Source organism: Saimiri boliviensis, chromosome 3 (assembly GCF_048565385.1).
Source record: "Saimiri boliviensis isolate mSaiBol1 chromosome 3, mSaiBol1.pri, whole genome shotgun sequence".
In the NCBI taxonomy this organism is placed as follows: Eukaryota; Metazoa; Chordata; class Mammalia; order Primates; family Cebidae; genus Saimiri; species Saimiri boliviensis.
Window position 1 is genome coordinate 92,576,574 of NC_133451.1, and position 288,358 is coordinate 92,864,931.

At 38.5% G+C, this 288,358-nt stretch overlaps 4 protein-coding genes across 8 annotated transcripts; 1 reads left to right on the forward strand and 3 right to left on the reverse strand.

The window, feature by feature from the left end:
• The first annotated feature begins 23,284 nt into the window (after positions 1-23,284).
• On the forward strand, positions 23,285-78,083 carry DAPP1 (dual adaptor of phosphotyrosine and 3-phosphoinositides 1). The gene is made up of 9 exons (XM_003929517.4): positions 23,285-23,478; positions 42,505-42,627; positions 47,616-47,749; positions 60,863-60,993; positions 69,940-69,987; positions 71,593-71,655; positions 72,360-72,445; positions 74,554-74,641; positions 76,620-78,083. The coding sequence occupies exons 1-9, from the start codon at positions 23,378-23,380 to the stop codon at positions 76,686-76,688; spliced, it is 843 nt and encodes a 280-aa protein (XP_003929566.1). The 5' UTR covers positions 23,285-23,377; the 3' UTR covers positions 76,689-78,083.
• LAMTOR3 (late endosomal/lysosomal adaptor, MAPK and MTOR activator 3) lies at positions 76,591-97,586 on the reverse strand. 2 transcript variants are annotated; one of them, XM_010340126.3, is made up of 7 exons: positions 97,456-97,586; positions 97,087-97,132; positions 94,609-94,643; positions 89,909-89,967; positions 88,050-88,183; positions 86,588-86,651; positions 76,591-76,785 (listed from the first exon to the last, which is right to left on the reverse strand). In XM_010340126.3, the coding sequence occupies exons 2-7, from the start codon at positions 97,093-97,095 to the stop codon at positions 76,763-76,765; spliced, it is 324 nt and encodes a 107-aa protein (XP_010338428.1). In that variant the 5' UTR covers positions 97,096-97,132; positions 97,456-97,586; the 3' UTR covers positions 76,591-76,762. The 2 variants fall into 2 exon arrangements, with proteins under 2 accessions (XP_010338428.1, XP_003929565.1); XM_003929516.4 differs by lacking the exon at positions 76,591-76,785 and adding an exon at positions 83,736-84,602 and having other exon boundaries at positions 97,456-97,577.
• A 1,474-nt stretch (positions 97,587-99,060) lies between these two features.
• DNAJB14 (DnaJ heat shock protein family (Hsp40) member B14) lies at positions 99,061-151,367 on the reverse strand. 4 transcript variants are annotated; one of them, XM_003929515.3, is made up of 8 exons: positions 151,064-151,335; positions 133,745-133,916; positions 126,014-126,159; positions 111,718-111,903; positions 109,545-109,639; positions 108,623-108,732; positions 106,565-106,737; positions 99,061-103,943 (listed from the first exon to the last, which is right to left on the reverse strand). In XM_003929515.3, the coding sequence occupies exons 1-8, from the start codon at positions 151,194-151,196 to the stop codon at positions 103,819-103,821; spliced, it is 1,140 nt and encodes a 379-aa protein (XP_003929564.1). In that variant the 5' UTR covers positions 151,197-151,335; the 3' UTR covers positions 99,061-103,818. The 4 variants fall into 4 exon arrangements, with proteins under 4 accessions (XP_003929564.1, XP_010338425.1, XP_074252599.1 ...); XM_010340123.3 differs by lacking the exon at positions 133,745-133,916; XM_074396498.1 differs by lacking the exons at positions 99,061-103,943; positions 106,565-106,737; positions 108,623-108,732; ... (1 more) ...; positions 111,718-111,903; positions 126,014-126,159 and adding exons at positions 131,026-131,108; positions 131,790-131,865 and having other exon boundaries at positions 151,064-151,367.
• Positions 151,368-152,721: 1,354 nt separating this feature from the next.
• Positions 152,722-154,937, reverse strand: H2AZ1 (H2A.Z variant histone 1). The gene is made up of 5 exons (XM_039468562.2): positions 154,786-154,937; positions 154,268-154,345; positions 153,884-153,997; positions 153,419-153,548; positions 152,722-153,134 (listed from the first exon to the last, which is right to left on the reverse strand). The coding sequence occupies exons 1-5, from the start codon at positions 154,786-154,788 to the stop codon at positions 153,073-153,075; spliced, it is 387 nt and encodes a 128-aa protein (XP_039324496.1). The 5' UTR covers positions 154,789-154,937; the 3' UTR covers positions 152,722-153,072.
• Positions 154,938-288,358: the final 133,421 nt, after the last annotated feature.

Here is a 288,358-nt window from a genome sequence, read left to right on the forward strand (position 1 = left end):
ATTAAAAACTGGGCCATCCTTAAAGTCCCTTCCACTGAGCCTCTATGAATATTATTCATGCTTGGTTAGTAACTGCCCACAAATTATTAAAGCTTTCACTAGTGCAAGATTTGTGTTGTAATATGTTCAGTCTTCAATGAAGTATGTTTTTAACAACAATTCCGTCTTCTTTTTAGTTTCCAAATGGTTTATAGGAATCAGGGGCATTATGGGACTGCTCTAGTAGTTGAAGCTTCAATTACATTATATTCTTTGACTTGATTTTAATGGCTTCCAATCAACCAAGAAGTATTTACCAAGTGATGCCATAATGGGTAGCAAAGGACATGCCTTACCTAGCCCTAAAAATAATGTCTTCTTGGCATGAAAATCAAATTAACAGTGAGAGGCAAAAAAAGAAAAAATGCAATTTGAGTGATACTGATGAGCAGTGTCGAGCAGCTCAGAGAAAGGACAGATAAGGTGATCTGCATGAATCAGCAAGACCTTGCACAAAGAGCGTAGGGTCTTGTGTTAAATTAAAGGGTGAATATGATTAGGAAGGATAGGGTAGAAGGGAGAATACTGCAGTCAATAGGAACAGCAAAAGCAAAAGACCAGACATTGTCCTGAGGAATTCTATTTGGAGGACAAAATTCTCCAGCCTCAGCCTTTTTCTCCTTTTCTCCAAAATGCATAGTTGTCTGGCCCTCAAGGGATGTAAAAGTACCCTAAGCCTGAAATGTGAGAGAATATGTGGAAGTCCATCCTCAAAATAGTAATGAGCAATCTCTTGGTTTCTCTACTACATTTTGAAGAAAATAAATGAACAAATGTCAGATTCAAATAGATCCCTCAAGAAGGATAATTTTAGTTGACTGGAAGCCTGTCTGGGCACGTACAAGTACACAGATATCAGTTACCTTTGGTTACTGAAGAAGAGCAGGTGTCTAAACAAAGCTGCTGCTAGTCAAACTAAACTAAAATGACATTGCGCTCCTCTGCAGCCCTCGGGATTAGTGAGCGTGCAGCAAGCCCAAGAGCGCCTTCCTTACAGATGGCTTTTGAGGACACCTGTACTTAATCAACTGACACAGTCAATGGCTACATCTGAGCCTGACATTTTGTCTCAAAAGAATCATAAAGCTGTAATGGCACAATACTGTTGAGCTTAGAACCTGTCCAAAGTGACTCCAGGTCATTTGTTCCAGGTCTAGCAACTTTGGGCACGTTGTTGGGTCTCTCTTATCTCCAACTTAATTCTAAGTAAGTTAAGCAAAGGAACAACTTACTATTTATTTTCAATTACCTTTTCAATTTGTCAAAACACGCCTACTGAGCACTCACTCTGGGAAAGGCCCTCTGCCAAGTGTTTGAGGAAAGAAGGAACACAAAGATGAATGAGGCAATTGATGCCCTCAAAGAGAGTAAAATCTTCTCTGGTGGCTGCATGCAAGTAATACAAGCTACATAGGCAGAATAAGGCTGAGGCTGTAAGAGATACAGAACATGCTAAGGGAGACATGAGTGGAAAGGACTGACTTTGAGAGGTTTCTAGGATGATTCCTCACTGGTATCTTTTGGCAATATTCTGGATTGGCTGGGAAGAGAAATATTCTAAGACCACAAAAGACAGTAAATAAATGGAGGTACAAGAATATACTGGCCAAGCACAGTGGCTCACATCTGTAATCCCAGCCCTTTGGGAGGGCAAGGCAGATGGATCACTTGAGGTCAGGAGTTCAAGACCAGCCTGGCCAAAAACCCCATCCCTACTAAAAATAAAAAAAATTAGCCAGGCGTGGTGGTGCACAGCTGCAGTCACAGCTACTCAGGAGGCTGAGGCAAGAAAATTGCTTGAACCTGAGAAGTGGAAGTTGCAGTGAGTCAAGATCATGCCACTGCACTCCAGAGTGGATGGTGAGGAACACTCCATCTAAAAAAAAAAAAAAAAAAAAAAAAAAAAGCATATACAAATGCATGATGTATTTGGAAAATAAGAAGAAGCCTTGTGTACCTGGAAAAGATGGAGAGGATATAATGAAAAAAGACATTTTAAAATGTAGTTTGAAGCTAGATAATAAGGAAATTGAAAGCCAAACTATGGAAATATAATATTTTTCTATATATAAATAATAAGGAGCTATTCAAAGTTTTGAGCAGGAAACTGTAGTATAATCATATGTGAGCATTAGTTTGCTATCAAGAATGTGAGTGATGAACTGACGACTTTTTTGAAAGGCCAGTTGAGACCAGACACCATATCCCTGGAGTAAGATGATAGAGGCCTGGCCTCATTCAGAAACAGCAAGAATAACTAAAAAGAGGCAGATGCGCTCTGTCAGCCAAGGTGCGGAGAGGAGCGAAGGATGGCTCCAACTTTCTGGTCTGAGCTGGTGTTTGCATGCATGCTCCACAACACTTTTTATTTGCATCCCACCCTATGGATTAGGTTTGCACCCTATTTCCATTCACAAATAAAGAAATTTACACTTGCAGACCTTCTGAATCTGCCCAGACCAGAGTTAACTATTAACTTAATCTACTAATGTAGATTAAGACCAGTAAAGAATCTGACTTCTGACCCAGTAACTGGGAGGTGAGAAATACTTTCAGGTGAGGAAGAGGAAGCAAGTGGAGACAATTTCTAGAAAAAAACACTGGAGGACACATTGGGTCTTAAACTGCATGATGGTCGTCAACGCAGAGACCACCCGATAATAATGAGAAAAGCTCACCTGATGTTTGCTCATACTACTTGACAGAAATTACAACTGTGTTTCAGAGACTTGCAAACATTTAGTTTGGGGTCATTTGTTTGTTTAGAAAATTAACCACTGGAGAGACCTAAGACTATTCCGGTTCTGGTGAATCTTCCGAATTGGAGACAGGACAATAGAAAATATTCTCAGAGACCAAAATTTTTTTCTAGAAAACTTCAACAGAGTATGGAGGCAAATGTTATGTGAAGTCTGGTAACACAGCAATAATGTCCACAATCATTTGCCTTGTTAGAGGGAGACCAGGCATGCTTCATCACAAGATGAAGTCACTTATTTTAATTTCAGCTACTGGGGTCCTTATTTATATCAGCAGTTGCCCTTGGTGTATTATAATGAGTTATGCCTTACCTGTATCCAATCTTAAAAATATTCTTTTTTCCAAGGATTCTAAGGAGGAAAGGCTTCACCTGTGACCTTGAAGAGCTCTAAACAGGTGGCAAACCTCTGCAGTGGGCAGCCTGTAAGATCTGCCTCAAGAGCAGAGGCACAGCCAGCCCTCTGATCAAGCAGTTTACCCAACAGTAACTGGAAACAAACAGCTAAATGGAAAATGTGGTGAAAAGTTTTTAAATCTCTTTTAAATCTAATGCCCTCATGTATTTCCAGAATAATCATTGACGTATTTATGGGTTGAAAGTTTTTAAAGATTCAGATCTTAGGGATTAATACCTTTAAGTGATCTTGTGTAGCATCTAATCGCCTTAAATGAATTAGGTAATAGCTTTTATTGCTTCTAAAACACTTTTATAAACCATCTTTGAATGATAAAAACAAAAATATAGAGCAGATTTGATATCCCAGATGTAGAATTTTGATAGTTTCATAGTTATACTTCGGCAGTATGTTGAACCAATTGACATGTTACAATGATACTCCTTACCTGCAAAAGAGTATTCATAGCCTACGATTCCTGAGCAATTGTGAGCCTGTATTAGCATGTGTGTGCATGTGGGCGTGTGTTTGATAGTTGCCCCTACTTAAGGCAAAAACTTGAGTAAGTTTGCCATTTGGGAGGTGAACTTTATCCAGAAAAGAGTTCTTGACTCCTATTCATCATCTCACAGTTTGAGGAAGATGCAAAAGTCATCTGAAAAGGAAAAAAAATACACTTAGAAAATTCACTACTTTCTTTGACTTTTAGGTAGTTTCCACAAAGCTGACATCCGTTGTTATGGTTGTTTCTTTTACATTATGAATTAGCAAAAACGTAACAAGACTAAGACTGACCGGTGTGTCTTGTCCCAAAACCAAACTATTGGAAGATACAAACTTTCCAAGAAAGGGGAATCCAACAAAGCATTCTTGGTAAAAATCCAATATTCACCTTCTAATCACTAATGTGAATGATTTTAGGTAATTACACCTTCCCATGATGCACATACCCATGAGGCAGGGTCAGAGCGGCATTAGAGAAGTGGAAAGTACCGACCCTTTCCCAGAGCCTCGGACACTGTCTCCAATTAAGTTCTCTCTGCCCCAGGCCCTGTCTGGCTCGTTCCCAAACCATGGCCTCTTCTGCTGAACCTTGTCTAAATCTGACAGCTCCTCCAAGTCCCACACTCAGTGGAAAAATACCATCTGCACGTGTTGCTCCCCTCCTCCTGAGGCTGAAAGACATAGATAGTATTCAGATTTCCACCATCATTTCCAGTAATTAGCTATTTTTCATGGCAGTTGTCCATGAATCATTCCATTCTTATAGACGCTCAGGGTGAGTCCCAGGGATTGAATGACTTGCCCTCTGAAAATTCTTGCCAGAGCAATGACAGAGCCAGGTTCAGAAGGTAGGGCCCCTCAAGAAATGGGTCACCCCACATAAAAACTCAGGAAATGAAAATGTGGCCATGAGCTCAATTACAGGGGAGAACTTTTAGTGAGGCTAAATATAGCACCCCATCTGGAAAACAGCCAATGCTCAGGGGGCCAGTTCCCAGGGCTCACACAACAGCACTCTAGGATCCTTAGTTGACACAGGTGGGTCACATAGTTCTTCTAAACCTCTCCTAAAAATAAACCTTTAATGAGTCTAACTGCAAGTGTTGATTGTATTGTCATTTTAAAATTCAGGATGAAAAGAGGTAGTGGTGAGGAGGAGGAAGAGGTAGTTATTCTTAGGAAATCAGAGGTACATTCCGTGTGTTGCTGGGAAGTGCTTTTGGAAATCATGGATGAAAAGAGTCAAACCCTGTAAAATATTTGAAGAAATTTATTCTGAGCCAAATATGAGTGACTAATGACATGTGACACAGCCCCAGGAGATCTTGAGAACATGTGATAAGGTGGTTTGGCTGCAGTTTCGTTTTATACATTTTAGGGAGATAAAACCTCAATACATGTAAGATGTACACTGGTTCTGTCTGGAACAATGTGGGGGGACGGGGCTTCCAATTTGTAATCGGTTTGGCAATTGGTTGAAAGATTTATTTTCTAAAAACCTGGAATCAGTAGAAAGGAATGTCTGGGGTAAGATAAGGAATTGTAGAGAGCAAGGTCCTTATACAGATGAAGCTTCCAGGTAGCAGGCTTCAGAGAGAACAGATTGTAAATGTTTCTTGTCAGACTTGAAGAGTCTGTTCTGTCAGTCCTAAGGTCTCTGTTTTAATGTTAATGCTGGTCAGCTGTGCCTGAATTCCAACAAGAGGAGGGTATAATGAGGCGTGTCCTGACCCCCACTTCCCATGTGGCCTCAACTAGTTTTTCATGTTAACTTTGGAATGGCCTTGGCAGAGGAGAAGGTCCTTCAGTTGGTTGGGGGATTAGAATTTTATTTTGGGATTAAAAAATAAATTTTCTTTCTTCTTTTTATAAATTCTTACAGACACCTATTTGATTTTCTTTTACAGTATTTGCTTTGTTTTATTACAACCTGAGAAATGTACTCGAGATTCTGTGATCCCTCATTCCCCCAGGGATGACGGATGAAGCTACTGTGTTTGTTTCAACATCACAGTTTCCTTCTTGCAGTCTGGAGACACCACTTCCAGGCAGGGGGAAGAGATTCCAGCATGTGGGCTAGCAAGGCCCTTCTCCAATCCCTGGGGAGCCCCTGACCTCCGTAGGGGAAGCATGCGTGGGCAAGCAGGTGGGAGTGGGCAAAGGCCATGAGCCAGAGAGACCCAAGTTTGAATCAGTTTCCCTCCTCACTGCCGCTTCTGTGTACAAGTCTCAGGTTATTTGTCTCTACCTCAGAAATAATGATACTGAGCCCTCTTCAAAAGAGGCTGTGATCACCACATGAGCGAATGCAGTAGGGATGAATAAGGGTCTGGTGCAGGAGCCCCCTCAGTATACCTGTAAGGAATTTTAGCATCTAAATAATCATCTTGAACGGTTTAGGTAATTGCAGTTACTGTTACTGCATCTAAGACATTAAGGTAAAACATAATTTAGGACAGCGTATTAGTTACAGGCTAGCATTCGTCTTATAAATGACAGTGATTTCCTGGTATAACTCATAGAAAATAACTTATGATGATGACCAGAAACAGAGGGAAGACTCTATTCTTCGTTGCCATTTCAAAAGTACCCCAGTTTTTGCTTGTTTGACTCCCAATTTAAAGTCAGATGCATGTTCTTCACGAGAAGGGAGTGAATTAGGTGGCATTCCGCCACGGGAGCCCAGCTACAATGAACTGGCTCTTCGTCTCCGTGGTCACTATAAATGGTGTTCCATATTTTCATGTGCATTTTTCCTTTTCTCAAAGCAGAAGCCATATGTGAACCTCTCTCATCCCTGGGTATGGAAGGGAAAATTTTCCTCCAAGCTTCCAGCATCTCTGGCTGGAACTGACATAAAACAGATTAAAAAGAGAAAAGCATAAAAATGGCAATCATTTTTTTTTACATATATAAGGAAGTCTTTACCAAAAAAATGAAAGACGCAACGAAGCAGTTAGAACCAAAGGTTTATCTACTAGGCTTGACAGAGAGCAGCAAATTGAGGAATTGTGGCAAAACAAAGGGGCTTGAGCTGGGAGAGCTCACTGCGGAGAAGCGTCAGGGAAGGTAAGGGTTTCTCTAACAATGCTCGTTTGCACAGATTTCCCTTGGCCCCAGCACCTCATCTCCGGTGATAAGAATATTTTTCTTTTTCCTGGTACAGGGAAGGTACCTTTCACAAGAGTTTTATTTCCTGCTTTCAGGAAGAAAAAGGAAGATCAGAGATCAGAGTGCCCTTCTGGCATCTGTTTTTCAAACGCCTTTAACTGAAAACAGTCAATATCCCAGAGTGCTGTATTTTGACGTGGAGTAGCTGGACTCCACCTGCTTCCCAAATCTAGCAACAGTCTAGTGTTCCGTGAGCTCTTACTCAATGAACTGTCAGACTTACACACAACCATCTACTACTAAGGGATTTCTCCAGAGACACACCCTGCAAGCTGAGTTTTCCAGCTCACCGAAGTCCTCAAATAAGCTTTTTCAGTCACAAGTTAAAGGAGGTCAGAGAAGGCAGGGCAGGGCCAGAGGGTTTCCCAGGCTTCGATTCACTCTCTCCAGCTAAATTCCTACCTTTAAATATAATACTCAATACACAAATAGTTTGGGGGCTTTTTTGCCACCAGTTTGCCCTATTTTTGTTTGACCTTTTTGTTTCAATCCAATTCTACTTCTTTGTCTTGTGTCCTACAACTTTTAAACAAAGATTTTCTCTGACACTTCCAAATTTCCTGAAGCTGGGCAGGCAGGACCATGTGACTTGTATTTTGTTTATGTGCTTTTACAATTCTAATTATAACCCTTTGGGGAGCTGTTCTGCAAAGGGCTGTATAAAGGAAGAGCTGGATGAGTGACCCTCGTGTTGGCAAGAATTGATCATAAATGTCACTTGCGGCTGGGTGCAGCTGCCAGAGCTAATGCTCAAATAACCCTGGAACAAAGGCTCACCCCAGTACTTGGTTACATTTTATTGAGTGCTTAGGAGGAGATCTGATTAAAGCAAGGTAAATGTAGCGCTGTTAGAAGTTAGCTGTCTCTCTAAGTTGATTTAGGGACACCAAAGTGTCCCTCAAAATAATCCTCCTCTCTTGTTCTCTGAAAATGGTCCAAGTCTTTTATTCTATAATTAAAATGTCAAGTTTGGAATCTAAAAATCCCCGCTAACATCATACTGAGCCACCTTTCAAGAAGAGTGTTACCAACGGGTCAGGGAACTGCAACCAGGAGACAGCAAACCGTGAAGGCCCTCAGAAGGAAAAGCTTTGCAGGAGGGAATTTATTTGTACTTTTTGTTACTGGGCTAGTCAAATGAAGATAAAATGAATTTTCTCATTAAGAGAGGCATGAAGGAGACTCAGGATTGCTTCTCCTCTCCCATCCCACCACCCCTTCACTGCAGAGCCTAGAATCTGCCATAAACTGTCATCCTTTTAGATGAAGAATTACCTTTTCTCCCTCAGTGCCTATTTTTTGTCATTGTTTGCAAATATAGGGGCGGGGGGAAGGCAAGGAGCACATCATGGGTGCTCTCCCACCAATGCTTCTCAGACTGGTCCAAGCAGATTCAACATCACCTGGGTGTTTTTTATCAGAGACGACTCCCAGGCCCCACCTCAGATCTACTGAATCAGAATCTGTTTTAACAACATTCGCAGATGATGCATATGCACATTAAAGTTTAAAAAGTGCTGGCCACAGCTTAGAGTAGATTTATTTATTTATTCGTTTGTGTGTTGGGAAGATGAGGTGTCTTTTCTGGATATTGAAAGAGGATGTGAGAACACAGGAAACTATAGCCAGCCAGGTTCAGTGGCTCATGCCTGCATTTCCAGCACTTTGGGAGGCTGAGGTGGGAAGATTGCTTGAATCCAGCAGTTTGAGACCAGTCTGGGCAACATATTAATACCTTGTCTCTACAAAAAATGAAAATCAAACAATAATCCAGGTATGGTGGTGTGCACCTGTAGTCCCAGCTAATCAATAGGCTGAGGTGGGAGGATGCTTGAGCCTGGGAGGTTGAGGCTACAGTGAGCTGTGAATGTGCCACTGCACTGAGACCCTATCTCCAAAAGAAAAGAAAAAAGGAAAGAGAAAAGAAAAGAAGCTGCATCCTATTCTATGTCTTGGTAGATTTTCTTGAATGTTTCCCAAGGCCCATCAGCCTGTCAGTCCTATGCAAAGTCATTATTTGTTCCTATAGCTGCTGGATCAATCCCCTCCACCTGCTGGTGGCCAGGTCTCAGTCCTTCCCATTCTTGTGTCTGTCTAAAAGTCTCCAGAAAAAAAAAAGGAGTCATCTCTCACACACAGTAGGCCTCTGCCTGCAGCTCTGTTCGCCTGCAGCTCTGTTCGCCTGCAGCTCTGTTTGCCTGCTGTTCATCCTTCAAATGCTCTGTTCTTGGGGCAGCCTCAGGTCTCTGAAGCTTCAATGCTGCTGTGTCACAGTCTCCCACCACCCAGAAAGTAAGGGGGCACATCCCCCTGGCCTTCAGGACCCAGGGCAGCTGCATGGTAAACTGATGTCACCTAGAGTTCTCTGCCATCTGCTTAATGGTCTCCAGTGCTCACCTCTCTTTTAGGTGATAGCATTTCTCTTCAAATGACCATCTCTATGCTGGACAGGAGGCCAAGGAGTGGGAAACTTGAGAGAAGAAAAGGTGCAGATGATGGGAAGTCGTGGCCAGGAGGCAAAGCTGGTCACCAAGGAGTGCTCTTGGTGGCAGAATTGAAGAAATTCAGCTCACAGTCTGCCATTATTTTTAGAATTTTTAGGCACAGGATCTCACTCTGCCACTCAGACTGGAGTGCAATGGTGCAACCATAGCTCACTGAAGCCTCAAACTCCTGGGCTAACGTGATCCTACTGCCTCAGCCTCAGAGTAGCGGACACTATAGGCATGTGCCATCATACCTGGCTAATCTTTTAAAGCTTTTTCTAGAGACAGGTCTTGCTTTTTTTCTCAGGCTGGTCTCAGATTCCTGGCCTCAAGCAAAAGTGCTAGGATTACAGGCATAAGCCGCCATGCTTGGCTATCCGCTATTTAATGTTAAGTTTTTATCTGAGCTGTGTTATAATGCAAACTTTCCTCCATTTCCCTAAGTAAATCTTTAGTCCAGTCCACTATCCTTGACTGTTTGGCGAGACAGCTGCACTTAGAGGCACCGTGTCTAGAGGGTTTGGTCAGATGGTGCAGACAGAAGAGAGCAGCCTCAGAAGGCATGCTGGCTGATGGTCTCAGTGGCTTAGATGTCAACGGAAGCCAGAAGTTAGAGGAACAGAAGCCGTGATATTGTAAAACCCCAGAATTCATGGAAATTTCACTGGATTGTCAGATCACTGGATTGTCCACAGCACGTGAGATAAGGAAGCCTGCAGGGTTTATTCTTTTCATTAATTAAAGGAAAGGGTTTAGGGGACTTGGATCCCCTCAGCCCAACATGCTGAGGTGACCTGGATCACTTAGGAAGCAATAACACTGCTGAGCGTCACCATGCCCTTTCCTTCCGGGACACAAAGTCTTGCTAGAGAGTAGGCAAGATTAGGTTGAGTTAAAGCCAAGAACAACCACCAAGACCTGCCTGCTCCTGGCTCTGAAACCATGAATCCTCACCTATGCTATGAGGATTCTTCCTCCCAGGGACTCTCTTTTTCACTCCCAGAAGTCCAGCTCCATCCCTTTCCCATCTGTCCTTGTCTGTCAGACTGGTTTGTAGATGTCTGAAGCCTAAGCCTAGATCAAGTTCAGTCCCCCTCCATGGGACCTCTGGATCATCAGAGTCATCAAGCAACCAATCCCCTAAGAAGACCTTGTCTGTTGAGAGCCCTTGGAGAATCTCCACAGGGAGCCACCAACTCCTGATGCCAGCATGGCTGAATCTCAGCTGAGCGGCAACCCAGAGATACTGAGACAAAAGAGCTGGAGATTACTTCGTTGATGCCTCCAAGCCGGAAAAGACCTTGGCATTTTTTGGTTTTGGAAGTCCTTCTTCCTCTCCTTACACACCCTACTGCTTGTGAGCTCACACAGATGGTCCAAGGAATGACAGCCTTCTTCTGTGACGGGTGTTGACTGACACGAACCTGGAGAGCTGGTTAGGTCACGAGATGCCACCTGTTCTTGGCACAGGCTTACAACACTCATCATTGCCCCAGGAGCCCACAGACCCATCACCACATCATTTTTGGTCTGCAGGCTCTTCCACAGACTCTGATGATCTTCAACCATCAGAATTACCTGGGGCAACTGGCCAAGGTGCAGACTCCAGGGCCCTGTGCTGTGCGGATTTTGAGGCTGGTGGTGCACAGCCTGCCCTGGGAGAAGCCCTGCTGGAGCCCTTGGCTTTCAGCCTCCTGTGTGTCACTTCCACACTCCCTGCCTCCAGGCTCTTCTGAAGCCTTCATTTTCTGCTCTGATGTGACCCCCTTCGGGGCCAGGTTTATCCTTTTTGCTTCGGGCGTATTACTAAATCAGTCACCTACCCCACCATCCTGTCAGTAACCTCCTTTTTATCTTTCCTGCTCTCTTCACATTTTTTTTCTAAATCGCTCATAGTTCCTCACCATTCTGCTCTTCTTCCTGCTTACAGCCCCCACCTAATCTTCTAGATAAAATTCACCTTTGTGTCTGGGCACAATGACGGATGCTGTAATCCCAGCACTTTGAGAGACTGAGGCAGGAGGATCACTTGAAGCCAGAAGTTCAAGACCAGCCTGGACAACACAGCGAGACCCCCATCTCAAAAAAAAAAAAAAAAAAGTCATCTCTGTAATATTTCCCTCACATAAGCAAAACAAAACCATTTACGTGTTAAGAGAAATGTCTCTTTACCACGCTTAAAATATTTAAAATACCAAAGACCTCGTATTTATGTGATTAATAGAGGAACCTCAGTCCCACAGGCCAGCCAGGAACAGTAACAAAATCCAGCTATTGCTTGGCTGAGTCATTGTCCCCGTAATCGGGGAGCTGTGCCCAACCTGCCTTCGCTGTAACTCTGAGAACCCTGAAGAATTTTCACTATTTCCAGTCACTGTTACTGTGACAGGGCTCTAGGTTAGCAGTTTTATACAGTCACCTACATTCCTTATTTTAAATGAAAATTGAAATGCTTTGAAGATTTATATTTACCAGATGAGCTGAGGAAAAAGTAAGTGCTTAAAATATATTGCGATTGCAGGAATGGAAATCATTTTTAGGTATGAAATTGAATTTTTAGATTTCAATCACTTCCTACTCATTTAAATTCTTTCAGCAAAGGTCTGAAAGCTTTAAAGGGAAAAGAGAGCAGTACGAAGAATGGAACCATTTAAAACTTGGTGAGACAGGTAATAAATTATACCTGAATCATTTAATAGTTTAATAGTCCAGCGTTTAAGGTATCCTCTATCAATGTGGTTCTGGGTAGTGTCACCTGAATGCAGCGACTTTGATACAGAGCTATACTTTCATAGAGAGGAAGGAAAAAGCCATCGGTCTAATCTTGACTTCAAATAAAACAGCTCCCCCGCCCGCCCACCGGCGCAGTATTACTGCCCCCTAGTGGTAGCATATCCTCATCACAGAGGTCCTGCCTGCGGAAGCGGAGGGGAGGAGGTGTAGTTCAGCACAAGGCCGCACGGCCAACCCAAAAATTAAATACGCTGGGGGTGGGGGTGGGAGTGGAGGTGGGGGAAGGGAAATAATTGACATTATTTTTTCATTGCTTGCAGGGCTATTTTTAGAAATAATTGTTTTGATGGGGTTTCAAAGTAAGACATAAGAAGACCTGTGAGGGAGTTTTTTATTACCGCGGAGTTTGTTTACGCAGGCTTCAAATAGACAAATAACATGTATCTGAGATTCAAGCTTTCTATTAATTCAGTGCTGGCCTGGAAAACATTTTGTGATTTAAAAGAAAGCACTAAAGTTAGCAGTATTACTGGACTCAGTGAAGAAAGAATTGGGCTCAGTCAGAAGTGCCAGATCGCCTGTAAGTAGGGGTGAAATCTCAGGCAGTGTCTTGTTTCCAACCTCGTTTGCCCAACCTGTTCAATAGGGGAACTGAGGTAGGTTCCCTCTAAGACGCCCTTCTTTTCAAGCTCTGAGATCCGTCTTACTCATTTCTTAAGTCCTACCCCAAGGTAGACCAGACGTTCCGACATTTTGGCTGAGCTGCACCATTTCATGCACATTATCATGAATGATTTCAAGTTTTACCCATTTTCAAAAGCTGAATCGACCCTGGTGCTTCCTGGAAGCTAAGAATCTGGGAGATACCGCTGGCCAGTTGGTCACATAATCTTTGTTGCTTGCCATTAGCTCCCAGTAGTTAATAGAGCGATCTTTTCAGATGAAGTTGGGCCAAGAAGACAAAAAGTGTTTGGATAAGGCACACAGGATCCAAAAGTGTGTAACCTCATTTAATTTCATTTGGTTGAGTTAGCAACTACTTTTGCAGACTTAAATGCAAAAGCTGGTGTGTTTGACGTTTCATTTTGGTCCGGGCTTTCCTTACTCAGAAATCAGTGCTGACACAGTCAAGCATGACCTTTCCATGCAGATGGTGCCTTGCTTACCAGCACAAACAGCATCTGCCACGCTAACCTGCTAATGCACATGTTTGCATATTTTTAAGACACAGTGTCTAAAAATGGTGAAGTAAGTGCTGAAGTAAAGGCTTTCCAGAAGGGAGCATAATACCACTTAATCTGTTTGCATTACCTGTTAAGAAAACCACAGTGAAGTTCTAGGAAATCAGGAGATATGCAAAACACAGCACTCTTCTTAAGCCTCCCTTACACATGTGCTTTCTTAACATTCTTGGAATGATGTATAAACACTGCTCTATCTGAAGGCATGTTGATTTGCTGTGATAAGAGGTGTTTGGTTAAATACAAATCATCCCCAGTTCAGCAGAAAGCCTAATATACATTATGCATGCGTGCAGGATAGCTTCAGCAACCCTGGGTATTGGTTTTTAAAAAGTCATATTATTTCAAAGTTAAAAAGGCAATAGAAAGTGACGTGGAATAACTTTCCTCCTAATATAAGAATCTTTTTTACCAGTGACATACGGAGGTGAGGAGGTGCATGGGAACACTTTAATCCCTATTACAGTCAATAAGAATAAAGAAACAGGCTGTGCCTAGTGGCTCACACCTGTAAACCTAACATTTTAGGAGGCTGAGGCAGGAGGATTGCTTCAACCCAGGAGTTCAAGACCAGCCTGGGAAAAATGTCAAAAACCCATCTCTATCAGAAGTACAAAAATAAGCCTGGTGTAATGGCACATGCGTGTAGTCCCAGCTATTCAGGAGACTGATGTGGGAAAATGGTCTGAACCCGGGAGGCAGATGTGGTAGTGAGCTGAGATGATGCCATTGCACTCTAGCCTAGCCTAGGTGACAGACTCAGACCCTGTCTCAAAAAAAAAAAAAAAAAAAAAAAAGAATAAAGAAACAATGATAAAGCAAATGAGAAGTCAGTCTGCTTCTTATTATCACCAGAAACAAACAATCCTAACAAATGTCAGTGACAGACCCTCCCAGCAGAAGCAAGCCATTCCTCACTCCTTTCCATAAACTGAACATTTGTGTCCCACAAAATTCCTGTGTAAAACCTAATCCACATGTGATGGTATTTGAAGGTGGAGCCTTGGATGGTTATTAAGTCGTAAGGTCATAATCGTCATTAATGGGATTAGTGTTTTATAAAAGAGGTCCCAGGCAGCTTCCAGCCCCTCCCACCATGTGAAGACACAGAAAGAAGACAGCTAGCATCTATGAACCATGAATGAGGCCTCACCAGATCCTACATCTGCTGGTGCCTTAATCTTGGACTTCCCAGCCTCCAGAAATGTGAGAAATAAATTTCTGTTGCATGTAAGCTACCCAGTCTGTGGGATGAGGTGGGGAGAGTGACCCAGGAGCCCTAAGGATGAGGTGGGGAGAGTTACCCTGGATCCCTAAGAACAGGTGGAGAGAGTGACCCAGGACCCCTAGGATTGGGATGGGAATAGTGATCCACATTATTGACAGTCACGTGATTAAGAACTTCACTTCCTCTGTGTTGAAGTGTTAAATTCTGGGTTTGTCTGAAGTAGCAATTTAACATACCGTGATGAACACAGGAGTGAATGAGGCAGAGTGAAAAGAGCCTCAAGTGAATGTTTTGTGCTAGTTATTCATCCACTGGCTCTCAGCCCCACTTCTGACCTCCTCTCCTCCCTTGGTATCATAGGGGGCTGGAAGCCCACAAATTACATTTCACTAATTCCCTCACCAGCTCTCTATCAGAAAGAATTTGCTAACAGGGAGACTGGAGAGGGTAGAAATCTTTTTTTTTTTTTCTTCCTTGGGCGCTGCTTTCAGCAGTGGGAGCAGCCCACTGCAGTGGTGGGCAGCTGCCTGCTCCAGAGGCCTCAGTGCCAGCTTTCAGCCCCGTCAACAGAGTTATGTCCTGCTGGTCTCACAGACCAGCAGTGGCAGCTAACTGTCTACAGTGGCTTCTCTTTTCTTAACTGGATACTGACTGATGCACATAAATTCTCTTCCTGGTGCTGCTAATTTCTGGCAATTTTCTTAACATTTCTGAGCTCCAATTTTCTAATCTATTTAAAAAAATAACAAGAATAATGTACCAGCTCACCTCAATAACATAATGTTCATAATATACAAATAAAAGTGATTATGAACACTCATAATCTAAGGAAACATGTTTTTATGGATCCCGGTTAAGTTTGCTGTTACTGATCACGTCTTTCTCTTTCCAGACCTTCAGCAGCCCCCTAAATGTTTCTAAATTGTGATCTAGTCAAATACGTTATTTGAAAAGATGAATATAGCCTGCACCAACAGGGGGAGCTGTTCTTTTATAACCATTGAGTGACTGTATTTCTTTGTGGGCAAAGCTTTAGTTGTTTCAACACTGTCTGCTGGGAAATGTCACCAGTGAAAGAATCAGCCTGGCTTCCTGTAACCATGTGGAACTGATTATCCAAGTCGGGCCGGCGATGGGCTTGGGCACAGGGCATATGGTAGACACAAATGAAGAGTGACCTCAATATCCCATTAATGTTCCTTGACTTGTGCTTACTTGACCTCAGGTCGCTCCTCAGGTAAAGTCTTAGCCCTTTCTTCCTGAAATTCTCCCCCGTGATTTCTGGGAAGGGCTGGCTTTCTATTTCACTTTAGCTCTCTCGTTAGATAGGTGACTTTGCATAGTTACCTTCAGCGGATTTACTGTATCATGGTTTTTAGGATGCTCTTAAAGTGAGAAAAAGAAATGTGCCTGAGGTAGACCGGGTAGCCTTTTTAATGCTTTTACCCAGATAATTCTTTATTGTAAGGGCCGTACTGCACCCTAAGATATTCAGCATCACTGCACACTGCACACTGCCAGTAGGCTCCCCAAGTTATGACAACCAACAATGAAACCCACCTCAAAAATGAGGACCCAGTTGAGAACCACCATTTTAGTGGCTATGGGTACTATATCAGTGAAGGTTCTCCAGAGAAACAAAACCAATAGAATGTATATATGTGGAGTGTGTGTGTGTGTGTGTGTGTGTGTGTGAGAGAGAGAGAGAGAGAGAGGGAGTGTGTATGTGTGTGTGTGTGTGTGTGTGTGTGTGTGTGTGTGTGTGTGTAAAATAAGAAATGCCTTTGCATAATTACAGAGGCTGCCAAGTTCAAGATCTGCAGGGTGGGCTGATAGGCTGGAGACCTAGTTCAAGCCCAAAAGCTGTCTGCTATAGTATCAGGAAGAGTTGAGGCTGCAGATGAAGAAGAGATTCAGTCTACTGGAAAATTACGTTGCTCAGGAGAGGTTGGTCTCTTGGTTCTGTTCAAATTTTCAACTGATTGGATGAGGTCCACCACATTATAGAGACCAATCTGCTTTACTCAGAGCCTACTATTTAAATGTTAATTTACTCAAAAACACTCTTACAGAAACACCCCAAATAACATCTGACCAACTATCTGGGCAAACCGTTGACACATAAAAGTAACCATCAAAAATATAAGATCATTAAGACTCTGGAAGTCCCTGCCTCTAAGAGCTTACATTCTAGACAGTGATCCGGGTGATAGGCAAGTGTTTCAGTTATCTATTGCTGGCTGTATTCATTCATTTTCACATTGCTCTTAAAGACATACCTGAGACTGGGCAATTTACAAAAGAAAGAGGTTTATTGGACTTACAGTTCCACATGGCTGGGGAGGCCTCACAATCATGGTGGAAGGCAAGGAAGAGCAAGTCACATCTTATGTGGATGGCCCCAGGCAAAAAGAGATCTTGTGCAGGAAAACTCCCATTTTTAAAACCATCAGATCTTGTGCGACCTATTCACTGTCATGAGAACAGCATGGGAAAGACCCATTCATGATTCAACCATCTCACACCAGGTCCCTCCACAACTTGTGGGAATTATGGGAGCTATAAGATGAGATTTGGGTGGGGACACGAAGCCAAACCATATCACTGGCTAATAAATCATCCCAAACTTTGTGGCATCAAATAGCAAACATCTTATTAAGTGCATGTATTCTTTAGATCCAAAATTCAAACAGGGCATGGTTTGTCTCTCCTCTTTGATGTTGGGGGCCTCAGATGGCAAGACGCAATCCACTAGGAGAGAGTGACTTGAATGGCTGGAGGATGGAATCATCTGAAGCTTCTTCAATCAAGTCTGGCACCTGGACTAGGATGATTCAAGCGGGGCTTATCTGGGACTGTTGACTGAAGCACACATGTGAAGCATTCCTCATGGCTTGGGTTTCTAAGCATAACAGGTAAGCTCCTAAGGAGAAACCCTGAAAGTGACATCTGGAGTGTGAGCATTCCAAGAGACCATGAGGGAAACTGCCAGGAGTCTTCTGACCTAACCTCAGAAGTGACCCTGTGTCACCTCCATCACATTCTATTAGTCACAAGTGAATCACAGAGGCCAGGCCAGATTCACAGATTCAAAGGAGGGGAGTTAGGTACCACCTCTCGAAGGGGAGCAGCAAGGTCACATTGCAGGAGAGCATGTGGAGTGTGAGATCTATCTATCCTCTATCTATCTACTCTCTATATATCTATCTGTCTACCCACCAAGTGAATTTGCCACAAGTAAGCAAATATTCTATATAATTTCAGGTAGAGCTAAAAACAAGTGGTATTTAAACTGTTATAGATATGATCTGGGGGTGATAGAAAGCATTCTAAAATTGTATTGCAATGAGGTTGCATGACTCTGCAAATTTAATCAAAATTATTACACATCTAAAGAAAATGAACATTATGGTATATAAATTACACCGCAATATATCTGCTAAATATACAACTGGCTTGCCACAGGCACTGAAGGATAAGAACAGATGTGATGCTGACCTTGGTTCCAGAACAGGATTCTAAAGTCCCCTTTCAGTTACACAGCAATCGACGTCTCAGGAGGGATAGGGATGGCCAAGATGATTGAGGGACATTCAGGGGCTCAGGACTTCTACAACCAACACAGGACAGTGACTATTTACGAACCAATATGAAAGTATTTTCTACCAATATTAAGAGCTTTGAAAAACAGTAAGGCAGGGGAAGGAAATAGGAATGATAGGCTTGAGGCATTTTAGATATGGTGGATAAGGAAGCTCTTTCTGAGAAGGTGACCTTAGAACAAAATCCCCAACAGAAGTGAGAGCGCCACAGTGAGATCTGGAGGAAGAGAGACGCAGGAAGAGTGAAAATCAATGGTAAAGCCTGAGCCCACAGTGAGCCAAGCTCAGGGAGGGGAAGGAGGAGGGGAGGTCTGATGGAAGAGAGTGAGGAGAACATTAAACGTCTATTCATTTTACCGTAATGACAGTCGTATCACTATTTAAATGAAAGAGTAGCTGGAATATTGGTAGAAACTGAGATACAGTCCACAGAAGCTGTAAGCTTGATCCATTTCTGTGGCTCTTGTGCACTACTTCAGACATACAGTAGATAGGGGACAGGAAACCCTGGGAGAATGGAACTTTTTCTACACGGAGATCCCTAGGACACGTGGGTGCAGGACAAGGATTTCCCTCTATCTCAGGGGACCCTTTGTTCCTCATCTTTCCTGAAATGCGTCTGATGAACCACACGACAGCACTACTTCTGTAGAACCTTCTCACAATTTAAGTGATCTCAAGGAATTAAACCAAGTGACTGAACTGGCAAATAGAACAACCACTTCACATTAGAGAAAGGAGGGTGAGAATGAAGTTTGAGATGGAGTGTTGAAAGTGAAAGGTGGGAAAACCATAGAGAAGAGAAATAAAGAAGAAAAGAGGAAGGTTGGGAAGATTTCCGCTTGGTTTGTTTCTGGCAGATGTCTTAAGTGTGGTTGGGAAGATTTCTGCTGTTTTTTTTTTTTTTTTTTTTCTGGCAGATGTCTTCGGTGTGCCTGAAGATGGTGCCTTCTAGTTCTGCTGCCGACACTCATGCCAAGGCTCTCCCTGGCTGCTCACGGCCATGTTGGGGCTACTAGATCTGGCTCTTCTTGCCCAATGCAAATGCTTCTAATAACCAGTGCTTGCTCCGGGGCTCCCCATGGGTGTGACTGAGACTTTCTTAGAACTTGGAACAACGTTCTTTCTACCCAATTCCTCCCTTCTTTTTCTCCCTTCACAGATGTCAGCTTAGCCTGGATTGAATCATGGCCCTTCTAAAATTCCTGTCCACCTGGAACCTCAGAATGTAACCGTATTTGGAAATAGAGTCTTTGTAGATGGAATTAATTAAGATGAGTTCATTATGGATTAGGGCTGGTCCTAAATCCAATGACTGATGTCCTTACAAGAAGTCCAGGTGCAGATGCCGAGAAAAGAAGGTGGTATGAAGATGGAGGCAGAGGCTGAAGTGTTGTGTCTACCAGCTAAGGAATGCCAAGGATTGCTGGCGACCACCAGAAGCTGGGAGAGGGGCCTGGAACAGATTCTCCCTCAGAGCCTCCAAAGAAGCCCATCCTAGCAGCATGTTAGTTGAGATCTTCTGACGTCAGAACTGGGAGGCAATACATCTCTGCCGTTTTTAGCCCTCCAGTGTGTGGTCCTCTGCTGAGACAGGGCTGGGACACTAACACGTAACTCCACATTGTGGTCTGAGACCCTGTCTGCTCCTCTCCTTCTGGCCTCTGTCCATCATAGGCACATCCATCCCATAAATCCCCTGCACTTTTAATTCCTTATTGGCATCTACTTGCCAAAAAACCTACACTGCCACTTCCCCTCCCCCCGGCCCCAGTTTTAGGCTTTCAGTCAAAAGCTTCAGAGCCTCTATCATTGAGTCAACAGGATCATTGAGCTGCTGGTCCATCCTGTGTTCCGTGCTGAGTGAAAGGGATATAAAGATGAACAAGACGTAAACTCTGCCCTAAGTGCTCTCTCAGTCCAATTAGAGGAGAGTTTTGTCTTGAAGGATACATAATAAAACAAAATAAAATAGTCTCAATACAGTGGAAAAATGTCATAATCGAGACATGAAGTACATTAAGGTAGTGCAGGTGCTTAGCAACACGGAAGGTCACCTGATCCAGTATACAGAGGGGGTACCCAGTATACAGATGGGGTACTCAGAAAACACCTCTCGAGAAGAGATAACACAAGAAAACGCAAAGGAGTTGGCAGGACAGAACAGAGGAAAGCATTCTAGGCAGACGAAGAGTGTGGACAAAAGCAAATGTATCCTTCACAAGACTAAAATTAAGTTGATCTTAAGTCTCATTCACTTTGGGAAAAAAGAAAGGAGATAATATGGCCAAATACCTTCTCAGAAGTGGTCTTAGGGGCTACTAGATCCAGCTCTTCTTGCCCAATACAAATGCTTCTAATGACCAGTCCTTGCTCTGGGGCTCCCCATGGGTCTGACTGAGACTTTCTTAGAACTTAGAACAATGTTCTTTCTACGGTTACATTCTAGGGTTACATTCTGAGGTTCCAGATGGACGGGAAATTTAGGCCATGATTCAATGCAAGATAAGCTGATATCTGTGAAGGGAGAAAAAGAAGGGAGGAACTGGGTAGAAAGAACGTTCTTCCGAGTTCCGAGAAAGCCCTTTCAGACCCGTGGGGAGCCCCGGAGCAAGGGCTGGTCATTAGAAGCATTTGCGTTGGGCAAGAAGAGCCAGATCTAGTAGCCCCATAGAATGCTGGAGCTGAGACTACAATGTGGAGTTGGGGACATATTTCCAAAACCTCCCCCGCAACCCTGACCCCTTGCCAGGTTAAACTCACTCCTTGTTTTGCATTGGATTTTCAAGACTCTGTCTGAAGTTGGGATTTAGACACAACACACGTGACTGAGGGTCTAAGGCATCCAGCAGAACTCTGCTTACAATGACCACTGAGAGAAAACCTCTAACCTGCGTGTGGAAAAAATTCAGTGCTGTGAACCAGCACCATTGAAAAGAGTTTGTTGACATAATAACTAAATTATGTGATTTTTTAAAAACATGCCTTGTACTTGCTTGGAAGCAAAAGTTAATAAAACATTAGAGACTGGCTGCAGTGGCTCACACCTGTAATCTCAGCATTCTGAGAGGCCTAGATGGAAGCATTGCTTGAACTCAGGAGTTCAAGACCAGCCTCGGCATCTCTAAAAAAATAAATAACCAAAGATTTAAGAATTCTATCATCTGAACAATCTAATGTAAAACATATGTTACCAAATATTTGTATGAATACCCAAGATTTTGTCAAAACTATCTAGTAAGCCTCCTGCAGCTGCTACCACTGCAAAACTATGTGTGGTTAGTGGGTGGGCAGGTGGTAGGGAAGGAAGGGATACCGGGAGAAATGGAGTAAGTGACAAAATGGAACAGTGACATCAAAGGAGAGGGCAATAGACAGGACAGCAACATGACAAAGGGACAAAGGCAGGAAGATTGAGACAAAAAAGCGGGACCATCTTAGAAAATTTTGCTAATTGCGCTTCCAAATAAGTTAAGAAAAAGAATAACCAGAATTTGCTGAAATGAGAATTAAATAGATACTAAAACACCAAATAAAGGGCTCTAGGGCTCTAGGAAAGGAACAGGAACTCTAGGGCCCAGGCTGTTCCCTGTCGCTGCAGTGTGCATGTTGAATACCTCCCTGCCCTGGCCTCTCTGTTCAAGTGGGCCCTGTCCTCCTCTGTGAACGAACTGTAGCCAAAAGAATTTCAAGTGCTTACACATGTCTTATCGGAAGTAAGTCTCCTGCAGGCTGCCTCTTGACACTCAGGAATTTCTCACTGGCAACCAGTGTCACCCAGGGTCTCACCGATCCTGGGTGAACAGTGGTAATAAGGAGGAACGTGAAGGATGGAACCACGCAGGATGCCAGCAGCCTCTAGTCCTTTAGGAACAGCTCCGCTGCGCTGCTGGTCCTTGGGCTGCACTGTTAGAACAAGTTACAGAGCACCCTGGTGAGTGCTGAGTGAGTCAAAGAGTCGAGATAGGAAGAGAGAGAGAGAGAAAGGGATAGAGAGAGACAGACCTGTAGGTACATAGAAAAGGCAGGAAGCAGCATATGTTCTTGACTCATCTGATACTGCACTTTGTCCCACTTCTCAAGGATTCAGTCACTGCCATTTCCCTTTAGCATTTCTGGCAGATAGAATCTACGCATGAATCTGGGCACAAAGCCATTCAGGTGTGAGGGGGCTCATGAAGAAATTGGCACTCAAAGACTCCAGGAGTTCAGGCCGGGCGCAGTGGCTCACGCTTGTAATCCCAGCACTTTGGCAAGGTTGGCGGAACACCTGAGGTCAGGAGTTCAAGACCAGCCTGGCCAACATGGTGAAACCTCGTCTCTACAAAAATACAAACATTAGTTGGGTGGGCTAATTGAGGACCACTAATGGCAGGTGCCTGTAATCCCAGCTACTCAGGAGGCTGAGGCAGGAGAATCGCTTGAACCTGGGAAGCAGAGGTTGCAGTGACCCCATATTTAGCCATTGCCCTTCAGACTGGGTGACAGAGCGAGACTCCATCTCAAAAAAAAAAAAAAAAAAAAAAAAAAAAAGACTCCAGGAGTTCCAATATGCCCCATTAGATGGGTACCAGAATGGCCCCTTGTAACTTTTTCCTGCCTTCTTCTCTCCTAATCCTTCTTCCATGGAGGAAAAAATAATTGTCTCTGAATCATCCCTCTTCGGAGCATCAAGGATATATTAGAAGGTCTGGGTAACTAAACAGAAATATTGCGAAAGTGCTAAAATACCAAACTTCAGGGGTCAAACTTGTGATCTGATTCTGTTTCTCCCCACACACACACGCTAAGGGTGTTCCTGATGTAGAAGCTTCCTCAGTGTTCCCTGTGTTGGTGTGTAAGACAGAACGAAGGTGGGGTGAAAGAGTGCACACATCCTCCCCTACAAACCAGAGGCTGCTAGCATTATGGAGAAGCAAGGTTTGCACTGTTGCCCAGTCCCAGGTGGGGTGGTCAGATTTTCTTTGATGGCAACCGCCTGTTGCGTGATGTAGGGTGGGTGTCCTCAGAGGTAACTACCTAAGTTCATACTTCCTGACTGACAGCACGCTCCAGCCAGTGCCTCCAGGCCAGGGTGGTGGTGGTGGGAGGAGTAAGCGACCGAGTTTCACTTCCTTGCCTTGGAGACTCAGAGCCACAGCAGCCTGCTGTCTCACAGAGCAAGAGGGTATCAGGAGCAGCCAAGTCGTCTCCCTCTCTGCCTCTGTGAAGGGCGCGAATGGGCAGAGCAGAACTTCTAGAAGGGAAGATGAGCACCCAGGATCCCTCAGATCTGTGGAGCAGATCCGATGGAGAAGCTGAGCTGCTCCAGGACTTGGGGTAAGGGAGCAGATCTCCTTTTAAAGTGCCTGGTGGGTGGACGTTGACGCGGTGCTCCCTCCTGCGTGCTCACTTTGATTAATGACAATTTTCAGTGCCTCGTTGCCCTCTGCTACCTCAACCTTCTATTTTTTTCCACTTCATTCATTTGTATCTGTTAGGTATCTGCCTGTTTGGGTCTAATTCCACTGGGAACGCATGCATTATTTTTCTAGATGTGAAAACAAGTAGGTTGAGAAAACGGGGGAAAAAAATCAAATGTTGGGCATTCTTTGAGAACAGGGACAGAATTGGGATGTGGAGGTGATGTTGCCTGCTTCCTTGATGTTGCTCTGGTTTATGAATAAATGTGCTGTTCAAGAGTCTCCAGCACTGACCCAGGAACATAAAAGGACTGTGTTGCTGGTAAGATAAACAGAAAGCCTACCTACATTCTGTGTTAAGGGAGAGGGACTTTTTCAAAAGACAGAGAATGAGGAAGTTTCTGCAACAGCCTCGCTTATGTGTTCCTTTCTCCTGATACTGCATTTGTGAGCTTTTGTATTGTACGTATGTCCAGAGGGGCAACGTTGAGCCTTTAAATATCAACAATTTAGAAAGAGGATAAAATTTCTGCTTCAGATAGGTAAGTATAGGTAGGTGGAGTCATTAGAGTTCTGTCTTTAAGAAGGGACCCAGATGAGACAACTCATCCGGGTATTTGATTAAAGAAGCAAGTATTACACAAGAGAGGAACGGGGGATTTCCTAGAGAAACTGAGCCTTCTGCCTAAGGCACTGGGAATATCCCCAGGAGGCTGGCTTTGACACCTGTGCAGGAGGAGAGGCAAAACCTGTACCTTCTGTGTGGATAAATAGCTCTAAATCTTCATAACAATCCAATGACATAAGAGCTGTTGTCATCTTCATCTTAGGAAGGACGAAAAGAGGCACCAAACAGGTTTGAATACCTTGCTTGCTAGTCACACATCAATTACACAGCAAAGCTTGGAGTCCAACCTGCCACAAGCTATGTCCTTAACCAGAGAAAAACCAAAATAAAGTTGAAATCTCTCCATGTTAAGGATGCAGAGATTGTATCTTTTTAATGCTGTATTACTGTAAAAGTTTATCAATAATTCCTGTCTTTAGATTATAAAACTGAAATGTCAGAATTGAACTTTACTTTCATTTGACAAATCAGACAAAACACCTGAAATTTCCGTTGCAGAAAACTCCTCTTATTGGGAAGCCAGAGCTCTAGAATCTGTCTATCCCTCTAGATTGAATCCCCAGATAGAAGAAGTAAAAGGCTCTTCTGTGAGCATCCAACACAGGGGTCACCAAGTCCAAATACTGAAGCTGAACTGTGACCCTCCGCGGCTGACTGGATCATTAAGCTGCAATGCTTCACATGTTCTGGTATCTGTATTGCCATCCCACTGTAACAGAAAACCCCAAAGGAGAAGATAGAGGAATGTATTCAATTCTGGTCCTTTAGTTAAACAAACAGTCCTTGAACCCAGAGTCTGTGGTTGAGTACTGTGGGAACACACTTAGATGACAAAGATGAATTAGATGCTGTTTCTGTGCCCCGCCATGATGCCAATAGCAAAAAGCAACTGTAAGTGAACCCCACGGGGGAATAGGACTGTGTCTTTCCTCCAGGTGCGAAGAACAGACATTCAATACAAAACCGACTCACCCACTTCCCTGCAAAAAAAAGGGGGGGTACAGTCACATCCAGATTTCCCTATTTCAGAAGGCCTGAACATGTATTAAACCTGAGGATGATTTCTCAGCAATTGCAACTTGTAGTTATCTGGGAAAACTGCAGTCCTTGTTCTTGACCTTGGCTGTCCTCTGGAACAACTCAAGGAGTTTAAAAAAAAAAAAAAAAAAAAAAAAATTCTGACACCCAAACCACAGACTTGACAAATGATTTCAGTATCTCTAGGGATGGGCGTTTTCTTGTCAAACTATCCAAGTAATTACAAAGTGAGACCCTAGGTTGACGATTATTGCATAGACTATATATCTACCAAAAACATTAGATGAATGTGGCTTTATTTTTCGTTTTAAGTCTGCTGGGTGTGTACTTGAATCTTAAAATAACAAATAAATGCTGATATTTTGTTTGTTGGTTTAGGGGCATTTCAATTAGTAACTTTATTGAGGTATATTTTCCATATCATAAAATTCACCCATTTGAAGTGTAAAATTCAATACTTTTGACTAACTTTACAAGTGATACAACCATCACCATCAGTCAGTTTTAAATTTCTGTTCTCCCAAAAAGAACCCTCAGGTATATGACTTATTTAAGCATACTCAATAATGTGCTGGAAAAACACCTGGGGTGAGGTGAGGGCTGGAGAAAGCCCTGATTTCTAGAACTTGCCTAGTTCCTTGGTATAAATGCTCCCGCTATAGACAATTTCAAGCTGCCAACAATTTAACATCATTGAACTGAATATTTAACAACCAGCTAGTGCTGGTACTTCCCCCTGCAGTGCTTCACTGATAAACTTTTCATAGGTACAATTTGAGAGCTCTTGACAATGACTCGTTGCCTCTGCAGAATACAGAACATAACTCTGACATAATACTGACTTTTTCTTTGAACATGTCACCACTGGTGAGATAGAATCTCTGTCAAACCTGATTAATTTGTTTCCAAAAACCTCTGTAAAAATAGAATGATTTAATATTATTGATAGATAAAAGGTGGCTGGTTTTAATGACTTAATTTTTAAAGTATTTTAAGAGATTGAGTACTTAGATAAATCATTCTGTTTATATTTTTGATAGACATAAACAGATAAGTTAGTGGTTAAATTACAGAAATATCAGAAGTCTTTATTTTTGGGTCTCTGTTTTTTCAGGCTCTGGAATATGTAAATCCTGTACATTGAGCCCTGAACTGCAGCAAATTCATCACTTCCTTTTCTAGGACACATAAAACTTGCTCAGCGTACAGGCTGATTATTTTCTAAAACACCCAAATCCAGTAACACAGTGCTTTTCCATGTCTCATTTATAGAGTGTCAGCCTAAAAATATTAATTTTCTTTCATCTAAAATACATTAATGTACCCAAAAGCAAAGGAGAAATGAAACCATCTTTTTTTTTATTGCATTTTAGGTTTTGGGGTACATGTGAAGAACATGCAAGATTGTTGCATAGGTACACACATGGCAGTGTGGTTTCCTGCCTTCCTTCCCCTCACCTGTATCTGTCATTTCTCCCCATGCTATCTTAACTTGTTGCTCAGCATAACTTATGCTTTGCAGAGGACGGTAGGAGCTTGGGAAAAAGGGGTGTGGGGAAGGCGAGAAGTGACGGGCGTGGAGAGTTAGGGGAGGAGAAGGAGGTGGACCAGGAGCCAGGAGGTGGGTCAGGCTGTTTCCTGCTTGCAAAATGAAGAGATGGCAAAATAAAACAAGTAATAAACACTAGACACATCACCTGAGTAACAAGCTGGTATAGAATAGCTAGTTAAATGATTTAAAATTTCAGCAATTCTTCGGCTCTAACAAAGGTTACTATAAGATAATGTAGGAATAGCATAGCTACGTATAAGTATAAATGCAAAAGAAATAACATAAAATGAAAATATTTTAGGTTACTTTAAAATTAAATATTCAAATGATCTAGTCAGTCGTAACTCCAAGTAAGAAATATAATAAGCATTCTCTTTTTTATATACTTTCTCAAATCTCAACTTGTATAAGAAAGTGTCAGTGTTCGGCTGGGTTGCCCAGTGCCAAAGAACTAGATTCTAAGCTCTGAATATTTAAATAAATTAATAACTAATTCTTCATTTCTATGCCCCTTACTCTTCATATATAAGAGAAGATTAGAGTAGATCACAGAGCAGCAAACCTTTTTTTATAAAGTGCTGGATAATCAACGTTTTAGGCTTTGCAGGCCTTACAGTCTCTGCTTCAACTACTCATATCTGCCATTGTTGTGCAAAAACTACCAAAGAACACAGAAAGAAAGGACCATAGTGGTGTTCAAACAAAACTTCATTTACATACTGAAATGTGAATTTCATATAATTTTTATGAGTCACAAAATATTCTCCTATTTCCCCCAAGCATTTCAAAATGTACAGCCATTCTTGGCTCCTAAGCCGTATTAAAACAAGTATCTGACAGGAACTGATCCTCAGTTGGTGGTTTGTTGACCCAAGGAATAAATGATAATAAACAAAATGAGTCCCTATTATAAGACAGGCTTTTTGTGGACACTAGTTCTGGTCTTTAAAAGGCACTGGTATTCCAGCTTTACATAGGAAGAGACTCGAGAGTAGAAAAATCAGGTTGCCTAGAGTCTCGGAGTGTCTGTGTTCAAAACTCATGCTGACTTCACAAACCAGGTTGTTTCCCTGTTGTGAAAGTCCTAATTGACTGACCACCTACTATGTGCCAGCACCATGCCACTCACATGCATTATGCCATTTAGCTTTCACAGTAACACTTTCAATACGATATCATCATACTCTTTTCATAGATAAAAGGTGATGTCAATAAATTTATTATACTTATTATCCTTCAATATATATACAATCTAGGTCACAGACTTTGTAAGTAGGGAGCTGAGAGACACACCTAGGAACTTACCCCAGAGCTTTCCACTGTGTGGTGCTGTTTTGTAGAGCCTACTGGTAGAAGATAGACATTCTAATAATGGCAATTAGTAATTATTAGATGCTTATCATGTTCCAGGCTCTTGTTTGAGCTCTTTGCCCATGTAAACCTATTTAATTCACACACTGCTATGAGGTGGGTATTGTTAGTAATTGTCATCCCCATTTACAGACGAGAAAAGTAAAGCGTTTTAGTCACATGCTCGAGATTCCATTCTAACGTACCTTCAAATCCAAGAGCTTTTGCTCCAGAGCCTTCATGCTTGACCACTAATGCAACCTCCTGGTTTTCATCAAATTTCTCCCGTCTTATTACACTAGTGCATGTTCCTAGTGCTTAACATGAACTGACAGAAGCAAAGAAAGTTCTGTGATTATAACAAAGTTTACTATAAAAGACATTATTCTTTCTGTTCCTCACATAATATGCATGCACATGCACACAAAGCCAGGCCAGTATCCGAGTTATCAGAGCATTATTGAATTTTGTGTAGATTTCATTTTCAGGACTAGAAAAATTTATTCAGCTAAGGGACATAAAGTCAAAATTTCAGTGGAACCTGTTTATAGAGGTATGACACCAACTAGAGCAATACAGCTTGTTCCTCTTCTGTGCACAATTCTGTAATCTTGGATTCTAAAAACAGAAGGTGGTTCTAATGTGGTTGTATAATTAGTATGTAACTAGTGTACAGTTCCATCTCTTCTTAACTCAAGTGAATTTCCTCTTCAGTTGCGGTGTTTTTCTGTTCCTCTGAAGGGCAACTTCCTTCTACTTACAAGTGGAAATCTGTCCCATAGATTGTCCACGTTGGGTGGAGTCACTTTGTTTCATCCATTCAGTGTCTATTCAGTCATAGATCTGTTGAATGATGACGTCAAGCAAGGCAGCATAGGGGTGACCACAAAAAAAGGAGGCATGGCTTTGCAGAGATGGAGGTTTCATATGTATGTGGAGTTAGAATGCAGTGTTGTGTGGGCTGAGGGCTGTAACAGTGTCTAGATAAAACAACCTCATATGGAAGGCTATCTCCCTCACATTGGAAGTGGAGAAGATGGCCTTGGAACTGATATGACTTTTGTCAATTGAAGTTAGAAAAGGTGACATTTTCTACAGAGAAGATGGCATGAGTAAGTGAGTGAAGGTACCAAAATATACAAGGATTCAGAATTGAAAAAGCTCACATGGGCTCAGATCCACCCAATCCCCAGGACCCACCTGCTTCATCAGCGTTCAGGTGGTCTGGTCCTGGTCTTTATCTCCATCAGTCTCATTCTATGAGAAGCTTCCACCTGGCTTTTCTCTTGCAATTCTGCTTTTATAACCATACTCTTAGACATTTTTTAAAGCCTGTGTTAATTTCTGGCTCCCACCAACTCCCCTAGAGGATAAATTCCTAGGCTGACCCCATAGACTTCTGGCTCCTGCTCCCTGATAGAGACCTGCCTCTATCAGGAGCCCAGTGCACACTGCTGGGCCTTATTGGTGTTTCTTGCTGACCTCAGCCTTCTCCACGGTCATGCTCCCCCGACCCTGCCCACTAGCATCTGCTCCCATTATCTGTTGTTAGACCTTCTTTATTTAAAAAATGTTTATAACTTTAAAAAGCATAAGAGCAATCACTTGTTTTGGTAACAGTATGATGTTCATGTAAAAGAATGTCACTTTTTAGAGATGCATGTTCAATTATTTAGGGTTAAAGTGTCAGGATAGCTGTAATTTACCTTTCTTTTTTTTGAGACAGAGTTTCGCTCTTGTTACCCAGGCTGGAGTGCAATGGTGCAATCTTGGCTCACTGCAACCTCCGCCTCCTGGGTTCAGGCAATTCTCCTGCCTCAGCCTCCTGAGTAGCTGGGATTACAGGCACGCGCCACCATGCCCAGCTAGTTTTTTGTATTTTTAGTAGAGAGGGAGTTTCACCATGTTGACCAGGATGGTCTGGATCTCTTGGCCTCCCAAAGTGCTGGGATTATAGGTGTGAGCCACCGTACCCGGCCCTGTAATTTACCTTAAAACTGTTCATCAAAAGATTCCAAATTAAACATTGTATTAAAAATGTGGCAGAAGGTTAAAAATTATTCTGCCTAAAATATGAGTATTATTTAAATGCAGGTAACATTTATGCTGTTTTTCTACTTTCCAGTATATCTGAAATTATTTATAATAAATTGTTAAAAGTAATGGTAATATATATTAATTAAAAATTAGAGAAATAAAGAGAAGCATCAAAATATAAAGAAAAGCGCTAAAATGTCAGCCGTGTTCTACCACCTAAAATAACATTGTTCATCTTGATTACAGTTTTTGTAGTATTTTTTCTGTACACACACACACACACACAGAGAGAGAGAGAGAGAGAGAGAGAGGGAGGGAGAGAGAGAGAGAGAAAGATTGAACTGTAGTCATATTTTGTGTATAATTTTGCTTTTGCTTTTTGGTAGGATATTTTTCTATCATCTGCTTCTTGATCTGTCTCAAAGTCAGCTCTGGGCCAGCCTGTTTCCCTCTATGAACGTGTGGATATTTAGGTTGATCTAGATTCCTGAAGGCCTAAAATAGATTAGGTCAATGAACAATGTGGACTCACTGAAGGTTTGTAGGAATGTGGAATTACACAGTCACCATGTTTTGTTTTTAGGTAGATTAATGTGGTAGTTCAGCATGATGGGTGGCAATGGGGCTAGAGCCAAGACAATTAATTGGTGAGGTAGTTTGCAGGTTGGTGAGTAGGAAACTAGAAATGCTGACCTGGGAATCGCCAGAATGGAACAAGGGTAGAATTCAGTAATTCCATTGAGCTAAGCAAAATAAGTGATTCACATCAAAACAAAACCGGTGCTACTGATTTTGTGTACAAAGAAATTTTGAAAACCTTAATGTCTCACAAATATATTGTAACTCATCATTTGCTTTATCACTATAAAATTCTAAATTTTCCTGGGTTTCAGGTTACTGCTCCTAGAGTTCTGACTTATACTAGTTTGATGGTATGTTTTAGGTTGATTCACCAGATGATCTTAGAATCATTTTGCAGATGTCACTCCTGAGGTACTAAGTGGTTTAGCCACCTGCTTTAGGCTAGAGCACAGTAAACTCCTTTCAATGGTGAACTCCTTAAGAGCAGGACAGTGGGTTATTCATCTTTGCCTTCTCCATCTGAACATACCACCAAATAAAGAGCAGATGTTTAATTGTTTGTTGAATTGCCCCATGTGGAGTCAAGGCTAAGACCAGAACGCAAGGCTCTTAACTTCAGCCAGTGAGCTTTCCACTGCACCAATGCTGATCATGTACTTGCATTCATCATATTCAGATTCACTCAGTCCCCTTATGTCCAGTGGTTTTCACTGATGGAATAAACTGACATTGGTTAGAGGTATGATCGGAACCGTGGAATACAGAAGAGACAATTAATGAAACAAGAATCTCCTTGTATTTTTTTTACAGACCCTAAAGTTCTTGTAACTGAAGCTTCCTGAAAGTAACCTTCTCTGACTCCTATACTAGCCCACAATGGTAGGTTGTCAATAGCAACCACAGTTCGAAGACAATACCCTGAACCAGCACTTTATGAGTATAAGAGTAACCATACTCCGCCCAGAATAAAGCTTGATTTTATGTGAAGATGAGCCCTCCTAAGAGAACCTCTGATTTTCATTTCCTGCTTAGTCATTCTAGGCGTTTTCAAGTTCAATCCATGAAGTGTTTTTTCCAATCCAAATAAAATGTTCCCTGAGCCTCAATTACTGGGGAGCAATGGTGCTCTTTTGATCTTGCAGCCGTTCCTGCCCTGTGAAGGCGTCCCTGGGGACTGAAGAGAAGGCTCTCAGCACAGTGAGGTGCAGTTTTTACCCCTCCCACAAGTAGCGGCTCTGTCCCTCAGGTCTGTTCAAGTCTGACTTCCCTGGATAACTTGGTCCAGCTGGGTCAGGCTCTGTGGATTTCTCTTTATTTTTAAAGATGCATTTTGTCCTTTGTTTTCTCTGCCCCTGTCTCTTGGATCACTCTTTGGGTCTGCAGGTGTGTTTCCTAAGTCTCTGTCCCGATGTGCTTCTGGCTATCTGTGTGGGCTGGTGGGTCTACCTTGGTCTCTTGAGTTTTGTGTCTATATTTCTATCTGTCTGTCTGCAGCTCTTTGACTTTCTTGTCTCTGAGTCTTTGTACCCCTCTGTCTCTGAATCTCTGAGTCTCCATCTCTGTCTGTCTCTGTGTTTTCATCTTCCAGAGCTTCTTGCTTCATTTCTCAGACTCCTTCAAGGACAGGTTTATCCTGGTTTCTAACTCCTACAGAATTCTCTCCTCCCTTTCAGTTTTGATTTCCATTAGCTGAGCCTTGACTCCCACCAGAAAACTTGGGGCCTGCCTTTTCTTCATGGATCAGTGAGATATTCACATACTCTGTCATCATTCAAGTCTGTTTTCTAAAGCCTGGGGCAGCTGGCCTTACCATTTATCTCTGCTCTTAGCTCATGTAAACATGGGCATTTAGAAGAGTAGTTTTAAAAAATGTAGCCATGCTGGTTCCATCACAGACGTCCCTATTGGAGAAACTCTGGGGAATCTTTCTTGGCCTCCCCTGTATATCACACTACACCTGTCTGAGACTGTGTAAGAACTTCCAAAATCCTTTATATGGCCTCTGCTTGGTTCTCTCTATTTGAACCACATCCATTGCTATTATCAATGGAAAAATAAGCCCACACTTGTGAACATGTGACTTGACAGGCTTGTGTGGGCAATGATGTCTGTCTTAGGTATGTTACAGCCTGATTCTAATATAAATTGCAGCATTGGTAGCTCTTAAGTTACCCAAGGCAGTCTCTTATCCTAAACCCATGATTTCTAATGGTATAGAGGACCAAACATTTTATCTTTCACAAAATCAAAGTCATCTAGCCCCAACTCTATGAACAAATACGCATGAATGAAATCAGCAGCCAAGCAATCCCATGGAATAGTTCAAGTGATAAGAACAGATTAACCTTTAGTGTGTGAATGACTAATAGATTCATCTTATGTTCTATCACCATTGTGTTCAGAAAGATTGTGAGGCTCAGTATAGGCTCAGCAAAAACTACACATCAATTAGCTGTGCTATGTATGACCTTAAAGAAGGGGTGTGGCACATATGTTATGCATTTGTCATCTTTAGTCCACATACTTTAGAGGGGTGTCAGTGTCATACAAAAATGAGAACAACTTTGAAGAAATGAGAGAACATTTTCCAAAGAACAATGCTTCTGTTGGCTGTTCAACTCCAGGGCATTTTGGCTGCTTTCACACAATCGGGAATTTTTGTTCCCACTTTGGGTTGAAATGTATATCCTCTTTATCATTCTAATGGGACAGACTTGAGGTTCTATTTCATGTATCATTTCTAGGCAGGGAAAATGTATCATTAAATACGTGAATTATCTGTAGACATGAGTTACTAAGAAACTTTGTCATCACAAATATACAATCTAAATGGATGTGTGGCATGTGTTTTAAAGTACCAGATTGTTTTCCATGTCCACCAGTTCATCCAGAGTTCTTTTGCATCACCCCCCAACAGGGACCCTGTGCTCCAACTAGGCATTTGGTTGCCCGGATACACTAAGCACATGTCACTGCCAATGCCTTTGCTTATGTCATTTCTCCTCTCAGAATGCCTCTTACTGCCTAATGAATTTTGTGTTCATTCTTCAAGCTGCAGTTTATCATCTTCCTCCTCCATGAAGTCTTCTCTGATCATTTCAGCACACTTTGAGCTCCCTTTCCTATGCTATAATATATACTGTCCATATCACTAAGATAGCAGCTATTTGGTGATTCTTCTATGTAAACCTGCAGATCCTTCTCTTTTACATTTCATTGATACTGAAAAGTCACTTAGTTCTTTGCTACGCCCTTCTCTCCAGATGCCAAATTCTAGGAACTCAAACTGTTCACATTATTGAAGTGAATCAAAGTTTTCAGGCCCAAGACTCCTTCCCATGCATGCTCCTTAAACTCTATACTGCGTAACAATCACGTGAGACTTAGCAGGTTAAGGGTGGGGCCTGAGGTTGTGTGTGATCCAAGTTGGCTGCGCATTAGCATCCCTTTTCACTTGGTATTTCCCAGTAATAAAAAATTTCTTATTGTACTTGATTAGAAAACCATCACTCTTATAAGTGCAGATGAGGAAAACGACCTAATTGGAAGTTCTAATCATCAGTAAGTTCAGTGTGAATCAGCCGTGTGATGCAATTGTGAAGAAACTAATGCAATCTCAGCCTGCTTTATAAGGAAGCTCCTGTGCTGCCTGTTTTGCAGGTCAGAGCTTAATGTTAAAATAGATTTTTAAAGTTTGAAATGTTTTCAGAAGAGATGAGGTCTCTGGGTGATAAGGTCCCTGGATAATAAAGGAACTGAAAGCCTGCCATAAAAGGAAAAGTTGAAGATGATGGAAAGAAAGAAGCAAGTACATTCTAAATGCTTTTGATGCTTTCTATAAGTATCATCTGTGTAACTCCAAGAAGCAGCTCTGAAACCATCTGCTGAAAGCCATCTATACAGCAAAAAATGGCAATTCAGTGAAGCCCAAGAGTTCTGACCATGAATCAGGTACTTGTACAGTACTGAGTTCCCTATCATTAGCAATACACAGGCAAAGCTTGGATAAGAGTAATATTAGATTTAAAAATTATTCCAACACTTCAGTTGCTTATTTCTGACAAGATTCCAGGTGATGCTGATGCTGTTGGTCCGTACTTTCAGTAGCAAAGCTTTGCATTGTTGTTCAAACACCAGGTAAAACCTATTAGTAGGCTTAAAGTGAATTTAATGGGTCATATCAATATTCATTCAAAATAAAGAGAAAAGAAAATATTAAGTAAATAGCATATAGAAAGATAAGTGTTACGTCCTATAACTTTTTGTTTTTTGTGTTTGTGACATATGTATGTTTATATATACAGAGTGACAAAATGTATTTTATTCTGAGTCACTTCAAAAAATTTAAAAGTCTCTCCTTTAAAGAACAGAACAAATGAGGTATAAATGTAGATTAGTAAATTAAAACAATAAAACTCAAGGGATAAGAAACTGTGAAGTTTCCACTATTCTAGAGCAATTTTCCAGATGATTCCAGCTCAAAGAGGCCCCAGAATGAAAGGAAAGGAGACTGAACTGAGGACAAGCTTTCTCAGTCTAGCCTGTCTGCATTCTTTGTGGCTGAGTTTATTTTCTGTATCTTACTAAGAGGCAACGATGAAAATTCTTTAGTGGGCGGGTATTTCCTACTTTTTTACTGTACCATGGAAAGGATAATACCACAGTTTCCTGCAAAGTGAATTGCTGGTTTTCATAATCTTAAAAACCCAGTACAAATATTCTTTTGGAGCCTGATCAGTCTTTGCTCTGTTTATTCTATTAGCCTCGAGACATGATTATGACAATGTTGGAACCTTGCGGAAAATGGAGACTATAACATTGTTTCTAAAGTACATAGGAGTTTCTTGCTCTTTTTTGCATCTTCAGGGAAAATGAGATTGGAAGAATTTTTTTTTTCTTCTTTTTAGTTTCAGGAAAATGAACTTATTCCCAGCTGCATAAAAGTGTATTCCTAGCACCTTGCACAATGTCTAGCATATTCACAATGTACTCTTTAATTTTCTAGCTTTTTTCTGTAAAAGTTAAAGAATTGTATAAAAAGTTTATAAAAGAAGAAAATTGTTCCAATATATGAAAATAAGAAGGTTTTCTGGCCGAGCACAGTGGCTCACACCTGCAATCCCAGCACTTTAGGAAGCTGAGGTTGGTGGATCACCTGAGGTCAGGAGTTTGATACCAGCCTGGCCATTATGGTGAAACCTGTCTCTGCTAAAAATACAAAAATTAGCTGAGTGTGGTGGCACGTGCCTATAATTCCAGTTACTCTGGAGGCTGAGGCAGGAGAATTGCTTGAACCCAGGAGGTGGAGGTTGCCATTGCACTCCAGCCTGGTTGACCAGAGTGAAACTCCATTTCAAAAAAAAAAAAAGTTTTTTCCTAGGCATTCTTACTAGTCACCTTGATGGATGAGAAAACTGAGGTTGCTACTTGCCAGGGGGTCACATAGCAAATAAGTTAAAAATTGTTGCAGCAGAAGGACTACCTGAGGAAACTACCAGAGACAAAGGCAGCTATAAAACCTTCATTACCAACGTCACATTGAGAAGCTGAAAACAGCTTTTCTATACTGCCAGGAATTTTTTTTAAGTGTTCTAGATGAAAGTCTGAACATTATCATTCCATTCCCTCTATAGAAAATTATATTATTAAATTATTATTATATGAACAGACAATCAAATGCCGGACAGCAAAAATATAAGAAAAAAATTACAAGGTGCTATTCAACAGTTAATTAATAAAAATAAGTTATTTTCTCAGTTTTCTAATGTTTGTGATATTTTTCAGTTTTTTAAATTTGTAATTTGTGATTTCTCATTTTAAATAAATATTCTTTTCTATTTTGTAATTTTGTATAATTTTTCTTAAGGACACCTCCAGATTTTATAAGCTTCAGACCATTGAAATCTGCCTCTTATCCCTAATAATTGGAATATTCAAATTTTTAAAAATTGAATATTGTTCTGGCCATGCAAATGGCTCACACCTGTAATCCCAGCACTTTGGGAGTCCAAGCCAGGCAGATCACCTGAGGTCAGGAGTTTAAGACCAGCCTGGCCAACATGATGAAACCCCATCTCTACTAAAAATACAAAAATACCCAGGCGTGGTGGCGCATGCCTGTAGTCTCAGCTACGAGGGGTACTGAGGCACGAAAATCACTTTAATCTGGGAGGCAGAGGTTGCAACGAGCCAAGATAGTGCCACTGTACTCCAGCCTGAGTGACAGAGCCAGTTTCCATCTAGGAAAAAAAAAAAATTGAATATAGTTGTAATTATAGGAACTTTAAGGTCTGTGCAACTATGATTTTATGTAATGAGCTATTGGATATGCATATTAAGCCGCAAGAGGCTCTATAAACATCAGACAAGGAACTGTCAGTATCCAGTGCCACGTATACAGTCTCAGTGTCCTCCAGCTTCATCTCTCACCATGCCCAACTGCTGTCCTTCGTCATTCTCTTTGAATTCTCACATGACTGCGTGGTGTTCTGATTCTCATACACACCTGGCATTCCCTCGCTTCTAGGCCTTTGCTGCTGCCCTTCCTGCCCATGTTATATCTCCCTGAACAGTTGCAGCTCCAAACCCCACCAGACTTTTAATGGGAAGAAACCAAACTCTCTTTTCCTCTCTTCTTCTCTCTCTCTCTTTCTCTCTCTCTCACTATCTCTCTCTCTTTTTCTCTCTCAGTCTTCACCTAAGTGCCGAGGCCAGTCCAAGCACTCAATGAACAGTAGCTGAACAAATGAAAGAATAAGGCCAATTTTTAATAGGGTTATCTCTGGATGTTGGATTAAGGAAAAAATTAGCATTTTTCTTTTTTTCTAATTAAATTTGTAGTTACTCAATTTATATAGAAACTATTTTTTATTAGAATAAGCTAAATTAGAAAAATTCGATGGGGCTTAAGTCTCCTTTGTTGACAATTCTGGTTCCTTTGAATTGGTTCCTTCCTTAAAGTCTCCTTTGAACCAATTTTGCTTCCCTCTACAAAGAAAATCATACTTATGAATTTGGTATATATTTTTAAAACTCTTATTTTATGTTTTTAAGTATCTTAATATGTAAGTGAATTTGTGTTTTTGCTTTTTTATAGGGGAGCATGTTAAAACTAAGTAATATCATTTGGTGCCTGCAACTAGTTCCTCTAACTTTGCAATATATTTAGGGATGTATCAACTTTGGTGTATGTGTGTATATACACACATCTTCAGGGATCCTCAGTCGGGGGTGTAATTAACATCATGAACAAGACAATTCTTGGTTGTTCAAAACTGTATGATGGTAGGATGTTAAGTATCCCTGGAACCCTCTTACAAAATAAAAATAGCACCCCATTTCCCTGCCCTCATTACCTGGCAACCAAAACTATGCTCACAGCTTTTCAAACACTTCTGGTTAACTTTTTTTTTTTTTTTTTTGAGATGGAGTTTCGCTCTTGTTACCCAGGCTGCACTGCAATGGCGTGATCTCGGCTCACTGCAACCTCCGCCTCCTGGGTTCAGGCAATTCTCCTGCCTCGGCCTCCTGAGTAGCTGGGATTACAGGCACGCACCACCATGCCCAGATAATTTTTTGTATTTTTAGCAGAGACGGAGTTTCACCATGTTGACCAGGATGGTCTCGATCTCTTGACCTTGTGATCCACCCGCCTTGGCCTCCCAAAGTGCTGGGATTACAGGCATGAGCCACCATGCCCGGCCCTTCTGGTTAGCTTTTTACATAATCTCATCCTTTTAGCACTCAGCTTTATTTATCATCTCCATATTTGTGGACATTTAAGATGGCTCTAGATTTTTAACTCTTACTAACAATTCTGCAGTGAACACCCTTGTTTATATTTCCTTCTGCTCATGTGTGGGTGTTTCACTAGGGGGAAACTAGAAGTGGAATCACTGGTCATATGAGCAGGTTCAGTCACACCCTATGTGCAAATTCCCCTCCAACTCAGACCCTTGGCAACAACGGACAATAACAACCATTGCCCAAATTCTCCAATGCTTAATACTATCTAACCCTTTCATTATAACCAATCTGGTGGATAAAGAAAAACATCAGATTATTTTAATTTGCATTTCTCTGGTTAATAGCGAGATTATTTATTTGAAACACATCTTTCCTCTTCTGTAAAACACTTATACTTTCACTTCTTTACATGTCTATATTTTAATTTTTACTGCATACGCTTTATAATCAGAATAAAAGGTAATAGACACTTAAAAATAAAACCATTATCTTTCAAGGCTATACAGATGTTGGCTCATTCATGGAACCTGATTTTGATCCTCCTTCTTAGAACACCCCTTGGGTATTTTATTCTCTCTTGGATATACTTGTGTATCTCTCTTGCAATCTACTTGTCTTATCCTCCCGACTAGATTATTGGTTTCTTGCCACACAGTCTGGAGTTTTTCCATTTTTGTTCCCTTTGACCTGCCTAGAATAATGCCTTGCACAGAACTGAAGCAAAGATTGAAGGTAGAAAAGGTTGATTATGGGAAAACTACTAACTTAACTCTATTTTTAACTTTTATGGACACACTCTTGAATCATCCTTATCAAAGGTAGACATATTTCTACAAAGGATACACAATGTCATTAGGATATATATTCATTCCTATCGAAGAAATAATGCTTATCAAAATGTTCCAGGAAAGGAAAGCTTAACTTAATTAAAAGGGGAAATTTAGTTTTTTGTGGAAAAGCTATTTGGAGAATGAAGATCCTTATTACACCACTGACATCATGGCATGTAGGTGGCTGCCTGGAAAGCTGTATCTTGGGCTTGCCCAGGCCCTGGAGTCTGTAAAATCCTGAAAAGGCAGTACTGACTCAAGCAAAGCTGCCAACAAGGAATTGCACTCTCCAAGAATTTTCCAGACTGCAGCACAATGTGATTCTTCTTGCATTATACTCAAGTATTTCTTATGTATTTGTGGTATTTAGTTATTATTTTTAAAATTATGATTAAAACATTCTTAGTAAAAACTGTTATCAGGCTATAATTAAAGGTCAGAAAAATTCTATAAATGCTTTAAACACACACTTCCAATTCTATTGAAGATAATCCAAAGGAATGTCCAAATCCTTTAAATATTTTGGAATTTTGTGAATCAAATATTGGTTTAAACAAGCAGTCTCTGGCTCAAATTGAACCTTATGCCAAAATATTTATTATAAAATTAATTATTGGCAAAATACATCTAAGTTTTTATGACCTTGTGGCAATTTCACATATCAAAAAGAATTAGAATTTTAGCTTCAGTTGAACTTGAAGTTTATTATTGCTTCACTTATAATTTTTCAATCGTTCATTGAAAGCATTTTGTAGTGAACAGATTTAAACTTGTCTGGCAATCAGTTCAATGAATGGAGCTGCTTTGGGTAAACAGCTCTCTGATTATTTTTATAAAATGTTTCATGCCATTGCTTTCAGCTAGCAAATATATTTTTAATACAGGATGAAAGCATCTTGGCCCCGAAGATAAAATATGCTAAGAAACATGCATTAGGAAATGCAGATTTAGAAAACAAGTATCTTGGAGACCAATGTAGAAATTTCCTTCCACAGATGCACTTACACTCACTCTTTATTACTCAGGCCAAAATTCTATTCCACAGAGATGTCACAGTGGATACCAGTGTGGTTCGTGACAACAAGATCCCTTACTGCCAGAACACGGCTATGCCTCAAAACCTTTGTACACTATACACACCTCTCTAATACCATTTAGTTCATCACACTGACATTATTAGTATAATTGCCTGTCTCTCTTTCATCTTCACTGATCTGAACTGTGGACCCTAGCAGTCAACAACTGCCTCTGCTATCTAGCTTTCTGTTATCTGATCTAAATAAAAAGTAACCAAAAATTATATCTGAGCAATAAGAAGATCGTGCCACAGAGGGTAAATTGAAAGTTATGGCTTTGTGGGTCTCAGTGGCTTCCTGGTAGTGATTAACACCTACTAAGCGCTGCTTTAGTCACCAGGCTTATGGAGCACGTCACCCACGTTAACATGTGCAGGAATCACAACTGGCCTATGAGGTATGCCTATTATTCATACTATTTTAAACATGAGGAATCAAAACTCAGATTGGTTAAGTAACATGTTCAAGGCCATACAGATAGTAAGAGGTACCACCTGGATTGGGACCCAGGCAAAGCAACCCCAGAGGCCACAATCCTAATCATCACATTGCACGTTTCCATGACGTCACTTAAAAAAATGTGAATGACCTGTCATTAGTGAAAAGAAAGATGGTGCAGAGCAATATGCCTAAAAAATAAAAATAATAAATAATGCTCATATGTTTGTTGAATCAAGAGTGGAGGTACACACCCAATCCCGATAGGTGCATACACTATCTCTTAATAGGAAGTACAGGAAAATGTTACCATGGTGTCCTTGGGAAAGGAGCAGGGAGCCTGAGGGCCAAGGATGAGGAAAACATGTTTCGCCATGTCTCCTTTTGGACAATTTGGATTTTTTTTTTTAACCCTAGATACATATTACCTTTCCTAAAACACAAAGATCAATTTGAATCTCCTTGGGCACTCCCTAGTTCTTCAGATATTTTTCAGGCTGAAACAATACTTGATGCCGTTTACTTCGCACTACAACACATCTGGGTTCCTTCCATCCAGCTTCTTTTCACTCATGACAATAGACTTTAGTATTATAGCTCCAAGGTCTCCCCATGAAAAGGTAACACACTTGAAAAAGGGTGCAAGAGACCAAAAAATGGAGGAGGAAATTGGCCAAAGCCTATTCTTATGGGATTTTGACTTGGACTTTAAAAAACAATTCTGATTAGAAAGCAATACTGTGTGAATTTGCTGGGGCTGCTATAACAAAGCTCCACAGACCGGGCAGCTGACTATCAGAAATCGATGGCCTATCAGTTCTGAAGGCTCAAAGTTGAAAATCCAGGTGTCAACAGGATCAGTTCTTTCTGAGGGCCATGAGGGAGAGTCTATTCCAGGCCTCTTCCCGTGGCTTGCAAGTGACTGTCATGTTTATGTGGTGTTCTCCCCCTATGCAAGTCTGTCTCCTAATTTTCTCTTTTTACAAGAGGACACCAGTCATATTAAATTAGGGTCCACCCTAATGACCTCATGTTGTTGTTTTTTTCTTTTTTCTTTTTTTCTTTTTTTGAGATGGAGTTTCACTCTGTTTCCATGCTGGAGTGCAGTGGCATGACCTCAGCTCACTGCAACCTCCATCACCCCCAGGTTCAAGTGATTCTCCTGCCTCAGCTTCCTGAGTAGGTGGGATTACAGGTGCCCGCCACCACTCCCAGCTAATTTTTGTGTTTTTAGTGGAGAAGGAGGTTTCACCGTGTTGGCCAGGCTGGTCTCAAATTCCCGGCCTCAGGTGATCCCACCCTCCTCGGCCTCCCAAAGTGCTGGGATTACAGACATGAGCCGCCGCGCCCGGCCATGACTTCTTTCAACTTGTTAAAGATGCTGTTTCCAAACAAGGTCACATTCTGAGGTGCTGGGAGGTTAGCACTTCAACATAAGTACTTTCAGGACACAATTCAACCCATGTCACACTACTCTTAGTCAACTCTCTGCTCTCCTTTCGGCCCCACTCAGGGATTTCCTTGTCCTGATGCTGGCGCTGAGAGTTGGGTCTCTGGGCTAATCTTGAGGAATATTGCTAGATAATCTTTGCAAGGAGAAGCCAGTGCAGGGGGGGGCATCATGCCATGGTTTGGCTGAGTGAAAGCACTGTTCTCTCTTTTCTAGGTGGTATCACGGCAGCCTCACACGCCATGCAGCCGAAGCACTTCTCCTCTCAAATGGATGTGACGGCAGCTACCTTCTCAGAGACAGCAATGAGACCAGCGGGCTGTACTCTCTCTCTGTGAGGTAAGGTGCCTAAGGACTCTATGACTGTAGCATGGGCTCATCTGTCAGTTACTGACTTTATCATCACTCAAACCGCCAGATAGCAAAACTTCCCAGTTCCTGTTGGACCACCAGGTTAAAGGATTCCAAACTCTAAATAATGAGAGTGAAAAACATTCCTGCTCCATTCATTAGCAGGAGAAAAAGTATTAGAGCTGGAGTAGACATGAGGTATTATTTGATACAAACCTTTCACGAGCTGATGAGGAATCTGAAACCCAAAGAGGTGGAATGTCTGGTACCCTAAAAATCAACAATAGAAACAGTGCCAGGATCCAAATTCCTGTAACCTGGTTCAGTGCCCTTTTCACTATTCCTTGATGTCTCTGTAAATTGAGAATGATTTATGACTGTACAACTTTCATAGTCACAATCTCAAGCAGGAAATATGCAACTTTAACATTTTTCTTATAGTGGGCTAACTATTCTTATTAAGGCTCCATTTCTCCCAAATGGTAAGAAAGTTAATCCAGTCCCCGCCAGGTTCATCCAGCCAAATGCAGTCATTGTCCAATCTTTTAGGGTTTTTTCTCCCCACCACACACCCCCTTCTTCCTGGCTGCCACCCCAGATCAGACAGGCTGTTGGAGCTTCTGGTAGTCAGGGGAGCTGGCGGGTTCTCAGTCAGGATCTGACACTCTGGCTTCCACTGACATGTAGCAAGTTTTCTTGGGTTCTTAGGCACTTCTCCATGGATTAGGCAGGGATGTGAGGACTCCATGAAATTTCCCTCAGGCATCCACCCATTAAGCGCTTAAATTGTTACTGTGTTACTGTTCTGATGGCATCTTCATATACCCCAGAGAGTCACTCTTCCTTTCAGAGTGCAGTCCTTCAAGCTAATCTGGCCTCAGAGGCTCTCTCAATTCTTTCTCACTCTACACAGTCACTTTTGGTCACTAACTCAGTAGCAGCATTCACACTCTTTCTGGGCTCCAAGCCTTGCTTCTATATTCATTTTCTATGCTGCATAACAAATTATCTAAAACTTCGGGACTTAAAGCAACATAAGTGATTATCTCACAGTTTCTGGCTGGATTCTCTGTCCAGGGTCCTACCAGGATGAAATAAATTGCTGGAGAAGGTTGTGGCTCTTATCTGGTGTTTATTGTCTTCTTCTTTCATTTTCTCCTTTCCTCTTCATTCTTTTTCACCCATTCCCTTGCTACCATAGAACTGAGGTCCTCATTTTCCGTTAAGCTGTCAACCAGGGGCCATTCTCAACTCGCAGAGGCCACCCACAGTTCTTTGCCACATGGTCCCAGGGCTGTTTACCACATGGGTGTTTGCTTTCTTGCATGCCAACCAGAACACATCTCCCTGACTTTTACTGCTGTGAGTAGCCAGAGAAAACTATCTGTTTTACAGGCTCATATGATTAGTTCAGGCCACCCAGATAGTGCCCATCTTTTAACATTAGCTGATTTGGGACTTTAATGACCTGCAAAATCCCTTCCCAGTAGCATCTAGTTTTTGATTGAATTGTTGAGATAAAGTGTGTGTACTCCAGGGGCTGGGATTTGGGACCATCTTAGAATGCTGCCATTCTTAAAAACCTGCACCGCTCCCATTCCTGGAACAGTGAAAATCTACAGGCCTACTTGAAGTGGGTGTGAGAAACAGATAGAGGTTAATGGGGCAAGTAGGGGTCACAGAGGAAAAAAAGTACATTCATTAACATTTCTCATGTCACCCCGCTATATTTTGTTTGTGAATTTTCTGAATAACATAGGTGAAAAAATTATTAATCCAAGACAGAATTCTGTTTGAGTGGCAACAAGAATTGTGCTTTCTCTGCTCAACAGCAAATGTTAAAAGTTCACCTAATGGTTAAGTTGTAGATCCTTTATTGCGTTGATCAGAGGTCCCCAACCTTTTTGGCACCAGGAACGAGTTTCATAGAACACAATTTTCCCACGGACTGGGGCAGCAGAGTATGGTTTTGGGATGATTCAAGTGCATTACATTCATTGTCCATTTTATTTACGTTATTATTACATTGTAATGTATAATGAAATAATTATACAACTCACCACCATTCAGAATCAGTGGGAATCCTGAGCTTGTTTTCCTGCAACTAGATGGTCCCATCTGGGGGTGATGGGAGACAGTGACGGTTCATGAGGCATTGGATTAACATAAAAGGCACACAACCTGGATCCCTTGCATGCGCAGTTCACAGTAGGGTTTGCTCCTATGAGAATCTACTGCCTCTAATGATGGACAGGAGGTGGAGCTCAGTGGGAATGCAAACCATGGGGAGCAGCCATAAATACAGGTGAAGTTTCCTTGTTATGTGGCTGGCATGGGGAAGGCTGGGGACCCCTGGCATGAATCTTCCAAAAATGAAAAGTAATTAACTTTTCACCTATGTATGTCTCGTCTGAGTAATCAGATCATAAGCTTTTTATAAATGGATATATATATATTTCATCTTCATAAAAATTAGAGAATAAATTATTGATTTTCATAACAAGCACTTGAGAATGCTTTTAAAAAAAACTAGTAACAGAGGTGACAAAAACCACAGACTAATTCAGTAGAATGACTATTTATATTCACTTATTTGTTCATTCTTTTAATGATGACTATTTGAAAGCATTTATTCTGCACCAGCCACTTTGATAATTACTGTAGAACAGTGGTCCCCAACCTTTGTGGCACCAGGGACTGGTTTTGTAGAAAATGGGTGTTCAGGATGAAACTGTTCCACCTCAGATCATCAGGCATTAGATTCTCATGTGGAGCACGCAACATAGATGCCCGACATGTGCAGCTCACAGGAGGGTTCAGGCTCCTTCTGAGGCTCTAATGCCACCACTGACCTGACAGGAGGCAGAGCGCAGGCAGTAATGCTTGCTCACCCACTGCTCACCTGCTGTATGGCCCTGTTCCTAACAGGTACTGGTCTGCAGCCCCAGGGTGGGGGACCCCTGTTGTAGAAGATTCAAAGACCCTATTTTTGGGAATTGTAGCCTCACAGAGCCAAAAAGACCACATACAAATAACATACTACAAAGTAGAGGTTGATAAATAACATAAAAGAAAGCAAGATAAGTGTTTAGGTGGTTCAGAAGAGAAAAAGCAATGAATTTAAGCTGAAATTATCACGTAATACTTGACAGAGGAGGTGGTACTTGAACTGAAACTTAATGAGTGGCTGGGATTTCTACCAGCAGAAACAGAGACAGATTGTTTCAGGAGAAAGAAACAGTACGAATGAAGGCGACAGAAGTGGAAATTCCTTGAAGAGCAGTAGGTCCAGCTGGACGAGGGCAGCAGTTCTAAAGGTGTGGTCCCCAGACCAGGTGTGTGACCTAAGAACATGCTAGGAATGCACAGTCTCAGGCTCCACCTTTGATCTACCAAATCTGAATCTGCAGGGGTGGAGGTGGAGGTGGCAGCAAGCTGGGTTCTCACAAGCCCTCCAGATTATTCTGATGCATGCTAATGTTGTAGCATGGGCTGCACAGAGAGGAATAGCAGGAAGTGAGGCTGGAGAGATAGAATGGGGTCAAATACAGTGGAGAGGTAGATATATATATTAATACTCTGCCTCATTCCAAAAATGAAGTGGAAAATAACAATGTAGGAAATTTGATATTTTATTCAGTAGGCAGTGGAGCATGCATGGGAGGAAAAGGTTTGGGCTCATATAACTAATCAAGCGACAGAGCTGAATTCTGATTGACTCCCAAACAAGTAAGGGAGGAAAGCCCAAGACAGAGGAGAGTGTGGTGAAGGTGTCATCTGCCATTTCTATCATTCCTATTCCCTGCCCTTCTTAAATTCATGCCCCTTAACAGTGTAACATTCAAGGACTCTTTTGGTTAAGTCTAGGAATTGATAGGGAGGAACAGTCTCTTGTCTTCCATTATAGTGAAAAGTTGAGGGTGGTCATGGTGGTTCACACCTATAATCCCAGCACTTCGGGAGGCTGAGGCAGGAGGATCACCTGAGGTCAGGAGTTCAAGACCAGTCTGGCCAACATAGCAAAACCCAGTCTTTACTAAAATTACAAAAATTAGCTGGGAATCATGGCAGACACCTAAAATCCCAGCTACTCAGGTGGCTGAAGCAGAAGAATCACTTGAATCCAGGAGGCGGAGGTTGCAGTGAGCCTAGATCACGCCACTGCACTCCAGCCTGGGCAACAGAGCAAAACTCTGTCTCAAAAAAAAAAAAAAAAAAAAAAATGTTGAAAAGACACACTCTGCCAAGAGAAACTAGTGGCGCTGTTTAAAATTGTCAGTAGTTTCTCCACCATGGCATGTGTATACCTATGTAACAAACCTGCACCATCTGCACACATACCCCAGAACTTAAAGCATAATTTTTTTTTTTTTTTTTTTTTTTTTGAGACGGAGTTTTGCTCTTGTTACCCAGGCTGGAGTGCAATGGCATGATCTCGGCTCACCGCAACCTCCGCCTCCTGGGTTCAGGCAATTCTCCTGCCTCAGCCTCCTGAGTAGCTGGGATTACAGGCACGCGCCACCATGTTCAGCTAATTTTTTGTATTTTTAGTAGAGGCAGGGTTTCACCATGTTGACCTGGATGGTCTCGATCTCTTGACCTCGTGATCCACCCACCTCGGCCTCCCAAAGTGCTGGGATTACAGGCTTGAGCCACCACGCCCGGCTAAAGTATAATTTTTTTAAAAAAAGAAATAATTGTCATGAAATATTTTTACCTGATTTATACTGTTTGAACTCAGCAATTCATGAATATTTGTAATATTTTAGCATTTTGTAGTCTTACATTCTGTTGTATTAAAACATAATTGGTCCTCTTAAAAAACAAAAAGAAAAAAATTGACAATGGTTTCAATGATTGCTTAATTCTCAGCTCTTAGAAAAGGTTAATATTGATGCTAACATCTAAGACCATATTTCCCTTCAGCATGATATTTATTTCTTAAATAACATTAAATACTTCTTTTTTCCTTTTAGAGCCAAAGATTCTGTTAAACACTTTCACGTTGAATATACTGGATATTCATTTAAATTTGGCTTTAACGAATTCTCGTCTTTGAAGGATTTTGTCAAGCATTTTGCAAATCAGCCTTTGATTGGAAGTGAGACGGGTAAGCTGTGAGCAGACACTTGACTTATCAAATGTTGTTTACAGGGTAGATTTCAATTAAAGAATGTCATTTATATTTTAGCATTATCTTGAGGAGAAAACAATGTACTTTGTATAATGTAGATACAGTCTCAGAATGTGTTACTTAATAGATTGATTAAAAACACAGAATTTCATTGAAATGGGCTATCCATTTTAGATTTTATATATAATATACGCAAAAAGAACAAAGGTAAAAATGACTTTTTAATTATTCATAATTTCAGGTAGAGGAAGTATGCATGTGAGTGAGACCCACAGAAGTAAATTTTGAGCATTTTAAAACTAAAATTCCCACACAAATGTTCACAGAGATCACTGAGTATCATTGAAAATATTGACTAGGAAGTGCTCTCCTGAGTTAGAAAATTATGTTTCTATTGTCTTGGTTTTTTAAATAACATTTTAAGCTAGACTTAACTATGGCTGGAAGAGTTTGAATTTTCCTGTTTGAATGGTTAGAGAGCTAAACCAGAAAATTCACGTTTTTTTTTTTTTTTTTTTAAAGAACAGTCTATATCTTGGCACTTTAATTATCTAAGATTGAATATATTATTTATTTATATTATTTTAATACAGTAAAAGGTCATCCCTGTATTTGTGACAACATTTTTGCCCTAAATAATAATAAACCTCAGTAAATCAAAGACTAGGAAATTCCAAGAACCTGTGGCACAAGAGGAACCCAGTACTTAATAACACAGCCAGTTACTGTGAGATCATACATACGTGTTTTCTTGGTAAACTTGCCAGTGGGCTTTCTGTCACCTTCAATGTGGTGGGAAGGGATGCCATCATTGTCTTCTGCCTTTTCTGCTATTTGTGTGGTGCGGATGGTCCCCGACGTGACTCATACAGTGTCTAGCACAGAAGAAGTGCACAGCAGAAATTAGAAAATAGTTGCTCTTCTTTATACTGACCATACCAGGTCTAAAACAGAATAATCCAAACTACAAAATGAAGCTATAACCTTTTTTTTCTTTCTTTCTTCTGGTACAAACTCTCCCAATCCACTCTGAAAATTCTTCCCCATTTATCCAGCAGTTGTTCTCATGAACAAATGGCAGGTGGAGGTATATTTATTTCCGTGGTTACCTTGGCCTTGGCGAGCATTTCAGTTCCTCAAATCCCTTCCCTTCAGTCTCTTTTCCTACTTGTATCCAACTCTACATTTGATTTTGTTCAGCTATTGGTCACTGACAATGGACAGGAGACTTTTAAAGCCAGAGCTCTGTTTTTGTGTCCCTCTAGCTTTTGTTTTTTTATCTCTGCCAAGTCCTGGTCCACTACCGGGCATTTCGGGTAAATAAATAAATGCATAAATGGATAACTGAGTAAGAACTCTTTGTAAACTTCAAAGCCACTAGAGTTGTCATTTTTCTGCTTTCTCTTTTTCCTCCAACCAAAGACAGCTCCCTTCTTTTAAACTCTTCTCCTAGACTCTATTTTCAACTTCCTTGATCGTTCTCTGTGCTCCTTCCTGGGCCTTCTCCAAGTTAGGGAAAATATACATATTCTGCCTACTGGCACATTTCAAAACATGTAAGATCAAAATGACTGCAGTGCTTTCTGGTTGAACCTTTCTGGCACTGATCCAATCGCCAGGCAAGAGGATCATCTAAGGATGCTCCAAAATAAAGATGTTTTGATACTGCATTTGGGACAGTGATAATCTTCCTGTAAATACACTGCTCTGAGTAAAGAAGCCTTATGATTAATGAATTAGAGATTGTAAGGATTTGTAATCCAGACTTCTACAGTAGTTTCTCTACAACTCAAACTTGCTATATTATCTTGACTATAATTACCATTTTATATATTACAGTATAACTCAGGAAACTAATTTTTTATCCCACCCACTGCCTCTCCTCTGTTCTATTCATTACCCAACAAGAAATTTGCTGCCATTTGAATTCCTGCTTCCAGCCCCTGGTGCTGCTGGATATGCATTTGACTTGCTGGCTTCCAGCCCTTAAGTTAGAGTCCACTAGCTTTTATCTATCTCAGCCAAATGAAGGGAAAGTTATCAAGGCCAGGAACAACAGGCAAAACCCATGACAGATGAGTATTCAAATCTTGCCCCTGTGGAAGTACTAGGCCTCGGGAAAAAATGCTCAAGTCATGATGACTTGTAAGCCCAGAAGGTCCTGTAGGTTACAGAGTCAGCACTGCAGCCTGCAAAGAATGGTGAATGGAAACTGAGATGCCACCTTCTAAAAACAGATCTTTTCTCCTTGTTCATTTAAGCATGGGCTCCTAGTATTGGCTCTCAGTGATCAAGACATCGTCAGGCTAATGATTTCACGTTCACCATCAGATGAAGTACAAATACTTTTTATAGATTATATTTGATTAACATCACTAAGAAAAGCATTTGTCCACAAAATGAACAAGGCCCTCCCAGGGCACTCAAATTCAGATTACCAAAATAAGAAGGACTAGAATTGGATATTTCAGGCGACTCCTGTCAGCCAGACCCCAACCAGGCCCAGTCTCAACCTGCAAGGCCTAGAGGATATGTTTATTAAATAGGGACTTTCTTATAATACACTTATCCACTGGCACGAGTGGCATTACCTTTGAGGACAACAGAAATAACATCCAAATAACCAAAACTTTACACTTTTTCCCTGCAGTTATATATAATGCCTTCAGTAGAGTGAAACTCAGAATATTTGATTCTGGGTCATAAGAAAATCTTTGCACTCGAAATAGATAAAAGGGCTGACCTAAGTAGATCACTGCTATTTTAAGATATCTTTTTTTTCCTATTCTCTACTCTTTACACTTTCAGGATTTCTGTTTGCTAATCTGAAAAGCAAGGATTTCTAAGCAAGATCTAAGCCTGCTACCAACTAAGAGTCTGTTAGGATAATTTCCCTTTCCCTTGTCATAATCTCTATTTCATCTCTCTAATCTCCATTAAAGCTTCTGTTCACTCTAATTTCTTTTTATCGGTACCCATAAACACTCTGAAGATTCTTCCAATTCTTAAATCCTAGTAATTTCTCAAGTGCATGATAGAGACATACAATGTACTCTCTTGCTTTATTTTTCTCAACGACTCTTTTAACTTCTGAAAAATATAATTCACTTAATTTTTTTAAAATACCTCCCCTTCCACACTAGTGTAAACTCCATGAAGAGAGGGACTTCTGTCAGCTTTGCTTCCTGCTATGTCCCAGGACCTGAAAAAATAAGTACTAATAACAATGCCTGCATTGCATTTTGCTTGGCAACACCAAAACTAGCAAACTTCTGACAATTTTAACTTTCAAAGTTTACAAAAGCATAATTTGAATGTTTTGTGTTGCATGTTTTGTGTGCATGTATGCTCAGTGATGATTAAATTCAGAATTTGCCTTTCATGTGTGATAGTGTTGCAGGACTTTTCCTTAGTTTAGTCAAGGGTTGGGCCCCATCCATCCCACAAGCCACAAAAATTTAGGCTCGCAGATGGTTTGAAGGGTGAGTAAAGTAGAGTTCTACTGAGTGAAAAGGAAGAAAAGAGAGAAACAAGGACCCTTTCTTGGCCAGGGTCCCTGCTAGAGCGCTTCCGTCCAGCAGTCTGAATTCTATGTTCCACCCAGGAAGAGAAGGGGCCAGGCCCCTCCCCCCTGCCAAAGGCACCAACTTCCTAAGGCTCCGCCTTAGGGGGCAGGCTGCTTGGAGTTTTTCCAGGGACCCACGCTCCCAGCTGGCTGTCTCAATAGTACGATATCAAATAAAACATATTCATATCTGTGTATGAACTCTAAACTCAAATAGACTTGAAAATTTTATTAGTATAAATATATTTGGTCCCTTACTAATTTTGTTGTATCCTCTTGTAATTAGCTAAGTTTCATATATATGGTCTTGAAAATGTAGCTGGCATTTATCTTTATGCTTAAATGTCTAAATATGATTAGAACAAAAAATTACTTTTACCATTAACTTTTGTTTATGTTTCAATATTTCTTAACATGAAATTGCCATGTACAATTTATTAAACTGTGTTGTAACTATAATCACCTAACTGGCATGAGAAAATATAATACGAGTCAAGTTCTATGTTTGTGCTTGCCCTTTATAATTATTGGTTCTCAGTTTTAGAGATCCTGTCTGGTTTTTTTGTAAATGTCAAATCTCCATTGCTCTTTTTGTTTTGATATGGGGATTCCCAATCTTTTGATGACTGCTACTGCTATTATTATTTTGTGACACCACCCAGGTGGCATTTTTAAATAATGAGGTTAAAATTCATTATAATTTGAGAATTGGGTGATTCTTCCACAAACCACTAGTGACAACTTAGAATTTTGCCAAACCACAACCAGGATTCACTTCTTTAGTAGATGTTTGCCAAAAATAAAAAATGCTCTCAGTTTTTTTTAAGCCATTATTATTTATTAATATAGATTTTAAAATCCTAAACACATACTAGCAAACTACATTCAACAATCAATAAAAATGATGATGTTATGACCAAATCAGTTTTGTCACAGAAACTCAACAATAGTTTAACATTAGACAATCTATAAATATAATTAATCAAACTAGCGAATCAAAGAAAAACTCTTAGAAAATGAGGAACATAAGGTAATTTCTTAACCTGATAAAGTGGTTAACAATCTAAAGCAATTAACATTTTTTAATGATGAAATGTTATGATTTTTTTTTGTTCGTATATATATTTTATTGCACTTTAGGTTCTGGGGTACATGTGCAGAACATGCAGGATTGTTGCATAGGTACATACATGGCAATGGGGTTTGTTGTCTCCATCCCCCCATCACCTATATCTGGCATTTTGCCCCATGTTATCCCTCCCCGACTTCCCTACCCCTACTGTTCCTCCCCTATTCCCCCCACAACAGACCCCAGTGTGTGATGCTCCCCTCCCTGTGTCCATGTGTTCTCATTGTTCAACACCTGCCTATGAGTGAGAACATGTGGTGTTTGATTTTCTATTCTTGTGTCAGTTTGCTGAGAATGATGGTTTCCAGTTTCATCTATGTCCCTACAAAGGGCACAAACTCATTGTTTTTTATGGCTGCATAGTATTCCCTGGTGTATATGTGCCACATTTTCCTTGTCCAGTCTATCATCGATGGGTGTTTGGGTTGGTTCCAGGTCTTTGCTATTGTAAACAGTGCTGCAATGAACATATGTGTGCATGTGTCCTTATGGTAGAATGATTTATAATCCTTTGGATATATACCCAGTAATGGGATTGCTGGGTCAAATGGGATTTCTATTTCTAGGTTTTTGAGGAATTGCCACACTCTCTTCCCCAATGGTTGAACTAATTTACACTCCCACCAACAGTGTAAAAGTGTTCCTATTTCTCCACATCCTTTCCAGCATGTGTTGTCTCTAGATTTTTTAATGATCGCCATTCTAACTGGCATGAGATGATATCTCAATGTAGTTTAGATTTGCATTTCTCTAATGACCAGTGATGTCGAGCAAAAAAATGCTCTCAGACTATAGATGAGTTTTGTTCAAAAAAGGAAAAAGCAGATGAGAAGGGAATTAAGCCAGCATTTTTAGAGTGTTTGCTAGATTCCAGGCATTCTGCTAAGATGTTTTCCCCTACATCAACTTATTTCATCTCAACCACCAGTAATAATGCATACAATGGTCCTATTTTCAGATGAGGAAATGAAAACTCAGAGGTTTTAAGTTACTCGCCCGGTTTTCACTGCTGGTAAACATCAGGGCTTGGATTGGAATCTGGGCTAATCTGGTTCTAAAGCATAGATTCTTTCCATGCACCTTGCTGTCTTCTGACACTGGTCCCACAGTAACAATACATTGTTGCCATGGTACAGCGTGGCCTTGAATGGATTTGGAAGAATTCAGAGCTGAGATTGGCATCTAGGCTAATTTGGTCCAAAAGCATAGATGCTTTCCATGCACCTTGCAATCTCTTGAAACTGATCCCACAGTGACACTGCAATACATTGCTGCCATGGCACAGTGTGGCCTTAAATGGATTTGGAAGAATTCCCACCACAATAATGTAATAGAATGATTTTAGGACATGGCAGGGCTGTAACACATGTCTTAGCCCTATCCCTCAGTCTTTCTATATCTCTTCTTTAAAGTCTATAATAATGTGTTTGGTATGTGAAGTAAAACCATGGCTCTAAAAATTGTGAATCAACTTTAACTTCTGCCTTTGTATTTATTGCTATTCCCATTTTATTTCCATAAATCGCTATTTCAGAAATTATACTAGAGGAAATTTTAAAACATAAGAAAGCTGACAAGAAAGCATCTCACCATATAGGCAGGCTCATCTTAGTCATGTCTCAAGAGCAAGGATATCAAAGAGCACATTAATTATAATAAGGTAAGGTAAAATTTAAAGTTTGAATGAGAAACTGAAAGAAAGGGAAAATGAGAGGCAAGATCAAATGACAGCAGGAACAAAGTATTTCAAAAGAATATTGTACATTTACAGGAAGCAGTACAAGCATTTGATAACTAAGCTTCTTGATGTTTTTTTCCCCTTATTTGGGCCTGTATGCTTAACTAGATTTACAGGATGTTAGAGATGAAAGGGAGCTCAGGGACTATTTCATTTCTCCTTTGTAAATGAAAAAACTGAGGCCTGGTTAGAAACGGAGAAGCAAAAACTCACATCTCCTTTCCTCAAGCTGTCTCCTAAAGAATCAATTTCTTCAAACTTTGATTTATACATGTCAACTGTTGCCCACAATAGAGCACAGCATTTCACATGCCCTAGAGGTTTCCATGGTGATGACGTCAAGGCTGAGAATAATTATGGTATAATGAGTAAACACACGAATTCTAGGTTTCAACTCCAGCTTCTGCCATTTGCCGGCTCTGTGTGTTCCCTCACGCAAGTTATGTAATCTCTCTGAGCTTCCGTTTCATCATCTTATAAAATTGATTTGATGGTAATAGCTCACACTTTAATGACTTGTTGTGAAGATTGAATGAACACTTAAGACATTTGGAATGATTCTTAGCATAGTATAAATATTCAATAATTATTACTTTTATTTAATAAAGCTTTTTATGGTTATTAATTCCATCAAGTTCTATGCAAATGCTGTATGTTCTTTGATATTATCATGAAGAGTTAGTTTAGGGACAATTGAATTTGCAATTATCAAATGTTTGTGATGTCCTCTTCAAACTTTAATCCAGTTCCACAGTAGATTCATTTAAGTGGTAGAATCAAGTAAGCACTCCAAAAAGAGTGACTTGACTTGGATATTTGGACAGAATTTTCTCCTACACTGACTAGCTGGTGTGCCTCTCCTAGTATCCTATGAGACTGGAAATTAAATCCTAAAGCCCCTTCACATGTAAATGAACATGGTTTAAAGACCATCTGCAGAACAGGTGGCAAAGAAGGAAGGAAACAGATCTTGAATATCCTTATTCTCTCTCACCAATCTCAGTAAATCTACTTCTCACTGGAAGGAGGGGACAGAGGAAGTCGTTACACCAGTTGCAGAGCTTGTTTTCTGAACCTGAGACCAGTAACGAAACACGGATGGACGTGATCTGATTTTGATTTAATTCAACAAATACATTTTGAGTGAAATGGCACTGTGAGCCACTGATAATATAGAAAGATAAATTAGATATTATTTTGCCTTCAAACACCGTACAGGGTAGCTGGGTTATCTGATGAATAAGTGTTGACCTCAGTGCATAAAATAAATACTCTAAACAATAGTTTTTCTTTAGGAGTTTTGTGTGCCCTATGCTATACTCTGTTTCAGATACCAAACCAATGCCTAAATATGGAGACTGGTTTTACTCTCTTTCTGAATTCCTGCTGGAATACAGCATAAAAGGTCCTTCAATGTAATTTCACATTATTATATACAGTTATGTATGTGACGCTTACACAAAATTGTAAGTTACCATTCAGTCGAAGTAAATGGAAATGCCTGCCTTGGTCCAGCTCTGATCATCTCAAAAATGTAACTCTACTAAACATGGCTGAAACCAGGTTTCGTATCAAAGGCAGGAAACAATAGTCACCTTTACGTAGTTCAGAAACTGAAGTGAAACTTACAGCCAAGTTTCCAAGGCCTGTGGTTACTGGTCTTCCTCCCTCTTCTTGCTCTGCTACTCCTGCCTCCTGTTACCTTTTTCTCCCAACTGAGACCTGGAGTTCATTTGGCCTGAATCTCAGTAACCCAGAGTTCCTTTCACCCGGAGCTGAGACACTATCTTAGACTTTGGGTGCAAAGTATTAAGAGTCTGTGGTAGCCACAGTAGATAAGTTTCTTTTCATGTCAAATGACAGAAACCAACTCTGGCTAGCGAGGGTTTTTTTTCTTTTTCTTTTTTTTTTTTTGTTTGTTTGTTTTGTTTTTTTTAAGGGAGTAGAATACAAGAAAAAGAGCAGATTTTTAAAAAAGGATATTAACAATATACTCTCCCAGAATTTAAGGGCAATTGAACAACCAAGAGACAACAAGGAACCTGCTTAGTAATCATGGCAACTCTGAGGCTTTCAGTCAATTGATGTGCCTGTCTTGGTTCAGCTCTGATCATCTAAGACGTATACCTCCACCCAGCCTTTCTGAAACCAGATTTCATGTCAAAGCAAGAAACAATAGTCTACTTCATGCAGTTCTGAAACCGAAGTTGGTGGATCTTCTCTTTAGAGAAGTAATTAAGTGGATCCCCAAGAAGTGAATCCAATTAGTGTGACCCAGGTCCCATGTTCAAAGGCGGGGCCAGGTCTGGTGGGCCAGGTCCCATGGCTATGGAGAGTCTATCTCTGTATACTGAGAGGTACAATCTCTGCAGAAGGGGAAATCATTAAGCCTCACAGCCATGCCAAGAAATTTATATATTGGCTCTTCCTTGGGCAAGAGTAGTCAGCTAAGGAGAACTGTCTTTTAGGACGCCAGATATTTATCAATATAAGTTACCATTTTATAAGTACTTTGTCATCTTCTTCATCTCACAATTTAGCCTCATTTGTGGTGTTACTAGTTAAAATCAATCTACAGTCAGTGCTACTCTCCTGGTTGACTAATACCGTTTTCCTTCGTTTCACTTTTGTTGGATTAAACTTCAGAGGAGGTTTTCAAAATAGAATTTGGGTTCCCCCAGTAGAGACTTAAAGAGCCACGTCTGCCTGCGGTTGTTGTCCCTTCTCGCCCCAGGCCTGGAGAGTTGTGGACCTGGAGGCTGTTTCATCTCAGGCTCTTCCCTGGCTCAAGCCTGAATTACTGTAGCATTCATTCATTCATTCATTCACTCATCTGCCTTCATTATGTCAGAAACTGTATCAGGTTGTAGGGATGCAAAGATAAATTTGATCCATATGTGCACGGAAGAGGCTCACGGAGGCTGGAAATGCACATGCTGGAGAGGCAGTGGCTCTCTAATACCAAAACGTGACAGCACTGCAGGCTCAGGCAGCAGTCCAGCCCTGAGATCCTTACCCTGCAGCACACTGGCCCCTATGGCCATTTCTGCTCCAGGGACTGACACTGTGGTAGCAGGATAAAGCCCCCACAGAGACGTCCACATCTCTTCCTGGATCTGTGAATATATCATGTTACATGGCAAGAGGGTCTTAAGTTTACAGATGGAATTAAGGCGCTGATCCGATAACTCTGGGGTCAGAAGATTATCCTAGACTGTCTAAATGAGACCACTGTAATTGCCAAGGTCCTCATAAGTAGAAGGGAGCGAGAGAGGGAGAAGCAGAAAGATGGCAGCAGGAGAAGGATCTGACTGGCTGTTACTGGCTTTGAAGACAGAGGAAGATGGTCACAAGTCAAGAAATGAGGGCATCTCTCAAAGCTGGAAAATGTCAAGGAATGAATCCTCCCTAGAGCCTCCACTAGGAAAGCAGCCTTGTCAGTTTTAGACTAGTGAGACCCATTTCGGATTTCTGATTTCCAGACTGTAAGATGACAAATTTGAGTTGTTTGAAGCTGTTATGTGTGTGGCAGTTTGCTACAATAGCAATAAAAAATTAGGCCAGGCACGGTGGATCACCCCTATAATCCCAGCACTTTGGGAGGCCAAGGCGGGTGGATCACCTGAGGTCGGGAGTTCAAGACCAGTCTGGCCAACGTGGTGAAACCCTATCTCTATGAAAAATACAAAAATTAGTCAGGTGTGGTGGCGGACACCTGTAATCCCAGCTACTCAGGAGGCAGAGGCAGGAGAATCACTTGAACCCAGGAGGCGGAGGTTGCAGTGAGCCAAGATCGTGACACTGCACTCCAGCCTGGGGGACAGAGCGAGAGTCCACCTAAAAAAAAAAAAAAAAAAAAAAAATTAACATAGGTATTATTATGCGATGTGTGTGCCTGGTCATATCAACTAAGTATATCTTTCAAGAGTGTCATTTAAAGCATTGTTTTCATATTAGGTATTAAATATGTGAAATACGTAGAATGAAAATTTAGCTTCAACTTTGAAGATAAAGCACAAGGTTTCAAAATGTATCTAATTTGGGAGTTGCTTTGAGCCCTAGGCTTCAGTTCTCCTCTCCTCTTCTGTAAGGTCTAAGTGTTTAAGAGGCACCAATTTATCTCTAGTAATCACAGGCAGTAATTACTAGACTACCACCATTTTTATTCTTAGCAGAACCTTGCATCTAGGTGCTTTTTAAGATCTCAAAGTCCATGTCCCCAAATATGTAATCATTCAAATTTTATTTAAGGATTTCAAAATATTCTGTCAAAGAATAATAATATCTAATATTTTATAATCTTTCCACAAACACTTCTTTATCTGGTGCCTTCTGAAGGAAGCATAATTATTCTCATTAGTGAGAAAAGGAGCAGAAGCTTGCCATTGTTGTCTAAGGTCAATAAGGAATGAATGGCAGTAGTGACAACTGAACCCTGTTTTCTGCCTGTGCATCTGATGCTCTTTCCGTGGGTCCAGAGTGACTGCGAGACACATCACTGGGAGTGTTTCTTAGGGGTAGGAGCCAGCACTGAATTTACCACACATCTGCAATGTGAGCACTGTGTTCACAGAGCCCCTGAGCCTGCACAGCGGCTGCTCTTGATTTAGGTACTGCTGCTTTCATTCTGACTGTGAAACTGTAGCCGGCCCCTTCTCCCCATATGACTGGATCTGTTCTTATGGGAAGATCACATTGACAAAAGATAGCACAGACAATGTGCAAGAATGGGACTGTTCTGATAATGGCCAAATCCATTTTTCATTGTGTTCCTGATGCTGCGACGCCAATGAGAGGCAGAAAGAAGGGCCAGAGGCTTTCATTCTTCTTGGAGGTCAAGATCAGACACCCCCTTCTGGCTTTTCTCAACAGCCTTTTCATTTTGCAGCAGCACATTATCTGTGCCCAAGTATCAAAAGCCACAGTTCGGTTTTACAGTCAGACATTGTATATACTCAAGTATCATACGAGGGTTTTGTTTTTCGTAGATTTCTTTTTTCTTTTGAGATGGAGTCTCACTCTGTCACCCAGGCTGGAGTGCAGTGACCCGATCTCAGCTCACTGCAACCTCCACCTCCCAGGTTCAAGCCATTCCCCTGCCTCAGCTTCCCGAGCAGCTGGGACTATAGGCACACACCACCATGCCCAGCTAATTTTTTTTTTTTTTTTTTTTTTTTTTTGTATTTTAGTAGAGATCCTATTTCACCATTTTGCCCAGGATGGTCTCTATCTACTGACCTTGTGATCCACCTGCCTCTGCCTCCCAAAGTGCTGGGTTTGCAGTCGTGAGCCACAGTGCCCAGATGTTTTGTGTAGATTTACCATTAACAGTGGGGTGCTTTTTAACCACAGAGGAAATATTTTTCTTTTTGTTTTTCTCTCTCTTACTCTAATTCAGGTTCTATACTTTCTAGAATCTTTCAAATCTTTTCAAAGACACCCTTCCTGATCACCTTGTAAATATCACCCTCTCCTAACATCACCTTTTTGACTCTCTATCCCTTTACCATGTCCTATTCATTTTTTTCATAACACTTCTTACACACAAAATATTTTTTTCACTTTTTTTCTGTCCCCATACCTAGAACATAAGCTTCATAAGAGCATGTAAGCGCCTTTGTTTGCTGTTGTATTCCCAGTACCTAGACAAGTACCTGGCACAGTGCAAAGCTCTGCAAACATTCGTTGAATTAATTGCTGAATTCTTTACATATATTCCATGTCTGCCACAATCCTAGGCCGGCTATAGAAAAGACTCTCGTGAAGTTAAAAGCAAGAAACCATAGCAAGGAAGAAAAAAAAAATCCCCTGAAGTTGCCTCTTTTTGTAGTTAGTTTCTAGTTTCTGATTGACTGATTGACTGAGGGAAGGATTTCAAGAGGGAAATGTCATAAACATAGACTCAGAACTGCTCTGAGCCCCTGGAACAAAATTTCCCAACCCCCACTGTCTACCCCACTGGGCTGAGCCCTTTTTCTGCCTAGAGGCTTCCCCCTCCTGCTGGAAGGGGAGGCAATCACTTGTGAGCACCAGCTTGGTCAGGTCATGTTCAGTTAAGAAATGCGGAGGCTTTGTTTGGTTACTTTAGTTAATTGGGCAGGGTCAGAGAGTGGAGAGAATGCTCACTTTTTAAAAATCTACGAATTTGTTACAAATTTATTCTGAAACTGGTAGGAAAGAAGGGCAATGGAATAGATGCTCCTCTACCTCAGTGCATTTGTTTAGTCTGGTTCTCATAGCTTCCACAAAGCCTTCCTGGAAAACTTCCAGTTACTACTTAAGATCTAAATCAAATGTCACCACCTTTACAAAAGCTGTCCTGACTCCTTTCATGGAAAGGTTCTTCAGGGCATCTGGGGATAATGGTGATGCTTTGCTCACACCCTGCCCTTGGTCTCATCACCCTGTCATTTAAACGACCATATCTGTTACCAGTTCCGAGTACCAGGAGGCCAAGGCACGTCTCTATCATGCATTATATTTCAGTGTCCAGCTTAAGCGCCTGACAGCTAATTTATACTTGATAACTGTTGAGAAAATGAGCAAATGAATAAATGAAAAAACAAAAGACTTTCCAATCCAGTCAGTTATCCAGTTAGCATTTTGACCTTTCTTCTAGGAACACATTTCGATTACATACTTTTTGTCTACATTCAGGCACTCTGATTGTTCTAAAGCACCCCTACCCAAGAAAAGTGGAAGAACCCTCCATTTATGAATCTGTCCGAGTTCACACGGCGATGCAGACGGGAAGAACAGAAAATGACCTTGTGCCTACGGCACCTTCTGTAAGTGACCTTCAATGTGACCACAAGCTCTCTCACTGTCTAAAATCAATGAAGTTCAATAAAAGCTAATAAGGGTGCATTTGTTCACATAAAAATTCTAGCTTGGAACATGAAACTTGGAAAGGAATGTAAGATTTGAAGCCCATGATTCAGTTTATCTGGTCCAAGGTAGATCATAAAAATTACTATGCAGCCGGACGTGATGGCTCATGCCTGTAATCCCGACACTTTGGGAGGCCAAGGTAAGAGAATCACTTGAGTGCAGGAGTTGGAGTCCAGCCTGGGCAACATAGGGAGACCCCTATCTCTATAAAAAAACTTCTTAAAAAATCAGTTGGGCATGATGGCATGCACCTGTAGTCCCAGCTACCCAGAAGGCTAAGGTGGAAGGATCACTTGAGTCCAGTAGGTTGAGGCTACAGTGAGCTGTGATTGCACCACTGCACTCCAATCTGGGTTGCAGAGTGAGATACTGTCTCAAAATGAACAAACAAAAGCAATGCAGTAGTAATAGGATTTTAACTATTTAGAAAATGGAACAAATCTCTGTCCTTAGTTAACCAGACAACTTCATGGTAGAATGGGCAAGAGAAGTTTGCATTCACGTAGTTGACTAAACTACTGTTCTTCTATAATTTTCTTATATTAAGAAAATATGTATTTTTCATGTTTCAGCTATCTATGGAAGACAAATGTTCTCCACCTTTACTGTAAAAAACTCAGAGTATTATCTTTTTGGGCTTTTTTTCCTTTACTGGCTGAAGTTTACAGACAGAAAACGCTTGTGCTTCTTTGGAACGTGAACCGTTGTTCAGTTTCAGTGCAACTGGAGCACTCATTGTTCGTCCAAGAGTCCATTTACGTCTGTTCTGTGAACTGTGACTCTGCAAAGATTCCTCTCCATCACCCGTTTCCTTTCGTTATTCTCAAGGCTCTTCTATTTGTTGTCTCTTCCTCGTTTGCTGAATAGTCCTGGTAAAAGAAACCTGGATTTGGGCAGATGATAAAGAAAACAATACCCAAATAAATATCAAGAACTAATTCTAGATACTCATCATTATACTTGAAAAATAATCACTCGAAGACATTCAGCTACAAACTATATTAAAATAAGTGTAACTTTTCTGTCTCTGCAGTACTTTTCTGTACCCTTGACCAGAGAGAGCTTTCTTAAAAAGAAGCCTTATCACATGACCTCTGCTTTCCATCCTTTGTGGATGCCCTTTGTCTTCATGGCCCACCTGGACCCTGCTTGCCTCTCTGTCCTCATCTCACGCTACTCCCACACTCACGCTGTGAAACCTGTCTCCCTCAGCAATGTGCTCCTTCTCCTCACCCTACATCTGAAATGCTGCCAACACCATTATTACCTACTCATTCCTCAAGGCTGGCATCAGGGATCAGTATCTTCCAGGAAGCCTTTCTTCACACCCACTAACTGCTTTTACAATGCTCCTCTTCTGTGCTTCAGAGCATCCTCTGTTTGCCTTTATTCTAAAATTACCATGCTGGGGGCTAATTACCTCCACATCTCTCTGCCCTCCCCACCAGCCAGAAACATCTAAGGATATGAATCATCTCTTGCCCTTGCAGCTCTACGGCCTACCCTGGCTCATGTCACATCTCACATTTTCAGTGCAGCACTACAGCTCCTCAGAAACAAAAATCCTGAAAACTGCCTGAGAAAGTTATTTTGGCTTTGTTGGAGTTGGGGGAGAAGGCATCAGACCTCAGAACTAGAGAAATTTAGAAGGGCAAGACAATAAATAGTCCAAAGGCAGGAAAGACGAGAGAACAAATCCAGATCTACTGTGCAGCCAATTCTTGTTTTCCAGTTGACCAGTCCCTTCATAATTTCCTCTTTACCCATCCTTACCCTTAATATAGATCACCAGTCACTTCAACATTTCTTTCATTTGCACTTCTAGTTTAACTTCATACTCTCCTCTGCTACACTTCCCCTAAAATCTCCACTCAAGGTCCGTCAAACCAAATCCTCCTAAGTGTGTTCTTTATCAGTAACAAAATGCAGATGATACCTAATTTGTAAGATTTGGTGTGAGCAGAAGATAAATAGCTCAGAGATATTGTCACAGACAATAATCAATGCAGTAAAATAATACCAGACAGTAATACATCATGAAAAGAAAAAGTAGGATAAAGAGGGAAGAGTATCCTTATGTAGAAATAAACCTCTTTAAAGCACATTCTGGAAACCTCATTACTTACCTTCTTTGCTCACTCCAGGTATCAGGTGGATTGATCTCTTTGAAAATGGAGTTTTAAAAATAGTGCTGAGTGATTGGTTGACAATGACTTTAACTCACACTATATAATAACAAGCTTATGGAGTTGATGGTATATCACTATGGACAAAAGGAAACTGTAAAGGCTTTCTAAAGGATCTGAAATATTTCTCATTACTTCTCACTGGGGTATCATTGGTGACTGGACCAGCATAGCTGGGGAAAGAATTCTGTTCCGATCGGAATGCTCTCGTCCCTTGTTGAACACAAGTTCTAAGCCTTCGCTTGCTGCCCCAAATGGCTACATGATGCGTTACCTCCATCTCCAACCTGAGAGCCCTGAGGTTTTCAGACTTCTGCATTTTCTTTTTGGGATGTATTTCTTGCTCAAGATCTAGCAGTGGAGGAAGAGAATTAAAACAACTTCTTGTTTGAAGTGAAAGTGAAAGATGCCCTACTGCCCAGAAATGCAGAGGATTGTGTAAAACTGTTTATCATCCTTTAGTGGCTGCATTTTGAAATAGCTGTTTATGTCTCATAAACAACATAGCATTGAGTTCCCATAGTAGGATTAAATTTAATTCATTCATTTATTAAACAAACTTTTTTTTTTACGTGCTTCCAATACACTCAGAACTGCTTTAAGCACTGGGAGTTTGGTAGTAATTTAGACAAAGGTCCTCTTTCCCTCACTAAGCTCACATTCTAGTGAAGATCATAGACAATAATCAATGCCGTAATCTAATACCAGACAGTAACACATCATGAAAAGGAAAGGTGGGATAAAGGGAGAGGGGAGAAGCAGGGGAGGCCTCTGTGAGGAAGCACCATTAGATAAGAGATTTCACTGAAGGGAAGGGGTAACTCGTGTCAAGATGTGGAAAGAGTGCTGCAGGCAGAAAAAAACAGTAGAAAAGCCCTGGAGTGGGAAGTAAATCGAGGTGCTTCAAAGGCTTGAAAGAATGTTGGAATTACAGGATGAAGTGAGCTAGAGGAAAAGTTGTAGAAGGTGAGATTATTGAGGTAATGAAGGGTCAGATCACATAAAGCAATGGAGCTCTCAAAAAGCAGCAACTTCCAGCTGAGCATTTAGAAATATGAGTGTTTCAGTTGGTGCAAAGCTTTGGGGCACTACTATCATGAGTGAATGTCAAGAGCCATGAAGAGTCTGACTTTACCATGCTTGCAAGCTAACAAGTTAGCCTGCTACAGTTTCATGGATACTAATGGATGACACAAGACTTCTGGGTAACAGATGAAGAGTAGTTTGTAATTCACAGGAAAAGCAATAGCCAGGATATTAGTGTTTGTGCTAGTTCCCTGTGCTGAGCCAAAATTCCCACAGGGCAACATTGAAAGGGCCAGTTGATATCCACAATGGGTGGATTACAGGAGTGGAACCCGGTGCCTAGGGAACCCAAATCTTTTCTAATGATCAGTAGGCATGTCTGCCTTTTGCTCTGAAGGGAAATAGTATTTCTAGATTCCAAGGCTGCTGTTATGCAAGCATCCTTTAAAAATCACTGTGACAAAGAGCTGTTAATGTCTTGCTCATAAGACATATGGGAACACAAGAGACCCATGGAGAATTGTTTCCCAATGGTGATCAGGGTCATGGACGCTAACTATTCTTCAAGAGTGGTAAAGAATTACCTTGTCCAAAATCTCAATTGTACCTTTTATACCTAGCATGAAAATTCTTTACCTTTTGAGCTTATTTAAAAAACATTCTTGCAGCAAAAGGTAAAAAATTTCTAAGTGTTGATGAGAAATTAGGGAGTGTTTTGAGTAACATACTTTGGTTGAGTTTTTAAAAATTTTTAAGGATCCTTCTAACTGCTAAGTGGCAAATAGAGTGGGAAAAAAGTCAGAGGCAAGGAGACCAGTTACGAGGCTGCTACAGCAGTTCTGGTAAGAAACGGTGGTTGCTAAACATGGGGAGGGGAGATAAGAATTGGTAGCTAAAATGTGGAGGAAAGGTAAGAACTGGCCAACTTTAGCATGTGTTTTGAAGGTAGAAGAGCCAAGACTTACTGATGGATTGAATGTGATACGTGAAAGGAAGAGTGACAGAGTCATGGCAGAGTAGCCCTGTCATTTACGGAGAAGGCTAACTCTGCAGGAGGAGCGGGTGAGGGGATGAGAAAGAGGAGTTCTATTTTGGACGTGTGAAATGTGAAATACCAATTAGTTGGCTGGGTAGAGATTAAGATTAATATAGTTCAAGTTCCTGACAAAATAGGTCCTATCTAAAATGTTAGTTTCCTTAACTTCCTTTTTGTGGCGTTTGACATTTTTAACAACTCCCTCCTTCTAAAAAGTCTGTTTCCTTAGCTTTGACAACATCTTTCTCTCTTTATTCTGTCATCTTTGACACGTTTTATAGTTACTCTTCTTAGAAACTTTTCTTGCACGTTGCCCTTTTCCAGTATTTTGTTCTTGAAGCTCTTCTCAGGTTTAACATTTTGTTGTTTATCCTTCCAGTCTTTTACTTGAAAAAAAAAAAAAAAACCACACAGACACACACACACACAAACACACACACGCACACACACACATGAAATAATGAGCTCTTCATTGTAAAGTTGTAATAGTCTTGTTTAATTAACAATATATTTAAAAGTTTTCCACGCCATTACTTAGTTTTCTAAAACACCATTAAACGAATTCCATAATATTCCATTATTTGGGTATATCAATTTATTCAGTTAATCCACTATTATGTTTTTACATGTTTTTTAAAATTTGAAATAATGTCAAAGTTACAGAATAATTGCAAGAATAGTACACAGAACTTGGTTTTCCCCAAGCCATTTGAGAGTAAATTGCCTACATGATGCCCCATCACCCTGAATACTTCAGCATGTGTTTCCCGAAGATAAGGGCATTTGCCTACATGACCGCATGGAGCCTTTCAAACTAGAAGATTAGCATTGAGGCTGTGCCACCGTTCCATCCACTGATCTCAGTCAAGCTTCACCAGTTTTCTCAGCAAGGTCCTTCAGAGTAAAAGGATCCAGTCCTCAAGCACAAGTTGCACTTACCTGTCCTGTCTCTGGAATTTTCTTCACTTTGGAATGCTTCCTCAGGTTTTCCTTAATTTCATGACTTTGACACATCTGAAACTTAAAAGGCCAGTTATTTTGCAAATTGTTCCCCAACTTTGGTTTGTATGATACTGAATCATGATTAGATACAGATTTCTCATGTTGGGTACAAATATCACAAAAGTGATGCTTTGCACTTCTCACCGCGTCCTCTCAGATGGAACACAGTCGCAATTTAGTGTGTTTGATTATAGTGTGTTTGATTGCTTAAGTGGTGTCTGCCAGGTTTCCTCACTCTAAAGTCATCATATTCTTTTTGTTATTAAAAAAGATTTGGGGAGAGGTTATTTGAGACTATGAGAATATCCTGTTACTTATTACATTTTTACCCACCAATTTTAGCATTTACTGATGTTTCTTGGCTGTTTTAATCTAATTACTATGATTGTTGCCAAATGGTGACTCTGTGATTATTATTCCTTTTTACATTTATTGGTTATCATCTTACTGTAAGGAAAAGCTTTTTGTTCTTCAAAGTTTTCAATCATTGTTATATCACATGGCTATAATTATGACCATCATTGTTTCGATCCTTCAAATTTTCCCCGATTTGGCCAGTCAGAGAAAGAGCCCTTTCAAGTAGCATCTGTGTTCATACGACCTCAAAATTCTTTTTTTTTATTTTTTGTAGATAGTGTCTCACTCTCTCACTCTGTCTCCCAGGCTGGAGTGCGGTGGTGTGATCACGGTGCATGAGGCCTCAACCTCCTAGTTCAGGCGATTCTTTCTCCTCAGCCTCTGAAGTAGCAGGGACTACAGGCGTGCACTACTACTTCTGGCTGATATTTGTATATATATATATATATATATATATATATATATATATATATATTATATTTGTAGAGTCTAGGTTTCATGTTAACCAGGCTGGTCTTGAACTCCTGGGCTCAAGCAGTCCTCCTGCTTTGGCCTCCCAAGGTGCTGGGATTACAGTTGTGAGCCTCCATGCCTAGCCTGACCTCAAAATTCTTTAAGACCTTTCTTACTTTCTGAATAGCAAGATGATCCAGACTTATATTGTTCCTTCTTTGTACCCAGCTCTAGAACTAGCTATTTCTCTAGGAAACCCTGCTCCTTTTCTGCAGAATAGTACTTTAGAAATTGACATCTAGCTACTATGTGCTTATTATTATTAAGATGTCACTCTTCCATCCACTCAATGATCAGAGCTGGGAAAATATCTATGTATATACACATGTACACATACATACTTTTATATCTATATTTATCTATTAATTCATTCATCCATCCATGAGTTCACAACAATAACCTTCAATACCACAAAGTTCATTCTAGTTTTTTCCCTTCTCCCACAGTGAGGAAATATGGATCTTATCATCCTCAGTACACTTATGTGATGATCAATTGAATATAAGCAATCTCTAATTGCTGTTTCTACTACCCAATCCCAACCCCGACATGCCAATCACCCAACTCATGCTTCAACATCCAGTTCCAGGCCACTGCTGCTCCTAACCTCACTGCAGATGCCCACCTAGCCCAGTTTGGCTCTGAAACTGTGCAGTAGCTGCCACCTCCACGCCTTCAGTCAGAAGCCCTCCACACCCTCCCAGGCTTCAATGCCTCTCACACAGCTGCTGCCGCCACTGTCACCACCATTATCTGCAGAGATGCTCCCTGCACCCTGCTTGGGCCCCACCACCCTGTACTAAGGTGCTTGAAAGCCCTTCACACACACACATTGATCATTGATGCCTGTCTTGCTTCACCTGACCTGTTGGCTTCTGACTACATTTAAGGCTGGCAAGCAAGTATGTAGGGAGGGTGGCAGGAAGGACAGTCTTTCGGTGTTTGAACATTTAGATGGTACCATATTGGGGGCTCTTATAAACATCTTTTCTGTTACAGATCATAGGTGTTTTTTTGTGTGTGTGTGTGACAGAGTCTCACTCTGTTGCCCAGGCTGGAGTGCAGTGGCACAATCTCGGCTCACTGCAACTTCTACCTCCCAGGTTCAATAGATTCTCCTGCCTCAGCCCCCTTCCCAAGTAGCTGAAACTACAGGCACATGCTGCCATGCCTGGCTAATTCTAGTAGAGATGGGTTTCACCATGTTGTCCAGGCTGGTCTCAAGCCTCTGAGCTCAGGCAATCTGCCAGCCTCGGCCTCCCAAAGTGTAGGATTACAGGCATGAGCCACCATGCCCGGCTTCATTTAGTTTCTTAAATCTTGAGGCCCCGAATAAAATTAATAGTCTCAGTACTTTCCCATGCAGCCTTCCACTTATCTATCAAAACCTTAGAAAAATACTATATTTATAGTATAGTGTTTGAGTAGAGGTAAGATGGCGTTATTCCCTAGCTTGATTTCAGTAAATAATTCTATCAGGATCTTTTATATAACAATTTACTCCTAGTTATTTTGCCTCTACATATTTTAACCCGCAACAACCCAAAATAATTACTTTTTGCCATTCCATAACACTGAAACTCAATTCAATTGATTCAGTTTCTTCAATGTCAAAATAAATCACACTCATTATGAGATTCCAAATTCACTAATATTGATTAATGTTATTTAAATGAACATTTGGGTAGTTGATCCTTTTATATCATAAGATTTTAAAAGAAGTGTTTGCATATTTCATGCGTTAACTCTTTTTAATGTGGTAGAGATGGTTGTTCCTCTTTTTATTTGGTCAGGAAAATTCACCTCAGAAAAAAACATTCTGGAAACTACCATAGAAAGAACCTTGGTGTCAACCAAGTCACTTCCCAATTTTTGTTAACTTTCTTTCTTACTAAGACATATCATGACATCATATTTGAACAAAATATTCTGCCAAGAATTGAATTTCTTATGGAATTTATGAAATGATAACTTTCTTAATATTAGGCTACTTGTCTTATGCAAATTTCTGTTCAAACAGTTCCCCACCGTTACTTATATTTCATGGGTGCTAGCTGAGTGTGTGCTACTGTTTTACCTTTGAATTGATGACGACGTGAGTTAAAAGAATTGGCTCATTCTTATTTCAAATTCATTTTGGATAAATCAGGTGTAAAGAAATCTACACTCCTGACAGTCCGTTTCTTGGAACATGGATCACAAGAGAGTGTGGGGGCAGGGAAGGAGGATTACGTGATAAAACAAATGGTGGAAACGCTGTTTGTAACGTTCCTTCTAAAAAATTTACAAAGTATATTAGCATAATACAGCCTCTGGGAAGCCCTGAAATAAAAACATCCTTTTAGTTTTCTTAATTCAATCTCCTGAACGTATTGATCATAGATGTGTGCATGTTTGTGTGCTAATAACCCTGTGACAATCCAAGCAGCTGGATTTCACATGACACACTTTGATACACACAGACTTTTGTAAACGAAATGATGTGGTTTACTGTTTGCCAATTGCTAACTGGAGTCAGTAGCTACAGAATGATGCCAGTAGGTCCAGTCTGAAAACAATCTCTCACAGGACATGGAAGGTTTTCAAGTGCCGAGGTGGAAAATGCTAGATGGTAATTTAAAGATCAAAGGCAAAAATTCTTCATTTAAAAATAGGACAAGAAAGGAAGGACAGACATCCTGTTGTGACAGTTCTGGGCTTCACTCAGTGCTTTTCTTTTTCAGCTCGGCACCAAAGAAGGTTACCTCACCAAACAGGGAGGCCTGGTCAAGGTAAGGAAGTATGGTTTTGCTCATGCCACCCACAGAAAAAAAGAACACGTCATATAGACTCAATTCTCATCTTGATAGTTTTTCTTGGAAGCAAATTGCCTGCTCATTTTAACCACTTATAATATTTTACCTGACTCAATGGTTCATTTTTATGGCTTATTAGTCAAAATTCTGGAAAATGGCTTGTCTATTTTTTGACAAAGCCCTGCATAGGTTTAGCCTGCAATTAAAGCTCAAGAAAACATATAGTCCTCTTAATGGAATGATTGAGGATGACGATAGCAATTTAACTCCAGAACGTCTTTCCTTTTTCTAAAACAAGGAAAAAGTCAAAATTGTATAAAATGTTTACTTAAAGATAGGCCAAAAACATCACTGATGCTACTGAAACTATGTTATAAAATCCAAAGGAAAACACATTTTAGGTTTTTACAAGTTCCAAGTATCCAAATGTTCCCTATTTATCAGATTGTACCTTTAGAATTCCTTTGTTTCATCTCAATGTGCCAAGAAGACTTTCATGGAATGTGTCTGCTCCTTATTTTAAGAGCCACGGTATTTAGCTGGGGGTGGTGGCTCACGCTTGTAATCCCAGAGCTTTGGGAGACCGAGGCAGGCGGATCATGAGGTCAGGAGGTCCAGACCAGTCTGGCCAACATGGTGAAACCCTGTCTTTACTAAAATACAAAAAATTAGCAAGGTGTGGTGGTGTACGCCTGTAGTCCCAGCTACTCAGGAGGCTGAGGCAGGGGAATCGCTTGAACCTGGAAGATGGAGGATGCAGTGAGCCGAGATTGTGCCATTGCACTCCAGCCTGGAGACAGATCGAGACTCTGTCTCCAAAAAAAAAAAAAAAGAGTCACGATATTTAACCTCTCTCACAGGTACGGGTGTGCTTGGAATTAACCTAAATACAGTTATTTGTTGTGCCTTCTACACTGAATGCTCCCTGAGGACAGAGAATATTCATATTCATAGCATACTTATGTTTAAATCCTCTGTTACTTCTTTTAACTGGCACATTGCCACCCATGATATAGTAGGATGCTGTTTGTATATAAGATACAGATAACAGTGGGCAATGATGGATTTTACCACCAATATCTTAGCCTTCTTAAGCAAGGTTTAGAATATCACATGGTTCAGGGTTCCTAAACCTCAGTTTGAATATTTGTAAGAATAATAATACTGGCATTGTTGTTTAAGACTGGATATAATATATAAAGCCTCCAACGATAGTATGTAGTCCATATTAGGTACTCAGAGAACAATATTTATCTTTATTATAGAGTTAATAAAATGGAAATGACAGTGGTTTGTTATAAATCACCTTGAATATTTATGATAGACTATTTTTGTATTTAAAAATATACTAATGATATATCTGCCTTCATTATGAGCTTAATTCATGAAATTATTTTAAGTTTTATAGATAGTTTGAAATTTTTTTCTCAGAAATGACACACAAGAATTTTTTCAGGGTTATAGTATTTAATTTTTTAGATACTTTTAAAAATGAAAGTAAATCATCTGGTTCAAATATTGCATTCCTGCATTCAAAACATTGTGTGTGTGTGTTTGTGTATGTGTGTGTGTTTTTCTCAGACATGGAAAACAAGATGGTTTACTCTGCACAGGAATGAACTGAAATACTTCAAAGATCAGATGGTGAGAAACATAATAATATAGTTTTCCTTTAAAAATCAATTCTCTAGATGAAATAAACTTACAACTTTAAAATCTCTGAAATTATTTTCATAGCCACCTGATACACCTAACAAATGTTTGGAGATATGAATTATTGATTCCTGAAATGAGTAGGGTTATTTTGCAAATATGAGATATATATCCCAGAAATTGCTCTCTTGAATTGGCTAAACTACAGTTTCCCAGGGCACATAATTCCCTTTGTTTAGGGCAATGTAATTGCTCTCTTGCCACAATTAACTGTCTCTCTGCAGCAATTTCTCCCTTTATTAAACATACGGTTTGTCCATTTCCCATGCTCATTTCATTAAGCCAATCTAAAAGTACTTTTTCTCTCTTTCCTTACATAAAATTTCTATGAAAGTAGAAGTTTTTAAAAATGGGAGAAAAATCTGCTTCTCTTCCATGTGTTAAAATCCATCTTCATCAGTAAATTGATAAAGGTAGTATCTTAATGCCAGTTTTATGAAAGGCTAATTCCAAAACCAAAGACTTCCCTGGGTAAGGCTTGTTGATTGTCAGTTCTCTTAGTGAAAGAAAATTTGACAATTGCACAAGTGGAAGACTTGTGAGGGGACAAGACTTGTGAGGGGACAAGTGAGGAACAGATTTGTCTGTTTTTTATTTTTTAATGATGACATATGTTACTTTTTATTTTTTTTTAGTCACCAGAACCAATTCGGATCCTGGACCTAACAGAATGTTCAGCTGTACAATTTGATTATTCACAAGAAAGGGTAAACTGTTTTTGGTAAGTTGTTTTATAAAGAAAATGTTTTCTAATGTCTTCTTGCCAGACACTTATTTTGACTAAGGAATAGAAAGCTGTATATCTTAATGTCTATACAGTTCAGATCTGAGGGGTGTGCCTAAATGTTAGGAGTACTTTCAGCTGAGTGTGACGTTAACACCTCATTTAAAGTTGGTTAAACAAACACAGGTCAGCTCAGCTTATGGTGTGTACTACAGAAATATGACACACATAGGGGATGCCATTCACATCTTAGACATTTAATTTCTTTGAGGCTTCCCCCACCCCGCAATTTTAATTTAACTTTGATGATGGGTGATTTATATTTTTATGACAATTTCTGGCAGTTGGTACAAAAATGTTTTGTTCTAACATAATCATTATAAAAATGTTCTAACTGGGAGAAGTGCCTTGAGAAAGGGATGTCTTATTTTCCACTACCTTTTATTTTAAAGTTTTTCAAGCATACATAAGTTGAAAGACGTCTATATGCCCTCCATCAGCAGTTATTAATATATCTTGCCATATTTGCTTTATCCCAGCCTGTCCACTTGTTTTTTTCTGAACCAATCGAAAGTAAATTGCAGACACCATGGCACTTTACCCCTAAAGACTTGAGTTTGTGTCTCCTAAGAATAAAATGTCACATATTGGATCACAATATCATTATTACACCTGAGGAAATTAATGTTAATTCTATAATATCAGCTGAAAATGGACGTCTTTTTAAAATTTGCATAGACATGCCCTATGAGCTAGAAGAGCTTTATTTTTCTCATATATCCAAAAATGAGGAGGCAAGCAGCTGTGGCGACAAGGTCAGCTCCAAGGTCTCTACAGTTCTCTTGAACTTTTCTCATGCTGGCTACTTCAGAATCCAAGTGGCTACTACACCTGTAGGTCTCATGTTTTCAACAAAGTACAAAGAAAGATGAAGGGATGGGATCAGCCGTGTCTGTCCTTTTTTCAGGAAAACCAATGTTTCTCCAGAAACTTCCCTATGAGATTGTCCCTTATATGTCATTGGCCAAGACTGGGTGCCATGGCCATCCCCAGCAGCTGATCATAATTGGCTTAAACCAATTAGGATTTATTGCTTGGGGTCCAGTTAGCAAGAGAAATGAAAAATTATCTCTATTAATAGGCAACTAATAATGTCTCACATAGGAAATGCCAAACACTGACAATTACAGAAACCAGTTTTCGAGTAAATGCACCATATCACTCCCTCCCCACCATTGTCCACTCACCCCTCCACTAGACCTCACATCAAGCTATTCCGTTCTTTGCACAGGGACTTAGCTCTTACTTATTCAACATTAATTGCTGATATTAACAAAATATACTGCTTAGGCTTTAAGATATAGAAACCCTTCTGAAGGCTTTTTTTCTACAAAAAAATTTTTGGTATTTTGCCTCTCAACTCTAAGTACAGGAAGTATGTTCAATATCTAATTTAGGGCTGATGTTATCACTCACATAATTTTAACTAGGTAATCAGAGACAGTCAAATGTAAAATCACTATATATCCAGGAAAAGTATTTTGTGCCAGTAGAAAAGTTCATATTTTCTGCAGCAGATACTGACTCGTGGCCAGAGATGGAAGAAATAACTAATTGAGTTTTATTGTCTCTTTTTACTGTCCCAGTAATTGAAATTACCTACAACTACAGAAGGCAGTTTTCCTCATTGAAGCAAGTTAATACAAATGAGTTCTTTTTAGCAAACTTTTCTATCTTGCTTATGCTTTGAATCACAGCACAGGTTCTAATCCCTTTGAGAGATCAGTTGAATAAGCACGTATTAGAGTTAGCCTAAGACATGAACCACAAAAAGATCTGGGGGTGTCCTGAAGATGTTTCTTTCTTCTTCAAAGTCTTATTCAAATATGTAAATCTGACCTGGAGTAATAATATGAATCTACAACTTCCTTAACATTTCTGCAGTTTGCTGGCAGGAATAGGTCCATATATACCAGCTCTTTAAGTTACTTACCTGGATCCTTTACTAATTCTTTTTTCCCTTGTAATACTGTAATGAGTGTTCTACTAATATATATACAGCTGATCATCTGCAATGTCTTACGTTCTTTCTTTTGTCCTATTAGCTTGGTATTTCCATTCAGGACATTTTATCTCTGTGCAAAGACCGGAGTAGAAGCTGATGAGTGGATCAAGATATTACGCTGGAAATTGGTGAGTTTTTTAAGGCTTCAGATGTCTAATCTTGAGAAATAACACATTGATGATGTCAAACATATTTCTAACGAAAGAATCAGACTAGCTCCTGGAATCAAAGAGATGACTGGATGTCTACTCTCAGGCTTGTGGAACAGTCTGTTAATTCTTCTGGGACATGAGAAGAGATGGAGACATTCTTTCTTTTGTAAAAAGGAAAAAAATAAGCTGTATTTGGGTCTTAGCCGTAGAGCCTTAGCCTAATATCCACCTATCAGATTTCCTTTAAGATGTGTCAGTTAGTTTAGTTTTGTCTGGAGGGCCACATTTAGGACCAGAAGGTCTGACAGAGGAAAGCTGACGTATTTCTCTAGTTGAAAAGCTTTTTAAATTGTTAGAGAAGAAAGCTTGCCAGAGGAATTTAGCTTAGTTTTGAGTGTAAGCATCACTTTGTGCAGGTCAAGAACAAAAGCTGGTTTATTTTATCTACTCTCTTTAATCTCCCAGGGACTGAATACTTACAAAACTTCACCAGTCTTCTACATGTTTTTCATATGCTTGCAAGTTAGTGAGTTGCTAGCCAAGAACTTTTCCTTAAAGCTAAACTTTCCTATAAATACCATCTTGAAATTTTTGATGATTTTTTTGCCTTTTTTTTTTTTTTTTTTTTTTGAGACCGAGTCTTGCTCTGTTGCCCAGGCTGAAGTGCAGTGGTATGAACTTGGCTCAGTGCAACTTTTGCCTCTTGGGTTCAAGCAATTTTTGTGCCTCAGTCTCCTTAGTAGCGGGGATTACAGGAGCCTGCCACCACACCCAGCTAATTTTTGTATTTTTAGTAGAGATGGAGTTTCACCATTTTGGCCAGGATGGTCTCAAACTCCTGACCTCAAGTGCGGGCCTCAGCCTCCCAAAGTGCTGGGATTACAGGTTTGAGCCACTGTGCCTGGCCAGATTACTTCAAACGTAAAACATTTTCCTTAATTATTTTTTGTAAAATTGTCTGATATATATATGAAAATCCTTTTCTAGATACTGAGACTTTTGCTTTCAGTTATCTTTCCAGTTTGAAATTCAAATAAATATGCCACTCATTTTTTAACTGTTCCAATGTATTTATTATTCAGCGAGGAATAATTTGCCTTGTGAAACCTTTGCTCAGACATGAATTAATTTCTTATTCTTTCTATTTTTAATTTTCAAAGTAACACAAAATCATGATACAAAATTATATAAAAATTTATCGAGCACACACACCTTTAGACTTATCTCTGTACAAACAAATATTTAAAAGAAAAATTAATTCATTTGCTAGAAGTAAAAACCAAAATGATGTACCACTACACACCTTTCAGAATGGATAAAATGACAACTGCCAATATCAGGTATGAGCATGAATGCGAAGGAACTAGAACTCTTCCACGTTGCTGGAGGGAAGGAAAATGTGTACAGCTACTTTGACAACTGCTTGGCAGTTTCTCCTAAAATTATACATATGCCTACATTGTAATTCAGCATTTTCACACTTAGGTGTATGCTTAAGAGAAATGAGTGCATATGTCCACCAAAAAAAGTTACAATAATGTTCTTAGGATCTTTATTGATAATACACAAAATAAAAACAAAAAAGTCACTTGCTAGTGTTCTATATCTGCTCACTTCACTTAACACTATGAATATTTTTGCATATTACTAATTGTCAATCTATATCTTCCTTTTGACTTATTGACTAGTATTCCATTTTATAGATTACAGTAAGTATTAGACCAATTCTCAATTTGTACATGTTTTAGCAATCGCTTTACAATATGTACCCTGAAAAAAATACAGAAATTTTTTTCTGGACACTGATAATTAACTTATAGTTGGGGGTGGGCACATAATTAACTTGCAGTTGTATGATAGCCTTACTAATAAACGTGCCTTATTTAATATGTTAGAAGCCAGGGTTCATTAAAATCACTCAATAATGGATATATATGTGTGTACTTTATTACAGTCACAAATAAGAAAACAGCTCAACCAAGGGGAAGGCACAATCCGATCTCGGTCATTCATCTTTAAATAGATCTTTCTTGCCAAGGAATGCTCTGGCCCAGGAGCAAGGCGAATGTTCCCTGATGCTGTGATCTGCAGCAGGCTTCAAATGAAAACTAAGGATTTTCCTTTAAAAAGAAATCAGAAGCAGATGTTGATTGGGATCCATACACCATGTTGCTGACTCACGGAAAACTGCTGCCCTTCCAACATGTTTGCCAACTCCTTGAGAATACTGACACCATTCTGACAGAAAGTGCTTAATCCACCACTCTTAGGTCTGCTCACTCTTAGAACACACAATGTACGAGGAAGGTTTTTTGTTTTCACTCATTGTGGTCCCAAGCCAATTGACACTAGTTGCCTAGAGTCCCACTGAGTCACGGTCAGCCTGTTTGAGACCCAGGTTGTGCTATTAACCAGGAAGGAAACAGGTACTTGGGGGTTTAGAAGACTTCTGTAGGATTTATATTGTGATAGCAAACATCAAATATTTTCAGGAAAGAGGTTTTTTTTTTTTTTCTCCCTCTGTTATGCAAAAAACAAAACATTTCCAAAACTAAAATGGAAAATGCTTGTGGTATTTATTTTCTCTTTTTAAAATGCTCAGAAATTTGGTGGGTCCTTTGCTTCTAATGATGAAACTGTGAGAGCTAAATGTCCTATGGGTGATTAGGTAGTATAATAAAGGTAAATGAAGTCACAATTTTAAAAACATTATTTTCACCCTTTTTGGGGTAAATGTTTTAAAGAGTGAGAAAACAAATTAAAGAAGGGTGATAAAGTAGTAGATAACTTTTAGTTTAATAATAATAATTATTATAGCAATAATAATAGAGCACTTGTAAGCACTAAGTTATCTTTATCCAACATTTCTCCAAATGGACTGAAAGAAACTTCACAAGGAAAATATATTATAACAATTCCTCTTCCAGATTTAGTTGTATAGAGTTGGCCCAAGAGATGTAAGAAGAATCTTGCATTGCTCCCTAAGCACCCCGGGCCTTATTAAAGAGCAACTTTCATTTCCAGTTGGGGGAGTAACACTAAAGCTACATGAAATACGTAATAATATGTAATAATATGTTACAAAGCTTTTTCAAACTTATATAGGGAGACAAATAGAAGAATGAGATACTGGTGTCCACAGCTCATTGGCAGACTCTAACCCCTTTGTTTAGAAAGAAGTTTGAAAGGGGATAAAAATGCTTGAAGAGCCTGAGAGTAAAAAGATCATGGTGCAAAGCTGTGATATAAACTGCTACTGCAGTCCAAAGGGATACCTTTCTAAAGAAGTTTCTTATTTAAACATCTAAGACTCAGAAATTACATTAAAGTTTTGAATATTTCAACAACATTTTAAATGTATTTTTAAATGTTTGTTATATGGGATAAAGCAAATGTCGAATTAAAATACATTGTGTCAGCTAGGTGTGGTGGCTGATGACTGTAATCCCAACACTTTGGGAGGCCAAGGTGGGTGGATCACAAGGTCAGAAGATCGAGATAATTCTGGCCAACAAGGTGAAACCCCGTCTATACTAAAAATACAAAACTTAGCTGGGCATGGCGGCACATGCCTGTAATCCCAGCTACTCGGGAGGCGGAGGCAGCATAATTGCTTCAACTTGGGAGGCAGAGGTTGCAGTGAGCTGAGATTATTCCACTAAACTCCAGCCTGGCGACAGAGCTAGACTCGTCTATAAAAAAAGAAAGAAAAAGTGCTGTGTCGTTTGCAAAGTAAGAAGTTACTGGCTGGGTGCTGCGACTCACACCTGTAATTCCAGCACTTTGGGAGGCCAAGGCAGGCAGATCACTTGAGGTCAGGAGTTCAAGACCAGCCCGGCCAACATGGTAAAACCCCGTCTCTACTAAAAATACCAAAATTAGCTGGGCATGGTGGCAGATGCCTGTAATCCCAGATACTCAGGAAGCTTAGGCAGGAGAATTGCTTGAACCTTGGAGGTGGAGGTTGCAGTGAACTAAGCTCACGCCACTGCACTCCAGCCTGGGTGACAGAGACTCCATCTCAAAAAAAAAGCAAAAAAACGGAAGTTACAAATGAATCCCCATGGATGTGTGTGGTTTTATGTTTGTTTTCTTAGAAACAAGCATGTTTCTTTGTGCGGGTAATGCTGTGTTTTACTATGTTTACCTTGTATAAAACATAACCTGTTTATTTATATTCTTTGGTTCTGTTTATTAAAACAGATTTTGCTATGCTTATACTATTTTGCTATTAAAATAAATTTTTAATATTTGTAAAAGAAATACACAACTGATTAATATTATAAATGGCAATGAAGAATTCACTTCAGTTAGACTATCAGCCACAAAGGATTGGAAGTCAAAGAAATAGCCCAAGCCCTCAAGGAGTTCTTAGTTGAATATGGAGAAAACAATAAACATATATATGAGACAATATGTGGCAGTAAATAAGATGATTACTGTAAGAGAAGTACACAAAGCTATGTGATGGAGCAAGTGCTTCAATAGGGGATAAAACAATTTGTTGGAGGGTTTTGATATGAAAAGGGTGAGCTAACATGTACCTGCTATGTAATTAGTACTAGGCTAGGTGTTTTGCCTGCCCTCGGCAGTCCTGCAAAGAAATGATTCTAACTGCTAAGTGGAGCCTGTGAGGGTTCCTCAGCGATTTCTCCAAGTCCAAACAGAGGGAGGATGTTTTGTGCCAATGGCAGATCAGAGCGGGGGAATATGGGAGAAAAGAGAGTGGGATATCTGCGTTAGGCCCTGTCTGCTAACAGGTATGAACTTATTAAGACACAGCCAAAAGTATTACCAGTTATTTTCAGAATTCCCTCTGGGAAAATCCTGGCCCACAGGAGCATTTCTAGGGAAGGCTAATACAGATGGTTCCTGACTTATGAAGGTTTGATTTAGGATTGTTCAACTTCACAATGGGTTTGAGTATTAAATGCATTTTCTCCTTATATCTTTGACTTAAAATGAGATTATTGGGATGGAACCCCATTATAAGTCAAGGAACTTTTGTACTGTTTCTAGGGGAAATCTGCCCCCTGTGCCAGAATGCCTGGACATCAGAGTACCTGGTGAGGTAGGTTCCTTCTTTTCCCAACCACATGGTATACAAGAGAGTGGGTTCCTCTCTCCATACCTCTCACGAGTGCTTGGCATGAAGGCCAGGGCATTACACTGTGTCCCTGTTTCAGACAAAAAGCAAGAGAACTACTATATGTAGAAGATCAATTCTACTTCCCTCCCTCTCCATTACTTTAGATCCACTGCAGCAAATGTTTCTACCAAACTCTTCCTAGGCAAGTAGACTACATAGCAGAGTGCCGGGCTGAGCCTACGGTCTGCTATGAATTCAGGCTGTCTGGCCATGATGTCAAGCAGAGTTTCTTAAACCATCTGTGGCAAAGGATCTGATTTTCTTCCTTTCGTTTTTGTAAATTTATAATCTATCACAGACTGGGATTTTGTAAACTTCAATAAATTCTTAGAAAAATCAAGCAAAAAATACAAATACCACAATCCCAGTTTTTAAGCACTTAAAACTGGCATTTCTTTACTTATCTTGCTACCAAACAGTGTGCACAACAGCCTAGTCTGTGGACCACATTTTTGAGTAGCACAGTTCTAGCTGACTGGCAGGTAAAGGAAGTAAGAGCCTTCTTGAGAAAGAATTCACCTGAACAGAGTAATGGTTGAGGTGCACCTGTTTTGTTGATGGAATATGGGCATCATTATAGGGGAGAGGTGATTCAAGCACATTCATAACTGTTAGCCCCTCCTCAGCAAAATCTAAAGGAGTTTTCACCAGAGTCTCTAGTGCACAGACAATGAGGTTCCAAGTTGTGTCACATTCACAGCTGTGAACAAAGATGGCACCCTTGGTCTTAAGCAAGGGTTGTGCAACCTCATAAACAATAGCAGCCACAACCTGACTTAGCAGTAGCAACAATGGCCAGGATTGGGGTTGGGGGTGGGGGGGGAGCAGGGAACCACCACAGCACTCCAGCCTAAGTGACAGAGCAAGACTCTATCTCAAAAAAATAAGAAAGCATATGGGTGCCAGACTGAGTAGGAGTGGACTGCGAAGGTTAGTTTTATGTGTCAACTTGCCTAGGACACATTGTCTAGTTATTAAAATGTGAATCCAGGTACTGCTGTCGATGTATTCTGGAGATGTAATTAACATTTATAATCCCTTAAATTTAAGTAAAAGAATCCTCCACAATGTGGGTGAGACTCATCCAATCAACCAGAGGCTTTAAGAGAAAAATTAAGGTTTCCAAGAGGAAAAACTGTTGCTCCCAAACTGCAGCCTCAGCTCCTACCTGAAACTTTCCAATCTTCTGGCCTGTCCCACAGATTTTAAGACTTTGCCAGTCCCCACAATCACATAAGCCATTTCCTTGAAATAGATACACATATATCCAACCGGTTCTGCTTCTTTGGAGAGCCTTGATAGAGACAACTTTCTTCCCCAAATATCCCATTTTATTATTTGCTGAAATATTTTATTTCTAATTTTATTATTTTTGAACAGTTAAAAACTCAAAAGTACAATGAAGTTTACAATGAAAAGACTCACTCCTGGGATCCTTATCTCTCAGGTATCTAGTTCCACCCCTTGGAGACTAACAAAGTGATCAGGTTTTTCCACGTATGTCTTCAGAGACAGTCTACCATATACAAACAAATATTAATGCACACATATTTTTTCTTCTTATACATAAATTATAGCATGCCATAAAGTTTCACACCATGCTTTTCTCAATAAACATTATTTTGCCTTAGAGATCTTTTAATCTCAGTACCTAAAGCACTTCATTCCTTTTCCAATGGGCAAATGAAATGTTTCACCAATCCTCTATACTTTATTACCTAAAGTGAGACTTTGAGAGTGAAAGGAGCACTATTAATAATTATACCAAGAACAGGAGGTATAAACTGGTAGTGTTCAAAAAGCCAGAGCACACGGTCATCATGTGCTACTACAGCACATGATGATATTTAGATTGCTTCCAATTCTTTGATAGTACCAAGTTGCAAAGACTATACTTGTAAAAACATACTTTTCCACATCTATGTGCTTTGTTTGGTCAGATAAATTTCTACAAGTGGAATTGCAGGGCAAAATGTTATGTATGTGAATTTAAAAGTTTTATAGAGACTGCTGATTGCTATACATGAAGAGTATAACAAGTTACACTTCCATTAGCAGGGCATAGAAAATGCCTGCCCTAATTACTGGATAAACCTTTTCCCATTGACTTATGATGCCATCTTTATAACAGTGTTTTAAGCCCTTATATGTTACGTACTGAAGTCTCTTCCTGGGTGATTACATACTACTGATATCTATAGTTCTACATTTAGTTCTGTACTACCTTTCAAAACTAGTTAATCTAGTTTTATATTACCCTTTCAAAAATTTTCTTAGTGATTTTTACCTATTTTTCCAGATAACTATGGGATAGTTTATCTATTATACCCTCTCATAAATTTTAACAGTGGCAGCATTCAGCATGTAAAGGTTAAGTAGCTTCATTTATTATCATTTCTTTTTCTAGGATTTTTAGATATACAATTATTACCTGCAAATAGAAATCTGGCCACCTCATTTCTAAGACATTGTTTCCTGCACCATTGTACTGGCAAAAATTTCCTGAACATTATTAAATAATAATCCAGATAATGGGAACTCTGGATTTTAATGGGAACATCTAATATTTCAAAATTAACTAGTCATGTGTTGCTTAACAATGTGGATACATTTTGAGACATGAGTTTTTAGGTGATTTCATTATGTGAACATCATACTCTATTGAAGGAAAGCCAGATGGTACAGCCTACTACTACACACCTAGGCTATATGGTATAGCCTGCTGTTCTGTCCACCCTTGCATGTGGTCCATCACTGACTGAACATCATTACTGTATGTAGTACACGGCTGTATTTATAGCTCTTTGAGGAAAAGCATTATATCTCTTGCCTCTGTATTATCTGTAAAGGCTATTTTCTTGCCCATTTTATGTGCCTCTAGTCTGTGGTTCTACACCATCCTATGTATAGCTTTATCACAGCACTTTCTATACCTGCTTCTTTACTGAACTGTAAGTTCTTTAAAGGAAAGTATCACAAATTAATCTTATATTTACACTGGAAGGAGGGAGGAAGGATGGAAGGAAGAAAAAGCAGCACATGGCCAGGTGTGGTGGCTCACAGCTGGGGAGGCCAAAGCAGGCGGGCGATTCACTTGAGTTCAGGACTTCAAGACCAGTCTGGTCAACATGGTGAAACCCTGTCTCTACTAAAAATACAACAAGTTGACAAGCCTGATGGTGTATGCGTGATACTTCAGCTACATGGGAGAATGAGGCATGAGAATAACCTGAATCCAGGAGGCAGATGTTGCAATGAGCCAAGATCATGCCACCACTGCACTCCTGCCTGGGCAACACAGCAAGACTCTGTCTCCAAACAAACAAACAAACAAACAAAGCAGCACAGTGCCTGGCTAATTGCCTCACTGCACAATTCTAGGGATAACAGTCACAAATATACTATGTGAAAGGCAATCCCAGAGCAAAGAAATATGATGTGATGTGAACGGTGCTTTGTAGCTAGAATTGTGCAGTGTGATAGCTCTGCTGACGGGCACGCAGCTGCTCAATGCATACGTACTGAACTATTCCAGAGAAAAATTGATTGCCAAAGAACCTATGAAGAAATTAACACCTCTGAAAGATAGACTGCATTCCTGAACATGAACAGCATATTCTAGCACTGCAGAACCTCTTTCATGGACATTAAATTAGGCTCATGCCTGAGGTTTTTTGGTTTCTTTTCTTTTTTGAGATGGAATCTCACTCTTTTGCCCAGGCTGGAGTGCAGTGGGGCAATCTCGGCTCACTGCAACCTGAGGTTTCTTTTCTACTTGACAGTTTATACTACCATAAAACAATCTCCAAACCAATACCTATAAGAAACACTCATTATTTATTCATGTGGCTGAAAGAGTAAATTATGTTTAGACTTTTGGAAAAAGTCTGAACAAAAAAAGGACCTATATAGTGCTCAAACTGTATTTTTAAAAATACTATTTTATTTATACTCACATATGAAAAAAATGGCTGTACTATCATGTTTACACACATGCTAACATTGGAAACAGAATTCAATAACAAACTGTATTTAAATTTTATAAGAACACACAAACATTAAAACACTGGTTACAGAAAGCAGAGTTTGAGGAAACACCATTAGCTATAATTTTCATTTTCATTAAAGAGCAGCACCCTCTGAGAATAATCAGACCAATTAGTAATATTCATCTATACTGTAAAATAATATATACAAAGGAAAGTTAGTGATTGTACTGATTTTATTACTTTTACTAAGCCATTTTATGTTCCTTACACTCAATGCAAAGAAATAAAACATAATTTGAAGAAAAATATGTCCTTACTATTATTCACAATAAAAAGTTGGCTTCATTCTGCAAGCCTGGGCATATTATACAATAGGGAGCAGCACTTAATGGCTGAAATGGATTGATGTACCAGTTTGATTCTGATCCACTGAATAGAATCTCATCCATATTTGGTGACCCGGCTAACTCCATGGGAGCTGTGATAGACTGAATCATTTCTGTGGTATCCCCAGATCTCACTAAATAAGAAAAGACCCTACACCAGAAAATATAGCAATCGATCTGTCTATAAATTACATCTATATGCTAGCTCTTCAATATAAGTTGGAAAAAGGGGCCCTTTCTTGAGCCCATGGATAAAAGTATTATTGTAGTCTAAAGACTGCTGGATTGATATTGTGTTGTTATAATAAAGATAAGGTACACATTGAAACCACTGTCAGATTAAGAAACTTCCACAACTTGTCTCAATTCTTCAAATAATGGAGCAAGTTCTTTTTCTAGGCTGACAATTAGTCCTAAAATAAAGAGATTAAGAAAATTACATACTAGAAAAATGTTCCTTAACGTCTGAAACTTAAATTTCCTCTTGCCCAAAAAATATAGTTACCAGAAGTAAGTCAGAACATAGTTTATTTCCCATGACTAAAACAAAATACGGGTTAAATATCCCTTATCCGAAACGCCTGGTACCAGAAGTGTTTTGAATTTTGGAATATTTGTATAATAGCTACTAGTTCAGCATCCCCAGTTCAAACATCTCAAATCTGAAATGCTCCAGTGAGCATTTTCTTTGAATGTCATATTGGTGCACAGAAAGTTTCAGATTTTAGAATGTTTCAGAATCCAGATTTTTGGATTAGGGATGTTCAACCTGTACTATAACCCTAAATAATGTAGTCAAAAATTCCACATTCATTAACAAGTTTATTTTCAGCATCTATTATTAAAGTAAATGAATGAAAAATGCTTATATATTAGGAAATACAGAATAAATTATATCCACTACAATTTGTTGGAGTTTTGAAAGGAAAATCTTAATTCATACCTTACTGCTTCAAAAATCTGCATTTACTCAGAAAGAATATATATAATTTTTATTAAATAAGGCATATTTTTGTCTCTGAGCGAACTTCAACAGATTATATCAAAAGATAGGTAAATAGGCTGCTTCTATATTGAAAAAAGGAAATCAGAAAAGTATTTTTATAAATTCAATAAAGCTAAGACATTAATAAATATTTCAAATAAAAACCAGTTTAAAAATAAATGGTAGAGTACAAAACACACTGGAGTTCAATGACGAACCTGGGAGATAAACATCTAGAAATCAGCCTATCTAGCTTCTCTTTAGTTTACTAGAGTCAAAGCCTATGTACCTCAGATAGAGCCTATTTTATGTTCAAACAAATAAAAATCTTTCTCTGTCTTATAGAATATAAAAAGCATCTGGACTCTCAAGGAAAGGGTCCAAATACTAAAATATTGTTCTGAACATTATCATAATACATAAGAACTAGTGACTTTGTACGTAATGACTGGTGATTTATCAAAACTGAGGTTAAGTATACTTAAAATATTAACACCATTACTATCCTATATAATTCAGAAAGCGTTTTTACATATAGTGATTTACAGATTCCTAAAATGTTTTGAAATGAAAGGGATAAAATAAAAAATCAAATCTAAACCTCTCATTCTAAAAATGAGGTATCTAAGAACAGGCTTCAGTGACATAGCTAGAAGAACTTGCTAAGCTTAGGAGGGAAAAAACCAACCACACACACACACACACACACACACACACACACACACGACAATTCTCAACAGGAATCCTATCTAAAGGAGACAGACCTTTAAAAAAAAAATCTTTCTTTATCCAAAATGAAGTCAAAAAAATTACAACCAAGTGAATAGTCATTATTTTGCACACAAATACAATGGAATTTTACTATTCTCTATAAAGAGTACAGCTTCCTAACATTTGTTCTCAAATTCTTCAGTTCTCAAGAAGAATGAGACTATGTTCATCCTATTCATGCTCTTTAAATTCTCAATCACATTCATTTTTCCCATTAGGTAAAAATTTAAAAATTCTAATTTAATAGATTGGTCTACAACTTATCCTTGATCATTTTAATGTGTTTTGTTGGTTATCTTCACCTTCTTTGTTTTCTTAAACTGCTGTAATGGGAGCAAGACGTAGCACTCAAGATAACATTTAATTTTCATTTCTATCTCACAAAAAAATCACTTATCCATGCACTGTCTCATTTGAACTAGAAAATAACACTGTAAGATGGAGAAAGCATGTATTATCTCCATTATACAGACAAGGAAACCAGGATTCAGAGAAATCACTTTTCTCAAGACACAGAAAAAAGATAGTGAAACTGGGCCACAAGTTCAAGATTTTTGACCTAAAACTGTGATTCCTCTTAAATTAAGGTATGGTAATTAATTAATGTTTTAAATTAAGAATATTGAAGGTAATTATACACACCTGTATTGGCACTGCTGCTGGCTATGAAACTCACCACCAAAGGTAAACGATTAAATTGAACCACCTAAAAAGAAAATAAAAGCCGAATAATATGCTTCATTGTGAAAAGGTAGTATAACTCAATTAAAATGTCTTAATCTTTCAAAAACTTTAAAATGGTCAATGTTTTAGCCCAACATCATGGTATTACATTATGAAATATAAAGGAGTTTCATATTTCAATGAGTATTTCTATAAAACAGAACTGGTGATAATCTCTTAGAAACATTAATACCATTTAACCTGGAAAATTTTTCAGGTGAAACCATGGCTTCATCTTTTTATCTCTAAAGCCCAGCAGAATGTCAATTACATAGTAATGACTTAAGCAGTTGTTAATTAAATGGATAAATGCAGTATTTCTCAGTCACTCAAGTTTTATCTTCATGATGTATTCTAGCTCCTGAGTATTACTGTAATTTAAATTAAACTTAAAGTAATTTTAAATCAACTAACTTAAAAAAAACAACAACTTAGTTTCAACCGAATCCTTATTGATGAAATTAAAGGTCAGATGGTTTGGTTATCTTTTTCCTAATACACATTAAAACACGTAACTTTGTAAAAGATGAGCCTGGTGCAGTGGCTCATGTCTGTAATCCCAGCACTTTGGGTGGGGTGGGTGGATCACTTGAGGCCAGGAGTTCCAGACCAGCCTGGTGGACGTGGTGAAACCCTATCTCTATTAAAACTACAAAAATTAGCCAGGCCTGGTGGCACATGCCTGTAATCCCAGCTACCTGGGAGGCTGAGGCATGAGAATCACTTGAACCTCGGAGGTGGGGGTTGCAGTGAGCTGAGATGGTATCACTGTACTACTCCAGCATGGGCGACAGAGCCCATGTAGTACGGTGCGGAGGCGGCGGCGGAGGGAAGAGTAACTTAACATCAACTGATTAGGAAACATTGCTCTAAAGCACAAGGAATTAATTTAGTCTTAAGAAAGTGCAGCTGGAGATCAAGAGGTACGCAAAAACTTATTTCCCACAAACAGTAACCTCATTTATTATATATATATATTTCAAACAAATGAAAGAATTAGCAGCGAGAGCAAATTTAATAAATTTTCAAGGAAAGTTTTTTATAATCTGTTACTACAACAAAAAAAAGTGTGTTGTCTGAGAAAACACAGTTGTCTAGCTAAGGGCACCATCTACTGGAGGTAACAGTGATCTGATATACTCTTTTTAGGATGACATGTACCGTATTAAATCGCTTAATTACTTTTCCATAGTAATTATTTCCTGATATAAAATGTGAAGAAAATCACTACAGTTTAACACAATCAATTTGAAGGCTAAAATTTTACAATTTCATTCTCTTCAAAACCAAAATTGAGAACTATAACACAAGCTATTTTATGTACAAAAGGCACAAAAATGACAACCGAAATCAGCAAATCATTTGATAATTATGAACTTACCTGGTAGGTGTTATAGTAACAGATGATACTTTTATTTTTTGAAAGTCCAAGTTTGCTCCCTTGGTCTGTTGCAAGGGCAAAAGTGGATAAGAAACCAGGTCGCAAAGCATGCTCTGGAGCATTATCATTGGCCACTAGAAAAATAAGTTATTTAAATAAAAATTACACAGAGGATATGGTAGAGAGTTTTACAGCACTTTTTTTTTTTTTTTACATAAATCTCTTAAAAACTGAGCACAAAGCTTATGTTCCACAATATTCAAAATCATATCACTAATTGGGTCTCATCACTAATCAGAAAAAATTGCTCAATCAAAAGTTCACTTATCACAAGAGAAGAAATGCTGACTCACAATTTAAAAAAAATTTTTAAAAGAAAACTAAATGTTTATATTTTCTTGATATCTACCTTAAAACATAGATTAACCAAGTACACTTAACTGGTTATCTCAGGACTAGGCTAGAATAAACTCATGAAAAAATTACAAAACTTCTGCTCTTGTAAAACCCACAGCAGCAGTCTCTCTCCTAGATATTAACAATCTGCAGCTGCTACCTGTTTCATGTTTCTCTCACTCATTAAAAGGTCTGCATGGAGTTTGTTGTATTAATGAGTGCAGGACTCAAGGCTTTAACACAGAGATCTTCATGAAGAACATCAGAGCTGGAAAATCTGAGATTATTTTGTTCAAATCCCTCATTACAGAATTAAGAGAAGGCAAGTAATCTGTCCACAGACATTCAACTTTTATAATAAGTTCGAAAGCACACTGGACCATACATCAGGAGATGATGGGTTCTATTACTGTTTTGTTACTGACTCATGTCCAACTATGGACTTCAATGTACTCTTTGCACATTACCACCTTCACTTATAAAATGAAGGAACTAAATTAGTTGACTTCTGTACCTCCTTTCATTTCGGAAGTCTAAAATTATCTGATATATATGACAACTCTAGGTGGAAAATAAATTGTAAACAAAATATAAAGAACATTATCCAATCTTCAATTTTTGATAAAGCCATTAGTGTCCCAACACAACTAGGAACATCCATTCTCATCATACCATAAAATAGGAATAGTAAAAAATGTCTGAATCCATACTGACTCTATGTGACATCATGTTTACTTATTATCCAAATACATGGGTTATTATCCTAAAACAACTAGCAATTTGATAAACTGTGTGAGTATGTGTTTACACATATATATACATATGTAAGAGTGTGTGTATATCTACCTGCATACATGCTCACTCTCATCCATTAGATTTACTAATGGTTTACATTACAATGTAAATTATTATTATTATTTTTTGAGATGGAGTCTTGCCCTGTCACCAGGCTGGAGGGCAGTGGTGCAACCCTGGCTCACTGCAACCTCCACCTCCTGGGTTCAAGCGATTCTTCTGCCTCAGCCTCCTGAGCTAGGACCACAGGCGCGCGCCACCACGCCTGGCTAATTTTTTTGTACTTTTAGTAGAGATGGGGTTTCACCATATGATCTCGACCTCTTGACCTCGTGATCCACCCACCTCAGCCTTCCAAAGTGCTGGGATTGCAGGCGTGAGCCACCGCGCCTGGCCTACAATGTAAATGTTTTTAATGGGAAACAGGTCTATGATGAATCCACGCTTAAACTCTAGATGTTAACATGATACATGTGAGATATAACACACTGTAGATTCAAATTCAGCTTTCAACATATAAAAGCAAATACTTCCCCCAAAACTAAGACCATTTCCTAAATTTACTAAAATGATTGTTACATGTTTGCCTTCTACACTACTCAGATATAAATACACACATTTTTAGTCAAAAGCAAAGATGACATTTGCATTTAAATGCTCAGTTTTACCTTTAATAACGGGTACTCCATCTCTATCTGACACAACAATAGCATGGAGCCCTTCAACACTAGAAAAAGAAAAAGGTTAAAATATAAAATATTTCATTTTCTCAAACTATGAACCTCAAAGACATAATGATAATTCTCATGTATTTTCTGACAACCACAGGACCTCATTTATTGATATCCTATGTTCCTGTTTGCCAAAATTCTCCTAGAAATGGAATCAATATGTATTATAGAAATGTTTGTAATCTTTACAAATTCATGCAGTTTATTAATAAGAATCTAAGACATAGATAACTCTCCATTAAAACTGCTAATGAACGATCATTCCATGGTTTTACAAAAGGATGAAAGATTATCAGCAGTGGTTATAGTGACAAAAAAGAGCCTTTTTCCTTTTTCATTCATGTAAATATCAAGTGGCCAGTATTTGTGGCACTTAATACTTTGATACTAAGAAAAACAGAAATAGGCACAATCATTGCCTTCACATGGTTTCCAATCTAAAAAGTGAGTGTGTTATCAATCAAATAATCTCAAAATGCCAACCATGTAAAACTAAAACTGGTGGCAAGTGTTGTTAAAGTTGATAGGGGTATGAGAACCTAGAAAAGAGGAGGGAAGGCTTTCCTGGAGGCAGTAATATCTCAGCTGAGATGTTACGGTGCTAAGTGAAAAGAAGTGGAAAAACTGTTCCAGGGTGAAGAAACAGGGCAAAAAGAATGAAGGCTATGCAGAAATCCTTTCAGTTATGCTGAAGTAGTTAGTAGTAAGTAGAATGGTCAAGCTATAGCTCTAAAGTTAAAAAGACCTGGGTTCCAGTCTAGGCTCTGCTCCTTATTGTTTGTGCTACCTTGGGCTAGTTACGAAACTTTTCTAAGTCTCAGATTAACAATATGAAAATGGGAATTGTACTGACCTGGATATTGTGAAATTTAATAACATAAGGCATGTAAAGAGTGGGCTGGCACATTATTCAAAAATATCCCTTATTAACTAACACCAATGGTGTCAATTGTACACACTGACAATGACATAATTTATCATTAAAGTATTAAATTATCAGTGAGAATCCCTGGGAAATTAACAATTAAGAAATACATACAGTAGAGCACAAAAATACAGTGTTAAAAAACATAAGGTGACACTCCTCAACTTTCAACATTTACATGAAACTCTTTCATTATAACACAAAACTTATAGTCCAGTAACTACCTTATGGTATCTATAATCTGCAACTCAGAGATATGTTCAATGTCCCTACAGCAACCTGGAATTATCTATTCTTTGTGTTAACTTTAATGTATTAACTAAGGAGTAAGAAATATTCATATTAACCTAATGTTCAAATATTGACATTAAATTTTTTAAAATCCTATTGTCAAAAACTTTTAAGTCAGAGAAGTGTTATTAAATGTGAGTGGCAAATATTACAAACAAAATCATTTGTCTTCCTTACATTAAAAATCAGAGTGAAATAACTTTATAAATGACTTTTATACTATTTTTATTCTCCTATTGGCATGATTTCCTATTCATTCAATCCTAAACTTATTTATGGATTAAAATATATCTATAAGATTAATACATAAAATATGCCAGGTACTGTGGCTCATGCCTGTAATCCCAGCACTTTGGGAGGTCAAGGCAAGCAGATCACCTGAGGTCAAGAGTTTGACACCAGCCTGGCCAACATGGTGAAACCCTGTCTTTACTAAAAATACAAAAATCAGCCAGGCATGTGGTGCTTGTCTGTAATCCCAGCTACTCGGGAGGCTAAGGCAGGAGAATTGCTTGAACCTGGGAAGTGGAGATTGCAGTGAACCAAGATTGTGCCACTGCACTCCAGCCTGGGTGACAGAGCGAGATCCTGTCTCAAAAAAAAAAAAAAAAAAAAAAAAAAAAAGATTAATATATAAAACAAATAATATTCTAAGTTAAAAACCAGACTACCTATATAACACATATCCTACAGATATTTGTACATATGCAAATTATTTTGTGCAGTTACCAAAGCAACATCATTTGAAATAGTAAAGTATTAGAAACCCAACCGTCCATTAAGAAGGACAAGATAAGTTATGATATATACATACAAAGGAATACTCTGCAGCCATAAGAGGAAGTCTCTAAGTTCCGGGAGAGGTTAATCTCAAAGTTACGTTCTTAAGTCAAAAAATACAGTTTAGAACAGTACATAAAAGAAGCAATAAATTATGTTCCAAAATATGCAGGCACATGTGTATGTTGTGTATATAAATATGTGTATATACATGTCTGCTCATAGGTACCTAAAATCTCTCTGCAGGTAACGGTGGGTACCTCTGTGGGGGGAACTGCATGTGGCTGGAAATGAGGGATGGGCAGCTTCTCATCTGTGTTCCTCAGTATTCTTGAACCTGAACTTTATGAATGTACTACCTACCTTCAAAGTAAACGAATTTAAAAACAGGTAAAAGAGAACCACAAAAATGTTTAGAAAAATTAGTGCCACCACAGGTAGCTTCTTTTTTTTAATTTCCATGGAAATTACTTTAAATATAACTAATGTACCAAAAGAGAAGGTAGAAATAAAAGGACTTTATTTTTGATGGATTTCACAGAGAAAAGAATTCAAGAAAGTAGAAAAATTACTTACACTCTTAAGTATATACTTCAAGAAATCAGGTCACGAATATAAAAGCTATTTTCAATTCTACATACAGTGCACAAAGAGTAATATGAATAGATTTTACTAATAATTAAAAATAACTGTGGCTCATGAAGAGATACTATACTTTTAGAAGAAATGAATTAAATTTTATGGAATATTCTGAAGAATCTAAACCTTAAGCTTACTAAAACCACCATTTTTTTCTAACAACAAATGTTGTATTACTAATCAAAGATAGCGTATTTAGTTTTATACACTATTACGAAATATTTGGTTATTTTAAAACATACAAAGTGGGATTATTAAAGCCTGAGACTGCTCTGGGTCACAACCAGATTTTAAAATGCAAATCCAAGAAGGAAATTTTTCAGAGAATTCAAAAAATGCACAAAAACACACATTCCATTAGTATCCGTAGCTGGCTGACTTGGTTACTGAGAGGCACTGCGGTACAACAGTTACAAGGATCCATGACTCTGAAGCCAGGATGCCTCCATCCAAAGCCATACATCTAGCAACAAATCAAAGAGTATATTCTACTATTCTTTACGAATGTTCAAAACATTATTATTTCTTCATTATTATTGTTCTTGGACGTAGTAAGCGTACTTTCAAGAAATGATTATTATGAGTCGAACTTGCCTTTCTTCATTATAAAAAAAAAAAGACAGAGATAGTATTAATACCTTTCCTGCCATTATGAAAGATTTTCATAAAGCTTTTAACAAATATCCTTTAACTGAATTTATCTCTTGGATAAGCACCACAACCTGATATTTTCCCCTTTTGTTAAAAGAGAAAAGACATCAGAATTCAGAGAAAAACAAGCATTTACTTTCCAACTATTTTTGATCAACATTAGAACTACTCAGTAATATAAGTACTTCTTGTATTATTCTCTAATTCCTTTATATAGACACCTTCACCATACCCAGTGTCCCACATTATTATGATTTTCAGAGTACACCTAATAATTAAAATGAGATCCCCACTGTCTGAAATATTTTTGTTACTTGTAATCACAGACCATGTAATTAGAGTCAATTACTGCTTTATTTATTAGATCTCCAGGTGAATAATGAGTATCTTTCTGGTGGCTTTACAACTTAAGAACATTCAATGCAATTTTGCTGTTTCTTCAGTAAGAGATGCTAACACTCAAAAGAAGACTGTAAACCACTAAGACTTCTAAGTGAATTAACTATGCACTATAAACTATTTCATCATACCACCAGTGTAGTGAGGCATCTCTCCATTCCAATTTGAGCACCTTTTCATTATGGTAAGGTAACTACAGAAAAATACAGAATGCGCTCATTTTGCACAGTTCTAATACGCACGTTTTAGTTACTATGGTTGAGTTAAATAACATCACTCCCTGCAGAAGAGCATAGGTCAAATTTTAGTTAGCATGGCATAATACCTGAATAACTGCATAAAGTATAAACTTTTTCTAACTCTTTAGTCCACAAATCACTGCATAGAAAATTATGTAATTAACAGACGCACAGTGTGATTAGTAACCAGCCACATCACTTCTTTCAAAGTGTGTTGATGGCTGGTCACTGTGCATCTATTATGCAGTTCAGGCAGAGATAGCAAAGCATGTAGTTTTGTATCTCCTTGTCTCCCAAAGATAAACTATGCAACATTTAAAAAAAGAGATAATCAAAAGAGGGAACTGGTCAACAAAGACAAAATACAGCAAAGAAGTGAAAAGTAATAATCCTGGAAGTGTATTTCAAATAGAAAGTATCGAAAGTAAACAGTTACAGAAGAAATAGATGACCAAGGGGATGCTGACACAATCGCTATTAGACTCTAGAGAACAGCACCAGAGAACTCAGTGAAGGCGAACTTACTGACATAAATGAGCAAAGTGATTGTGATGAAAATCTTCCAGAAGACATGATGCTGGCAAAAAATATTCACATTAAAGGAAATCTCAGAGACACTTCACAACATTGAAAATATATACAAAGACAGAATACTTCACAAAATAACATATGGCATACAGAATTTATTCAGTAGCAAATTAAAAATTTCTTACCTTGGTAACTTTTTATACAAGAATCGCTTTAGGTCCTGTAACAGAATATTAAAAAATCAAAGTTGTAATAATATGCCTTCCACTGTTTTCTAGATCCTGTCCTATCCAGATTTCAGGTACCGTAAGTTATCATTCATAACATTTTTTGCTTGTATTTTATCTTTCTCTGTCTGATTTTGATGTTTACTAATCATGCAACTTGGAGTAAGTTAACTAACCTTTTTTCTCTAAGCCTATTTCATTATTTGTTGAATAGGACTAATATAGAATCTACATCATAACAGTGTTGTTAAAAGTTCATTGAGAAGATGCATATATCAGCATACCTAGAAATGGGAAACACAAATACATTTTAGCCACAAAGTTGTATCATGATTTCATACTAGTATTTTACATCCTGCTGCTATTGTATTCACTTGAGAAGACATTATAAACATCTTTTCATGTTCAAACCAGACTTTCCATCATCATTTTAATGGTCTTGGGTAAGCCGATATGAGTTCTTTAAGATTGTTGCCTCACATGACTATTATATTATAAAAATAGGCCTTCCAGCCGGGCTTGGTGACTCACATCTGTAATCCCAGCACTTTGGGAAGCTGAGGTGAGTGGATCACCTGACGTCAGGAGTTCGATACCAGCCTGGCCAATATGATGAAACCTGGTCTCTACTAAAAATAGAAAAATTAGCCGGGTATGGTGGCACATGCTTGTAATCCCAGCTACTCGGGAGGTTGAAGAAGGAGAATGGCTTAAACCCAGGAGGCAGAGGTTGCAGTGAGGCGAGAATGTACAACTGAACTCCAGCCTGGGGGAGTGAGACTCCCTCTCAAAAAAGAAAAAAAAAACCTGAAAGAGAATATTAAAAAGCACATTGTAATAATACGCCTTCCACTGTTTTCTAGATCCTGTCCTATCCAAATTTGACCAGCCTGGCCAATATGATGAAATATATGAAAAAAAGCCTTCCATTGTTTCATTATTTGTTCAACTCACCTATTCAACAAATAATGAAACAGTGTAAGGCACATTATTATAATGGGATTTTAAAAATATTTTGTTTAAGGCTCTAGAATAAATTCTATAGGACTATGTGAGGCAACAATCTTTTTGGGGGGGCGGAAGAGGACAGAGTTTTTGTTCTTGTTGCCCAGCCTGGAGTGCAATGGCGCAGTCTTGGCTCACTGCAACCTCCACCTCCTGAGTTCAAGCGATTCTCCTGCCTCAGCCTCCCAAGTAACCGAGATTACAGGTGCCCACCACCACACCCAGCTTATTTTTTGTATTTTGAGTAGAGACGGGGTTTTACCATGTTGGCCAGGCTGGTCTCGAACTCCTGACCTCAGGTTATCTGCCTGCGTCGGCCCCCAAAGTGCTGGGATTACAGGCGTAAGCCATCGCGCCTGACCCAGTCTTACAGAATATAAGATGAATGGCTATGTGTGTCAAGTGTTTAACACGAAACACAGATAAGACTAAAGAAATAGAAAACTATTTTATTTTTCTAAGCTGGGCTCACTGCAACTTCCAACTTCTGGGCTCAAGCAATCCTCCCATTTCACTTCCGGCATAGCTGGGACTACAGGGGCATCAATGCACCTGGCTAATTTTAAAATTTCTTTTTGTAGAGTGGAGTCTTGCTGTGTTGCCCAGGCTGGTCTTGAACTCGCAGCCTCAAGCAATCCTTCTACCTTGGCCTCCCAAAGTGCTGAGATTACAGACTAAGCCACAGCACTGGCCAAGGGCTATTTTATATTGGCTTGTTACACTCTCATCCCAGGAATTTCATTGGCAATTTAGGTATCAATTTTGACCTCACGTGGATTAATCAGATATCCGTTGTTCTGGGCCTGCAACACTTAATATTCTCCAAACCCGAATGATCATTTTATTTCATGTTATGACTATCAGCTTACTTTAGCTTTCATCCTACACACACACACACACACACACACACACACACACACACACAGAGAGAGAGAGAGAGAGAGAGAGAGAGAGAGAGAGAGAGAGAGAACTCACGATGTTTCTAAAGAGGCATGGGTTAGAAATCACATCCTAAATTGCTACAATAAACCTAATGAGATATTGTTACCACTTCCTGGAAAAAAAGGATTCTGGGTACATGTCCTACTGACCACATACTGACGAGACAGGCAGCAAACCACCATTCAGAATTTCAAACGGTAAATATACAGAGCCTCTCTTATGCCCCAACTGGATTGGGGAGTAGGGAGAATATAATTTTCGAAGTCTCAAGCACCGTAATGTCCTCCACTCCCATTCGAGGCAGAAACTCAGGATCCTGCAAATTCATTCACATTAGTCTCCCATTCCAGTTACCAGAGAAAAACTGGGGTGGGTGGGGATCGGAGGACCAAAACAAATTTCTACTTGGGAAGCTCTACCTCTCCCCGCTCAGTATTCCCCTCCAAATTCCCCACCCTCCCCTTCCTCTTATGTGGGGGTGTCACTCACATCCGCCATGATGAAGCCCCTTCTCTCGCAGGATCAATCTCCACGCCTGGAAGAGAAACTCCCGGTGACTCTTCCCTCTTGGCTTCCACGTCCTCCCTACCCCCAACTTAATGAGAGAGATCAGCCCTGGACAGAACCAGGCAAAACTCCGGCTCCGCCCACCAAGCTCAGTGGGAGTCGGAGTGTCCCAGTTCCGCCACGGGTACTCAGCTGGCACGCCTTGCCTCACCCCACCCATCCCTGCTCCTTCACCCGAAAGAGCTAGGCCCAAAGAAAAGAAGAGACGGTTCCTCCCGCTTCTGTTTAGAATCACCACCCGCGCCACCCCCGGGACTAGACTTCAAAACCCGGCAAAGTAGCGCCAGTTACCTGGGATTTCTACGCTGCCTGGTTCTGTCCGCTGTCACTTCAGGGACAGCTTTAAAGACCGGTTCCTCCTCAAGCCACTGTCACATGATTCGTGACCTCTTCGGTGCCCCAGGAAGCACTAGCTGCGCCGCAGTCGCCCCGCAGGACGGGATTTCCGGAGGGGCCGGGCGGAAGCTGCGAGCGGGCGGCTGCCCGACGGGCCTCGCCCCTCCCCCGCCCACCGCGGACCGCGTCTTGAGCCTGCGCCTTGTGTCACGGGCCGAAGGACGTCAGCTGTGGGGTAGGGAATTTGTACGAGATCGCTGGACTCTAAGGACCCCCGGAAAATGCAAGCCAGGCTATGTGTTACAAGGCATTCTTGCGGAGAGGGTGTATAAATGTCACTACTTTTTCAGGGTCCGTTATCTTAAAACCTTTTCTTGTAGATGAAATTTGAGGGGATGGTGTGATGAGCTGAACAGCAAGCCCCTTTTACATCAGAATTTTTAAAAATTAGTAAGATCTCATGTAACTCTTTGGGAGTCTAAGGCAGGACGATCCTTTGAGCCCAGGAGTTCTAAACCAGCCTGGAAGGGAGGATCCCGGCTAAAAAAAAAGAATTAGCGGAACGTGGTGTGCGGCCAGGAGGTACTCGGGAGGCCGAGGCAAACAGATCACTTGAGTCCAGGGTTTGAAGCTGCACTGTGTGGTGATCGCCCCACTGAACTCCAGCCTGAGTGACAAAGCGAGACCCTCAAAAGAAAAGCTTCTTTAGAAATCTCATGATCTTTCAGCTACCACCGTTTTTCTACTACTCCCTTTCATAGCCAAATTTTCAGAAAATTTTAGCCTGGTTTTTAATTGCTGCCTCCCTATGTCCCAAATCCAAACAGACTTGTGTTGATTCTACCTCCTATCTTTGAAAACTATTCACCTAACTATATTTCTACCTTAGTCCAAGCCATGATCATCTCTCTTTTGACAATAACCTATCCTTCTTACATTTTCTTTTGCCCTCCAGTCTCCATATAGCAACTAAAATGATGTTCTAAAAACCCAAATCAGATCACGTAACTCCTTCCTTGAAAATCAAGTTTATTGACTTAGAATAAAGATCAGTGTCAGCATCATGGTTTCTATTAATCATTCTATGGTGATCTGGCCCCTAACTTAATTCTCTCATCTACCGTGGATTCCTTATGCTATGATCACACAAGTTTGTTTTCACTTCCATAAAGATTTTTATCACTTTACCAACTTAGCACATTCTGCCTATTTCTCTAGCATACCTTACTCCAACCAATCTCACTTTTGAGTGTCAGCTTAAACTCACTTTCAGAGAAGCCTTCCCTGACCCTCACTGAATAGTTTAGGTCTTCGAGATAAATGTTCTCATTGTACCATGTAATTTTCTTTGTAGCATTTATTGTAATTACAATTATTTATTTAATATATATGTTCTTTGCTAGATGTAAACTCTTCCAGGTTTTTGTCTTATTCAATGATTAATTCCCAGCACTCAGCTCAATGCCTGGGATATAGCAAGCATTGACACACTTGTTAAATAGCTAAATGAATGAAAGAGTGGCCATATTAAGAGTATAAAACATGATAAAAAACCAAACATTTTACAGTGAGAACAGACCTTCTTTTTATTAATATATTGAGATAAACTACAGAGACTGAAAGACAAAAATTCATATTTCATTCAGCAGAACATTCATTAAAAATCAAATGCATTTACTTTGAGTTCTCACAGAAAATTTTATGTAAGTCTGATATAACATTAAATATTTTACAAATCAGACATTTCATTTTTAAATCTAATTTATGATCCTGAATGCATTATAGACAAAGTAAGCTCTCCTTTACCAGTTTCATTTAACTTAAAACAAGGCTTCCATTAAAATTCCATCAAACCTTAAAAATTACCTGCAGCTTTTAAAAACGCATAAAGTAAACGGAAAGAAAGTCTTATGTAGCAATCCAAAAACCAAAAGCAGAAATTGGCAAGAAGCATTTCTTAATACAGATAAACTGCAAAATATCATTTATGTTTGTTTCTTCTCATGGTTGAACTGTCCTATTCAAAATAATTCTTTTTGAAACTAATAATTACAATACTCCAATGTCATTGAAAATCTCTATGATTTTAATAGTGTACTTAAATGGCAAAGTAGACTATCAGATTGAAATATACAGAATCTTGTGCTGAAGTGAATGAGGCTTGCTCACATCTATGCCAGGTGTCATCTGCTATGCAGTTATGAGACATCTTGGCAACTGGTCATCCCAAATTTTACTAACTTACTAAACAAGGACATTTCAAGAAATACTTCTTACCCCTATGTGTGTCCAGATGGCGGGATATAGAAAGATACAATTATGTTTGAAGCACAGGCCTTATAATAGGAATCTCTGCATTAAAATATGAAAAAGAGCAACAGAAAGAGTTCACACCAATGAAATTGTGTGGACTGATTTTCAAAGTTAGAAATAAAAATATCCACTGCTAATGGAAGCCCTGCTCTGTGCAAACATAGTGTGGTATATATTAAACAATCACACGTTTGAGGTATTAGCTGGAAAAAATATATACATACACCTATACATGGACACATCCACAGAATATTCACAAATCTATTGGCCCCAACACCAGCAGAGTCATATTAAATGAAAAAAATACATACCAACAGGAAAAAGTTACACATAGGGAATTTACAAAAAATGTGGTGCCATAATCCTTAATATAAGGAGTACGTTTTGAATTGTTTTGAGGAAAAATGTTTCCATTTATATGAAAGTATCCATTTAGTAGTAATAAAACCAAAAAGGAAGCTGAATTCTAGGACTGTGTTGCCTGCCAAATTACTGAAGGGATGAGCAAGAATTCCTTGAAAAGCCTCATTCTATCCTTTTTCTTTGTAACTAAAAATTACAATTTAAAAAGTTGGAAATTATTGCCAGACTACTTTCTCTTCACTGGTTTATAGAGAATTTTATGGATTTTAACTAGGTGGTCGTCCAATGTGGTCAACACACAAGGTTTTTCAGCTGTTTAATGAAAATTAAAATTCAGATTTATTGTTGATTTTCATTAATTTTTCTGTTCAGATGATAAAAAGATTACAAATTTCCTTTCAGTTTGTTTCACTCAATATGAAGATGGATAGTAGTAATAAGATAGTACTGAACCCAAGCTTCACATGGGGAAGCTCAACAAACGTACAAATTCTCCTCTTTTAACCATTTGGTCCTTTGACATAAAATTTGCTTAACTGGCAAGTTGGCTCACTTGGTCCTCAAGCCAACATCAACAAATATTTAACTGTCTTAACACAGGTGGGAGATTTATTTTTTTAATGAAATACATAGGAATCCATTAACATTAGCATGTCACATGTGATAAATAGCTTCATTTAAAAATACTACGGATCAACAGAAGGGAAATCAAAAACTTAATCATTTTTCTCGGTAACTACTTTAGTATAATTAAAGATTTAACTGGAAGAAAAATTAAACATAAAAGTATAATTAAGGTAAAAAGCTGGTATTCCACATTTCTGTTCCTATGAACACCTGAGCTGACACAAAAGTTGAGTAGTTTAATGCACTGGCAACATATGCCTTAAGGGCTGTACATTTCTCTACCAAACCTTTGTAAATCATAAACAAGCATGTAATAATTATGAAACAAATAACTTATTTAGGCATTCAACTGTAATGTTTACAAAATATATTATTTTTACTTTATTAGATGAATCCAACTTGACATTTTTCATTGTTAAGAATTCAGTTCACTTACTTAATCATACTACATTCTGAAATTTACAAATGACTAAATGACTAGCACCAGTCTGTTTAGGAACTAAGGAATCAAAAGAAGAGGAGAAAGGTCAAACTCTCAGAAGGACAATATTGTTTGTGTGTATATGCATGTGTGTATTTGTGTGTGTTTATGTAAAAAGGGGTAAAAATGTAAAGCATTAACAAATCTAACTGCTGCTAAATTGTTAGAACACCAGTCAAAGGAGCTAATAAAGCAATATTCAAAGATTGGGGACTTAGGTGGTCATTAGAATGAGCCAATGAAATTACAAAGTTCATGTAGTTAAAAATAAGATGGCAAAATGTTGGGACTTTTATTTAAAAAAAGCAGCAAACATGAAAATCTTTTAACTCAAGATATCTAAACTCTTCTTACTTTATACAGTTAACTCCAAATTCTAAGACACTTGTTGAGCTTTTACACCATGATACAGGTGACATTAAGGACTGAATCTTTATTTGCATACTTCATATGTTGCTTAAATTGTCAGGCACTCAGTCTGTCATTTCTCACTGCAGAAAATTTTATCAAACACATTTTCCCTAACAGTTTATGAAATTTAATGGAATGTAGCAATGCAACTGAAATGTAATACTGTCCAAAGCCATATATGACTTTATAATATACACTTTATGGTATTACTTAACTTGGTATAATAACTTCACCTATCCCTTTAAAGTTCAGATTAAGGGAAAAAGAATTAGTCAACAAGAAGGTAAGTTCACAGAATTATCAACTGTAACAGTGAAAATCTGCCATTAAAATTAGAAAAATAAATAGATGAAATTTTTTACTCGAGTTTTTATAAATTTTCTGATGCATATGAACTTTCAAAGTTAAAATGCTATGAACTTATTTAAAAAAAAAAAACATTCTACAGGCTCAACAAAATATTTAAAATTGTATTTTCGCTTTAGCACTGCTTTTTTTTTTTTTTTTTTTTTTTAAGGTAACATATCTAAGAGCAAGTTGGTTAAGCTGTCCAGATTTCCTATGACAGTATGTTTTGTTTAACCTAATTCAATCAGGCATTTCTGTTGACTCACCTGGAAAAGGGGATACAACATAACATTTTTATGAGGTCATTTTAGCAGTTTTATTCAACAGATGCCATAAATTAACTACATTCAGAAAAATAATTTAAACAAAGAACAAAGCCACCCTAGCTAGCATTCTCTCACTCACAAAAAAAGTACCAAAGATATGTTTATGTTCCATTAACTAAGTATAAAGCAAAATCATTAATATATTACAACTGTTAAAGACAGAAGACTAGAAATCAAATAGTTTCATATCTAGTATACAGGCACCAAAAACTTGAATTTCCAGCTGTTTTTTTTTTTCTAATTCATAATATGGATTTACTTACAAGGGGTTTATTCCTACAGGATTAATTTAATGACTCAATAGTGCATAGATTTTAGCTCAGAGTTTTTTAAGGATGACTTGCTTTAAGTTACTATTCTACCTGCTGCTCTATTTCTGCTCACAGTTGCATGTGGCCAAACAGATCATGCTCTGATCAGATAAGTATACTGTAATCTACTTATATGTTTAGGAGTTGGCAATAGGGTTAAAAGGCACAAGGCTATATTTTAGTACTCATTTTTCTTATTATTTATTTGTAGAATAACTTCTTTGGATCCTGCTTATTTTGATCACCAAGAAACTGCAAATTTCTATGGGGGAATATATGAGTCCTCTTCATAAATTTTAGCAGCCTCAAGGACATACACATCAAAATTTGGTGGCCTTTTAATTACTGGAATTGTAAATGACATAACTGCACTTTACTGTTGAAGACCCTTTTAGTTTAATATTTATAACCATTTCCTCATATTTTCTTTAAAATCTATCAGCATAGCATTTCATTTCTATGCATGTATATGTATAGTAATTCATAAAACTAAATAGCAAACTGATATTCTACACCAGTTCATTTATCTCAATATATATTTTGGAATATAACGGCAATATTAAAAATATCAATTCCCTCTAAGCTGATAATGCTATAAGATTTTACACAAAGTTAAAGTTTTTGTTTTTTCTTTTTGAAAAAGTTTCATTGTTTAAACTCCACATATTTGACAACTTGATAAGGAAAATGTAAATGTGTCATGTAACATTTATTCCATCAATTTAAACTTAAGTGTCTCATGGAGCTAAACACTAAAAGAATTTAAATAAAAAAGTAGTAACCTGTATGTACACAAACTGATCATTCCATAAATATTTACATGACAAGGGAAAAAACGGAGAATCACTAAAACTGGAAATTGCTACAGGTATGATAATCCTTTCTCAAGACATTTTAGTTAGGAATCATGTAAGCTTTAAAAATGAAAATAATCATAGAAGCATAACTAAAATATTCAATTTTAGTTTTCAATTACTATTTAAAGGAGCCAGTAGGTCATGAGCAGTCCAAGATTTCAGGAACCAACTATTCAGTTTAGTTTTCAATATCAAATCTTTTCCTTCATCTCTCATGATGAAACTAAACTTACAGAAAAAATAAAGAATACGCTAAAAGGTATATAAATAAAAATTCCAGTTCATCCTCCTTTATAAAGACTGGTCAGCCGCTCTAATTCTTTACAGTTGTCCATGCTCAAGGCATCTGCCTTCCTTCGGAGTCGGTCATCGCGGTATACTTTTGCTGCATACTGCATATCTGTTTCTGTTAACAAAGAAAAATATTTTGCTAATTGAATAAAATTTTGTTACCTAGTTGCTTAAGCTCAAATGATGCTTTATAGGAGCGCTTTGAAATATTTTGATTAACTGACTTAAAAAAAAATCCAAGTACAACTCCTAAAAGCCATTTTAGTAGGAAAAAAAAATTAATGAAAACTTTATCTGATGTCTAGCAGGCAAAAAAAAAAAAACAAAAAACCAGAAAATAAATAAGGATAGAATCCTGTCAACTTATGTTGGAATTATTTCTCTCTACTCCCGTTCCCTAGTGGTTTAAACACTATTCCTCTGAAGCATCATCTTGGCCTCTTTTCCTAAAAATATTATATGCTTTTCAATATGCTTAAGGTTGTTTTTGCTGTGGTCTTCTGTTAGGATTTCAGATTATCCCAAGGCTTAAGTATTTAATACAAAAATTTAAAATCTTGTTCTGAGTTTACTGACATTGAAAAGTACATAAACTAATGTTACCGAAGGAACACAGAAAAAAATGCTTGTTATACAATCATAATACTGCTATTCAGCAAGTACTTCTGAGGCTTCCTTCAGTGCATGGACAACACAGTTACTAATGATACACAGACTACAAATCAAAATTCTTCAAGGAGTATTTCTTGTTTTTTCCTGTTACTCTCAGTCATTTCACAGTTTATTAATACTTGTAAAGACTAGGAGCACTTAAAGAAGATGTAACAAAAAAAGAAAAAAGAAATCAGTTACTTTCTGCAACAAAATGGCCAAAGTAGAAGACATCAGGTTTATATGGATTAGCCAAGATCACATTCAAAATATACTCAACAGTTGAGTGTGTTCCATTTGTAAAGATCTCCAGAAATAATCTTTATTAAATCAAAGGACTAGGATTAACAACTCAATCAATATTATTCTATGCCATTTACTTACAAATAATGCACTTTTATCTATTTACAGATAACTATTCTCAAAGGAGAAATTTGAGACTTACTAACGAATGGCAGAGTCTAGATTCCAATCCAGCTCTCCATTGCCTCGCTTAATATTCTTTCCATTTTTTTTAAAGTACTGCTTGGGCTGGATAATTTGTTGTTGTGGGAGACCTGTCCTGTGCATTGTTGGATGTTTAGCAGCATCCCTGACCTTAACCCGCTAGATGCCAGTAGCAATCCCTGCCATTCCCATCCCATCATGACACACAAAAGTATCTCCAGACATTACCAAATGTCTCTAAGGAGGGGGTGCTAGGGAGGGTGGCAACTCATTCCCAGCTGAAAACCTAAAAATCACTACTAGTCTAATGTAATCTTATCTACACAGCACAGACTGATTTTGCAAACTCAGAGTTAGAAGTCAAGGAAGTCACATCTCTAACTGCCACTGTATAGAGGAGAAAACCAAAAGAGGTTAAGAACTCTCTTAGAAATTTTATTTTATCAACTTTTCCCTAAAAAGGGGGAGATGTTAATAACTGCTGACATTTTCTGAACATTTACTATGTGTAAAGTACTTTATTCTGTGATTTATTTTTCACAACAAACCCATCAAGTTGGTTATTTCTGAGAAGACTTTGGAACACAGGGCCTGGATTCCAGAGACAAACTGTCTGGTTTTGAATCACAAATGACCTCTTTGACCTTGGGCAAGTTAGTAATCTCTCTTTGCTTCAGTTTCTTCATGTGTAAAATTAGTATAATAACCTCACAGGATTGTTGTGGGGATTAAATGAGTTAATACTTATAACGTGCTTGGGACAGTGACTGAAACAGTAGGCCTAATATAAATGATAGCTATTATTTCCTCCTTTCATCATCATCACCCATTTTACACATGAAATAAACTCATAGAGGTTACAATTCATCAGCTAAAATTGTCAGCTAAAAATTTCAGAGCTAGGATTCAACTTTACTCTGTTTAATTCTAAAATCAATTGTGCTAACACTACACTATATGATCTACATTATTATTCGTAACAATGGTGTTACAGAAACAAGAACCACAACACTCAGTTCACATGCAACATCTCAGCAGATTCTTATGGTCAATTTTTATAGGCGGAAGTGTTCCTTAAATTAAGAAAACTAAGGTTGGAAACGGCTAAGCAAATTGAGTGTTCCAAAGAGCCTCTCTGTGTACAAAGGAAAGAAAAATGAAATGTCAGCAAAACTCATTGCAGGTTAAATTCTAAGTACTAAAGCTAAATTAATAAAGAGTTTCAAACTTAACTCTGAGAACAGGATGGATGCATCTTAAAATTGATGACATAGTTTATCTGCCAGGATTTTTTTTTCTTTCTTGGTGGTACATAAAAGAATGACACATCTTACAATGGATATTATCAATACAATAAAACTTGGTATTACTTATTGAACCACATATTTACTGATATGGTGGTACAACATACACAAGTGTATTGGTACAACAATACACAAGTACCATTTATTAAGTCCTTACTATGTGTCAGTTCCTGTGTTAGGCCACGTGTATATAAAATGCATGATCTCATTTAAGTACTGTGCTCCAAATATGTGCCAGGGAATTCCAGAACATTCCTTGAATAGGGAAACCTACATTAATCAGTTCCAAAGACTGTGAATCAGTTTTAAAATGTTAAACATGTGATAAACTTACTTTGTTGTCTTTCTTTCCAGCAATTATTTCGAATATTAGTCACATAATCTTCTTCCACACTCTTTTCTATCTTTTGTAATAACATTCCTTTATATTCATTTTTAAAGTCCTTGTTGACATAATAAACAACACCCAAGTTTTCTGTCTGCATTTTAATAGTTTGCCCTGTTCCACTGTAAAAGAGATGCAGCATCATTTTAATTAAAATTGGACATTCCAAAATGTTACTATAAACCAAGCAAACAAAAACAATTAAAAATCATTGAAAAGTTAATATTGGTAATACAGTTTGAACATCCCTAATCCGAAAATCTGAAATCTGAAATGCTCCAAAATCTAAGACTTTCTGAGCATCGACATGATGGCACAAGTGTAAAATTCCACAGCTGACCACATGTGATGAATCAAAGTGAAAACAGAGTAATAGTACACAGTAACCTTTTAATCAAAATGCAGCATCATAGGTGGAAACTAAAAACCTGTAGTTGTTTGTTGTTGCTATTATTTAACAACTGATAACAGGTATTCTGGTGATGCTACCATGCTGGTTAGTTGCCCCTGAACATATTATTTCTTCACTGTTAAATACTTATGTGTGAATTAGAGTAAGAAAATGATTGCTTATCAGTAGCATATAAATTCAGAGTCAAGAATGATACCAAACAACCACAGGTTGTCCACATGAGTGGCTGAGATAGTGATGCCTTTGCTTTCTGATAGTTCAATGTATACACACTTTGTTTCATGAAACTTTGTTTCAAAGTTACTAAAAATATTGTATAAAATTACCTTCAGGCTATGTGTATAGGGTATATATAAAACATAAACTTCCTAAGACTTGGGTGCCATTCTCAAGATATCTCATAAAATATATACAAATATTACAAAATCTGAAAAAAATCTAAAATCCAAAGCACTTCTGGTCTGAAGCATTTTGGATAAGAAATACACAAACTGTAACTTATTTACATTTTCTAAAATTGCCTAAAACCATGATTTCATGTCACAAAAAAGTAATCACACTTTTAAATATGCTATGTTCTTACAAAGGTATCCCAATTTTTAGTTAATAAAAATCTTATTTGGGTTGGGTGCGGTGGCTCACATCTACAGATGTGAGCACTTTGGGAGGCTGAGGCCGGCAGATCACCTGAGGTCAAGAGTTACAGACCAGCCTGACCAACACGGAGAAACCCCATCTCTACAAAAACTACAAAACTAGCTGGGCGTGGTAGTGCATGCCTGTAATCTTAGCTACTTGAGAGACTGAGACAGAAGAATTGCTTGAACCTGGGAGGCGGAGGTCACAGTGAGGCGCGATCACACCACTGCACTCTAGCCTGGGCAACAAGAGTGAAACTCCATCTCAAAAAAAAAAAAAAAAACGTATTTAGAAAAAATAAGGTAATTCTTATTTTAGACCAATGTGATTTTAATACTGTAAAATCACTGCCAATAGGATTTTTATTATTTTTTCTTTATCTGCTTTTATAAAGTTCATGCTGCTATAACAGCCAATATGATGTTATAGTTTCCTTTATGTTCACTGTATTAAAGTTGTCTAGAATGGATGCTGTATTCATTTTTCTTATGTCCTGACTTCTTATATATAAAGTATATGGTTAAAAAAGTACATCACAAAAAAGTAATATTTGCTTTTATTTAATCGATATTTTGCAAACTGAAAAGTCACTTTACCCTTAATGATATAAATCTATGTAAGATCAATCATTGCTCTATTTGTCTTTAAAGTATTTTTGTCCTTCGGAGTACTTTTGTTTTTAATGTCAACCCATTACCTACCACATTAAATTGTTATCAAGTTCAAATATAGCATTTCTGTCCTTATCCACAGTGGAAGAACAGAAATATAAATTAACAACATAAGACATTTATTACTTAAAGTAACTATTTTAAATATTAGATATAAATTTTAAAATCTGATATACTTGCAGTAATAGATCTGGCACTTAAAAGTTTGTAAGAACACAATCTCTTTAAAGGAAGCTAGGTCAGAAATAACAATTCATTTTTGTAAAACTTCACTTAGCTACTTACGATCTGGGATATAAGGAATAAGGAGGATTAGAGACCATCAATTGGCTTAATAATGACACGAGGATCAATACAATTATGGGCATCAGCTGGATAAACACAGAAAAACCTCCCTATAAAAAATCATCAAAGAATAACAAATTGTAATATAACTGTAATTGTTAATAATCCAACAGTTGTCATACATTTTGAGGCAGAAAGGGCGTTTGAGATCACTAGTTCAGTGCTTTCAAACTTAACCATACCAACCTCCTTCGGTGATTCTTAAAAATATAACTGTCCAGGCACATCACTAGGAGATTCTGATTTGAAAAACACTGATAGAATTTGATTTCATTTTATAGATGAGGAAGTCCTCATTCTTTTCTCTCTCTCATTCCCAACTCCCTCCCCCAACATACACAGAGACTCTATCAATATGCTGCAGGCTGTAAAACCATTTTTACCTTGGATTTGAGGTTAGAAGATGGGAGCTGATGAGTGGCAAAGCTGGGGGCCAGGCCTTTTAATTTCTAGTCTAGTGCTCTTTCCATTTACCTTTCCACTTCATGTAATTAAACTGCTATAGGCAATTAGGTATAATTGCATTAGAACAAGGAAAGTTACCTCCAATTCTAGTTTTTCAGTATTCTAAATTCTTCAGGGCCAAATATAACAAGTTACCTTCTTAACGTGCACAGTGCAGGTTTACCTTCATTAGAATCATTGAGTAACAAATTTAAATGGGTCATACTATCCAACCACCCCCTGCTGACCTCACCTCCTATTCCTACAATATCCCTAAGGATTTTCTAGTCTTTACTGAACACCTCTGGTAAGAGAAAACTCATTATTCCCTACAACAACCTGCCCTCTTTTTAGACAACTCTAGTTGCTTTTCCTGAGCTGAAATTTGCCATTTTGTGATTCCTAGTCATAAACGTACATCTCCTCTTTCCTCTTCTCTTTCATGTCCACTATGTCGATGCTGATGTTGTTGGCTATAACCAGCTCGTCCATTTGAAAAAGAATGTACACTACCTAAAAAAATAAAAGCGAGGTTAAATTAGGGAGAGCAATTATGGTCAGAAAAAATATATTTTCTTTCACATTTTTCCTTAATTTTTAAAAATTACTAAAACAGTACATGTTTGTTTTCAGTAGTAAATACTTATTGCCCTCTTTTCTTGTGAGTGAAGGGTGGACAGAAATAGTAACGATTCTTCCCAATCTGCTTCCTTTACAGGTAGAAATTCCTTTATGAAAACTTGATTAAGAGTTTCTCTACACTCATAGAGGACTTTTGTTGTGATTAGTTGTTTTTATAAATGTTGGTTTATTACTTTGAAACTTTGCTTTTTGCATTTATCAATGCATCATAAACATCTCTAAAAATCAAAAGACAGTATTCAAATTCATTTTTTAAAAATAGCTCTATAATGTATCTTGGTATAGGTGGACCACAATTTATTCAAACATTCTCTTGCTGATAAACAATCAAGTTGTTTTCCTATAAGATGGCCAATCAGAAATGGCTACCACTGACAAACTATGTTATAACTAGCAAAATAACTGCAAATTAACTATCAGTAGAAAATTTACTATTGTCTGAAAGATTTCTGATTGTTCCTAGCCAGTCAAAATTACTAGCTTTAATAATGTTTCTGTAATTATATATTCTAACATGTCAAAACACAGATTATATTTTCAGTCATTAATTTGTATTCATATATCCTCTTTCCTTCAGGGATGCTTTGCAAAACATCCTATCAATGACCACAACCTTGCCAGACATGATGGCTTACCTCTGTAATCCCAGCACAGGATTTGGGAGGCTAAGGTGGGAGGATCGCTTGAGGCCAGGAGTTCAAGACCAGCCTGGACAACATAGCAAGACCCTGTCTCTCCAAAAAAGGTTTTAAAAAATTAGCTGGACATGGTGGTACATGCCTGTAATACTAGCAACTTGGGAAGCTGAGGCAGGAGGATTGGTTGAGCCTAGGATTTTGAGGCTGCACTGAGCTGTGATCATCCCAGTGTACTCCAGTCTGGGAAACAGAGCACGACCCTGTCTCTATTAAAAAAGAAAAAGAAATGACCACAACCTTTCTCAATAATATTCAGAGAGGGCCACCAGGTCAAATCACATTGCTACATTTATGAAGATTCTCCTAATTTTGAATGGGATGTTTAACTCAGCACCTGAAGTAAATTTTGTAAATAAGACTAAAGCTATAATTTTAAGTACCTTAGAAGAGCTACATTCAAGAAAAATTAATTTCTACACTAACAACTCACAGTACCTAAGTCCTCACTTAACATCATCAATAGGTCCTTGAAAACCGCAACTTCAAGTAAACATGATGTACTATATGCCTCAGCAATTTAACTCTTGTTTATATCAATTAGCCTGTGGTAAAATTAGTTGTTATTCAGAATATTGTTTCACTTACAGTCACAGTTTCCAAAAACCTTATGTTAAGTGACCACTTACTGGAAATGTAAGTGGAGTTTAATACTATTTATGTTGGCACTATAAAATCTATCCATTTAGTAGTATCAATACAATATTTCACTTTGATAACAAGTTAGCTATTTCTACTTTAATGTAATTTTTAAAATCCACTTTGTATATAACCTATGAATCAGACTTTCTACTGTTTAAATGGAAATAGAAATGAGTACCTCTACTTACATCCAAATTAGCAAACTATAATGTTATTGATAAAATCTTTACAAAGATCTCTAAAGAAGCAATGTCAAAGAGTCATCCAGGTTTAAGTAAAGAAAACCACTCATAATTATAATAGTACTTACCGAAGACATTGCCATTACATTTCCTGCTTATATTCCCTTTCTGTATAAAATACAGAATATCTGTACTCTTCATTTTTTTTAACTAAAATATGTTCTAGGAAAATATGGGGTTTTTTTAATTAAAATGTTTTACTTTGTAAAAATAGTAACCCTAACATTTTTCTCCTGCTTTCATGAAAAACCATCACAGGATCAAAACATTACAAGAAATGTAGGGGAAAAGGTAGATACATCTCTAATCTAACTAGAGGTAAGGCTCTGTAGCTTCATAAAATATAATATCTTTAATTACATTAAAGTACCTGAAGGAAATCCGCCCCCAAAAAATATATTAAACAAGTCTTCTGGAGTTATATCAGCTTCACAACCTCTATGGAAATTAAATCTGCCATTGTTTTGGTGGTTACAAGCTTGTTCTTCATTGCCTGTGAGGTCATACTGTTTTCGCTTTTCTGGATTACTTAACACAGCATAAGCATTTCCAATCTCTGAAAAAGTAAGGAGTAAAAGTTGGTAAGCAAAGTTATTATATTATAAAAGTCTGCCCCACATAAAAACTAATGTCATGCTGAAAAGAAAAAAAAAAAAAAAAAAAGACCACCTGAAACTAATCCAGAAGATTGTTAAAAAGTAGGAAGTTCTTTTAAAAAGACACACTGTTTGCAATTACACGTATTATTTCTCAATACAACTTTTTATACCAAATAGACAAGTCTCTACTGCTTTGAAAACAAAGGAATATCCACCTTTCCTGTTTTAATATTGTGTTCCAGCTCCTAAAATCCTGCCTCTTAAGCCATTCATCAAATAGTTCAAACCAATAATAGCAGTAGCTACCAATATTGAGTACCTAAGAACTGCCAGGCTCTGCACCCAATACTTTCTTACATTGCCTGTTATTGTCCCCACTTTAAAAATGAGGGCCCTAAAATTCAAGAAGGTTAAATAACTCATTCAAAGTCAAATTCTTCTTAGCACAATAAGTACACTCTCTTCATGCAGCCTATGCCAAAAATCTTTTTTTGCACCCTGGAGTCGGAATAAGTATTCTTTCATCCTATGACCCCAGTTTATCCCCTAGAACAGTAAAAAAGGGGACTGTGTTTATGTTTTCATGGCAATATTCCCAAGATTCAACATAAGGTCTGAATTAGTTTTTAAATAAATACAGACAGTCCTCAGTTTTTCTGTTTTACTTTGCATGACATTTATTTATAAAAAAGAATTCTATTTCCCACCTCACAGTCCCAAATCCAAAAGAGGTAATGGTACACTGGTTACCAGAATGTCTTTCTGAAGCAATTTAGAAGTTCTGATGCTTTCAATCTAAAAGTAGGAACTATCTGATTCTTATTCTGACACCTCTAATAGTTAATTACTTCATAAATACATCTTGCTTCTTAAACTAGATTGTAAGCCTCCTGCCATAAGGAATATTTTAAAAATAGTTTTTGGATCCCATGTGGTGGCTGCCATAGGTACTGTGCAAGCAAATAGATGCTCATTAGGTAGCTGTTTCTGAATGATTTCATATTACACTGGAATTAATGATATACAATACTCTGGATATTTTCTTCTAATCAAGCTTCTATTTATTTATTTATTTATTTATTTATTTATTTATTTATTTATTTTAAGATGGGGTTTGACCATATTGGTCAGGCTGGTCTCAAACTCATGACCTCAGGTGATCCGCCCACCTCAGCCTCCCAAACTGCTGGAATTACAGGCGTGAGCCACCGTGCCCGGCTCCTAATCTCCTAATCAAGTTTCGCCGGGCGCGGTGGCTCAAGCCTGTAATCCCAGCACTTTGGGAGGCCGAGGCGGGTGGATCACGAGGTCGAGAGATCGAGACCATCCTGGTCAACATGGTGAAACCCCGTCTCTACTAAAAATACAAAAAATTAGCTGGGCATGGTGGCGCGTGCCTGTAATCCCAGCTACTCCGGAGGCTGAGGCAGGAGAATTGCCTGAACCCAGGAGGCGGAGGTTGCGGTGAGCCGAGATCGCGCCATTGCACTCCAGCCTGGGTAACAAGAGCGAAACTCTGTCTCAAAAAAAAAAAAAAAAAAAAAAAAAACTAGACTCAGACATTGCTTTCAGGTAGTATGTGTACCCTGCTGTATGAAAAATTAGGTAGATGGTTCATCTATCTGAGCAGATACTTTCTTCAGATTCTCCAAGAATCTGTGATTGCAACGTAGCCATCTTTTATGAGTTATTTCAAAGGGAATACATAATCAAAGATCTAAACAATGTACTTACAAACAACATCAACATATTATAAACTAAAAGGGCTATCCCATGTAATGTAATAATGCTAATTTAATAGTTTTACTACTTTAAAATTATTAATATGTAGGCAACCCAATTCTATTTTAAGGCTTTCCTTTTTTAGAAAAAATAATTTCCAAACATTAAGATATTTTAGAAGGTATTTGTGAAATATTGTCATAATCTATAATTGCACACATAAGACATTTTGTATATGTGGCCAGAGTAATTTTCTATTCATTTACTTTGTGCTATACCCATAGAATCGAGGTTTTTTGCAGTCCCTTATGATCTAAATAATTACATCCAAAATTTATCTTGGTATTCAAAGATTTTACAAAATACATTTCTACCTCACTGTCACTTACTTCACCAAAAGGTACCTTCCACTTCATTTTTCTTTAAGCTTTTAATACACAGATCTGCTATACCTTTTACTTAATTTTTCCCAACAGTAATGTTTGACAAAATTATATTACAATATCCCTAACAGGATATTGACATTGATATAGTCAGGATGTAGAACATTTCTAATACCACTCTCATGTTGATCTTTCATAACCACATCCAACACCTCTTCCTTCCCTCCTCAACCCCTGACAATTAATCTAGTCTCCATTTGAACAGTTTTTGTCAAGACTATTATATTAATGAAATAATACAGTATGTAAATGGGATCACATTATATGATATATAAATGGAATGAAACCTTTTGGGATTGGCTTGGTAAATCATAATACTCTGGAGATCCAGGTTGTCATATATGCCAACAGTTCATTTCTTTTTATTAGTGGGTAGCATTCCATGGTTAAGGATGTACCACTGTTTGCTTAACCATTCACCACTGAATAACATCTAGGTTGTTTCTAGCTTTTGGCTATTACAAATAAAATTGCTATATACGTTCATGTACAGGATTATGTGTAAACATAAATCTTCATTTCTCTGGAATAAATTCCCAGGAGTGCATTCTTTGTTGTATAGTAGCTACATAGATTTTTGAGAAACTGCCCAACTGTGTCATTATATATCCCATCAACAATGTATGAGTGATCCATTATCTGCATCCATACCAGCATTTGGTATTGTCATTATTTTTCACTCTAGCCATTCTGATAAATGTATAGTGATATCCCATTTCGATTTACTTGGCATTTCTCTAATGACTAATGACTGATGGTGAAAAATCTTCATTTTCTTGCCCATTCTAATTGGACTGTCTGTATTTAGCTTTTGAGTGTTGAGAATTCTTTATATTTAATATATTCAAAACACTTGTCCTTTGTCAGATATGTGCCTGGCAAATCTTTTTTCCCATTCTAGAGCTTCTTTTCATCCTCGTAATAGGGCAGCACAAACTTAAAAAATCTTAAAGTCCAACTTAACAACTTCTCCTTTTATGTATGATGCCTTGGGGGTTAAGTCTTAAAAAAAAAATTGGCCAGGCACAGTGGCTCACACCCGTAATCCCAGTGCTTTGGGAGGCTGCGGCAGGCAGATCACAAGGTCAGGAGTTCAGGACTAGCCTGGCCAACATGGTGAAACCCTGTCTCTATTACAACTACAAAAAGTTAGCCACGTGAGGGGGTGTTCGCCTGTAATCTCAGCTACTCAGGAGGCTGAGGCAGGAAAATCACTTAAAGCTGTGAGACAGAGGTTGCAGAGCTGAGACTGTGCCACTGCATACCAGCCTGGGCAACACAGCGAGACTCCTTCTCAAAAAACAAACAAAAAAATTATTGCCTCGCCCTAGATCCTAAAGATTTACTCCTATGACTGTTGGCTAAAAGTGTTATGTTTTATATTTCTATTTTTTATCTATTTTGAGAGTTCATTTTCTATATGAGGCATGATATTTTCATCAGGGTTAATTTTTTGGACTATGGATGTACTATGGATGTCCAGTTGCCTCAAAACCAACTGTTGAAAAGGCTATCTTTCCTCTATCGAATTGCTTTTGCATCTTTGTCAAAAACCAGTTGGCTATATTAGTATCGGTCTAATTCTGGGTTCCCTATCTTGTTCTACTGATCTATGTGTATATCTTTCTGCCAATACCACACAGTTTTGTTTACTGTATATCTATAGAGTTCCTGAAATCAGGACCACTAGTCACTCCAACTACATTATTTTAATAAATCTTTTTAGATATTCAGGTTCTTTCTTCCCCCCATATGAATTTTAGAATAAAATTTGTTTCTATCTACAAAACAAATCCTGCTATAATTTTGACAGGAATTGTGTTTAACAGGTATATCGATTTGTGATGACCATTTTTTGTGTGTTTGAGATGGAGTTTCACTCTTGTTGCCCAGGCTGGAGTGCAATGGAGCGCTTGGCTCACAGCAACTTCCGCCTCCCAGGTTCAAGCAATTCTCCTGCCTCCGCCTTCTGAGTAGCTTGGATTACAGGTATGCACCACCATGCCTAGCTAATTTTGTATTTTCACTAGAGACAGGGTTTCTCCATGTTGGTCAGGCTGGTCTCCAACTCCTGACCTCAGGTGATCTGCCCGTCTTAGCCTCTCAAAGTGCTGAGATTACAGGCATAAACCACCATGCCCAGGCAACTTCACATCTTTACTATGTTGAGTCTTCCAATCTATGAACATGATATTTCAGTCCATTCATTTAGCTATTTTCTAAATGAATAATCAATATTGATTAAATAAATCAGGAAATAGCTAAATAAATGGACTGTATATAGTATATACAAAAGCTATATACATATATATATATACATATATATACACACACACACACACACATAGCTTTCAGTATATAAATCCGACACAAGTTTTACTACATTTACACCTAAGTATTTTTTGTATGTATGATTATAAATGATAATGTATTTAGTGTCTAAATGTTCATTGCTAGTTAAACAGAAATGCAATTACTTTTTTGTACATTTATATTGTGTGCTGCAATCTTACGGGATTCACTTAGTAGTTATAGAAGTTTTTTCTGTGGATTCCTTGGATTTCTATGTAATTATGTCATTTGCACATTAGGAGAGTTTTATCTCTTCTTTTCCAATCTGTATGCCTTTTATTTCCTTTGTCTCTCTTTAATGCAATGGTTACTACTTCCTGCACTTTGTTGAATATGAGTGGGAAAGAGACATTCTTGCTTTATTCTTAATCATAGGGGAAAAACATTCAGTCTTTGACCATTTAATATTGGCTTACAGGTGTTCTGTAGTTTCTCTTTATCAGGTTGAGGCAGGTTCCTTCTATTGCAATTTTCCTAACAGTTTTTATCATGAATGGGTGCTGAAATGTATCAAATGCTTTTATTCCACTGATTAATATAATCATGCAATTTTTTTTCTTTAGACTATTAATATGGTGGATTACACTCATTGATATTCAAATAGTGAATTGACTTTGCTACCTTAAAATAAACTTCTATTGTTTGGGGTGTATAATTCTTTTTATATACTGCAAAATTCTGATGTTTTGTTAAGGACATTTGGGTTTATTCCACGAAGAATACTGATATGTAGTTTTGTTTTGTTTGTTTTGTTTTTTGTAATGTCTTTGGTTTTGATATAAGCAAGGGAAAACATTTCTTAAAGTAACTGAAAAATCTTTCTTTAACTTCTATTTTATGGAATAGATTTTACAGAATTACTTTTAATTCTTCCGTTAAAAGTTTGGTAGACTTCTTCAATAAGAGCATCTGAGCATGGAGATTTCTTTCTTGGGAGTTTCATAATTATGTTAATTTACTGAACAGTTCTGTCTTAGTCCCTTTTGTGTTGCTATATAAGAATATCTGACTAGCTTATGGTTCTATAGACTGAGAAATTTTTGGGCATGGCCTTGAGTTCTGGTGAAGGCTTCTGTGCTGCATCACGTGGTAGAAAAAAATTAAAGGGGAAGCAAACAGGTGCAAAGAGGGGAAAGCCTGAGGGGTGTCCTAGCTTTGTAACAACCCACTCACTTAGGAAGTAATCAATTCCTGCAAGAAGTAATCTAGCCTCAAGAGAGCAAGAACTTACTATGGTTAAAACAGCACCAAGACATTCATGAGGGATCTGTCCCCATAACACAAACACTTCCCACTAAGCTACACCCCCGCAACACTGCCACACTGAGGATCAAATTTCAATATACCCAAACCACAGCAAGTTCTATAGGGCTATTCACATTATCTATTTCAGACTGAGTTGTGATCATTTGTATTTTTCAACGAATTGGCCCATCTCATCTAACTTGTAAACTTATGTGTATGGAATTATTCATAGTATTATTCTCTTATTATCCTTTTGATGTCTGCAGTGATATCCTGGTTTCTGATACCATTTCTGACAATGGTCACTCTGTCTTCTCTCTTTTTTTGGTCAGTCTTTTAATTTTATTCATTTTTTCAGAGAATCAGCTCTGTTTCATTGATACTCACTATTGTTACTGTTTTCAATTGTACTGATTTTTACTCTTAAAATTTCCTTTCTTTTTTGCTTTGAGTTTATTTTGCTACTCTTTTTCTAGATTTGAAAGATAGAAGCACAGATATCTGATTTGAGACTGTTCCTCTTTTCTAACATACACAGGTCATGTGACAAGTTTCCTCTCAGGGATGTGGAGAAATAGGAACGCTTTTCCACTGTTGGTGGGAGTGTGAATTAGCTCAACCATTGTGGAAGACAGTGTGGTGATTCCTCAAGGATCTAGAAATATCAATACCATTTGAACTAGCAATCCCATTTATGGGTATATACTGAAAGGATTATGAATCGTTCTATTATAAAGACACATGCACACGTATGTTTACTGCGGCACTGTTCACAATAGCAAAGACCTGGAACCAACCCAAATGCCCATCAATGATAGACTGGAAAAAGAAAATGTAGCACAGATACACCATGGAATACTATGCAGCCATAATAAAGAATGAGTTCATGTCCTTTGCATGGGCATGGATCAAAGTAGAAACCATCATTCTCGGCAAACTGACACAAGAACAGAAAACCAAATACTGCATGTTCTCACTCATAAGTGGGTGTTGAACAATGAGAACACAGGGACATAGGAAGGGGAACATCACATACCAGGGCCTGGGGGGTGGGGGACTATGGGAGGAAGAGCAGGGGGTGGGTGGATTGGGGGGGAATAGCATTAGGAGAAATACCTAATGTAGATGACAGGGCGAGGGATGCAGCAAACCACCACCAAGGCATGTATATACTTATGTCACACACCTGCATGATCTGCACATTTACCCCAGAACTTAAATTATAATAAATAAAATTTTTTAAAAATTTCCTCTCAGCATTCCTTTAACTGGTTTTCTCAAATTTTGATTGCTGTATTTTCATTTTTTGTTAGCTCAGTATATTTTTTAAAATTTGTTTTGATATTTCCTCTTTAACCCATGGATACTTTAGAAGTTTGGTGTTCAGTTTCCAAGTGATTGGACATTTTCCTATTACCTTTGTGTTATTGATTTCCACTTTGATTCCATTGTGATTAGTGAACATACTTGTATGATTCAATACTTTAAATTAGTGGAGGTTTATCTTACAACTTAGGATATGGTCTATCTTCTGTGTGTTCTGTGGGCACTTGAAAAGAATCCACTGTTGTTGAGTGGCATGTTATATAAATGTTGATTAGATCTTGTCAGGTGATGGTGGTGTTCAGTTCTTCTATATTCTTGTTGATTTTCTGTCTAATTGTTCTATAAATTATTGAGGTAGAGGTACCAGAGTCTCCAACTATAATTGTGAATTTGTGTATTTCTTCCTCCAGTTCTATTAGTTTTTGCTTTACATACTGTACAGCTTTCAGTGCATATACATTTATGTCTTAAAAGGATTGATCCTTTTATCAAGTACATATTCATAATGTAATTCTCTGGTAATTTTCTTACTGTAAACCTACTTTGTCTAATATTAATATAGCAACTCCTGTTTTCTTTTAATATTTGCATTATATTTTTTTCAATCTTATTTTCATCCTGTATGTGGTGTTATAAATCAAATAATTTTCTTGTACATAACATACAGCAAAATTATGTTTTGTTTTTGAGACAAGATCTCACTGTGTTACCCCAACTGGAGTGCAGTGACACAGTCACAGTTCGCTGCAGCCTCAACTCCTCAGGCTCAAGTGATTCTCCTAACTCAGCCTCCCAAGTAGCTGGACCAACAGACATGTGCTACCATTTCCAGCTAATTTTTAATTTTTTTTTGTAGAGATGGGGTCTCACTGTTGCCTAGGTTGGTCTTGAACTCACGGGCTCAAGTGATACTCTCACCTTCACCTCCCAAAGTGCTAGGAATATATAGGCAGGAACCAATGCACCTAGTGAAATCACGTTTTAAAAATTCATTCTGCCAAAAGATTTTTAATTGGCATAGACAGGTGATTTACATATAATGTAATTACTGATAAGTTATGGTTTAAGCCTGCCATTTTATTTTTTATTTTTTCATTTCTGTTTTCCTTTTTCTGACATCTTGTGAGTTACTTGAACATTTTTTAGAATTCCATTTTTACTTACCTACAGTGTATTCTGAGTATATCTCTTTGTATAGCTTTTTAGTGGTTGCTCTAGGGATTGTATATACATTATTTATATGTATTATATATACATAATTCATAACCTTCTCGTGTCATCAATTTGTTAGTTTCGAATGAAGTATAGAATCCTTACCTCCCTTCACTTCCCTTTATCTTCCCTCATATAAAATATAATTTCCTTAAATATTTTCTTTATATACATCTAAAGCCTTATTAGACAATGTTTTAACTTTTGCTTCAAATACCAAACATAATTTAGAAACTCAAGAGAAGCAAAAGTATATTGTATTAAATAATATTTTTGCTTACTATGTGTCTTAGTCCATTCAGACTGCTATTACAAAATATCATAAACTGGATAGCTTATAACCAGATCTATCTCTTACAGCTGCAGAGGCTGAAGCTTGGATCAAGACACCGGTGGACTCAGTGTCTGGTGAAGGCCTGCTTTCTGGTTCACAAATAGTTCCCTCTAACTGTGTGTTCACAAGATGGAATCCCACCTCTCAAAAGCCTCATCCCTACTCCCATCACATTTGTGACTAGGTTTTAACATACGAACTTTGGGGCACCACAAATTAATACCAGAGTACTGTGCTTTTTCTTGGTACTTGGTATTTCAAGATTCTTTTATTGTTTCTTTTTGTTTAAAGAACTTCCTTTGGTTATTCTTTCAGGTCATATTTGCTCATGACAAATTTTCCCATTTTTCCTTTTCTGAAAAATGCCTTGATTTCCTTTTCATTCCTGAAAGATTTTTTTTTGCTGAGTATAGGATTCTAGGTTGACAGTTCCTTTTCTTTCAGCACTTGAAAAATGTGCCACTTCTTTTTGGCCTCTGTGGTTTCTGACGTGAAATTTGCTGTCATTTAAATTGCTTCCCTCCCTATAGGTAAGGTGTCATTTCTCTTTTGCTGCTTTCAGGACTTTGTCTTAGTTTTCCAAAGTTTGACAATGATGTGTCTTGGTGTGGCTTTTTTTGGGCTTATCAGTTTGTGGTTCATTCAACTAGAATCTATAGGCTTCTATCCTTTGCCAAATTTGGGAAGTTTTCAACCTTTAATTTTCTGAGTACTCTTTTGGCTCTGCTTTCTTTCTCCCTTTGTCCTGGGACACCAATCACCTGAATATTAGATATTTTGTTATCGTCCCACTTGTCTCTGAGGCTATGTCCTTTTTCTTTTTAGTTTATTTTCTATGTTCAAATTAGAAAACATCTATTTTTCTATTTTCTAGCTCACCAATTATTTCCTCCATTTGTCTAGTCTGCTGTTTATTCCATTCATTGATAGTTTATGTTTATTTTTGAGTTGTAAAATTTTTTTGTTCTTTATACTTTTAATATCTTTGCTCAGACTTTCTATTGCTTTGTGGAGATTCTTTTGTTTTAAGCTTATTTGTAATTGCTCATTGAAACATTTATATGATCACTTATATGATTGTTCTAAAATTTTGCTAGGCAATTCTAACTTCTCTGTCATCTTCATGTGGGCATCTATTGATTGATTTTTAAAATTCAGTTTGAAATATTCCTGGTTCTTAGGCTGACAAGTAATTTTCAACTGAAACTTCATAATTTGGGGTATTACCTTATAAGAGTATGGATCTTATTTACATATTTTGTTTTTATTGTATTCCTCTGACGCCACTTCGGCAGAGAAGGAGGAATACCGTCTCATTGTTTCTAAGTGGGAGTGGAAGTCCAGGTTTTCCCCTTGGCCTTTGAAGACACTCAAGGGGAGGGGTCCCATTGGATAGATATGGAAGTTCCCTTATGGGAATATCAGGCCTCTACTTATATTTCCCTGGCTAGGAGGAGAAGAGATGCTTCATTACTGTTCTCTGTTTAACTTCACTGATAATAGAAGGAAATGACTTTGTTACCTCTGATGATTAAAGTCCTGCCTCTACATTAGGCTACCTCTGATACTACCCCAGCAGGGAGAATGAACACCTTTTTACTACCAGGTAGAAGTGAAAGTCCACATGATCTCCACTGACATTGTGAGGGAAGCCTTTCTTACTACCCAGCATAAATGAAAGTCTAAGCAATCTAGTTCACCTTCTCTGTACCACTCCAGCAGGGAGCTTAGAGCATCTCCTTACAGCACAGAGGGAGTGATAGCCTAGGCTCTCTACTCAGTCTCTGCTACTGTGGCTCAGGGTAGGGCCACAATTTTTCCTGTGGGTGTTTGCAGTAGAGTGGCTACTGTTTTTCTGTCTTTCTACGCTATCCCTTTCCTGATCATTTGGCTAGATAAATCAGGGTTTTCTTGGGGCTTTTCTGTCTATGCCTATTGGTGTTTTGGGATTGCCTACTCCTCTAGCACCTAATCTGGCATATATGCAGGGTTTAAAAGAATACCTAAGCGACTAACTGCTATGTTGTTCTTTGAATCCTAAGGTCCCTACCTAGTTGGTCTACCTTTCTTGTCTCCACTTTTCAGAGTCTTCCTATGTTTCTTTTCGTTATTTTATATATTAAGGTTTGGGATTTTCAGTTGTACTCACTGGAGGAAACAGGGAAAAGTATATTTGTCCTATCTTCCTGAAAGTGGAAGTCTTCATGGAATTTTAGATCACTCACCTCATTCTCACTGCCAAGCTTTTGCCATCCCCTTTCTTCTCTAACCATAGAATTCATGCTAACTCTTGAGAAAACTCTTAATTTTAACCTTAGTTGTAACTATTATGAAGGCTTCTCCAATTACTCTGCTCACAATGAGACTTCATCTTTCTAACTTTTCTTTGGACATCTATAGTCTGATCTGGTATTTAAATATAGTTGGTCTTTTGTCAGATCCTGAGTAAATCTGAGTCTCAACTTTCTTATTTGTGAAATGAGGATGACACTGGTCTCTTGACTATTTGATGAGATTTTTTTAATAAGCATTAAATTTAAAAATGGGAATGAAAAACCGTAAAATGTTTGTTAAATGTCAGGCATTACTATATCACAAAAGTTCTGTGTAAGGTTTATCTCCCCTTTATGAATTACAAATTCTTTGAGGTAGGTGATATCTCAGATTCTCTCACTGTGTTTCTCTACAAGAACTAGCCCAAATGGCAGAATTAAACTCTTTGTTCTTAGAGATATACTTTTGTTTATATTGAACTACCAGAACTAACACAAACAACAGTTCCCATTCCACTATTACTTGTCAAGCAAACACATAAACAACTAATCCATGCCCCATTACTACATTCATGTATGTCAGTAGACACAGGTATTATTCAAATAGTCTCTGAAATGCTCAAGGAATCTTTGAAGATAATGTAGACTGGGTATGTTTTGAAGACATCTATTATCAGAAAAAAGGAGAGAGACTCATTTCATTAAAATATCTTTCAAAAATATGTTTTCATATATTTTACAAGTCACTTTATATGTAAATAAAATATTCCCTGCTTGGGAAACTTACAATCCTAACTAAAAAGACAAAATAGCTACATGAACTTATGAGTTCATTTAGTCCATTCTTCTTGAGAGCAGTCTTTTTTATTTTTAAAGCTTTACAAAACGCACAATTGAAACAACTCTTTTATTTAATCACTAATTACCTCTTCTTCTATTCTTGAAGGAAATAAAAGCAAGTGTTTTCCACTTTCTGTAAAAAGTGTTTTAGTAATTACAGAGCAATCAATCCATAGTTTAGCTTTTATAAAAAAGACAACAGTATTGTCTTTGCTCAGAGATAAATGGCTTAGTATTCCAAAAACAGACTGATTGGTTAAAAATATAATAAGATGATACAGAAGATAATGAGAAGATTCTGTGTGCTAAATGAATGAAACCTGCCATTTCTGTGGGATTATACTACCTTAATATTTTCTAATTAACTACTGTTGCTCATCAAGCGTATGTGGATTACAACTTGAGTTTTCTATGTAGTTTCCACTCAATAAAAAATGGGCTCATCAATCAGTTCCCTATTCTGATCCTCTTTGGGACTAATAAACCTGATTTATAGATAATCTCTTTGTGTACTGAATAACATGAACCTCTCCTCTAGATATAAATCACCTCCCAGCGTGCTGGTAAGTATTAAGTTTCTAGTTTTGCAAAGCAGACCACTAAACTCTGAAATGTACCACACGGAAGTACAACCCGCTTTGTAAAACCCCATTGAGTGCCTAGTTTGCTTCCTTAGGTGACATCTATTCTGCTAACCTATTCAAAATGCAACACAGGCTGTAGAAATATGTTACGTACATTTAGTGTTATTACAAGATGCTAATATGACTTCAACACAGAAGTGGAAATGGTTTAATGCTCTTAGCATTAATAAAGAATTCACACTGAAATCACTTAGCAGATCACAAATATACAAATAAACCACTGCCAAAATATTTTAAACATTTTTAAAACTCAAAAAATTTTAAATTAAATCTGTGGAACTCACAAAGCTAAACTTACTTTTAGTTTTTGGGGAATATATACTAATAAATTAGCTATTTAAAAATTTCAGCTACTTTTTCCAGTAACTCTGTGACTATGCTTATTAGGCTCAAGCTATAAAACAAATTAAACAAATGTTTATTCTATTTGACAATTTCATCAGAAATTTCCCAACTTTCTGTACTATTGTATTAGAAATTAAACTAAGTGTTGTTATCTGTGTTATTTTTTAAAATGAAAGCTTTATTTTTGTTTAATAAAGGTGTATATTTGGAGGAAAGAAAATAATGGCTCTATTTTCTGGACAAATTCTTCAGGTAATGAACTTACAGAAGTGTAATTTCCAAGTGTTTGTTTTCAAGTAAAGCTTTTCCTGTACTTTCAACATGCCACTTTTACTTTAAGGAAACAAAGTGAGATGGCTCTCATGTCACACTGGCATTTTACTTTCACCAGCACCACTTTGGTAGTGGCTTTTATTGGAATATATTACTAATTCCCAAATGTACTTTCCTTGGCAACTTCCTTCAAGAAACAAAACTGTTTTGGAAACAATCTTAACAGTATTTTCATGAAGGACCAATTGATTCTTCAATCATTCTGGAAGATTTTTAAAATGAGTATCTACTTCCAGTTATTCTAAGACCCCACCATAGTACTGTAAACATTATACACTGGCTCTATGAATGCCAAATTCATAAGAATGAACAATCACAAATTTAGAAATTTAACTATGAATGAGAAAGTATTACAAATAAACTGTACTTAACAAAATATAAAATCACAAAATCACTTATCTGACAATTATTTATTAACTTAGCAAAAAATTTAAAGACTATTGGGAAAGAAAATTAAAAATAAAAGGCAAGGGGAAAAATACTAATTTTTAAAAAAGAAAAAAATCACATTAGCTAAAACTACATATACAAAATGTAAAAATTGGGGAGAACACCAGGGAGCTATTTCTTTTACCTAATATTCAACTTCTGGACAGTCTCTTGTACCTTAAAAACTCACAAAAACAGTATTTCGCTTTTAGTTCATTTAGAACTAGATGGCAGTACACTAGACGCTCATGCATAATCATCATCCTACTTGTTCCTGGTAAACAAGAAAACATGTATAGTTGCCTAGAAAGTTTAAGACTGTATCAAAAATGGCATGTTGCTTTTGTGAAGCCAAACTGCATTTGTTTGACTCCGGGTGTAACCAGTTAATACTGAAGTTTTTAAAGGATTTTGCAGACTCTTGTTTGTGCTGGTCTCTACGAATTTTGCAGATCCATGCCTGTGCTGGCCTTTTGTACCAGTCCAAAAGCAGAATTTAATATTCTGAAACACCGTAAAGTGAATTCTAAGGAGAGCTTAGTAAAATTGCTTTAAAAGGTTTACTTTACTTTTAAAAGCATCTGTTGCTCCAGGTGCATGGTTTTTGTCTGGATGAAACTTCAAAGCAAGCTTTCTATAAGCTTTTTTCAAATCTTCATCACCAGCATCTTTCGTAACTCCAAGTACTTCATAGTAATTTTTACATTTGTTTATGCTGTGAACGAGAGAGTGTGTTATAATGTAAATTTCAAGGAAGATGGTTATGTAATATCTCTAATTTTTAATTTATTAGAATAGTATAAAGAACTATCTATGGACTCTTTCTCAAAATCTAATGATGGCTTATCCCTTTAAGGATTAGTTTGCATCACTCTTTTTTGACCATACAACATTCCTCCAATCTCTTCCTAAGTCTGAGAAGAGTAAACCATGAAAATGTCCTTAGTGTAATATATTACAAGTAAAGCAAAGCCCATAATAATTTTGGATAAAAGAGCATACATTGTAACTAAAATGAGACAATAAAAACAATTTTTTAGTATTCATAAGTGGATAGAGAAATTCCCGAAACTCCTCAAAATCATGTCACAGCTAAGAATGAACATGCATTACATTCCAAAAATTTTGTTCTTTCATAATGTAGATCTAACCAACTATCAAAGCAACAGTTTAGTACCTGCAAAACAACTGCAGTATTCTGTGGTTTAAATGTCAAATTAAGTTAGCACAGTTATTTATTTATTTGTTGGTACAGATAGGGTCTTGCTATGTTGGGGCTGAGACTAGTCTCAAACCTTTGGCCTCAAATGATACTTCCCATGTCAGCCTCCCAAAGTGCTGGGATTACAGGCATAAACCATGCATACAGCCAGCCCCGTTATGCCAAAGATACTTTTTCTATGTTACTCTCTAAAAAAGATAACATCTCACGGTAAGATACAACATGGGACTCAAAAAATGTTACCCCTGATTTTCACTGTGATAATCACATTTCTAAAGATTATATACATACAGTTTGTACCTTAAAAATTTAACAGATTTAAGCCTGGAGTCTTTAAAGTATATTAGGATTAAAAAGAAATACTCTGAATGGAACAGAGAACATTAAGTACACATGGATGCCAACTTTCTTCCAAAACCTAGTAATTTGCTTTCACAAAAGCCACAGTACATTTTCAAAATTTTCGGAGAGTACTTTGTAATTTTAGATGCGTTCCACGTGCAGGTGGCTTGATGACAGGGGTAATGACAGGTAAAATGATCTAAGGTATAAGTGGACATTAACAGCAAAAGAACTACAAAGACTGACTCAAAAGTTTTCAAAGAAAAGAGATGAGATTTTTTTCTTTACTATTAAACCTATTAGTTACCACAGTGCTTGGTACACGATAGGGCCTCAGTAAATACTTTTAGAGTAAATGAGCCTTAGCTTTCCTTATATAATGAAGGTATCTATCATTTGTTATATGAACTTGAGAGTATAAAGGGAAAGTAATAGAAGATTGTACAAATTTACAGAAATTAAAATTGGAGTTTTCTACTTTAGATACTTAGAAAACATTAACATACATCAATTTTATTTCATATTTCCTATATTTAGTCAATAATTATTTATTTAATACCAACTATGTCCAATGTTCTAGGCATTTAACATTAACATATATCTGTAAACAAAAAAGAGAATGATCCGCACCTGTATAGAGACTCATTCTCCTAGAAATGTTTAGAAACTATGTGATAGAAAAAAAGGAAATAGGGAATATTTATAAAACACCTACTGTGTTAGGTACAGGTCCACCATCCCATATCAATGTTCCAATATCCAAAAATCTCTGAAAAATCAAAGTTATTCTATAACTAATTTCACTGCATAAAAAACTGAATTGGACTCTAGATTTCGCATCTAGGAAAATCTGACCTGAAAAGATGTGAAGCTACTATAGAGTCTTCATTTATCCCATTTAAGTGTGAATGCCTATGTTTTGCTATAGAAATATGACTATTTGTTATGGATTACTGCCCTAGACCGTAAGATGTATAATATGTAATATACTGTTATCCCTTGGTATCCACAAGGGATTAGTTACAGATGCCCCGTCCTTGAATACCAAAATCTGCAGATGCTCAAATCCCTGATATAAAATGGTATAGCATTTACATATAACCTTTATACATCTTCCCATGTACTTTAAATCATCTCTAGGTTATAAATAATACCTAAGAAAATGTAAATGCTACGTAAACAGTTGTTACACTATATTGGTTGTTTAATTTGTATTTTTTTTTATTGTATTGTTATTTTTCACCAAATATTTTCAATTCACAGTTGGTTGAATCCACAGATGCAGAACCATAGATGTGGAGAGCTGACTATACTAGTTTCTTTCTAAAACATGAAGAATTCTAAATACCAAATTGCATTTGGTCACAAAGATTCCACATAAAGAACTGTAGAATTTTATTATGCTGATTGCTTTACGCAAATACCTCATCTACTCCTCATTCGGTAGATATTATTCCTATTTAACCAATGAGGAAACCAGTCTTTGAGTGGTTAAGCAAATCATCTAAATTCACATAACCAAGTAACAGATGAGAATGAGGACTTGCTTCTTCAACAAAAATTTACTATTTACTTTCTGTTAGGCACAATTTCAGATACTACAGTGGCGAATAAAATAGTCAAAATCCCATTAAATTTATAATTAGGAGAAGAACAAGCAATATACAAATATACAAGTAAAATATAAAGTACATCATATGGTGATAAATATCTGAAGAAAAATAAAGTAGCTAATTGAAACAAAGAAAGGATGGGGAGGCCTATTTCAAATAAGGTAATAAAGGAAGGCCTCACAAGTAAGAATTCAAACCTGTTAATCTGACTTGAAAATCCTGCTCAGAACCAGAATACAGAAGAAAAGGATACCCTTCAGAATTCACACTGACCTTTATCTTGCTATTCCTTTCTTACAATCAGTATTGAAGCACTCTTTTACCTCTTATATTTTTGCAACTGTTTTTGCTGCTCAGCACATCTTCTCTGCCTCTCTTCTTGCTTAGCTAGTTTCTACAACTTCTTCAGACCTAGCTTAGCTCTTCCTTTTCCTAAGAATCCAAATTCCTCAGGACTAGGTTTGCTGCTCCTCTGATGTCCTCCCCAAATCCTCTGAACTTAGCCTTATCTCAACAATTACCACAGTGTTCTACAGTTGCCTCTTTACTTGTCTGACAACTCTTCTAGATTACAGGTTCTTTGAAGGTAGGGATTATGTCTTTTTCACCATAAATGTTGGACAGATGTACACATGACTTTCAACTTAAGAGCAGAAATGACGGGGATCTAAAAAGTCACATTCAGATCAAATGTGATGAATGCTGTCATGAAAATGTAGTTGTTACTAAAAATCGGCCGGGCGCGGTGGCTCAAGCCTGTAATCCCAGCACTTTGGGAGGCCGAGGCGGGTGGATCACGAGGTCGAGAGATCGAGACCATTCTGGTCAACATGGTGAAACCCCGTCTCTACTAAAAATACAAAAAATTAGCTGGGCATGGTGGCACGTGCCTGTAATCCCAGCTACTCAGGAGGCTGAGGCAGGAGAATTGCCTGAACCCAGGAGGCGGAGGTTGCGGTGAGCCGAGATCGCGCCATTGCACTCCAGCCTGGGTAACAAGAGCGAAACTCTGTCTCAAAAAAAAAAAAAAAAAAAATCATTTGGAATAGAAGAGAACCAGTTAATAGAAGTAAAACAGACTGTGAGACAAGGTATAGAACTACAAATATGGCAGACACTGCCTAAGTGCAAAAAATAAAAGGTAAATTAAACATTGAACAATCCTAAAGCCATTACTACTGGGTTACTTGGTTTGACTGTGTAAGATGTTTAATTATGTTCCAGATTAAGCCTCTAAAATTGTCTTGTTTGTTTATAATTACTGAGCACAAAAGCCTGGTCAACTTAAAAAGGCAGCACATGTTGCTGGATAGTGTAGACAAAGTAGGTGAAAATTTGCAGTGCTCTACGTAAGGTCATAAAGCTAACAACTGCCACAGACCAAAAAAAAAAAAGAAAAAAAAATGGCTAGACAGGAAAAACAGTTATTTCACTAATTCTTAGCGTATCCAGCTCCACAATATCTTCCCCGCACTAAATTTTTCTTTATCTATTAGAAGAGAAATTCTTGAGAAGCCAGCAGTTATAAACTCATCACCACCAATGGACAGCCTTAAGACTATGTATTTCAGGTAATGCTCCAAATATACCCATTCACCTAATTTTTCACACATGAATGAGAAATTACCATTCATATTTCTATTTTCATTCATATTGTTTTTCATCATGTCCCTTTTCACCAGCTACATATGTTTGTCACACTTTTCATAGTTTGCTGCTTTCTAAAAGAGTAAAACCTTCTCCTGCCTCACTGAAGAATTAAAAGAATTTAAAAAGGAGTAACCCATTACCTATCTTGGAAGGAAATAAAGGCCAAAAGGATCTGTGTGGAGCTCAACAATGGGAAAACTCTGCCTGGTCCAGACTTTATGTCTTCTCTTATGTGCATAAAATCGTAGTTGGTGGGAGAGGATGGTCATTTTTCGATTCTCTTTTTTTCATGTGCTATATAGCTAATTATTTAAATATACTCCAAATTTAACTGGCATTTAAGGAAACATTTATTTATTCCTGAGACAAAGAATTACTTATTTTATAAGTTTAGCCAAATGATTTCTTTTCTTCTCACATAAAGAATTGAAGTTTAAATCAAATCTTAAATTCAAATCCCCATAATTAAATTGACTTAACAGTTGTACAGAGTGCTTCTGATTGATAAATACAATGATACTCCAGTTAACGATTTCACACTGATCTTGTAAAGTTTTTAAATGATATATTAAAAACTTCAAATAAGATCTATGACAACTTTGTCTCAATTATTTTTCAATATACTTCAACTAAAAAAAAATTGCCAAGCTTAACACAATATTAATTTGCAAAGTTAAACACTTTTTCTTCAGTCTTACTGTAAGCTAGCTCTTACTTATGCAATGGATGCAGTATTATTGCAAGACTTCTCCCCATTGAGCCAAATTGTCACTGAGCAACTTGTTTGCATAATTGTGCTAACCAACAAGATAACATGGCTTTCTTCAGAAAAATCCCCTGTGTATAGACAAAAGAAAAAACAAAAACATATATCATGTAAGTGTTTGCTGGTGATCTGTACCCTCACTAAAGCAACTCTTATGAAGGCTAATATAAGAGAAAAGGTATATTCAGCTAAGCAACTCATATAATTTTGAAAACTTAGGGATTCTCTTAGAGAATGTTCCAACCATATTTAGCCCCCAAAAGAAAAAAAAATCAATTTATTTAATTAAAAAGGTATATTAAGATTATTGATCAGAGGACCAGTCTCTAATATAGGTATACTACTAAGCTATTTCTTCAACCCAAAAAGAATTCATGGTCTCAAATGTGATTGACCTCAAAGCTAAATCAGCAATACTTCCATTCCTTTTGCTTTTCTCCTCTGCAAATATTCCACACTTTTACCACTCTCTTAAGCTTTCAACCTCATCTCTTTTCTTCTAACTCTCAGAAAACCACCTCATCTCCAATTTGACAGAGAAAACAAAAAAATTCCCTCCACCTTTTATGTCTCTACCTGTCCAAATCTGGTCAAATACAGAGTGTATCTGCACTCACCATCATCTTTCATTCTTCCATTCTCAAGGTGTGCCCTTGCCTAGAGCCAGTTCCTCTGGGCTTTGGAGAACCACACACACAACCACCCACATACATACAAAACCAACCTCACTCCAATATATATATAATCAATACCAGAACAAAGAGGCATCAATGTTCTTCCTTCCTTATTTCTACCACATCTTGGACTACTCTTCTGTTTCTTTCAAGGCTAGGGTGGAGGAAATGAGAAATAGACTTTTAAAAATAATACCAGATTTAGGAGATCCTTATTTTCCAAAACTTGTAACCATAGTTTTTTGGTAATCTTTGAAAAATATAGGTGATTCCTTATATTCTTTAAAATATCATATATAATACATTTAACTTTCTTTGAATCCTTCATTAAGAGTATGTTCTCTCAACATAAAGTAAGTCCTATAAGCAAATGTAACTTTTTTTAGGATGTGGTTTCCAGGAACATGTTTCAAGCACACTGCTCATTAATAAAAGTTTTTTATGAAATAAATTCAAGAGTAATTCTCTCACTTATTCACTTATTCAGCTACCTCTGACATAAAAGTAGTTAGCAGCATTATTTATATTTTCAAAGTGCTTCACTACCATTCATATCAATCAACTACTTTACCATGGCTGTCCCATGATTAGGGAATCCCTTTTTTGTTTGTTTGTTTGAGAAGGTGTCTCACTCTGTTGTCTAGGCTAGAGGGTACTGGCGCGATCTCAGCTCACTGCAACCTCTGCCTCTTGGGTTCAAGCGATTCTTCAGCCTTAGCCTCCCAAGCAGCTGGGATTACAGGTGCCTATCACCATGCCACGCTATTTTTTCTATTTTTAGTAGAGACAAGGTTTTGCCATGTTGCCCAGGCTGGTCTCGAACTCCTGACTTCAGGTGATCTGACCACCTCAGTCTCCCAAAGTGCTAAAATTATAGGTCTAAGCCACCACACCCAGTCAGAGAATCCTTTTATCTCATTGTAATCACTCTCGAAATGTTACAATCAAGCCTTAGCATTTAAATATATAGGAACAAATGCAAAATATAAACATATGGGTATTTGATTTTAAAATTAAGATATGGTAACAAATCACTTTCCTTAATAAATAAAACCTGTATCTCAACATATACTTCAATTACAAATTATGGTAAGTAAAAAGTTGAGAATGGAGTAAAAAGGTGAAAAAAAGAAATAAAATTAAAAGAGAAACAGACAAGAAAGGACAAATGAGAAAGAGACTTAACCTAACTAGTTTTAATGACTCTTCACTTGAGTTAGTTCACTATACTATGATTCACTCTCTCTGAGAATTCTTCAATTAATCACTGTTCAAAATCCTTCATTCTTAGTTCCCCTAGCAAAGTAGTATCAGTACAATATCAATACAGCTTCCTTAAGCTTTAACAGGAAACAAAGCAGACTTTTCTCTAGTGTTTGAAACTCTAAGTTTCATTTTATTTCCAGAAAACCTTTTAATTATAAAATTTAAAAAGCCAGATACCCAAAACCCAGTTTATAATTTTTCTACTCTAACATTTCTGCTTGAAGTAAAAGTGTATCGTGAGGCAAAACTAAAAACAGAGACAGAATAATCAGAGTTAAAAAAATATATAAAAAGAAAGGATACTACACTATACATATATATATATATATACATACTTAAAAAAGAATATAAATAGAAAAGAAATCCTTCCCTAATATAAGTAGGAAATTGAAAATGTTGCTATTACACTCAATATTCCTTTCATGAAATTCTCCCATTTTCATCTATGTAAAGTAAAACAATTCTTCGTCCTCTTTCAATATTGCTATATAAACATATTGTATCAAAATGTTGCAATAATTTTTGTTTAAAAAATTATTTGGTAAAAGCTTTGTAACTTAAGGCTACTTTTACAAAGTAGACTATTCCATAGAGTTGGTACTTTACAGATCAGTTTTATAAAGAATATGAAGTATAAGACACACCCAGAGTTCAATTCCTTGATGTTTGTTCTTCTAATGTTCTATTTCACATTTTACAGGTGTTACAACAGCAAAAAGTACATTAGTACCAATTATGATTGAGATGGAAATCATATTTATTCCTACCTGAGAACTCCATCTACTTGGTCTTTGGTATAGCCTTTTCCACCTTCACCACTACCAGACGTGCTGTCCTTTGTGCAATTAGGCTTGCTTTGATCACCACTACCTGATGGTTTTCGGCAATGAGGGATATTTCCAGCCGTGCTTCCATTTTTCATAATTATTTCCAATAGTGCTGTAAATAGATAAAGTACACTGTGCCTGTTTACATCAAGGTACATACACAAGATCCTGAGAAGAAAGTTTTAAAGCAGACAAATTATGAAGTATGGTCTCCAAAAGGATTCACCATAGGATCTTTTTAATTAGCATGCATTCCCTATGTACTTAACTGTTTACAGAATACTAATCACCATCTACAAGTAGATATGAACTTAAGAAAGTTAAAGCTAATAACCTGAGATTATAATCACTGAATTATATATGACAGAATTTTATTTGTCATATCACGTGAAACTGCAGATTACCAAAGAAAAAGAGGTAAGTCTTTAAAGGAGCCAATGAGATCCTCCACAAAGTAACCGAAATTTAGACTTCCTGTTTAATTCTCAACAGCAACAATGGGAGCCAAAAGACACTGAAATACTATGTTTCAAATGCTCAGAAAAAAATAAACTGCTAACTTGAGTTCTGCACTAATTTTCCAGAAAGTGCACAAGATAAAAACATTTTCAAACAAATGGAAAATTTATCACCAAAAGATTTTCACTAGAGGATACTGTAATATATATACATATACATTTCAGGCAAAAGGAAAACATTTACAGATAGGCTAAGATGCAAAAAGGAATGGTAAGCAAATAGTGTGGTAAATATGAGAGTAAATATGAGGAACGAGTGTAAGAAATAACAGTTTTACCTATTATTTGTTTTTTAATAATCTGGAGAGGAAAAGCGTAAAAGTAGGGGTAGTAAGAATGTATGAAATAAGGTAGGCCATATATATTCATAATGGTTCAAGACAGGTAAGTGACAGGGTGTCAGGTAAGTGATTACACTGTTTGTTCCTTCTTTTGTGTGTGCTTGAAACTTCCCATAATAAATGTTAAAACTAAACATAAAAATTTATAACATTACAAAGAAAAAAAGAGAAATCCACCATCATTGTGGATTTTAACACATTTCAATCAGTAACTGATGTAAGGTAAATTTTTAAAAAATCATTAAGGATACAGACTACTGAAACATCAAATTTATAAGCTTTATCTAAAGAGGTATAACATTATACCCAACTGGTGAATATTCCTTTCTCGTAGGCCCACATTATAGCTAGACCATAGAGTGGTCCTCTTCAAATCTTAAAAAATGAATACCATACATACCACAATCTATGAGCACAATACAGTTCTGTGAGAAATAAATTACAAAAAAAAGTAACTAAAAAATCACAAATGGGTTGGAAAAGAAAAAACAAAATAAAAAAATCTAGACAGCTTATGTATCAAAGAAATAATAGAAATCACAAAATATTTAGAATTTAATAGAAATGAAAATACTACATATCAGAACTTATGGGTCAACAACTAGCTATCCATATGCAAAAGAATCAATTTGGACTACATCACATGGGACACAAAAATTAACTCAAAATGGACCATAAACCTAAATGTAAGAGCTAAAGCTTCAAAACTCATAGAAGAAAATACAGAAGTAAATCTTCATTATGTTGATTTAGAAAAAACATTCTGAACTATAGCAACAAAAGTAAAAGTGATAAAATGAAAACAGAGAAAATGGGCTTTATCAGAATTTAAAACTTTTGTACTTCAAAGGCTATCAACAACAGAATGGAAAAAAATATTTACAAATAACATACTTAATTTTCAAAAAAAATATATATCTTGAATATATAAGGATTTCTTACAGTTGAGTAACAAAAACATAAACACAGTTAAAAAAACAGGTGAAGGATCAATAGACATTTCTCCAAAACAAATGGTTAATAAGCACACAAAAAAAGTTGCTCAACATCATTTATTATATCACATTGCACTCACAAGGATGAGTATAACCCAAAAGATGAACAATAGTAAATGTTGAGAAGGATGGGGAGAAATTGGAACCCTAATAAGTTTCTGGTGAGACTGTAAAATGGTACTGCTACTTTGAAAAAGCATCTAGTAGTTCTTTAAAAAATTAAACATAGTTACCATGTGACTCAACAATCCCGTTTCTAAGTATATATACAAGAGAAATGAAAACATACTATACAAAGACTGATTCACAAATGTTCATTGCAACATCATTCATAATGGCAAAAGGGCAGAGACAACCAAATGTCTATTAACTGATGAATGGATAATGGATATATTCAGACAATGAAGTATTTTCAAAATTAAAATGAAACAGAGTACTGATATGTGCTGCAACATGGATGGACCTTGAAAACATTATGCTTAGTGAAAGAATCCAGTCACAAAAGATCATATACTACAAGGTTTCATTTACATGAAATGTACAGAATAGGCAAATCTCCAGAGACAGAAAGTAAATGAGTCATTGCCAAAGCTGGGGGTACAGGGATGGGTGGAACTGGGAAGAAATGAAGAGTGACTGCTAATGAGTATGAGGTGTCTTCTGAAGTAAGGAATGTTCTAAAATTGATTTCCATAATGGTTGTGGAATTTTGTTAAAATACTAAAAAACCACTGAATGGCAAAATTGAAATGAGTGAATTGCATGGTGAATTAGGTCTCAATAAAGCTGTTTTCTTTATATACATATAAATTATATAAAAATAAATATGTATAAAACATAAATATATGTATAAATATATTTATATATAATAAAGACATATATACTCAATTAGGCACCAATCTATCAGTTATTAATGAGAATTTTTTTTATTTTGGAGACTGAGCCAGGCTGGAGTTTGGTGGTGTGATCTCAGCTTACTGCAACCTCCATCATCCGGGTTTTAACAATTCTCCTGTTTAACCTTCCTTAGTAGCTGAGACTATAGGCACCTGCCTACAGGCACCTGCCAACACGCCTCGCAAATTTTTGTAGGGTTTTTTTGTTTTTTGTTTTTTTTTTAAGTAAAGATGGGGTTTCACCATATTGGCCAGGCTGGTCTCGAACTCCTGACTTCAAGTGATCTGACTGGCTTGGCCTCCCAAAGTGTTGGGATTATAGGCATGAGCCCCACACCCTGCCAATTTTTAAACTAGGGTCTATATTTAGTCTACAATCACAATGGAAACCAGCATGGTCTAAAGGAGGTAGGTAGTGGTTCACAACATTCAAATATAGTAACTTTGTGGGGATTCTGGACAAAAGGTTATGACAGCAGCTTAAAATTTAAATCTCTCAAAATTCCCTCATCAGAAAAAAACCTCATGCACAAAAGCCCCAAATAGAAGAAGGTGGGGACAAACCACCAAATGCCACAAGATCCGTGTGGGTAGTGGAGTATAATAAATGGGCATTTGCCAGCCCACAGAACATAAAAAATAAAAATAAAAATAACCAGCAGGGACTCTATGTAGCACAGCAGACAAAACTGGGGAAAACGTGCAAAAAGGAATGAGTTTTGCTTACTACAAGAGTACACAAGTACAAGGGTCCACAATAAAGCTTTAAGGGCATAGAAGGCTGTAGTCACTACATGCCCTCAAAAGAAATCAATCAAAGCTCTCTTCCTGAGCAAAGCCACACCAAGAAGAAGCTGCTGGAAACAGAAGCCAAGAGATAGGGAAAAGAGAAAAAAGAGGAGAGGGAAAACAGAAAAAAAAAAAAAAAATGAAAAGGAAAAAACAAAAAACAAAATATGAAAAAAATATGAAAAGAGAGGATAGGGAAAACAGAAAAAAAAATATGAAACGAGAAACTCCAGATAAAAGTAGGGAAGGCTAAAGGAATGAGAAGATCTCATTTAGCAAGATGACATTTTTAAACATTACACAAAAACAGAAGGATCTCTATGTATTTAGAAAGTCTAACAGCAAGTAAAAATGAGTAAAAGAAAATGACAGAAGTCAAACCTAACACAAAATTATAAGAAAAAAAGGATGAGTAAGAATTAAACCTCTGAAGACGATGAATACATACTACAAACACTTGCTGACAAAACAGATGAACACTTTACTACTTCAAGCTGAAAAGACTAAAAATTAATGCATGATATAAAAGAACAATATATATCAAAATTACAACAACATCAGAAATTACCGGTTAGAGGAAATGGATCACACCTGTAACCCACCATTTTGAGAAACTGAGGTGGAGTTCAAGACCAGCCTGACCAAGATGGTGAAACCCCATCTCTACAAAAATACAAACATTTAGCCAGGTATGATGGCAGATACCTGTAATCCCAGCTACTCAGCTACTTGGGAGGCTGACGTGGGAGAATTGCTTAAACCTGGAAGGTGGAGGCTGTAGTGAGCCAAGATCATGCCACTGCACTCCAGCCTGGGCAACAGAGCGAGACTCTGTTTCAAAAAAAAAAAAAAGAAAAAAGAAAAAAGAAAAAAACAGAAAAGGAAATTATCTATCAAAAACTTAGCTGATAAAACTCAACAAAAAATAAGACATTAAAAAATCTATTTTAAAAAGACTAGAAGAAACAAAGACTCATAAATATAATGGATAATGCTTTAAGAGAAAGAAAACATACCAGAGGGCAATTAAAAAAAATTTTTTTAAGTCAAAAAGACAAAAAAAAAGATCAAGACAAAACAGAAAATATTAATAATAAAGATCCAACATATGTACAATAGGAGTCCAGAAGAAAAATAAAGAATAGAACAAATAAACTTGTGATACAAAAACAAAAAAATCTGAAACTATATAATGAAAAGGCAAATCACAGATCCAATACTGACCAAGAAAAACCAACACCAAAACATATTCCAGTAAAATTAACTAAATAGCTAGGCAAAAAGAGCAAATGACTTATAAAGGAGAGGAAATTCGACTATCATCGGACTTTGTTCATCAGTAGTACTTGCATAAAACAATGGAGTAACACAGATACACAAGGAACTAAAATGTACACCAAAGACTTTGTAGCCACCAAACTAACTTCAAGCAGTAAGGTTACACAGATAAACTGTTTTCAACATTCTAGAATTAATGGAGCTTAGTTCTCACAAGCCCTGCTGGGAATCCATTATAAAACAGGCTTTAGGAATCCAAAATAATTACATATACACGGACATAAGGATTGGTAGCAGTAAGCATTAAATGTATAGTTATTTATACAACTAAGACTAAATGATAGTTAAGAGAGAGAGCATATAGCATGTAATGACAATATTTTCTAATACTGTTGATATGGTTTGAATATTTTTTAAATGATGGGCTTCCCATCTTTCCCTCCTCTAATAGAAAAATTATTAGACTTCTTCCCTTCCCTTCTCTTCCTTTTGGCATTTGGAGCTGGCAATATCTGTGAACCCTGAACCAAGGAACTCAAAAGATAGTCATGTCCAGGCGTGACGGCTCATGCCTGTAATCCCAGCACTTTGGAAGGCTAAGGTAGACAGATCACTTGAGGTCAGGAGTTTGAGACCAGCCTGGCCAACGTGGCGAAACCCTGTCTCTACTAAAATTACAGAAGATAACCAGGTGTGATGGTACATGCCTGTAGTCCCAGCTATTCTGGAGGCTGAGACAGGAGAACTGCTTGAACTCAAGAGGCAGAGGTTGCAGTAAGCCAAGACCATGCCACTGTACTCCAACCTGAGTGAGAGACTGTATCAAAAAAATAATAAAATAAAAAATAGACAGTCACAACTAAAAACATGGCTGAATCAAGAGGGCCTGTACCAGTGGGCTTTTATGTACTAAAATACATACAAAATTTTACATAAAAGCTCAATTTTATGTAATAAAGCAATACATTCATTAAATAAAAGGGAAAATGAGCAAATAAGTGGGAGCCACATTTCTCATGCTCATCTCATATGGAAATGGAGATTGCTAGAATAAACTCTGTGGCATTTTACTAAAAATGGAAGTGTGCAAATATACTACGTGTCTGCATCACAAATACTAAAATTAATGTTGATCAAGTTACTATAGATATGTGTATACCACAAACACATATATACATAAATATACACACGTGCATTCATACATACATTTATTTCCTGGCTCTGTCCACTGATAAGGCTAGAAGCAATGACACCTCTGTAAGCTATGAGTTTATTTAGTATCTAAATCTAGTTTCTAAATACAATTGTCCAGTAAAAGGAATCAGGCCATCTTGGAAAATAGCTAATTTCTAGGGCAGAGAAAGTAAAATGTGAGCCTGAAATTTTTTTTTGTGTTAGGAATTTTAAAAAATCAAAGAATAATGAGGACATGTCAAAAAGACAGGAGCCAGCCTGAAGGGGCTCCCACTAACTAAATCTGAACACTGAAATAAATGATACTGACAGATTAAACAGGAAACCATGAATCCATAACAGATAATTGAGTGCCAACTAATAAATGTAGAAGGAATTATGGAATTAGAAAACCACATTTGGCAACCATTAGAAATTTATTCAGGGAAGAATAATCAATGAACACTACAAAGATGTGAAAGTTTGCTGAGTAACAGGACACAAACACAGTTTCAAAGTATTTCCCCACAAAATATGTATTAATTACAAGGAAGAAAAGAATAACATCATAGTGGGGGAAAACAGCAATAACTTACTTAACTGACTGATCAAGGTAACCTCACCAGTAAGGATCAAATCAACATCATGTGTCTCCTGAAATGTTACACTAAGAACACAAATCAGCTGGATGTGGTAGCTCACACCTGTAATCCCAGCACTTTGGGATGCCAAGGTGGGCTGATCACTTGAGCCCAGGAGTTCCAGACCTGCCTGGACAACATGGCAAAACCTTGTCTCTACAAAACAATACAAAAATTAGCCAGGCATAGTGGCATATGCCTGTAGTACCAGCTACTCAGGAGGCTGAGGCAGGAGAATCACTTGAGGCCAGGAGGCAGAGGTTGCAGTGAGCCAAGATCATGCAACTGCACTCCAGCTAGGGTGACAAAGTGAAATTCATTTCAAAAAGAAAAAAAAAAAAAAAAAAAAGGAACGCACATTACTTCTATGGTATTACACAAAAAACTAATATAATGACATATCAGTCAAACCCAAATTAAAGGCTAGGCACAGTGACTCATGCCTGTCATCCCAGCACTTTGGGAGGCCAAGATGAGAGGATCACTTCAGCCCTGGGGTTCGAAACCAGCCTGGGGAACACAGTGAAACCCTGTCTCTATTTATTTAAAACAAACAACAACAACAACAACAAAAACAAGTTGAGGGAAATTCTATAAAATCATTGGCCTAGGCTGGACACAGTGGCTTATGCCTGTAATCCTAGCACTTTGGGAGGCTGAGGCAGGCGGATCACTTGAGGTCAGAAGTTCAAGACCAGACTGGCCAACATGGTGAAACCCCATCTCTACTTAAAAATAAAAAAAAAAAAAAAAATTAGCTGGGCATTGTGGCACACACCAAACATAATTTACCCAGCTACTTGGGAGGCTGAGGCAGGAGAATCACTTAAACATGGGAGGTGAAGGTGGCAGTGAGCCGAGATAAACAAAACAAAACAAAACAAAACAAAATTGGCCTATACTCATCAAAAATACCAAAGTCAAAAAAAAAAAAAAAAAAAAAAAAAAGATGGTATCTGGACAATAAAACATGATGGCCACATAAATGTGCTATGTGTTTTGGGGGTTTTTTTGTTTGTTTTGCTGCAAGAGGCATAATTGAGAAAACTGACAGAATTTGAATGAGGTGTAAGCACTAATTTCATGAACTTCACGGTTATACTGTGGTTGTATAAGACAGTATCCTTGTCTTAGAAACGTATGCTGGATTATTTAGGGGTAATGGGATATCATGTCTACAACTACTGTTAATTGGTTCCAGAAAAATACTTAAACTGTGTTGGGGGTATGTATGTGTGTGTGAGTGTGTGTAGAAAGAGAAAGAGAGAACAGTAGCAGGGAGGGAGAGAGCAAGGGCATGATAAAGCAAATGTAAAAATTTTAACGAAGCAAATAAAATGTATATAAAAATTAGTATTCCTTGTATTGTTTGTATTATTTTGTGTTTGTGTAAGTTTTTATTATTCTTGCAACTTTTCTGTAAGTTTGAAATTATTTCAAAATTTTACAAAACTAAATGTGAAAAAGAGAATTAGAAGAACAGTTATACCTCAGTATCTGTAGAAGACTGGTTTCAGGACCCCAAGGATACCCAAATCTGTGTATGCTTACGTCATTTCCATAAAATATATGTATATCCTCCCATACGCTTTAAATTATCTCTAAATTACTTACAATAACTAGTACAATATAAATGTTATATAAATAGTTATTATACTGTATTGTTTTTTATTAGTTTTCATTGTTGTTATTTTTTTATGCCTTTTTTCCTAAATATTTTCAATCTTTGGTTAGTTGAATCTGAGAATGTGGAACCACAAATACAGAGAACTGATGGTATATGCAAAGTAAATTTAACTGTTTTAAATAATTATATTGGTGGGGTAGTACTGATAATACTACTTTGAAACTACTGTGTACATGATATGGCATGAAGTCATGACATATTTTATAATTACCTATGTCTTTGAGAACCATGCTTACCACTGAGGAAAAAAAACTATATAGAAATATAAGCTTAAAAAGTTTAAGTTAAAACCCTGAACTGTCCTTACCTTGAATTGGAAGTAAGAGTATAAACTTATAAGCTGTTTTATCTTCAAAAAACAAACAAACAAACAAAAAACAACAACAACAAAAAACCAAAAGCACAACATACAACACACTCCACAAAGTTGTCTGCCATGAAAAGGCCCAGAAACAATGTACAGTCTAGTGGCCACAGCATCCCCAGTGCCTGAACTGTGATGCTGAAACACCATTTTCCACTAAAAGAAACCAGGCTTATTAGAGAAATATCATTGATTCTAGGTCTAGCATAGGATATGTACAAGAAGTACCTGAAATATTCTGCTATACCAAAGAGCAAAGGAACTATTAAAGAATACTGGACACATGTCCACAGAACTCAAGTACTAATATAAAGGGGCTCTCACTGACTAAAAACCTAAAAAATAATAACTGGCTACTTTTTGGAGAATGAAAAGAAACAGGCTCCTTTTCTTGAAAACTGATAAAAGCAATCAAATATTTATCATGATTTTCCTATATGAACTATACCACTGCATAACTATAAGACAGGTAAAGGAGGAAGTGTCACTATATATAAATATTTCAACTAATAAATGAAAAAAGTTACTTTTTAAAAATTGTGGAGCCAGATATCAAAGTGGTTAAATATGTTTAATATTCAAAAGTGGCCACTAGCTGGGCACAGTGGCTCATGTCTATAATCCCAGCACTTTGGGAGGTCGACACGGGTAGATCACCTAAGGTCAGGAGTTCGAGACCAGCCTGGCCAACATGGTTAACCCCCATCTCTACTAAAAATACAAAAATTACCTGGACGTGGTGATGCACGCCTGTAGTCCCAGCTACCTGGGAGGCTGAGGCAGGAGAATAGCTTGAACCTGGGAGGCGAAGGTTGCAGTGAACTGAGATCGTACCATTGCACTCCAGTCTGGATGACAGAGCAGGACTCCATCTCAAAAAATAATGTGAAGTAAAAAATAAAATAAAACAAAATAAAGGTGGCTACGATGACCTGATGCAAGTTAATTAGACGTTATCTCTAAGTTCCCCCTTTCATTCTTGGCATAAACATGTTACCCCATTGTTCTTCTGGATATTTCCATGTTAACACCTAGATTTTGGATATTGCTAAAGTGGAATCATATAGTTGTTACAGATTTTTGGCAGTTACTATGAAAATGAACATTTTTCTGGAATTTCATGCTTAGAGCTTTCTGCCTAAGAGTAGCTGTGTGCATATATGAGCTCATACTACACAATCTTTGCTGCATCAAGTGAAAATGTGGAAAGGTTATATTATTTCTGGACCTCAAAATTCAGTTTAATCATCTTAAAAATGGAATCAGCAAGCTTGTCAGGACTAACAATCACTGAAACTGATGCCTAAGAAGACGATTCAGTTTAACTACCATGAGAATTCAGAACACATTGGATTTTTCTGATTTATTAAATGTCTTAGCTATCACAAGGGATCTCTTTTACAATAAAGATGTACAGTATTACAAACATTAATTGGGATGGTACTTACAAACTGAGAAATTCACTTTTATGAACGATTTTATCCAATCTTATTTTGTGCATTTACCTTCCAGACATACTGCTGTACTGGGAGTTTTAACATAGTCTGCATGTAATTAAATATATTCCATATTAAAGACCAATGAAAAAGTTAATATAGAATTAAAAATATTTATGTCAATAATCCAAAAAGGAAGAACTGAGATCTAGTTTTATTCTTTTTTTTTTTTTTTTGAGACGGAGTTTCGCTCTTGTTACCCAGGCTGGAGTGCAATGGTGCGATCTCGGCTCACCGCAACCTCCGCCTCCTGGGTTCAGGCAATTCTCCTGCCTCAGCCTCCTAAGTAGCTGGGATTACAGGCACACGCCACCATGCCCAGCTAATTTTTTGTATTTTTAGTAGAGACGGGGTTTCACCATGTTGACCAGGATGGTCTCGATCTCTTGACCTCGTGATCCACCCGCCTCGGCCTCCCAAAGTGCTGGGATTACAAGCTTGAGCCACCACGCCCGGCCTATTCTTAAGTTTCTGTTGTACTTCTATATAATGTCTATCATTAGCTGAATTGAATAACAGAACACATAATTTGAAACACGATTAGTTTTATCTTTCTCAGAAAATATAAATAGCTTTTATTTGTGTGATTATACAAACATGTATGTTCAGCTCATTAAAAAACATAAAGTAAAAATCACTTCTAAATCCCCCTCCCCGAAATCACTATACCATTTTGGCTACTCCAGTTAACTGGCTGTCCAGTTTTTTAGACATTATTTAAAAAAAAAAAAATAGAATAATCTATGTAAGTTCTTAGCTTAATTTCATTCAGTTGTTGATACATTATAGATATCACTTTACAGCAATAAACACAGGTCCATGTCATCATTTTTTATAGGAGCATAGTTTATGAATGCAATTAATTTAACCAATTTCCACTAATGGACATATACACTTTCCAAATTTTTGCTATAGAGACAATGTCTATAATATTTTTATGAACTTAGGCTGACTACAGAAAAGCTTCATTTGTGAATGTATTAATATAGAAAGCCTTACAGCTATAACATTTTCATTTATTTATTTAACAAATTCTCTTTATTGAAGAAAGTAAAATTAAATAAACAGCTATCATTCTAGAAAATCCAGGCCCATATATGTCACAAATATATGCAAAATACTGTTAGGCATCATAGAAATAAAAAAGGTAATTAAGAATAAAATGGCTCCTGACCCCTAATGTATTTTAAGTGTAAGAGAGAGACAACTATATACATAGACAATACAAGGGATGAAGTCAGCAAGGCAGAAAAACTAAATGTTAACAAAGCATGGAATGAGTAGTTGAATCCAAATTAAGATTACTCCAAATTTAAAGCAATTATCTTATACTCAAATAATTACTTTAACAAATGACAGAAGAGACAAATATTACATTATCAACTCCAAGGCACCATGCAAGTTTTTTTTTGGGGGGTGGGGGTGGCGGGGCTACAGAAATAATACATGACATGCTTACAGCAATTACAGTAATAAAATATTCTCAAAATAAGCCTGTGAAGATTACAAATGAGAAAGCTGAGGCTCAGGAAAGGAAGAGGCAATGACAAAAATGGAATTATTATATCTTATACTGGACAGATATTTCATATTTCCTCTAGAATGTAAGCTCCATGAGAACAAGAACTTTGTCTTACTATCCACTGAATCCCCAGTTCTAGAATATTGTCTGGCACAGAAAAATGTATATTCAGTAAAAATCTGTTGAATAAATCAACCTCGATTTTATAGATGAGGAAATTAAGGCTCAGAAAGATTAAGCTATGTACCCAAGGTCACATCACTATTAAATTAAGATTCAAACCCCAAATCAGTATCCTTTCTTCAACTGTAATATCTGAAATAGTTTGGCTACTAGCTGAAATTTGGAAACCATTTTGTAACACTTCAGTTGGTGCTATAGAAATAATTGTTCTGAATGTATAATTTGTACTTGTCACTAAATTTTAATTAAGTCAGAAACACAAAACATGAAATTATCTTAAAAAGAATATGTTGGATAACTCCAGATGTATAATGACAATTTTAAAAGCTACTTTTTAAACCCATTTTAAGTGAGATGAAAATAGACAAAATTTGAACTTGTTATTAGATATAAATTTTAAAATAATGTAGCAAAAATTAGGAAGAAAAAGGACTATTTAAATTGCTATTGTGCAGAGAGATGCAAATTATACATTATTCAATGTATAATTTGGATTATCATACTTATCCATTCATTATAGTAGATGAAGAATGGCCTTTTAATAGCTGTAGGCCATCAATTGATTCAAATTACTATAGTGTTCCTGAAAACAATAAAAATGCTTTTCTCTTAAAAAAAAAAAAAATCTACACTTTAAACTATCTCCCAATTACTAGGAAACACTAAAGTATTAAATTGCAATGTAAAGCATTAAAACAGTGAGACTTTATCCCTCTCTGAAAATCCAGAACATATCAATAACTCAACAAATATACAGTTTATTCAGAAACTATAGAGTTACTGAGCTCTGCTTACAGACATTTTTCTAAAATATTTATATTTCCTGTGTGGTAACTATTCATATATATCTATACTTTCAAACCTAAACTCATAAAATATTTGAAAGTTATACAATTAAATTCACTTAGAAGTCCACTGCAATAAGTAAACTGTAAAATAATATCCTCAACTAAAAACATGGAAAGAAACAGTATCCTAGATCCTTTTGGGGCATCTAATTTTCTGTTAAGAAAAACTCTTGCCGGGCGCGGTGGCTCAAGCCTGTAATCCCAGCACTTTGGGAGGCCGAGGCAGGTGGATCACGAGGTCAAGAGATCGAGACCAACCTGGTCAACAAGGTGAAACCCCGTCTCTACTAAAAATACAAAAAATTAGCTGGGCATGGTTGTGCGTGCCTGTAATCCCAGCTACTCAGGAGGCTGAGGCAGGAGAATTGCCTGAACCCAGGAGGCGGAGGTTGCAGTGAGCCAAGATCGTGCCATTGCACTCCAACCTGGGTAACAAGAGCGAAACTCCGTCTCAAAAAAAAAAAGAAAAAAAAAAGAAAAACTCTTGCCAATATCTGAAACTGTCTTATATATCAGACTTCTTACCTGGCAAAAATAAAATTTTAAGATGTCAAAAATCCTGGAAATAAGCAGGAATTTAGTCTCATGTTTTTCCACTTACCATGTAAGAACAATGGAAATCAAAATGTGATCTTTTCTTTTGCCTCTCTTAGTTTAAGCACATCCAGAGGAACATTCAGTCAACTTTCTAATTTATAAGAATTTGTAGTAGTCGAGAATAAGTGAAATTCAGGGCTAAAATTTCTCATTGTAACCAATAGCTTCAACTTCCTTCTATATGACATAGTTATCAGGATTTCACACAAATGTCCTAGATCTTTCTCTCTCTTAAATTCTTAAATTGTACTAATAAACACCTTCTAGAATGTTCTATATAAAATACACTTTTCTGAGTTCTGGCACATAACTTTATTTCAGCTCACACAAACCCTGTGATGACATCTTCACTTTACATATAACTAAAGAAGTTAAGTAATTTGTCACTGGTTAAAAAGGAGTCAGAGACAACGTCTGCATCTGAACTTAAGGTTCTGGACTACACAGTTATCCCCATCACTTTATTTGGTAATCACATACTACCTTACATTTGTACTACCAACTTTCACCCTTATATATCTTAATTCTTCCTCCATTCATGTCTTCAAGAGAAACTGTGTTGTGCTTTGGTACCTTATAGTGTCTTTTAAGAAATTCATTCAAATTCTTTGCATGACAGAAGCATTACAGATTGTGTAAATTTGGGTGGGTTTTAAGAATTCTCAGAGCTTCACACTTGTAAAACGGAGATGATACCAAAATTAATTGAGTGCTTATTGTTAAATGCTTTACCTGTATTACCCATTTAATCCTCACAACAGCACTATGAGATCTAGTATATTATCTCCATTTTACAGATGAAAAAGCTAAAGGCTAGAACTCTACCCTGCTCAAGAATAAGGTTAAAAGCTAGTAGGTGGAGAGTCAGGCTTCAAAAGCCATGTTATTCTGTCTAGATTGCCTACTTGCTTAATGTTAAAATTTACCCTCTAGGACTGGATAATGACTAAATGAAATCATATTAGGCACTAGGGGAAGATTAAAAAATAATTAACTCCTGGGAACGATTTCTTGAATATGACAGCAAAAGTACAAGAAACAAAGCAAAAATAGACAAATGGCACTATAGCAAACTCAAAAAGTTCTGTGCATCAAATGACACAATCAAAGTGAAAAGGTAACATATAAATAGGAGAAAAATATCTGCAAATCACATATCTGATAAGGGGTTAATATCCAGAAATAACAAGGAATTCCTACAACTCAACACCAAAAAGCAAGTAACCTAATTTAAAAATGGGCAAAGGACTTGAATAGACATTTCTCCAAAAATGAGATATTATAAAAATAGCCAATAAGCATATAAAAAGATGCTCAACATTACTAATCATTAGAGAAGACGCAAATCAAAACCACAATGAGATATCACCTCCCACCCAATAGGATGGGTACTATCAAAACAAAGAAAAAACAGAAAATAGGTGTTGGCAAATATGGTGAGAAACTGAAACACTATGTACTGTTCATGCGAATGTAAAATAGTGCAGCCGCTACAGAAACTGTATTGTGGTTCCTCAAAAATTAAAAATAGAATCACCATACGATCTAGCAATCCCACTTCTGGGTATCCAAAATAATTGAAAGCAGGATCTTTGCACATCCTTGTTCATGGCAGCATTATTCAGAATAGCCAAGAGGTGAAAGGAACACAGACATCCACAGTACACAGACAGAGGAATGGATTAACAAAATGTGGTGTGTATATACACAACGGAATATTATTCAGTTTTGTTTGTTTGTTTGTTTGTTTGTTTGTTTTTTTGAGACAGAGTCTTACTCTACAGGCTGGAGTGCAGTGGCGAGAGCTTGGCTCACTGCAACCTCAGTCTCCAGGGTTCAAGCAATTCTCCCGCCTCAGCATCCACTAGTAGCTGGGATTACAGGCATGCGCCACCAGGCCCGGTTAATTTTTTTGTATATTTAGTCGAAATGGGATTTCACCATATCTGCCAGGCTAGTCTCAAACTCCTGACCTCAAATGATCTCCCCACCTCGGCCTCTCAAAGTGCTGGGAATACCAGCTGTGAGCCACTGCGCCCAGCCTATTCAGTATTTTTTTAAAAAAGGAATCCTTCACATGTTACAATAAATGAAACTTGAGAACATTATGCTAAGTGAAGTAAGACAGTCACAAAAAGATACTGTATGAGTCTACCTATCTGAGATATCTAAAGTAGTTAAATCCACAGAAACACAAAGTAGAATGGTAGTTGCCAGGGACTTGGGAGACGGGGCAATAGGGAGCTGTTTAATTAATACACAGTTGCGTTATAAGATGAAAAAGTTCTTAAGAATCCTTGCACAACGTCAATATACTTCACTACTGGACTGTACACTTAAAAATAGTTAAGACCGGCCGAGCACAGTGGCTCACACCTGTAAACATAGCACTTTGGGAGGCCAAGGTGAGCGGATCACGAAGTCAGGAGTTGAAGATCAGCCTGGCCAACAGAGTGAAACACCATCTCTACTAAAAATAAAAAAAAAATTGGCGAGTTGTGTTGATGGGCGCCTGTAATCCCAACTACTCGGGAAACTGAGGCAGGAGAAGCGCTTGAACCCAGGAGGCAGAGTCCAGCCCAGGAGACAGTGCGAGACTCCAGCTGTGTGTGTGTGAGTGGGTGGGTGGGGCGGTGGGGAGAACAGTTTAGACGGTAAATTTGGCAGGTTTTTAAACCACAACTTAAAAAATTATAAACTCTTTTCTTTCACTTTATTTTCCTGTCCTCTTGAATATAGTGTTCGAAGGCAATGTAACGGAAAGGATAGAGAGAAAAGCAAAGAGCACAGGGCTTCAATGACATAGAAAAAAAATTTAAGAGACAATAAAACAATAAATAAGATAATAAAAAATAAGGCCCCTTATTTTCATTAACAATTTTCTACAATTAATTAAATCCATCGATAACATTTTTCTTAACTTGGAAATACTAATGGCAAGTCAACAGTGTACGTAGTGGTTAAAGGCATTTTGGAGTCTGAAAGCTCAGCTACTATTGTGACTTTGCCACTAATTATGGGATGACTTTGGGTAAGATATTTTCATTCATTCGCGAATTCATTCATTCATTCATTCATTCATCAAAAAGTCTGTTTCCACATGGGTAAACCCAGTCAAATGAATCCTGCACCTTCTACACAGAATTGTTCTGAGGAATAAATGAAATAATTCATGCAAAATGTTAGGCACAACTCTTGGCACTCTGTAAGCGCTAAATAAATGCTGGCTATTATTGCTCTGACACCTATTGAGTAGGACAACAAATAAACTGAATTCAACTGTACAAAGTCCAGTACCATATTCCTCAGATAATAGGTATGTCGATCATTATGGTGTTATCAAATCAGATACTAGTCAGCAGTCATTACTGACTCCCGACCATTCTTGCCCAACTTGTGCTCTTCTCTCCTAAAGGAACTCTCTCCCAGGGAAAAGCAATGTCATCTCAGGTGTTCGATGTTTGCTGTGGGAACAGTTTTCTACAGATCCCACAAATGATGGAACCTGAGATTAGCCACTAGAGTACCCTGTTTCTTTCACTCCGTTAGGGACCTAGGCCTTATGCGGGACGGAGAATGGGGAGGCAGGGGGCCACACAATCAAACAACACAGATACAAATAAAGCCTCGCTGTGGTAAGAAGGGACCAGACAAGTCTCCTCCAGGGAGAACGAAACCTGGACATTTAAGACAGAGGAACGCGGAGCCGGGGGGCAGGTGGGTGCAGAAGAGCCTTGGGCAGCCCTCCCAGAGCCCCAGCCCGGGGCCGGGGCGGGGGTGTGTCGGGATGCTCCCCCGGGCCCAGGGCTGGGGCTGGCCCAGGCAGGCCGGGAGCCCCGCAGGCTCCCAGCGGGGGCTGAAGCGGGGGCAGGGGCGGACCAAGCGGTGGTCCGGGGATTGGCCAGGGAGGGAAGGGACGCTGAGGTCTCACCGCGGGCCGAGGGCAGTGGGTAGAGCTTCTCGGCCTTCTGCAGGAAGCGCTGGGCCTTCTCGCGGTTGCCGGCGTTCAGGGCCTCCCGGGCAATCTCGACGCATTTCTCAGCCTCATCCCGGTTCCCCTCCATAGCTCACTCCTTCTTCCGTTTCCTCCGGCCGCGCAGCTATGAGGGGCGGAAGCCGCCGCAGCCGCGGAGGAGGCGAGGCGGGTCCGGCTGGGGGCGTGCGGCGGCGAGCGGGGAGGAGCGCAGGGGACCGCGGCGGCGGCGGCGACGGCCCGGGCGGACGGGCGGGCCTAGCAGCTCCGCCTCCTCACGGCGGCCTCCCCGCCCCCCGCGGGCAGCTGGGGCGCGAGCCGCATCCGTCCCGGCCCCGGACCGAGCTCCCGGGCCCCGGCGTCCCAGCGACTTGGTGGTCCGCGCCTGGCGCGGGCAGGCTGGAAGCTGACCTGCATGGGAGGCGGGCGCTAGCAGCCGAGCTGCCAGTCGCGAGGGGTTCCGCCGGGCCCGGGACCCGGCTGCCGGCGTTGAAAGCGCAGTGCCCTGTGACCTCCGGGCGCGGCCTTCGCAGATGGGGCCAGGACGGGATGGGGGAAGGGGGACACTCGTTTTGAGGAAAATTCCCAGGACTTGGAGGCCCGCCTCTGGGCCCCTCAGGCGAGGCAGGATGCGGCCAGGTGAGGACCACGCCATCAGTAGTGTCAGCACTTCCGGGACACGTTCGAGTGTCGTTTGAACCTATCTTCTGGCTTGTATTACAGCCTTATTTCAGCTGCACGTTTTTTCTGACCCAGATGTCAGGCTATCCAAATAAGTTTAATTTTTAGCTTGCAATGAGTGGTACAGAGCGGCCCTAATCCTGTGTAGCCAAAACAAGGCAGATATCAGCCCCTTAAGCGTTGCCCTAACTAAACTTTTGATTTCATCTTTTCTTTCCTATTTGGGTAACATTACCTCTTGGAAGTACCACGTCATGTTGGTCTCCACAGTGGGGGGAAATGTTTGCTATGTGCAAATTTTCGATTTTTAAAAAGTCATGACAAACTGTCGAAACGGTCTGCTCAACCCAACCATAGCTATCGATTTTTGCATAATACTGAGCCAAGCTATCGTTAATCCTAAGTACTACCATAACTCGGTACTTCCAAATAGAAACCCTGCTTCTCTTCGATAAAATAAGAGTATATCCCCAGTGCTGTTACTGAGCACTTAACTTCAAAGCAGGGCCTGGCACACAGCACTATTATATTCAAAGTTTAACTTCAGAGTTCCTTCTGTGGATATACAGGACATTCCTACTTAACCTCTCCCTCCCCAAGCCCACCACGCTGACAGCATACTGGTGTACTGCTGTCACATAGCAAGCAAAGCTAATGTACAATCTGAAATGGTCACACTTAGCCTAAGAAACTAACAATCCCATTCCAGCTCCTGCCAACTTTTAAATTAAAAAACTTCAGTAGCTCATAAATACAACATTTAAAAATACGTACTTGGGCTATCTCACTCTTTTACTCTACAGATTTGACAGTTCGGTCATCACGAAATGTGCTTAGTTATTGCTGCTAGTTAAGATTTTCAAAATACGTTCCTATGAACAATCAAACCAAGCAAATTTAAAACACAACTAGTTTGGGATATGACCTTTATTGAGCTTATCCACCAGAGTGGAAATAATGTCTGTACAAAACCAAATGTTTGTTACTATAACTTCTGCATCACAATTAAAATCCAAACAGTTTTTTAAAAACAGTCAACTCAATCAAAACCCACTACTTCAGAATCAATAGCTTCTTTGAAGCCACAGTAACACTTAAATATGGTTAAGACTCGAATGCAGAAATTTGGTTGGTTGGAAAGCTAATTAAACTTCCAACTTGCTCAAATAGAATTACAAAAAGGCAAAATTGTGTTTTTCACAGAGATACAGTCCACTGGAATCACCAACACTGGACAGCTGTTAGAGTATTTAGAGTCCTGAGATAACAAGGAATCCAGGCATCCTTTAGACAGTCTTCTGTTGTCCTTTCTTCCCAATCAGAGATTTGTGGATATGTGGAATGACACCTAGGAGAGTGACAGGAATTAATTCCACTTCAGATTTTAAAAAAATCACAGTATTTGAAACCAATGAAGTGTACACTGTTCAACTTGAAAGCTATCTTTAAAAACGTGAAGCTCAAGTATGAAGTAAAAATATTGACTTATACATATAAATCAAATTTCATGATACAACCATACTTGCATCAATGAAAAAAATTAACGTCCTCTTCCATAAAAACTAATAAAAAAAATTAAAGCAGCAAAGAATTCCTTCCTCTGAATTGTTTAACATTTTAGTAGTGACATACCACCACCAGCAATTGTAGCCTTGATGAGAGAATCCAACTCTTCATCTCCACGAATAGCAAGTTGCAAGTGACGAGGGGTAATACGCTTTACCTTTAAGTCTTTTGATGCATTTCCTGCCAGTTCCAGTACCTAGAAGGCAGAATCTAATCAGTTCCCTTCCAACTTTCCTTTGGCCAAGATTCAGAGAACAGAATCAAACCCTCACGAACGTAGACCTACCAACTGGAGTCGTTCCCCACTGACTTTGACTGGCAAGATATACAGGGGGCACGCAATTTTATTTCCAAGAACAGAGACCTCAAGCTCAGGAGGATCCTTGTTGAACACCAGCTCCCTCTAGCGTTCTCTTAGGCCTCTCGCCGCGTTCAGGGCCTGGGAGTTTTCTTGCATCACTTTCCTCCTTCCCTCTCGCCGCCTCCCCGCCCCCAAAACCTTCTCCGGATTACAGGCGTTCACCCATTTACCTCTGCGGTGAGGTACTCCAGGATGGCTGCGCTGTACACAGCGGCAGTCGCGCCCACACGTCCATGACTGGTCGTCCTAGATTTCAGGTGTCGATGAATACGGCCCACTGGGAACTTAAATTTTAAGCATACACAAATAAATAAGCAAAAATATGAGAACTAGAGATGGGAAATTATACGCGCGCCAAAGCAAGGGGCACCGGCGCAGCAACGCGTCCCGACATCGAAACACGTGATTTCTCCCCCCCATGTTTATCGTACGGACAACCCAAGTCGCGACACCGCATCACCCACGCATACACAAAACGCCCATCAAGAGCGATGATAAACAAGGAAATGCAAAGAAAACACCACGACTCCCAGACTGCACGAACAACTACTGACCTGCAAGCCGGCTCTCTGCGAGCGGGAAACCGCCTTTGTCTTGGCCTTTCCGGAGTCCTTCCCAGCCTTACCGCCAGCCTGCGGCGCGCACACGCCCGCGAGCGGAGGAGGAACGGAGAATATAAAATTACCAAGGCGGCGCGCCCATCCCCCACCGCGGCGCGTCCCGGCGAGAGCGCGTCCCCGCACCCCGCCGGGGTCTCCGGGCCGCCGCGCGCTGCAGGGGCGACCCCGCCCGCCTGCCTGCCCCTCGCCGCGCGCTCGTCGCGGCCGCGCGCCTCCGCCCTCCCGCCGGCCCCCAGCGGCGCTGCGCGCGCCACCCAACCAACCGTCGCCGCCCGCCGCGAGATCCGAGGCTGCTCCCCTAGCAGCTGAAAAAACACCTCCCCCCGCTCTTTCTAAATCCTGTCTCCGCGCGTTCCCAACCGTCGCCACTTCACCCCCATCCCCCTGTGTAACGGGCTTTTCTCTCGCCGGCAAAAACCCGCGGAGTCATCGAGCGTCTCTGCGAAGTTTACCATTTCGAATTCTGCTGAAGCTCAAGCAAGCAAGGCAGAGAAAGAGCTAATCAGACCCACGGCGAGATCCCACCGCCTACTCCTCCGTCGCACCGCGATTCAAACTGCGCTGTCTCCCGCCTTCCCCGCTCCCTTTATACTGCAGAATGTTCCCTCATCCGGGAACTCGGATTGCTCATCCCACCAATGGCTGCCACCCGCCCTCGGGACGCGTCCTTGAGACCTCAGCCAATGAGCAAGCGAAGAAAAGGGCGGAGGGGCGGGCGCTTCTAAACTGAGGCCGCGATTGGGGCGTGGAGAGCAAGTCGCGGGAGGGCGGAGGGATGGGAACTGAGGGGAAGAAGGGCACCGCGGCGGGAGGGAAGAAACAGAGCGAGCTACGCTGCGGGAGCGCAGTTACCAGCCGGCCGCGGTCACGTGCCTGGGAGGAGGAGCTGAGACCTCAGGGGAGGGGCGCGCGGTAGCGCCCCGAGTCCCCTAGCGGGGCTCAAGGGAGCAGGCGAAGTCTCTTCGGGATCTAGCACGCCGCCCCCACCACTCCCAGCCCCACCCCCAGCGCCTCCTGGGCGGAGACCTGAGGCCCGCAGCCGCCTTCCGGGACCCCAGGCACCCTTTCCTAACCCTCTCGATCCCTGGCAGCTCCTCCCGTCTGACAGGTGGCGCGAACGCGTCCGGTGAGAGTAGGGTGAGGTTGGCCCGGACGCCTTCCACAGCCTTAGCGGAGATTCCGTGGTTATTGCTTCCAGGCGAGTCCCCAGCCACCGACAGATCAGGACCCGCTGCTCCCACTTTATTTTCAGCCGAGTCTTCCGCCTCTCCCTTCTTCACTACTTACGAAATCTCCCACGGAATGGTTCTGTGGCAACAAACGGTGAAGCCAAGTCACCTCGCTGTTCACAAAACCCTTTTTGTCTCCGCGTAGGGAGTTTCTGGCAACGCAGTATTCTTAAAGCATAAACTGTATTTTTGGAGACTACACGTCAATGGGTTGTACCTGTAGCCTGGTGTGTAAAGCTCATGTAGTGAAACCTCAAAGCTATTATGTGTCAATTTTTCCACAATAAATATTTTGCCACATGACAAATATTCGGCAAATATCGATGGAGTAACACTGACACGATTCACAGGCGGTTACAGAGGGTCCGTTCAATCAATTGCAAATGATGAGGTTAAAATAATGGTACTGTACACCCAGTACTATCCTTCCAACTAGCAGATTATTAACACCTGTGTACGTCTCCAGCTGCTTGGGGACAGCAGTGTCTCAATCCCATTTACAGTGTCTTAGTGTAAAACATTTTTAACATAATTGAATAGTTTCAATGTGAAGAGCATTTTGAAACATATAATCTAAGGTACCTTAGATTGGGTTTCAATTTGAAAGATTTTATCGAATTAGAGGACCTTTCAATTTCGGTGAGATAAATTCTAGAGAAGAACTTCCCAACAATTTTGACGTTGAGGATTATTGTTTCTTCCCCTTAAAACCAAGGAACTCTTATGATATCGTCGATAGCAAGAGTTCATCGGTTTGTTTTTTGTTTGTTTTTCGAGTCGGAATCTCGCACTGTCGCCCGCACTGGAGGGCTTTGGGGAGATCTCAGCTCACTGCAACCTCAACCTCCTGGGTTCAAGCGAATCTCCTGCCTCAGCCTCCGAAGTAGCTCGGATTACAGGCACCTGCCACCACGGCCGGCTAATTTTTTTGTATTTTTAATAGAGACGGAGTTACACTATGTTGGCCAGGCTGGTCTCGAACTTCAGACCTCTTGTTTCGCCCACTTCGGCCTCCCAAAGTGCTGGGATTACAGGCGTGAGCCACCGCGCCCAGCAATCAGTGTTCCTACTGATGATATAATGATGATATATTAAGCTATAAAGCCTGTTATAATAGTTAACGATGGCTCCAGGGAAGCTTTGTGATATATAACAAACCAACATTAATACCCTCTAGTTTGGATAATACTCTGCCAACTCTTTGCTATGAAGCCCAACAAAAGGAATTTATTGTTGCCTCTCTCAATAGTGATTAGGAGGATGAACTCAGAAGCAAGTAGAGATGGATTCTGTTCTCTTCCTCCTCACTGTGTCATGTTAGTTACTAATCTTTAGGAACTTCGAGTTCCTTTTCTGTGAAAAGATAGTATCATCTATTTTCACATGGTTGAAAGATTAAGGGAAAAGGTATGCAGTGTAGATGGAAGCATGTGTTTGGCATGTTTAAGCCCACAGTAAATCACTGCTAGTATTTTCTACATTGGATCCTGGAGAGGGATGAAATAAAGTATCTTTTATTCCTAAATCTTTTTTTTTTTTTTTTTTGCTGTCTGGTATACTTTCTTTAATGCAGCAAGCCTGAAATCTGCCCAAAGTATACACAACAAGTCATCCAACATCCAAACTAAAATCTAAAATTGGTTTAATAACTCAATAGTTTTTCTTCAGAGAACAGGACACTATTAGTTCTGCACTTTTCCAAGAGTGGTGTGATGATTTCCTGCTCCCTTTCCTGCCCCTCCTGGAAAAGATAAGATGCAAATATATTAATATTCTTGGTTTATCTTTCCAGTACTTGGATTAATAGTAATTCATGTATATAATGTACCTAGCCAGAGCTATGTAGTTATTTTTATTTAATGGCATACTCAATTAGTTCTCTTGTCATAAAAAATATGGGATGCCAAGGCAAGAGGATCGCTTCAGCCCAGGTGTTCAAGACCAGCCTGGGCAATATAGTGAAACCCCATCGCTACCAAAAATATAAAAATTAGCCAGGCATGGTGGCCCCTGCTTGTGGTCCCATCTACTGGGAGGCTGAGGTGAGAGGACCACTTGAGCCCAGGAGGTTGAGGTTGCAGTGAACCATGATCACACCACTAAATTCCAGCCTGTGTAATAAACTGAGACTTTGTCTCAAAAAAAAAAAAATTCCTAATATGAGGTACATGGACCCATTATTATTGACTCTTTCCTTAATAGCCTTTCCTAACTAAGCCAGATTTTCCATGACCAGTTACTGTCTTCTTTGAAACATTAGCATATATGTTAACTGTTGTTCTTGTCTTTTTATGTAGAGAATTAGTCTTACAATTGGGAATTACAAACTTCTCAACTACATCTTGCTTTAAAAACCTACTTTTTAAGAAAATATGAATAAATTCCACAGTTATTTCCAAGGATATTAGCCTAGGTAGATAATGGCAAAATTCTTATCATCAGGAAATCCACATTAGAATCTTGCTTCCCTCATCCTAGGGCATCTAGGCAAAATATAACCCTTCAAGGACTTGCACAGCTGTCAATAACTGAGTTCCGGAGTGGTATTATACAAAATACTGACCTAGAGTAAAAGAATTAGGATTGAGTCTGGGTAGCCACTTACTTGCTATGTGGCCTAAAGTAAAGTATGTCAATCACTGAGGCATAGTTTCTTTTTTTTTTTTTTTTTGAGACGGAGTTTCGCTCTTGTTACCCAGTCTGGAGTGCAATGGCGCGATCTCGGCTCACCGCAACCTCCGCCTCCTGGGCTCAGGCAATTCTCCTGCCTCAGCCTCCTGAGTAGCTGGGATTACAGGCACGCACCACCATGCCCAGCTAATTTTTTTGTATTTTTAGTAGAGACGGGGTTTCTCTATGTTGACCAGGATGGTCTCGATCTCTTGACCTCGTGATCCACCTGCCTCAGCCTCCCAAAGTGCTGGGATTACAGGCTTGAGCCACCGTGCCCGGCCAGTTTCTTAATTTATTAAATAGGAATTCAAAACACCATATAAACCAACTTGACAGACTTGTGAAAGGGTTTCACGAAGTGTGAAAGAAAATGTAAAGTGATGTAATAATATTTTTGACACTAAGACCATAGTCCTTTCTGAATTGTTTAGGTTGAGAAGCCAGTGTGTTTAATTCGGTGCTGATGAAACCAACGCCATTGATTTAAATTCCAAATTGCCCAGCTTCGCACTTCTCATGATCACAAATTGCACACAGGTAACAATTCACAAATTCAGGGAATAGATTACAAAGATCAGCAGAATCTGCTCAACCCAGATCAACTGCCATTTCAGGAAAACCAAAGATCATGGGACCCAATACCCCTTTAAATATAGCAATAATTTGCTTTTTCCATATGTTAGTCCTCAGAATTTTTGGAAATTTACTGTTTTAATTTTTAAAAATCAATATTCTTATCATATCATTTTATTATCTTTTATTGGTATCGATATTGACCTTTATGGTTTTCAGGACAGGGAGAGGGGTCCATATATTGAAATTGTTTTCCTAAATAATAGTGTATTTGCCTATATAGTTGGTCCTCTTCTCTGCATCTCTGTGTTCTGCATCTGTGGATTCAACCCACCGAGGATCAAAAATATTCACAAATTAAGCTGGGTATTATCAGGCATGGTGGCTAACGCATGTAATCTCATCACTTTGGGAAGCCAAGGCAGGTGGATTACTTGAGGCTAGGAGCTCAAGACCAGCCTGGCCAATGTGGCAAAACCCTGTCTCTATTAAAAGTACAAAAATTAGCATGGTGTGGTGGCGTGCACCTGTAATCCCAGCTATTCGGGAGGCTGAGGCATGGGAGTTACTTGAACTTGGAGGTAGAGGCTACAGTGAACAGAGATTGTGCCACTGCACTCCAGCCTGGGTGAAGAATGAGACTCGATCTTAAGAAAATAACAATAATAATAATAAGCTACATTTGGGGTGTGGTAGTTCATGTCTGTAATCTCAATAATTTGGGAGGCTGAGGTGAAAGGATCAAATGAAGCCAAGAATTCAAGATCAACCTGGGCAACATAGCAAGGCCCTGTCTCTAAACTTTTTTTTTTTTTTTTTCAATTAGCTGGGTATGGTGGTACACACCTGTACTCCCAGCTACTAGGGAGCCTGAGGCAGGAGGATCCCTTGACCTAGAAGTTCAAGGCTACAGTAAGCCATGATTATGCTACTGCATTCCAGCCTGGGTGACAAAGCAAGATCCTGACTTTCTCTCTCTATTTTAAAATTTTAAAAATTATGGTTGCATCTGTACTAAACATATACAAATTATTTTTCCTGTTATTCCCTAAACCATATAGTGTACCAACTATTTACACAGCATTGGTATTGTATTAGGTATTATAAGCAATCCAGAGATGATTTAAAGCATACAATGTGCATAGGTTATATGCAAATACTACTATGCCACTTTATGGAAGGGATTGAGCATTCATGGATTTGGGTGTCCAAGCGGTAGGGGGTGGGGACAGATCCTAGAACGAATCCTCCACAGATACAGAGGGATGATCGTATTAGTATTTTGTGACACTTGTCTCCACAGCTAAATTGTGAATACACACAGAAATGCCCCTATTGCATGTTTCTAATATAGTGACCAAGGAAAATGTTTTAGAGATTTGACACATTTTTATTACTGAAATGTCTTCTTTTGTCTGTGTATATGCAACTGAGATGGAAGGCAATACCATACCTCATATAGCACAATACATAACCATTCCCTAATAATAGAATATATGATAGTACTAGATTGGTGCTGTCAGCCTGTTAGGTAAAATGGAGCATAGCCATCAAGTCGTTCGACTTTCCAGGCAATATGCCAAGCAATAGCATTTGGGAGATGGGATATATAGTCCTTAGGAGCTTCCCTCAATCTAGCTAAGAAGATTAAACAGGGAGGAAAATTCAAGCAATGTCTTAATCATTAAGACCACATTAAGAAGGCTGTTACAGGCTGGGCATGGCAGTTTACATCTGTAGTTCAATCACTTTGGGAGGCCAATTCGGGTGGATAACTTGAGGCCAGGAGTTCGAGACTAGCCTGGCCAACATGATAAAATCCTGTCTCTACTAAAAATACAAAAATTAACTGAGACGGTGCACACCTGTAGTCTAGCTACTCAGGAGACTGAAGCATGAGAATTGCTTGAAGCCAGGACGTGAAGGTTCCAGTGAATGGAGATTGTGCCACTGCATGCCAGCCTGGGTGACAGAGATTGTCTCAAAAAAAAGAAGAAGGCTGTTACAAAGTAAGTACCTGTTGGCTGTCAAATCAATAGTGTCTCCAGTATTATTAAAGGACAGAGACAACTGCAGGCTGGAGTGTTTTGAAGAGTTTATGTTTAAATGGACTAAAAAGGGTATTTGACTGGAATGGTGAATTGGTGTGAGAAGTAGCAGTTAGAAGGTAGGTATGGCAGAGATTTCTTTTTATAATAATATATCCATTTTCCTATCAACCTCAGTCACAAAACTTCCAATTTTTAGCTGGACACATAGTGTTTTAGTGTGGTTTGTGCTACTTTCATGAAATACCCAAGACTGCATAGTTTATAAAGAACAGAAATTTATTTCTCACAGTTCTGAGGTCTGGGAAGTCCAAGATCAAAGTACTGGCAGTTTTGGCTGTCTGGTGAAGGCTGCTGTCTTCTTCAAAGATGGATACTTGATGCTGTATCTTCTAGAGTAGAGAACACTGTATCCTTACATTGTGGAAGGCGCAGAAAGTGGAAAAGGGATGAACTGTCTCCATGAAGCCCTTTTATGAGGGTGGTCCCATGACTCAATCTCCTCCCAATGTCCACACCTGCCAACATTTTTACATTGTGAACTAAATCATAACATATTTTTGAAGGGGACAAAAACATTCCAACCACAGCTCACGTTCATCAGAATAAAGCTAAATTTGTTCTTGAAACTAAGTTTTGACCAAAAGGTGTAAACTGCAGTGGTAAGTGCAACATCCAGGATGTTTCCTTAAATAAGGCACACCAATTTATTATTTTTGCTGACTGGATTGAAGACAGAATTGGAGAGCCATCTTGAACCATGAAATGAATTTAGGAATATAGGCCACATATGAGGGAATAACAAGATAAATGGAGCAAGGGTCTTTGATACTATGGAGTATCAAACCTACCCTGGATCTCTGTGAACATGGACATCTATTTTGTTTGAGCCCCTTTTATTTTGGATCGTGTCACTTGCAGCTGAACCCAATCCTATTATAGTAAGTCAATATCCTAAATACTTGAAGAAAGATAGCAGACTTTACTCTGAAAGACTGAAAAACCAGTTAATATTTCTGAGAAAGAAAGAATACAGGGCTCCTCATTTTTAGGATACTAATCTAATATGGGTTACAGGGCAAATCAGAAAAGAGAAAAATTTTGTTGGAAGGCTGATAAAGTTGATGTCACTTAGGTATAAAGCCTATGATATGGTTCGACTGTGTCCCCACCCAAATCTCATCTTGAATTCCCATGTGTTATGGGAGGGACCAGGTGGGAAGTAACTGAATCATGGGGTGCAAGACTTTCCTGTGCTGTTCTCATGATAATAAATAAAATGCACGAGATCTGATGGTTTTATTGTTTTGTTATGTTCAAGGGATTCTCCTGCCTCAGCCTCCCAGAGTAGCTGGGACTACAGGCATGTACCACCATGCCCACCTTTTGTGTGTATGCGTGTGTATTTTTATTAGAGACAGGGTTTTGCCATGTTGACCAGGCTGGTCTTGAACTCCTGATCTCAGGTGATCCACCTGCCTCAGCCTCCCAAAGTGCTCAGATTACAGGTGTGAGCCACTGCACCTGCCTGAGATCTGATGGTTTTAAAAAGAGGAATTTTCCTTCACAAGCTCATTCTCTTTATCTGCTGCCATCCATGTAAGATGGGACTTGCTCCTCCTTGCCTTCTGCCATGATTGTGAGGCTTCCCCAGCCACGTGAAACTGTAAGTCCAATTAAACCTCTTTCTTTTGTAAATTGCCCTATCTCAGGTATGTTTTTTTCAGAGGCATGAAAACAGACTAATACAACATAAAACTTATATAACACTGAAACCAAGTGAAGGTTGTAAAACATCTTAAAAGAAAAAGCACTAAGATTTTGTGACTAAGTATGATATTTAGAAAGATGTAGAGGGTGTAGTGGATACTAAGGACATAAGAGAAAAGAGCCAGGTTTTTTAGGTTGGTGGTCTGGGATATAAAGTAAAACATCATCTATAGGAATAGGGAAGGTAAAATGGTAGTTACAAATTAAGAGGGGTAGAGAAAGAGGTAAATCAGGAAAGTTATGAAATATTGATTGTAAGCTGACATAAGGGGAATCCAAGTGGAATTTATTTTTCTTTTTTTTTTGTTGGAATTTTCTATTAAGTATGTTAGCAGGAAGATAAAGCAATTATGAAAGGAATCAGTTTCGGAAATATATCCCAAGGAGTATTAAAAAAAAAGTGATAATGATGCCACAGATGAGAATACCAAGTAAAAGAGTGAATAGAATTGAAAGTTAAAAGGCAGCCAAAGAAAAAAGCCAGGATAAGTAAAGTGTGATGTTACAGTGGGCACAATGATTTCATACTAAACTAAAAAACTCTCTGTAGTTATAAAATCTAACAAGATGGTATTCACAACATTTCTGCATGTGTATATGTGTATTGTTAGCTTTGCATAATGAAAATCAATCTGTTTTTGATCTGTAATACTTGACTGTTTACCAAAGATGATGATGTTGCCATGGATTCTGTGACTAAATTGAATATTACCAAAACTCTTGGTTGTTATGTAAGTTTCTTATGCCCAATATTACAAAAGAATGATAATTGAGAAAAACTCACTGGCTAAATTCTTTAAGTTTGAAATTCCATGCAGTTTTCTTAGTGTTAAAGGGAATCTAAATGCCATCTTTGTGCTAAGAAGACAAGGAAGGCACCACAAAATAAAGTGTAAAATTATACAACATATACTTCACACCCCTCCACAGATTTAGCCTCAGGGCAGAAACCATATACAAGGCGTGACCAGCACACCTTTTGTTAAAACCCAAAAACAGGTGTATGTGACTTCTCCGTTTTCTCAATAGGTTGGGAATGGCTCAGAGAAGAGTCTAAACGCTTTTCTTTCAATAATTGATGCTGGGATAACTGGCAGGCCACATATAGAAAAATGAAACTGGGTCCTCATCTCTCACCTTATACAAAAATCAACTTTCAATGGATCAAAGACTTAAATCTAAGACCTGAAACCATAAAACTTCTAGAAGAGGCTGGGCGTGGTGGCTCATGCCTGTAATCCCAGCACTTTGGGAGGCCAAGGTGGGTGGATCACAAGGTCAAGAGATCAAGACCATCCTGGCCAACATGGTGAAACCCTGTCTCTACTAAAAACACAAAAAGTTAGCTGGATGTGGTGGCACATGCCTGTAATCCCAGCTACTTGGGAGGCTGAGACAGGAGAATCACTTGAACCCAGGAGGCGGAGGTTGCAGCAGTAAGCCGAGAATGCGCCATTGCACTCCAGCCTGGGCAACAAGAGTGAAACTCTGTCTCAAAAAAAAAAAGAAAAAAAAACTTCTAGAAGATAACCTTTGAAAACTCTTCTAGACACTGTTTTTTTTTTTTCTGAGATTGAGTCTCGAGCTGTCGCCCAGGAGGTAAGGAATTCATGACTAAGAACCCAAAAGCAAATGAAACAAAAACAAAATAAAAAAATGGGACCTAATTAAACCAAAAAAATTTTGCACGGTAAAAGAAATAATAAGCAGAGTAAACAGACAACCCACATAGTGGGAAAAAATATTTGCAAACTATGCATTTGATGAAAGACTAATATCCAGAATCTACAAGAAATTCAAACAAATAATGAAGAAAAAAACAAATAATTTAATCAAAAACTAGGTAAAGGACATTAATAGGCAATTCTCAAAAGAAGATATACAAAGTCAACAAACACATGAAAAAAATGCTCAACATCACTAATTATCAGGGAAATGCAAATTCAAGCCACAATGAGATACCACCTCACTCCTGCAAGAATGGCCATAATTAAAACATAAAAAATAATAGCTGTTGGTGTGGATGTTGTGAAAAGGGAACTCTTTTACACTACTGGTGGAAATGTTAACTAGTACAATCACTATGGAAAACAGCATAGATATTCCTTAAATAACTAAAAGTAGACCTTCCATTTGATTGAGCCATTGCAGTACTGGGTATCGACCCAAAGGAAAAGGAGTCACTATGTGAAAAAGAAACATGTGCATGCATATTTACAGCAGCACAATTTACAATTGCAAAACTATGGAACCATCCTAAATGCCCATCAATCAATGAGTGGATAAGGAAAACATGGTATATATATATATACCATGAATACTACTCAACCATAAAAAGGAATAAAATAATGGCATCCACAGCAACCTGGATTGAGCTGGAAATATAGTGTGTATATATGTGTGTGTGTGTGTGTGTATACACATATACATATACACACACATACATATATATGTGTGTATATATATGGTATATATATGGTATATATATATATATATATATATATATATATATATATACACACACACACACACACACACACACGTATATATACACCATATTTCCAGCTCCATCCAGGTGTGTGTGTGTATATATATATATATATATATATATATATATACCATATTTCTTATGCCCATCTTATATATATATATATATGTATACACACACACACACATACATATATATATATATATATATATATATATATATATACACCATATTTACAGCTCCATCTAGGTTGTATATATGTATACATATGTATATATATATACATAATATATATATTCATAATATAATATACATACACACACAGAGTATTATATATATATACACACACACACACACACACACACACACATATATATATATATATATACTATGAATACTATGCAGCCATAAAAAGGAACAAAATAATGGCATTCACAGCAACTTGGATGGAGCTGAAGGCCGTTATACTATGTGAAATAACTCAGTAATGAAAAACCAAGCATCATATGTTCTCACTTATAAATGGGAGCTAAGCTACAAGAACACAAAGGCATAAGAATGATATAATGGACACTGGGGATTCAGGGGGAAGGACTGAAGGGGGCGAGGGATAAAATACTATATATTGTTGGGTATAGTGTACACTGCTCAGGTGACAGGTGCACTAAAATCTCAGAAACTACCACTAAGAAACTTATTCATGTAACCAAAAACCACCTGTTCCCCCAAAACTATTGAAATAAAATTTTTAAAATAGAGGCTTTTCTACACCCTCAGACTTTCTCAACTCTTTTTTGTAGCAGAATGCAGGGGTAGAGGAGCTTACAGTCATTGGTTAGCAGAGTGTAACCTAGTAGAAACTAATACAGTTGTTAATGCATCTGAGAATTGTCTTGGTAAATATTGCTCTATTGTTATTGAATTACCGTTATTGGAATTTAATATTGTTAGTGCCCAAGCAAAGAATGAAGGATCAGTCTTTTTGTACATAGGAATAGATACTTGGTTATCAGATAATAATTAGTGAGTCTGCAGATTTAGGATATTTGAGACATGATATTGAAGATCAACTGCTCTAGAAGACTTTCTAAGGATTCATTTCAACCTGAAAACATCCAAGCTAGTTATGAGCAGAGCTTATTTTTATTTTAAAAGATGAAAAAATAGATTTAGGGGACATTTAGGCATACAATGGGCAGATGCAGGTCCTCCAAGCTGTTTCTATAACTTTGTACTTCTAAATGAAACATTTCTCAAGGGGAAGGAGGATTTAATTAGTGCCCATGTCCCTACATACCTATGATTTTCTTTGTCTTTAATGAAATATGTAAACTCTATTATTGAACAACTTTTAAGACATCGATAACATTCTTCCTAGATGAATATTACTTTCATTGTCTCCTAGTGTCCTGATGGTTTGTGAAATAGTCATTTCTTCCATAAGCCTTCTCTACTACTCAGATTCTTAGCAGAAAATAGAGACAATCTCTTCCTACATTAATAGATTAGTCCAACATCTCTAGGCAAGAGCTTTCCAGGTCACTTCTCATATTTCACCACAAGATATAAACATTTACATGCTGGCTCTTTGTTTAGTTTAGTTTTTTTTTTTTTCCCTGTTTTAAAATTAAAACAGTATACTCAACTTAATTCTCAAAAATAAGACAAATAGCCCTTTTCCCCTCACTAAACTGACAATTCAGGAATTGTACAAAATGTGTAGAGACAGGGGAAAGTCTGGTAAATAAGTGTTATTGTATATTGTAATGGAGAAGTACTCATTTCACATCACTAAATTTGCAATGCAGTAAAACTACTCATTTGCAGAAAAGCCTTCCTCATATTAACGAGGAAATTATAATTCATATAATATGAATTATAGAGTGCCTAAAAATAGTGTATACATATATAAGATATATAAATATAAACATGTAACAAATTTATAATACTTTTACATATGAATATATATAAAACTCCAGGCTGGGCACAGTGGCTCACGCCTGTAATCCCATCACTTTGGGAGGCTGAGGCCAGCAGATCACAAAATCAGGAGATTGAGACCGGACTGACTAACATGGTAAAACCCCGTCTCTACTAAAAATTACCTGAACATGGTGGCATGCCCCTGTAATCCCAGCTACTCAGGAGGCTGAGGCCGGGGAATTGCTAGAAACGAGGAGGCAGAGGTTGCACTGAGCTGAGTTCGTGCCATTGCACTCCAGCCTGGGTGACAGAGTAAGACTCCATCTCAAAAGAAAAAAAAGCAAAAAAACTCCAAGTGGCTGCTAACTAGGGTTGTCAAGAAGAAATACTAGTACATTTGCTTTGAAATATATATATATATATATATTTCAAATATATATATATTTATAATAGCATTATTTGAAAATGTATCAAAACTCAATAATTTTAAAAATGTATGTTTGAACATTTCTATAGTTTGTGTTCTCTAAGTTGGCTTATAAACATTCTTTATGGATAGTTCAAACTATAGTTTTTTTGTTGTTGTCGTTGTTTTTGTGATGAAGACTTGCTTTGTCGCCCAGGCTGGAGTGTAGAGGCACGATCTCAACTTGCTGTAACCTCCGCCTCCTGGGTCCAAACAATTCTTTTGCCTCAGCCTCCCAAGTAGCTGGGACTACAGGCACTTGTCACCACATCCGGCTAATTTTTCTATGTTTGTGGAGACAGGTTTTCACCATGTTGGTCAGACTGGTCTCGAACTCCTGACCTCAAGTGATCCGCCTGCCTCGGCCTCCCAAAGTGATTGTTTTATAGGTGTGAGCCACTGTGCCTGGCCCGAACTGCAGTTGAACTTCCAATGACATGTTGAAAATTCCAAACGACTAGTATCTGAAATATTGCAGCTCTGTTCTTGGTTGGCTGTGGCAACCTGCTTGTCCTACAATGCTCAGGGGCATAACTTGAAACTGCAGTTTTAAAGCAAACAACATTTTTATTTGGACTGCATATTTTAGAGGTGGCCAAATCTCCCCAGATCACTCCTACATGCTGAAATTAGTTTTGAATGATAGCTAATGTGAAAATATAGTATTCTTTTCTTTTCTTTTTTTAAGATGGAATTTTGCTCTTGTTGCCCAGGCTGGACATTGTCACGATCTCAGCTCACTGCAACCTCTGTCTCCTGGGTTCAAATGATTCTCCTGCCTCAGCCTCTCAAATGGCTGGGATTACAGGTGTCCACCACCACACCTGGCTAATTTTTGTATTTTCAGTAGAGACGAGGTTTCACCATGTTGGCCAGGCTGGTCTCAAACTCCTGACCTCAGGTGATCTGCCTGCCTCGGCCTCCCAAAGTGCTGGAAATACAGGCATCACACACTGCACCTGGCCCAGTCATTTTTAAGATTGTACTTGTCATTAGCTTCCTGACTCCATTTGCTTCACACATTTCCAAAAGCTACTTTGAATGGACAAAGCACCATTGCACTTACATGATTTTCATATAGATTATAAATATGTATATAAATGTTGGGGAAAATACACTGAAAAATATGAAGTAGGTGATCAAAGCCTTGAATGGCTGAGACCGGCTCACTGTTCACCAGACCTGTTTCTTTTTCCTGTGAGGGGTGACCATGTGATGGGTTCTTGTCAGTGTGTCTAGAAGTGACATATGTCATTTCAACATAGAGGCTTTAAAAAAATAGGTGTGCCTCTTCTGCCTTCTTTTTCTGTATTTGAGAATTGTACACCTGTGACTCCATGGCACAGAAGAGGTTAAACTCACAAAATTGGTCACATGAAAGGATACCTGACAATCAGGAACACTGACATTTATATTGTGTTACAATAGTTAGCCTTTCCTAACCAGTAAACCTTATCTACAGTCACAAAACAATCAATGTAAAGACATTTTAAAGAGATTTATATCTATTTAATAATTCATTATTAGGACACTAGTCTCATTTGCTAATACTATATAATAGAAGACGTTTTGGCAAACAATTCCTCCTAAATAACCCTTATTTCAATCATTCTTTACTCTTAAAAAGACTGTGCTTTATGGCCAGGCACAGTGGCTCACGCCTGTAATCCTAGAACTTTGGGAGGCTGAGGTGGGTGGATCACCTGAGGTCAGGAGTTCGAGACCATTCTGGCCAACATGGTGAAACCTCATCTCTACTAAAAATACAAAAATTAGCCAGGTGTGGTGGTGGGCACCTGTAATTCCAGCTACTCAGGAGGCTGAGACAGGAGAATCTCTTGAACTTGGGAGGCAGAGGTTGAGGTTGCAGTGAGCCAAGACTGCCATTACGCTCCAGCCTGGGCAACAAGAGAAAATCTCCATCTCAAAAAAAAAAAAAAAAAAAAAAAAAAAAGACTGTGCTTTGAAAAAAAAAATTTGGAGAGTTGAGAGTTACTTATTGTGACATTTGCAACATCAAGTAATTGAAAAGAACTATCATATGATCATTGATAGAGAACTTAGTGAATAAAATATGATACCTCGACACAATGATGTAGCATGGAGCACTAAAAAGTAGTGAGGAAAATCTTTACACACAAATATAGAGTGATCTCCAGAATGTATTATTAAGTAAAAGAAATAAAGGTACAGTAAGGGCATGTAGTAAGTTATGTGCATGGTAAAAGGTTACATACTTGGTTATATTTACAAAATAATAGTGGATGGATAAATGAAAAATTAATAAAAATTATTACCGTGAATAGAAGGGCAGAGAGGACAGAGATGGAAGCAGTCTTCTTATTTTGCCATTTATACTTTTTTTTTCTTGAGACAGAGTCTCACTCTGTCACCCAGGCTGTCATGCAGTTAGCACCATCTCAACGCACTGCAACCTTTTCTTTCCATGTTCAAGCGGTTATCACACCTCAGCCTCCTGAGTAGCTAGGATTACAGGCACCTGCTGCCACGACCAGCTAATTTTTATTGATTGATTGATTGATTGATTGAACCGGAGTCTCACTCTGTTACCCAGGCAGGAGTACAATGGTATGGTCTTGGCTCAGTACTACCTCCAGGTTCAAGTGATTCTCCCACCTCAGCCTCCTGAGTAGCTGGGATTACAGGCATGAGCCACCACTTCCTGATAATTTTTGTATTTTTAGTAGAATCAGGGTTTTACCATGTTAGCCAGACTGGTGTCGAATTCCTGACCTCGTGATCCACCCACCTCACCACCTCAGCCTCCCAAAGTGCTAGGATTACAGGTGTGAGCTACCACACCTGGCCAGTTAATTTTTATATTTTTAGTAGAGACAGAGTTTCACCATGTTGGCCAGGCTGGTTTTGAACTCCTGACCTCAGGCGATCCTCCCAACTCAGCCTCCCAAATTGCTGTGATTACAGGCATGAGCCACCATGCCTGGCCATATTTTCTTCACAGTACCTCTGAAATCATCATTCTTCTTTTTCTTTTTTTTGAAATGGAGTCTTGTTCTTGTCGCCCAGGCTGGAGTGCAATGGAGTAATCTTGGCTTACTGCAACCTCCACCTCCCATGTTCAAGCAATTCTCCTGCCTCAGTCTCCAGAGTAGCTGGGAATACAAGTACCTGCCACCACACCGGGCTAATTTTTATATTTTTAGGAGACGGAGTTTCACCACATTGGTCAGGCTGGTATTGAACTCCTGACCTCAGGGCATCCACCCATCTTGGCCTCCCAAATCAGTGGGATTAGAGGCATGAGCCACCACACCCGGCCTACTGTTTTTACTTTGGTATGTTAGATTTTCTCATAATTTTAAAAACCAAAGGTCAATCTGTAATTATTTAAAGCAAACAAATAAACCTAATGATATTAAATTGATGCCATATTCTAACAGAGAAAAGCATTATTCTAAGTAAATTTAGAAATAGTATTACTCAATCTTCAATGGAATGTATTATAAGGACAGAAAGAATTACCAAAAAGTCTTATACTTTATTCAATAGTGAATATAGGGAATAATATCTGTATTGTTCTTTAAAAAATCAATATATGTATACTATAGGAGAAAGCAAATTACTAAGTATGTTAATTTTAAATATCAATAGTTTAACATAAAAAAGAAAGCAATATCGGTATAAAATAAAAAGTTAAGACCTTGTAATCTTATATTTGAATAGTAGTAACAGTGAGAACATATGATCTTTTCCTTCCTCTTAAAAACTTGTATACTGTATCTTAGCACTATTAAAGGAAAAGGCTCAAAAGCAATGACAAACCAATAGCAGTGAACATCTCTAGTTGCAAGATCTCTAAATATCATTCACATTAAAGGGAATCTTTGGAGAAATGGCTGACTCCAGAGCTGGGGCAGAAAATGTACATAAGGAGCTTGTGATATTATTTTGTCCCAGAAAGTAAGGACATTATCAAAGACTGTGAAGTCCTGCCAAAGGACATGAGAACAATTTTGAAGAATCTTCCACTGGCCAAAATGAGTAGTTTGAGCATCAGAAACAATAACAAACACAAGTTTGAGTCAAACATACTGACTTTTTAAAAAAGCAGTAAGTTCAAATTGAAGAGAAAAAAGAGAATTCAGAGAAGAGAAGGGAGGAGAAAGAAAAAGGTAGAAGAAGAGGAGAGAGAAAAAAAAAATTCACTGGGTGCTGTTGGAAGTGTCTACAGCACCAAATCATTACTCATATCTCAAGACTGATAATTAAAGGTGAAGGAGTAGGCCAGGCAAGGTGGCTCATGCCTGTAATTCCAACACTTAGGGAGGCCAAGGCAGGAGGATTGCTTGAGCCCAGCAGTTAGAGATCAGCCTGGGAAACATAGGGATACCTCTTCTCTAAAAAACAAAAACTTTAAACAAAATAGTTAGCTGGGTATAGTGACACATACCTTTAATCCCAGCTACTCTGGAGGCTGGGGTGGGAGGAGGATTGCTTGAGCCAGAGGGGTTGAGGCTGCAGTGAACCATGTGACAGAGTGAGACCTTGTCTCAAATAGATATAAGTAAAGGTGAAAAAATAATCATTTATCCTTTATGCTATGAATTACATTTCAGTTTATACTGAACCGATGAGAAAAATTTCTCTAAACAAAATAATCTCAGCTAATAAATGCAGAAGAAATAATTTTTTTCAATCCCAATTTTTAAACTTTCACATGAATCACTTAAAGATCATCAATCTATTGTAAAATCATTAGATAAAAGGCTAGGAAATTTACAATAAAGGCATATGGCTGTTGCCCCCCATCAACCTTAGCATTGTTAAAACTAAAACAACCAGATACACCACATGCCTCTTGATGTAATCAACACTAAAATGAACTACACAACCCCACCTATGAAGTATTCTTACAAACACAACTGAACCCATATCTGTTCAAGTCTTTAGGGATAGCTTCTTGGCACTGGAAATGAAAAGACACCAGCAGACAATGCAAAGAAGCATTAGTCATATCCACTATGTGGAAAATGGACCTGTTTTTTTTTTTTTTCCAATAAGGCAATAGACTTCAGGGGAGAAGAAAAAAGAGGAGAAAATTGTTCTAAATTAAGAGATATTTAAAAAGAATTTCGAGATAGAACAACCCAGGAAAATGTGTGAACTTTGTTTGGAATCTGATGTCATTAAACCTCCAATTGGTGGTACTGGTTGATTTTTTGAAGTTTTACATAATTGGAGAAATTTGAATACAGACTTAGAACTAGGTAATATGAAGTAATTATTGTTAATGCTGTTAGAGAAAACAATGGCATTTGTTTATGTAAGAAAATGTTCCTTATTTTATTACTTTTAAAGAAGGCACATTAAAATGTTTAAGGGTAAGATGAAATGATTTCTGAAATTTGCTTTAAAATGCTCCAATAAAATTTTTTTTTAATGTGGGAGGCATCAACAATATGGCAAAATACTGATAATTATTGAAATTAAGTACTTATTTGAAATTTTCAGGAGAGTTCAAAAAGAAAAAAATTGGTAATGAAATTGCTGCAAATGCTGTCTCTGTGCAGGAAGTAAAAAAAATGGTAAACTTTGCTTTGTGGACACGGAGTTTGCCCTTGTTTTGGACCTTTTCATATCATAGTTTTTTCCCTTAAGTTTAAAAAAAAAAAAAAACCAACTCCAAAACAAACCAAGCTTGGCTTCTTAGTCACCATAGCTTCACCACATACACGATACTTTATTATTGAAGTTGTGCTGAGCTGTCTTTAGTAGCTAAGTTTATCTACATATATAAATATTTTGACTGTAAATTTTGTTTTGCTTGGGCTATACTACAATAACATGCAGAGAATTTGAGCATGAACCACAAAAGGTAAGAAACAAAGATGCAGTAGTGGGGGAAAAAAAGAAGAAAATTGAATTCAGAACAAATTGGATTTGATATTTATACTTCCTAGCTAAGAGACGTTGGTCTAATCAACCTGTGTGAGCATCCTATTTCTCTTGGGCAAAATGGGAATGATAACAGGACTGTCGTGAAGATTGCATGAGCTAAGTAATGTGCTTTGTCAACTGTAATGCATCATAGCAAGATAAAATATTATTAGCATGAAGAATGAATGCTGGCAATATTTCATGACTATTTTCATTTTACAAAAGTGAAAAATTATCTACACTGATTTTTAAAAATGCTTAAAAATAATTTACAAAATTTCCCCTAATAAGCAGCAGAAAAATACATTTGGTTTGCCTCTACATGTTTGTCAGTAGAAAAATCAGATCTGTGCAACAAGGACAGACTTCCACTTTGGTTTTTGACTTTGTTCCTGCTAAGGATCATTTTAGTACAGTAATATTATGTCTTAGAAAAACAATTATTCTGTCTCTTCAGGTGTAGTTAACTATACTGAAAATTTCCATTAGAAAAGATACCAATGAAATAATGTTATAATGCAGAAAATCACCGCAGTTTTACTCTTTTATACCGCATCTTTATTATATCAAGTTTGTTGGTTTTAATTTCAGCACATAATACAATTTTACCTTTCAAAAACTTATAGATAAGTTAAGTACCATACTCAGAAGCCACAGGCAACATTAGCTGTGACATAGATGGTTCCGAGTAATTTATAATTCAATTTGCAGCCAATGTTCAATGTTGTTACGCACTTGAAATCAGCTTTTCTGGAAATTGTTTAAGACATGTAAACATCCTGCAATAATGAAAAGTTGTTCTTACAACATAATTGTGAGTCATGAAGAGAGAACTGAAGAAAACATAACCTTTTTTTCTTTATCCTCTCTTTAGAAAAAGAGGCCACATGAAAGAACATGAATATCTCTTTAAAGCAATTAATGGCTTAAGTGCTACGAAGCACTTTGAAAACAAAAGCAAAAATTTCCCCTAATAAACAGCAACAAGAAACACATTTGATCTGGCCCTACTTTTTGTCAGTAGGAGAATTAGAAGGATAGAGTTTCACATTGGTTTTTTTTCTTATTGTTGTTCGGTTCTTTTTTTTCTTTTCTTTTCTTTTTCATATGGAGTTTCGATTTCGTTGCCCAGGCTGGAGTGCAGTGGTGCAATCTTGGCTCCCTGAAACCTCTGCCTCTCAGGTTCGCTTGAACCTTCAAGTGATTCTCCTGCCTCAGCCTCCCAAGGGGGTAGGATTACAGGCATGTACTATCACACCCAGCTAATTTTGTATTTTTAGTAGAGACAGGGGTCCCACCATGTTGGTCGGGCTGGTCTCGAACTCCTGACCTCAAGTAATCCAACTGCCTCAGCCTCCCAAAGTGCTGGCATTACAGATGTGAGCCATTGCGCCTGGCCCATATTGGTTTTTTACTTTGTGCCTGCTAAGGATCATTTCACTACAGTGATGTTAGTTCTTACTTAGATAAACTATTATTCTGTCTTTTCAGGTGAAATGGTAGAGAAAATAGATTATATTCCTGTGGATCCTGCTAGTACTTCCAATACCTTTGTAAGGGGCTCATCTAGATGTCTTTACTCTCATTTTCACTATTTTTAATGGTCTCAATCTAGATGATTCTTTTCCCATGTAAAAAGCCATTATTTATTAATTGATTCTTGAAAAGGCTAAACTTGTCAATGTTTCAACAATTTAAATGGCTAAAAAAAAAGTGGTACAGAGTGAAAATTCTCTCTCCCACTCCTGTCCTTCAGTTGCTCAGCAATGTGTTTTCTCCGTAGTTTCCCTGATCACCTGCTTTTGTTTAAAAAGCTTTTGTTGCTTCGTTTTTCTAAAATGTGCTTCAGACAGCTGACAATTTTTGCCCTTTGCTTCTTCAAAATATGGCTCAATACTCTCCTTTAGTGAACATTCCCTTAGCCACCATCTCCAAAATTGATCTCTTATGTTCCTTATTCTGCATCGTTGAGTATGGTTTGTGCCCCGCTTTCTTTAATATACTTTAAATTGCTAATGCTCCTAAATTATTTTCTTATTTCCTGGACTGATTTTAGATTTTTGAATAGCCTGCAGATTTACAGGTCCCTTGAAAGCAAGAAATGACTTTTATTTTATATTTCCTATGTAGTAGTCTGGATCTATGCAAATAATTGGTACCTAATATCTTCTGTATCCTCAAAAAGTCTTAACTGTCATTTCTCAAAATTTGGTGCATATCAGAATCCTGGATCTGGGAATAGTGTGGGGAGGTGGGAAGTGGGGAGCTTTTGAAACTCATGAATGCTAGGTTTCCCCCCATACCAATCATATCTGAATCTCCTGGGGGTGAGATTTGAGCATAAATACTATTTAAAACCTGCTGGATGACTCCAATGTGCAGCTACATTTAAGAATCAGTGATCTAACCCACTCCCTGCCCTCAGTCTCAGTGATTACCTCATTCCATCAGAATCTGCTCTACCTACCAGCGTCACACGTTCACCCTCCTAGCATCTGCACCCTTCTCCTGATTTGCTCCCACTGCAGCTAAGAAAGCATTCCTCCAGGCCTCCTTCCACCTGCCACATTTTCTTTGCTCCCTTTCACAGACACCTTTTCATGGGATTTTTTCTTTGCAGGTGGTTGTCATTTTTTTCACCTCCGAGTCTCTCTTCAACTCACTTATATTTGGTTTTCATTCCCATCAGGCTTTCTAAATGGTTCTTGTCAGTGTTACATGCCAAGTTGCCCAACCCAAGGGTCAGTTTTCTGCCTTCTTGTTACAGCAGCATGACCACACCCTCCAAACAATGCCATTTCTTGACTTTCCAGATACCATATGGTTTCTCCTCTTCTCTTTTTATTGCTTTCTTTTCTTTACTGTCTTTTCACTACCTGACTTGACAACGGCACTTTCCCAGAGCTTGGTCCTAAGCCCTCTTCTTTCTCTGCATATTTCCATGACAACTTTTAAGTAGAGATCATTTCAGATAGTAGATAGTCAAAAAATTTTACAATTAATAGTTAAGTACAGTCATCTCCAGTTATGTCTGGAAACTGGTTCCCAGGAACCCCGGTGGATACCAAAATCATCAGATGCTCGAGTTGCTGATATTAAATGTTTTAGTATTTGCATATAACCTATGCACATACTCCCGTGTACTTCAAATAATCTCTAGATACTTATAATACCTACTACAATGTAAATAATTGTTACACTGTTTTGTTTAGGAAATAATGACAGGAAAGACATTCAGTGCAAACAATTTGTTTTCCAAATATTTTTAATCCACTGTTAGTTGAATCCATGGATATGGATTCCATGGGTACGGAGGGCCCACTATTTATTTCACCTTGACAGGTAAGTATTAGAAAAAACTACAACCTGAAAATCAAACTCACATTAAGATTGGAAAGTGAAAGAGAATGAGTTCAAATAGCAAATCATATGGCAAACTTCAGACGACATGCTTTTTACACCTCTCTTTTCTTTCCCCAAATTTCTTCCCAAGTTCACAGCTACCTTCATTGTTTCTAAAAGCCTTTATCTATGGCCAACCGCTATTACTTTCCCTTACTTGCTTTTTTAAGGTTTTCCTGCAATCATACTCTCCAGCCTCCATTCTTCCCCCTCTTCATCTCTGACAGAAACACATCTTACTGATGAGCTTCCAGATACCCTGTATTGAAACTGCATATATTACTGAGAAGTTGGGTTTCACTTAACTGGGAAATCTTCAAAATAGGGAACGAATACCTTGCAAGGAAGCCATTGAAAATTTGCTGAATATAGAAGAGATACTCTGGGGAAGAAAGAGATGTGGTAATAAAAAATATACAAACATTTTTAATAATAAAGACTGTTTTAGACTTGTTAAGAATCTAGAATAATTCACATTTAAGACAGCTAGTATATCTTGGGAGTACAGGAGCCTCAAAAGCACCTGAATCAAGATCAAAGCTGGCATCTTAATCACCAATTTAACTTATTTTAGTATCGCCAGTATTATAGTCTCTCTAATTATTAGATTTGCATCTCTATGATTCTAATATAATTGTCCTAATATAAAACTACTATTTTATAATAGTTCTGTTAGAATCTTTTAATTTTATTTTTAAATTTGGTTTTATTTTTTAAAGATTGGGGTCTCACTTTGGCACCTAGGCTGGAGTGCAGTGGCATAATCATATCTCACTGCTGCCTCGATCTCCCAGGCTCTAGTGATCCTCCTGCTTCAGACTCCCGAGTAGCTGGGACTACAGGTATGGGCCACCACACCTGAATAATATTTTTTATTTCTTATATTTTATAGAAATGGGGTCTCACTATGTTTCCCAGGCTGGTCTCGAACTCCTGGGCTCAAGTGATCCTCCCACAGCCTCCCTAATTTTGGGGATTATGGGTATGAGCCACTGCACCTGGTCCCATAGAATGTTTCCAACTCTAACATAATAAAATAAAAACTTACCTGACAGGATATCTCTAATAATTCTATTTTTACTTAATAATTCTACCAGTACCTATAGGTCATATTTAGATTATATGTATTAGATCATAATAAAACTGTAAGAAATATATTGTTTCTGTATGACAGTCAATAAAACAATACAAATATCAATACCTTAATGATTAACCAACTTCTGTTTTTATCCTGGTACTGAATTTTGGCTTTATTTGTTTTTGCCATTTTCAATGGGTTCTTTAGTATGGAGAGCAATCAGTCATCTCTTTTCAGAGTCAACAGACTATACTACCAGATAAACTGCAAATCAGCCAGGTAAATGGGATATAAACCCTCAGTTTCTTTACAGTAAAAAAATACTTATACATTTATGTAATGATTTTTTTTTAACAAATAAGCTCTGTTTTTTCCCTGCTCCAAGATGATCGACTAGATGCAGCCAGGAGGGACATCTGCAACCGAGTGACTGAGACATCGGGAAGACGGATGCACTCCTAGCAGATCTTCAGAGGGAAGCCATTGAGAGCAGACGGAGAAAAGACACAGATGTTAAGCTGAAGGGGAAGGAAGCTAGGAACCTTATAGAGGGCTACTGTTCACCTGTTCACAGACTCATTCCTGGTCCCCAGAAAATCCTGGGGAAGGGGTGACATGAACAGGCAAGGAGCAACCCACTCTTGCCACAAGACTCTGGAACCCTGGCAGGACAGTCTGTGACCACCGCAGACACTTGTGTTGGCAGGGAGAGCTGCTTAGAGAAATGGCTGGGACAGAACTACAGCCAGCATGGAGCCCAGTTGGTTTGATGTGGGAGTGTCCTTAGTGGAGCATGACCAGGGAAGCCCATTCCCCTAGGTTCAAATTGATCCCATAGGAGACTTGAGCCCTAGTGGTACTGTCCAACCTGAACTCTGCTGGGTGGTCTTGCCCATGAGACAGGGTCATCTGACCCAAGCATCCTTCATTCTTCTGGTCTCTCTTGGGGATGCAGCCTGGCTGTGCCTGCTTGCAGTGCAGCCTCCAGGTACCTCCTAGGGACCCACATTGTAGCTTCTGGCTGGTGGACCTAGCCTGACCAGCAGAGTGCTCTAGCAGAGAGGCTGGGAGACCCTCACCAGCCCACCTGCACCCCACTTGGCAGCCTGCCTGGTGTGTTTGCCGGCATGCACTCACCCATGGCCACCTCTCTCCATCACTTTGCTGGCATGTGTGTGTGCTGGTGTACCTTACCTTTCCTTTAACACCAGAGTGCATGTACATGTGCACGCTGCCATGCCACTGCTGCCAGCATAAGGTCACCCATCCTTCCCCCCACTGCACTGTCATTGTCGTTGGAGCATTGGCAGGCATGAGCCCGCTAACCCTGCCCTGACCAGCAACTCAGCCCTCTGCTGACAATGCTCATGATGTGAAAGATAGGCAGCCAACCCACCTGTACCCTGAGGGCCACCTCCACCTACAGGGACAAGCACAGAGGGCACACACAGTCCTGTACCCACCAGGGCCCCACCCCTGTGCTAATACCACCACAGGTGTGAACATGTGAACAGTCGCCAGCAGGGGTCCCCTGCCCCCCTGAGTGGTGCTGCCACCACAGCTATTGTGAATGCTGGCGCAGCAGCCAGCACCCTGGCATCCACTAGCACCCTGATACAACTGATGAGTATGCAACCCCTGTGCTCCTGTGCTGCTGCTGCCTCTGCTGCTGACTTGTGCACATGAGGATAAATTTGATTACCACCACCCTATAAAGTGTTTTGGCTGGCACACCCGTTGGAGTGTTGTGAATAGTAGTCCAGGAGTACCTCTGCTCCTCCAGTGCAGCAGGTTCCTAAACTCAAGGAGCCAGAGAACAAAGCTGGTGCCCAATTCCAGTCCTCTAGAGATAGAGTATGCAGTTTAGGAGTCCTGAGCTGAGCCTTGACCCCCTAAAATCTTCCAGAAATGAAGCCAGTTGACTGAACCCACGTTATACTACAATCAAGCCCCCAAGTTCATCAAATATGATAAAATAAATGAAAACTTATCCAAAGAACAGCAACTTCAAAATTAAAGGAACATCATTAGCCCACACAGATGAGAAAGAAGCAGCACAAGAACTCTTGACAGCTGAAAAAGTCAAGAGGGCCTGCTTTCCTCCAAATGATCACAGTAGTCCTCCACCAAGGGTTCTTAACTGTGCTGAGAAGGCCACAGTTCATGGCTAGGAATAAAGATCATCAAGATTCATCAAGATTCATCAAGATTGAAGCCCAACCTAAGGAAGCTAATGAATCATCACATAAACAGAACTAAAGACGAAACCACATGATCACCTCAATAGATGCAGAAAATGCTTTCAGTAAAATTTAACACCCTATCATGTTAAAAATTCTCAATAAGCTAGGTATTGAAGGAATAGACCTCAAAATCATAAGAGCCTCCTACAACAAACCCACAGCCAGCATCACACTGAATGGGCAAAAGCTGTAGGCATTCCCCTTGAAAACTGGCACAAGACAAAGATGTTCTCTCTCACCATGTCTATTCAATTTAGTATCGGAAGTTCTGGCTAGGGTAATCAGGCAAGAGCAAGAAACAAAGTGCATCCAAATAGGCAGAGAGGAAGTCAATCTATCCTTGTTTGCAGATGGCATGATCTTACATCTTACATGATCTTACATCTTACATCTCATAGTCTCCTCCCAAAAGCTTCTTCAGCTGATAAACAACATCAGCAAATTTTCAGGATACAAAATCAACACACAAAAATCACTAGCATTCCTATACACCAACAACAGCCAAGCTGAGAGACAAATCCCATTCACAATTGCCACAAAAAGAATAAAATACCTAGGAATACAGCTCATCAGGGAGGTGAAAGATATCTACAATGAAAAGTACAAAACACTACTCAAAGAAATCACAGATGACACACACACAAAATGGAAAAACATTCCATGCTTGTGAATCGTAAGAACCAGTATCTTTAAAATGGCCATATTGCCCAAAGCAAATTCAGTGCTATTCCTATCAAACTACCAATGATGTTCTTCACAGAAAGAGAAAAAACTGTTTTAAAATTTGTGGAACAAAAAAGGAGCTTGAATAACCAAGACGATGCTAAGCAAAAGGAACAAAGCAGAAGTCATCACACTAACCAAATTCAAACTTTACTACAGGGCTACAGTAACGAAAACACCATGGTACTGATACAAAAGCAGATGCATAGACCAAGGTAACGGAATCAAGAGCCCAGAAATAAGGCTGCACACCTACAATCACCTGATATTTGACAAAGCTGACAAAAATAAGCAATGGGGAAAGGACTTCTTATTCAAGAAATGGTCCTGGGATAACTGGGTAGCCATATGCAGAAGACTGAAAATGGACCCTTTTCTTACAAGATACACAAAAATCAACTCACAATGGATTAAGAACTTAAGTGTAAAACCCCAAAATATAACAAACCCTGGAAGACAGCCTAGGCAATACCATTCTGGACATAGGAACTGGCAAATATTTCATGACAAAGATGCGAAAAGTACAACAAAAACAAAAATTGACAAATAGGATCTAATTTAAAGAGCTTCTGCACAGCAAAATAGCTTATCACAGAATAAACAGACAACTTACAGAATGGGAGAATATATTTGCAAACTATGCATCTGACAAAGGTCTAATAACCGGTATTTACAAGGTTTATAAGAAACTTAAACAAATTTACAAGAAAAAAAAAAAAACAACCCCTTTAAAAAGTGGGCAAAGGACAGACACTTTTCAAAAGAAGACATGTGTGTAGCCAACAAGCATGTGAAAAAAAGCTCAATGTCACTGATCACTAGAGAAATGCAAATCAAAATCTCAATGAGATACCATCTTACACTTGTCAGTATGGATATTATTGGTCATTTAAAAAATACAGATGCTGGCAAGGTTCTAGAGAGAAGGGAACACTTACACACTGTTATTGGTAGTGTAAATTAGTTCAACCATTATGGAAGCAGTGTAGCAATTCCTCAAAGAACTAAAAACAGAAGTACCATTTGACCCAGAAATTTCGTTACTGGGTGTATATCCAAAGGAATATAAATTGTTCCATCATAAAGGCATATATACATGTATGTTCGTTGCAGCACTGTTCATGATAGTAAAGACATGGCATCAACCTAAATGCACATCAGTGGTAGACCGGATAAAGAAAATGTGGTACATACACACCATGGAATACCATGTAGCTATGAAAAAGAATGAGATCACAGCCTTTGGAGGAACATGGATGGAGCTGGAGGTCATTATCCTTACCAAACTATTGCAGGAAGAGAAAACCAAATACCACATGTTCTTACTTATAAGTGGGAGCTAAATGATACACAAAGGAGAAAAAAACACATGCTCGAGCCTACCTGAGAGTGGAGGGTGGGAAGAGGAAAGGATCAGAAAAAATAAATATTGGGTACTAGGCTTTGTACCTGAATGGCAAAATAATCTGTACAACAAATCCCTGTGACATGAGATTACCTATAGAACAAACCTGCACATGTATCCCTGAACTTCAAATAAAAGTTTAGAAACAAACAAAGCCAATCAAAAACCAAATTAGCCTTAGCATTTGTGGAGACATGTATGCCATATTCCTGAATACTTACATGTTAAAATCTAACGAATTATTGAATAAAATGTTTTATCACCCTACATTGACAAAATTATATTTATAACATTTTTAAATGTGAAGAATTATGTTACTTTTAAATAGCTGCAAGTTAGTAAATGCAAAAAATGATTAATTTTAATTATGCTTGGCATGTTCAGCCTTCTAATGACAGGCCAGTGATGTTTAAATGATGTAAAGTAAAGGTATACACAATGAATACATTATTATATATTTATTTTGTAAGAATTGTTTTTTCATCATTTTGGAAGAATTGCTAATTATGTTATGATCAATATTTTCATTTAATTTGTATTGACAGCATGCCAAAGGAGAGGACATTGATTGATTTATTAAAACTTTTTGATAGATTTAAAAATTAATTTTAATTTACCAAATTATCACTCTGCTGAAAAAATAACATCTGAAATTTTTAATGAAATTATTAAAGCAATACTTGATTTAGTAATGGATCATGAATTTTTGATATCATGTTCGAGCATTGGTTTGCATGTGGTAAAATAATATTATCCCGTAAGATTTTACAAAACATTTAAAATTTCATTGCTATCATTTATGTTGTATTTTATATTGTCTTTTAAGTAAGATCTAATCTGTATAATAATGTAAAGAACTGATAGCTCAGTCAACTGATGCTATATCTAGATTTATATATTCAATTATGTAATATCGAAAATTGTTCCTCAGCCACCATGTACATACTTGGTGATTATCATGCTAATTTATGAGTATTTTAAAAACCACAAATGGAACACACACACAAAACAGAAATGTTCACTCTAGGCACTACTGGGATTTTGGGGGTTTTTTTGGTTGTAGTTATGCAAGAAACTATTACATTGCCCTCATTTCAGAATTGCCTTGTAGATATGTGTGATGTTGTCAACAAATAGTTCTATTTCTAAACAAAGAAGTATATTTTTAGGGCATAAGAAACAAAGCCAAATCTCTACTTTGTTAGACTCTAATGATAGAAGGAAAAGGCAGATGCCTTAAAATATCACAGATATTTGAAATCATAAATTGAAAACAAATACCTGCCTATCAATAAGATATAAAGATACTATAAACAGTTAATGTTAATTTGTAATTAAATAACAATTTTAGAACAACTTTACTTAAAATGGGTCTTAAATGTACATAATAATGCGAAATTTCTATGACTCAAAAATATATACAACAGCCATTTTCAATACAAGTAAAATTCATGAACCATTAGAAGTTTTCTGTGAAATATTAAGAAATAATTAATATTCAGGAAGTTTTTATTGACAACTATGTGGCAGAATCTCAATATAAATAAGATATGGATGATTTTAAATGAACCTCTTCCCCACCACACATATGCATGCAAAGCATGGTAATGTATTTTATTGCTAAGTTGTAAGATATATTTTGAATCAGACTCCATTTTTGTTTCTAAGTCTCTGCAGAAAATAGTTGCCATGAACCTCAATCTCCTGCTCTAAAAAAATAGGTCTGGAATCACCCTCAGGCAACAAGGACAAACATTTTTGTGTCAAATCAAGGTTAGTGATTTAGGAAGTGTAAAACTAGAAATCTGAAGAAAATAGAGGACATGACGGAGGATGAGAAAAAGCTGAACCATTGCAAAGTAACGTTTACTGACAAGGAAAAAGCATGATTGCAAATATGCAGAATCACTCAACCAACAAATATTTATGTAGTTTCTACAAAGACACAGAAAAGTCATTATTGACAAAGATTTTCATATTTCAAAAGTCTGTTGGGATTTCCTTTTATAATAACACAGTAAGTAATGTTTATAATACTGAATGAGATGTCTATAAAAGGCAAAGTGAGGTCCCACTTACTTTATTTTTCAAGACAGAAAATGCAAAATACACACCTTAAGACATTTTAAAATATGGCTGACAATTAATTTAGTGCTTACATTTTACTTATTTGGAAAATTTACACTTGAAAAACTCCATTTCATTTATATCGTTTCACTGGAAAATAAAGTGCTATTGCATGTATTAGAGCCAAACTAAACTCACGATCCTACTCTGTCATTGCCTCCAGCCATTTGCTGGATCTTGGGGTAGTCACTGTAATATTCAGGACCTTTAGTTTCCTCACCAATAAATTAGAGTTAGTCTAAACTCAAAGGTAACTGCCAACTCTAAAATTCGATGTCTTCAAGCAGAAAAATGTACAGGCTTTTTATCTCCTAAAAAAGTTTAAAATATGTATAAATCAGTAAAGGATAAAGTATCTATATTTTGTATTAGGAATTGCCCAATGGAAACAAAAGGAACTGATGAGAAATGAAATCTAATCATAAGATGCCCACCCAAGTCTAAGAATAAGGTGTGGTTTTCTCTTAACCACATTTAAATAATGATAGTACATTTAAATAATGAAACACGGAATCCATAAGTAACTGATTTATCATTTGTGACCTACATTAGCTGTTGGAGATTAGCCATTAGAATTTCCCAGAAGGTAATGTCCCACTACCGCTTTTTTCTCCAATGTATGGTCTACAAGACACTCTAGACTATGAATCAGAACAGTAATTAGCATTTGATTTGTATATTACTTCTACTATAATTATCTGTCACCCCAATTTTCCCTTCTTGCTTAAAGTCCATTTATGTAAGCTGGCTGCTCGAGGATATCACTTTAAGGTTTAGAGGTTTTGGTTTATGTTTCCTGACTTAAACCGATCATATTTTCTCATTTGGGATATTGAAGCAAAGAATACTGAAACTGATTAAGATATAAATGGAAATCAAAAGACTACACTTAAAATTGTTTTAGGAAACTCTAAAGTGCTTTCCACAATGGCTGCACCATTTTGCTCTCCCACCAACGGTGCACACAGGGTTTCAATTTCTCTATATACCTGCTAACAGTTGTCTTTTAAAAAAAAAACTGTAGCCATTCTGACAGATGTAATATCTCATTGTAATTTTTATTTGCTTTTCTCTAATAACTAGTGACATTGCACATTTTTTCCAATACCTGTTGACCATTTGCAGGTCTTCTTTGGAGAAATGCCTGTTCAAGTTCTTTGCCCAGTTTTTAAAATTTGGTTATTAGTTAGTTTTTTACCATTGAGTTGTAGGAGTTCTCTATATATTTTGAAGATTAACCCTTTAGATATAGGGGTTGCAAATACTTTCTCCCCTTTCATATGTTTCCTGTTTATTCTGCTAATTATTTCTTTTGCTGTGCAGGAGCTCTTTATTTTAATGTAGTCCCACTTGGTTATTTTTGTTTTTGTTGCTTGTGCTTTGGGTCTCATCTCCATGAAATTCGTGGCTCAATTATCATGAAGTTTTCTCCTGTATTTTCTCCTAGGAGTTTTACAGTCTCAGATCTTATGGTTCTTCCTTGCTATTGTCTTTTTTTTTTTTTTTTTTTTTGAGACGGAGTTTTGCTCTTGTTACCCAGGCTGGAGTGCAATGGAGCGATCTCGGCTCACCACAACCTCCGCCTCCTGGGTTCAGGCAATTCTCCTGCCTCAGCCTCCTCAGTAGCTGGGATTACAGGCACGCACCACCATACCCAGCTAATTTTTTGTATTTTTAGTAGAGACGGGGTTTCACCATGTTGACCAGGATGGTCTTGATCTCTTGACCTTGTGATCCACCTGCCTCGGCCTCCCAAAGTGCTGGGATTACAGGCTTGAGCCACGGCGCCTGGCCGTTATTGTCTTTTAAACTAATTACTTTTATATTTTAAAATTCTAATATTTTTATTATAGTATTTATATTACACCATTACAATAACATAATTGAGAATAATGTCTAAAACATCCTGCTGTCTATAAAGAGAAACATACATTTCACAATGTTTGGTATACTTTTTTCCCCTAGCTTTATTCAGATATATTTGGCAAATAAATATTGTATATATTTAAGGCATACAATATGATGTTTTGATATACATAGACATTGTGAAATGATTACTATAATCAGGCTAATCCAACACCTCACATGGTTTTATTTTTTCCCTGTGAACACCTAAGATCTGCTCTTAGCAAACTTCAAGTATACAATACAGTATTATTAACTTTAGTCACCATGATTTACATTAGATCTCCGGAATTTATGCATCTTGAATAACTGAAGTCTTGTACCCCTTTAAGCAATATCTCCCATTTTCCTTGCATTCCAATCCTGTCAACCACCATTCTGCCCTCTACTTTTATGAATTCAGTATTTTTCTTTTTTTGGTTTTTATTTGTTTATTTATTTCCTTTTTTCCTTTTACTTTTCCTTTTCTGCTCACAACATGGCTGCTTACTTACATTTTCTTTTTTTGTCAATTCTATTTTTAAAAAATCTACATATAAATGAGATCATGCAATATCGTCTTTCTGTGTCTGATTTATTTCCTTTGGCATAATATCCTTTAGGTTCAACTCAAATCTTATGTTTAAGTCTTTAATCTAATAATCCTACTGCTATGACCTGAATGTTTATGTCTCTCCCAAATTCATATCTTGAAATTTTCACCAGAAAGATGACAGCATTATGAAATGGGGCCTTTGGAAGGTGATTAGGTCATGAGGGCAGAGCCCTTATGAATGATATTAGTGCCCTTATAAAAGAGGTCAGAGAGAGATTCTTCAATCCTTTGACCATATGATGTTAGAGTCTATGGTAGCTATCCATGAGCAAGTAGGCTCTTATCAGACACTGAATCTGCCAATACCTTGATCTTGTACTTCCCCACCTCCAGAACTGTGAGAAATAAATTTCAGTAGCCATTGAGTCTATGGTATTTGCTATAGCAGCCTGAAAAGACTAAGACACTGTCTTCAAGGTATTTTCCAAAAGAACTGAAATCAAATGTGATATCGTGAAGTACTCCTATGTTCACTGTAGCACTATTCACAATCTCCAAGATGTGGAAACAACCTAAATGTCCATGAACAGATGAATGAATAAAGACAATGTGCCATGTACATACAATGGGATACTTTCAGCCTTAAAAAGGAAGGAAATTCTTCTGGCTACCAGAGGCCAGCAGGATTGAGAGCAAAGCAGCGTGAAATGTGGAGTTACTAATCAACCAGCATAACGTTTCAGTTAAGCAAGGTAAACAAGCTCTACAGATCCACTGTAATAATTTGTACCTACAATCAGTAATAATGTATGTACACATAAACATTTGTATAAAGGTAGATCTTAAGTTAAGCATTATTACCACAATAAAATAAAATTTAAAAAAAAATTGACAAAGAAAAAAAAGAAAAAGACTATACTAAGAGATCCTAACACGTAGACATAGGAAATGATAGGTCACATGCATGCTTTGATTATGGGTTGCAGATAAACTAAAAAAGTTGAGGCTGGGCGTGGTAGCTCACACCTGTAATCTCAGCACTTTGGGAGACCAAGGTTGTTGGACCACCTGAGTCAGGAGTTCTAAACCAGCCTGGCCAATATGGTGAAACCCCATCTCTTTAAAAATACAAAAAAAAATTAGCTGGGTGTGGTGGCATGTGCTTGTAATCCCAGCAACTCGGGAGGCTGAGATAGGAGAATCGCTTGAATTCAGGAGGCAGAGGTTGCAGTGAGCTGAAATCATGCCACTGTACTTCAGCCTGGGCGACAGAGCAAGACTGCATCTCAAAAAAAAAAAACAAAAAAAAAAAACAAAAAAAAAGAAAAAGAAAAAAGTTGAGTAGAGAGGTGAAAGGAAATGAGGAAAAGAAGAACAAATACATGTATATTATCTCAATTTACTGTGGGGTAGTAACATATTATCACTACCAAGTGTAATTTATAAATCAAGACTCTCAATTTAGGTAAATGACTGATTTTCCAAGGGTTACATTACTAATTACTGCTACCATCATTTTTGAACCTTAATGTTTTGACCTAAACTAGTTTTCTTTTTACTACACTGCACTGATAGTACTGGCTCTGCCATTAGTTAGTGTGACCATGGGAAAGTCCATTAATTTCTCTGAATCTCAGTTTTTAATGTGTGCAATGTGGGGTTAAAATATGAGCCTTATCCTACTTAATAGGATTGTTTTAATATTACCTAAATATCTTATTTCTTATTGCATTTTATAGTTTGTAAAAGGTCACTGATGTATGAGTTCATGTAAGTTTTTACAAAAGTACTATAGGGATCAAATGAGCATGGGTTAAGAGAATAGATTTGACATTATATATTCTTATCATAAAATAATAATAATAAAGAGGGTAGGAGGAACCTATTAGAGGTGATAGATGTGTTCATGGCATAGATTGTGGTGATGATTTCACAGGTGTATACTTATCTTGAAAGTCATCAAGTTGTATATAGTCATTTGTAGTCATTTGTCAATGTGGTAGGTAGAGAGTTTGTTCCAGAATCCCCAGCCCCCAGTGGATACCAAAATCTAAGAATACTCAAGTCCTTTTTTATAAAATGGCATGGTATTTGCATATAACCTATGCACATGTTCCTGTTTCCTTTAAATTATCTCTAAATTACTTATAATACCTAATATAAAATGCTATATAAATAGTTGTTATACTGTATTGTTTTGATTTGTATTATTTCTTATTGTTACATTTTAAAAAAACATGTGGGACCTACAGGGAGGGCCAACTGCACATTAACATGTACAGCTTTTTGCATGTCAATCATAACTTAATAAAGTCGTTTTAAAAAATCAGTGTAAAAGCAGTTGCACAATAATTATCATTTGCCTTTGCTTCTATATACTCCTTCACATTTCTGAAGTTGTTGAAATTCTTGAGATTTTAGATAACATTTAAAGGTTGACCAGAGAGAAATTTCAAATAAATACTGTAGCCTTTGATAATACAATGAAATAAAAGCATAATAAGAATTTTATAATCTGCAAAGTCCAAATCTCAAACATACTTTTAGGACCATGAATAACCTATCCACCAATACATAACATTCATCTACACATCCTCCAACTTCATCATCCCCAGGGTAAGTGAATTTTCCCTTTGTGTAGTCCTGTTTGGGGGTTCTATGCCTGTGTCTTGATACATACAGTCTCCCCTGCCTAGAATACACTCTCGGTGTTCTCTACCCTTCCAGAAATAGGTAAGATCTCACCTCCAACTGATTTCTAACTACGCCAGCCTCCATTCATAGTTTCTGTTCTCTAATCTCCGTTACTTCTTATTGTCTATAGCAGGGGTCAGCAAACATGCCCCCAAGCCTGTTTTTGTAGATGACGTTTTATTGTAACTCAGCCTATAGCTGTTTTCACACTACAAATGCAGACTGAGTAGTAACAACAGAAAGCATATGGCGCATGAAGCCTCGAGTATGTACTATATAGAAAGAGTTTGCTAACTCCTAGTTTATAGCATATCTCACTTCTCACCCATTGAAAAACCTGAACTGGCATGATGGAGAAAGCACATTTTCTTTTCTGAAATTACTTATTATTTACAGTAAGTTTTAAGGACATTTCGATTACAATGGCAAGTTGAATGAGTATTTTCTTGCTATCCCTTTCAGATCAATTTAGAAATTCTACTAAAAGATGAAAATGATAAAAATATTTTAGTGTCATGGCAATGATAGCTCATAAGAACCAAATAATATAATATCATACAAGTATTAAGCAATTGAATAACTAAGGCAAGATAAAGGTGAGGGTTAAATAGCAAAAGGTAGCACCTAGCAGGAAGCTTTAGCTGAGAGGACACATCAAAGACACTTACTGAACAGAGAAAGCTGAAGATCACAATCAGGACAACAACCTAGTGCCTACTGTTACTGCAAGCAGGCCCAAACATCATGCAGATTGATAATCAAGGCTGTTAGGGTCTGCAGGAAATAGCTCTCTATTTGTAGTGAGAGCGAATGCTAAGGAAGAGCAATTTCTGACTATTAGGAAAGCACTGTATTGCATGGAGAGAGGACTTGTGCATTCTGTCGAATGGCACCAGCTGAGAAGCATGGTCTGTGTACTCCTTGTTTGTCCGTAAGTAATATTTTCCCACCTATACCATCTATTTAAGGCTATGAACAAAGCCACATGCTTTCACCATTCACATTATTATAAGAAACAGTGTTTCTTTATTATGTGTTAAGGCTAAACCTACACCTGATCCCACCCCTCTACATAACCTTCTTTTCTTTCTTTCTTTTTTTTTTTTTTTTAAATGAGATAGGGTCTCACTCTGTTGCCCAGGCTGGAGTACGGTGATGTGATCATAGCTCACTGTAACTTTGAATTCCTGGGATAATATGATCCTTTCACCTCAGCCTCCCTAAGCACTGGGTCATAGGCACTAGCCACCATACCCAGCTCTTTTATTCTACAGAATATTTTCAAGGAAAGATTACTTCCCATGGAAACAAATATGGTCCCATTTGTTAAACTGAAAGAACTCTTCAAATGTTACTGAATAACAGTTTTTAAAATGAAGTATCCTTTCTAATTTCTTCATGAGTCCTGATAAAAAGCTTTTACTGTCCTCCTCCTCCATAAATATACATTAAAATATTACTTCATAATCATACAAATTTTAATAATTTAGGCATTTATGCTTTTTGAGAATTTAATTTTTAGTTATGCAGAAAGATGATCATTTCCTCCACACTTGACACCCATCTTTCTACTTATTTTAGTAATAAATTATTCAAATTTAAGTGATTTTTTAAAGAAAAAAATTATTTTAAAACTTAAGCTACATTAAAGCTTAAAGATGCTATTATGGAGTTGGGACATGATTTCTAACTTCATGATACTTAAGGTAAATGATTGATTTCTTTTCAGCCTTTAAAAACAATTGTGGGCTGGGTGTAGTGGCTCACGCCTGTAATCCTAGCACTTAAGTAGGCCAAGGTGGGTGGATCATGAGGTCTGGAGATCCAGACCATCCTGGCCAACATGTTAAAACCCTGTCTCTACTAGAAATACAAAAATTAGCAGGGCATGGTGGCGCATGCCTATAATCCCAGCTACTTGGGAGGCTGAGGTAGGAGAATATTTTGAACCAGGGAGTCGGAGGTTGCAGGGAACTGAGATCGTGCCACTGCACTCCAGCCTGGCACCAGAGGAAGATTCCCTCTCAAAAAAAAAAAAATTGTGGTAAAATATACATAATACAAAATATACCATTTTAACCATTTTTATGTGTACAGTTCAGTGGCATTAAGTACATTCACATTGCTCTGCAACCACCAACACTATCCATCTTCAGAACTTTTTCTTCTTTCCAAACTGAAACTCCATTATCTGCTAAAAAACATCTCCCCATTCCTCCTTCCCCCAACCCCTGGCAATCACCATTCTACTTTCTGTCTCTAAAAATTTGACTACTTTAGATACATCATAGAAGGAGAATACTTGTGTTTTTGTGCCTGATTTATTTCACTTAGCATAACACTCTCAACTTATCCATGTTGGAACATGTGTCAGAATGTCATTCCTTTTTAAGGCTAAATAATATTCCATTTTACATTTTGTTTATCCATTCATCTGTGATGGACATTCGAGTTGCTTCTACCTTTTGTCTTTTGTGAATGATGCTGCTATGAACATTGGTATACAGATATCTGTTAAGTCTGATGGGTTTTTTGGTTTTGTTGTTATTTAAAAAGTCCTCTTACTTAACGAATATTTATAGATTGCCTAATACTTACTAGATACTGTGCTAGGTGCTGGGTTCATGCTGTTGATCTTAGAGCTCATTATTAGGCCTTTTTATTTCTTGGATATATAGGAACCCAGGTTAATAAAAAAAACTAATCAGCAGTTACTATGACATAGCTATTCAGCAGTCCAAATACAAAATGCCAATATTAACATATTTGGGGATTAAAAGTGAAATATACAGAAAATATTTTCTTATAAACTATTAAAAATCATCATATTGCAGAATTTTAACATTTAAGTGATTATGCACTTTTTGAAAGCAACATCTTCTTTTATACAAAGCATGTTTCCTTTGTTTTAACAAAACATTCTTATCCACAAAGTCTCTTGGACATGGAAGGAACACACACATCTAACCTGTGAGGCAGTGATTGGTTGCTTTTTGACTTTATACTAAGAAGGGTGATAACAAGAAGAAAAAAGTCTCCAGGGCAACCACCTTGATCATTAAAGTTTACATTAAAAGGAGAGAACTAAATCTTGCTTGAATATTACCCTCCTTTGCTAGGATGTCTGGCAAGTCATTTTGCCTCTCTAAACCTGTTTCCCAGGGATAGTAAATACTGTATCTACTTTACAGAGGTGTTTCAAGAATGAAATAACTCATGTGAGAGCATTTTGTGACTCAAGCGCTACACCAATGTAAGGGTTTTAAAAAGTTGCTGTTTTGCTAATATGCCCAGATATTAAATTCTAATGGCTACAAAGAAATGCCAAAAATATCTCAACATCCTGCTGTTTGTTAAAGAATTTAATCTAAGTTGTAAAAAGCTTTCCCCAGTGGAATTCGGGAAAGCTATTTTGAGTTTAAAAAAATGTGTCCTACAATTTTTTTCCCCTGGAATTGGGCCATGTGCTGAAAAGTTCTTTCTCTATCATGCAGTGAAGCACATGGCTCCCCTTCACAGATCACACATGAACCCTCATGGCACAGAAGGCCTCCTACCACACACTACTCCATTTCCACAGCTTCTAACTCATCCTAGTTCTGCCCCTATAGGCACACAGAATATCACTAATTAAATGCTTCTCAAATATTTAAAAACAGTTATCAAGTCCTATGGCTATGGTCTTTCCTCTGGAAAAACTAGGTTTTCAAAATTTTACCCATTGGATATTTTAATTTTTAGTTTCTCTATTTCTCTCATAGTGTCTAGAGTGGAGTCCAATATTCTAGATATGGTATGAATAATACAGGAAAAAGAAATCACTTTCCTTATGTTGAGCCTTATATTTCTGTTAATATGTTCTAGGGTCATATTAAAGTTTTAAGCTAAAACCACGGTTTTTTTTTTTTTTTAAACGAGAACTGATAGTTGAGCCATATTTACTCATTCCTTTTTCCTATAATGGCGTTTTAAGGTTCTGCTGCAAGAGCTTCATCTAGTCTCTTCTTTATAGATTTTGTCCTGTCAGATGCAAAAGTGAAAGAGTATATAGAGAACATTTTTGATTACCAGTTTTTTTCTTTTTTGAGATGGAGTCTCACTGTCACCCAGGCTGGAGTCTAGTGGTGCAATCTCTGCTCACTGCAACCTCCACCTCCACCTCCCAAATAGCTGGGATTATAGGTGCCTGCCACCACGTCCAGTTATTTATTTATTTATTTTTCTTTCTTTCTTTTTAGTAGAGATGGGGTTTCACCATGTTGGCCAGGCTGGTCTCAAACTCCTGACCTCAGTTATCCACCCACCTTGGCTTCTCAAAGTGGTGAGATTAAAGGTGTGAGCCACTGTGCCAGGCCCCAGCTTTCCATTTCATATAAAACCTGCCCTTATTTCTTTACTCTCCTTGAATTATGCAAAACTCAAGAACGGTACTTCTGCATCCCCAGTATTAGCACTCCTTTTACTTGAACTAATTTGAGTTGGCTTCTGATATTTGCACTCAGAACAGCCTTGGCTGGAACACAGCATTAACCCAATTTGACCTTAAGTTACATATCCTTTGTCTGTAGAACTGAAGTCCAGCTAAAGAGTTGTACTGAATACAAAGAAATTTAGCTGCTCTGGCTTTGGGATTACTAGAGAAGGGGGAAAATGCCTCCTTCACTTTGTTTCATCTCCTTTATACTGAATATGGAAGAAGCACTTCCTTCCACATATGGAAAGGTTACTTACGGGGAGCAAGCAATTCATGTATGTGTAGTGGAACAAGAAGTGCTGAACTTGGATTTGAGGAAACATTTGTTAGGGTAACATTTATCCTAATTCTCCTGGGTTCAGGCAGTGTAAATTCAGGCAAGTCACAAATTCCGTAAGTTTCGCTTTCTTTAATGTAAAAATTAAAGAGGAGGATTATATACAATGTTGAAAGTCTCTTTCTGCTTGAAATGTTAGCTTTAAGCATGCCTCTGCAGTGCATACAAAACAGTACTTTGCCATCTGCTGTAGGAGCCATCTTTATGATTTCTGTGTTAAAAAGACATTTCTCCCCAAGTCTTGGAGACAGCCAGGATTGTCAAGGTGTGTGACCATGCTCTATGGATTCAAGACCCCTCTTTTTTCTCTCTAATTGGTATCTCTTTTTCTTCCCTGAACACATACAAACCTTCTTCGTCTTTGTTCCTAGACTTCGAACAAGTCCATTCTTACTTTGCCAAATTGTCCCAGGTAAAATCTAGGGTCAGAGGGAAGGAGTTTTATCTGCCACATTCTATCAGCAAAAATAACAGACATGGGTTATTTAACTAGAAACAAATTTATGGGTATTTCTGCATGAATCTAATTTCTAATAAATAACTTATTTTTTGGAATTTTGGGTTTATTCATAATTTTTGATGAGATCTTTATATACTTCTATTTCTTTATAGTTGAATAACAATGATTTACTGTATCCATACATATAAGTGTGTCTACTTTAGTACCTTATGTGATTTTAAAATCAATATTATAGAAGTGTATTATAAAATTCAAAAGATACAAAAGGGCATAATCTACCTGTCTGCCCTATTTCCTGGACACTCAATTTTCCTATTCACCAGTAATCTCTACTTGTATTAGCAGTTTTTTTTTTTTAAAAAGAGACCTTCAGCTGGGCACAGTCAGGTGAAAACCATTATATCACTATACTTTTAAATTCATTCTATATTACATCTATTACAGTTTATATTTAGGTATCTTAAAGAAATATTTGATACAGATTTTTCAAGTTAAGTAATATGTGGGCCAAATAATGGTGAGAAATCAAGAAAGTTTGAATCTTAAAATTCTTAAAAAACAAACTTTGGGATGTCTAAGAAGTTGTCTTTCTTTCTGCCTCTTATTCTCTATTTTTCTTTCCTATTTACCTCTATCTCTTCTGTAACTATTCATGAAGAATTTAAACCTACATTTTATATTTCTATGTACTGAGTAAATTTTCTTGATTCCTTCCTCTATTGTAAAAAGTAAAATAATGAGAGAATTCTATATTTCTCAAAAGATAAATTTAAAAAACTGTATTCTTCAGGTCAGTTTTTGGTTGGAAGCAACAGAAACGATGGCTAATTGAGGCACAAATGTGCTAGCTCTAACTGCAGGCAAGCAGGCTCATCAGCCATGAACAGTGTTCAGAATCATGCTGCAGAATCACACAGGCATTGCCATTGTTGTGCCCTATCCTCCGTGGCTTGATCATTCCTGATTAGAGACCCTATGTGTGCTGGCACAACTGCTCCTGTTACCTCTGAAAATGAACGTGGTTGCTACTGGCATCTCCAAAATGGAACTGGAGCAGTCCTTGCTTCTTTAGTCTTATGACATCTGATTTGGTCAGTGGAAGCCATGTCTGGTCTGTGGCCTTGGTCCGGTGTCCATGCTGTGTCTTTAAAGGAGGTTATGGAAACTGATATTAGGCATTTTCATCTTCATAGCTAGATGCAGGCTCATCTTCCCCTCTCTAGGTGGAGACACCCTATCATTGAAGGTTGGTAAAAAAGGTTGATGATTATTATCAATAATTCTCAACTTTCTCTCCTCCAGGTGGTGGTCTTTAAAAGACTGCTATTTGAGAATCACAAAACTAATATTCTTTTTTCTTCTTTTGGCCTGAAATATTGAGGGTTAAGAAGGAAAATAATTGGTCTCTTCACAGAGCCTGATAGAATTTTGGCTGGGACAGGGAAACAGGGAGGATGCAGTTAGAGAAATAACTGCCAATGCCAATATTTATGCCTGTAAGTACCAGTTTTTAATCTTCTACTTTGATTATTAAAGTATACAATTTCTTTCTCGGGTCTTAGTTTTTCTCAAAAGTGACTTAACACACTAACAATTTCTGGATAAAAAGAGCAATGTATTGTTTTCGTATTTTCTAAATCAGAACAGTAAGTTAGGGCTAGCCACAAAGATATACATGCCTGAAAGGAAGTTAATATAAGCCATTTTACCAATCTAACTGTATTAGTTTGCTAGGGTTGCTGTAACAAAATACCACAGACTTCACACGTTAAACAACAGAAATTTATTGTCTCACAGTTCTGGAACTACATGTCCAAGGTTAAGGTCTCAGGAGAGCTGGTTCCTTCTTTCTGAGGGAAGTATTTGTTCCAGGCCTCTCTCCTCGGCTTGTAGACAGCAGTCTTCGCCCCGTGTCTACGCGTCGTTTTCTCTCTGCAAATGTTTCTGTGTTCACATTTATTCTTTTTATAAGGATACCAGTCCTGCTGGATTAGGGCCCATCCTAATGATCTCATTTTAACTTGATTACTTCTGTGAAGATTCTACTTCCAAATAAGGTAACATTTGGAGGTACTGGGGATTAGGACTTTAACATATGAATTATGGGGCAGTGGGACACGATCAACCCATAACACGAATCTTTTTGGTGATCTAAATGAAAATTTGTGTTTAAGCGAGAAGGCAAGGAGACTGCAAAAGACTGGATTGGGGGTTTTGACTTGTGATTTGGGAAAAAAGTAGTGCTGAGGGCCAGCGGTCTGAGATGATAGCATTCCCAAATGTGGGCAGGACCAGGAAGACAGCTCTTAGTTCAGAACTGAAGGCTGCAATATTTTTAAAGAATAATTTGAGGGCAAGATCTAAGCAATTAAATCTAAGCAGAATTTAGTAACTATCTATCCTGTGTGTAGCACTAAAAAACTTTTCTTTTTTATAATTTAAAAATATATAACTTCTCTAATTCTCTTTCTGGGTGCTAAAACTCATTCTGAAAACAATATGGCAATTAATAATATAATAGAACTGAATCCAACTCCTTTTACTAACTTTTTCTTTGATTGTAGAAAATTATATACAAAATCTCAAAATGTTTGAGTATTCTGACATGAATTGATCCAGTCAAATTAAACCACATTTTTCTGAGCACCTACACACAAAGCAAGATGCAGTAAAACATGTTTTTAAGTTAGGAAACCGTGATGAGGCCGGGCGCGGTGGCTCACGCCTGTAATCCCAGCACTTTGGGAGGCCGAGGTGGGTGGATCACGAGGTCAAGAGATAAGACCATCTTGGTCAACATGGTGAAACCCCGTCTCTACTAAAAATACAAAAAATTAGCTGGGCATGGTGGTGTGAGCCTGTAATCCCAGCTACTCGGGAGGCTGAGGCAGGAGAATTGCCTGAACCCAGGAGGCAGAAGTTGCGGTGAACCGAGATCGCTCCATTGCACTCCAGCCTGGGTGACAAGAGCGAAACTCCGTCTCAGAAAAAAAAAAGGAAAAGAGAAAAAGAAAATTGTGATGAAATCTTCTCAAATCTTCCTGCCTTATCCACCACTCAGGACTCAAAAACAAAAAGGTAAACTATATAAAGCTCTATAAATCCAAACTATGAGCAAAGACTCTCACTTTCAATTTATACAGACATTTGGCATATTCTCTGTTGGTCCCAAACACTTCAGAATTAAAACAGAGATGATTGCTGAGATGTTGTAAGGAATTAATAATATATGCAAATACAGTTGACCCTTGAACGACAGAAGTTTGAACTTCACAGTTCACTGATAGGTGGATTGTTTTCAAACAAACACAGCGTAAAGATAGTATTCACAGGATGCAAATCCATATATAGGGAGGGCCAACTTAAGTGTGCATGGATTTTGATATAAGCCAGGGGGCCGTTTGGTATGCATGGATTTTGATACAAGCCAGGGTTCTGGAACCAAGGGACTACTGTATTGTCATATTTTATGAAATAGTTTTGTTAAAATTGCAGCCTTAGAATTATTTTTTTAATAGACCGAAATATAAGAGAGTTGACTCTCCCTTCTGAATCTCCTTTTGCACTCTGTCTCTTTAGGTTCCTATCACATTCTACCTTGCATTTTGGCAAATAACACATATTTCTACCATCCTCTGCACTAGGATTATGGGAGGAATGTATTCTGTTCCCTTCATTTGCTTTGGGAGCTTCCTCCTTAGTACCTTGCTGAGTAACAGTCACTACAAATGTTAACTCTGAGGCATTTGAATGTGAATGAGCAAAGCAACCACATGATGGCAGCATGTTAAAAGAATAAAGAATTTATGTACTTGAAGCCATCCTTTTAATTTTTTAAAAAGGATAGGAACAAAGAAGAAAATATTATACTTACCTGCTTTGTGAATCCCATATTTTAGTCAACTCTTACAGATGCAGGAGATGAAGTTAAGCGTCCGGTTTTCAAATCTCAGAAGCAACAAGGAACAAGAGAACAGTGAATCTGAGAGATTTTAAGCTAGAACTGGACAGTCAGACTGACTCATTCTTTAAGCTGAAGAGTTCTCGGTATCCAGTATGGAGACTACTTGGTGAACTATAAAAAGCAGAATGATAACTTATGGATAGTGCCTAAAATTAACGTCTGGTAGTTACACAAGATGTTTTTGATTGCTCCACAGAGTACTGAAAAAAAAAAAAAAAACAAAACTCTCAGTTATCTACATGTGTGTATAATATGTTTTTTAATGAGTCACCAAAACCTTGCAATGATTAATTTGAACATCTTTGCCTGGTCATCTGTGATTAAGGATTTTTTTTTTTTTTTTTTTTTTGAGACGGAGTTTCGCTCTTGTTACCCAGGCTGGAGTGCAATGGCGTGATCTTGGCTCACCGCAACCTCCGCCTCCTGGGTTCAGGCAATTCTCCTGCCTCAGCCTCCTAAGTAGCTGGGATTACAGGCATGCGCCACCACGCCCAGCTAGTTTTTGTATTTTTTTTTTTAGTAGAGACGGGGTTTCACCATGTTGACCAGGATGGTCTCGATCTCTCGATCTCGTGATCCACCCGCCTCGGCCTCCCAAAGTGCTGGGATTACAGGCTTGAGCCACCGCGCCCGGCCTAGGATTTTTTTTTTCATTAGCAAACAAGTAAGTCAATATTTGTTGAAAATCTCCAACTACATGATAATTGCCTAGGCAGGAAAGAGAAAGTGAGGGAAAGCTTTTGTATTGGAAAAGTCTAGATGGGATTAATTCAAGGCCCTAAACAATGTCATAGACTTATCTGCCATTTTTACACTATCTGTTTTCGTTTGCATTGGCTTTATTCCCAACCATGCCTTCTTTTGTGATAGCGAACATAACTCTAGGCTATTGGTTTAGCTACTTCAAAAACAGAGTTCTCTTCTCAAAGGTTTCAGCAAAAGTTCTGAGGCTGGCTTCTATTGGCTGGGCTTGTGTCACTTAAAATTCCAGAACCAGTTTCAGTGGTGGGAAGAATAGAGTGCTCTGATCTGCTAGGCAAATCACTGACTTGAACCACTTCTCCACTTCCCCAGCATGAACTGATAGTGGAAGAACAGAGGTTTCTCAGAGGAAAACAAGGATGCTGTTACCAAAACAAGAGAGAAGTAATGCCACGCATGCAGAAACAATAGCTATCCAGTAAAAGAAATGGAAAAGATGCAATCTTTGCCTTCAGTAACTTTATAAACTCGAAAAGAATCATGAACTGAATAAATATTATCAAAAAACAGCATGTTTAAAGTTGCTTTAGGGATTTTGAAATATTTATTTCATGTGATCCTTTAAAGAACATGTTTAGGTCAGTTCTATTTTGTAGTTAAAGTCAAAGAGAAACATAGACATTAAATTATTTGCTTACCTGATGCTTATCATGCCCAACATGGAGCTTATATCAAAGTTGAAACTCATATTCATATTTCCCAAATGACAGTAGTTCTACTTATATATGACAGTATGGAAGGTTTATGAATATTTATATGTGAATGAGTAGAAAATATGTTTATATGATCTAATATGCAAAAATCAAGCTATGTTTGACGAGAAAAAAATCACTTAGCATGGTGTTTCTCAAATTGTATCCTGCTTACATTACAATTTCCCAGGTTGTTTCTTATGAATTTCAAGGCTTCAGCCATGAATCAGAAATCGACAGATGGGGGCCCAGGAATTTGTATTTTTTAACAAGAGGCTCAGGTGATTTTTACACAGTGATGTTTAAGAACCTTCAACAACATATTTACCTGCAGCTTTAGAGAACTTATAGAAATGAAAACAGAGATCCACAAGATACTTCTCAGGTTTTATATCTTATTCTGGTCACCCTTCCTTTTTTTGTTCTTTTCTCTTCTTTCTAAGTTGAAATAGTCATCAATTAGAAAGGTTAAGAATTATACCATCATTATATCTAATTTGTGATCTTCCAAATTAATCAGTGAATAAGAGTATTAGTTTTCACAGCAAATAACTAAAACTTAAAACTTAGAATTAAAAAGGATCTTAGCTGAACTGCCCTATGCTCAGACAAGGAAATCAATTTCTCAAAAAATAAAGTGACTTGCACAGCTAAGCAATTAGTATTGACAACCCTTTTAGAATCTACTCATTTTTAAATGTCTATTTCATTCAGAGAAATGGCCATAAAAGTCAGTTAGCATTTATAATTAAAACTCAGCTTTAGTTAAATTTAATTGTGTGTGCAGCAGAGCATAGAATTCAATTTCAAAATCCTGAACCATATTTTGTGACTTGTCTTCATTAACAGTTATTGGACAGTTCCTATCTCTACTTGTATTCCTCATTTAATCCCCACAACTCTAGGAAGTAGGTACTAGTATGCTCATTTTATAAATGAGGATGCTGAGACATGAATAGATTAAGAAACTTACCCTAGACGATTGTTTCTCAAACTTTTTGTGCAAAATAATTACCCTAGGGTCTTGATAATTTGCAAATTCTGATTTGGTAGGTCTGGGGTGAATCCTGAAATTCCGCATTTTTAATTAGCTCTCAGGTCAAGGCCAACACTGTTGGCTTGTGGATTATACATTGAGTAACAATGTTCTAGATCACGTGTCCTAGGGTCTTAACACTGCCTGTCTGACACTGAAACCTATGCTCTTAACCCCTATGCAGAGTATGCATTGACCTTTCTCTTTACTGTGTTGTAATTTATATCCTACAGATAGAACAGTGACCTTAGTTCTTGATGAACCTACATTCATGATACAATTTTACCCTTGAGGAATATCCAGAGAAACAAAGCACTACGGGACCATCATTCTCATCCCAGAGGGTCTCTTCTACATCTGTCTTTTCTGGGACCACAGCTCTCAAGAGGAGAGAGAGGTGGCAGTGACAGATGGCATTTTGGCATTTACCTTATTCTTTGGAATCTCAGGGTTTCTCCTGCTCAGTGAATGCAGCCATTCAACTCTGACTTCTTCTCCTCCTTGGTCTTCCCTTGAATATATATATATATATATGTAGTATATGTAATATATATATATATATGTAGTATATGTAATATATAAATATATATGAAATCCATATTTATAGATGTTGAATATATAAAATTCATATATAAATATTAATATATGTAATATATAAAATCTAACTATGCTTCATGCTTTCTTATATATGTTTATTTAAATATATGTATATTATACAGTATGCGTGAGCTTCCTTTGCTTCTCATTTTACTTGGTATTCACAGTTCATTTTCTTCAGGTAAGTCTTTTTTATCCTATTCTTTGTTTGTGTCCCCAAACATTTCCTTTGTGGTTATGCTATAATTTTAACATTTACTAAAAAGGAAATTCAAGTTAGACAATTTTCGTATTATATTACTTTGTTTAAATCAGCCTGGCCTAAAGAATTTCCTTTTCACTGTTTTCTTTCTCACCAGGTGAGGTAGTTTGACTGACTTGATTCTTTCAAGCAAAAGGACAATGGGAAATAAACCTGGGTGTTCAGCATAAAAAGAGCTAATGACAAAGCTATTTTTAGGGAAAGAGACTTCTTGTCTTTCCTATGTTATTCTCTGAGTTTCTTTGATATCTCTATTTTCTGGCTCTTACTTTAAAAGACAGCTGCTTTGCCTCAGGCATAAATCAGAAGAGGAAAACCAGCTTCTGCACCTGGAGGGAGGATGAAAGGGAATAGGAATTGAGGAAAGTGGAAGGGAAGAATAAGGGACCCCTGGAGAGTCCCTACTAAGCCAGACATAATAAACAAAGGTCCTCTACTGCTGGGAAAGTCAGAACACAGAAGCCAGGAGGGGAAGAAAACGATGCTGCTGCTCTCGATGCCTCAAAAACGGCAAGGAAGATTCCAGGCAAATGATGTGCACACCCTTGGAACAAATCTGCCCCGGAAGTACAAGCCATGCACTTCAACTTCATGGACTAAATCGGAGGTGAGTGTTCAATTCCAAGACACAAGACAGAATTGGGCAAGAGAGAGAACTGCTACTACTTGTAAGTGATAGTTATCTAAAAACAGCAACCACATTGTTTTTTTCCATAATGCTCTAGATCTGTGATCTCCAATCTTTTTGGCACCAGGGACGAGTTTCGTGGAAGACAAGTTTTCCATTGACTGGGGTGCTGGGGATGATTTCAGGATGATTCAAGCATGTTACATTTATTATGCACTATTTATGTTATTATTACGTTGTAATATATAATGAAATAATTATACAAATTATACAACTCACCATAATGTAGAATCAGTGGGAGCCCTGAGCTTGTTTTCCTGCAACTAGAGAGTCCCATCTAGGGGTGATGGGAGACAGTATCAGACCATCAGGCATTAGATTCTCACAAGGAATATGAACCTGGACCCCTCGAGTGCACAGTTCACAATATAACTTGCACTCCTCTGAGACTCTAATGCTGCCGCTGATCTGTCAGGAGGCAGAGCTTGGGCATTATTGCTCCGTAGGCCTGCTGATCACCTGCTGTGTGGCAGGGTTCCTAGCAGGCCATAGACTGGTACCAGTACGGTAGCCCAGGGGTTGGGACCCTACTCTAGATTTAAGTGTTTATAGATGAAGTACTTTAGTTTTCTTGGAAAATGTATTGAAGATCAATTTATTCAAGGTTATCACTTATTTTTAAAAACCCAGAAAACTCCACCCCTATAACCCCAGTAGGTTTGGGAGGGCAAGGTGAGAGGATTGCTGGAGGCCAGGAGTTTGAGACCAGCATGGGAAACATTGAGAATCTCTGCCTCTACAAAACAACCCTCAAAATTTTATATGACACACAAATTTGGACTTCCTGAATTAACCAGTTAATATATTTTAAAATACACACATTAACCCAAGAAGTAAATAAATATATTTTAAAATACACACATTAACCCAAGAGGTAAATAACTCATCAAAATTCAGTAAAAATTATTACTTGACACTAGATAGCTAGCTTTACATTTTCCAATCTTTTAGCCAGTTGCTAGAAATCACATAAACACAGTCTGATTTTTACAAATTTGCCTGAAAAACTGAATGACTATTATCAGTTTCAGTTAATGTTTCTTTTTAAAAATTAGCTTAAATTTCATATTGAGAATATAAAACTTTTTAAAAATTAAAATGCTGCATGGAAGGAATAAAAATAATGTTATAGTGCTAGCAGTGTTCTCAACCAGCTCACTTGTATTGTAACATATTCTTACACTAAGGTATTAGAGTGGATTATTTAAATACAGGTTAAAAAAAAGTGATATAAGTTACAGAGGTGGTGAAAGGAGGGAATGCTAGCAATTTTGTGATGGCCAAATAAAAACAATGTATTTATCAATAGATGAAAATGTTCAGATTAATTCTTATTTTAGACCTCTGCGACAGCTCGAAGTACAACTTTAGGCTCTTCAAGAATGCCAGTTTTAATTGATATTATTCTCCACATCTCCATTTAAGTACACTACTACTTTCTGTGGCTTCCTTTTTTTCTACTTGATGGCTAATGGGCATTGCCCTTCCCTGATGTCTCTCAAGGAAATAAAAGTAGAAGAATTTTTAAGGAGCATAAAAATTCAGCTCCCAGCTGTGTAAACACACACATACACACACACACACACACACACACACACACTCTCTCTTATGAAGTTAGAGAGAAGCTTATAATAACAATAACAACAAAAGCCAGGGAACGTATAAATGTAGAACCTCATTTTCTACAGAATAATCTTGAACAGCAACTGCTAAACTACTGTAATTGTTGTGCTAACAGAAAACACTGACGTCTGAGTGAGAGTAATTATATGAAGATTATAAAACTACAGACAAATCCTTATATATGGCTTTTCTTTTTTTTCTTTTTTTTCTTTTTTTTTTTTTTTTTGAGACAAGTTCTATCTTGCCCAGGCTGGAGTGCAGTGACAAGATTACAGCTCACTGCATTGACTTCCTGGGCTCAAGCAATCCCCCCTCCTCAACCTCCCAAGTAGCTGGGACTACAGATGCATGCTACCACACTCAGCTAATTTTCTTAGATGAGGTCTCCAATGTTGCTTAGGCCAGTCTCAAACTCCTGGCCTCGAGAGATTCTTCTGCCTTAGCCTCCCAAAGTATTGGGATTATAGGAGTGAACCACCGTGCCCGGCCACATATAGCATTTGTAAAAAAAAAAAAAAAAAACGTTTATAGTAATATATGCATGTGGCACAAAACTGAAAAGTTACGAAGTAATCAGAAATCCCTCTATCCTAACCTTCCTCGTAGACACAACCACCATCAGCAATATCTTGAATATTTTTTCAGAGATACAACATGAAAGATTTTAATCTCCTTTTAGTTTCTCAGTTGAAACTTAAAAGGTTTAATTTTCCATTGACTTAAGAACAATACAATGGAACTCTAGTCTCTGATCCAGATCTGAAAACAACTTCCATTTATCAGTCTAGAAAATTGAGAACTTACTGGATTTATCACTAATGGTTCAGGATTTCTCTTAGAATAGAATTCTTTTCTCCAGCAAGAAGATAAATAGCTGACTTATAGGAAGCTGTCCTTTCTTAATAGGCCCTATTTCATTAGTTCATTGCCTGGTAATTACAGCTGCTTGCAAATAAAAATGTAAAATGAGTGTGATTTCCTTTTATAGGTTGAATGATATGGGTAGCCCCAGATTGTGAAAGGAAACAGATTGCTCTTCGGCTTTTGTTGTTGTAGCCAAGGTATCCTATCTGCTTTGGGTGAATTGTCACTAGCCACCTAAAAACACACTGATAAAAAAAAGAGACAGGGAGAAGACACACATCTCCCTCCTGTGCAATGTTGATAAATTTATAGGGCTATTTAAATAGTCATATAAAATATCAATTATTAATAATAGCAGCTCTTTAGAGTTCTAAGAGCTTTAAAATTGATGATTCCTCTAAAACATTTATAATTTGCCACTATTTACAGTACAGTAGAAAGACCGCCTGGCTCTTACAGAGTGAAAATTTTGTTTTGTTTTGGCATTTACAGCAGTTAACTAAATGCTAGAGCAGTGTTAGTGCTCATTGCTGTAAGTGTGGGAGTAAATGGAAACAATTGTGACAAACATACCACGATGGCGATGAATGATGAGAACGATGAATGATGAGAACACTGCTTTCGTTCCTTGCTCACATCGAAATTGTTCCAGGTGTCAGACCAAGAGGTGGATTACTGGGTGTGAAATAGGACTCTACAGCTAAAAGCTCCTTTTAATTTTGGCAGAACAAATAGTTATAGTATACAACCAAAGTATTAAAGGTGGAAATGTCATGTCTCAGAATGTATGCTAATAGAATGGTAGCTATGAATTATTACCTTTATTATGTGCCAGCAGGAAATCACACAGATCTAATCATGTTCAATACTTGTTTTCCTAGATCAACCATGTAAGATGTTATTTGCCATTATTCATAAATTATATTCAAATTTATGAATATAAAGCTGTCAATTTTTCCACTATTTAAATTTTTATTTTCAAAGCTATCCATATACATAGCTTAAAAAGTCAAATATTTCACAAGGCTCATAATTTAAAAACAGCGTTCTTCTGTTCCTTCCCCTGATTATTGCTCCTCAGAGAAAAACAGTTTTAATTCTCTCAGCTCTTTCTCCTGGTGTCTACTGCTATGTGTCTAAGAATGCTCATTTAATGCTATTAATGCTATTTTTCAAATTTTTATACTATTGATTAATTTCTTAGTTTTAACCCCTGGCCTCCTACCCCCTCAATCACAATTACTTTCTCTTTCTCTTCTCAATATAGCTACAGCTTTATTTGGCTAACTCAATGCTCAGTTTTCATTATGACCAATTAGATATCATTCATAGCTGATGCATGTCATATATCAGGATTATAATTATTTTCTTCTACAACTTTGTTTTTTGGGTAGTTATAATTGGACCTTTTAAAAAGAATTGCTTACTTTTCTGTGTGCCCATGGCTACCAGAGTCATCCTGTGTTGCTTCACAAAGTATTGACTTCCTTTTAATATAATCTAACACCTTCAGGAAACCTGTTTCCCTGTTGTCTTGAAGATATATTTTCCACCCTGCTGCTCCTATCTGCGCTGCCTGTCTTCCCCATCTGCCCCTCAGCTGTCTTCCTGGGATTTCCTTTCAAATCATCCGGGACATTTCCTTCACCTTCCTCCTGTCCGGGATCTATATTCCTGGATCCCGAGACTTCCTCTTTATTGATTTACTCTCCTGTTTCGGGTGGGGCATATGTTACAGTAGCTTCCTGAGAGATTGCCTAGGAGGTAAACTTTGAGACCTCACCCATTTGACAATGTCCTGATTCTACTATCAGATGCAATCTGTAGTTAGACTGGGTGTAGAATTCTAGGTTTGCAATACTTCATTCTTAAAATTTGAAGGGATTGTTCTACTATGTTGCAGCTACCAGTTTTGGTACTGACACATCTGGTGCATGCTTGTTGGTATGTGACTTGCTTTTTACTATCCACCTCCCTGGAAGCTTTTAGCATCTTCTTTTCCTATATGTGATGTTCTGAAGTTTCTCAGTCATAGCATTTATGGGACTGTCTTTCTTCCCATTGTGCTGGACACCTTGTATCACGGTGGCACCTTTCAGTTTGGAAACTCATGTTTTCTAGTTCTGGAAAATTTTCTTGAATCATTTGTTGAGTACCTTCTTCTTCTTCTTAATTTCTTCTGATTTGTTTATGGAACTCCTATTATTTGGAAGTCAGATATCCTGGGAAAAAATGTCCTAATTCTTTTAGCTTTTTGTTGTCCTGGTCTCGCTCTCATGTGGCTTGTGAACCTAATTGTCAACTTGATCAGTAAAAATCATTGTGGCAGTGTAAAGGCAAATTCAAAATTGCTATCTCTGGTTGTTTTTAATGTTTTTTAAAAATGTGTTTTAGCGATTTCAGTTTTGTCAATTATTAATGTATCTTACGTTTTTATATCCTCGTTAAGTATTTGAGTGCCTTACACTGGTTTTTCCTGAAGAATGGATACTAGTACAAACTAGAGATTATCTGTAAATTCAGTAAATTGAGTTCGAGTTCTGCTGCACTCAAACTCATTCTTCTTATTCATTCAGACATTAAAAGAACGAATACAGTATATGGAGCAGTTAGCTGGGCATTAGGTACAAAAAATAAGTGAAAATAAACAAAAATGTCTTTTCCTTTGTGGGACTTATAAAATGTGAATGTATGTGTATGGGGATAGGTGGGCAGGGGTGTATCATTGCTACTGCAACAGGGATGAGTACATGTTGCTACTGAAGAAAAGGTAGCTCATCTAACCCTGGCTCAGGATGGTTCATTCACACTGGCTGTTGGCTATAGAATGGGTTGGTGGGCTCAGGACAGTCTTAGAGATGAACTAAAACACCAATGAATGATTTAGGTGAGGATGGTGGTAGTCTGAATTAGGTCTGTGACAAGAAGGAGAAAAGTGAATTTTGAGACACTAGGAGTGTAATTAGACAGGACTTGGATTTCACTGAATTAGAGAAAGTGAAAAAGGGGTGAGTTCTAAGGCAGAAGATAGTGAATTTAATTTTGGAAAAGTTTAATTTTATGTGGGATGCACAAGTGGGGATTTGAATGAGAAGCTCAGAAGGGACAGAAGCCCTGGAAATATATTCTTGGGTGTCATTCACATATGGTACTGTCTGGAGCCATGTGAATTCAGAGCACAGGAGGAAAGTGTGTCAACTCAACAAGGTTGGAGAAAGTTTGATGCTGAAACCTAAGGGAACATGGAGATTTAAGGGCTAGAAAGAGAAGAATAGCTCATATATAGCAAGATAAGAGAGGGCTCAAGAAATGAATACGTGGCATCATCAAATCCCACCGTACATTTGTACAAGGATTTATGATATGTGTGATTTTGCATATATTTTCTAACTTAATCCCTGTAGTGGCTTTATGGGTCATCTATCTTATTTATACATTTTTTTTTTTCTGAAAATGTTTAGATGAGAAAAAGGAGACCCAGGAATATAGCAATTTGTTCAAGATTACAAAAGTTGTGAGAAGCAAACTTGGGTGTTGAACAGATTTCTGGAGTTTCTGAGGTAGAGAATGGTGTGCCCAGACTGTGAAGTGGAGCAGTTAATTCCTGAGCACTCAGTATGTGGCAGGCACTGTGCTGAGTGTTTTGTACACATTATCTCATTTAATTTTCAAATCTTACACTATAAACTTCTTAACATTATCATCCCCATTTAAGGAATGAGGCAGAGGAAGCTCAGAGATTAAGCAACCTGCTCAAAGTCACACAACCAGTAAATGATAGAAGCAGAGCAAATTCAAGTCCATTTGCTGTATGATATACGTTAACAATTCCATCACTGCATATGAATTTCTTTCATCTGAAGGCTTTCCTGGCCTTTTTTTTTTTTTTCCTACTAATGCTTTTGGGCTGCATAAAGATAAAAATCTCAATTAACAATAGTTATTTTGAAGGGCCTACAATGTGGTAAAATGCTCAACTAAATAATTTGTGTGTAGTCTTTTCCTTCACTCTTTATAAACCTGAATGAGAAAGTATTATTACCCCCATTTTACAGATGAGAAAACTGACCCCCCCAGAGGTTAAGTAACATTACACATTGTAGGCATGTTTCAAAATGTCACTTGTACCCTTAAAAAATAAAAAAAAAATCACATGGGCCCTATAAATATGTACAACTTTTTATAAATATGTACATAATTTTTTTTTAATTTAAAAAGGCAATCAAGATAGAGTTGATATTCTAGCTCAAATATGTTTAGTTCCAAATTCATTTCCTTTTCTTCTCTTCTTTCTTCCTTCCTTTCCTCACCTAGACAACCCTCCTTCCCCATCTCCTCTGTCCTTCTTTTTCATTTGGCCTACTGCTTCCTAGGTGACAATAAGTGAATTTAGAGAGTGAGGCCTTTAGGTATGGGGTATAGGTCAAGGCAATAAAGTTCAGAAGAGACAAGGGGTAAGCACTTGGCTAATGTAATTATAATGTTTGGAACTCAGTTAAAATGTTCACCAGACTCTCTGGTGCCCTCATATACCCAAATAGAGGCTTGTGTGATTGAGAAGTAAGGTTTTAAAATGTTTAATTTGAAATATATTTAACTGTGTATATCAAAGTTTGTAATTTGAGATTAATGATTGAGAATACAATTGATGTATAATTAAGCAGTAAAAAAATATATCTTAGACATAAAGAATAATAGACCTTAGTGGTCATTCATGATTTGTTTCATTTTTATATGAAAATTATTTGCTTCCCATACACAAAACCTGTGCGCTCATCTACTTGCTTATTTATGACAGAAAACTGAAGTTATTTATGTTGAAATTCTACTTTCTTTTCTTTTTTTTTTTTTTTTTTTTTGAGATGGGGTTTTGCTCTTGTTGCCCAGGCTGGAATGCAGTGGAATGATCTCAGCTCACTGCAACCTCTGCCTCCTGAGTTCAAGTGATTCCCCTGCCTCAGCCTCCCAATTAGCTGGGATTACCGGTGTTCACCACAACGACTGGCTAATTTTTGTATTTTTAGTAGACACAGGGTTTCACCATGTTGACTAGGCTGGTCTTGAATTCCTGATCTCAGGTGATCCACCCGCCTTGGCCTCCCAAAGTGCTGGGATTACAAGTGTGAGCCACCACACCTGGCCCAAAGCTCTATTTTGAAGGACAGCCCTGTGTTCAAGGCAGAGCTTTTCTCTGTGCCTCAAAAACCAACTGAAAAAGAGTATTGCAATATTATGTGTTAACTGTTCTCTAGGCCAAAAATGTTGGTTTTATTGGTGGCAAAACCTGAAAGAAACACACAATGCAGAATTAGGTAGATACTGAAGCCTTTCCCTTGGAACTTTATACATTCCGAATTTTTACTAAAACGTTTATCATGCTGTTTCACAATTTGTTTATGTGTCTGCTCTCCAACTTTGAAATGCTTCAGAGGAAGGTTTAGGTCATACGTTTATCTTTGTAAACACAGAGTTTAGCACAAATTATGTCCACAAGTTTAGAGATTTAACTAACCATAGTCAAGGACTCGAATTTTGTGTAGCCAGGCATTATCCTAAACCAGAAATTGGCCCAGTGTTTTCATCACTTTACTTAGGATCACATAGGATTTTTTTTTTTTTTTTTTTGATACAGAGTCTTGCTCTTGTCTCTCAGGGTGGATTGCAATGGCACCGTCATGGCTCACTGCAGCCTCAACCTTCTAGGCTCAAGCAATCCTCCTACCTCAGCCTCTTAAGTAGCTAAGACTACAGGCATGCACCATTACCAGCTAATTTTAATTTTTTTTGTAGAGACAGGATCTTGGTATGTTGCCCAGACAAGTTTCCAATTTCTGGGCTCAAGTGATCCTTCTGCCTCAGCCTCTCAAAGTGCTAGAATTACAGGTGTGAGCCATCACACCTACCCCCTTAGCATCCTTTACAAACTTTACTGTTAATGAATTTTATGTTTTAATAGACGTCTACCAAACAAACTACAATTTTAAAAATAATCTCTGACTTCTGTTAATTGTTGATTCACACAAATACAATACTGGTTGAAAAATTCCTCCCAAGAATAAAGAAATGTGATGTTTTGGTTAGCCTTAGTAACGTATTGTTCTTATTCAACCACATGAACTACTAAAATATCATTCAATTTCATTTTTAACTGTAATATTTATTTTAAAAATTAATTCATATTGATATAGCTAAACTTAAGCCCATTCTTCCTCAAAAAACATGCATTAGAATGTCAACTCTCTAATACAAGTTTAGTGGTTACCCCTGGGAAGAGAGGAAGGAAGTGATGAGGGTAGATATGTTTCTATTTCTGTAGTGCTTTATTTCTTTAAGAAAAAATCTGAAGCAAACATGGCAAAATATAAACCTGTTAAATGGGCTGGTAGGTACATAGCTATCTCATTCATTTTCTGTGTGTTTGAAAATTTCATACTTTAAAAAGCAAAACAGCTGATTTCAAATGCTTATTTTAAACTAGCACTCATGTAAAATGGCATTAATACATTTATTTATTTTAAAAAAGTAAAAACCTCCTAAGATTGAAAACATTTGCCCTTAACTTTAGAAAAACTTTAAAAACATCAGAATAAATATAGAATTCTAACTCCAGACAATAAGGAAAGGCAGATCAAGAGAGAGTTGAGGATCTCAGAAATTGAAATTTTGATATTTAAAGTTAAGATTTCGTTAAAGCCTATGTATCCTAAAACACCACCTTTACATAGACGATTCAGTGTTTAATACAGACATCTGTAAATTCCAGACACTCACACCCAACAGCTGCTTTACATATGATTCAAACCAAAGTCATGAGCCCTTGCCTTGTCTCTCCTGTAATACACCTACACCTGTTTCTCTCATTCCAGTGACCGGAGTCATGCAAGTCAGAAACCCAGGGAAATGTCTTGATCGCCATGCCTTACAATGTTAATATTATTTCATTCCATGGGTTTTTATAGCAGTCTTTTTAAGATTATGTCTATGGTATGAAGATTATTTCAGTTAAAGTAGTGTTACATTCATAAATCCACTTAACCCGGCATACATAAACAGAGTCACAGCCAATATATGAAAATCAACACTGAAACTCTTGGCCTTTCCTTATATTACCTCACCTGCTCTAAATGACTCATGGTACCTGACATACTAAGTGAATCCCTAGGATAAATATTAGTGGAGCTTAAGTTTTTAATATGTGTTTGTTGAAGTTCAAACATTTTTTCCTTGCTGTCCAGTGGAACATCTTGTATACTCCAAGTTGGAGACTGCAAATCTATGGGGTGGTCTATACTATTTTTGAAACACAAAATGATTATGTTTCTCTTTCCTCCCTATCCTACGTACATTAACCTTCCAGAGACTTCCTATTTGCTCTGAATATGAAGACCAAAGTCTTTAGCATGGCATTTGGTCAAAGCTTTTCATAATTTATCTTCTATCTTCTTCTTCAGCCTCACCTTACCAAAAGCTAACCCTTGCTCTTTGATACAAAGAAATGAAGAAATTAACCTCCCTATGGCTAGATCCTAGCACTTAACACAGTTGTAACTTTACTCATGTATTTTATTGTTCGTTTAGTATCTACCTCCTATATCGCAAGCTATGTAAGTTATTTTAAAAAGTAAACAGTCGAAAAGAGAAAGAAGATAAAGCAACTTCTCAAAAGATTGGTATTTTCACAAGGCATTTGCCAATGAAACCAGATATAAGATAATGTGTAAAGACACCAAGTGGTCGAACAATGACGGGAAAATATTAAAAAGTAACATTTGTGTTTATGTGTGCATGTATTTAAATAACTGCAATTTGCTTTTTAAATTAAAAAATTGAACTAGTTTCAAACCTGTAGAAATGTTGCCAGAATTTAAAAAAATCCTAATTTTTATTTTTAGACAGGGTTTTCCTCTGTCACCCAGCTGAAGTGAAGTGGGGTGATCATGGGTCAGTGCAACCTTGTCCTATCCAGGAACTTGCATTACATTTAGCGGCCATGTCTCCTTAGATTCCTTCAATTTGGGACAATCCTAAACACAGGTCTGTCTGATGTTTCTTTGTGACCAGACACAAGACATGCATTTGTTGCAGGACTATCACAGAAGTGACGCTAAGCTCAAGCTATCCTCCCCTCTCATCCTTTCAAGTAATTGGTGCCATCATGCCCAGCCAAATTTTTAATATTTTATAGAGATGGGGTCTTACTTTGTTGCTAAGGTTGTAGCCACCCTGCCTGGCCTGAACAAAACAATCCTTTTTATCTGGATGATTACTTAACATTTTACTATGTATATATATTTATCGCTTCTCTCTCTCTCTTCTGATCTGATGTCTCATTACTCCCTAAATACTTCAGTATATACATGCCCTAAACTGGGACACTCTGCCATAGTAAGAATATACTTGGCTGCCAATAAAAAAATCAACATTGATGGAACACCTACTATTGAATCCACAAACTTTGTTCATATTTTGCCAACTGTCCCAACAATGCTTCCTTCCTCTTTTTGATCCAATGTCCTATCCAGGAACTTGCATTACATTTAGCGGCCATGTCTCTTTAGATTCCTCCAATTTGGGACAATCCTAAACACAAATCTGTCTGATATTTCTTCATGACCAGACATAAGTCATGCATTTGTGGCCGGACTATCGCAGAAGTGATGCTGTGCTCTTCCTAGTGACTCATATCAGGAGACACCACACAATGTTGATCTGCTCCATTGCTTGATCTTGGACACATGTTTATGTTAGTGTTTACTAGATTTCCAAAGGCTCAATTTTTCTTTAAGACTGATTAACATTTGAAAGCAACACTTCTAAGATTTGACACTAATATCTTGTTTCTCATCGAGTTTTCCACATCAGCATTAGCATTCATTGACAATTTCCACCTGAGACAACCGTCATAATGAGGGTTGCCAAATGGCTGCTTCCTTATTTGCTTTTTTCTGCAGTTATTAGTTGGCACTCTACTATAAGAAATTTCTCTTCTCATATTTCTTTATTATTTATATCAGTATGGATTCTTGGATTCCTATTTTAGTTACTGAGTTTTCATTTGATAATATTATTATTTATTGTGATGTGGATATTATCCCAGATTTGACCAGTTTTAGCCCTGTTAAGCTGGCTTCTCTGTCCTTTTGACATAGCTCCATCACTCATTGTATATGTTTTTTAGGAATAATGAGATGCTCCAAATATATTTTTTCATTCCATATTCCAGCTCTGGAATTAGCCATTTCTTAAAGAATCCTTTATTTCTCTCTCTTTCTTTTTCTTTCTTTTTTTTTTTTTGGACGGAGTCTTGCTCTGTTGCCCAGGCTGGCATGATCTCAGCTCACCACAACCTCTACCTCCTAGATTCAAGTGATTCTCCTGACTCAGCCTTCCGAGTAGCTGGGACTACAGGCATGCACCACTATGCCCTGCTAATTTTTGTATTTTTAGTAGAGATGAGGTTTCATTGTTGGCCAGGCTGGTCTCGAACTCCTGACCTTGTGATTTGCCCACCTCGGCCTCCCAAAGTGCTGGGATTACAGGCATGAGCCACTATGCCTGGCCCCTTGATTTCTTATAATAAATAATAATATTCATTAAAAGAATGAAACAATGTTCTGGGTCCCCTGGAGTTAGCCATTTCTTAAAGGACCCTTGATTTCTTTTTCTTTTTTCTTTTTCTTTTTCTTTTTTTGAGATGGAGTCTCGCTCTGTCACCCAGGCTAGAGTGCAGTGGCATGATCTCCACTCACTGCAACCTCTGCCTCCTGAGTTCAAGTGATTCTCCTGTCTCAGCCTCCCAAGTAACTGGGGTTACAGGTATATACCACACTTGGCTAATTTTTGTATTTTTAGTAGAGACAGGATTTTACTTTGTTGGCTAGCCTGGTCTTGAACTCTTGAACTGAAGTGATCCACCTGCCTTGGCCTCCCCGTGTGCTGGGATTATCAGCATGAGCCACCATGCCTGTCCAACCCTTAATTTCCTTTAATGAAGGATACCACTTATTAAAAAAATGAAACAATCATCTGGGTACTCATGTTCATCATTACTGAGGTGTCATTGCATTGGGAGTTTTTGGTAGAAAGAGCTAGGAAATGTATGTATGTATATATACATGTATATAGGTATGTATACATGCATATGATTGTAACTATTTTTATTTATTTATGTGTGTATGTATGTGTATGTGTGTATTTTATACCTGACTTGATGCTGATGCTTTCAATTCTAATCTTGTACCTTGGGGTTCTTTTTATTTATTATATATATATATATATATTTTTTAGAGACAGGGTCTTACTCTGTTGCCCAGGTTGGAGGGCAGTGGCTTGATAATGGCTCACTGCAGTCTCGAACTCCTGGATTCAAGTGATCCTCCTGCCTCAGCTGCTCAAGTAGCTGGGACTGCAGGCATGTGCCACCATGCCCAGCTAATGTTTTTTATTTTATGTAAATGGGGTGTCACTATGTTGCCCAGGCTGGTCTCAAACTCCTGGCCTCAAGTGATCTTCCCACCTCTGCCTCCCAAAATGCTGGGATTATAGGCATGAGCCACTGTGACCAGTCAAGATTCATTTTAGTCTACTTCCTTTACATGGTGCAAATTCCTTCTCAGATATTAAGAAATATAGTTTTTTGTTTGTTTGTTTGTTTGTTTGTTTTGAGACGGAGTTTTGCTCTTGTTACCCAGGCTGGAGTGCAATGGCGTGATCTTGGCTCACTGCAACCTCCGCCTCCTGGGTTCAGGCAATTCTCCTGCCTCAGCCTCCCTAGTAGCTGGGATTACAGGCACGCGCCACCATGCCCAGCTAATTTTTTGTATTTTTAGTAGAGATGGGGTTTCACCATGTTGACCAGGATGGTCTCGATCTCTTGACCTCGTGATTTACCCGCCTCAGCCTCCCAAAGTGCTAGGATTACAGGCTTGAGCCACTGCGCCTGGCCAAAAATATAGTTTTTAATATTTTCAACTCTTTCCTTTCTTCCCTGTTTTTTCTTTCCTTCTTTCTTTTCTTCCTTTTTCCTTCCTCTCTTTCTTCCTTTCTTTCTTCCTTCCTTCCAAGGCATAGGGTCTGGCTATGTTGCCCAGACTGGACTTGCACTTCTGGATTCACAACATCTTTTCTCCTTAGCCTCCAGGATAGCTGGCATTACAAACACTTGCCACTGCGCCCAGCTGCAATAGTCTTTTAATTGGTCTCCCTGCTTCTTCACTTGTTCCCATATGGCCAATTCCCTATATAAAGCTAGAGAGATTTTTCTAAAACATAAATCATATGTCTCTTCTCTGCTAAAAGTGTGCCAATGGCTTCCCAGTAAAGTTAGAAAAAAATCTCTGAAACTAAAGATTAACTGTCTTAAAAGCAAACAGACTATATAACAGGCATATGTCTTAATCTGTTTGTGCTGCTTATGACAAAATACCACAGACTGAGCAATTTATAAACAACAGAAATTTATTTCTGACAGTTCTGGAGGCTAAATCAAGGTACTGGCATTGGTGCATGATAAGACCTGCTCCCTGCTTCCAAGATGGCACCTTGTTGCTGTGTCCTCACATGGCAGAACATGGAAAGGGAAAGCTCTCTTCAACCTAGAGCCCTTTTTAATAATGGTTCTAACGTCATTTAGAAGGGCAGGACCCTTACGACTTAATCACTTCCCAAAGGCCACATCTCTTAATACTGTCGCATTGGAGATTAAGCTTCAACCTGAATTTTGGAGGGGACATAGCAGCATAGTCGACTTTTAATAAATGTTCACTGATTGAAAGAATAAATTAGAATTTCAAAACAAATTAAAAATGAAGAAAGTAAAGGTACACACTCTCCCATCTCTATCACACCCACACTGAAACAGCAGCTGCTCTTAGATCTAATATTAGTGTTTTCAGAATCTGATTACTTCACTATTGTCTCTGTTCCTACCATGGATCATGCTCCCACCCTATCTTCGGTATTGCTTATATTTTCACAACAGCTCCCTAACTTTTATTTCAGTTGGGGATGCCAGAGTAATTCTGTCAAAACATGCCAGATCACATCACTCCTCTCTTAAAACCCTTCAGTGGCTTTTCGTTCTACTCTGGGTAAAAGCCAAATTGCTTTAAATGGCCAGCAGGCCCTGTATTCATTATCTGTTGCTATGTAACAAAGTACTCAAAACTTAGTTGTGTAAAACATACATTTATTATCTCATGGTTTCTGTGGGTCAGGCATCTGGGCCCAGACTCTCTCGTGAGGCTGCAATCAATTTATCAGCTGGGGCTGTAGTCCTTGAAAAGCCTGACTGAGGGAGGTTCTGACTTCAAGCTACGTTGCTGTGGTGAGGCCCCTGTGCCCTGCTGATTGTTCGCTGGAGACATCAGTTCTTTGTCATGTGGCCCAATCTATAAGGCTATTTACAACATGGTAGCTTGCTTTCCCCCAGAGTGAGGGCTGTGTGTGTGTGAGGGAGAGAAAGACAGATATTCCCTAGTGTCCTTCGGTCTGTATGCTTTTCTATGGCATTTATTTGTATCCAGTATCTCATGTGTTTTACTCATTGCCCGTTTCCTCATTTCTCTATCCTTATTATAGCATAAGCTATAATAGAGCAGGACATTTACCTTGTTTTATCCACTATTTTATCTATGGCAATCAGAACAGTGTTAAACACATTCAAAACAAAACTGAATAAATGAAATAACTTCAGAAAAGATTTGAGGAGTCTTAAAACCAGATATCCATCTGCTATGAAACCCTGTAACATACAGAATTACTGCAAAAGGCTGTAGTGTATTCATGAAACAGAATCCAGAGATTACTGCATAGGAGGAAAAAAATTAGAACAGTCTGACCAAACATACAGCAAACAAACAAAAATTCAACAATGCACAGAAAATATTAGTATTAAATATACATATATATACATAAACACAAAGACTGTCATACAGACTTTGTCATATATAATTATCTATAACCACCAATAACTGCCAATTTTCAAGTTCAGTTCTTGGTCTTGAAGTCAATAATAGATCTGTACCTTTCATGCCAGCCCTAGAGACCTGGGTTTTCAGGGTAGATGCAGCATTCCTTTCTTCTCTTAGAAATAGATTGCACCTGAAAGGGAAAATGGTCAACCCCACTTTGTTTTTCCCAGATTATGAGCTCCTCCTTAGAAGCCAGCCAAGCATGCCCAGGCGATGGGCTGGAGGCTACTGATCTTTCCATGCTGCTAGTGCAGTTTGTGGTCTTGCTGTATTTCATAGTTGCCTCACAGAATTTATTTCCTTGTCAGTCATGGATATCTGTATGAATTGACATCTCAGAGGGTATCTGCAAAGTCTCTGGAAATGCTAATGGCCATGCTGATTAGGTTGGACAATGTGAATTTGTTTTGGGCGTCAGTCCATTGATGTACAAGCTTCTCATGATGGGAAAAGAGGGCTTCCTGAAGAGAATCAGATAGCATGCTCAAACTGCTAAGAAAGATGATGTCAAAACTCCTGCTAAACCCCAGGTTCTTTTAGGAAGTATCCTCGTATTGTCGGCTTGGGCTATGGTTTGGGCCATGAGATCTCATCTTCCTTTTTGTTCTGTGGGCCCACTGGCTTTCCAGGACTTCTTTAGGAAGAAAGCTGCCAGTGGAGTCTGAGGTCTGTCATTTCTATAGAAGCAGCTGGAGATATTGGGAAAATGGGCCAGGATTGTGGCTTCTCCAGACGGCGACAAAGCAAGACAGGAATCTTTCTTTGCTCCAAATCTCAGCCCCTCACATGTCCCTGCCCAAATAACAAATGCGTTCATTCTCTTTTTCACTTCTGCTATTGCTTCTTCCTCAATTGTTTTTCTTTTATAAACTGCCAAGATCCTATTGGTCAGCATCCAATTTACTTATTATGCAATTCAATTATGTTGTATCACCTAGGAAAAGTACATATAAGACTGTCTAAAAATAAAAGACTAGTGACAATAAATATTTTTTGCCCAATAGAGGCCATTGATGGATACACTTCCTCTTTAAATCATATGCAATTCATCCTGAAATGCCTTTCTCATAGAATATACTCATTTCTTTCATATCTGAACCATAGCTAAAGTAGTAGATTCCCATACTTTTCTTCCTGTCTCCTTTTTCTTTTTTGCATCTTCTGGCCACAGTGGGAGCCATGATCTCTCTCCTTTACATCTGGCTGTATTCCCAGAGCTTTCATTTCCATGTGGCACATTTTTATGCTCATTTTGGGTACCCAGTGCTCAGTATGTTGCTGGACAAAGATACCTCAAAGGTAAAGTAACTTTGTTTCTTGAGTGCCATTTACTTGGGGAAAAGAGGTAGGGAGAGATTTGCTGGTTAGAGTTCTAAAAGTAATGGAAAAAACCACAGTTAACTTTGTGCCAAACTCATGTATCTGTAGGCTTATAGGTTTTAGCATTAAGCAGTTAACTGAGTCATTTAAAAAATATATATATTACCTTGTTTACCTAGGAACTGGTGCAGTGAAGGATGAAGAGAAGGCAATGCATTGGTTTAGGTGAGACTATGACGTCTGCCAAAAAGCAAAACTCCAGAGTCACCTGTTCAGAAAGTTTAGGTTGAGTATCCCTTATCTGAGATGCTTGAGACCAGGAGTGTTTTGGATCTTGGACTTTTTAAAATTTTGAAATATTTGTATTATACTAACTGGTTGAGCATCCCTAACCTGAAAATATAGAATCTGAAACGCTCCAGTGAGATTTTTCTTTGAGTGTCATGTTGCTGCTCCAAAAGTTTCAGATTTTGGAGCATTTCAAATTTCAGATTTTCTGATTAGGGACACTTAACCTATGCTGAAGTAGAAAACGTTATGATTTTGGTGCTTTTTCCCTAGAGCAAAAATAAGCTAGAGATCGAAATTCTCTTAATATTAAAGTCTTGGTACCTTCTTTACTTTTTCCACTTGGTGATGAGGTAGGAGTAGTGGTGGTGCTGTGGAGAGGGTGGGGCCAATCCATTTTAAAACAGTCTACACAGTGTAAGCAAACAGCAGATTAAATTCAAAAGAGCCAAACTGGGGAACGTGGACCAATCTAGGTCAAGATTCAGAAAGTCAGCAATTTTATTAACAATGCTCTGTGTTAGCATTACTTTGGTTTTGCGCTCTTGACTATAAAACATACACAAATTTGAAATTTACAAACTGGGCTACGTATTAGAATCACTTGGGGAGCTTCTGAAAAACACTGATGCCCGGTTCCAGATTGATTTAAATGAGCAGAAAAAGATCCCCAGGTGAGTGAAATATGCTGCCAGGTCAAACTGCTCCAGAAGTCTATAATGGTTAATAAAGTAAACATGAACCAGCAGAAGAAGGCGTTTCAGGAACATATTCTAAAGCTTAAAATCAAAATTCTGATAAAGTTCACCTGACGACAGAAGAAACAGCTTTGAGAATCAGGAAGGAAGTGACATGGTTCCAAAGTGGCAAAGTGTTGGTGATGATTAACTACAGTTGGCTGAAACTCTTGCCACTGGGAATGTAATCCATACACACACAGCATTGGCATCACCAGGTGGGCACTTGGTAGAAATGCAGCCTCTGAGGCTCTAGCACAGACCCACTGAGTAGAATCTTCATTTTAATAAGATCCTGGGGTGACAGGTATGAACCGTCTAATATTGTAGCCAACAGCCACAATATGGCCATATAAATGCAAATGAATTAAAATTCAATAAAATTAAAATTTTAGTTCATAGTTACACTGTCTACATTTCAAGTGTTCAATAACAGTAGTGGCTACTGTATTGGACAGTGCAAATATGGGTCGATTCTATCTTTGGCATAAATTCTATTGGAAAGTACTGGCAATTTATATTTATATTTCAGCAATTGGAAATCATGCTTAAGGGTCAGGTTACATGTTATTGAATTTCTAACATTCTCAGATAGTCCTTTCCAGCATTTTGATTGCCCGTATATTTTGAAGAAAAGAGTATAATTATATCAATATTTAGAAAAGCTGATGAATGGATTTGGAATAAATATGCAATTAATCTTTTTAAAGTACTGTACTTGTTTCAAGTAAGAAAAACTTCTTTGTTTTTGTTTTTAAGACAGTCTCCCTCTGTCACCCAAGGTGGAGTGCACTGGCATGATGTCAGCTCACTAGAACCTCCTCCTCCTGGGTTCAAGTGATCCTCAGCCCCCCAGGTAGCTGGGATTATAGACATGCACCACTATCCTGGGCTGTTATTATTTTTTTATTTTTTTTATTTTTTTTTATTTTTAGTAGAGACTGCAGGGGGCGGGGAGGGGCAGTTACTCAAGATTCTCTAGAGGGACAGAAAATAAGATAGATATTTATATATAAAGGGGAGGAGTAATTAAGTAATAATAACTCAAATGATCACAAGGTCCCACAATAGGCCACTGCAAGCTGAGAAGCAAGGAAGCCAGTCTGAGTCCCCAAGCTGAAGAACTTGGAGTCTGATGTTCAAGGGCAGGATGCATCCAGCCTTGGAGAAAGATGTAACCTGGGAGGCCAAGCAAATCTAGCCTTTCCATGTTCTTCTGTCTGCTTTATCCTGGCTATACTGGCAGCTGATTAGATTGTGCCCACTCAGATTAAGGGTGGTTCTCCCTTTCCCAGCCCACTGACTGAAATGTTAATCTCCTCTGACAACACCCTCACAGACACACCCAGGATCAATTAGTCGCATCCCTCAATCCAATCGATTTGACACTCAGCATGAGCCCTTGACACTCAAGTTGACTCCCTGTCAACTTGAATCCATATATATCTCCTGAGATCATACATAATCTTCAAATAAAAATAATAATAAGGTCATAATTACACCTAACGTAATGCAACTATCCTTGGTACAACTGGAAATGCACCAGTCTCCAACATAAAGTTAATAATATTTAAATGTGGATATGAAGTAAATAAATCTTCTGTCACATGATAAAGGAGAAAGAAAATAAAATGAAGTTATTTCCTTAGTACAAGTGTATACATGCACACACATGTTTTTAACAAAAAAAGGAGAAAACACTCATGACAATTATAGTCACCATTTCTGCACCTGGTCGCGTGTTTGTAGCCAGCATTCATGATTACTTTCTTCTGCCCATTCTGTATACCCTTTGCCTTCAGCAAGCACCTTGGCAGGTCTTGTTTTTTTTCTGGTGGAGTGGCCCAGACCTTCATTTAGCATGGTCTGGGCCAACTGCCTGGATTGGGCTGTTGCAGTTTCCCATTGACCTTTATCATAGGGCATGGTAGTACTAAAAGACACCCTAAGGGATCTCCTGAATTCCTTGCATACTCTTCCTTACTTCTGTTGTGGAGTAGTAGACTGATTTCATCTTGATAGCCCGGGTCAATCACCCCAGCCAACACTGTAACTCCCTTCTTAGCCTGTTGACTTAAAGGTAGGAGGAGCCCAAAGTGTCCAAGTGGCAGTCTTAACTTCTACTTTAATGGAATCGTTGTTGTGTCTCCTGGTGGCAATGTTCCTCTTCTGGAATTAAGACCTCTAGTCCAGCAGAACATAATGACATGGAAATAGTAAGCAAAAATTTTGCTAGTGGATCACTAGGGGTAATGGTGAGTGCTGCCGCTTCCACTCCTGCCCTTTAATTCCTAGACCCATTAATCCTGGCTATGGGAGAAATAGTACCATATATTGGACGCTGATTCAGAGCATACATGGTCTTTTGGAGAACTTTTCCCCAGCCCTGAAAAGCTTTGTCACCTGGTTGGCATTATAGTTGTGACTTCGAAAGGTCATTCCACTATTCTGTCAATCCAGTTGCTTCAGGATGATGTGGAACATGGTAAGACCAGTGAATTCTATGAGCATGAGCCTACTGCTGCACTTCTTCAGTCATAGAGTGAGTGCCTTGATCAGAGGCAATGCCATGTGGAATATCGTTAACAGTGGATAAGGCATTCTGAGAGTCCACGAATGGTATCTTGGCAGAAGCATTGCATGCAGGATAGAAAACCCATGTCTGGAGTAAGTGTCTATTCCAGTGAGGGCAAACCTCTGTCCTTTCCATGATAGAAGATTCCAATATAATCAACCTGCGACCAGCTAGCTGACTGATCACCCTGAGAAATGGTGCCATATCGGGGGCTCAATGTCAGTCTCTTCTGCTGGCAAATTAGGCACTCAGCAGTGGCCGTAGCCAGGTCAGCCTTAGTGAGTGAAGGTCTACGTTGCTGAGCCCATGTCTAGCCTCCATCCCTGCCACCATGGCCACTTTGTTCATGGGCCTATTGGGCAATGATAAGGGTGGCTGGGGAAAGAGGCTGAGTGGTATCCACAGAATGGGTCATCTTATCCACTTGATTATTAAACTCCTCCTCTGCTGAGGTTACCCGTAGGTAAGCACTCATGGGATACAAATATCTTCAGTTTTTGACCACTTAGAGAGGTCTATCCACATACCTCTTCCCCAAATTTCTTTGTCACCAATTTTCCAACCATGCTTTCTCCAAGTCCCTGACCATAGCCAAACCATTGGTTACACTCCATGAATCAGTATATAATTACACATCTGGCCATTTCTCCTTCCATGCAAGGTGCACAACTAGGTGCACTGCTCGAAGTTCTGCCCACTGGGAAGATTTCCCTTCTCCGCCATCCTTCAGGGATGTTCTGGAAAGGGGCTGTAGTGCTGCAGCTGCCCGTTTTTGAGTGCTGCTTGCATATCGTACAAAACCATCTGTGAACCATGCCCTAGTCTTCTCTTCCTCTGTCAGCTGATTATAGGGAACTCCCCATAAGGCCATCGGGGCAGGCTCTGGGAGAGAAGGTAAGGCAGCAGGAGTGGAGATCATGAGCATTTGAGTCACTTCCTCATGTAACTTAATTGTGCATTCAGGACCTGCTGGAGCCCAGTCACGTATATACCACTTCCATTTAATAATGGAATGCTGCTGTGCATGACCCACTTTACAGCTAAATGGGTCAGAGGGCACTCAGTTTATGACAGACAGTTCAGGTCACATGATGACTTGATGATCCATCATCAAACATGATAAGTTATTAAGTAATATATATATATATATTTTTTGAGACGGAGTTTCACCCTTGTTACCCAGGTTGGAGTGCAATGGCGCGATCTCGGCTCACCGCAACCTCCGCCTCCTGGGTTCAGGCAATTCTCCTGCCTCAGCCTCCTAAGTAGCTGGGATTACAGGCACGCGCCACCATGCCCAGCTAATTTTTGTATTTTTAGTAGAGACAGGGTTTCACCATGTTGACCAGGATGGTCTCGATCTCTTCACCTTGTGATCCACCCGCCTCAGCCTCCCAAAGTGCTGGGATTACAGGCTTGAGCCACCATGCCCGGCAGTTATTAAGTAATATTAACTCACCCGATCACAAGGTCCCACTATTGTGGGCCATCTGTAAGCTGAGCAGCAAGGAAAGCAGTCTCAGTCCCAAAGCTGAAGAACTTGGAGTTCGATGTTTGAGGGCAGGAAGCATCCATCCAGCATGGAAAAAAGATGTAGGTTGGGAAACTAAGCGAGGTAGCCTTTTCACGTTCTTCTGCCTGCTTTTATCCTAGCTGCACTGAGAGCTGATCAGATTGTGCCCACTCAGATTAAGAGTGGGTCTACCTTTCCCAGCCCACTGACTCAAATGTTAATCTCCTTTGGCAACACCCTCACAGGCATACCTAGGATCAATACTTTGTCAATCAAGTTGACACTCAATATTAACTATCACACAGGGTTTCACCATGTTGGCCAGGATGATCTTGAACTCCTGACCTCCAGCATACATCCATCTAGACCTCCTAAAGTTCTGGGATTATGGGCATAAGCCACCATGCCCGGCCAAGAAAAACATTTTTTAATGAAGGAAGCTTATTATTGTTTGGCTAGATATATGGTAAGATAGAAGTAATGATTTCTATTAATAGTCTTTATTGGTGCTGTCCTTGATTTTAGGAAGAGGATGCTTTTTTTTTAATCTTTTTTTTTTTTTTTTTTAAAGGTTGCTTGTTTTTTATAGCATGCTTCCCCCTATCACCAGTCCCCTTTCTTCTCCTTTCCTCTTCAGGCAAGCCTCCCAGCAGGACCATCCTGGTGCTGCCTTTAACCTTGCAGTAGGAATACCGAAAAACATGACTGGCTCCATGGAAGCAGAGTAATAAAAAGGAGGTACTGTCTTTTCCCTTCTAGCTGAAATGCCATTCTTTCCAAACATGCCCTTTAAATACTACCTATAATTAACAGGCAAAAGCATTTTCTATATAGCTCACTTCCTACTCTTGCCTTTCTATGTTCTTTTTTTTTTTTTTTGAGACGGAATTTCACTCTTGTTACTCAGGCTGGAGTGCAATGGCGCGATCTTGGCTGACTGCAACCTCCGCCTCCTGGGTTCAGGCAATTCTCCTGCCTCAGCCTCCTGAGTAGCTGGGATTACAGGCATGCGCCACCATGCCCAGCTAATTTTTTGTATTTTTTAGTAGAGACGGGGTTTCACTATGTTGACCAGGATGGTCTCGATCTCTTGACCTCGTGATCCACCTGCCTCAGTCTCCCAAAGTGCTGGGATTACAGGCGTGAGCCAAGGCGCCTGGCCCTCTATGTTCTTACGTTGCTGAGTTACAATAAAAGTCACAAAGCAAGGGAATACAATATTCATATATGTGCATATAACCTACCAACTAAATTCTTCAGTCATTCTATGGGTCTGAGATGAAAGACTGGGTTATTACATGGTCCTTACACTCTCCCGTGAATTCTTAGGACTGCCTTAAGTAGCATCTTTACAGCCTTACAGCATTATCTAATAAACAATAGAACAGATAAGATATAAGGTAGAGAACTCTCTTTGGACACAAATATCTTTAGTGTCTATTGGACTAATCCTCTTGATTACTCACAGTTATCATAAAATATATACCACTCTTTCTTTGGAGAAGATTTTCTTAATGTTTTTAAATAGTTCATAGTCTGACATTTTTATGCAGCTATTTTGAGTCAGAGACATTTTGATAGGGTCCCAAAAATAAACCATTAAACTTTCAGCTTCTTTTTTTTTTTTTTTTTTTTTTTTTTTTTAAGTAATGCAGCTGACATCTACTTCATTTTCAATTAATGTGTACAACCACTTCCCACAACTCCAGCATTTAATCTTCTATCTCAGGCTAAGAGGTAGACCAGGTTTAGAAAATAAGGCACAGTAAGGGGCTGAGGATGGGGTGAATCTTGGGAATTTGCATCATAGTCAGGGATGTTGGCTGCACAATTGGTAATAAAATTTTGAAATGACCATTTTGAGGCAGCCAAGTCAAAATGGTGAAGCCAATATGTTCTATTTTACAACTGACGGTTACCAGATGGGAGATTGTATGGAATCCCTCTCCAGTTAGCACTTCCAAACCAAAATATAGAATTTGCTTGCAAGAGAGGGGTGCCTCAGACATTACATAAGATTCTTGGCTAGAATAACTTCTCTAAATAGGTCAAAAGAATCTAGCTGGGCTCCGATGTTTTACGAATATTCCTTTGGGTGGCTCTGATTTTACTATAAAGATACTTGTATTAGTCTCTTCTCATGATGGTATGAAGAAATACATGAGACTGAATAATTTATAAAGGGAAGACGTTTAATCAACTCACAGTTCTGCATGGCTGGGAAAGCCTCAGGAAGCTTACAAATATGACAGAAGGGAAAGGAAACACGTCCTTCTTTACAAGGCAGTAGGAGAAAGAATGAGAGCTGAGCAAAGGGGGAATCCCCTTATAAAACCATCAGATCTTCTGAGAACTTACTATCACCAGAATAGCATAGGGGAAACTACCCACATGATTCAATTACCTCCCAGTGGGTCTCTCCTATGACACATGGGGATTATGGGAACTACAATTAAAGATGAGATTTGGGTAGAGATGCAGCCAAACCATATCATTCTGCTCCAGCCCCTCTCAAATCTCATGTCCTCACATTTCAAAACACAACTATGCCCTTCCAACAGTCTCCCAAAGTCTTAACTCATTCCAGCATTAACTCAAAAGTCCAAGTCCAAAGTCTCATCTGAGACAAGGCAAGTCCCTTCTGCCTGTAAAATCAAGAGCAAGTTAGTTACTTCCTACATACAATGGGGGTACAGGCACAGGGAAAATACACCCATTACAAAATAGAAAAATTGGCCAAAACAAAGGGGTTACTGGCCCCATGCAAGCCTAAAATCTGATAAGGCACTCATTAAACCTGAAAGTTCCAAAATTATCTCTACTAACTCTGTGTCTCATATCCAGATCATGCTGATGGCAGAGGTGACCTCCCACAGCCTTGGGCATCTCTGTCCCTGTGGTTTTGTAGGGTACATTCCCCCTCAAGGCTGCTTTTGTGGGCTGGCATTGAATGTCTGGCTTCTCCAGATTCACAGTGCAAAGCTGCCAGTGAATCTACCATTTTGGGGTCTAGAAAATAATGGTTCTCTTCTCACAGTTCCATTAGGCAGTGCCCCAGTGAGGACTCCGTGGTGGCTTTGACCCCACATTTCCCTTCTGCATGGCCCTGTAGAGGTTCTCCATGAGAATGCTGGCCATGTAGCAAACTTCTGCCTGCGCATCCAGGTATTTCCATATATCCTCTGAATTCTAGGCTGAGGTTTCCAAACTCCTCAGTTCTTGACTTCTGTGTACCCACAGGCTCAACACCACATGGAAGCTGCCAAGGTTTGGGGCTTGCACCCTTTCAAGCCATGGCCCGAGGTGTACCTGGGCCCCTTTTAGCCATACCTGGAGTGGCAGGGACACAGGGCACAAGGTCCCCAGGATGCACAAAGCAGGAGGGTGCCTGGACCCAGCCTAGGAAACCATTTTTTAATCCTAGACCTCTGGGCTTGTGATGGGAGGGGCTTTCGAGGTCTCTGACATGCCCTGGATACAGTTTCCCCATTGTCTCGGTGACTAACATTGAGCTCCTTGTTACTTATGCAAATTTCTGCAGTGGGCTTGAATTTCTCTCCAGAAAATGAGTTTTTCTCTTCTATCACATTATCTGGCTGCAAATTTTCCAAAGTTTTATGCACTGTTTCCTCTCGAACATTTTGCCACTTAGAAATGTCTTCCACTAGACACCCTAAATCATCTCTCTCAAGTTCTAAGTTCCACAGATCTCTAGTGCAGGAGCAAAATGCCTTCAGTCCCTTTGCATGGCAAAAGTGACCTTTAATTCCAATTCCCAACAAGTTTCTCATCTCCATCTGAGACTACCTCAGCCTGGAATTCATTGTCCATATCAGTACTAGCATTTTGGTCAAAGCCTTTCAACAAATTTCTAGGAAGTTTCAAACTTTCCTACATTTTCCTGTCTTCTTCTGAGCCCTTCAAACTATTTTAACCTCTGCCTGTCACCTAATCCCAAAGTTGCTTCCACATTTTCAGGTATATTTACAGCACTGCCCCACTCCTGCTACCAATTTACTGTATTTGTCTGTTAATATGCTGCTCTGAAGAAATACTTGAGACTGGGTAATTTATAAAGGAAAGAGGTTTAATCAACTCATAGTTCCGCATGGCTGGGAAGGCTACAGGAAACTTACAATCATGGCAAAAGTGGAAGCAAACACATTCTTCTTCACAAGGCAGCCGGAGAGAGAAGAATGAAAGCTGAGCAAAGGTAGAAGCCCCTTATAAAACCATCAGACCTCATGAGAACTTAGCATCATGAGAATAGCATAGGGGTAACTGCCCCCATGATTCAAATACCTCCCACTGGGTCCCTCCCATGACACATGGGGATTATGGGAACCACAATTCAAGATGAGATTTTGGTGTGGACACAGCCAAACTATATAGGTATTCATGATGAAACCCAGGTGAAATGGCATATATTTCCCTCATTACCTTACAATGAGTTTAAACAGGTGTCACTCTTGCCCTTAGCTCAAACTCTTGAATGAGCAGGTGCTTTTGGCTTACTCTTTCTTAGCACTACTAAATAACTTTCTTCTAGGGATTTAGAAATGCTTTAATGTTGCTGCAAAATGGGGGATGCAAAAACCCCAAGAACTTCTGGTAATGTTATTTGGACTAAAAGCAAGCTCTTGCCAACTGAAAGAACTGGGAGATTTTATAAACCATAATCTGTGTCCTGCGTGCTCTTCCCAGTACCTGGGATGTTTCGCTCTCACTTGTCCACTGTGGCCTTGCAATGCTTTGTGGCACTTTCAATGGAAGCTGCTTTTAGTTATAGTCTCATATGCTGCCGCAGCATTAATTTTCTGGTTAAAATCTTTTAAACAATGTATTGCTTATATGTTTTCCTCAGATCTGAGTTTGACCTCTTCTGGATAGAGGAGTATTTTATTTGTGTTTCATTACTGCTCACTTAAGATAGTTTCATTTGAGCCAGTGAGCATTCTATAAAGTGGTAAATGGAAAATAATACAGAAATCTGTCACACCAGAGATTGGCTTCTTGGATGTGTTAGTTGGCACTCACAGATCCACTGAAAGAGCTAAACTCATCATTAGCCTAATCTATGACAAATGACGTTCTGCTTAAAATAATCCTGTTTTCATTTCTCTCCATTTCAATTTTCTGCTCTATTAGGTTTCTATGGTGTTTTATTATATTCACTTTTTGTATTACAAAATGTCCTTTATGGGGATAAAAAAGGCTGTTATTGTAGTCAGTGAAAAGGAAATGGTTAAAGTATAAGACTTAACATTCATTGACCATCTGCCAACTGCAAACATGCAAGGTATTTTCCTAACTGTTTAACAAATATATATATATATATATATATATATATATATATATATATATATATATATTTCAAGGCCGAGTTTTGCTTTTATTGCCCAGGCTGGAGTGCAATGGCATGATCTCAGCTCACTGCAACCTCCACCTCCTAGATTCAGGATATTCTCCTGCCTCAGCCCCCCAAGTAGCTGGAATTCCAGGCATGCACCACCATGCCTGGCTAATTTTTGCATTTTTAATAGAGACGGGGTTTCACCATGTTGGTCAAGCTGGTCTCAAACTCCCGGCCTCAAGTGATCCACCTTCCCCAGCCTCCCAAGGTGCTGGGATTACAGGCATGAGCCACCATACCCAGCCTGTTTAACAACTGTTTTAACATTCACTAGTTATAAAATCTTATGAGGTGGATCTTATCATAACTCCCATTTCACAGAGTGAAAACATGTGTAGAGACGTTAAGTGATAGGTGCAAAGTCACAGAGTGAGTCATAGAGTGGGGTTTTTAGAGCTGGCAGTCTGATTCTGGAGTCAAGATTCTTAACCAGTTCTGCCAACATTACTCTCCCAAGTCATTAACATCCCTTTCCTAAAAACAAAGATGTTCTAAGAACAGATAACTGAGTTACTACTACATATGGTAAGCACTTACCTTAGCTAATAACTCAGCCTCATTTTCTGACTATGATTTTTGTAAGGACAAACCACATAGTCCTATTCTTCAAAAGTGGTATTTTTTGCCTGAAATATAATTAGCTGTATTTATTACATTTAGATTATACTCCAATTCTCTCCTTAGAATATACATTCTCCACTTGGAATATACATTCCAGTTTGACAGAAGTATGTGATTAAGCTGTGTTTAAAATATTCGTTTCCCCTGAGTGCCTTGTTTACACTGTGTACAGATGGAAGATGACGGTGCAGCTTCAACAATCTTCTCTTTGTCCAATGTGAACACATAAACTTTTAAGGATGTAAATGAATAGAATACAGAGGAATGTACAGTATAATATTTACAAACAAATACTGTAAATGAAATGGTCACATGCATTTTAAATTCTTCAATGTAGAAAATGCGAAATTCTTAATTTCTTCACTCGAACCTTTCGCAATAGTTATGTTTGTCTTCTCTAAAGGCACTTCACTTTTCTTACATTTTTCCCAGAGAACTCAGTCTTCATTTCAGTTATGTTGTTCAAGATACAACTATGGAAATTTCATTCTGTGCCACAAACACTTACATAATACTAAGACAATAGTTTCAATCCTTGTTGTACTGTGTATTTTTTAACCTTCACAGTAATATCTACTTTACTATCTTGCAATTCAAATGCTTGTTTACAGTGACAACCCAAACTTACAAGTATGAAAATATACTATAGGAATATAATCACTAAATAATGTTAACTTTTTTATTTTAAAAAATTCCTTTATGTGTCTTCTATAAACATCTCCATCTAACATTGATTTAGGTTGTTTTAGGGTACTAATGTCTTCTAACTGTTCTCTATTGTTGAAATAAAGTAATAAAGTAGTTGAAAAAGCATACCAACAATTGGAAAGACTATGTAAAGCCTCACATATAAAATGCCTTCACTTTTAACTTTGGTAATACTTGGGGGTAAGATCAGAAATAACCTACAAGTCCATTAGGGTTGAAGCAGAACACTTTATACAAAACCAGAGAATGTGATGGATGAAGATTCTCCTGAATCCAAAGCTCTGCTTCTATTTCGTTTGCTGTAGCTGGGCAAAAAATGCAGGGAAAAGCAAGACATAAGAAAGAAATCGGATCATAAAAAGAGTGACAGCATGAGAGAAGGCGGATGGATTTGCTTGTGTTTGGTGGTTCAGATACCCCAGGTGCTGCCTTCCTTCTTCCTTTCTTTGTATTCCTTCCGGGTCACAGAGGTTGAGATCCTCTGTGCTCTACTAGATTCCCCAGGTTTTCTATTTAGATGTTCTGATGTCTTGATCCTTTTTCTCAAGGTCTGCATTGATATTAATACAAAAATATTTTACTTTAAATATGACATACATTTACAGTACACAAATCTTAAATCTACAACTAAATCAGTTTTACTATATATTACCCATGTAACTACTACTCAGATGAATATGCAGATTTAAAACATTCCTTCTAAGTCAACACCCCCAGGTAACTACTATCTTGATTGATATCTATTCCTATAGATTAGAATACTATCATATTTATTTGTAAATTTGGTTGTAAATATTATACTGTACATTCCTCTGTATTCGATTCTCTCACTCATGGTCATTTGTGAGATTTATCCTTGTTGTTGCCTGCTGCTGGAATAAGTTTATTCTCATCTTTGTATAGTATTCTGTTGTATGATTACACCGCAATTTATCTTTCTACTTTTCATGGGCATTTACATTACTTCTAGTTTCTGGCTATTAGGATAAAAAGTACCTATGAGCATTCTTGTTCATGTATTTTGATGGATATAGATATTCATATCTTTTGAATATATACTCAAGAATGGAAAGGCTGGATTTTAGGGTATTCATATGTTTACCTTTGGTTATGTCTGCCAAACATTTTTCCAAACTGCTTGTGTCATTTTACACTCCCACCAACAATTTATGAGAGTTCCAGGTGCTCTATGTTCTTGCCAACACTTGGTTTTGTCAGTCTTTAAATTTAAGCTATTCTCATCAGTGTAGAGTGGTATCTTATCACAGTTTTAATTTGAATTCCTCTGACAAGTAATAATGGAAAGCACATCTGTTTGGAGGTATTTGAGAAAGGGAGTTGGGTACACATTGCAGCATGTACTGCACTTAAGACTCCTAAAAGGGCTAGACATGGTGGCTCAGGCCTCTAATCCCAGCACTTTGGGAGGCTAAGGTGGGTGGATCATGAGGTCAGGAGTTCAAAACCAGCCTGGCCAAGATGGTGAAACCCCATCTCTATTAAAAATACAAAAATTAGCCAGGCATGGTGGCAGGTGCCTGTAATCGCAGCTGCTCGGGAAGCTGAGGCAGGAGAATTGCTTGAACCCAGGGAGTGGAGGTTGCAGTGAGCTAAGATTGTGTCACTACACTCCAGCCTGGGTGACAGAGCAAGACTCTGTCACAAACAAACGAACAAACAAACAAACAAAAAGCAACCCCTAAAAGGAGACTGTCTGATTTCTTGGAGGTAAACTTTCTGGTATAGCCACATTCTCAGGAACTGGAGATAGATCCATGTGCAAACCTAAATTATAAATAGATGAATTTTAATGATCTGAACAGAGCTAGGGTTTTAATTATAGGTTGTCACCCTGTTATTTTCTTGTATAAGAGACATAAACTTAGCCAGGAACTTGTAGTTCTTTGAATTTAAATAGGCTAATTTTCTTATAATTATACTTTATTACAAAGAATCTTCCAGGCTACAGTCTATACAACCTTGCCCTAGTAAGCAATATTAAATTGGGCCACATATGTGTTATTGTTAAAATCCATTTGAATTGTGTTTCAAATATCATAATATTTTCATTGCTACTAGAAGCTGTTATTTGGCATTTGATAAAACGAAGTTAAACTGTTGGTGAATGGCTTGCACAAGTTACCAATGACAGCATATTACCTGAATTAACTTTTTGGATTCTTAGTCCAGGGCCCAAACTTACTACAAGAAAGTACTGATGCAATGTTTTACATTTTTTTCTTTCATATCTGTAACAGATTTTTTTTTTAAAGCAATGGATTTTGAGAGAAAAACATGGAGCATGGAATACAAATGTAAGTGTGTTGCTAATTACCTTACAACCACAATAAACTAGTACAGAGGATGCCCTGTACAAAACACAATAAAGTTTCAGAGATTGAGGAGTTTACTTAGCAAGGCTGAAAATTTTGGTCTCTAGTATTTGTAATTTAAGCAGCAGCCCTCATTTCTGGATGAATCACTTGATGTGTGTGTGACACAGTCTGTGTCTTTAACCCTTAAACCAGAGTTGAACAGAATGGCCCAGGTAGAAGTAGATGAAGTATACGGTTTCATGTGTCAGGCAACTACCAAAGGTCCTCCCCATGATGCAATATCAGGTGGGATTGTACTTCTTGTCAAACTGCTTCTTGATATGGGCCACAATATTGTTTTTTACGTTCTCCAGTGCCTGCGTAGCTCACACCACTAAGCCCTGCGGCATCTCTTCCAGCATGACTGCATTTTTGATCACAGCCTTTCAATTTCACATGGTTGCTGTGGAGCAGAGGCTGGCCAACTGGAATAGCCTCCTGAGAGAGGTGCTAGCATGGCTCAGACCCTATGTGAGCTATGGTCACTACTGGACCTGTGGTACATATAACACATTTTATATTCTTAATGAGACTTTGTATCTAGTCATGTTCTTTCTGTTCCTAAAAAAGCTTAGAAAGTCCTTCTCATGCTCTGTCCCCACCCCAACTTCCTCAAGGAAGCAGGAGGGCACACTTGCAAGTGCCAGCATTGGAATTACTGTACCAGCATACTGATCTGAACAAGTGGCTTAACTTTTCAGAGCTCCACCTTCCCCAGCTGTGCAATAACAACTACCTCATAGCGTTTGTTTAAGGATGGATTAGCTAACGTTTAAAAAACACGTAGCGCAATCCTTCACATGGAGTAATCAAACTGAAGGTAGTTATGTTAAAGTTGTCAGGCATGAGAAAACAAGAAAATAATCACTTTCTGTCGGAGGTAGACTTACAGCGAAGCAAATGCAGTTTAAATTTTAATGAAGTTTAAGGGCCCCTTGCAAGTAAGTATACTCAAAATGAGATAATTTAACTACAATTGGCTAGGATAACTCTTCTCATTTTGACTTTGTCTCCATCACATTTACCTTCGTTTCAACTGGCATAGGAGGACTGCAGGCATTCTTGACTTTGAGTTGTGGGAAAGTTGAGTTGGGAATACGTTTAGTTTAGGCTTATGAGATGTATTCGACTCACATTTCTACATATAGTTGGGTTACTTCCAGCTGTCTTGGTGTTGGATGGTTTCTGGAAAACCTCTGACTGCCCACTGTGCTATGTGCAGATGCAAGGGCCAGAGGTGTGGTCAGGTGGTCAGATATGTGCACAGACAGTATCCAGCTTCAGAAGAAATGTGGGCGGTAGAGGAGGAAATGCTTTGATATGCTCCCTAGATGCACCTAGTAGAAAATTCTTCTGAACATTAGCGCTCATGTGTAAAAGAAATTTGGATAGAGTCTTTCTAATATTGACCACAATCCTAACCTTTATGTGAAGTTACCAATAATTAGTTGTGGAACCAAAGCATACTTTATTCTAAACTATTGATAAAATAAATTTTAACCAACTCTGCTCAGAGGCACTGAAGTCCTATTCTATAATAGATATTATGAAACAATTATCATACGTAAAGGTGTTCAAAGAGCACGAAGTCCAAAACATAGGAAAAAGAGACTAGTAGAAGTGTGTCAGGAAGTTAATTAATAAAATTATATTATTTTTCTGGGCTTTTGGATGATTGTAGTATTTGTCAGTTTTTAATTTATTTTCTGTGATTGTTTTTTCTTATCCCTGATACTTTTTTTTTTTTTTTGAGACAGAATCTTGCTGTGTTGCCAGGCACCAGGCTGGAGTGCAGTGGTGCGATCTCGGCTCACTGCAACCTCCGCCTCCCAGGTTGAGTCAATTCTCCTGCCTCAGCCTCCTGAGTAGCTGGGACCACGAGTGCGCACCACCACGCCCAGCTACATTTTTGTATTTTTTAGTAGAGTCGGGGTTTCACCATGGTCTCGATCTCTTGACCTCGTGATCTGCCCACCTTGGCCTCCCAAAGAATTAATAAAGTTATATTATTTTTCTGGTTTTTGGATGATTGTAGTATTTGTCAGTTTTTAGTTTATTTTCTGTGATTTTTTTTCTTATCCCTGATACTTTTGTAGTCAGTTTGGATTCACAAGTTTGTATTTTTTTTTTCTCAAGGGAATCTTCAAATTGTGAAACCTTCTGGCCACACACTACCTGAATCCGCCCTTGTTTGTGATCATATACCCTGTTGCCAGTGACCCAGAAGGACCTTGGAGACACACCTTTCAGTTTGTGGTTATCTTTGGCTGTGATTTCTGATGTACCATGAAACTGAGAAAACTGAATTACATAATATTTGCTGTGACAGGATTTTTTTAAAAATTCCATTCTGATTCCACATTGCTTTGCTTCCTTTAGGCAAGTCAAGTATGTATTGGCTTTGCATTACTGAAGGAGAAACTGGGGGGTGGAGGAGGGGGTCTTTGTCCCCTTTTGTTACACAAAAGAAGCTGTCTATAGATTTCTGACCAGGCATAATGAGACGACAAACTATACATCAGTTAGAGAAACTATGCCCCAGAAGTAAAATGCTAGAGACAACAATCGCATAATCATAGTGACTTTCTAGGTAAAGAAATTGAGGCCCAGCTGATTTATCAGAGACGCAGTGATTGGAATTCAGTCCAACTACTGGATTGACTCAGTTCTACAACTTGCTGCTGCCGTTAAGTGATTAATTTCAATGGTTCACTTCAAAAACAGGAAAGTTGAAAGATTCACCTTGAATATACTTGGATATTGATGTTTCCTTGGCGACAGATTCTAAATTAAAAGCAAAATAGTGATTGAACATATGCAGTTTTGTTAAAAAATTGTGCGCTCTGAAGCAGCAGCCTCAGAAACTCCTCATTCTTTGTTAATTGAAAAGAGAAGTTTTATTCTTGGATACTGCCATGTAGCAGTTATTTTAGAAAAATCTATTTTCTAGGCGGGAAAACAGGAGGCCATTCCCCTTTTCCTCTGAATCTCCCTCTGCTTTGGCCTTTTTTACTTTCTTAGAGTAAATCAGAGCCACGTGCGTAATCAGCACTTAACACCCACCTCATTGAGATCTAATCATCAGTACCTGTCTCTAATGGAAGGGATTAGACATAATTTAGTTGCAATTAAATGCAGTCTACTATGAACATAAGGTATATTATTAATAGAATTTCCACTTTTTTGTCTTGATACTTTAAATTCCTTGGTTAGTTCAAATCATCCCAGTGCTACATTCCTTGTATAGCTTTTCTTTTAAAAAGAGATGCTTCTACGGAAATACTGTGGTTTGGTGTCATCTACTTCCTTTGAGGAATGCTATAAAATAGAACCCCTTTAAGCTGTAGGAATATTGTTTATTCTAGCTTTGCTAATCACAGTGTGGTTCAGGCCAGAAGTTTTGGGGTCCCCTGGGAGCTGATTAGGAATGCAGAATCTCAAATCCCACCTTAGAGCTAGTGAATCAGAATCTGCACTGTAAGATCCCAGGTGGTTTATATGTGCAATGGAGTTTGAGCTGCACTGTTCTACATTGCTTGGTCTATTTTCTTGAGAACTTACAGGATAATTTACTTCAGAAATAACCTAGTGGTTAAGTTCCTCAGCTTGAGGTGGGCAGAAAGTTTGCTTTATTTGGAGGTTGCTTGCCCCACTTACTGATTTTGTGTTGCATTCTACTTTGTGTTGCATTTGTTTTCATGCTACTGATAAAGCCATACTCGAGACTGAGAAGTAAAAGAGGTTAAATTGAACTTACAGTTCCGCATGGCTGGGGAGGCCTAAGGATCACTGTGGTTGGTGAAAGGTACCTCTTATGGTGGTAAGAGAAAATGAGGAAGATACCAAAGTGAAGACCCCTGATAAAATCATCAGATCATATGAGACTGATTCACTTCCATGAGAACAGTATGGAGGAAAATGCCCCCATGATTCAAATCATCTCCTGTCGGGTCCCTCCCACAATGCATGGGAATTCTGGGAGATATAATTCAAGTTGAGATTTGAGTGGGGACACAGCCAAACTATATCATTCAGTCCCTGGCCCCTCCAAATCTCATGTCCTCATATTTCAAGACCAATCATACCTTGCAACAGTCCCCCAAAATCTTAACTCATTTCAGCATTAACCCAAAAGTCTACAGTCCAAAGTCTCAGATGAGACTTGGAAAGCCCCTTCCACTATGAGCCTGTAAAATCAAAAGCAAGCTATTTACTTCCTAGATACAATGGGGGTACAGGTACTAGGTAAATATAGCCATTCCAAATGGGAGAAATCAGCCAAAGTCCAAAACTGAGCAGGGCAATCACATTTTAGAGCTCCAGAATGATCTCCTTTGACTCGAGGTCTCATATCCAGGTCATGTTGAAGCAAGAGGTGAGTTCTCATGGTCTTGGGCAGCTCCACCCCTGTGGCTTTGCAGGGTACAACCTCCTTCCCAGCTGTTTTCACAGGCTAACATTGAGTGCCTGTAGCTCTTCCAGGCACACCGTGCAAGCTGTTGGTGGATCTAGCATTTGGGGATCTGGAAGACGGTGGCCCTCTCCTCACAGCTCCACTGGGCAGTGCCCCAGTAGGGTCTTTGTGTGGGGGCTTTGATCCAACATTTGGATCAAAATTCCACATTGCCCTAGCAAAGGTCCTCCATAAGTGCTCTACCCCTGCAGCAAACTTCTGCCTGGGCATCCAGGCATTTCCATACATCTGAAATCTAGGCGGAGGTTTCCAAACCCTAATTCTTGACTTCTGTACAATGGCAGGCTCAACACCACATGGAAGCTCCCAAGGCTTGGGACTTGCACCCTCTGAAGCCATGGCCCAAACTCTACATTGACCCTTTTCAGCCATGGCTGAAGCAGCTGGGATGCAGGACACCAAGTCCCTAGGCTGCACAGAGCATGAAGACCCTGGGCCTGGCCCACAAAATCATGTTCTCCTAGGCCTTTAGACCTGTGACAAGAGGGACTGCCATGAACACCTCTGCCATGCTCTGGAGATATTTTCCAGGTTGTCTTGGAGATTAAAGTTCGGCTCCTTGTTACGCAAATTTCTGTAGCTGGCTTGAATTTCTTCTTAGAAAATGGGTTTTCCTTTTCCATCACATTGTCAGGCTGCAAATTTTCCAAACTTTTTTGCTCTCTTCCTTTATAAAATGGAATGCCTTTAATAATACCCAAGTCACCTCTTGAATGCTTTGCTGCTTAGAAATTTCTTCTGCCAGATACCCTAAATCATTTCTCTTAAGGTCAAAGTTCCACAAATCTCTAGGGCAGGGGCTAAATGACACCAGTCTCTTTGCTAAAACATAATAAGAGTCATCTTTGCTCCAGTTCCCAATCCTCATCTCCATCTGAGACCACCTCAGCTTAGACCTTATTGTTCTTATTGCTATCAGGCTTTTGGTCAAAGCCATTCATTAAGCCTCTAGGAAGTTCCAAACTTTCCCACATTTTCCTACCTTCTTCTGAGCCCTCCAAACTGTTCCAACCTCTGCCCGTTACCCAGTTCCAAAGTTGATTCCACAATTTTGGTTATTTTTCAGCAACGCCCCACTCTACTGGTACCAATTTACTGTATTAGTCTGTTTTCATGCTGCTGATAAAGACATACCTGAGACTGAAAGAAAAAGAGGTTTAATTGAACTTACAATTTCACATGGCTGAGAGGCCTTAGAATCATGGCAGGAGGCAAAAGCATTTATTACACGGTGGTGGTAGAGAAAGTGAGGAAGATGCAAAAATGAAACTCCTGATAAAACCATCAGCTCTTGTGAGTCTTATTCACTACCACAAGAATAGTATGGGGAAAACTGCCCCCATGATTCAAATTATCTCACATTTGGTCCCTCCCACAACGTGGGAATTATGGGAGTGCAATTCAAGATGAGATTTGGGTGGGGACACAACCAAACCATATCATGTGTTTTTGGGAAATCTATGTAACTTCTGTAACTCGCAATTTTCTTCTCTGTAAAATGGAGATCGTAGTAGAATCTACCCTATAGGGTTATTGTGGTCATCAAAGAAGAAAATATACATAAATTAATCAAGCCCCTAGTAGTTGCATATGAGAACCAATAAAGTTAGCTATTATTATTATTACTACCACAATAAATTATTATTTTCTTCATTGAATAGTTTTGTCTTGTCAAATAATTTAACTGATTAGTTTTGGGGAGAGCAGGGTAATGACTGCAAGGAAGCATAGAGCCAAATTTATAGTCCTTTCCAGCCAGCATTTGACTTTTTAACTGACCTTACTCCAGCTTCATCTTATTTATTTATTTATTTGAGACACAGTCTCATTTTGCCACCCAGGCTCAAGTGCAGTGGCACCATCTCGGCTCACTGCAACATCTGCCTTTCAGGTTCAAAAGATTCTCCTGCCTCAGCCTCCTGAGTAGCTGGGATTACAGGCACATGTCACCATGCCTAGCTAATTTTTATATTTTTAGTAGAAATGGGATTTCAGCATGTTGGCCAGGCTGGGCTTGAACTCCTGAACTCAGGTGATTTGCCTGCCTCAGCCTCCCAAAGTGGTGGAATTACAGGCATGAGCCACCATGCCCAGTCCATCTTATTATCTTTTTAGGGACAGAGTCTCACTCAGTCTCCCACTCTGGAGGGCAGTGGTGTGTCCATACCTCATTGTAACCTCAGACTCCTAGGCTCATGTGATCCTCTTACCTCAGCCTTCAGAGTAAATAGGACTACAGGCAGGCATCATGACACCTGCTAATTAAAACAAAATTTTTTTTTATAGAGATGGGATCTTGTAATGTTGCCTAGTCTGGTCACAAACACCTGGCCTTAAGCGATCATCCTACCTTGGCCTCCCAAAGTGCTGGGATATTTTATTTATATTTCTTTACCTCAATTCCTTATGTTTTTTAACCATTGTATTTTTGTAAGCTACTTCGAAATAAATTTCGTATTGAGTATGACATAACAATAAGTTAGTAATCACAATTACCAAATTGTTACTCTATAACTTTTGGTCCAAATTATGTTGACAGCCTTTCTTATTTTTCTTTCTAACAACCCCTTGGAAGAGTCATATTGGTCAATCTGGTAACCCTCGTAAGGTAGGGGTACTTAAGACAACTTTTTAATAAATGCTGTTTTCCTCACATTACCTTTTTTAATTTTTTTAAATAATTATATCCCTACCATAATATGTTACATAGGTGCATAATACATTTATCAAATAGGTATGTATAAATTTATATAATATCCATTTATATCTCTTCATGCTTGCTATTAAATTCAAACCTAGGATGAGCTTCCTTCATCCTTTTGACTTGTCCAGTACACAAGACCCAGATCAAATGTTACCCTCTACTTGAAGACTTTCTTGGCCCTTGTTCCAGAAAGGGGGCTCCCTTCTCCAAGACCTATGGAATTCATTGCTTGTCTTACTCAGGTGGCACTTGGCATTTCTCTTTATGTAGCTATCCTTGATTAAAAAGCACAAGTTTTGGAATCAAGAAGTTATGGATCCAATACTCTTTGGACTATTTACCAGCTGTGTGACTTAGAAAATTATTTACCTTCTCTAGGGTTGTTGCCTCTTCTGTAAAATGGGGAAACTGAGTGTTATATTGTTAGTGTAGATAACATATGTGGATGTTTAGCATATCGCCAGGAGATGTTGATTACTGTGACTTTTTTTCCAAATAAAATTCAGTAATCTTCTCCTGTACAATCAGCAGGGAATTACGACAGGGTTATGAATGAAGTACTAATCCTGTCATTCTTAAGGATCGTTTTTTTCCTCTGGGCTCCCCTGACTGACGAGTTGCAGGGGTTGTCTATTGATGATCTGTGGTGAATGCAGCTGTGATTAGGTTTCATGACTTGTCATGACGACAGAGGAGGAAGGTAAGAAATATTTCCGGTTAGCCAGAGTGCACTGTGCAACACAGTTTCAAACTCTTCTTGGATTGCCTTTTGTTGTTTTTATTTGCCCCTTTTTATTTTGTAGCATTATTTCTCTTTTTTACATTTCTCTTCCTAAGAATACATTTTAGATACCAGAATTAATTTATTTTTAAGGGAGTTCTGTTTATTTTTTTCTCTTTCGGACTTTTGAAAAAGAACCTCCAATCTCTTTGTTGCTGTATGCGTGGGGCATATTTTCAAGGTCTTGAATTGCAAAATACTTGAGAGTCAAACAGACGTCTTTGAGTGTCAGAATTCTGAAAAAGTGATTAATGAAGCCAATTTTCTCATGAAAAACTATGCAAAGTTATACTTTTCCTATTCATTAAATAACTAGAAATAACAAGATAACTAGAAAGTTAATCTGTATTTTCAGAAAATTTTCTTATGAATATATATGTAAAAAAAAAAAAAAAAAAAAAGAGTGCTTTGAACAAGGAGGCTGGACCATCAGAGCAGTATGTTCATTTTACTCCTGATATGGGTCTCTACTTTTTCTAGTTCTTTTTCCTTATGTTAGTTGGGGAAACCTTTGAGATTAAATCTGATCATCTTGCTTTCTGCCTAAAATCCTCCTGATTTCTTATTGCCTATAACATTAAATCCAGGATAAAAGGCTCTGCCTAATCTGGCTCCAAATAACCTCCCCCGACTTATCTTCTGCCCCTGCAGCGTGGGTTCCCGGAGCTCCCGCTGCACTGCCTGCAGGTGATGCCCTTTCACTATGGGTTCTTTGCACAGGTCTTTTCCTCTGCCTGCTCGCCATCAAGAACCAGCCCAAATGGCATTCCTCTCTAAAGCCTCCTTGGACTCTCCCAAGCTCAAGCAATTATTTTTTTTCTTTGAGGTCCCATGACAATTATATAACTTTGTAAAGCACTTACTATTCTGACTAGTTATATTTTCACTTATAAATGGCTTTATTTATTTATTTATTTTAGAGATACAGTCTTACGTTGTTGTCCAGGCTGGAGCTCAGTGGTACAATCATAGTTCACTGCAGTCTCGAACTCTGGGGCTCAGGCAATCCTCCTGCTTTGGCCTCCCAAAGTGCTGGGACTTCAGATGTCAGCTATAATGCCTGAATGCTTTTATAAATTTCTTATTAGCTTATGAATGATTTGAAGATAGACACATTGCTTCTATCTTGTTTTATGACAGGTAACTTGTAGAACAATGTTTATCATGTAAAAGGTACTCAGTAGAGGTTAACTGAATGGTGGCATTCATCTAAATTTATGTATTTTAAAGGAAGACTGTACATTTTACTTCTCTTGGCTTCCATTTAATTTTTTTATTCTTAAATATATTTATTGAATATTAATGCAAATCAGCTTTCTATACATATGTATAATGAACAATTGTATCTTTGAATTAACTTTCAAAATAAGTTCAAATTCACATTGATTTTTATGAGTATTTGAAAACATATTTTACATGTTTTCTCCTTGTGTAGACCTGTTATTTAAAAGAATATGTCAACTCCAAGATGCCTCAGGTTGCCTGTGAGCTTCTCTGCTGTTTTCAGCTTGTCAGTGGAGCTGCAGTTCAGATTCCCTGTTGGTCGCTTAACTGATCTTTTTGGGTAGTAAGGGATCAAGACTACCCACAGAACGCTGTAACCATGGTGATAAGATGCCCTATTTTAACTTTTCAACAAAAAGGATGAGATGCTTTAGCACTTCTGTGCCTGTGTTTCCCAGTGGAATTTTGGGGAGACATTCAAGCATTTAAGCAGTAGAATCAGGCCTTGAGCAGATAATTACTTCTTCCTTTGTATGATACCTTTAAATTACAGGTGGTGACAGACAGCACATACAGTTCATGACGAGCCAAATGTGAGGTCCAGGGCAAACCAGGGAGGATTGTCATTCTTATACACAGACTGAGAAAAAGCTCCTTTAAGTCAACAGTTTTACTTTTTAAATAAAATTGAACTACTTATCAAAAATAATGACTGTGTACTCCTTTTGAGGGTGACAAAATATAGCTATAATTTGTGAAGATCAATGTGAATCTTACAGAAAAATCAAAGTATTTATTTAGACTATATTTTCCAAGATTAGTCTTAAATCTAGTTAGAATGGATGAAAGTGTATATTTTGAGATTTAGGGGGCAAAGTCTCCGAGGACATGTCCAATATCTTCCCTTTTCTTTAGTGTGAAATCCAATCTGCCAGAGTTTTTCCCTTTAAAAGCCTATGAGCCTTTACAATGCAAGTATCTCTGGAAAGGCTTCACAGTAGGGGAGAAGCTGAAATTTAGTGGCCTGTGAAATAAAACTGGTTGGTAGCTGTGTTTGTCCTGACGAGTTTTTGAACTAACATTTAATCATAAGGAGACTTCACATAAAAACCTACGTTACTCTATTACCTTTAAACAATAGGCAATGTGGCAAAACGAAATTCTCACAGGACTGGAGCTGTATAGCAGCTGTCCTATTTAAGTGGGCCACATTCTCTCTAATTTGTCACAGCTTCCACCCCTCCCACCGTGACTTCAGATAGAGTCCTTTAGGTCTTCCTTACTCATTTACTAACCCTCCTGACCCTTGTAGGTAAAAAAAAACAAACAAACAAAACAAAAAAAAACAACAAAAAAAAAACCAGAGTAGCCTCAGTAACTGCAATTCAGAGCATGTGCTTCATATTCTGCCTGCATTTACCTTCATCTCTAGGAGAGCTGTCAGAACATTAAGACTTTCCTATGCCTCTTCCTTTCTATTGTTTCTATCCCATTTTCCTCTTGGGATATTTTTTTTTTTTTTTTTTTTTTTTTTTTTTTTTTTTTTGAGACGGAGTTTCGCTCTTGTTACCCAGGCTGGAGTGCAATGGCGCGATCTCGGCTCACCGCAACCTCCGCCTCCTGGGCTCAGGCAATTCTCCTGCCTCAGCCTCCTAAGTAGCTGGGATTACAGGCATGCACCACCACGCCCAGCTAGTTTTTTTTTTTTTTTTTGTATTTTTAGTAGAGACGGGGTTTCACCATGTTGACCAGGATGGTCTCGATCTTTCGACCTCGTGATCCACCTGCCTCGGCCTCCCAAAGTGCTGGGATTACAGGCTTGAGCCACCACGCCCGGCCTCTTGGGATATTTTCAGAAGATAAACACACCAAAGGAAATAAATAAAATATGCATGTTCAACATATTTGCCTTCAAGCATTCATTAAAAACTTACTATTGACAGGGAATGGTGGCTCACACCTGTAATCCCAGCTCTTTGGGAGGCTGAAGCAGGAGGATTGCTTGAGGCCAGGAGTCTGTGACTAACCTGGGTAACATAGTGAGACCCCATCTTTAAAAAAATATAAATAAATTAGCGGTGTGGCAGTGCATGCCTGTAGTCCCAGCTACTTGGGAGGCCAAGGCAGGAGGATTGCTTGAGCTAGGAGTTCAAGGCTGCAGTGAGCTGTGATAGCACAACTGCACTCCAACCTGGTGATAGAGTAAGACCCTGTCTCTAAAAAGAAAAAACAAAAACAAACTCCAAACACCTCTTATTATTTATATTTCTAGCACAAACACACATAAACTCATGCATACACACACACACACACACACACACACACACACACACATGCACACATATGTATAAATGTGCCAAAGAAATTCCACTTGTACTTGAGGCTGACTTGAATGGATGTTTGAGTTTTCCTAAGTTGTTAAGTACTACCTCAATTGGGAACAACACATTGTGCTTGAGCTTGAACAATGCAGCAAAATCAAGCCGAGGTACAGAATTTATTCTGTATAATCAGTGTGGAAAGAGGTTGAAGAATCTGTCCCCAGACCTTATTCTCCAGAGAAGAGGCACTGTTAAGGGTCCAAAGGCTTCCCTGCCTTCTCCTGCATCTTTTCCTTCCCCGGCATTTCTATCAATAAATCTCTTGCACCGCTAGTCCTGTTTTGGCATCTGCTTCTCAGAAATCCACATTGACACATGGTAAATGGCTGAGTAGCATCAGCAGGTATGAAGAGGATTATAGAGCAATCCATACCAAAGACTTGAGGAGGACTATGGGGGTGAGGTAAAATAACATAAAATGATCCAAGACAAACTTTCCTGTCAATCAGCATGGGTATTTTGTCTCTAGATAGTGTCAGGACAAAAATGAAATATAGTACAAGATGCCGGTGGCTGGTCCTTGGGAGTAGTATTGAACCAAAATCTGGTGGAGACCAAGCAAATTTATGAGGAGCTGAACAGAAATACAAACATTAAATAATAACAGTTGGAAATGCAATACATACAAAAGGTTTCAGTGATAAATTGCGAAAGTGTTAAGGTCAATAAATGCTTTGAGTTCAGAGAGTGAGAGCCCACGTGTAAGTTTAGAAGGTTTTGGAAACACTTTTAGGATAAACGTTTGTCCTAAAAGCTGGATATCACAACCGGATAAGGTCTGGTTACTTTTACTGCTGAAGAAGTGATAACAGAGGAGGTCGAAATAGAGGGGTCATTTGAATGTTAGTGAAGGTAGTCACCATGCAATGTTTTGAAGATGTGTTTCTTGAGTGGGGTCTCAAGATCTCTGAGGAATCATAACTTATTGTATGCAATTTAAAAACATTATGTTTTCATTTTGATGTTAATGTTAAAAAATTATTAACATATTTGGGATCCCCGGTATCATCTTTTGAGAACTACCTCTCAATTTCTTTGCCTTTTTTTGTATTTGTGTTAATAATTATGTTGGCACAACACAATACTGCTTCAGTCGTAACAGGCTGATGAGAAAAAATAGAAGTTGTCTAAATATGTAAATGAACCATTCCCATCACATGCTCTGCTGTGCTCAAAGACAGACAGGAGGCCTAGCGCAGCGGCTCGCACCAGCTTGGGAGGCTGAGGCAAGCAGATCACTTGAGTTCAGGAGTTAGATACCATTTTGGGCAACATGGCGAAACCCTGTCTCTACAAACAATACAAAAATTAGGCGTGTTGGCGTGTGCCTGTGGATGCCGAGGCAGCAGTGAGCTGTGATGGTGCCACTGCACTCTTGAGCAATAGAGTGGGACTTCATCTAAAAAAAAAAAAGTATTCCTTAGGGTCGGGTCTTTTGATATTTTCATCAATATGAGCTGCTGATATGCTGATTTTTCTAATTATGGGCCAGTTAAATTAAGCACGTGGAAATCTCTCAAGAACAGACATTAAATTGGGAACTATCATCCATTCTCGATTTGAGAAATAAAATATTTAAAATACTCTGTCAAGTAAGAAGCACCCAGTTTCAATCCGAAGTCTAAGCTAGTGTTAGTTTATAGAATAGGAAAATCAGCATTTGATTTCTCTCTTGCTTTGTCTGGGAGACTTATCTGGATAAGGGAGATGTGTGGTCTTCTTTAAACTCAAGATTCATAAGTTCTCCCAATACTCCCATTGTATTAGCAGTATGGAATTCTGTGGTAGTGCTGTCCTGTAGGAAGAAACCTGCCTCAGAAGACACCTGGCCTCCAGGTAAAATGCAATTAGCTTAGCATAGAAAATATAATTAGCATCCTGTCCATTTTATATGTCAGATAGCGTTTGGAGGAGCCCATTCATCTCAGTCCCTATTCCCATTCATCTTTGCATTGTTAAAATTGTTTTTAACTGGAACCTGTGCTACCAGGAGGTATGTTCTCCTTTTGTTTGAATCCATTCACTGAATGTATCTATCGAATGCTGCTGTGGACTGCACACCATGTTAAATGCTGCAGTAAGCCTCACAGACACCATCTCGGCCTTTGCAGAAGTTATAGCCAAATGAGAACAGAGACATGAAATGAGTAATCATGTAAATGACAAGTGTGATAGGGCTTAAGGATCTCATTATAAGGAAAAGGAAAGTCTGGGAGCTCAGAAAAAGGCTCTCAGAGAAGCCCTGAGGGTCTTTAACCTGAGGCTTGAGGGTTGAGAGAGAAGCCACCAAGCAGTGGGCAAGCAGAAAAGCAGTGGGACAAGAATATTCCTAGTATAAGATGGAGAGGCTGAGGGGTGCCCCGAAACCAGCATTTGAGGGATGGATGAGATTGGGTGGGAATAGCTCAAGTGAGTTCTTTCCTCAGTCTCAGATCTTAAAGGGCCCTTTAAGATAAAGATTTGGGTCTTTATTCTAAAAAACGGTTAGAATGTAATTAGGATTTTCACCTGGGAGTGATAAGATTGGCTGTTGAGAGGGGAATTCATTCCAAAGGCAGCTAATCTTTTTTAAGAGTGCAATCTGATTATGTTATTCTCCTGTTTAAAAATGTTTAGTGACTTCTTCCTGCTGTCAGAACGACTTCTAAACTTTTTTTTTTAATGTGTCTATCTACTGTGTCCCAGACCTCTTTAAGAAAAAAGTGATACATGTGGGGATTATAAGGATTATAAGGGAACTAATCCTTACTGCTTTCCTAGGCTAGTGTTTGATGATCATTGCTCCCCCACGTGCCCCTCCTCCCTTGCCCTTTCCTTCCTGCTGCTGCTCCCACCACACTCCTCCCCTGCTCCAGCCCATGACCTTTCATGCCTTTTTCTTGACCTCAACCCAGTAAGTAATTTTCAGCATTTTACACTGTGATTCATATGCATTTACACATGTATCTGATTATATGTATGTTATCCGATTAAATGTATCTGAGGTATCTCTGATTATATGTATATTATCTGATTATATGTATATCAGATAAAGGCTTTATGGAAGAATGAAAGAGGAATTCTCATACTTTTTCTTTTCTTTCTTATAAATGTGAGTTTACACTTACCAAACTGATGTCATGATCCACTCTGCTCAGTAGTTCTTTCATGAGCCGGTTCTCCGGCTTTGTCTGGGACTTTGCACGTACGCTTACTTCTGAGGAAAGCATTTTCTTCCTGCTGTGTTGCTTCCCAGGGAATTCTTGCTCCACTTTCCGTCTCAACCAGAAGATCTCAGGGAAGCTTTGTTGACTTCTCAAGTCCAGCTTAGGCACTATTTCCAAGACTTTTCATTGCCTTCTCTCTGCCTGTTCTCCACACCCCACCCCACCACCCACCTTTCTTTTTTTGCCTTTTTCACAAGTATTTATCTACAGCCTACTGTATGCCAGATACTGCTCTAGGCACGGAGGCAGGGCTGCCTTGACGGGCTCTGTGCTCAGAGGACTCCCACATTTGGTTTAACACTCTGCTGTTGCTGTCTTGAACATCTTAATAATTTTTTATCAAAGTGTCTCACATTTTCATTTTATACCAAGCCTCACAAATTATATAGTCATCCCCGTATTGGGGGAGTGATGAACAAAATAGACCCAAATTCCTACCCTCATAGAGTTCCTATTCTTGTACTTACTGCATATTCATCTCTTATCTTAGCAGTTGTCTCAATGTATAGGATTTGGCTGTTTACCTTCGTGTCATCCCAGCTAGTCTGTAAGCGCCTAGAGGGCAAACACCCCTTCGTCGGACTATTTCCAGCATGTATTATACTGCCTCGCACCTTGTAACCTTGTATACACTACCAAGTTTATGTAGAATGAATGAATGAACAAATATGCTGCCTCCAACCCTTGTCCTCTAACACATGGCTCCCTTGATCAATGCTGTCCTTGGTGTTCCTTTGGCAGGTTTTTGCTTGTATTAAAGCTCTGTCACTGGCTACTAAGCCCATCAACTCTGAGTGATGACTTTAGAAGAGTTACAATTTTATATACATTAGCGAGTTTTATTTACATGTAAGACTGTGATGAATTTACCAAATAGATACTTCAACCAAGAATTTGAGGCCCAAGGATCATTCTCAAAGTGAGCACAGAAACTTTGAAATGTTTTTGAGCTGATTAATGACTTCAATTGGAAAAGAGATGAAAGCAGAGGAAGAACATCAGGACTTGAGAACTCAGGAAAACAGAGATGAAAAGCTTGTCTTATGCTTTTTAATTCTCTTTAAAATATAACCTAGTTATTCTAGAAATTATTTGTAATAATATTGGTTTAAACTTGAAGATAGAGTTATAGGGTGACATCTTAGATGTCATAATCATCAGTTGGGCATCATTTTTTTTCCTGAAGAAACCAATTTTTTGGTCTAATAACTCCAGTATTTAAAACTCCAAGATGTTTGTTTTTTTTTCCTGTATCCAGTTTGAAGTATACAGGTTATGTTCAAATACTGGAAGTTTCTGTATACCTTAAAGGACTCTTAAGGATTAATAAGATACATGGTATATCCTTATCTCTTACCGTTTACTGCCATCCTGTGGCCAATTTATTTTCTAGATAAAAGTCCATTTACAAAAACCATGTTTTCTATTTTTATCATGGATCACAGGTTCAGATTTTATCAGTCCTCAGTTAACACAGGCACACTACAATACACACATATTTAGTAGCGTTTTGCTTTACTGGAATGTTTGACAATGTAGTAGCATACAATTAATAATTCTGAGATTTCACTAAACATTTTTCTAAAGGACTCTCTCCAGTTATCTCCTTATTTCTTTCCTCACTGGGTTTTCGGTGGATGCTTGGGCAGTAGCAGTTTATCATAGCTTCAGTGAGACTTCCTTGGTTGTCTCTCTGTATTTGGAATACTCACAGATACTTTCTGCTGGAACCTAGATTTGGATTTCCTTTCTTGGATGTCCTCTCTCTTCTGATCTTCTAAACTTCCACTAACTTCCAGCTTCCTTATAGGCGAGATAAAAGGCACAAGCAAGATCAGGCAGGGTGCTTACGACAGAATGTGCTCATGTTGTCTCCTGGCTGTGACCATCTCAGGTCAGAGTCTCTGGAGAAGTAGGGTCCACACAGGGGTAGATAGTCCACACAGGGGTCCGTACAGGGCAGGGAGAGAGAAACCACAAAGGGGTCCGCACAGGGCAGGGGGAGATAGTCCACACAGGGGTCCACACAGGGCAGGGGGAGATAGTCCACACAGGGGTCCGCACAGGGCAGGGGGAGATAGTGGGCAATGAACATCCTTGTTTGGAGATTGGCATAGCCTCTGTGACTGGGAGACTGACAGCAGAGAGGTTCCATGAGGGTAAGTTTAGTTCATGCTGTCTACCCTAAACCATTAGGGCCTAGAGTCTAGTATAGTTGAAAATAATAAGTCTGAAAAATAATTAGCTGATGGCTAATTCTGTGGAGCTCTAATTTATATGGCATGCGATTTTCTTTCTTTCTTTCTTTCTTTTTTTTTTTTTTTTTGAGACAGAGTCTTACTCTGTTGCCAGGCTGGAGTGCAGTGGTGCAATCTCGGCTCATTGCAACCTCTGCCTCCTGGGTTCAAGCAATTCTCCTGCCTCAGCCTCCCAAGTAGCCGGGACTACAGGCTCATGCCACCACGCCGGCTAATTTTTGTATTTGTAGTAGAGACGGGGTTTCACCATGGCCAGGATGGTCTCGATTGCTTGATCTCGTGATCCTCCCACCTCGGCCTCCCAAAATGCTGGGATTACAAGTGTGAGCTATCGCGCCCGACCATGGCGTGCCATTTTCTAAACACTTTACATGCATTATTTCATACTTCAAACTATCCTGAGTAGAGACTATTATTATTATTTTACAAATTAAAAACAAACAAACAAACAAACAAAAACAAAAACAAAAGCCCTGAGTCTTAGAGTGGTGAGACTCCTTGCTTAAGGTTACTCAGCTGTGGGCTGGTGGGCTGGTGGACCCAGTGACTGAGTGAGTAAAGTGTTAGGTTAGATGCCCAGTGTATGGACTTTAGTTTTTCCTCCCTTCTAAATCATTTCCTTATGCAGCTCAAGGCATCTTGCAGAACTTGCATTTTCTTTAATTTTTTCTTATAACTCATTTAATATAACTTTCTCTTGTTTGTTTGGAAAGAAAATCTAGAGATCATGAGATGTCCTTCATTTATCCTGGGCCAAGTGTAGTAGTAAAGCTGTACTGCTTTTCTGCTGAAAAAAGTACATCTCCAGTCTTTGACAGCACTTAGGCTGATCATCGACTTGGAAGCAAGAAATGTTTCCCCAGACCAAAGAGAAAGCCCCATTTTCTTTCTTTCTTTCTTCTTTCTCTTTTGTTCTTTCCTTCCTTCCTCCATTTCTTGCTCTTTCTTTTCCTTTTTTTCTTTTCCCTACCTCCCTCCTTCTCTTTCTCTTTCTTTTTCTCTTTCTTCTTTCTTTTCCTCCCTCCCTCCCTCCCTCTCTTCCTTCCTTCTTTCTTCCTTCCCTCCCTCTCTCTTTCTTTCTCTTTCTCTCTTTCATTCTCTTTTTAATTTTTTTGACAGGGTCTCACTCTGTCAGCCAGGCTGGAGTACAGTGGTGCAATCATGCTTCACTGCAACCTAGACCTCCCAGGCCCAAGCAGTTTTCCCATCTCAGCCTCCCAAGTAGCTGAGACTACAGGCACGCATCACCATGCGTGGCTGACTTTTATGTTTTGTAGAGACAGGTTTCACTATGTTGCCCAGGCTGATCTGGGGCTCAAATAATTCTTCTGCGTTGACCTCCCAAAGTTCCAGAAGTCCCATACCTGAATCATTCACTGATAACCATAGTAGGGAATCCTTCTAGACAAATTTTGGTCAAAACATCATGCTAAAGTAACCACAGAATTTATTTTAATGTACATTTCTTTTCTGCATTTGATTTTGTAGAAAGTTCAAATGTTTAATTTCCTGCCACTTGGCTGTTAACATGACACTCTTATACTGGTAATAGACACTGTTGTACAGGATGGGATGGCCTTTAATATGTCCAAATGATATTTCATCATTATTGGATTATTGGATTATATTCAGTCTCTCTGTCCAATACATGCTGGACACAACATGACCTTGTTTACTGGTCCTGATTTTCCAAAGGATCTTTGACATTCTTTCAGAATAACGGTTCACTGTTTGATGAAATTTTAGCTACATATCTTATTCTGTATTTGTATGATGCTGCTTTAACTACTCTCCCATAAACTGTATCTTCATCAAACTTTTTTTTTTCTTATTTGTGATGCAACTTACTTCATGGTGCTCAAAGAGGGACTGTCCATATGTAATAATAAACAGAATAGCCTTATATTTAATATCTGCAATGATATTTATTCTGTGTTTACTATATGCCAGGCACTGTTCTAAGTGCTTTGTCTGTCTCATTTAATTTTCACAACCCTTATAAGATTTTTACTATTATTGTCTCCAGTAAGAACAAATGCTTCACACTTCCTCCATATAGGAGAGCAGCGACACAAGCAGAGAAATGAGTCAATTCACCCAAAGTCACACAGTTTGGAAGCAGCAGAAAAAATATATATGTAATAAATATTAATTGCTTTTGAAATTTTGTATCCTAAATCAAAGCTATTTTTAAAACAAATCAAAAGAAGAAGCATAATCTTAATCCCTTATATCTCATTCCACATCTGGTTTAGATCCCTTATATGTCAACGTAATCATTTTTCTGTATCAGATTCTCCTCCGGCCACCAGCCTAATGTGGGATTGTATTAGTCCATTTTGACGCTTCTGAGAAACACATACTGGAAGTCTCCAGTATGTGTTTATTGTGTAAACATTGTTCCCAGCTATGGTCATCCACTTGGGACCACATTGCCTTTTCCTGATGGCACCTGCCATCCTAGGCAATTTACAAAGGAAAGGTTTAATGGAGAACTCATAGTTCCACATGGCTGGGGAAGCTTCAGAAAGATGGTGGAAGGCAAAGAGGAGCAAATCCCCCACCCCACCCCCCTTTTTTTTTTTTTTTTGAGACAGAGTTTTCACTCTTGTTGCCCAGGCTGGAGTGCAATGGTGCCATCTTGGCTCACCGCAACCTCCACCTCCCAAGTTCAAGTTATTCTCCTGCCTCAGCCTTGCGATTAGCTGGGATTACAGGCATGTGCCACCATGCCTGGCTAATTTTGTATTTTTAGTAGAGATAGGCTTTCTCCATTTTGGCCAGGCTGGTCTCAAACTTTTGACCTGAAGCCACCCACCCGCCTCACCCTCCCAAAGTGCTGGAATTACAGGCATGAGCCACCATGCCCAGCCAAGTCCCATCTTACCTGGATGGCGACAGGCAAAAAGAGAGCTTGGGCAGAGAAACTCCCTTTTTTAAAACCATCAGATCTCGTGAGACCCATTCACTGTAAGAGAACAGCACAGGAAAGACCTACCCCCATAATTGAATCATCTGCCACTGGGGCCCTCCCACAAGACATGAGAATTATGGGAGCTACAAGATGAGATTTGGGTGGGGACACAGAGCCAACCATATCAGGGACCATTGAAGGGATGCTGGCAGCACAATAATGAGACAAAACCCACAGTCTGTATCTGCTTCCCATCTCTCATAATTTTAGAATTCAGTTCATTTTAGCTATTTTCCTGACACACACCCAGGTCATATCTACCCTGAACTCTAAGGATGGGCTGTGGCCAACTGAGAATGTCTGTTCCTGTTCACAGCTGCTCTCCCACCCCTCTCGTGCACCCTTGTTACCCAGTTGCATCTAATTCTATAGATTTGGCTCTAGCTCTTGTTTATCATTCTACTCCTGATTTTGGATTTACATTTACATTTTCTCTGGTACTTGACTTCAGCTTCTTTGTAGGGCCATGTCACAGACTTTCATCCCGGGAAAGGGTAGCATTGCAGTTAAGAGTGAGGTTTCTGGAATCAAGTTGCTGGGGTTCACTGACTAGATCTTCCACTCACCACCACGTGATCTTGGGCAAATCCAGTAAAAAAAATCTCTAAAAACCTCAGTTTCCTGATCTGTAAAATGGGAATAATTAAATGGAAATTGTGAGATTTCATGTAAACCACTTACAGTGTCTGAGAGATGGCACTCACTCAATGCATTTATTTGTGAAGTATTCACTGAGAGCTTTTTTTTTTTTTTTTCTATTTTTTGAAATGGAGTCTTATTCTGTTGTCGCCCAGGTTGGAGTGCAATGGTGCAATCTCAGCTCACTGTAACCTCCAACTTCCAGGTTCAAGCGATTCTCCTCCCCCAGCCTCCTGAGTAGCTGGGACTACAGGCGTGTACCACCACATCCAGGTAATTTTTGTATTTTTATTGGAGAAGGGGTTTCACCATGTTGGCCAGGCTGGTCTTGAACTCCTGACCTCAGGTGATCTGCCTGCCTCAGCCTCCCAAAGTGCTGGAATTACAGGAGTGAGCCACTGCACCCAGACCACTGAGAGCCTCTTCTGTGCCAGACACTGTTCTACTTCTGTGACTACAAAGATGAACCATACATAAATCTCCACCTTTTTTGAGCTTACATTTGGGTGTGTGCATGTATCTGTGTGTGTGTGTGTGTGTGTGTGTGTGTGTGTGTGTGTGTGTGGTGTGTGCATGTATAATAGCAGAAAGTAAGTTAAATTAGAACCTTTATTAGCAGCCTGTAGATAGTGTTGAAAGTCATGACACTGAATGGGATCGTCAGAGGAGTTTAGTTGGAAAAGAGGAGACCCAATGTTTAGAAGTCAGGGAGATAGGTAAGCATCTCATAAATGGTGGCTGCTAGTGTTACCGTTACAGTTGCTTCCCCAGGTCCCCCTGCTTGAGGTCCACCCATTATTCCAGCTCACCCTCAGTCCCAGTTCCCACTAGCTCCCCATGTCTCCTTTAAGAGGCTCTTTGGAAAACCTCCCCCTCTGCTGTCTCTTTCAGTTTCTCTAGAGGATGGTATTGTAGTCGTAAACATTGTTCCCAGCTATGGTCATCCACTTGGGACCACATTGCCTTTTCCTGACAGCACCTGCCATCCTGGGTAGAATCAATATATCCTCCTGTTTTTAGCTCATTGCTGTCCCCTTAGAAAAGTTGCTTTCAATTCCCTACCTGTCACTGATCCCCAGTCCACCCTCACTCCATACATACACTGGGGAGTGAGCCGCCTGCTGCCTCAACACCCGGCTTTCTGCATCTGACTGCTTCTTTCTGCCTCTGGCAGCACAGAGACCACGTCTCAGGGAGTTAACAATGTGTTTCTCTTTAACCAGAGGCAATTCTGTCTCTCCTTTACATTTAAGGCTTTTGGACTTTTCCTGAAGATTTGGACTCTCTGGCTTGAGACATCTCACTATGTTTTTAACTTTCAATTGTAAACTTTATGACATATAGAGGATATATTATATTTTGTACGATTTAAATAATATTACTAAAATGAATTTCTGCATACCCATACCCATCTTAAGGAAAAGAACATTTCAGTGCCTCTGAAATCTCCTGTGTGCCCTGCTTTAGTTCTGTCCATTCTCCTTCCCACCGGACGCTAAGTTGTTGCTTTGCTTGTCTTTGTTTTGCCATTGCATCACTCAGAATTTCATCGGGAAAGAAAAGTCAGTATGAATGATGTGAGATGGGGATTATTATAGGACTTACAACTTAGACCTCTTATGACTGTCAGTGAAGATCTGAAAGAGGAAGTGAGAAAAAAACCACTAACCAGCCATCCTGAAGCACCACGTGGATGGAAACGTCAGAATTTCAAGGAGGAGCTACGAATCCAAGTGTATCTAGCAACAGTGTGGGGCCATAAAGAGGGAGATGGAGGAGAATCTTATGGGAAGTGATGCCACTGTGTAGCTGCCCCTTCTGCAGGTCTGTTGTTGGTTAGCAGACCCCTAGTGAGGAAGAACGGCTGAGAGCTGAGTTAAGAGAGGAAGTATAAGCTGCAACCTCCTGCCACTTCTGCCTCTGTCTGTCACCACATCTGACTACACAGATCTTTTGAGAAAACTGGATACTGCTTCACTCGGCCTCCAATATCTTGTTTAAGTTCCTCTTTTGACCAAGTTTAACTTCAATCTGCACAATGTAGAGAACTCTGGGATATGTCGTTCCTAGCTTAGTCAGGTTGTCAATAGAATAAACCAGCACTACCAGCGCCAAATAAATTCTTAGACAGTATATTGTTTAGTTTGGGCTTTATTTTATCATAATAGGAATTATGCAGCATATTTTTTCTATCACTTGCTTTTATCTTTTTAAATTATTGTTAATATAAACATTGAGGAATCCTTCCTGTTGCTTCATTCACCTTTAATTACTGTATATGATATTCTAAAATATAAATATATAATGTATCTATTTAAATAGAATTAGATATTTATTTTTCTCTCAAATATTGCTCTATGAGCAATGTTTCTATGAATATTGCGTGTTTTCACGCATGTGGGCAAGGATTTCTTTAATGCATACATATAGGACAGAAATTGCTGAGGAGTAGAGTATGCTATGTACAATCTGTTGTACATTGTCGAACTGTTTTCAAAGGGGGTTGTACTAATACACTTCCACTAGCAGGCTATAAGTGTTTCTGTTGCTAAACATCCTCATATGAAGATATTTTGGCATCATGTATTTTAATATTTGCAAAATCAAGATAGTATAAAACGCCATTTGATATTGGTTTCAATTTGTTTTCCTAATTACTAATGAGACTAGACATCTTTTTTTGTATGTATTCACCATAACTATTTTCTCTTCTCCAAAATGTCATCTCCCCACCGCCTCCCCCCTTTTTTTTTTAACAGTTTTTCATAAATTTTAGATAATGATGTTTTTGTTGGTTATTTGTATTGCAAATATTCTCTTGCAATTTATGGTTCATGACCAGTATAAGCCATTTCTGTCTTACTGTTCTATTTCATTCATCTATTAACCTATTCCTGTCCCATTTCCTCACTGGTTTGTCTTATCACATTCTTTACAGTGTCTTTTGACAAACAGAAATCCCAAATTTTAGTATAATTAAATGTGGGTATTTTCTCCCCTTATGAGAACTTCAGCTCTTACATAAAGGATCCTTGTCTTCCTGCAGGTCATAAAGCTATGCCTGATATTGCCTTCTAAAATTATTCTTGTTTTGCCTTTTACATGGAAGTCTTTAGTCCTTGTTATGGTTTGAATATCTGCCCTCTCCAAAACTCATGTTGAAATTCAGTTGCTATTGTAACAGTATTAAGAAGACTTTGAACAGGTATTAGACCATTAAGAGCTCCACCCTCAAGGGTGAGATTGGTTTCCTTATGAAAGGGCAAGCTTGGCCCTCTCTTTCTCATACTCTTCCACTTTCTGCCGTGGATGATGCAGCAGGGAAGCTTTTGCAAGATGCCAACTCCTGGATCTTCAATTTTCCAGTCTCCAAAACTGCGAGCCAATACATTTGTTTCTTATAAATTACGCAGTCTGTGGTATTCTATGACAGCAGCACAAAATGGACTAACATAGTCCGTAGTTTCCCACAGACATGTAATGCATATTTATAATAGAGGTTTTTTTTTTTGTATGCATGGATTTGTTTCTGGCCTTTTCCAGAATGCCATATAATTGGAACTATACAGTTCGTAGCCTTTTCAAATTGCTTCTTTCACTGCATAATATGCATTTAAGGTTTTTTAATTTTTTTTTTTTTTTTTTTTTTTTTTTTTTTTTTGTAGCTTGATAGCGCATTTCTTTTTAGCACTGAGTAACATTCAATTGTCTGGGTGTACCACAGTTTATTTATGTATTCACCAACTGAAGGACATTGTGGTTGCTTCCAAGTATTGGCAATTTGAATAAAGCTGCTATAAACATCCATGTGCAGGTTTTTTTGTGGACATATTTTCAGTTTATTTGAGTAAATACCAAGGGGCATGATTGCTGGATCTTATGATAAGCTTATGTTTCACTTTGTGAGAAACCACCAAACTGTCTTCCAAAGTTTCTGTACCATTTTGTATTTCTACCAGCAATGAATGAGCTTTTCTCTTGCTCCACCTTCTTGCCAACATTTGGTGGTGGCAGTGTTTTGGATTTTCATGGGTTCTCTCTAATTTTTAAGAGTATGAAAGGGTTCAGGGTCCAACAGATTTACCAGCTACATCCTTTGAGGATGGCTGAGCATCAACATGGAAGGAGATTGAGTGCTAAATTAGTAAAGAGAACAGCCTTTCTGATCCAGAAAAGTCCAGCCTCAAACTTATTTAGTCTATTGTGATTGGGTTTCTCTGCTACAGAAGTTTAGCCTTCAGCTGGCTTTTATATTCATGTTAGCCTAAGACTCTTCATGCCTCAGTTTCAATTGAGGCACTAAGATAGTAGCTATTGATAGCCAAATGGGGTGTGGGACCTATCTATAAATACAGGCTTAGTAAGGAGTTCTCTGAGAACCTGTTCCCTGACTTAGCAGAGCAAGGATATAAAAAGTGTTCAGAGGATGGGAAGGGAGAGAAGATCGCTAAATAAATGTATTTAAGAATACTTCTTGTTCATGCACTAAGATCTCATCACCTGCCTTTGGGAAGGAGGTGGCAGGGGATTTCACATTCTTGCCCAAGCTTCGTGAAATAAGGGAATATTTGGTGGGCTTTGAAATGCATTTCCTGCAGTTAAGAGAATGATGCCTGAGAGAACTAAGGTGAACTGTGGTTTGGGGTCTGATTCTTGTCCAGAATGTCTAGAGCGAGAGGCAAGGGAAGAGTAATTGCTTTGGCAGTGGCTGCTGCCCCTTTGGGATCAGCCTGCCTCAAACACATTGTCAAGGCAGAGAATGCATGTTTCCAATGGACCAGATGAGGACTGCACAGGAGTAGTAATCCAGTGGAATTCTGCATCTGTCCCATAGGCCTCCTGGAATGAAGTCCTCAGCAGAAAGAGTATGGAAGTATGCCTGAGAAAGGAGTTACAGGTGACCACCTATAAGGGAAAGTCATCCTTCTGGGTCAGGGAGACTGTAGGAGAAAGTGGCACAGTGGTAAAGTACAGAGAGAGAAATCCAGTAAAACCCCACCAGAGGGAGGTCAGCTGAAATCACTAGCCAGGAGCATGCAATATGAGACCAGTTCATGATACATTCGTCCCTTTTTGCCCCCTTTCCTTTTTCCCCCCTCTGAACCCACACGAGAGGGCCAGAGGCTCATGATACAGCTGATGAAAGCATTGTGAGCAGAGAAAAAGCTACCACAAGTGTCTTTTCTCATTGCAGACATCCAGCCTTATGCTGGAGCCAAAAAGAGAAGGAGCATTTAGTCAAGTTCAAAGTTTTAATTATTGTATGTGACTGCACAAATAATATTTGAATCAGACCTTTTTCCCAATTATTTTTATCTTGGTATAATACATATGACATAAAATTTACCAGCTTAAACATTCTTTTTTTTTTTTTTTGAGATGGAGTTTTGCTCTTGTTACCCAGGCTGGAGTGCAATGGTGCGATCTCAGCTCACCGCAACCTCTGCCTCCGGGGTTCAGGCAATTCCCCTGCCTCAGCCTCCTGAGTAGCTGGGATTACAGGCACGTGCCACCATGCCCAGCTAATTTTTTGTATTTTTAGTAGAGACAGGGTTTCACCATGTTGACCAGGATGGTCTCAATCTCTTGACCTCGTGATCCACCCACCTCAGCCTCCCAAAGTGCTGGGATTACAGGCATGAGTCACCCCACTCGGCCCCAGCTTAAACATTCTTAAATGTACAGTCTGATGTTGTCAAATCCATTCACAATGCAGTACAAGCATCACCATCATCCATCTCCACAGCCCTTCCATCCTGCATAAACAACAACTCTTCATTCCCTCTGGCCCCTGGCAACCACCATTCTGCTTTCTGGAAGTGTGACTTTTTTTGTGTGACTAACCTCATTGTATAAATGTCACTGAAGAGTGGAATTTAAAAATGCTTAGACCTGATACATTTTTATTCTGGTGCAGGAGACTATCCAGTTGAATAAATTTTAGAGAGATGATGGAGAACCAAAAGTAAAGTTGTACTTTAATTGTGTCATGTGTCGTGGATGCATTTTGAACATACCCAATATTAAACTCATCCATTTTGTATATGTATTTTAATTTTTCAGGTTTTCTTTTTCTTTTAGAGATAAGATCTCACTTGGTAGCCTAGGCTGAAGTGCAGTGGTGCAATCATAGCTCACTGAAGCCTCAAACTCCTGGACTCCAGTGATCTCCTACTTCAACCTCCCCAGCAGCTAGGACTACAGGCACAGACCACCACATATGGCTAGTTTTTGAAATTTTTTGTAGAGATAGACTCTATGTTGTCTAGGCTAGTCTTACACTCCTGGCCTCAAGTAACCCTTCTAGGTAAGTCTCCCAAAGCACTAGGATTACTGATGAGCCACTGTGCCTGGACCCAGGTTTTCTTTAAGAGGGTCCATTTCTACCAATACATAGTTAAGAAAATAACTCAAATGATTTGCAGGTTCATTGGTGTGGAATTAAATAGGCAGGAGGCCATTAGCCTGAAGCTCTCTGAGTACTTTCAGTTCTTACATAACAAATTGCTGCCTAACTTAGTGCATAAACAAACTGAAACCTAAATTAGGAGTACATGTTTTTCTAACAAATAGCCAGGTTTCAGGCAATCACAAATAGTACAGTCCTGCCAATCACAGGCAGCCAATCGATTATATCATGCCCAAATAAGGCAAATACCTCATCACATCATGCCCAAATAAGGAAGATACCTAGCTGTAACCAATCAGGTGATTTCTTTACTTTGCTTCTGTGTTTGGCCTGTAAAAGCTCACTGCTCACACTGCTGTGTGGAGCTTTCTGAAATGCTTTGTTCTGAGTGCTTCCTGGGTCATGAGTCACTCAGTGCAAATAAATTTTGTTAAATTTATTGTGTCTAAAGTTTTTGTTTAAACATGGGAAAGGTAATGAGTTTAGTTTGGAAAGATTGGCTTTGAATTATCTGGCCAGGGAAAAAGTGGATTGGACAATTTATTAATAAAGTTTTAGAATAGTGTGGAACAGTAAGAATTATATGTTACCTATTACAGTGCTTGTTATTTTGGATTTAAATACATGATGCATATCTACTTACTTCCCTGTCCATAGACCTGTTACTCACACTCAATGATTTAAAGAGAAAGAAACCAATCAAACAAAAAATACCAGTATTTCTGTCTGAAGTAGAGTATGTTTTCTCACCTCTTCTCCTCCCACCTTGAAGCATTAGATTAAAGGTCCTCTGAGATTTAAATTCTGACTGTATTTCTGTGTGCTATAGGTGTCATTCACTATTCAGGCACTGCTTTGGCAATTAGTGGAGTATTCTTCCCTGTAAATTACAATCTAGTTCGGTTTATATTGAGTATACTTTGGTAGCAGTGCCATTATATGAATGTTAATTTTATTAACAATATATTTTGACTATGGTGGATCTGCAAATTAGAGACAATTTAAATTTTTTTAAAAAACGTTATTATGTTGTACTTTTGCTGAATACTAAAGCATGCAAAATACATTTGAGGCATATCATTAAATAAAAGCGTAGTTATTTTCATTTCATTTATGTTAATTGAACTTTATTTTCTGGAAAACATTTTCATATTTTGACTGAATTCTTTAAAGATAGGTTTGACGAAAATAAAAAGCAACTAATTTTGATAGGATATCATTTTTATTGGCAAATTACATGTATAATAATCTAAATCACTCACTAAGTTTTGAGCAATTTTGTAATAAAAGAATCCAAAGAATTGAAATTCCAAATCTCAGAAAAGATAACATTTGCTTTGGTCTTAATTGATTCATACTAATTTATAAAATCATCATATATTTATCCATCATTAATCTTTCACTATGCACTATCCATCGGGGAGAAAAACCATCTTTTCTTTTTTCTTTTGGTAAGCAGTAGTATCAGTAAGCTTTTCTGAAGTGCAGAATAAGATTAGATTAATTTGTTAAGTTATTAATCTACTCAATAACTACTTATGAAGAACCTATCAGGGGCTAGGTGCTTAACAAGATACTGAGCTTATGAAAAAGAAAAAGAACAGTAACAAAAAAAAATTGTGAACTTTACGCTGTTCTTGCATTGTAAACAGATAAAAACCATATAAATAAATAAATTAAAAATATAACTTCCAGAGAATGGCAGTCCTATGAAGAAAATAAAATATGGCTGGCAGTGGAACAGAGCAACTTTTTTTTTTAATTAAAATAACTGTTCTTCTCTTGTTCCAATCTATAAAAAACTTGTAACTCATATTACTCTCACCTGTCTTGATATTAAATAACTTGCTAACATATATTGAGCATGTACTTTGTGCTAAGTACATATAAGTACTGTTAAGCACTTATATGCATTATCTCATTTAATCCTCAACATTCTCCAAAGAGTGTTATTAATATTTGCATTTTGCACATTAGGACACTAAAGCTTAGAAAGGCTTATTGTTGCCATGCGTGGTGGCTCAAGCCTGTAATCCCAGCACTTTGGGAGGCCAAGGTGGGTGGATCATGAGGTCAAGAGATCGAGACCATCCTGGTTAACACAGTGAAACCCCGTCTCTACTAAAACTACAAAAAATTAGCTGGGCTTGGTGGCGCGTGCCTGTAATCCCAGCTACTCAAGAGGCTGAGGCAGGAGAATTGCCTGAACCCAGGAGGTGGAGGTTGTGGTGAGTTGAGATCGTGCCACTGCACTCCAGCCTGGGTAACAAGAGCGAAACTCTGTCTTAAAAAAAAAAAAAAAAAAAAGAAAAGAAAAAAGAAAGGCTTATTGCCTTACTTCAGAGTACATGAGTTGTAAAAGGTATAGCTGGGAATGAAACCTAATTCAGCATGAATCTAAAGTTGCCCTGTTCCAAGGATAAAAAAAAAAAAAAAAAAAATTATCATTCTTTTCACAATGCTTGTTAGAGGGAAAAGATGCATAGAAATTACGACCATGATCTGGTAACTAAAAGATTACATGATTCATGATTTGTGCAGGCCCCTGCCTGAGAAATTATTCCATGAGAGTTGAATATATTTGTTTAACTGAAGTGATTATGATTCATCACAGAGGACCCATAATAAAAGTATAATATTTTTCTGAGGCTTCTCATAACCATGAATTAATGACTCAAGTTCTGGAATTTAAATGTGGCTTCAACTTAAGTGTAAGAGAACTCTGTAGCACTTTTGGTGTTGTGTTGGTTTGTTTTCTTATGCTCATCAATAATCCACAGAAAGAAAAGTAACAAACAAAAAAATTGCCCTGTTTAATATGGTAGCCATCAGCATGTGTATTTAATTAAAATTAAAATTAATTAAAATTAAAATTTACCAGTTTTTTTTTTGTTTGTTTGTTTGTTTTTTTTTTTTTTTTTTTTTGGATCGAGTCTTGCTCTGCTGCTAGGCTGGAGTGCAGTGGCACAATCTCAGCTCACTGCAATCTCCACCTCCTGGTTCGAGTGATTCTCTTACCTCAGCCCCCAGAGTAGCTAGGACTACAGGCATGTGCCACCACGCCTGGCTAAGTTTTTTTTGTATTTTAGTAGAGACATGGTTTCACCATTTTGGCCAGGATGATCTTGGTCTCCTGACCTCATGATTCAGCCGCTTCAGCCTCCCAAAGTGCTGGGATTACAGGTGTGAGTCACCATGCCTGGGCTAAAATTTAGTTTCTGATTGTACTAGCCACATATTAAGTGCATAATGGCAACAGGTGGCTGGGGCTGCCATATTGGGCTGCACAGACATAGAATGTAATCCATAATCTCTCAATATTGCAGAAAGTTCTATTGGACAGCACTACCTAAAGAGTAGCTCTTATTGATTCTACTATACTTCCTACTTCTCACTATACGGAGAATTACTTAGAGCAAGTGTCTAAGTTTTCTGTCTTTGACTTTCAGAAGAATAGCAGAAATATTTTTTTCTGGGGTTTTGGGCTGATATTAAACATTTACTGAATGTCTATTATAGGATTTTTTTCTACAGCTCTCTTTTCTCCTCGGGGAGTGGTGCTTTCCTTTCCTTTGGAGAAATCCAAAGTCTTTGTATGACCCTACTGTAAGCATGTCTGCTTTCAGCTATTCTTGTAGCACCATGGGTCTTCTGTTACCCTGGGTTTGCTCTCAGCCACTTAATACCAACTGAAGCTCAGCACCGCTTAGCACCATTGACACCTTTTCTCCAATGAGGCCCAAGATGGAGGGTGGGACCAATTGCATTTTCTGTCATTACCCACTGTCTTTAGCAGCCCTAAAGCACTATCTGAGACTGGGAATTTCCACATCAGAGAGTGAAAGCAAAGGAAATTACAACTAGAAGTAACAATTTAGCTCAATTATACTTTACCTTGAATATCAGAGAAATTAGACCCCAAATCCCCAGCCACCCTAGCTGCCAGAAAATAGCATCCCTACTCTCAAGGTATTTTGGGCTTTGTTTTGGTCATTGTCCTACAAAAAAACTCCTTTTTCTTTCTTTCTGTCTCTTTTCCCTCCCTCCCTTTTTTCCTTCCTTCCTTCCTTCCTTCCCTCCCTCCCTCCCTCCCTCCTTCTTTCCTTCCTTTCAAAAGGGTCTCACTCTGTTGCCTAGACTGGAGTACCATGGTACAATCATGACTCACTACAATCTCGACTCCCCAGGCTCAAGGAATCTACCCTCTTCAGTATCCTGAATAGCTGGAACTACAAGCACAGCACCACACCTGACCATTTTTAATTTGGTTTTTATTTTTTGTAGAGACAGTGTTCCAATGTGTTACCAAGGCTGCTGTTAAACTCCTATACTTAAGTGATACTCTTGTCTCAGCCTCTCAAAGTACCCAGCCAAAACAACCCTTTTTCAAGCAAGCTTCTTAGTGTAAAAAAATCTAGCTCTCCTCCCCTGCCAAGTACAAAAATCCCAGGAAAGCCTACTCTTTAATGGAAAATGGGATGTATGGGTGAATGAAGGATTTGGTTACAGTCCTCCAGTTGGGGAAGCCTCAACATGAGTTTCCTTCCTAAATCTCCCACCAGAAAAATTGCAGACCTACTGGTTTCTTTACTGGATGTTTTAGTTCATTCTGTGCTGCTATGATAGAATACACAGGCTGGGTAATTTATAATAAACAGAAATTACAGAAGTTTCTTGTGGTCCTGGAGTCTGGGAAGTTTCAGAAAAAGGGAGGAGGCATCTTGTGAGGACCTTCTTGCTGTGCCATCCAATGGCAGAAGCTGGAAGGGCAAGAGAGAGCAAGAGGGGGCCAAACTTTTCCTTCCACAAGGGTACCAAGCCCACCCAGAAAAGTGGAACTCTAATGGCTTCTTAAAAGTGTCATCTCTTAATATAGTCACAATGGCAATTAAATTTCACAATGAGTCAAACCATAGCACTGGCCAACTTACAATGTAAGCATCACCTTCTAAGAGAACGTATTAATATTATTCTCAGAGACGGTAAAATCTAAACTGATATTGAAGGAAAAACATTTTCTTTATCAGGGAGAAACCTGCCTAGAGCAGCTTTAGGCATTCATAACCATCAGAGTAGTGCAGAATTGCAGCTTTTTTTACTCTGGGATGTGTGCAGCTTAGCTTACAGTCTACACTTAGCAGTGGGGTTTTGTCTGATTAAAGGCTGTGTGTGTGGGAACAGGGTTCTTCTGTTAATTCCTCCAGCCACATAAAGATGAGGTTCATGGCCCTCTACTCCCAGCCTAATGAGAAGCCAAGTAAACACTTCAACACAATCTGATAGAGTCTGTAATGTTAGGCAGAAGTGCCATAGGAGGTACATAAAAAATCTGTCATCATCCCTGGGGTTATTAGATGGACAGCCTCAGGAGGAAGTGACATTTAAGTTCAGTCCTTAAGGTAGATATTTGTGAGAAAAACAAAAGAGTGATTGGGAAAAATGATACAGAGGCATGGAGAAGGGAAGTCTTAGATAATTTTCTGTTTATTAGAATTTATTTTATTTGGACAACTGTATTCACTGGCTTTGAATATGGTATTAAAATATAATAAAATATCAGAGGATAATCTATCACATTCCTTCAATTAAAAAAGTTTTTTTTTTTTTTTTTACATACCTGTTATGAATGAAACTACAAACTATGTGTACTGAGGTTAAAGCAAGGATTATTAATGAAATAAGTTTCCGACTTTAAGGAGCTTACCTCAGGTGAGACAAAGGCAAAAACATTGAAATACAGACAAGTTAGAAAGTCAGCTCCATGAGAAGCTAAATATTGGCAAGAGGCTAGGGGATTTCAGGAGAAACAAAGATGGTGAGGGAACAAGAGAATCTTCACTGAGAAGGTGCCATTTGAGTTGAGACTTCAAGGCTGTATATGGAATTCATAAATGCAGAGGTGGAGACAGGTAGAAGGAAGAGAATAGAGAAGAAGGGACCTAATTCAGAAAATTGCCCTGGAGCTAAACTTGTCTGGGATCACAGCCAGGCTTTCCTACATACTGTGTGACCTTAAGCAAGGTGCCTCAAGTTCTTCATTTCTAAAACAGGGATAACAGTGATAGCCACCTAACAATGTTGTAAAGATTAAATGAGATAGCATATGTGAAGCACTTAGAAGAGGGGCTGGCATAAAATGAAGACTCTTTGCAGGTTGGTTATTATCATTATAATACATATCAAAGATTGCACATATTAGAAATAACAAATTGATATGCCTAGAATACTGAGTGTGTGATGTATTGGGAAGAAAAGCCTGGAAAGTAGGAATGTGTAAGATTATGACTAACCTTAAGTATCATCCTCAGAAATATGGGTTTTTATTCTACAGATATTAAAGGATCATTGAAAGTTCAGAGCAGACAAGAAACACAATCAGTCTATTTATACATTTAAACAAATTCTCACGTGAGTAATCTACCATAGTTTCACCATTCTCTGCAACAAATTACTTAATGAAGATAAGACTGATGGCAAGAAATCCAGAAATGTTAATTTATTTTGGAATTGGAATAGGTGAGTTGGTTTTGTTTACATCCACATGATTGCATAGTTGTTGCTTTTGCAACAAAAGCAGAAGAATTTGCGGCTTATGTTTGAGAATTGAGTAACTTATAGCAGGCCATTATTTGGTGCTGAAAGCATGCCTCCTTAGCTATTGCCCAGGTATATGATAAATAGTCAATGCATTTTTAATATATATGAACATGAACACCTATTTTGCTTGCTTTTGATGCAGAAAATAAACCAAGAGAAGATACAGTCCTCACTGTTCTAAAGCTTATAATTCATTGGGCATTACAGACAAATGTATAGCACTTTTATAAAATAGCATGATGAATGCTATACAATAGGGTTACTGCTTGGATACCTGGATTTAGACATACATGAAAGCTGAGATGTGATAGATGGTTTAGAGTTTGCTAGGCAGAAGCAGGCTGTGGGTTTCAGACAGAGGGAACACATGTGTAGAGGCTTGAAAGCAAGAGAAAATATGGGCAGGGTTTTACAAATACGTGTATATGGGTGGGAATATCATTTATCAATACTAACATTTTCATTTATTGTTTTTAAAGTTGTGTTATGGACAGTGTCACAAAGCCAGGTGGGTTGCATGAAGTCTGTTGGCTGTGAGTTGCTTATCAATGCAGTAGGTGAAAGACACTTAAGAAATAAGTCCGTGAAAACCCAAGGAGGTAGCTTGAATTAAACTCAAGTGAGGAGGAAGAGTAGCCACAGCACATGTCAAGAATTGGATGTGGAAGGAGAAGAGCTGAAGAAATCTTATGACTCATGCTCACCAATTTGCTGGTAGAAAATTTTGGGTGTCATTTATGGATACATAATGTATATTGCCAGACACAGTGAGTTTCAAATATAGGGCATTCTAGTGTGTTTGATTTTATAATATTAGATTAGCATACTGTTCCTTAGTGTTTTATTTTGATCTCTCTGCATGACATAGAGTATGCACTCAATAAATATTTTCTACAACTCTATTATCATTTCATCGTTATTAAGGACAATATGATTCAAGATAATTTAACAAAGAAGTTATGTAGAAGCCACAGTTGGAAAACACCACAAATATAACCAGCTGTTGATTATTTTTTCTCTCTCCCATAGTCATTTTATATTTTTGTGGCTATTTTTACGCAAAAGAAATATAGAAAGATGTGAGTCAACTCCAGTGAAAGATTCATTTTGGGAGTTGTTCAGTTTTGATTTCCTGAACAAGGCCTATTACCATCACCCCTAAACAGAAAGTGCTGGTAAATTGCACACGAGGGGATTTTTCAATAAAGCTGTTGATAGGAGACTATTCAAGTTAGAGGAATGAAATTGTTGTCTATATTGTTAGAATTAGATCAGACTGGCTGAAATACTAAAGGAAGGCTGCTACTTTGTTTAGAGTATATTTTAGAAATGTATTCAAGGATGACTCAATGCAAAAATTTGAAGCCAGATGCAAAGGAGCTTGGAAATGAAGGAGAAAACACCTGGGAAGATTAAAAATAGAAATAAGGCTCCTCCCCACTGGCTCATGCACAAGTTCACTAATATAAGCAAACACTCCATATCCCTCTTCCCAGAAAAACCTTCAGACTTTCCAGATTATGGCCAAAAATATTTATATTTTTATTTCACATGCAATCATAATGTAGGCAAGTGAAATGGAAATAAACCTGTGTAATTAGTTGTACATCTTATACATCTTATGTTTATCAAAAATATGTTTTTGTTTATCTTCCAACTTTTATTTTAGGTTCAAGGGGATATGTGTGCACGTTTGTTACATGGTTATGAGTAAATTGCATGTCACTGGGGTTTGGTGTACAAATGATTTTGTCACCCAGGTAGTGAGTGAACACAGTATCCCATAGATAGTTTTCCTATCCTTACCTTCCTCACACCTTCCACTCTCAAGTAGGCCCTGGTGTCTGTTGTTGCCATCTTTATGTCCATGAGCACCCAGTGTTTGGTTCCTACTTCTAAGTGAGAACATGCAGCATTTGGTTTTCTGTTCCTAAATTAATTTGCTTAGGATAAGGACCTCCAGCTCCATCCAGATTGCTGCAAAATACATGCTTGCATTGTTTTAATGGCTGCATAGTATTCCATGGTGTACATACCACATTTTCTTTATCCAGTCTACTGTTAGTGGACATCTGGGTTGATTCTAGGTCTTTGCTATTGTGAGTAGTGCTGCAGTGAATGCATGTATGCATGTGTCTTTATGGCAGAATGATTTCTATTCCTTTGGGTATATATCCAGCAATGGGATTGCTGGGTCCAGTGGTATTCTAAGTTCTTTGAGATATGTCCAAACTGATTTCCACATGACAGAACTAATTTACATTCCCATCGGCAGTATATAAGCATTCTCTTTTCTCTGCAACCTCACCAGTGTCTGTTATTTTTTGACTTTTTAAGTAACAGCCATTCTGACTGGTGTGAAATGGTATCTCATGTGGTTTTGATTTGCATTTCTCTAATGATTAGTGATGTTGAGCATTTTTTCATATGTTTCTTGGCCACATTTATGTCTTCTTTTGAGAAGTTTCTGTTCATGTCCTTTGCCCAAAAAATAGATTTCTTAAAAGGGAATTTTGCAGCATGTTTGTGAAACAGAAATTTAAATGGTACTAACTTGTTTAACTCATATTAAACAAGGTGCTAGAGATACAGTAGTGAATAATAGACAGACTTACTTCCTGAAGGAGGAGATAATCATGAATCAAGTAACCACACAAGTAAATGTCAAACTGTAATAGTGTTAAGTACCACAAACAAGAAGGGATTGCTCCCTGAGACTGTATAGTGGGACATTCGACCTAGTTTAAGGTAAAGGAAGGCTTAAGGGTGTGGTTTTGAGTCAGTTCTGAAGGATATAGATGGGGTTTATTAATAGATAGATAAGGAGGGTATGCCATGGGAGAAGAGTGGCTCAGAAATTAAAAGAGAACATACAAAGGCCCTCTGTTGTAAGAGAGCCCGATCTGTTCAATGCACTGGGAGCAGGACACTGTGGCAGAGCTCAGAGAACGGGGGTGAGCACAGTGAGATAAGGGTACTGAGGAACACCGAGGCCAGCAATACAATACCTGATTTTAAGCTGGCAGATGACTACTTGGAAAAAAGACTACACTTCTCAACTTCCTGGCTGGGTTTGGCCACATGGGTAAGTTTCAGCCAATGAAGTGTAAAGTGAAGTACAGATTGCAACTTCCAGCAAGTGTCTTTAACTTCCTCCTTCCTGTTGGCAGAAATTCGGATGACATGGTTGGGGTTCAAGCAGCCCTTTTGAACCACAAGGTAATTTTGGGATAGAAACTGTGCGTGGCAGACCCACAAGGTGAAAGGAACCTGGGTCCTAACATTTAGAGTGTCATGGTGGATTTGGCCTGACTACAAGGCTTTTTTTTTTTTTTTTTTTTTTTTTTGAGATGGAGTTTCGCTCTTGTTACCCAGGCTGGAGTGCAATGGCACGATCTCGGCTCACCGCAACCTCCGCATCCTGGATTAAAGCAATTCTCCTGCCTCAGCCTCCTGAGTAGCTGGGATTACAGGCACGCACCACCACGCCCAGCTAATGTTTTGTATTTTTAGTAGAGACGGGGTTCCACCATGTTGACCAGGATGGTCTTGATCTCTTGACCTCGTGATCCACCCACCTCGGCCTCCCAAAGTGCTGGGATTACAGGTTTGAGCCACCGCGCCCGGCCGACTACAAGGCTTTTTAGAGAGAGGAATTAAAATGTCCTTCTCTCTTATTTATGCCACTATTATTCATGATTTTTTTTTTGTTACAGAAAATCTAATCCCAACTGATAACCCTGGGGTTTCAGTGGGCTAAAATTAGCCTAGCTAAATCCATTGAGTATACTCTACTGCCATTTTTTTAAAAATTGTCAATGATTGTAGAGTGGAGATTACTAGCTTTGTTAGTAAGTTTTTGCATCACTATAAAGAAATACCTGAGGGTATTCTGCTTCTGGTCAGGGCCTCCCAAATCTCAGGAGCTTTTCACATTTTGAAAGACAGTCATGCATTTGTGATAGTTTCCCCAATTCTTAACTCATTCCAGCCTAACTAAAAAGTCCCAAGTCCCAAGTCTCAAGTCTTATCTGGAGATGAAGTTCTTTAAACTATGTGCCTATCAGATAAAAACCAAGTTATATACTTCCCAGATACAACGGTGGTATAGGCATCGGGTATACATTCCAAAGGAAGAAACTGTCCAAAAGAAGGGATAATATGCCCCAAGCAAGTCTGAAACCCAGCAGGGCAAGCATTGCATTTTAAAGCTTTAACATAATTCTTGACTTCATGTCCCACATCTTGTTGTGAGGGGAATCCCAAGGTCCTGGGCAGCCCCACTGCTGTGGTTTTGCAGGCTGCAGGCCATGTGGCTGCTCTCACAGGTTGGAGTTGAGAGATTGTAGCTTTTCTAGGTAAAGGATGCAAGCTGCCAGTGAATCTACCGTTCTGGGATCTAGAGGAGAGTGCCCTCCTTCCTGCAACTCCACTAGGCAATGCCCTGGTGGGGACACTGTGTAGGGGCTCCAAACCCACATTTCCCCTCAGTATTGCCCTGATAGTGCTGCTCTATGAGCACTTCACTCCTATGGCAGGCTTCTGCCTGGGCACCCAGGCTTTTCCATATATCTTCTGAAATCTAGGTGGAAGCCACCAAGCCTCCTTCATGTTTGCATTCTGAACATCTGCAGGCTTACCACCACATGACAGCCACCATTTTTACGGCTTGCGCCCTCCAGAGTGGTGGTTGAAGCTGTACTTGGACCTCTTTGAGCTGGAGCTGAAACTGGATTAGCCAGAATGTGGGGTGTAGTGTCCCAAGGCTGCACAGGGCAGTGGGGCCCTGGGTCTGGCCACCAACACCATTCTTTCCTCCTAGGTATCTGAGCCTATGAGGGGAGGCTGCCCTGAAAACTTCTGAAACTTTCAAAGCCCTTCTTCTATGTCTTCCTTATTAGAACTCAGTCTCCCTCTTAGTCATGCTAATTTCTAGCCTCCTTGCATTCCTCTCCTGAAAAGGCTTTTGCTTTCTTTACCACAAGGCCAGGAGGCAAATTCTTCTTTTCCTTTCTTTTCTTTCTTTCTTTCTTTCTTTCTTTCTTTCTTTCTTTCTTTCTTTCTCTTTCTTTCTTTCTTTCTTATCTCTTTCTTTCTTTTCTTTCTGCTCTGCTTCCCTTTTCATCACAAATTCCAACTTTAAGTCATTTCTTCACTCCTGTATCTAATCATAGGTTATTAGAAGCATCCAGGCCACATCTTGGACACTTTGCTGCTTATAAATTTCTTCTGCCAAATACCTTAGGTCATCACTCGTAAATTCAAACTTCCACAGATCTCTAGGTCACGAACGCGGCGCAATCACATTCTTTGCTAGGGTGTAACATGGGTGACCTTAACTCCAGTTCCCAATAAGTTCCACTCTTCCACCTGAGACTTCTTCAGCCTCATTTTCACTTCGTATTTCTAGCAGCATTTTGGTCACAACCTCTTAACAACTTTCTAAGACATTCCAGATTTTCCTTCATCTTCCTGTCTTCTGAGTCCTTCAAACTCTTCCAACCTCTGCCCATTACTAAAATCCACTTCCACATTTTCAGTTATCTTTAAAGCTACATCCCTCTCCTCAGTGAATCCGCCATTCAGGGATCTCTCTCTCCTCAGTACCAATTTTCTGTTAGTCAGTTTCTGCATTGCTATAAAGGAATATCTGAAACTAGGTAACTTCTAAAGAGAAGAGGTTTAATTGGTTCACAGTTCTGCAGGCTATGCAAGCATGGCTCCAAAGTCTGCTTTCGGTGAGGGTCTTTAGGAAGCTTACAATCATGGCAAAAGGCAAAAGGATAGCAGATGAAGTCACATGGTGAGAGTGGGAGCAAGAGAGAGAGAAGGGGGAGGTCCCAGCATCTTTTAAACAATCAGATCTCACATGAACCACTTGAGCAAGAACTCACTCATCACCAAGAGGATGGTGTTAAACCATTCATGAAGGATCTGCTTCTCCTATGATCTAATTATCTCCTACCAGTCCCCACTTCCAACACTGGGCATCATTTCAACATGAGATTTGGAGGGCACAAACATCCAAACCATACCACCAGCTAATAGGAAGTTTCATTTGGCTGCCTTCTTGACTATTATAGCACTATTGTGAAGCAACTGTAATATGTCACACAGGGTAGGAAAACTTAAAAAATATTTAGGCAAAATATGAAAACCTGAATTAGTTAAAAAAATAATTCAGATGATGAGTTAAAAAAATGTGATGAGTTAAAAAAATAATTCAGATAATCAGTATACATCTTCCAGCTAGATAAAGCCTCCATCCTTGACGAATGGCTCTCAATTAAAGGAAGACAAAAATCCAGGAGGAAGGAGAAAACATTCTGTGTCCTTGTTTAGTCTATGTAGATCTTGATGAATTAATGGCTGTGCTTTGAAACATAGAAGGCCCTTGATAAAACATTCTCTACATTAGCATAATTTCATGGTTCCTAGGCTACATCAACTTAGGGCAGTGGTTTTCAAATTTTCTCTCAGTTTCAAAACAGTTTCTTTGGCAAAAGCTTACTTGGAAGCTGTAATATAGGAAGCTGGAAGACATATAGCTGCTCTGATTAACAGAGATATATCAGGGACAAAGAACCCTGCCTGAGCCTCCTCCAGTGTGGCTCCTGCCCAGGTTTTGGAGGACCACCTTACGGTTCTAAGGAGTACAGTTTGAAAAACAATTTTGGGGATTTTAAAAGGACACAGTAATAGCTATAAAATAGCATTTTTTTTTCTGGCTTTACCCTGACCTCTTGAAAAAGTCCAATGCCCGTCAGATTCTTCTAAAAATTTTCTGGATATTTCTGGATGGAGTCAGCTAAAATGTCACCTACTCTTGCCTAATCATCCTGTCTGCAGTTGCATCCCTCAATTATGTTTTAAATATTTTTAAGTGTTTCTATTTACATTTTTAAAATTTCAGTAGCTTTTGGGATACAGATGGTTTCTGGTTATGTGGCTGAATTGTGAAGCGCTGAAGTCTGAGATTTTAGTGCACCTGTCACCTGAGGAATGTATATTGTACCCAATATGTAGTTGTTTTTTTCTTAACCCCTTACCCTCCTCCCACACTTCCCATTCTGAGTCTCCGGAGTTCCTTATTCCACACCTTTGTGTGCCCACACTTTCGCTCAGTTTGTGGTTTTCCATTTCTGAGTTGCTTCACTTAAAATAGTGGCCTCCAGTTCCATCCAAGTTGCTACAAAAGACATTGTTTAATTCTTTTTTAATGGCTGTGTAGTATTCCATGGTTTATATACACCACATTTTCTTTATCTTCTCGTAAGTTGATCGGCACTTAGGTTGGTTTTGTATCTTTGCAATCATGAATTATGCCGCAATAAACACCCATGCAAATGTTTTTTGATATAATGACTTCTTTCCTTTGGTAGACACCCAGTAGTGGGATTTCTGGATTGAATGGTACATCTACATTTAGTTCTTTAAGAAATCTCTATTCTGTTTTCTATAGAGGTTGTACTAATTTACATTCTCACCAGCAGCGTAAAAGTGCTCCCTTTTTACCACAACCACACCAGCATCTAATGTTTTTGACTTTTAATAGTGGCCATTGTGGCAGGGGTCAGGTGGTATTTCACTGTGATTTTAACTTGTGTTTCCCTGATTATTAGTGATATTGGACAGCTTTTCATGCTTGTTGGCCATCTATATGTCTTCTTTTAAGAAATGTTTATTGATGTCATTTGCCTACTTTTTGATGGGATTATTAGTTTTATTCTGCTGATTTGAGTTCCTTGTAGATTCTGGATATTAATCCTTTGCCTGATGCAAAGTTTGCAAATATTGTTTCCCATTCTGTGACTTGTCTGTTCACTCTGATGATTATGTGTTTAGCTGTGCAGAAGATTTTTAGTTGAATTAGGTCCCTTTTATTATTTTTTGTTGTTGTTGCACTTGCTTTTGGGGTCTTAGCCATAATTTCTTTGCCTAGGTCAATATTCAGAAGAAAGTTTTTCCTAGGTTTTCTTATAGAGTTTTTATGGTTTCAGGTCTTCAATTTAAATATTTGATCTATCCTGAGTTGATTTTTTTATAAGGTGAGAGATAGGGATCAAGTTTTATTCATTCTTCTACATGGACTATTCAGTTTTCCCAGTACCACTTATGACATAGGCTGTCCTTTCTTCAATTTATGTTTTTGTAGGCTTTGTCAAAGAGCAGTTAGTTGCAAGTATTTGTCTTTCTTTCCGGGTTCACTACTCTTTTCCATTGGTCTATGTATCTATTTTTATACCAGTTTATGCTGTTTGGTAAATAGAACTGTGTAGTATAGTTTGAAGTCGGGTACTGTGATGCCTTCAGATTTGTTTTTTTTTTTTTTTTGTTTAAAATTGCTTTGGATATTAGGGTTCTTTTTTGGTTATATATGAATTTTAAGATTTCTTTTTTGAATTCTGTAAGAAACAATGTTGATATTTTTATAGAAATTGCATTGAATCTGTATATTGCTTTATGCAGTATGGTCGGTTTCACAGTATTGATTCTTCCTTTCTGTGAGGATGGGATGTGTTTCCATTTGTTTGTGTTCTCCATGATTTCTTTCAGCAGCGTTTTGTAGTTGTTCTTGTATTAGCAGGTCTTTCACCTCCTTGGTTAAATATATTCCTAGTTTTTTTTTTGTAGCTATTGTAAAGGAGATTGAGTTCTTAATTTTATTGTCAGCATGGTCTTTGTTGGTGTATACCAGCACTACTGATTTCTGTACATGGATTTTGTAACCTGAGACTTTGCTGAATTCATTTATCAAATTTAGGTGTCTTTTGGAGGAGTCTTTACAGTTTTTCTTGGTATATGATCTTAATTACTCTTTACCACAGGGCCATGTTTGACACATTTATGCAAGACTTTTAACACTCATAAAAATTCTCTTGTCTATTAGCCAGTTTATAATCCCTTTCCTCTTTGTAAAATAAACTCCATGAGAGTAAGGTTTTTGTTTTATTTACTGCTGTATCACTGCTGTCTGGCACAGTGTTTGGCATGGAGAATGTGTTCAATTCTTTTTTTGAAAGTATGTTCACTTCTTAGGGCTGCCTTAAAAATTTTCATAAACACAGTGACTGAAAACAACAGAAATTTATTATCTTACAGTTCTGGAGGCCAGAAATCAAACTGAGGTGTAGGCAGGCCAGTGTCCCCTCCACAGACTATTAGAGAAAAATTATTTCCTGCCTCTTCCAGCTTCTGGTGGCTCCAGGCATTCCTTGATTTGTGGCTGCATAATTCCAATACCTGCCTCAGTCTTCATATGACTTTCAACTCTATCGCTCTATCTCACCCCTGTGACTTTTATAAGGATACTTACTTGTCATTGAGTTTAGGGCTCACCTGGATAATCCAGAATGATCTCATTCCTCAAGGCCTTTAATTTAATGACATCTGCAAAAACCCTTTTTCCAAATAAGGTCATGTTCATGGACTCCAGGGGATTGGACACAGACGTATCTTTTTGGGGTGTAACCATTGAACCCACTACAAAAAGCATGCTTAAAGGATTCGTGAATGACAAGCTAGCCTTTGGGGACCTGTGCCGTCTGCCATTCTCCTTTTCTGCTCTGGCTGCCTCTGGTGATGTTTCCCGTCACAGCTAATGCCAGAAGTGATAGCTCTACTTCCAGTGACCACTGAGGCAGGACAGTCAGCAGGGAAGCCAGAGGTGTTGTTATAGAAAAATTTTAGACAAATGTATTTAACAGACTTTATTTGATCAAAGAACACCTCGTAAATTGAGCAGCACTCAGAGCCAGAAGAGGTTTTAGGGAGCTCTGCCCAGCAGTGTGAGCAGTAAACATTTATAGGATGAAGAGAGAAGAAAAATAGAAAAAAATCATCTGATCGTCTTTGGCTAAGCATTTGCCTTATCAGGCATGGTGTGTTGGCCTTATTTGAGCGTGATCTGATCAGTTGACTCCTGTGACTGGCTTGAAGGTCAACTGTTTATGATTGGTTGAAACTTGGCTACTTGCAAGAAGAAAATATACTCCTAAGTTAGGTTTGTGGTTTGCTACATAGGACCTCAAAGCATGAGGTAGTCCCAGGCCAATGGTCTCTTGCTTATTTAATTTAACAACACCAAGATTGCAAGTGTCTGAAGGTGGGTACTTAACAGCTATGTCTGAGGTGCTGTCTCTAGGCTACGCTGAAGCTGCTGGTGCCTCATCTGTTAGGCTTGGTGTTGCACTCTCTTCTCTAATTGCCAAAGGAGGAGTTAGCTTTGGGCCTCATTGCGAGGAAAGAACCGAGGTTTGGAGAACTGAGCTGAAGATTAATCTGAATGACTAAAACTACGTTTTTTCCAAAATCACCCCCCGTTCCGCTTTGAAACAAACTTTAATTTTCTCAGTTTCTCCTCAAAAGGAAAAGTTTCTTCCCAGGAGTGTCTTGGTGCTTTGTGTATATAAATCCCTGCTGGGTTCATATCTATTCTCCACACATACCTAGAGTCGAGGCTGAATCATTTATTATTTATTCCCCAGCATGATATAGCTTTATTGCTCATGTTCACTAAGGTTTGGGAAATAAAGACTCAAGAAGCAGAAACACACCAACTACAAGAGTCTGACAGTTTTTTATGAGCAGGGCAGCCTTAACTTATTATTCTACTTCTTCTCTTGCGTCTCTGGGAATGGATCTAAGAAGGGGGCCCTTGTATGCAGTCACTGAGACAGCTGTCCCCATGAAAATCAGGGCTCATGAAAAACACGCAAATGCTTCAGCATTTGTCAGTCTTCAGCCTGCTTGCTCTGCCTTCTGCTTTCCTGGGAGGATTAGAAAAGCATTTCAGAACTCTCCTCCAATTTGATGCCATCGTTTTGATGTTTGTGCCACCTGTAACTTCAGTTTCTAAACTTGAGAGCTGTACAGGCCTGTTACAAAGTGGTTACCACTAACTTCCGAGAAAAACCTGGATCACTGAGGCGAGAAGACAATATAATTGAAGCCCGAGTGGTTTTCTTGAGGCCTGATGCTTTCTTTTTACAGAGAAACCTTTGACAGCAGTTGGCCACTAGGGGTCCCCAGCAGGCTTTTTTAATGCGCCCGAGGTGCCGGCGTTCCTCACCCCTCTTTTTCCATCCCACAGATGCCAGGGGTAAAAACAACATTAAGCTCTGACGTCAGCCAGCCAGGGAGCCACCCTGTTGTGTCCATAGGTATAGCTAAGGCTCTGAAGAGTGTGGCCTGGTGCTTTCCCTGCCAGCCCAATTTTCAGCTTAAATCATTGCCCTAATGTTATTTTAATGTGCTGGGAGACCCTGGGGGGCAGAGCCTGTGGCTGGGGAACAGAATTTAATTTCCTTTGGAGTTTGCAATGTGCCTGACACTTCTCAAGTACTTGGGTGAACATGAGAGTCTGTAATCATTGCAAGAGCAAGCAACTTTGGGGACTGTCTCCTTATTAGGCAAACTTCAAGAAAAAGTTAAATATTTGCTAGGGGAAGAGGAAAAAAAGGAAATAAACGTTTACTAAATGGTTGATATATGCCATGCGCTTTACATTTATTGTATTATTTATTCTTAACAATAACCTCATCAAGTTGGGGTTATTGTTCTCAATGCTCAGATTAGGAAGGAGACATTCAGAGACATGAAGCAATTTGCCTACTGCTGAACAGCTGATAAATGACCCAGGTAAGCCCACAGCGCTGGTCAATCCGCATCCACAATCCTGCTACGCTATTGGTACCCTTCCGCCTTCTGGTTTTACTGTGAGGGCTCTCACAAAGGAATCTACACGTCATTTCACCTGAAGCTTTTAAAGTACGTAATCAAATCAAAATCTGTAAAGGTGAAATAGCACTTTTTCTGGATAGCAAAATTAAAGCCTGAATGTAATCAAGCAAATGCTTATTAGGGGCATTTTGTCCACCAAGTGCTGTGTCTAATGCAGGTTCTGTTGAGGACCTCGTGTGCTTTATTCAGGGTAAGAAAAAGAAAAGCACTGCTCTTAGGGGAAACGTATTATTTTCACCAGAATGGCATAGATTGGCTCTGTCTACATCAAGTAAAAAAGTGAGCAATTATCTGATTAATTGCTGCTGAAGAGAAACACCTGATTCTTTACCACATTGCCAAAAGAAGGGTAGATTGACAAAGAATATATCAGGCTTGAAGTTTGGCTGCAAATTGCTGGACAATACTCTGGAAATTTAGCAACGGGAACTACCACAAGGGTTTATTTTAATCAACCCTGTCCCGGTGCCCACCCTAGTCCCTGGTGTAGTGTAGCCTCTCCGCAAAGGCAGAATCAAAGTTGAATGAGGTTTCTAAAAATGTTTATAGGCCCACTGTGAACATCCCAGTCTCCCGCTGAAGTCACTTCATGTTGACTCAATACAGTCTGTCCTCCAAACAAAGTGTAAAATAAGAAACCAAATATTGGACGCTTCGAACACCAAAGCGCCCTCTTCTTATATTCCTTCTATTAGTAGAGTTAGGTGTTCGGCTACTATTAGTCTCTGAGTGTTTATGTATTTGCAGGAAATGTGCCTCCTCCTCAATGTACCTTCTACATAATCTGTAGAGCAATTCCAAGGATTTATGAAGGTGAAATAACTCTGAAGTCCCTTGGATGAGGCTCATTAAGTGGCCCATTTCTTCTGAAATTCAGGAAGCTGAACTACAGTAAGAAGGATGGATTATCAAAAGACGTATTATGCAGTTTTTTAGTCAGTTGCACTAAAACCTTAGCCATGGTCAACATAGGAGAAAATGATAATGATGTAATTTATTTGTGCTCACATTACCATGTCACCACCCAGCAGTGCCTTAAAATAGATAAAATGGATAAGCTAGTAGGACCTTTTGTAAAAACATGAATGCCTACTTTCAAAGGAAAACAAAATAAAGGAGAAGATGTGACAAGGAAAATTCAAAGGTGGGGTCTTAATTTCATCTGGGTTCATGGGAGACGGAGGGTGACATCACTTGGTAGAGAAGATGTCTGAAAATTCAGATCCTTGAAAAAAACAATGTCAATCTATTTTCTTCTCTTTTAAAATTTGCAAAAGAGGAATAATAATAGCAACATTTACCATTTATTGAGCACCTCCAATGTGCCAGGTTCTAACCTAAATCTGAACTCTAAAATAATTTCTCTTAATCCTTAGAAGTTTGATGTTGTTATCCTGATGTGTATGAGGAATAACTTAAAGAAATTAGTACTTGCCTACCCAAAATTGAAAGCTTTAATTTTGTCATCCAGAAACGTGCTATTTCACCTTTACAGATTTTGATTTGATTACGTACTTTAAAAGCTTCAGGTAAAACGATGAGTGGATTCCTTTTCGAGAGCCCTCATGGTAAAACCAGAAGGCGGAAGGGTACCAATAGCATAGCAGGATTGTGGATCCGGATTGACCAGCTCTGTGGGCTTACCTGGGTCATTTATCAGCTGTACAGCAGTAGGCAAGTTAGCATTTGCCTAAGCTCATGAATTTTGATGGTTTCTTGAGTCGTTGGAAAGATTTGCTAACGCTGGTGGTCTCACTGTGCTTTTTCATTGGGGCATGTGGTTATAGGTTAAATAGCGGTGACCTTGACTTAGGGTTAACAAAAGTAATATTAATAATAGCTGCAAGTTATTGACTGTCTACTGTAAGCCAGTCTCTTCACACTTACCATTTCTTAGTTTTTACCAAATTATCTTCAAGGAAAATTTTATCTTCTCATTTTCACTGAGGAAAGAAAGTTTCACCGAAGAGGAAACTGGGGTTTGTGCTGCAAGGAAGTGATGAAACCAGGATCAAAGCTGGCTTTGCCCGTCCCCCAGCCTGTGTTCCTTCCACCTTCCAGGCACGTGAGGATAATTACCAAGCGCAGACGTGCTCGCCCGCACAGGACACGCTCCCTCTGGTGGAAGTCAGGGAGGTACACGATGATGCCCTTGTATGAGTCAACCCTTTCTGCGTTTCAGGAGAATCTGACCTTGTTTTCCAATTTGTCATATCCGGTTCCTTAGCTAGAGACCCTAAATATGCATCTTCTATTTGTGACTCACTCTGTTTTTGTTTTGTTTATTATTATTAAAAATAGTTGACAAAACAAACAGTAGGACAACTTACAAAATATGAATGAATGACACATACCCACAGTCTCTCCTTTTTTTGTTTTATTTTGTTTTCTTTCCCATTTTAGACACTTTGGGTGGTTAGCAAACTCTACCAGAATATATCTGACTTGTTTTCAGGATCTGTCAGAAAATTGTTACGTTGTCTTGGATTTTGAGCATGCCGTTTAGCCCACACCCGTGTTTGGCATGAGGTGAGACTGGGAACAAGAGAACAAACAGTTGCTTGTATAACATGTCCATGGAGAGGAAGTTATTATATGACACGCAAGTGGAGAGACTCCTCTTCTTAATCCAGGATGACTGAGGAGGCCAGAGCTCCCCTTTCTGCTCTGGAACTGTGAGCCTGCATCCTCTCACGGCCTTTGGCACCTGACTTTTTGCCTTCATGTTCTGAATGTGTTTGCGTTTTTCTCTCCCATTATGCTGTAAGCTGTGCGAGAGTGGGGACCGAGCTCCCCTAACTGTTTTTATCCTATTTCTATTTCTAGTAGTAACTGGTTTTCAGTCAGGCTTGGTGAAAACAAATTTAAAGAAGGTAAATAGATTGGATATGAGTTCAAGTATCTGACTAGGAATGTGGACATTATTTTGTAGTCCAGTAGTTCTCAATCTTTTTTTTTTTTTTTTTTTTTCTAGGTCAGCACCTAGGGATGGGATACACTCTGACCAGCAATGATTATCCTCTTTTCTTGAGTGCATGTGTGTGTTTTGGGGGGAGGGGAGAAGGGTAGGCACAGGCAGCCATGCAGTGAGAAGTTTCAGAGAGGCATCTAGTTTTTGGAAAAAAAAAAAAAAAAAAAAAAAAAAAATCTCTTCATGGCATATGAAAAGCATCTGATCAGGGCAGTAGAGAGAGTGAAGAGTCACTGAAGTTTTTGAGTGGGAACATGGGAAGAGGAAGATGTATTTTCGGAACACCATCGTTCAGGTGTACTGGGCTGGAGTGGACATGAACTCAGAGATAGGAGGAAACTGAAGTCCCTTTATTTTAATGCTGTGAAAATCTGTGCAATGTTGTGGATAAGGAACTGAAAAGGAGGGGGTAAATGTGAGACATACAATGAAGGAAGAATTGATAAGAGGAAGAAAGAATTATCACCACCTTCAGAGAATCTGAGCTTCCCTGATGGGGAAAGAATGATTCCATTAACAGTTACAGGGTAGTAAAATGGAAAGCCAGAACAGAGGAAGGAAGAAGGGCATGTTTTCACTTTCTTAAGTTGGCATCAGTTAGAATTAACTATTGTTTAATTTTCACATTTGCAAGTAGTTTTGGGGTCAAGAATTCCTCCTTACACATATTTATCTGTGTAAATAAATATGAGTAAGGATTTCGGGGGATGTTTGGTTTGCTAGGTACAAATAATTTGATGGCAAAACTGTCTTTGCACATGTTTCTTCCTCTCTGAATTAAGACCCTTTCTTTATTTTTTATGAAAGCTTTCTTTGTTGATGCTAACATGTGAGAGCGTATAGCTTATAGAAATATGTGTGAGTGATGACAGTTAGAACAGATGGAATTAGTCGAATTCTCAAGTTCAGATTCATGTCTGTAGATCAGTTTCTACAATCCAGATCATAGTCCTTTCTTTTATGGGGAAAATATCCCATGGCTTAATGGGGCAGGTACTCTTCAAAGATAGCTGTCAAATCCTCTCCTTCCCTTATGCATGTGCTTGCTGCTTTTTTCTATAAGGAGGTGGGTTCTGTCTCTCTTTTTCTGACTCTTAACAGCCTTTGTGACAGGCTTTAACCAGTAGGAGGTGGCAGAAGTGAAGCTCTACCACTTCTGGACCTTGTCATTAAGAGGCCTGGTAGTGTCTGCTTTTGCTGTCTTGGATCTCAACCTCCATGTCGTAAGGAACTCTCGGCCATCCTGCTGAAGAGGAGGGTCATGAGGAAAAGCTCTTCAAGATCAGAAGCCATGAAGAAAGAGATGACATGTGAAAGAGAACCAAAATGCCCCAGCTAAGAGCCAGCAGGACACCTGGAGACATGCTCAGCCCTTCCACCTGCTGGGTGCACCATGCAGAGCAGACACAATCCAAACAATAATCAGTCACTGTTTGCACCATTCAGTGTTAGGGTGGTTTTTACACGTTGGTTGATAACTTACTCATTTATCAACTTAAAATTCCTTTTTATCATGTAATGATTAAAAGAGAAAAATAAATGTAGGTTACAATGCATGATAATAAAACAGGCACTTATGTGAACTCCCCAAGTGAGAACCAGAATACTTCCAAAACTATTGAGGCTAAACCTGTGGCCCAATCAGAGATAATCACCATCCTCAATTTGATTATCACCTTGCTTAAAAAAAAGCATCATCATTTATCTGTCACCAAATAACAGCAATTACTTGAAGCAGGAATCTTTGGAAAAAGCTGTGTTCTGAGCCTCTCTCTTTGCTAATCTCTGAAAAGGAGGGGTATATGGGGATTATAGCTTAACTTCAAGACCTGAAATACAGATTTCAAGTGGATAACTCAGAGATCTCTGCGTGTGACCCCTACCACTGGGAGTTGAGTGGTTAGAGATGGACTGGCGAACTGCTTTCTTTGGTGGCATAGCCAGGCAAGTTTCTGTTGTTGAGGGATTAGCCTGCATTCCCGAAGTTTATCAAAGAAAAGGTAGTGCTAGGATTTTTAATGGACCATGGGCCTTGAGAGAGAGAGAGAGAGACAGAGGTTTTTAGTCATGACCAGTGTGGGCATCTAGAGGGCCAAACGGATCCTGGCAGCAAGAAACCAGTTCTGAGGTTCTCAAGGGTTGGTAAAGGAAAATCAAGTAATAACCCAAAAGAGAAACTCACAAGCTCAGTTAGGGCAACTGCAGGTCAGAGTGCCCCAGTGATACAAATCTCTGAAAAGCTCAGGAGATCCCCCCACAGGATCATTTCCTTTAAATACCTGCCAGGTTCAGAAGGCCCAAAGACAGCTCAAGATCATAGTAGTCCGTCACACATTTCTTATACTCTTTCATGTCCTCTCTCTGCCCAAAGAGAGAGGAGATGAGCAGAACTTCTTGCTGCTCAAAGTAGAGTCCTAGGACCAGTAGTAAGAGCATCACTATTAGAGAGCTTGTTAGAGATGCTGAAACTCAGGCCCCACCCAGATCTATTGAATCATCTGCATTTTAACATGATCTCCAAGTGATCTAAATATGCATTAGGGTGTGAGGCGTATGGTAAACCCAAGTTGGTGTTCACAGATTGGTAGAGGTGTGGTGGGGAAAGCTTCCTGGGAATGAGAAAAATCAACCGCCCTCTCCCACTTGAAACGGAGGAAAGCCTGTCTCATGAAGTAAATCTTAGCGGGAAAGTAGGCAATGAAAGTAAAGTTCCATTTCATTTACATCCCTCATGTGGTGTGTGTTCTAAATATCAAAGACAGGCATTTGATAAAGGCTCGTTTATTTCTTCCCTTTTCCACTCTTATAATAGTTGTTTCTCAAACCATGGTTTGCTTTAGAATCTCCTAGGCTGCCTGAGCTTCAGAGCTAATGACTTGGACTTTGGACTCCACCTGTTTTGGTTTATTTTTTAAATGTTTTTTAGAGAAAGAGTCACGCTCTGTCACCTAGGCTGGCAAGTCGTAGCACGATCTTGGCTCCCTGCAGCCTTAAACTCCTGTGCTCAAGCAATCCTGCTACCTAGGCCTCCCCAAGTGCTGGGGTTATAGGCCTGCCACTCCAGGGCTCATTGCCAGTTTCTGTAAGCATCCTAGGTAATTCTCATATATTCTCCTCAGTTCTCATCAGTTCTCCTAACACTTAGGAGGACTGATGTAGCACTTGCTGGGTCCCCAGACTTTGCACTGTGGCTGCTATTTCTTTCTCAGCCCAGTGTTCCTGTATTATTACTCTAAAGCTGGTCACATTGAAACCAGGGAGAGGACAAGACCAGCAAGGAGAGGAAGGGAGGTAAATTCCACACTGTTGCTGAATGAAGACCATTACCCTCAATCTTGCCCTGGCTTCCACTCTCTCCCTTTAGATATCCATAATCCCATCTTTCCGTTCTAGCCTGCCTGAGTTCCCGGTCTCTTAACCCTCTGATAGCCTTAACACAGATTAGGGAACACAACTTTAAAATGGGGTAAATCCACTTGCCCTGCAGCAGTTTTGGGGAGTGGGAGACCGGCTCTCCCTGCCAGCGCTGTATTCATAGGTGGAGGTGTGCTTTCAAGCCCAGGTTAGAATGCCAAATGAATTTTGTTACAGAAACTAATTGAGTGTTTTTACTTATACTTTGGATCAGAACTGTGGACTGGTCTGAAAAGAAGACCAGTATTAGTAATGGTTTTTAGTGAAAATCTGTCAATTTGACTTACTAATTTGGTAGACTTTAACCCATTTTTAAACAGGGGACTCATTCTGTCACTGTGTGTCAAACCTTGCAGAAGTTAAGGTGAATCTATTCATTCAAAGCCTCCTTGGGATGTGAGAACTATCTTTCTAAACAAAAAAAAGCTCATAGACATGGCAGTAACACCTAAAGATGCCTCAGCCACTGGCGTATGGCCACTCTGAAAGTGATACGGTGTTAAATTCATCAGAAAGACCAGCTTGTCATAAAAAGTATATTTTAGGTTCTGAATGCAATTCTCATGTGTAAAAAGGATTCCAGAATAAAACGTCTAATCATTTCCTTTCAGATAGGCTTTGTGATATTTCTTAGGCTGTAGAGGAGGTGAAAGGTTGAAGACTGCAGGGAGGTAACGGGCATGTGGAGGGCCCTGCAGGAGCTGTGTCTGAGCTCTTCCTGGAAATAGCTTCCCTAGAGAATGGGACTCTGTAGCCTCCACATTTCTGAGGGATTACGACAAACCTGGTTGCTGTCAGGAACGAAGTGATCCCAAAGCCCTCTTGCCCAGCATATCCAGCTGCTGACATGAAATGCAACTTACAGAGGAGGAAAATGTCGTTTTCACGCACTTACTACAGGTGTATATAGGACTTTTTGGTGTCTTTTTTATCTTTTCCATGAGCACCTTACATCCACAGGGAGAGAAGTCAATTCTCTCCACAGCACTGGAAAAACACTTGTTCACCATTGAGGTTATGTGAGTCCTACATACAGTCTTATACAGAATTTGGGAAGAAGCAATTTGGAAGCCTTCATTTCAGAAACTGTGATGTTTCTCATATAAAATAGAGTCATGTATATTGCATGTAAGTAAAATAATGTCTTAGGTGGATAAATGTAGCATATTATGCTTGAATATCTATAAAATATTTCTTTTCTAAAGCAATGTGGTTTAGTGAAAGAAACATGAATGTTAGAATGAGTCAGAGATAGGTAGGCAAATTCTGATTTGCCTACTAGTGAGTTAAGTGGGGCAAATCACTGGCAATTTATCATAATTTTTCATCTACAAAACAGAAGTAGTAATAGCAATCTCACAGGGCTATTGTAGGATTAAATAATATAACAACATCTAGCATGTATCTGTACATAACAAAGACCCAATAATATTTATCTAAGACGTTTCCAGCCGAATTCCATTTTCATACATATGGTAAGTTAAAAGCATCTTATTGTTAACAAAATTTATGATGGTGACCTATTCCATGGGCTAATGCAATATATTTATTTTATATCTTGTATTTAATTATGTTTCTTGATTGATTACCCATTATGGAATGAGAAGTCCTGTTAAGACCTAAAGGGCGCGGTGGCTCAAGCCTGTAATCCCAGCACTTTGGGAGGCCGAGGCGGGTGGATCACGAGGTCAAGAGATCAAGACCATCCTGGTCAACATGGTGAAACCCCGTCTCTACTAAAAATACAAAAAAAAATTAGCCGGGCATAGTGGCACGTGCCTGTAATCCCAGCTATTCAGGAGGCTGAGGCAGGAGAATTGCTTGAACCCAGGAGGCGGAGGTTGCGGTGAGCCGGGATCGCACCATTGCACTCCAGCCTGGGTAACAAGAGTGAAACTCTGTCTCAAAAAAAAAAAAAAAAAAAAAAAAAAGACCTAAAGGAATAAGGAAATCTCCATGAACTGTATATAAGTCTAAAAAAAACCAATAGAATAATAAGAGTAAAAGATATTAGATTGAATGAAAGTTGATTACTTAATTGCCCCCAACCTTCCTTTTTTTCCTGAACCTCAAATAAAGCTAAATCCCATTGTTTTTCATTTTGGGAGTTTTCGGAAAAATAGGAAAAGAAATTCACAACCTGAGGAAGCTGTAAGAGATGGGAAATGATAGAGTTCTTTACACCCAGGTCTGTGGAGCCTGACTCTCCTGCTGAGATGGTAAGTAGAAACCTCATTGTATTTTCCCCTCTACTTTTAGTTTTGAAGGTATTTTGAAACTTATCAAATGTTCTTGTGTCTCTATCTTGTCACCAGACCACCTTTGATAATGGCTCTTCTCTCCAGCCATACTTCAGAAGATGCCAGCAGGTGCCTGGCCTCAGGTGGACAGCCTTCAGTCTTGGTAACAACTATACATTGTGCCAGCTTCTGCCCCACCTATCCATATAAATCTCATACATATTCATTTTTACTTTAAAATATTTATGTTTATAGGTTGAAAGATACTCATATATTTAAGAAGAACATAGTAAGTGCCTGTGTGGTGGCTTTGTATTTTGTCAGCTTCACTAAACTGGAATTATGTTTTCCAGAATTCACTTTCCTGTATGTTTCAGGATCAGGGTTGTCCGCAAGAGAAATTTTCATAAGATTTGGGAAACAGAAAAGAAGCACAGCCATTTTTGTACGCTCTGAAATTTGGTGCATGGTGCCTGTCATGACGGCAGCCCGTGCATGCTGTCACTGACCTGCTTGGCCTAGCTGGGTAG

Coding starts and splice junctions, on each gene's coding strand:
- H2AZ1 (XM_039468562.2), bottom strand. Junction 153,549..153,883: donor TGGAGTACCTCACCGCAGAG/GTAAATGGGTGA, acceptor TCTGCCTTCTAG/GTACTGGAACTGGCAGGAAA. Junction 153,135..153,418: donor GGCTACAATTGCTGGTGGTG/GTATGTCACTAC, acceptor TCACTCTCCTAG/GTGTCATTCCACATATCCAC.
- DAPP1 (XM_003929517.4), top strand. CDS start 23,378: ATGGGCAGAGCAGAACTTCTAGAAGGGAAGATGAGCACCCAGGATCCC. Junction 60,994..69,939: donor TTGTGCCTACGGCACCTTCT/GTAAGTGACCTT, acceptor TTTCTTTTTCAG/CTCGGCACCAAAGAAGGTTA. Junction 71,656..72,359: donor AATACTTCAAAGATCAGATG/GTGAGAAACATA, acceptor ATTTTTTTTTAG/TCACCAGAACCAATTCGGAT.
- DNAJB14 (XM_003929515.3), bottom strand. CDS start 151,196: ATGGAGGGGAACCGGGATGAGGCTGAGAAATGCGTCGAGATTGCCCGG. Junction 133,917..151,063: donor CCCACTGCCCTCGGCCCGCG/GTGAGACCTCAG, acceptor ATCTATTTACAG/CACTATTGGAAATAATTATG. Junction 103,944..106,564: donor CTGGAAAGAAAGACAACAAA/GTAAGTTTATCA, acceptor CTTTGTTAACAG/AAACAGATATGCAGTATGCA.
- LAMTOR3 (XM_003929516.4), bottom strand. Junction 89,968..94,608: donor TTGTATAAAAAGTTACCAAG/GTAAGAAATTTT, acceptor TTCTTTTTCTAG/TGTTGAAGGGCTCCATGCTA. Junction 86,652..88,049: donor GTTACTATAACACCTACCAG/GTAAGTTCATAA, acceptor TTTTCTTTTTAG/GTGGTTCAATTTAATCGTTT.